Source organism: Pelophylax lessonae (assembly GCF_965119305.1).
Source record: "Pelophylax lessonae genome assembly, chromosome: 1".
NCBI lineage: Eukaryota > Metazoa > Chordata > Amphibia > Anura > Ranidae > Pelophylax > Pelophylax lessonae.
The window spans coordinates 816,059,317-816,347,674 of NC_138768.1; the positions used below are offsets into that span (position 1 = coordinate 816,059,317).

General features: G+C 44.0%; 1 protein-coding gene across 1 annotated transcript; it reads right to left on the reverse strand.

Annotated features, from left to right (window-relative positions):
* Positions 1-17,229: 17,229 nt before the first annotated feature.
* Positions 17,230-186,085, reverse strand: MAEA (macrophage erythroblast attacher, E3 ubiquitin ligase). The gene is made up of 9 exons (XM_082247533.1): positions 185,733-186,085; positions 150,066-150,248; positions 108,188-108,391; positions 62,683-62,805; positions 57,762-57,838; positions 39,263-39,371; positions 38,410-38,543; positions 28,327-28,522; positions 17,230-18,170 (listed from the first exon to the last, which is right to left on the reverse strand). The coding sequence occupies exons 1-9, from the start codon at positions 185,799-185,801 to the stop codon at positions 18,075-18,077; spliced, it is 1,191 nt and encodes a 396-aa protein (XP_082103659.1). The 5' UTR covers positions 185,802-186,085; the 3' UTR covers positions 17,230-18,074.
* Positions 186,086-288,358: the final 102,273 nt, after the last annotated feature.

Here is a 288,358-nt window from a genome sequence, read left to right on the forward strand (position 1 = left end):
GCATCATTCTAGGAAGTAGTTATACATGCTTAGAAGATAGAACGTTGTTTTACTACTGTACTTTAATATTATAACTTACTGTTTTCTGTTATTTTTGTGTCAGTCTTGCTGAACCCTCATGGTTTAAGCAGGGATTCAGGTGACTGACATAATTTCACTTGCTTACTCACTGAGTAAAAGTCAAAACTCATTGGTACTGTGTCAGTGTAATTCTTAAAGGTGTACACACAATGTATGAACCTAGAGTTTCAGATGGGCTGGACGGTTTACAGGGTCACAGTAGTGCTGAAGAACACCCATTACCAGAAACCCCCAAGGGGGCAGTGCTACAATCAGATCTAACAATAGCCTTCCCTATAACCCCAAAACTAACACTAACTCTCCTATAAACTTTACCTGCAACTCCAAACCTAACACTCATCCTCATGCTAACCTTCCCCATAACTCCAAACCTAACAATCATCCTCATACTAACCTTCCCTGTAACTCCAAACCTTACACTCATCCTCATACTAACCTTCCCTTTAACTCCAAACCCAACACTCATCCTCATACTAACCTTCCATGTAACTCCAAACCCAACACTCATCTCATACTAACCTTCCATGGAACTCCAAACCCAACACTCATCCTCATACTAACCTTCCATGTAACTCAAAACCTAACACTGACCCACATGCTAACCTTCCATGTAACAACAAACCTAACACTCATCCTCATGCTAACCTTCCCCATAACTCCAAACCTAACACTCATCCTCATACTAACCTTCCATGTAACTCCAAACCCAACACTCATCCTCATACTAACCTTCCATGTAACTCCAAACTTAACACTGACCCACATGCTAAACTTTCATGTAACAACAAACCTAGCACTGACTCTCATACTAACCATTACTGCAACTGTAATCTGTATAAAAAATTAATATTTGTTTTAGTTTTGGGTGGATTGGCGGGGGCTGTCTTTTTAGTGACCTCTAGCTTTTCCAGTGACAACTGTTACAATGTCACCACATCAGGAATGAGGGAGAAATCATCTAATGGGGACACCTGCTCTAGTAACAACTGTCCAACAAGGCATTTGCCCTCACTTTGGATAGAGCTCCTTTCACTTATTGTGTCTAAAGGCCAAAAGGTGAAGAAAATTCCTTGAATTGGACACGGATTAAATAAAAAAAACTGAGTGGTGCTGAAAGTGTTTTTCCACTTTTGCAGTCACATTTGGGAAAACCCACTATGTATTTATGTGTTCCCATTCACACAACATGCTTTTTTTTTTTTTAAATATGTCTTACCATTTAGGTTTTTCTGAGGAGGTGTCATAGATGACTGCAAGGTTTATGAATAATGTTAGAGTGAGCCTGTCCCAAGTCTGTCCTCGTTGACATACAATGCAAGAAGCCAAGGGGCTAAACTTAAATCTAGTTACAATGGATAATAAAGATCTGCCTGCACAGTACAGACAGGGTTAATTATGACAAACACAGCTGCCCAGCCCCCTCATAAACAAAGAGAACTACCTAGGACTTTTCCTTGCTGAAGGGTTTAGAATAGAGCTTTTGAAAAATGTAGGCTGCATTTTTTAATACCGTATTTATTGGCGTATAACACGCACAAGCGTATAACACGCAGCTTCACTTTAAGAGGGAAGTTTTAGGAAGAAAACATTTTAAATATTTAAAAATAACAGTACACTGCCCCTTTCATTAAACAGCCCCCCCATACATTGCACAGTTCCCCCCATGCACACTACATACGCCCTTTTATTACAAAGCCCCCTTTACATTGCACAGCCCCCCTGCACTCCCAGGAGACCCCCAGTCTCCTGGGACAGCCCTGACAGCGTACTCTAAAGTAAAAACAAAATCACTGCCAGCCCCTTTCCATGGATACTTACTACAATGTGTCATTGTTATTGTAAACCGATGCCTTTAAATATCTCAGTAGCTCCGTTCTTTCATGGCCGGTCATGTGACTGCTCTTCTCTGACGTTTAATGGCCGGTCATGTGATCGCTCTCCTCTACCAATCTGAAGCTACACTCAGAGGAGGAGGAGCGGGAGGAGGAGAGCAGCCAACAAGAACAAAGTTAACCAGGTATTTAGAGGCAGGGTTTTTCAATGACAGTGATATAATGTAGTAAGGATCTATAAAAAGGGCTGGCGGTGATTTTTTTCTTAACTGCAGAGTACGCTGGCAAGGCTGTCCCAGGGCCAGGAGAGGTGGGGCGGACCGCCCAATCCCGCCCTCCCCTCGTTGGAAAAAACAAATATTGGCGCTGTTTGCACTATATTTTCAGGGGAAAAAAGTGCGTGTTATACGCCGATAAATATGGTAATTGTATTTAAGTAATGCTATGTGAATGGGGATATGTATCAAATATAGAGTAGGTGTTATACCAATTTGGCTGTAAAAGTGTAAATACACGTTAAGGTAAAGCAGAACTTTATTTAAAAATGTTCTGCCATTCATAAACACAGTTACCTCAATACCATCATATTCAACCCAGGACAGGCTTCAGGCAGTTCACCACCACTGAACCTGTGAGGAGCTGCATGAAGACTGGTTGCAGGAGATTGCAGAGAGCTCAGATTACAAGAAATACAGCCAGCTTTATGACTTTTGCACAGCTGCACTGTCTACTGGATATCATTAGTCTCCCCTGATTGCTTTTACTTAGAATTACTTTTAAAAATGACTTTGTTGTCCCTCTGTATCATTATTAATGGAATAGAGATAGTATGTTTCTTTCCTTTTTTTTTTTTTTTTTTTTGTTAACTAAAAGGAGGCCCTTTATTTTTCAGTAATCCCGGGAACCAAGAGGTGGCACTAGAAGTACAGCTATTTTATTGTGATTTGTAAAGAAGGAAAAAGTTATTAGGCATTAACATGTATAATGTGGGGGAGCAATCTTCTGCACCACAATGGCAACTTGCTTTATCATATCTTCCAGTGAAGCAAGGTGTGCGTAGCCTGTTACATTAGGGTGTGCACCCCAAAGCTCAAAGGTATTTGCGTGTGTATGCATGTGTATATTTACTGACGGTGCCAGGAAAGCAATAAACAGTGTCAGTAGGGCAGAGATTGGTGTCAGTAGTTTTTATTTTTATTACTTTTTTACATTCATTTTAGGAACCATGTTATGGGGCTTTGGTAAAATATAAGAGGTCTAAACAAGGAGACTCTGCACCAAACAGGGTGACTGATTAGGGTGTGCCCAGGCACACCCTGTGCGCATGCCAGGGCCGGCCCTACCATGGGTCCTGCTGGGTCCATGCGACCCAAGCGGCAATTTGAGAGGGGCGGTAGAGGCAGCTCCTTAATTAGGTTATTGTCTTAGGCCTCACGGCCGCCTAATGAAAGGGCAATTACTGGGGGTGGGTAGCAGAGCTTCTTGCTCTACCACACTGGATGCTCTTAGTTTTGCATTCCCTGCCCGTGTGCTCTCTGCCAGCTCCTCTGGGTCCCTCTCTCCTGCCTCATGCAGCGCCACTCAGCACAGTGTCCTCCCCAGCCAGAGTCCCGCCCCCCCCTGGTGTCGGCTGCATCCATTCCACCACTGGGAGCCGACAATACATTACAGCGTGGTGTTCTGATGTGAACCGAACCGGGGGCTGTTTGGCTCATCACTACTGAAAATTGGTCTAGGCAAGAAGGGGGTGAAAGTGCCCTGTATTTAAGTGGTTAAGGGAAACCCTATGACCGAGTTTAAAAAAAAAAACGGCGTGGGGTCCCCCCCAAAATCCGTACAAGGCCCTTTGGGTCTTGTACAGATTTTAAGGGAAACTCCACGCCAAAAAAAAAAAAAACGCATGGGTTTTTTTTAAATTTTGGACTGGGGGGGACCCCACACCAATTTTTTCATGTTTTTGGGCCGACAAGACATTACAGCCACGAGCAAGTTTAAATGACATTTTTTCCTTTAGAAATGTCAGTATTGCTGCAGCAGGCTACAAACATCACACAAAAGTGGACGGAGAGACAACTACTACTGAGTTTCACGTTTGATGGCCGCCAGATTACCTGGCGGAGAATGCCTAAAGGCTACATAGACTCACCTGCGGCGTACTCTGTGGCCCTTCGTGCATCCTTACAGGTTTGGTCCCCACCCCATGGCTCTGTGTTGCTCCAGTATGTAGATGATATTCTTTTGTGCAGCCCAAGCAGAAAGGTATGTGGGCAGGATGATAGATCCCTGTTAGAATACCTGGGTAATGAAGGACACAAGGTGGCAAAACACATAATGCAATATTGTCAGGAATCTGTTCAGTATCTGTGTTAACAAAAGGCACACGCAAAGTGAGTCAATCTAGGATCCAAGCCATTCTGGGTCTGCCCTGCTCCACTACTAAGAAAGACATACTATCCTTTCTTGGTGTGATAAACTACTGCAAGCAATGAATCCCTGAATGTTCTTACTATGATCACATACACAGAGCAGCAACTAAGGTCAAGGCACCCGACCGAATTGAGTGGACCCAATTGCTGACAGATGCCTTTTAAGCCTTGAAGTCCTCTTAAGTTTCCTCTCCTGCGCTGGGCTAACCTTGTTATACATCTTCTTTTTATGTATATGCTCAAGATAATTGTAAAACCATGGCAATGGTGGTCATCCAGGAACAAGGGGGGGGGGGGCAATGAGACCTGTAGCCTATTTTTCCAAAGTAGTTCCTCTACAGGTACAAGGCATGCCGGTGTGTCTAGGCACACTAGTGCCACTGGGGCATGAAACCGTTTTACATACTACTCATCTTGTACTAAATGTATTAAAAGATTTGACTACTCAACGGCCTAGCAAACATCTGGTTATGAGTTTATTTTGACTTTAACCAGTAACTTGTCTATTAAATATGCTTCCCCAACTTCAGGCCCCATAGCATTCTTAATGGAGTGCTGGGTAAGGGTGAAGAAGATTACCCACAAGAAGAACTCCAAAGACATGCTGGTAGGTTAATTGGATCCTGTATAAAATTGGCCCTACTATGTATGTATGAATGTGAGTTAGGGACCTTAGATTGTAAGCTCCTTGAGGGCAGGGACTGATGTAAATGTGCTATGTATATGTAAAGCGCTGCGTAAATTGACAGCGCTATAGAAGAACCCTGAAATAAAATAAGAAGAACATGACTGTGTAAAGGTTATTCATGAAGATACCACACCCAGAGCAGACATGATGCAAGATCCTCAAACACGTAGTATAGACATTTTTGTAGATGGCTTGTGTACTAGACCAAATGATAACACAGAATTAACTGGGTATGCTGTAGTACAACTCCCAGACATTGTGTGGGAAGCCAAAGCCATTCGCCATTGTTCAGCACAAGCCGCAGAGTTGATTGCCTCAACCCGTGCATGTCCGTTTTTTGAGGGAAAAGATGTAAACATTTTCACGGATTCTAAATATGCTTTCGGGGTGCTACAGGATTTTGCCAAAAGGGTTTGTACCAGCTGATGGTAAGGGAATTTCACACACTTCATTGGTGAATGATTTGTTAGAGGCCATACAGAAAACTCCGTACTGTTGCAGTGATAAAATGTAAGGCACATACTAATTCTAATGACCCTGTTGCCCTAGGTAATGCTTTGGCTGACAAAATTGCCAAAGAAGTTGCTTTTGTTGCCCATGCAGGTTCCCTTGCCCCAAGAAATCCTACCTTTGTCTTTCTAGAGCCACCCACAATTCCAGAACACCAGTTGTTGAAAGAACTACAGTATACAGCCACTGAGGAAGATGTAGAATTCTCGAAAAAGAAAGGTTTGTCCTTAGACCAAAACAGTCTTATAACAAAAGAGGGGATCATAGGCATACCTCAACATAGTGCACCTATCATTATAGCGCAGTTTCATGGTATAGGACACAGAGGACAACAGTTAACAATACAAGAGTTGAAGAAAAGGTTTTGCATTAAAAATATCAAACACAGAGTCCAGGATCAGTTAAGTAGATGCATAATGAATTAGGAACAATACACAAGGTGCTCAGCATGGGAAACATGACCATTTGCCGCCACCCCAAGGTCCATTTCAAGAATTGCAGATTGATTTTACACACATGCCTAAAGGTAACATGAATAGAACAAATGTATCTGCTAGTTATAGTAGATACATTTATTAAGTGGCTAGAAGCTTTTGAAACTCATAAAGAGGACGCACTTATAGTAGCTAAGATTTTGTGTAAAGAAATAATCCCAAGGTAGGGTTGTCTATTAACCATTGATGGGGTCCTGCATTCACTTCAAAAAGTTTGCAACATATTGCTAAATTAATGGTTAATTGGAAGTTTCATATTCCATACCATCCTCAGAGTTCGGGGGTGGTGAAAAGAATGGTAACCGTACAACTAAAGAAAAATCGTGAAAAGCAACAGGAGGCACTTATGTTAGGTGAGAGGCATACAGTACTTGCCAGCAGTACTGGCAGAAATAAGGATGACTCCTAACAAAACTACTAAAATGTCTCCTTATGAAATGTTGATGGGAAGACCCTTTCACACACCTTGGACAAGAGGTCCAATGGTAATAATGCCAGGCGATTTGGAGCCGATTTAGGAAGAATATGTTGTGAAGCCTATGAGGCTTTTGAATGGCATCTATGGTGGTGTGTCTTTCTTTTCCTATTCCTTCACAGGAACCGACACATCCATTTAAGCCAGGAGACCGAGTAGTGGTTACAGCACTCCACAAGCACAATGTTACAGATCCATCGTATGGGGAGCCAACTATGGTGACTGATGTAACAAGAACCCGCAATCTTAACGGTTGATTCTCAAGCCTCGATTCATGCTTCAAGGGTGAAAAAGGTCCCAGAGGATCTTAGAATACAAGGCACAGACAAAGAGGGTGAAGTAGGTGTACAAATCCCTGAAGTAGATAAAAAAGACAGTGAAGCAGGTGTACAAGTCTCTGAAACAGACGAATCAGAAGACAGGGCAAGATGTCGATTCTCATTCCCCAGACATCTTGGAGGTTCTTCCTATTGATAGGCTTTCTCTCACTGACCGTTTTCTTCCCGTTATGGGTAATTAGTACCTGTTACTATCATCCACAGGACTTACCTTTCTGTCCAAGAACTGTGCAACACAACGGGACTCACTATTGGCCAGCAAGAGAATTCGCATCAGTAGCTACCACATCTCTTACTGATAAGATGTTGTTACAATACAAATATAGCTATGCACAAAAGTCAGGGTATGATTAATGTTGGGTGTGCAGTAAATTACACCCTAGTACAATGAGGATTCCTTTACTGGCTGCGCCGGCGAACATCACTTCTTTTTTGAATGGCACCCCTGCAGTAAGTATACAAGACATATCACGAGTCCAAGGAAATGAATTCATTTTCACATATCACGAGTCCATGAATTCATTTTCTTTCCTATATTCACTCAAATTTACTCACTAAGCTGGTGTTGTAGACTAGGAAATTAGTCAACTAGGAGGGAGGAAATGTATCAGAAGTCACAGTTCAACATATCTTTAAGCCTGGACCTATCTTCTATGTTTAACATTTCTAGCAAAGACTTGTTCCCTAATGAATGAAACACAACCTATACATAATTCAACTGGTAAGGATTTGTCAATACTTATTTCTTTAGTTATTCTGACCAAGTCAAAAAGGCGCTGGGCTTGCACCCTTTCAAATTAGGTAATAGTTTGTTTATCTGTCGTGGTAAGGTATGTTACCCATGGATCCCTATACAAGAGAGAGGATAATGCTATCTGGCCTCTCTGGTTCCAGTCATAGAAATAATTGGGAGTGGGGGATCCTTGCCATGTATTACAAGCAAGTAAATATCTAAAATATCCCCTAAACATGTAAATAGGAGAGAACTCTTTAATAAAGGCAACATGGCATGGGCATGGTTCCCATCATGGACAGAATGGGGAATTGAGTTAATAAAAGGATTAAACAAGTATTCAATTATAATGGATGAGGTATTAAATAAAACATCAGATGACATTGCCCTACATTTATAGGAAGGCAACACAAGACGATGCATATTGGAGACAAGATTTATAGTTGTCACTTTTGTGACAAATGGGAGGGAATGTTGGAATTATTCTTTATTTAACCACTTGCCGACCAGTCATGTTGACTGTACTGCGGCAAAGTGGTCCGTTATCGTCTGGCGACGTAGACCTACGTCACCAGACATTCCCCTCTCTCGGCGCCGTGCACGCACCGCCGGAGGCTCGCTCCCACTGTATTCAGTTACAGCGGGAGTCGGGCCAGGGGAGGAGCGGCGGTGATCACCGCCGCTCTTCCCCGATCGTTGGGTAATCGAGTGTGGAGATCCGCCCGCTTGTGTAAACACAAGCGGGCGGATCTCCTAAGTGACAGACAGGGTCAGATTGCAGGGTTCAGCATAGCCCCCACACACCTCCCCCCACACACGTCAGTAAGCACCAGGCATACATTAACCCCTTGATCACCAATAAAAAGTAACCCCTTCCCTGCCAGTGTAATTTTTACAGTAACAGTGCATATGTATAGCACTGATTACTGTAGTAATGTCACTGGTACCCCCCAAAAGTGTCAAAAATGTCAGTCAAGGGTCCGATCTGTCCGTCGCAATGTCGCAGTCCCGCAAAAAAAAAAAATCGCAGATCGCCGCCATTACTCGTTAAAAAAAAAAACACCAAAAATGACAGAAATCTTTCCCTTAGTTAGTAAACGCAATAACTTTTGCGCAAACCAATCAAAATATGCTTATTGCGATTTTTTTTACCAAAAATATGTAGCAGAAAACAAATTGGCCTAAAATAATAAAAAATTTTGATTTTTACATTTTTTTGGGGGGGAATTTCATATAAAAAAATGTGAAAAATATTGTTATTTTTTCAAAATTGTCGCTCTTTTTTTGTTTATAGCGCAAAAAGTAAAAATCGCACAGGTGATCAAATACCACCAAAAGAAAGCTCTGTTTGTGGGACAAAAAGGACGTACATTTCGTTTGGGTACGGCGTTGCATGACCGCGCAATTGTCAGTTAAAGTCGCACAAGTGGCCTGGATGTAAGACAGCAAAATCCTCCGGTGGTAAAGTGGTTAAATGTTATATAGTCATGCTTAATTGAATGTTGGAGTTATACTTTAACTTATAATTCTACTGAAATATCTCTCTTTGTAACTTAGACATTTTTGCTGTTGAGGAGGTAAATTTCCTCCCATTGTCATTGTTGTGAGAACATATTTGGTTGCACGGTATTTTGCTGTTCTTAGATGTTGTTTCCTGAGTTTGCTTTCCTATTATGTATACATCCGTTTCCTATTATGTATAGGTTATGTCCATTGTGCCTAAATATTATATTAATATTTTTAGTTGGTTTGGGAAACTGTCACATCCCCTTTATTAACTGTATATAAGCTGCCCTGACTGACTGATTTGGAATTGCTGGCAGAATCATGGCAATTCCGCCCGTAATTCCAATCGCTTAGGTGTGAATGTTTTTTGCTGCAAATTTACTGCGATTTTGTCACAATTTGTGTTTTTATTCTGCTCAACAACAAATTGGCCAGAAGAAAAAAAAAAAAGCAAAAAAAAAGTGTAGGATAAAACGCACTGCAAAAACTGATAAAAATCAAACTGCATAGGTGTGAACTGAGCCCAAATGAAGTATACTGCCAGAAAAGCATTGCAAATATTTGATTGAATGGCCTCCAATGTGTTCAGCAACCTTCCTTGTAGGTACAGTATAAATATATATACACACCCGAACACATACACATGCAGGGACACCATATTGGCTCATTTCATATGCAGCCTTAGTAGTGCCGCAGGGTGATTGTGCTCCGCTGTTCCTCATTCTAAGTGCAAGACTGTCAGACTGATAGAAAGAATAAATTCTTTCTGTAGCTAATTCATTTCTACTCAGCGGATTTGCTGAATGCAATGTGTGACATGCAAATCGCTTCTAGAGAAAGTCTACAAAACTGTATAGGAATCATGAAAATACAGAGCAAGCAAGAAAAAAAAGTGAGTCTCATCAAAAAACTTTCAGGTAAACATTACAATGGTAACCATCATGCAATCGCACTGGATATCCACTCTGATTTCATTCTAAAATAAATATTTCCATGACAAATTCAGCATTGTTGATGTTCTTATAAATGCCAGTTGCCTGGCTCTTATTTCAAATCTCTGGTCTCAGTACTTTCTGAGTCACTGATCCAGAACAGGTTGGGTTAGTGATTCCAAATATTGAAGCTGGGGGGGTCAGCTTGACTCCCGGGCAACAAGACGTCACAAGCAGTCACTTCCAGCGCTATGGCATAAAGGGGACAGATTTGTTTTTTTTATTGGCAAATGGCACAGGACTACATAATACACAGAGCGCTGGGCACAGGACTGCATAATACAAAAAGCGCTGGGCACAGGACTGCATAATACAAAAAGCGCTGGGCACAGGACTGCATAATACAAAGAGCACTGGGCACAGGACTGCGTATTACACAGAGCGCTAGGCACAGGACTGCATATTACACAGATCGCTGGTCACAGGACTCCATAATACACAGAGCGCTGGTCACAGTACTCCATCATACACAGAGCGCTGGGCACAGGACTGCATAATACACAGAGCCCTGGGCCCAGGACTGCATAATACACAGAGCGCTGGCCACAGGACTGCATAACACACAGAGCGATGGGCAAAGGACTGCATAATACACAGAGCACTGGGCACAGGACTGCATAATACACAGAGCGCTGGGCACAGAACTGCATAATACACAGAGCGATGGGCGCAGAACTGCATAATACACAGATTGCTGGGCACAGGACTCCATAATACACAGAGTTGGGCACAGGACTCCATAATACACAGAGCACTGGGCACAGGACTGCATAATACACAGATTGCTGGGCACAGGACTCCATAATACACAGAGTTGGGCACAGGACTCCATAATACACAGAGCACTGGGCACAGGACTGCATAATACACAGATTGCTGGGCACAGGACTCCATAATACACAGAGTTGGGCACAGGACTCCATAATACACAGAGCACTGGGCACAGGACTGCAGAATACACAGAGCGCTGGGCATGGACTTCATAAAAATGGAACTGCGACTAAGTAAACAGTTGTGAATGATCGAAGACTTCCAGTAGGCTGCTGTTTTGTCTAGTAGAATACACTGCCACTTCCAGATAGCCATCGTATTAGTGGAGGCCAACCCTCAACAGTTGTTCCTGTCCTTAGATTCCGCCCTCTGATGACGTTGTTAGGCTGGGTTCACATACACTGCATCCAATTCACATAACATGTGAGTGTGACCGGCTTTCAATGGAGCTGGTTCACACATGTCCGGGGTGGCTGCAATGCAAATTTAAATAGGGTCCTATGCATTTTTGGGTCCAGTTCAGGTGCGAATTCAGGGAAAAATTTGCACCTGAACCACTGAACACAAATGCACAGGACTCCAGACTGCAAACTGCAGCCGGACACGTGTGAACAAAGCCTAAGTGGAATCCAGTGATCAAAGACAGGAATGGGGAAGGGTATAACACTGATGATGTCAAGAATCCAGAGTCTCTCGTGGGGTTAGAAGAACAGAGGACGCCTAGGAACTGTCACATGCAGAAGTGTTCTGCTACTCCTAATTGGGATGTATATGCCAAAAGAACCGTTTTTAAAGTGTTACTAAACCCACAACAGTAAAATCAGTTTGTATATACAGTAAAGCATGCTTGTTATACTCACTGTGGAACCTAAGGGGTTAATCCTCTGTATTGTGTAAAAATGCTGTTTGATCCTGTCTTCTCTGATCCTCCCCTTCTTCCACTGTCCCCAATACATCTGCTGGTAGTACAGAACCTTGGTGGCATTCTGCAAATGCTCTGTTTGGTGCTTAATGATAGAGTTTTTTTTAAGGGTGCATGTGATCAGCACAGGGCCAATCAGCACTGTCCAGACTGAGGGTCAGGTGTCCTGCAGCCTCATAGGATAGTCAAAGGAGAATGAAAACTCCTCCTACAAGCTTTAACCAGACACTGATAGAAATCACAAGACTGCTATATACTGCTGATGAGAAAAGGTATTTAGCTGTTTATAGTTACTAAAATGATTGCATTTCCATGTTCTGTGTACTGGGGGAGACCAGATATAGCGAATGCCGGTTCCTGGGTTTAGTAATCCTTTAAATATTTTATCCCATGCTGTGTGAAGGAATTCATGTTAGTCAACTCGGCTTTTTAAGTACAGTATAGGTCCACCATAACCTATGTCCCCTCATGCTATAGAGCCAAAAGTTTGCAGATACCAGATGACCGCATCTTTATCAGTTTGTTTGACATCTCATTCCACAACCTTAGCCATGAATGTGCCTTTCCCCCCTTTTACTGGCTATCAGCCTCCATTTTTCTTTCCACAAGATTTCGAGGTTATGTGTCTGTGGGAAAACTACAAACAAACCCCCAATCCCCACACAGCAAACTAAATTTCAGTCCTAAACCCTAACATCTAAGAGCAGCTAAACACTAATAGTGATTCATACCTAAATACCAAATCAACACAAAGTGCGGCACTCCTAAATACACAATTCCTACATCCAAACTAAATTATTTAGTAGAACCCGCTACATAACATTAAGTGATAAAATGTCAACAAACAATATATTATCATCAATAGTTACTACGAATGCACATAAATAATGCTAGAGCACCCATGTGTGATAGATCACTAATAGTGCATAATTAATGAAGTGCGATCAATGTGGTTCAAAACTCTTGGGATGTTTCTAGCGCGATTACATCTCTGTGGTTAATACAGATCAATCCTGCTTCCTCAAACCAGTGGGAATGCTCCCAGCATGATGACGTCATACTTGTGGCTCCGCCTAACACATTACTCCCTTAGGACTCCACCCTCTGATGAAGTCCTAGGGGTGTAACGTGTAAGACGGGGCCGCAAGTGTGGGGCCATCATGCTAAAAACATTCCTAGGAGTTTGAAGAAGCACGATTGATCTGTATTAGCCACAAAAAGGGCGGTGTATGGGAATTCGATAAGCGATCTATCTGCCTATGTCAATGTGAGTGTTCCTAATCTTTTACTGTAATACTTCTGTTTATTGGAAAGCACAATGATGTTTCGGTTTTATGGAGCTGTGCTGGGACTGTTGTTAAACCTGTGGAGGGTGAGGATTAAACCTTGAGAGGGCTGGTGTGACTACTGTCCTAGGCTGTGCCTAGAGCAAGCATCATGGCCAAAGTTGTTTTGGCCATACTTCTCCTGTGGGTCACAGGAGTGCAGTTAGTTCTGCACTCCTATGACCCCTTTTCAGTTGACAGTGGGTTAAAAGCCGCTGTCGGCTGATGTCACAGAGTTGGTCCAGGCTCTGAAAAGATCTTGACCATAGGGTCAGGATTTGCCCAGAAGCCTGTACTGACAGCTGGCTCAGCCTCTCCTTGAGCCGTAGAGAGCCTGAGCCAGCTGCTACCGCCCTCTCCACAGCCCATAGCTCCAGTGAGCTCCGGAGGGGCAGAGCAGAGAAAAAGTAATTGACAGTCAACAGCTGTCTGCAGGCTGAGAGCCAAGAGCGGAGCAGTCAGCTGTGTTTGATTGCTCAGTTCTTGCTCTTATGCCCCATACACACGTGCAGATTATCTGAAGACTTTTGTCTGCAGACTTACCAAAACCATATAATATGAGGTCAAACCTAAACACTTTCAATTTGTATGCAATCCGGCAGGCCCTTGCACTACATAGAAAAGGTAAATCTGAAGACAAAAATCTGCAGATAATCTGCACGTGTGTACAGGGCATTAGAGGCGCCGGGGGACAGCTGCAGCCATCGAAGTATGATTTTTTTTTTTCATATTCCCAAACTTCTCTTTTAGGGAGAGAGGGGATAGGATTAACCTCTGTGGAGTATATGTCTCGTGTAATTTAAGAGGTGCACTCAAAAGGCACAATTGGTGGAAGTGTTTCACTGTGTGGCACACCTGCAGTTGTAGGAATATCACACTGGAGATGAAATGAAGACCCATAGGACTAACTGATACATGTTAGAGGTGACTTTTGAACCACATTCATTGCACTTCATTCATTATGCACCATTAGTGATATATTACACATGGGTGCTGTTGCACTATTTACTGTATATGTGTGGTCACTTTTGATAATATTATATTGTTCACATTTTTTAACACTTAATGTTACATAGTTACATAGTAGGTGAGGTTGAATAAAGACAATAGCCATCCAGTTCAACCTGTGTAGGTGTGTGTAATCATCTCACATAGCCCTGAATGTTCTGATCCTTGAGATGTACGTCTAAGAGTCTTTTGAAAGCCACCATACTTCCCGCAGAAACCACCTCTTGAGGTAGAGAATTCCACAATCTTGTAGCCCTAACAGTAAAGAACCCCCCACGTTGCCTGAGGTTAAAACGCTTCTTCTCTAATCGCATTGTATGCCCTCGAGTCCTCATGCAATCCGTTCGACTGAATAGCTGTTTTTCTATACCAAGATCCCCATTGAGATATTTATAAATTGCTATCATGTCCCCCCTCAGGCGTCTCTTCTCTAGGGAGTAAGTAGTACTAATTCATTTGTTTGGCTGCAGGGATTGTGTATTTAGGAGCGCTGTACTTTATTTATTAAAGCGGTAGTAAACCGCTGCAATAAAAAACAAAAAAAAAAAAAAACTTTCACCTTCAAAATAACAGCATAATGTGCTAGTATGTATCGCATATTAGCACACCATGAAATACTTACCCTAAAACAAAGCCCTCCAGCGGCACGCTGTTACCGCTGAGAGGGTTTCCATCTTCACCTGGTCTTCTTTCCGGGCTCGCGGACTCTGGCTGTGTGAGTAGTTGGAGCCATGATGTCACTCCCACATGCATGCGAGAGCCCTCGGCTACGGCACAATACTCTGAAGGCCCAGCACGGTATTATGGACCTTCAGAGTGCATGTGCCACATTACCGGCTGCATCCAGGGTCAATATCTCCTAAACAGTGCACGTTTACAAGGTATTCATTTTACCTACAGGTAAGCCTCATTATAGGCTTACCTGTAGGTAAAAATCACAAAGTGGACTTCACTACCCCTTTATTGTGTCTGTGGGAATCGGTGCCCATTTAGCCAAAGGAGCATTTGTAGGATCAGGTCATAATGTTAGGTTTAAAGACCTGGCTTGCAGCGGATTTATCCTAAAAGGTTTTCTATAGCGTAGGGTTAGGGTGACATGCCAGCCATTTGAGTTCCTCTACATTAAACACACTAAACCATGTCATGGACCTGAATTTGTGAACAGTCCTGATGGAACAGAAAAAGGCCTTTGCCAAGCTCTTGTCACAAGGTTGGAGGAGCACAATTGCCTAAAATGTCTTTGTATAATGTAGTAATAACAGTACCCTCCACAAAACACCTCAACTCAACGATTTGGAAGGGTCTCCACATACTTTTGACCATATAGATAGGTGTGATGGCCAGGAATCCACAAACCTTTGGCCATATAGTGTATGTTGATGTGAAATAAATTTTTCATAAAAATGAAATGCATAAAAAAAAAAAAAAAATGAAATGCAGGTGTGAATAGCAAGGCACTTTACACAGGTGGGACACTTGGCTTCATCGCCATTAAAAGGCTTCTCAAAAGGCTGTATCTTCTTGCCACCTAACTCTGTGAAATCTCCCTCTTTTACTAAAATGTTCATATTCAAGGCCTCAGAAAATCTTATTGACAACGATTTAGGATATAGATGAAAAATTATCGGCAGCCATAAGGACAATTGTGTGTACTCTTCACATCTATGCAGCCTTTCCTCTGCAGTTTCTGTTGCTGTACCCTGTACACATGGCATGATGCTCCAGCTCTAATAGTAAGCAGTTGTAATATTTAATGCGATATTTTACCCAAATTGCAATTATAAACTTGGCGAGGCTCCAAACCACTATCAGTATTTTCCTTCTAATTTTTACTTGCACACATAAAAGTAATAAAAAAACACCAATCTGCAGACGGTTTCAAATTTACAATATTTTCTTTTTATTAGCTAATGAACACCAACATGCAAAAAAAATATATATATAAGCACTAAATACAAATTTCTACAGCACTATCTTTTAAAGACTGTAAAGGACTAAAATGTTTGTGGTTGTTGCCGGAAAGGTTTATGAAGAAGAATCTTGCGCTACTAGAACAGAACCGTGGCTTTTTTTACTGTGTGTCATGGCTAAAATATTAGGAAGTTTCCACTTTATCAGATGTGTGGACCTCTGCTTTAGGCTCCTCTCTGCAAAGGATGTGAGAGTAATGCTACACAGTGCATGTAAGCAATGGCAGGATTTGCCATGTGCTGTTTACAATGGACAAGTGCTAACTGTGGGATAATTATTATACGGTTATCCAAACCTGTCACTCAGGTTGCCTTACAACCATTGCAGAAAACCTGGCCAGTCTTTTCTTGGACAAGAAAAGCCATCCAGCCACATGTTGCTAGCTAATTGTTCCCCAAAAAGCTTGGCTCCACAAATGCCTTTAAGCTAGCCCAAGACGTGTAAAAGAAAACCTCACAATTGTTTTATAGATGATGAGCAGAACTTGAAATCTATGGCTAACATTTTACAGGCTAAAGTCAGATGGTGGCTCACCCTCAAACAACTGCTATGCACTGTTCAACAAACGGCAGAACTTGGACTCTTTGGCCAACTTTTTACTATAGTAAGATTCTAGCTCATCCTCAAAAACAACTGCTGTGCACTGTACGACCCATGGTGGGCATTCATATTTTGTAGCAACCCAGCAATCCTGATAAGGGGCTTACACCCTTTTCCTTATAAAAATGCCCCAGTATTGGTCACAGGACTTCTTCCAGCATACTGGAATATGTCTAGGCTTGGTGACCTTTTACACTAGCCAGGTTTTACCAAAAGCAAGATTTTATTATAATCTTGTCAAACGGCGAAGAAGTGTATTTACCAGTGGTCTCCAAACTGTGGCCTGGGGGCCGGATGTGGCCCTTTGCTTGATTTATCTGGCCCTTCGGGCACCATTTAATTTACTGACACCAATGAAGGCACAATTCCTTTTAATGACACCAATGAAGGCACAATTCCTCTTAATGACACCAATGATGGGGCACAATTCCTCCCAATGACACTGATGATATGAGATTGTTTACTCCCACTGATGCAGGGACATTTTTTACTCTCAATGGCCACAGTCTGCCCCCCCCCCAACGTCTGAAGAACAGTAAACTGGCCCTTGTAAAGTTTGGAGACCCCTGGTATATACATATTGCAGGAGGGTTGTTGCAGAGGTAAATGGGATTACTCGTGAATATAAAAACCTCCTAGCTGTTCTTAAATCTTACATTTAGTAACATGGTGGATCTTTACCCTCCAGAGCCCATGGTTCTTGACAGGCTGAAGTCCAAAGATGTACTGCTATTTAGAAGGCTACAGTATAAATCTGGATTAGGTGGGTAAAGATGTTGGTCCTAGAAAGATCAGAAAGCTATAGTAGGAGTCTACTTTGTTTCTATAAAAAGCAATCAGCAACAGATGAGAAGCTACTGTTTTAAAATGATTTCCCCTTTAAAGCAGAAGTCAACTTTTTTGATTAAAGTGGAAAACCCATTTAAGATTATTCCTGGTAACTGTAGAAAACACAGAACAGTCCGTGGTATGCATGTCCATGGGTGTACATTCCGAAAGCTAGGAGTAAGGCAGCAATATGAATGATAAGATCCCGAAACTTGCACAAAGAAATAACGCAAGGCTTTACTACTTGATGGAGCAGCTGAACGCTGCATCTCCGTGTAGGGCCGGAAAGTATCTAACTTAAACAAAATGAACTCTTCCGAAGCATCTGTCTTGACTGTACGTTACAAAAAAAATGCTCAGAATCAAAAAGGTTTTATTTTCCTAAAGTACAAATTATTTTTTTCTCCTTATGTTTTTGCACTTCTGTTGTGTAAGATGTTGTCTTGAAGTGTTAATTGTTGCTCGTTTTGAATCTTTGGCCGCAAAAGACAAATGCAACCAATGAATGTGAGAGTTGTGCGTGTGATGCTCCTGCCTCGTCTTCAGCAGGCTCTAGAGGCACAAGGGGACAGCTCTACATGATGTAGACCTTCTCGGCTTGCGAGAAGTTGAAGACCTCTTTGGTTCTTGGACAAATTACTTTGTCATCTTGGCGAATAGAGAGAAGAGACTGGAGAGGGAAAAAAATAAACATCAGTATAAGTTCTGTTATAAAGAAACACTACTCCACAAAATACATTTTTAAATATTCTACCAGTACCTAAATCGAAAGCCTAGGCCAAGTTAAAAGGAACTTTATTCAATTTTAAAATTTTAAATGTAAATGTCTTTCTTATCAATAAAACACCACAAGATGCCTGTATTAGTCAGAAAACCTTTTCTGTGCCCCTTTCTTGATTTATGTTTACTTTATTATTGGTGTCTACCTTACATTGACATCATAGCTAAGCTTCTCCAACTGCTATTCCAGAAAATTGTTTTTTTTTTAACTTTTTGACTTTTTTCATTTATATCACAAAAATAAAAAACCCAGTGGTGATCAAATACCACCAAAAGAAAACTCTATTTGCATGCAAAAAAATGATAAAAATGTAATTTGCATACAGTGGAAGAAAATTTCCCCTTGGTGTTTGGGGCTTTTAAGGCATTATGTATTGGATCATGACAAATTAAAAAATATATAAATAAAATTAATGTTTAATAATCCATAGAAGTATATAAAAATAGTTGTAAAAATAATTACACATGCAAGTGAAGATACAAAAAAAAACCTAACAGTATAGATACAGCATAATAGTAATGAACTGTAAATGCACCAACTGTAGAGCGTGCAGTGATGAAATTGTGACTTCCTCCACCTGACATTTTGGAGAAAGTGCTCTCCTTCATCAGGGGGTATGGGAGGTATTACTGCAAGTCAATCACAGAGCAAATCATGTGGATATTGTATGTATCTTCTTGAAAACAATGTCTGGTATTTCTGCTCGTCCACCCAATATATGACACGCTGTATGGAGGATCATTAGGAAAGAAGACAATGGTATAGAATTACGATCTTAAAAGGTTGCTCAAATTTTCTGTGGGAAAGCCACATATAAGGAAAATAGGTATCACTGAGACCCAAAAGGACTCCGTTGCTGAAAGTCCCAAATACTGATGTAAATGTACCGAAACTGGTATATGGTACGGTGTCAACTGTTAGAAGTCCACGATTAAGCCTCGTACACACGCGTCGAAATTCTGCCGGGAATTTTCGCCCGACGACCGATCCGCCGATTTTCGGCTTGTTAGTATGATGCTTCCGACAACCTACTCCGACTTTTCGGCCAAAAAAAAATCTGGTGTGCAGGCTATAAAATGTTTGTCCTCCGTCAAAACACGTCCGATTTTCATGCAGTCAGTACAGATTTCGACAGGGAAAAATCTTATGAGCAAGACTGGGCATGCTCAGAGAAGAAAGAACACAAAGAAAGCAAACCAACACATGACATCACTTCTGAATTAGAATTTTGTTGTGCGGGAAAATTCGTGTGCAGTCTAGAGCACATTCCAACCAACAGACACCACTCTGGACAAAAGATGGATGACCGGTCGGAGGAAATTAGTTGCGTGTGTACTAGACTTTAGAGTATTGCATGACCACACAATCGCAAATTAAAGTAGCACAGTGCTGAATAGCAACAAATGCCCTGGTTATGAAGGGGGTAAAATATTCCGGAGTTTCATTGGATAATCAATGCACACATTTTTGCAGAAAAAAAAAAAAAAACGTGCACTTTTTTTTTTTTTCACAGGAGCCTGCAAAGCATTGCACACGTGATCAGTGGATCGTGGGTGGAAGTGTCAGGTTCCTGCAGACGTAAACCCTTTGTAAAAATGAATAAGCCTATCCACTAACTGCCGCCCCTATAAATGTGAGACACATTAAACATAAGAAATCAAAATAAAGTAAGGCACTGTTGGAAATAATTTAATTGCAATGTGCATGTGCCACAAATGTGTAAAGAATAATAACATATATCACAAATCATCAATGTGTGCCCATTGCAAATCAAAGTGAAAACAATTATATTAAAACTGTAAATGAATGAATTTAGTTAACATATAACGTCCAAAGTGCAATGCATGGTAATAAGTACCAATGATAGAAAAAATCTTCAATCACTGTGACCACAACCATAAACTTGTGCCCCTCTTCTAAACATATAGTGCTCCAGCAAACTATTGCACTCACCAGAGTCCCCAGGCCCCCGAGGACCACAAGACTTACCAGGAAAACGAATGCCCAAAGCCACCATAGATCCTTTCCTCAATTAGCCCAATTGCGTTGATGCACAGGCCCCTCTCAGATAGCCGGTCACATGTATAAAAAGACAAGAGGACAGGATAATCGTGCAGCACAGTTTATTAAAAATTCCTTTCTAACATAAAATCTTCTAATATTCTGCTTACATCAGAGGTGCCTAGACCGGCACCAGCTCGAAACACCTCATACCACATTCAATAACACCGGTACGGTCTAACCCCTTACTCCGCTCAGCGGAGATGACGGATGTGACGTCTGCAGTTAAACAGGAACTGTAGACAGTAACCAGATCTCGACCTCTGGCGTAAGCAGAATATTAGATGATTTTATGTTAGAAAGGAATTTTTAATAAATGGTGCTGCATGATTATCCTGTCCTCTTGACTTTTTATACATGTGACCGGCTCTCTGAGAGGGGCCTGTGCATCAACGCAATTGGGCTAACTGAGGAAAGGATCTTTGGTGGCTTTGGGCGTTCATTTTCCTAATAAGTCTTGTGGTCCCCGGGGGCTCCTGGGTGAGCACAATAGCTTGCTTTGCATGTGGTGGAGCACTATATGTTTAGAAGAGGGGCACAAGTTTATGGTTGTGGTCACAGTGATTGAAGATTTTTTTTTATCATTGCCACTTTTGAGAGTGGACTGTCATTACCATGCATTGCACATTGGACGTTATATGTTAACTAAATTCATTCATTTACAGTTTTAATATAATTGTTTTCACTTTGGTTTACAATGGACACACATTGATGATTTGTGATATATGTTATTATTCTATACACGTTTGTGGCACGTGCACATTGAACTAGGTTCCTGCAGACACTTCCTTCAGCTCTCTGTCCACACCTCTGTATGGCCTTTCAGTTAGAAAGCTGGAGGAATTGTCAATGGACAACAGGTGCATTGATTGCCACATTCTTAGTCCATTGAGAACTAAAACGTTCTTGTAATTTGTCATTTATTTATTCACATATGCCTGTTGATACCGAGGTAGGGGGAAGCGGGTGCTCAGGAACATGTTACATCCTAAATACAGGTGTAACTTGTAAGATGTTCCAAAGGTGAACTTAAGGATGAGTTCACATTTGTAAAAAAAATAAAATAAAATAAAAAAAGAATAATAAATGCACATCCTTCTGCAGGTAAAAAAAAAAAAAAAAAAAAAAAAATGGGATTTTTGACTTACCGTAAACTACATTTCTCAGAGTTCATTGAAGGACACGACTCTCCAGGATTCTGAACCATTGGGTTATATTGCCCCCTACAGGAGTGGGACACTAGGCAGAAAAAGAACTTGGCTAAGCCTATGGGCAGTCCTAGATGGTATACTTCCACTCTCTGTTATAGTCCTTCAGTTTTGTAACAAGCAGTGTCATAAGTAATACAACTCCATTGAGGGGTGGGAGCGGTGCCCATCAATGAACCTCAGAGAACCAGATTTTACGGTAAGTCAAAAATCCAATTTTTGGACTTATCATAAAATCTAGTTCTCGGAGTTCATTGATGGACACCGCTCCCACCCTTCAATGGAGTTGTATTACTTATGACACTGTTTGTTACAAAACTGAAGGCCTATAGCAGAGAGGGGAGTATACCACCTAGGACTGCCCATAGGCGTAGCCAAGTTCTTTTTTCTGCCTAGTGTCCCACTCCTGTAGGGGGCAAACCTTGTGGCCAAAGGAAGCATCCGCAGATTACAACACATCCACTTTATAGAACTTTGTAAAAGTGTGCACCGGCGACCAGGTGGCCGCCTTGCAAACCTGCGTCCCTGACGCCGGATGATGGAAGGCCCAGGAGGCACTAAACGCCTGAGTAGAGTGCGCCTTGACAGGGAAAGGAGGAACCTGACCCTTGATGGAATAGGTCTGAATCACCATCTGTATGATCCATCTGGAAATGGTCGCAGAGGGAGCGGACAACCCTTTCCGAGGCCCATCCGTAAGCACAAACAGTAAATCGGATTTCCTAAAAGACTCCGTAGCTGCCAGGTACACCCTGATTGCCCGAACCACATCCAAGGCATGCAAAGCAATTTCCTTCGGATGTTTTGGCCTGGGACACAGGAAAGGCAACACAATGTCTTCATTCAAATGAAAATCAGAGACAACCTGAGGAAGGAACAACAGACAGGGACGAAAAACCACCTTATCACTGTGAACCCCCAAGTAAGGTGAACGACAGGGTAACGTCGCCAATTTCCGACACCCTGCGCGCAGGGGTGAAGGCCCCCAAAAAGGCCACCTTCTGGAACAGCATAAGCAGGGGAATCTCCTGAAGATTCAGAAAAGGGGGCTTCTGGAAGACCGAGAGCACCAAATTGAGGTCCCAAGGTGGCAACAGAGACCGCACTGGGGGGTCAAGGGCCATCTCCCTGAAGAAAAGTACGCACCAAGGAGTATGTGGCCAAGGGCCATTGAAAGAAGACTGCTAAGGCCGACACCTGACCCTTGATAGTACTCAAGGCCAGTTTCTGCTCAACCCCCCATTGAAGGAAGGCCAAGACCTGAGGCACTGAAAAAAGAGCAAGAATGAACCTCAAGAGACTCATACCACGCAATGTACATCTCCCACGTATGATGGTAGATCTTCCTAGAAGTAGATTCCCTAGCTTTTAATAGCGTTGGAATCACTGACACAGACAAACCTCTATCTATCAGCACCTGGCATTCAACAGTCAAAGCCAGCGACTGTAAAGCAGGATCGAAGATTAGTCCTTGGGACAGCAGATCCTCCCTGAGAAAAAGCTTCCGAAGAACATCAGTGACCATCTGCCAAGATCGGCGTACCAAGCCCAGCGAGACCAGTCCAGGGCCACTTAGATGACTGGAATCCCTTCTGCCTCGATACTGCGTAGAAGTCTTGGCAGAAGCTTGAGAGGAGGGAAGGCGTAAAGCAGATGATATTGACTCAACGGGGCCACCAGCGCATCTGTGGCGTCCGCCAGAGGATCCTGTGACTGAGCCACAAACCTCTGCACCGTTCTGTGGAGCCGGGACGCCAACAGATCCAACTCGGGGATGCCCCACCGGAGACACAACTGATGAAACTCCTCTGGATGAAGGGACCATGCCCCTTGGTCCAGCACCTGCCAACTGAGGTAATTCGCCTGCCAGTTTTCCACCCCAGGAATGTGTACAGCGGAGAGGGCTGGAACGTAATGTTATGCCAGCTACCTCCAGAGCCGCCTGGATTCCTTCTTGTGCCCCCCTGGTGATTGACACAAGCCACGGCCATGGCATTTTCCGATTGAATGCGCACTGGACATCCCTGAAGATGATCCGTCCAATTTTCCAGGCACAGTCTGATCGCTCAGAGTACCAAGACATTGATCGGTAGTCTGGACTCTTCCAGACCAGCCCCCGTCAGGTGGGGATATGTTGCGGCCGACCTAGAGCAGAGCTGAGGTCTATGTGCGCTCGCTGGCTGGGGTGACCACTGGATCTAGATTATCCAGCCATCACTCAGTCCAGCAGTTGATTGTAGATCTCACAGGAAGAAGCAAGGAGAAAAAAATTCTATCTAAAAAGAAAAAATTGCCAGGACCATAGATCCCAACAGGGAATTAGGTCCTTACTCCACTACAGCAGAGAGACTAAGTATACCCCCTGGGACTGCCCATAGGTGTAGCAAGACTTTTTTCTGCCTAGTGACCTACTCCTGTAGGGGACAGTATAACCCCAGCGTTAGGAAGATCCCATTTTCTCTTTTGTTCATTGACGGACACAGCTCTTCAGGATTCTGAACCATTGAGATGTCCCCAAGGAGTGCCAAACAGGAGGGGTGGGACAACAAAAAAATCCCAAGGCTAACACAATAGCCAACCAGGAGCTCAACAAAAAAACAAGTGGAGCCCACCTGAACAATGCACCCACAAAGAGGGAACAGACCCTCTAAACAGCAGCCTACAAAACTTTGAGGCCAAAGGTAGCACCCGCAGATGCCAACACATCCACTTTATAGTGGATAAAGTGGAGTCCGAGTCAGATGTTGGACCCCTTGAACAAAGGTATGCACCAAAGAGTGCATGGCCAGGAGTCGCTGAAAGAAGACTGCAAAGGCTCAACACCTTGTTGAAGGAAGGTGATAATCCAAGCCGCCCGAAAAAGAACGAGGGTGAACACCAATTGACTCACACCATGAAATGTACGCTTTCCACGTACGATGGTAGATCTTCCTAGAGGTAGACTTCTTAGCCTTCAGCAGTGTCAGAATCTCCAACCCAAGCAAACCTCTATCCCTCAGCACCTGTCTTTCAACAGCCAGGCTGGTCAAAGCCAGTGACTGTAAAGCAGGATGGAAGACTGGCCCTTGGGATAAGAGATCCTCCCTGAGAGGCTGTCTCCACGTGACATTGGCGACCAAGAGCACCAGGTCGACATACCAAGACTGGCGAGGCCAGTCGGGGGCCACTGGAATAACGAGAATCCCCTCGGCCTCGATTCTGCGCAAAAGCGGTGGCAGAAGCTTGAGAGGAGGGAAGGCCAAAATCAGACTATACTGGCCCCACAGGGCCACCAGAGAATCTATTGCATCCGCCAGAGGATCCTGTGACCTTGCCACAAACCTCAGTAGCTTTCTGTTGAGCCGGGACGCCAACAGATCGACCTTAGGGGTGCCCAACAGGAGACATATCTGATTAAAACACATCCGGATGAAGGGACTCCCCTTCGTCCAATGCCTGGCAACTGAAATAGTCTGCCTGACAGTTTTTCACTCCTGGAATGTGTACGGCGGAGAGAGCCGGAACGTAGCGTTCCCCCCACCGGAGAAGGCCGTTTATTTCCAGGGCCGCCAATACACTCTGTGTTCCACCCTAGTGATTGACATAAGCCACTGTCATGGCTATGTCCGACTGCCAAAACAGACAGCTGAGAAATCAGGGGAGCCGCATCTGAAGAGGCATCACAGAGAAAATGCAGCCCCTGGACCAATCGGTTCGCCAGTTCAGCAAAAGCAGGGGGAAGCTAATTGCCCTCTAGGTCACGGTGCAAAAGTTTAGCACTCAGAGTTTGCGATACCAGGGCAATGGTGAAGACTGGCCTAAGTGTCGAACCAGCAACAGTGAACGTATTGCGAACCACAGCCTCCGCTTTCTTGTCAGCTGGATCTTTAAAGGCTGGCGATTCCTCAACTGGAATCATGGCTGCCTTATTCAACCTGGAAACTGGGGGGTCCACCACTGGTGGAACAGTCCACTTTTTAAGCTGCATGTTTAAAGTTTCACGCAGAGATACGATCAGTGCGTCCACCAGCGCCTTCTCGTGCGCAGCTACAGGTGTGGTGGAATTATCCTCACTATCGGTTAATTCAGGAAGCGTGGCCGCAGACCCATCCGCGGCGGCCAAGTCAGATTCAGGATCTGATGAGACAGATGAGGCAGGGAAATATAGTGGGCGTTTTTTGCTAGCCTGCCACGTAAAAGCCACCTCCACCTGGGACACAAAGGACTCCAGGATCACCATCAGTGCATCTAAGGATGGTTGGGACCCAGAGGGACCTGCAGCCTTAGAGAGGGGGTCAGGTGGGGAAACGTGCTCCAGAGATTCCATCATTAAAAAGGGGGACCCCCACAAAAAAGTGTCTAGCACTGCACAAGGACACCCCCACCACGCTGGTAGCACCACCAGGTCATCAGCAAACAGAGCACCCCACAACCTGCAGCAGAGAGAGGGAGGGACCCCACCAGACTCACCACCCCACCAGAAAGGCACTAACTGCACCAAGGATAGCACTTGCTTCACGTGTGGCGTCCAGGGGAAACAGAAAGACCTAGGAGTCAGCACCAGGGGAAAAGGAGAAGCTCCCACAGCCGAGATTGCCGCCCAATGGCTCCTCTGTATTGGCCGCTGTTCTGTAGCATGCCGACTAACGAAAAATGGCTGTTGGACTACATAAACATGGCTGCCGGCCATAGAAAAACAACAGGCTACAACAAAATAAGACGCTGTGCACAGCTCCAGGTGGGGTCCCTGTAGCCCAGGCTGCCAGCATGAGGGAAGACCGTGCACAGGGCACCCATGGCAGGTAGTGCCCCCCCCCCCCCAGCCGTTAGCCCAGTCCCTGGCGGCACATCCCTCCCGCCCCACCACCAGTACATTACCATACACCAGCCCCAGACACATCCCAAACCACCACACTACCACTAGATGACCCACAGGGACCACCATAATCAGGGGAGTCTGATGGGAAGGAGGGGAACCCATGAGTCCGACCGTCCCCGGGAGGTGCACGCGTCCACCTCAAAACCCTCCAGGGGGAAAGGGGGGTCAGTACTCGCCATACCAGGAACCAGGTGGGTATCGCTCCAGACAGAAACTCCTTGCCATCGAAATGGGGAGAATGTTGGCCAGTAGGAACGATGCGACCTTGCAAGGCATTTAACTCATAGGCCAGCCCGTCCTGTGGGGTTATGTCGAAGCTGACCTAGCGCAGAGCAGAGTCTATATAAAAGTCCATGACTTTTAGGTAAAAAAAAGAAAATGTATCCAATGGTGAAAAAACTTGTGCTAAAGGAGAACCACAAGTCCCAGCATGCAGATGGAGGTAACAATCTTCTCACGGCAAAACAGGAGAAAGCCACCAGTGGAATGTGTACAGACAAATGGCCGTTTGCCAGATTTTAGTGGCCTCCAAATTAACGGAAAAGCCAATCACACTTGAGGGGGATTAAACCCACCAGGTAAAGGTCATCAAAAACATCAGTTCAGGTACACCTCCAAGTAGGCACATGGGAACCGCATGAGCATAAAAGAAATATAAGGGTACATAGCATAATACAGTTAAAAACAAAGTCTATTTATTAAAAGATGGTGCACTCACATGATATAAAAAGATTCCAAACATATCGATATATCCAAATAGATGAAAAATCAAAGGAAAAGCTGCAGCGTTCAGTAGTAAAGTCGGCCAGGGGGCGTGGTGACGTCTTGCCTGGTCCTATCCAACGCGTTTCGTCACACAGATTTCGTCTGTTTGGATATATCAATATGTTTGGAATTTTTTTTGTGAGTGGACCATTTTTTTTTCTTGTGAGTGGACCATCTTTTAATAAATAGACTTTGTTTTTAACGGTATTATGCTATGTACCCTTGTATTTCTTTTATGCTCATGCGGTTCTCACGTGTGTACTTGGAGGTGTACCTGAACGGATGTTTTTGATGACCTTTACCTGGTGGGTTTAATCCCCCTCAAGTGTGATTGGCTTTTCCATTAATTTGGAGGCCACTAAAATCTGGTAAGGAGCCATTTGTCTATACACATTCCACTGGTGGCTTTCTCCTATTTTGCTGTGAGAAGATTGTTACCTCCATCTGCATGCTGGGACTTGTGGTTCTCCTTTAGTACAAGTTTTTTTCACCATTGGATTCGTTTTCTTTTTTTAACTAAAACTCATGGACTTTTATATGAACTGTCTGCACTTTAATTTATGTTCATTTTGGGTTCACATGCATATGTATTGATCATATGTTATTTCTATGACACAAATTATTATTAGCGCTACACATTCATTTTGCATTGATTTTGGACTTTCTCTATAGGTCTGTGTGAGCTGCTTATTTAAACCACTATTTTTTTCACTTACTACACTATTTACCCAAACATATGTAGCGCAGAATGTTCCCGGTTGTTTATATTTTCCTTTGGTAAATCAACCCCTTCAAGTTAATGTTGTATCATTAAGGTCTAACTGCATGCTAAATAGTATTTCAGCATACTATGGTAGTGAGAGATTTAGTGCATAGCATTCACTGTACAAACTAGGAATGCGAGTATCGAAAGATATTCCAGCTATGCATTCTTTGACACACTTATCCCTGTGCCTAAAGATGTCTGTAGAGGTTTTTATCAGCAATCAGGTTTGAAATCTGAAATAGCAGGCATTAAAGGATCTCTATAGGGCTTTCAGTGAAAGGAAGTAAAAGAGTATATATGCAACCTGCTTGCTTTGCTTGCTAGGGTGCACAGAGCACCACACTGTTCCACTACCATGTTCACACCAAAAGACCATACGATACTCACATTGTACCCATACACATATCCATTAGGTAGCATCATGGGAGGGTTGTTTTCATTCATGACATCTCCTGAAATCTTGCACACCAGTCTGGAGTTGGCACAGTGTGCCATTGGAAGAGGCTGAGCTAGCTTGTTCAGGGACTTGCTGCACACTGGACAGTCTGGGTTCTTAGAAGTTCCATCTTCTTTGTAGCACTGACTGTTTGGAATGTGGTCAAGGATAAATGTCATTCACAACACAAAACAAAGACAATACAGTTATAACCAAAACTAAAAAGTAGGTTGTCTTAAAGTGGTTATGAAGGCAAAATGTTTTTTAACCTTAATGCATTACCTGCATTAAGTAAAAAAAGTCCCACTACTTTTTCTGCCCCACTCTTCCCAAAACACTTACATGCGATCAAGCGCTGTCCTGGCTGGAGGTCTTCTCCCTTCACTTACTGGTCTTACAGGAGACTCAGGACGCAGTGGGGTCTCCTGCTGCTGTCAGTCAAATCTTTTAAGGAGAGAGCTTGAAGGGGCATGGCCGAGCAATGCTGTGTGGGTCTATGGAAGCACACGGCATGGCTAAGGAGCATGCCTGCACATGGTTTACTGTGGGGTGTCACAATCTGGATGGAGGCTGAAGTGCAGAGAGGGCTACCCTTGCAGCTCAGTGAGAGTCAACCCTGGAAGTGGTACAGGAGGTGAAGTGTCCCAAGTAGCACAGGTCGCCTGTGGTGAACACCAGATGATTTCAGGAACTCTGGGTAAGGCAGGCAACTAGAGGAGTAGTAAAAGCCAGGCCGAGGGTCAAACACCGGTGATCAGTCCAAGAGCAAGGTAAGTAGCAGAGCAGGGACGAGCCGGGGTCATACACAGGTGAGCAGGCAGAAACAGAGTCCTTAGGCAAGCCGGGGTCATACACTGGGAAAACAGGCAGGTAGTAGCAAGAGCAAAGTCTGAGAGGCAAGCCGAGGGTCAAACACCAGGAGAAGATCAGATGGTTCAGAAACAAGCCGGTGTTGTAAAATTTTGTCAGACCCGTGAAAAAAATCGGACCTCGTCACTTCCGGTGACAGAGCATCACAAAACAGCTGATAGGAGTCGTCCGTGCGCATGCGCAGAAGACATTTTTCAAGGTTTGGAAAAAATTATAACAGAGAGCGGACAGCTGATTGAGAGAAGGCGGGGCTGAGGTGCGACGGAGGACGGAGGACACCGCCGCGTCATCGAGACATTAGGGAGGGAGGCACATATGCAGAGCTGGCGGAGGAGGCGGGACGGAGGTGCGGCCGTGTAATAAATGCAGGGCTTAAGCGACTCCTTGTTTTATTATCTTTAGTAATTATCGTATTATTTATCCTTCGGATTTCATTACATTTAGTATTTATATAATACAAAATAAGAAATACTAAATGTAATGAAATCCTAAGGATAAATAATACGATAATTACTAAAGATAATAAAACAAGGAGTGGCTAAAGTCCTGCATATATTACACGGCCGCACCTCCGTCCCGCCTCCTCTATTCAGCTCTGCAGATGACGCGGCGGTGTCTTCCGTCCCACCTCAGCCCCGCCTCCTCTCATTCAACTGCCCGCTCTGTGTTATAAGTTTACCAAACCAAGATAATGTCTTGTGCGCATGCGCACTTGAGACTCCCATAACCGGAAGTGACGAGGTCCGATTTTTTCACGGGTCCGAGAAAATTTTAGAACACCGGGTCACAACAGGAAGTCCAAACAGGAAACAGGAAGCACAAGAACACAGGAAGCTGAGAGATAATCCAGCAATGAGTCTGCACCTATGGCCACATTTTATAGGCCAGCAGAGGGCTGTGTCAATTGAGGCTGGAACGACCATTGCTATTACTGGCAATGTTGCCAGTTCTCCTACGGCCGAGGGCTGTGTCGATTGAGCCAGGAGCGTCCATGACTTGTACTGGCAGAAATGCCAGTACGGCTGTATCCCTGACAGGGGGCACTTGGAAGAAAAAAGCACTGAGCAGCGGAAGGGGAAAAACAAAGAAGTGGTACGGGGCAATACCATAACTACCTTTTTTATTTATTTATTTTTTTTTATTTTAAAAATGTGACTTTAATATCACGTTAGTTATTATGTACTTTCTCCGAGCCATATAATAAAACTATTTTCACAGTTTGGCTAGAGTGGTGAAGGGTTTGAACCACGGTCATATTCTTAGTGCTGTGTGCATTGGGTTGATTCATGTCCCAATGATCAATCTAATCAATATCAGAACCCCTATTTACAACCATGGGACCCATCAACTGATCAAGCTGGTCCAAGCAAACTGTTTACTTCACCAATAGATGCAGGGGCTGCGTGCACTGTATGAACTCAGCTACATACAGTATACAGTACTGTGTTCTGGCAGCAGGATGGGAACTTCCTGCTGGACTTACACTGCAAATTTCTAGTTCATTTCAGGTAATTTCAACCAGCTTTTAAATAAAAAAGAAAATAACTTGAACTATGCAATCTACCATCATTCAATGGTTGGTACTACCAACAAAAAACTGCTGGCGGTGGGTTGTCTTGATCTGTAAGGATATTTTTGCAAACAAAAGCAGCCTGCTGTTGCTTGAAAACTGCTGCCAGAAATAGCAAACAACAAAGTATAACCTGATTATGACAAGGGTGCAAAGGAGCCAAAAAGCCCTGCATTAAAATACGGCAAAATAGAGTACAGAATTTTTATAACAGAGTTCTTTATATGCCATTACTTCCATCACAAATACAAACAACTAAGGCTTTATCCTTCATTTAAATCACTAGGTGGAGGCGCATCATGTTTTACATTCAAAACTATGTTTGTTGTCATCATTTTGAGTAAATCCTTCATTTGGAACACTTCTAAATCTGAGGCTTTTTTTCCTGGGCTGGTGAGATATTCAGGGATTTTCAGGTCAGCAATTAGTTCAAACTGCTCTGTAACATATTTTAGCTGAACTGCAGAGAAAACGTGCACATCGGATATCAATGTATCCTGCCTCCCAAATGCTTTAGTTTTCAGCCATGGAATATAAAATAGGGCAGATAAGGTGATGTCGGTGACAAGTACGTGAAGCTTGGGTGAAAAATGTGTGAGAAGTCTTATGGCAGCACTTGAAGACTACCCAAGGCTTGGCTTTTGCCTAGCCAGAAGTTCAGTGTGTTCTCCAGCCATCTGGGAAATACACTATATTAGCAAAAGTATTGGGACGCCTGCCTTTACATGCACATGAGCTTTAATGGCATCCCAGTCTTAGTCTGTAGGGTTCAGTATTGAGTTGGCTCACCCTTTGCAGCTATAACAGCGTCAACTCTTCTGGGAATGATGTTCACAAGGTTTAGGAGTGTGTCTATGGGAATGTTTGACCATTCTTCTAGAAGCGCATTTGTGAGGTCAGGCACGGATGTGGAGGAGAAGGCCTGGCTCGCAGTCTCTGTTCGAATTCACCCCAAAGGGGTTCTATCAGGTTGAGGTCAAGACTCTGTGCAGGCCAGTCAAGTTCCTCCACCCTAAACTCGCTCATCCATGCCTTTATGGACCTTGCTTTTTGCACTGGTCCAAATCATTTAGTGGAAGTGGGAATAATGGCATGGGGTTGTTTTTCAGGAGTTGGGCTTGGCCCCTTAGTTCCAGTGAAGGGAACTCTTCTGGAAAGGCTGACTACAAGGCTTAGAAGTATGTCTATGGGAATGTGTGACCATTCTTCCAGAAGCGCATTTGCTTTGTGCACCGGTGCACAGTCATGTTGGAACAGGAAGGGGCCATCCCCAAAATGTTCCCACAAAGTTGGGAGCATGAAATTGTCCAAAATGTCTTATAATGCTGACGCCTTAAAGTGTTACTAAACCCAGATCCTGCATTCACTATCTCTGGTCTCCCACAGTACACAGAACATGGAAATGCAATTATTTTAGTAAATATAAACTGATAAATACCTTTATCTCATCAGCAGTATACAGCGTTTAGAACAATCTTGTGACTTGTATCAGTGAGTGCTGATAGTTTGTAGAAGGAGTTTGCATTTCTCCCACGATTGTCCTATCAGGCTTCAACACCCTTAATTCTCTGTCTGAACAGTTCTGATTGGCCCTGTGCTGATCACATGTACCCTTCTAAGAAAAAATCATCCATCAATCAAGATGTGACACCCCACTTACTGTGTTCTATTTAGTTACTGGGCATGGAAGAGGCCAGGGACTGGGTTGTCATTTAAGATCTGTATACACACCCAAATGTGTGATGTTAATACCATGTGACCTGAATAGCTCAGCTAAAACCAGGAAGTGTTCTCTCCAGCAACAGAGACCAAACTGAGCATGTGCAGCTGAACTACACTTCCTGTGCTTATCTGGACATGTCCAGAGTGAACATGCAGGAGGGGAAGGATCTGTGCATACAGGATCACACAGCATTTTTACACAATGCAGAGGATTAATCACTTGAGTTACACAGTGAGTATAACAAGCATGCTATTCTGCATCTACAGACCGATTTTACGGTTGTGGGTTTAGTAACACTTTAAGATTTCCCTTCACTGGAACTAAGGGGTCAAAACAACCCCACACCATAATCCCCCCTCCACCAAATGATTTGGACCAGTGCACAAAGCAAGGTCCATAAAGACACGCATGAGAGAGATTGGGGTGGAGGAACTTGACTGGTACTTTTTATGCATGAATAGCTGTGTTGATTAGTTCATATGCCTAGAGTTACATTTTCAAGGTATTTCTGGCCATCTTTGGGCTTCCTCCCTGCTTGACGTGCCTATAGTAGTCTTCGTCAAAAGTAGAGGACACAAAGATTTTTTAATGGGTTATCAGAAAGAAATGCCCTCCTTCACGATGACATTGATTTTAACATCATTCCAATTATTATTTTCTTGTTGAATCTAACACCTCACATGAAGTTGTAAGACGTTCAAACCACTTCATTAAATAGCCTCAGTCTTAAAGAAGTATGGAATAGGCTAAATAATATACACAATATATTACTATGGTAATTAATAAACAAATATTACCATAATCACGAATCAGCTATTATTTCTTTCTTTCTTCCCTCATTTTTTGTTTTTCCAGCAAGGGCTCTTCATCTATCTTGTAGATTCCTGTAAAGTCCATTTGATGTATGAGTGGGTGGTTACAACTCCAGCAATCCTTCCCCTCTTTCTGTCCCTCCTCTACTGGGAGATGTGACCATACCAACTGAACAGGCACACACCTGAACAGTAACCAAGTTAACGACTTCAATACCGGGCACTTTCACCCCCCTGTCGCACTTTGAATGACAATTGTGTGATCGTGCAACACTATACCCAAACTAAATTTTTTATCATTTGTTCACACAAAGAGAGCTTTCTTTGGTGGTATTTATTCACTACTGTTTTTTTTTTTTTTTGCTAAATAAATGAAAAAAGACTGGACATTTTGGGAAAAATGTGTTTTTCTTTGTTTCTGTTGTAACATTTTGAAAATAAATAATTGTTCCTCATAATTTTAGCCAGAAATGTATTTTGCTACATTTTTTTGGTGAAAATAACCCAAATCAGTGTACATGTTTTAGTGTATATAGTCCACTGTATTGACAGCCTATCTCCTTTCTTGAGGCCCTAAAACATCAGGACAATATAAACCCCTTTTTGTAAAGTAGACAGTTCAAGGAATTTAGTAAGAGGCATGGCAGGATTTTGGGAGTTGTAATTTTTTGCCCAAATCTTTTTGGAAAATGAAGAAATTAACAAAAAAACTTTTTTACATTTCTTTTTACATACTGTCATCAGTGCAGTGCAGCATCATCATATAACTGGTGAGCGTGAACGCTGAGAACTGCAGGGGCGCCATCCAACATAAGGCAAACAGAGTTTTGTGCCCTAGAAAAAAAGAAACATCTCAGCGGTCACTGCCAGAGACGTTATTATAAGATTCCAGAGTTATTTAGAAAAGGCCCAGATCTGGGAGAGTCTGAAAAGTCTGAAAAGAAAGTCATCCATAAAATATGGAAGTGCAAATATAGATTTTCTCGGATCTTTCACAAGCCACGTTAAGAAGAAGGAGGCTATTGAGACTACTTGTGGAATCATTGCAAAAATAAAGAATACGGTATAATTGGGGCTTCTCAGCCTGTCTGATTGTCAGAAGCGATGGTCGCACAGCAAGACTAAGTTTCCCTTAGGAAACTCTGGAGTTCTGCGGAAAACTGGATATCTCTATACCAAAGATGCCAGGCTGATTTGACAGACCCGAATCAGAGGAGAAAACACAAGAAGAGGAACAGTGGCAGTTAGCCTCAAAGAAAAGAAATTGAACTATGAAGCTGATGCAAAATGGGTGGGAGGGGGCTGCTGGGTTGGGGGGATGGGGGGGAATCAGGAGGTGGGATGGGCGGGGTAGAAAAGGACACACAGATAGCAGAAAAATCTTCGATGGCAACCTAGCAAGGCCCAGACCCTTCCTACCTGTGAGGGGGAGAAGGAAGTCCATGACCAAGCAGGTAGAGATGGTGGGGGGGGGGGGGGGGAGTAGTGAGGGAGGGGTAGTGAGATATTAGGAGGGAGAAGTCAAGGAAAAGAAAATTATGTGCAAAATCAGTAAATATACTGGTCAATGTTGTCCCTATTTCTAGCCCTCGGTCCAAGCCTACTTGCATAATTGCAAGGGAAAGACCCTATCTCCGTATTCCGCGTAGATTGTTGGGAGAGGATGAAGGTAGTAGAATACAGGAGGGGAGGGAAGGAGAAAGAGACAACATGAATACCCTAAACTTTGTAACATACAATGTAAGAGGTTTAAACATGCCAATTAAAAGACATAAGGTATTAGTTGAACTCAGGCATCACTCTGCTAATATAATATTTTTTCAGGAGACACATATAGCACAAGATACAAATGTGAAACTATATTCAAAATATTACCCAATATGGTTTTATGGAGATTCACCATCTAAAAGAGCAAAGGGAGTAGCAATTGACATGGCAAGGGATATTAGGTTTTCCTTAGAAGATAGATTGGTAGACCCAGAGGGTCGGTATATATTTTTGAAGGGGAAATTACAGGGAACAGATTGTACGGTGACAAACGTATATTGCCCAAATAAAAACCCAAGGGGTTATTTGAAAAGAATAATAGAAAAGCTGATGCAGTTTAAAAAAGGTAAACTGATTTTAGCAGGAGACTTCAACTTTTGTATGGACCCACAGCTTGACTGTTCCGAGATTGGAATTTACCAACTTAGTGCAGTGAAAAAGAAATTGTTTCGATGTGAGATGGTAGACCCATGGAGAACTCAACACCCTAGGGAAAGGGACTACACTTTCCTCTCCCCTGTGCACGGGATGTACTCAAGACTAGATTACATCATGATTGAGCACGGCATGTTAGAATCTGTCGTTAGCACCTCAATAGGAATTATGACACTTTCAGATCATGCTCCAGTTATTATGAAAATAAAACTGACAGGAATGCAGAATACTACAAATATTTGGAGGCTTAATGAAGAACTGATACAAGAGGTAGCATGAAGGGAAAAGATAGGAAAATAACTAGATCAATACTATAAAAGTAATGATACCCCAGATAAATCAGAACCGTGTGGGAAGACCATAAAGCACGCATCAGGAGTGTGTTAATATCAATAGACTCTAAGAAGAAAAGGGAAAAACTAAAAGAGCTATTGGAAGAGACAAGATGGACTTTTAACAGAGTAGCCATAGATAGATAGAAATGGAGGAATAAGCCAGGGAAATATCTAGCAAGAACATTAAAGTATAAAAAAATCGCTCAACTATATTGAAAAAATAAAAAATAATAGAGGAGAAATGGTCTATTCAACAACAGAAATAGCCAACGCATTCCATAGTTTCTATGATGCTTTATATAAACCAAGGCAAAAGGGGTCACATGAAGAGGAACAAGAGAGAAAACAAAAGATGCGAGAATATACAGATGAAGAAAAATTACCCAGAATAACAATAGAACAACTGAAAACCCTAGAGGCACCAATCACACAGGAGGAGATAAGGGCTGCATTAAAAAACTCCACTCTAGGGAAGAGCCCAGGACCCGATGGGTTTACAATATGCTATTACAGGACGTTTGAGGAAATATTAGTTCCAAATTGATGTACATACAGTATCTCACAAAAGGGAGTACACCCCTCACATTTTTTTAAATATTTTATTATATCTTTTAATGTGACAACACTGAAGAAATGACACTTTGCTACAATGCAAAGTAGTGAGTGGACAGCTTGTATAACAGTGTAAATTTGCTGTCCCCTCAAAATAACTCAACACATAGCCATTAATGTCTAAACCACTGGCAACAAGAGAATACCCCTAAGTGAAAACGTCCAAATTGGGCGCAATTAGCCATTTTCCCTCTCCAGTGTCATGTGAATCGCTTGTGTTACAAGGCCACAGGTGTGAATGGGGAGCAGGTGTGTTAAATGTTGTGTTATCGCTTTCACTCTCTCATACTGGTCACTGGAAGTTCAACATGGCACCTCACTGCAAAGAACTTTCTGAGGATCTGAAAAAAGAATTGTTGCTCAACATAAAAATGGCCTAGGCTATAATAAGATTGCCAAGACCCTGAAACTGAGCTGCAGCATGGTGGCCAAGACCATAAAGTGGTTTAACAGGAGAGGTTCCACTCAGAACAGGCCTTGTCATGGTCGACCAAAGAAGTTGAGTGCACATGCTCAGCATCATATCCAGAGGTTGTCTTTGGGAAATAGACGTATGAGTGCTGCCAGCACTGCTGCAGCGGTTGAAGAGGTGGGGGGTCAGCCTGTCAGTGCTCAGACCATACGCCACACACTGCATCAAATTGGTCTGCATGGCTGATGATGCACAAGCTTGCAAACAGTTTTCTGAAGACAAGGGGAGGGGGCGTTTAGCGGCACCCGGCATTAAAAGAGACTATAATGTAGATATAGGCTCTTAAATGATAGAATGGACAAAATTTAATTCTGACAAAAGATGGGTTAAGATAGAATTATTATAATAATTTATTAAGTTACACACACAGTTAAATAAAAATATTTGGATCCCACCAAATATAGGGACACACATTATTGTGCACATGAAAAACTAAAGAAGCATAAAGTTTGGGACACGATTCATAAGCAGGTTAAATGGGAACACAATTCCCCATTATTATCATTAGATGGCACCAGATATTTTGCACCGGAGAACGAAACACAGTTTGGTAATCGGACACAGGGAGGGAGGATAAGATCATAACACGTCCTTTTAAAGAGTGGGAGAAACATATCCCTAAATGAATGGCGGTACTCTCAGTTAAAGCATTTTGTGGGATCCTTACCATGTCCAATAAGATCCGAGAAGGAGCTGAACCTAGTGGAAAAAATATGTAACCTACTATTAAAAGCTAAACATAGTCTATCCCAGATATACAAAATGCTAACAGATATAGTGGGACTGGGGAGAGACCACCATTCATAGAGAGATTAGAAAAGTAGTTATGAACACGATAAAAAGAACAAGAAGTAAATGTACTGTTGAAAGATGCTCATGACTATGCGGTGGAGATCCATCATCGACTGTGTCCTGTGGACATGGCCGGTGACAGATCTCGACCGCGCATCCAGATAGGACATCATATGATGTCCAGTCAGGATGGGAAAGCCACTGGCCAGCCATCATTTTGCTATAGGCCGGGCATGAATTGATTAAGGCAGTGCTATTCCTCTGCATAAAAGTGGAAAATACAAAAGTAGCATGGACATGGCAGGTTTCAGGGGGAGGTGTTGGGGAGGGCTGTGTCTGTTGCGAGCCTTCTCACATTCCCATACTGTGCACAGTTTAATCGATCTTATCTCATTGTCACTCGTTGTTTTTGAAACAGCAAAACAATAAATGTAAAACCTAAAACTCTTGAATACAAATCAAAAAATCCTTTCTCCAACATTTCTACTCCCGAGATAAATTCTGGTTGACGTAATAGGAAGGAACAGCCAACTGGATGAATCAAAAACTTGAAATCCTAGGTCTTATTAAATACGTATGATCTGCTGAAATATACAGATTGTGTGGAGGTGGTAAGAGATACCACTATAATGTAATAAAAGGATACGGTGTTTTAATAGCAGAGAGGCCTGCCTGAAGAGTTATAGTAAACACAGAATTATTTCCCAGCTGATGTAGTCTATAGTTGTCATATCGAAACTGTTGAATGAGCATGCGCCATCGAGCTGGGTCCAAAAGATCCTGTATGGAGAGGAAACAATTTTGTTAAAGTATGAAAACGTGATGAGTGATCCTATTTATGTTCATCATAAAAACCTTTCTGAAAATATTTAAAATGCTCCACACCTTCGTTCCTTAACAACTGAAAAAACAATCACAGACGACTCGTGCAAAATCTCTTTAGATTGCAAACACTGACTTTAGAAACTTAACTTTACTTGGTCATAAACCTTCAAGCTCTCACTATTGATAATATTATATTTTATTGAGAACTGTTGCACTTTTCACTAGGGAGACAGGAAAGGTGGAGGCTGACTTATGTTTCAGACACATTTGCATAATAGAGCATTTTGTGTTTTGGGGCTCCTGAAGTGCTATAGAAGTATAGAGTAAAGCAAAGTATAAGGCACCTCTAGATGCCTGCATGTATTTTCTGGGTGCAGTTTACTTGATTACATTGGTAACTAATGACAGAACATGTAACAGTTGTTTGATTTAGGTAGGACATTTACAGACACTGATCACCTCTGACACCAAGCCACTGCACAGGATGGATGGCCTAGTATAATGCAAAGTCACATGTTGGTTCAGTTAGTGTCAGTCAGACCACAGATAATCACAGAATAGCAGAAGTGATTTCTGATCAATTGTTTACCTCTGGAATGTCTTTAGTAACACTAGGTTTTAGACAGTCTTGATCAGGTTAGATCTATACAAGCCTATAGTTTGACCACTCATACCTTGTAAGGTGAAATGTGAGTGTCTGAAGGAAAGGCCAACATCCCCATCACTTGTCGAACTTCATCCAACTGGCTTCCTTCTGCCTGACTAAAATGTTTCCTTGCATGTCTGAAACAGAGAAAGAGTCAGATATTATGGTAAATGTAAATGATAAATGGATTTCTCCTTCTAAACTCAAAATAGTAACACTGGGACCTCCTAGCACTGAAGCAATGTTTAGGGAGTAGCAAAACCTACAAGAAACAAGAACTAGTCAGGGGATTCCCTATGAAGAAGCGGTGTCTAACAAACAAAATTTCCTAAAACGGTGTAATAAATTTGTGGTAGCCATAAGTTGGTGTCATACTTTAATTTCTTTTCTTTGTAAGTCAAGTAGCAAGACCTACATATATTCTTAACCTAATCTATCCACTGTTCGTTAAATGCCATTTTTTTAAATGTAGGCAATTGTATGAGGAACCTTCAATCTATTAAGCTGTTAAGTGGACACTTAGGCGAATATCAGTGCTGATAAATGGATGGACTGCATTCTCAATGAAGCCAACAATTTTGCGAAATCGATCTATAAAACGATTCTTTGTACAGCTAAGCAATATACAACTTCACATGCCCACCTGAACTCTCTATCTCTGCCACCACTATCTGGCTGCTCCTATTACATCCTCTATCATAAATACAGCCAACCACCAACTCTATCACATGGGGAGAGTCCGTAGCTCTACGTAGGGTATGACATTGGTGCTGAACTAAAGCAGTGTGGGAGCTAAGGGAGGATGAGTACATGCTCCTCTGGAAGGGGTTAAAGTGGTTGTAAAGGCTGAAGGCTTTTTACCTTAAGGCATTCTCTGCATTAAGGTAAAAAAAACCTTCTGAGTGCAGCTCCCCAGCCCCCCCGTTATACTTATCTGAGCAAGATTTTGATCCAACGATGTATACGAGAGCAACAGCTCTCTTCCATTGTCAATCACAGCCAGGAAGGAGGAAGCAGGGCATGGGCGCACTCTGTATCTTTTGACACACAGAGCCAGCTCGAAAGCGAGCCCCCACGAGGGTCCCCATAGCAAGCGGAGAATTGGGGCTGCTCTGTGCAAACCCATTGCACAGAGCAGGTAAATATGACATGTTTGTTATTTTTAAAAAAAATATGAATCTACAATCACTTTAAAGTGAATCATGCAGGGAACTTTAAGTCTACTGCAATGGGCGAACTAAACTTGATTAGGAAAGATATGCAAGAAAGTTTAGTGGTAGAAGGGAGACTTTCCCTGTCTGCTAGCATCTTTTTGTTATCTGTAAACTGCCTGCAGAACATGCACAGTATAGTGTAGTGTAAAGTCCAGGCCCATTTTCGGGATCTACAAGATGCTGCCAGTGTGGTTGGGTGTTGACATAATTTAACTCCAATGCAAATGTGCAGAAGTTACATCATCAGTGGCCAACAAATAGCTGAAGCAAGAAAACGCCAGACTTGTTAGAAGAGGAGAAGAAGATGGCAGCGTTGCCAATGGAGTGAAGGTGGGGAGCGTCAGACAATGCACTGTTGAGAAGGGTACACACAGAGGTACAGGGGTTGAACAAAAATATGGATTTGGAGGTGTGAAAGTGACGAAATGTTTTGTGTTGAAAGCGGAAATGATGGAACATTCTTTTGCCTCCGCTATGTGATGAGACCCCTAGCTAACAGATGGGAAACCTCACTTTTGCATGTGCTGCTAGTAATACGGAGTCATGTCAGAGCTTACTTAGTTTCAATGCGGGCAAATTGTTGGTGCCTGCTTAGCTGGTGCCTCTGTGACTGAAGTTGCAAATATTTTTGCCGTGTCGTGAGGTACAGTATCAAAAGGTTATGACGGCATATAGAGTTTCCAGGAAAACGCTGTCTGGCAAGCAGAAGCACGGTCGACATGGTCAACTGACTGAAAGAGACAAAAGGACATCGCGCAGTACTGTGACCCAGATTTTTGTATGAAGAGTGGTATCAGATTCTATTATCCAAGGCTTATATTTGCCAATTTCCAGCAGAATTCAGACCGTCTTGGATGCCAAAGGCAGTCCAACACTAGATTAGGTAACAATTTCATTCTTTTACCATACTTGTTTCCATAATTTTGTCTAACCCCTGTAAGTTCAGTAATTTGCAAGTATTCTGTACATTATGCCATTTATGCATTTATCAGTAAGTAAAAAAGACATTAAAAATGCTTGTGAATTGCTATACTAATGACCCCAAATTGCACACACCTAACGCACTCGCTTTTAGATCTCTTATAGGTGTACAAACTATATCAAACTAATGGTACCGCGCTCCACACTCTAAAATATAGATTGCAAATCAATCAGTATTCCACCATAAACACGAGTACTATCACTTTAAAGCAAAAGTAAACCTATTGATTTAACAGTTCCAAAAAAACAGTTACATTTCCATCACGTGCCGAAAATGTAACTTACATTGATTGTGTACTCAACCATACTGTCAAACCACCCAATGGCTGGTGTCATAACTGACCACATGTGCAGCATCATATGGCAGTGGAAGTTTAAACAGAGGCCAAGATTACAGCTTCCTTGGCTGAAAACAATAGGAGGGTTTACTTCCACTTTAAATATAACCCATGTGAAATATTACTTCACCATTAACATACCTTTCATAATAACAAAACCAGCTATGAATATATATATATATATATATATATATATATATATATATATATATACACACACACACACACACACACACACACACACAGTGAGGGAAAAAAGTATTTGGTCCCCTGCTGATTTTGTATGATTGCCCACTGACAGAAATAATCAGTCTATAATTTTAATGGTAGGTTTATTTTAACAGTGAGAGACAGAATAACAACAAAATAATCCATAAAAACGCATTTAAAAAAGTTATAGATTGATTTGCATTTTAACGAGTGAAACAAGTATTTGATTCCCCTATCAATGAGCAAGATTTCTGGCTCCCCGGTGTCTTCTACGCAGGTAAAGAGCTGAGATTAGGAGCACGGTCTTAAAGGGAGTGCTCCTAATCTCAGCTTGTTACCTGTATAAAAGACACCTGTCCACAGAAGCAATCAATCAGATTCCAATCTTTCCACCATGGCCAAGACCAAAGAGCTGTCCAAGGATGTCAGGGACAAGCTTGTAGACCTACACAAGGCTGGAATGGGCCACAAGACCATCGCCAAGCAGCTTGGTGTGAGAGTGACAAAAGTTGGTGATTATTTGCAAATGGAAGAAACACAAAATGATTGTCAATCTCTCTAGGTCTGAGGCTCCATGCAAGATCTCACCTTGTGGATTTTCAATGATCATGAGAATGGTGACGAATCAGCCCAGAACTACACGGGAGAATCTTGTCAATGATCTCAAGGCAGCTGGGACCATAGCCACCAAGTAAACAATTGGTAACACACTAGGCCGTGAAGGACTGAAATTCTGCACCGCCCGCAAGGTCCCCCTGCTCAAGAAAGCACATGTACAGGCCCATTTGAAGTTTGCTAATGAACATCTGAGTGATTCAGAGGTGTGATGGTACTCACTGTCACAGGGAGTGAAAGACAGATACTTAATGGTTTGGATTGTTTCGAATGGGTTCCATGTTTACAATTATGATAATGTTTATTGAACTTCAATGTCAGAGACAGGCTCTCCCTATTGTTTGTGTATGGAGATGTGATGTGGATTGTGTTAAGCCTGTCTGTCCCATTGTTAAATGTTAATGAACTCACATATTGTTTCTGTCCAGATGGCTAGAAAATTAGTTCAGGTTAATGCTATTTCTGTATACAATTTCATCTGCATACAATAATGTAATCAGGCAACCCCTGACCTGTGTGGTAATCTGATCAGGAGGAGGAGGTCCGTGCTGTATATAAATTCTGTGTGACCAATAAACAGGAGATTCCCGTACAAGTTAAGTTGTCGGCTAGCTTTGTATGGGGGCGGCTGGAAAATCTGATATCTATGTTCACGACTGGGAGGAAGCCGTATACTGACGGAAGTCCACAAGTACAGTGTGGGTTGCAGTTCCGTTAGTGTTGTGGTCAGATGAGACCAAAATCAAGCTCTTTGGCATCAAATCAACTCACCGTGTTTGAAGGAGGAGGAATGCTGCCTATGACCCCAAGAACACCATCCCCATTGTCAAACATGGAGGTGGAAACATTATGCTTCCCCCAGCCAGGGCATTGAAAATGAGTAGTGGATGGGTATTCCAGCATGATAATGACCCAAAACATACGACCAAGACAACAAAGGAGTGGCTCAAGAAGAAGCACATTAAGGTCCTGGAGAGGCCTAGCCAGTCCCCAGACCTTAAAGAGGTTGTAAACCTCAAAGTTTTTTATTTTTTTTTAAAATGAACACCTGTAAGACAAACACATAATGAGCTAGTATGCATCGCACACTAGCTCATTATGAAATACTTACCTTAGAATGAAGCCCCGAAGTGCCGACCGTTCACCTCTCTCATTGGTTACATGTTGTGTCGCCCTTCTTCCGGGTTTGCGGCATCGGGCCATCTGATTGGCTGGAGTCGGGATGACGGTCACGGAACGGGTCTCTGAAGGAACGGCACGAGCGGCCGTTCCTTCAAAGCGCATGCGCCAGTGATGTCACTGGCTGCATTCAAAGTAATTATCTCCTAAACGGTACATGTTTAGGAGATATTTACAGTACCTATAAGTAAGCCTTAATATAGGCTTACCTATAGGTACAAGTTGCAGAGGAGGGTTTACTTCCTCTTTAATCCCACAGAAAATAGTTGTATGGAGCTAAAGGTTTGAGTTACCAAACGTCAGCCTCGAAACCCTAAAGACTTGGAGAGGATCTCTGGAGATGTGTGCAAACCTGGTGGCAAACTAAAGAAATGTCTAACTTCTGTGATTGCCAACAAGGGTTTTGCCCCCAAGAACTAAGTCATGTTTTGCGAAGGATACGAACTCACCCAAGCCCTACTGCAATAAAAAGGATGATGGGCTGTGTGTCGGTGCCCTGGCTATCCAGAGAATCAATAGAATTCAAAAGCTGGCACACGATTACTGCTTCATATGAATTTTTTTTTTGCACTGAAGCAGTTACAACATTTTGGAAATGCTAACGCGTTTCGGCCTAAATCTTTCTCATAGCATACCAGCATGTTTTGCAAAGGGGTCAAACACTTATTTAGTTCATTAAAATGCAAATCAATTTATAACTTTTTTGAAATGTGTTTTTCTGGATTTTTTTGTTGTTATTTTGTCTCTCACTGTTAAAATAAACATACCATTAAAATTATAGACTGATCATTTGTCAGTGGGCAAACATACAAAATCAGCAAGGGAATAAATAATTTTTCCCCTCACTGTATATATATGTATATATCTCAAAAACAACTGATGACATGTATATATATATAATAACATATACGTGCAAAAATTTAAAAAATTAAAGTAAGTTGTATCAGTTGTGGATGTTTTTTAACTGATTCATGACAAATGTTCCCATACATTTGGAATAATATCTCTCACCCACAGGTAGTTTAGTGAGCTTTGACGTGTGTAAAGATGGCTGCCGCATATCCAATTGACCATGTGATTTTGGGGGAAGTGCAACCATGTGTTGCTGACCTCACTCACAAAATGACCTGTGAGTGGTCAAGAGGAATGATTACATCCTATGGGTGGTCTCTGGTGTACAGGACTATAAAAAGAGTCCATAGCATGAGCAACTGTCTGTTTTTTGGAGCTGTGGAAAGACCAAGCATGCAGCCAGGAGTTCTTATTGTCCTGTTCCTCTAGCTATCCAGTGTAAGCTGTTGATATTCAACTACCAGAGCTAAATAATATTTGGTATTTTGGGATATTGGGAATAGGAGTGTATGTTTAAGTCGTGATATATTGTGTAATGTTTATGGTAACTTTTATGTGTAAGAAGCTTTGTGTATTAGGCCCTGTTCACATAGGGGCGATCCGACTTCGGGAGGCGACCTCCGAGGTCGCGGTGCGAGCAGCGCGCCGCGACCTCGGAGCGGCCGCCACGGACTTCATAACATTGAAGTCTATGGCGGTCGCCTCCGGGTCGCCCCAAAGAAGCTCCGGACCCCTTTTCTAAGTCGGAGCGACTGTCGGAGCGTCTGCAGCTTCCCTATGGGAGGCGACCTACGGCGACCTGTGAGGCGACCAGGTCGCCTCACAGGTCGCCTCAGTGTGAACCGGGACTTATGATGACCAGTAAAGTTTTGTTTTATGCTTTTTATCAAAACTTCTCTTGGTGTGTCTGTTCATTTTAAATATTTACTAGATATTTCAGTGGCTGTCCAGTATACCTACATTATAAATTTTGTTTTTCCCACATTTGTTACATAAGTAAAAAAAGAACCTAGTCATTAAACCTGCCAACTTCTATTCAAAGCTGAACATGGAGTGGTGGTGAATTGATCCTTTAAGTTGATCCCCCTTAAATTAAAGTAAAGTACAGTCCCCACTGCTAGCAAAAGGACATTTTTTTTTTTTTAACCTTTAATTTAGGCTGTACAATATAAAAGACGTTCACACCAGGAACAAGAGATCAGGCTTTTGCTTCCGTCCTGTCCATCAAAGTGGATTTTCATATTACTACTACTATTAATTTGTGTTTAGACTGAAGAAACAAAAATCCTGTGCAGAGCAGCAATCACACTGTTTATTAATTATAGCAAACAAGTCAGTAATGGCATCTTTATTTGCGGCAGACTGGGAGGAAAAGAATGGAAAAAAAAGAAACACACTGAGTGTAATTTGGCACAGCTAGAGGTATCAGACACGGGGGCCCAATGCTGATAAAGTGGCGACCGGTAAACAGCCCCCTCTAATATTCTAATTGAATATGGAAGGCGTAACCACTATATACAGAGAAAGTTATAGATTAAAGATCAATTATGAAATTAAATTACAGTCTTCACTTTTATTTATTTTATACACCGTGGTGTTTTTGTTTTCCTTTTTGGCATATTGCTTTGAAACTTTGAAGGACACTTAGCTGAAGGTAATGAGTCAAAGAAACCTGCAGTTTAGAAAAATGAGAACTTAGACAATAATATAATAAAGAGGAACGATAGATGGAATGTTGAAGCATATGTATGTCAAAGCAAATCCAGATAATTCCACTGGGGTTACTTCTCCCACCGCCTAAGATTTATTTCAGGTCATTTAAAGTGAATGAGTCACTATTTAAAAAAAAAAAAAAAAAACCTAAAAAAGCCTCTCAACAAAGAAAATGTAATCTCTGTTCCCACGCCGCTGATCTTTTAGGTATGCTTGCTATAGAATCTTTGTATAAGAGGTCCGGTGTTCCGTGAGAATTACCTACCCGTGAGAAAAACCTACCCCTCGTCACTTCCGGTTCTCGGCACTGTATGTAACGAGGCGGTTACATTAAAACAGCTGTGCTGAAATACGAGTCATCTCCGCTCCTGTGTCTGTCACTTCCCTGATCTCGGATAGTAAATATAAAAGCGGCGGCGGGTGTATGAAAACATTAATCACGGAGCCGAGAGCCGCTTTTATATTTACTTGCCGAGAGCAAGGAAGTGACAGGCACAGGAGCGGAGATCACTCGTATTGCCGCACAGCTGTTTTATGTAACCGCCGCATCGGTAGGTTTTTTTCACGGTACACCGTGATCGTTTAATACTAGTGCGCATGCGCACTAGTAAGCTCCTCAGTTCTTCTATTAGGTATCCGGGGCTCTGAGCATGCGCACTGCTGCGCTGCTCTGCTGTTTCTGCCCGGAAGTGACGAGGGTAGGTTTTTCTCACGGGGTAGGTAATTCTCACGTTACACCGGCCCTCCTTTGAGCTTCATCTGCTGGCCCCATCATCAATACAGGACACAGTATGTAGGAGCCAGAGGAAGAAACCACAGAGGGGGAGATTTACTAAAACTGGAGCACTCAGAATCTGGTGCAGCTGTGCATGGCAGCCAATCAGCTTTTACAATTAAGCTTTGGCAATAAAACCTGGAAGCTGATTGGATTCTATGCAGATTTGCATCAGATTTTGTGCTCTCCAGGTTTAGAAAATAAACTCCACCGCTTAAAGGTGGCCCAGACATCTAACAACAGATACTAAAAGATTTGCACTTAAAACAGAGCAAAGATAGGGGTGTGAGTATTAAAAGTTTACTTTTCCAAGAAGCTTTCTTTAGTTTTCTAAAATGGTGACAGAATTAATCTAAAGGTGATAGGAGAGGCGAAAAAGTTAAAAGGATAAGTTCACCCATTTTTAGGGTGGAACATGTAACATGTTCCCGCTCTTGCAGCCTCTCCCTTACCCCCCCCCCCCCCCACTCGTGTGACAGCAGGCCAGGGATTTTCTCCCTGCACCAGCTGTCACACAGGGCCCCACCATTTATTCACAGAGTTCTGTGAATGAATGAATGAATGAACTACAAGTACCGACGGCCTTTGCAGCTGTCGGCTTGTAGTTTTCAATGAGCTACCAGGACACTGTTGAGCCCGTTAGGTAGTTCATGCATTTTTCCTGTCATAGTGTAACTGCCTACCTACCACTCTCTGCTCTGCCCTTCCATCACTCTCTGGGGCACTGGTCTGTGGAGGGGGCGGGAGCAGCTGGCTCAGGCAAAATCAGCTGCGGGTTAGGCAAATGGGTGGATCCCAACTTTAAAGTTGGCATCCTTGCAGTGCCTGGACCGACTCTGTGACATCAGCCAACAGCAGGTTTAGCCCGCTGTCAGCTGAATCGGTCACAGGAGTGCAGAAATAAGTGCATTCCTGTGACCCAGAAGAGGAATGTGGCCAAAAGAGCTTTGGTCCTACTTCTCCTTTTTTAATGCATTCTCTGCATTAAGGTAAAAAAAAAAAACTTACAACAGCAGTGCTCCCCAGCCCTCCTCCCTAGAACTTACCCGAGTCATGTATAGATCCAGCGCTGTGCCCAGCTTCAGTTCTTTTCTCCCCTCTGGCTGCTCTCACAAGCCGGATGTCAGTTGACTTCACAGAGCCGTTCTAGGCTATGTGAAGAGGGGGATTACACCCTCATTTCCTGGTCTAGAAGACAACAGGTAGTGAGAGGAAATGTCCTCAAAGTAACAGGAAGAGTCACCTTTGACAGCTGACACCGGAAAATATGTGTCCCCATTATTGGCGAGCTGAACCTGCACTGCAAGGGTTAACAGCATGCCTTAACAAGAGATCCCACTACAAGGGATAATTTATTTGTCTGGATTTGGGCTTCAATCACCTATGGATACTTTTACACGAGGAGGTTCACTAATGCCTCATTTCCACTGAGCGGAACAGTTTGGGTCGGTACAGTTTGAAAGGGTTAGGATGGTCCGGTCCATTCAGGTGAGCGTTTCCACTGCAAGTTGGGCCACCAGGGGCCATGCGGGGTTTACACCAAATGAGGTGTTTGTTTTGCGCTTTCGTTCGACGTGAGCATTGATGGTTTCCCGTTCGCCAATCAGTGGAATCTATCGTGTGATGCCAGTAGCTCCACCCTTAGCGTACCATTTCCAATGGCCCTACATCTGAAGGAGGACCAGGAATGGTGCAGTTTGGTTCGGTTGTATGGGCCACTTTCATAATGGAAACACTCAAATTAGCGTAACAAACCGAACCGACTCGAACCAATCCGCTCAGTGGAAACGAGGCATTATTTGTTGAAGTGAACTTGTCAACTGAAATAAAGGCAACAAACTGAAATGGCAGGCACCTTGTGGTGTCTCCAAGTGCCTTCATTGATTATATGTTTCAGGTTTCCTGGTCTTTTCCAAATGCATTAGCTGAACACAATATGTTGAATATTATCTTAGTGCCTGATGGAGCCCTTTTAGCTTTTTTATAAATGACTTTAAGCATAGCCTCTGGTTCTGATGTAGCCTAGTTTGTGAAGAGAGTGAGAAACAGCTGACTGTTGCTCTCAGGTTCAAGCATCTCTTGCAGAAATTGCTGTGTTTCGTACATTCGTCACTCCAAGTGCCACTTATTAGACGAGCATTGGGTATAAAGATGTCTTAAGCTGGTACATGTTATTAATAGAACACATTTCAATTTTTAAGTGTATATCAGTTGAAAGCTAAAAGCCCTGATTTTTGTTTATGAAATATGAAGGCAGGCAATAACCAAAGCATTCATACTTATTTAATGTAAAGCGGTCACAAACATCAGATATTCGCACTGACCATGTGATGAAATAATATACAAACAGAGGTTATCTAGAAAAGATCCTCAACTGTAGCAATGGGATTGGATTTACTAAAACTAGAGGGTGCAAAATCTGGTACAGCTATGCATAGAAACCAATCAGCTTCCAGTTTTTTTTTGTCAAAGTGTAACCACACCATTCATAGGGCCAATTCTGGCATTCCTCACCTACACCTACATGTAAAAATCATATTTTTTTTTTTCTAAAAAATTAATCAGAACCCCCAAACACATATATATATATATATATATATATATATATATACACACACACACACACGTATACATATATATACATACATTTTTGTTTAGCAGAGACCATAGCGAATTAATTGGCGATATTTGCAATTTGTTATGTCACACGGTACTTGCGCAACAATTTTCAAATGCAATTTTTTATGGAAAAAATACACTTTAATTAAAAAAAAAAAAACACAATATTCAACCCAATTGTTTTGTAAAATGTGGAAAATGAGGTTACACCGAGAAAATAGATACCCAACATGTCATGCTTTAAAACTGCGCACACTCGTGGAATGGCGCCAAACTTCGGTACCTAAAAATCTCCATAGGCGACTCTTTAAACTTTTTTACAGATTACCAGTTTAGAGTTAGAAGTGGTCTTGTTCTAGAATTATTGCTCCCCCTCTAATGTTTACAGCAATACCTCACATGGGTGGTTGAAACGCTGTTTACATATGCAGGCGCAACCTATGTATGCATTCGCTTCTGCATGTGAGCACAAGAGGATGGGGGCACTTTAACATTTTTTTTTATTATTTTTTATACACTGTCCCTTTAATTTTTTTTTTGATCACTTTTATTCCGATTACAAGAAATGTAAACATCCCTTGTAATAGGAACAAGGTATGATGGGTCCCGCTGTGGGGGTGGCTTCTACATTACAGGGAATCGTCGCCTGAAAGCAAAGATATCTGACTGATGCTTGTAGCTGCAGGTATCATTCAGATATCACCACTTCAACCTAAGGACGTCATATGACATCCTACGGACGGGGCTACAATGCACAGCTGCACCAGATTTTGCACTCCCCAGTTTTAGTAAATAAACCCCATTGTGTCTATAAGAACAAAGATTAGAACTGCCCACGCTATGGTATTTTCTGTCATGAATTTGAATGCTAGACAACGAGGAAGCAAGCTAGGTAAAGCACTAATGGCTTTGAACCTTGGTGTTGGAGAGGAATTCAAAGAAGATTATGAACAGAAAAGCGAACAAATCGATCCTTCAAGAGGTGCTACAGCTGGGGGAAAAAGAATGTAAAAGTCAGCAGCTACAAATACTGTAGCTGCTGACTTTTAATATATAGACACTTACCTGTCCAGGCAGCCCGCAATGTCAGCACCCCAGCCGATTTTCGGATCAGCTTCCGGGTGCTGCCGCCATTCGTTCTAAGGGAAACTGGCAATGAAGCCTTTTGGCTTCACAGCTGGTTTCCTACTGCGTGTTCGTGAAGCGCGCTGTACATTCTAATTGGCTCCGCAATGGGGGAAGGAGAAGGGGGACGGAACTTCCGAAGAACCGTGGCATGGCGCTGTCTACCAGAAGTGGGGAAGGATACCAAAAACAGGTACCTGTTCCCCTCTTCCCCATGAAAGGTGCCAAATGTGCATCGGAGGGTGGGGGGTAAGCAGATGAGCGGGAGTTCCACTTTTGGGTGGAACTCCGCTTTCAAGAAATCAAGCCCAACCTTTCACCAGAAGTCCAGACAACTAGACTGAGGCTGCCTTATTCTAGGCATACTATGAGAAGAACTGGAAGAGACAATTATGTCTGGAAAAGTTCACGGGAACATAAGATAAGGGTGACCAGCAATAATATTGCTGGATACAGTCACAGAAATTACCAACTTGCAGTTATGAAGACTGAAGACCCAAATAGAAGACAGATCATTCTGGAGAAATCACTATCCATGTGGTCACTGGAAGCGGACATTGCCCAATGCCTCTGGAAGCTGGTAATACATACTACAAAATGAATGCAAAGCATTCTCTGACTGGAGGAGGTGGAAAGGTTGGTCGTTGACATCATATTCTCTACCTTGTCCAATCAGAGAATGCTTTGCATTACTGCTCTGGTGACAACTTGAACTTTTGCTCAGCATGGGACCTGGAAGCAAGTGGAGATCCTTGGAGTTAGCGGTGTCTACTTCAGTGTTTTCCAGCTTCCTAAGCCATCGGCCAGGTATGGTATATACATTTGACCAAAATGTAAAAATATACCATGCCTGGAATTCTTCAATAATAATATTATTAAATAAATTGACGTTGCCTCAAGTGAAAACTCCATATTAAATCAATCCAAGGATCCAAAAATATAGGCAGCCGAGATTATGTGAGCTTCACCCACTCACTTCTGTCTCCTGAGTGTCTCTACTGCTTAATAAAAAGCCCATTTAGGAGAACAATGGGGCTAGTGCTAAAAACCACAGGAAAGCTCAAGCTTGGCGTTTAAATTTGAGGAAGAATATTTGGCCGTTTTTACTGAAAATAAGTGTTGCTTATGGATTTCTTTATTAATTGCTCAGCTTGAGTTACCCAGGTTTCTGACAAGTTTGCTTTGAAAAACAATTTTATTAGCAAAAATGTTTTCAAACCATATAATGGCCACGGCTCCAATATTCACAAGTAAAAGGCAAGAAAAATGATTTTCAAGCAGCTATAATGGTACAAAACCTACTTGTGTCCTCCATCAGTATGAAACAAGCTTATATTAAAAGTAGAACTATGGGCAACACTTTTTTTTTCTTAAATTTGAATAGAACAAGGGAGAGTTATAATCCCTGTCAGATTTTTTTTTTATTTTTTTTACATCTGTGTCCCATTGGGGAGATTTCCCTTCACTTCCTGTTCCATAGCCAAACAGGAAGTGAGAGGAAATCCCTGCAAATTAAGCGAATCCCTTGGGGACCCCCAGGTTACCAGAACTAGTGTGCCCATTGGAAGATTCCCCCTCTATTAATTTTCTGGGGACAACCCAAAGTTTGGGATTTTCTTTTACTTTAAATGATAATGGTAAACAGGACAATTAGAGAGAGAGGTGAGACTCCCTAAGGCTTCACGTACACAGGACATTTGAAAATCTCTAATAAAACGCTAGAACTTGACAGGTAGCAAACAAGGGTTAAAAATGTCAGTCTTTCCGCGTTTATGCACGTTTGCGTTTAGAAGCGTTTTTACATTGTAAAATGGTCAGAAATGTATCCCCATTGAAAACACCTATAAACGCGAGCTACCACATTTAGACACGTTTGCACGCTGTTACAAGCATTTGGTGTTTCAAATGGCAATTAACTTCCATCCTGAACACAATTTTTTTGCTTTAAAAAAAAAAAAAAAAAAGCCACTAAACTCAACTGCCTCTAAATGACTATAAACGACTGAGTGTTCATGGACAGATAAGATAACAGAGGAGAGTTCAGGGGCTGCTGAAAAAATGCCCGACTGCTCCTAAATGTCCGTTTATCAGCAGCAGTGTACATGAGGCCTAATAGGGGCACAGACAGCAAAAAAAAAACTGACAGGGGTTCTAATACTTCTACACTCTATCCAACACTAAAACCAAAAAAAAAAAAAAGTTTTGCCTTTAGTTTTACTTTAAGGGCTCTTTCACAGGGAGCAGACCGCATTGCGATCCATTCCGGCACTTTTTTTTTTTTTCACGGAGCGGATGACATTTGTGTCATCCGCTCCGTATGTCCGCATATCATCCCATCCGTTTGCGGATGATATGCGGACATAATGTAAGTCTATGGGCATTGCGGATGTCAGCAGATGACACCGCCGACATCCGATTTTCCTGCCTTTCCGTTTTTTACACGGAGGAAAAATAGGGAACAGAACTGAAAGGAAGAATATCGGATGTCAGCGGATGGTATTCCGCTGACATCCGCAATGCCATAGACTTATATTATGTCCGCAAATCATCCGCAAAAAAATAGGATGATTTGCGGACATGCTGAACGCCCATGTGAAAGGGCCTTTAGTCAAACATTTTGTTCCTGGTTTTGGACAGGGTATAGAAGGGTTAGAACCTCTGTTGAGTTCTTATTGTTGGGTTTCTGTTGCCACCAGAGCTGACAATCCAAAAGTTGAAGTCGTCACCAGAGCAGGAATATAGGGAACATTCGTTCCAGTGACAACTGTCCACAGGGGCATTTCCCTTATATTTGAGAGATTTCCCCTTACTTCCGATTGTATCTACGGGACAGCAAGTGAAGGAAGTGCCTCCCAATGTGACACCTGACAGTGGTTTTACTAATTCCCAATACCAATTCCCTACTCTATCCCAAACTACCTTACAGCTGAACCTCAGGCACAAACACTTTCATTTTAATATATTCCTCAATAGCCACAGAGGATATAAATCCATTTGTATTAGGGATCGACCGAATATCGGTGCGGCTGATTATTGGGGGACGGAATTTACATTTTTTAAATAATCGGTAACAAACTTATCAATATTGGCCCCCCCTCCGCTGCAGTGATGATCTTTTTGGGGCCCACTATGTCATCGGCCTGGGTAAAAGAAGCAAGGACTTGCAGTGCAGTGCAGGTCCAGTGCGCATATGTTGCGTCGCATGCCTCCGTGCAAACGTTCTGACAGTCTGACTAAATCCTGGCTTCTTCTACCCAGATAGGGCAAAGGCCGACGCCTCCCTCGTCTCGGACAGTGCAAGCAAACAGCCACCCACAGCAGGGAGCCTGGCCGCCACCCACCGACAGCAGGGTGCCAGCCAGTCACAGCAGGGTGCCAGCCAGCCACCCACCCACAGCAGGGAGTCACCCACCCACAGCAGGGTGCCAGCCAGCCAACCACCCACCCACAGCAGGGTGCAGCTAGCCAACCAACCACCCACAGCAGGGTGCTAGCAAACTTCAAATGTACAGAATATCGGCACCTGATATTGGCTATTGAAAGGTGGCCAAAAAAATCGGTGTTGGCCCTGAAAAAACCATATCGGTCCACCCCTAATCTGTTTGCAACAAAAGCCTTTGCAAAAACAGTTCTTATCTTTTAAAAGTAGCAGTGATATCATCACTGTGCTGTACATAGCCTGTGCAGTAAGTAGAGCTGTGAGAGGGGCCTAGCAGGTCCACCCACTACAGGCTGCCTGTAGAAAACTACTAGAGAGGGCGGAGACAAGACCAGTCACCCTGCACAAGAAGAGACAACAGAAGTGCGCAGTCTCTATTACAGGAAGCTCCTGCACAAAGTTTCACATTGGATTACTCTACAGATCTGGAGGAAATATGTATAACACACCAAGATGCAAGTAAGAATACGCACACCTTTTGTATTTAGACAATATTTGCTTATTCCAGAGTTCAGCTTTAAAGTGATTTGAAAGGGTTTTTTTTGGTTATACTTACCTGCTCTGTGCAATGGTACTGTCTCCTGAGTAGAGCACTCATCCTAATAGGCGTACGCCTGTTTCCTGTCTTGGGAGCACATCACTCCCCTGTCGGGAACACACATCCGTCTCCTGGCTGGAGCTCTGACCTGTCTCCAAATGGGAGCCCTGAGCTATGGTCAGATCCTTGCTTATACTGAGTGAGCAAAATGCACACTCACACAACCTCAAGTAATGTCTCCAGTAAGACGTGGACACAGGATTAAAGGCTTTGTCCTACCCAAGACTCTTTCAAGCCTTAGGACTCTGGACATTGATCCAGGAATACAATACTGTGACGTTTTTCCCTATATTCACACAGTGGCAGAGCCTTGCACTGCCACACAAGGTACATGTGTTATATGGCTGTCTAATGTTCCTTGGGCAATTCTAGGGTGATCTTCCAGTTTAATGTTAGCTTTGAAGTTTCTAGAACAAATGAGAAGTTCTAGTTACACTTACACTTACTTTTTGGCTCTACAGGAAATTTATCCAGTATAGTCTTTGGAGGCAAAGTAATTTTGCAATGTGCTTTATCTAAACAAATATTGTTGTCTGGACCTTCTCCACCTCCTGGCTCTCTCCCTGCTGCTACACAGCTATAGCAATGCTGTAAGCCTAATTACGCTGGAAAGTGGACCCTGATGTAGGGAAAAGGCTCTGATGTAAAGGGGGACTTTGATGGGGACTCTGTTTTAAAAGAGGGCCCCAATGAGGATACTGATGAGTGTCCCCACAACTATAATGGTGATTGTGATGTAAAGGAGGGAGACTCCTAAGACAGACTCAGATGTAAGGGGGGTTCTGAAAGGGACACTGATGTAAGGGGGAACGGAGGCAGACTCTGCTTTAAGCAAGGACTCCTAAGGCAGACTCTGATGTAGGAGGGACTTTGCTTTGTTTTACTGAAGGTATTTTTCATAACCACCTCAGTTCCGGAAGGTTTTACCCCCTTCATTACCATGCTATCTTTTGCTATTTAACCACTTTACCACCGGAGGTTTTTGCTGTCTTACGTCCAGGCCACTTTTTGCGATTCGGCGCTGTGCGACTTTAACTGACAATTGCGCGGTCGTGCAACGCCGTACCCAAACGAAATTTACGTCCTTTTTTTCCCCACAAACAGAGCTTTCTTTTGGTGGTATTTGATCACCTGTGCGATTTTTACTTTTTGCGCTATAAACAAAAAAAGAGCGTTTATTTTGAAAAATAACAATATTTTTTATATTTTTTTATATGAAATTCCCCCCCCCCCAAAAAAATGTAAAAATCTAAATTTTTTTTAAATTGTTGGCCAATTTGTTTTCTGCTACCTATGTTTGGTAAAAAAAATCACAATAAGCGTATTTTAAATGGTTTGCGCAAAAGTTATTGCGTTTACTAAGGGAAAGATTTTTGTCATTTTTGGTGTTTTTTTTTTTAACGAGTAATGGCGGTGATCTGCGATTTTTTTTGCGGGACTGCGACATTGCGGTGGACAGATCGGACCCTTGACTGACATTTTTGACACTTTTGGGGTTACCAGTGACATTACTACAGTAATCAGTGCTATACATATGCACTGTTACTGTAAAAATGACACTGGCAGGGAAGGGGTTAATTTTATTGGACAGGGAGGGGTTAATGTATGCCTGGTGCTTACTAACGTGTGTGGGGGGAGGTGACTGAGTGACACAGGGACAGATTGCATGTTCAGCTATGCTGCTCTGTTTACAGAAGCGGGCGGATCTCCAAACTCGATTCCCCAACGATCGGGGAAGAGCTGCGGCGATCGCCGCCGCTCCTCCCCTGGCTCGACTCCCGCTGTGACTGAAAACAGCGGGAGCACGCGAGCGCCGCCTACATGGGGAGGAGTCCAGCGACGTAGGTCTACGTCACTGGACGGAATCGAGCCACTTTGCCGCAGTACAGTCCCAGTGACTGGTCGGCAAGTGGTTAACTGGTAATTGCACAATCATGCAATGCTATACCAAAATTAACGTTTTATAAATTTTCACACAAATAGAGTTTTCTTTTGGTGGTATTTGATCACCACTGCATTTCTTATTCTTTATTATATAAACCAAGAAAGACTGAAAATTTTTTACTTTCTTCTATAAAACATATCCAATAAAAAAAAAAAGAATTTCTTCATATATTTTGGCCAAAATGTTTTCTGCAGTAAAAATAATTTGAATAAGTGTATATTGATTGGTTTGCCCTGCAAGTTATAGCATCTACAAACTATGGTATATATACTGGAATTTTAATTTATTTTTTTATTCTACTAATGGCAGCAATCAGAGACTTATAATGGGAATGCAACAGTGCGGCGGACAATCTGACACTGAGTGGGAACTGACTAACTGACACTAATACAGTGATAACACTATACACGGTCACTGTAGTAATGAGGGGAGGGGGTTAACATTTTGTGTAATCAAGGAGTTAAATTTGTGCCTAACAATGTGTGTTAATTGTTATTAAAGATCTCTTTGTTTCTTCCCCTTGCTTTGTAGGGGGAAGAAAGAGATCGTTCTCTTAGTACAGAGCTCTGTGTTGATTGTCAGCACAGGGCTCTGGGCTGTGATTGGACACGGCCGATCAGCAGGTCCCGGCCATGAATGATTGGCTGGGACCTGCTGACAAACTCCTGCTGTGTACAATTACAGAGGGTGTTAGCGGAAGGACAAGCAGGTACCAGTACATTGCTGTGCATGTACAGGCTGCCTGTCGGTCCAGAAGTAGTTACAGTAATCATATTCTGCTGATTCCAAAACAGATTCAAATAATACATTTTCATTCATTTAGTTATTCATAGCTTTATAAAAATGATTTTTTATTTGTAAACTACACGATGTGGTCCTCATGCTGAGAAGTTTGGCGAGCCATTCTTTAGAGGAATGTCTTACCTGACTGCGTCCAGCCTTTTGTTCTGGTGGATCAGTTCTATGAACTCCTGGATCCTAAGGCTGAATTCCAGGCAACTCTGACAGAGGAAGACAAAGTGAGAAACGACTTAGAAAGATAAAACTGTGTAAGAAAGCCTTCCTTCCAGGCTTGGTGTAATCCCCAGACACTATTACTTATGGCTGGTGCTTCAATTTCCAACAATACACCACGAAATAGATGAAAATATTTTACAAAGCAATAAAACAAAATGGCACAGCTGTAGGAAGGGATTACCGGAAATAAAGAACTATCAACATTCATTATGGGCACAGATTTCTCAAGCTCAAAATACTAGAAATCAAGAGCATCAGTTAGAAATACAAGAGCTGCACTGAGACACCGAAATACAGAAGATGAGACATTGCATTGTGTCAACAGTCAAATAGAACTTGTGTTTGCTATCATTTTCGGATGCTTATGAGATCATTCAGTTCTCACCGACAGGTTCATCTGACCTGCTTCAACCTGTTTTTGAATTACCCTTTAAAATTTTGCACAATCTCGAGACACACCATTCTAAAATGTAAAAACCTAAATTGGTGGTTTTACAAACTGAGCAGCATCCACACACGTGGGACATCCATTATTAGAGACGATTTATTCTTAACCGCTTGCCGACCGCCGCACGACTATTTACTGCGGCGGTCAGCCCCTCACAAGCAAAGCGACGTAGTACTACGTCGCTAGCCTGTGAGGGTCTAGGGAGCGAGCGAGCGCTCCCCCGGAGGTGCGCTCCCGCGTGGTCACGGACCCCCCCCCGCGCGTGTGACCGGCGGACCCGATGTCCGCCGATCACTCGCGATCGTCGGGTGGAGAGGGAGAAAGGCAGGCGGCTAATGTAAACAAGCCGCCTGTCATTCTCGCTTGTGTAGGAATAGTGATCATACAGTTCTACTATGTAGGACCTTTGATCACTGTTCCTAAACCTCAAGCCACAGCCAATCACAGTTAGAATCACGCCCCTAGGGACACACATTACCCCTCTCTCTCTCTATCTCTCAAAAAAGTTAACCCCTTCACTGCCAGTGTAATTTTACAGTAACAGTGCATATTTATAGCACTGATTACTGTAGTAATGTCACTGGTAACCCCAAAAGTGTCAAAAATGTCAGTCAAGGGTCCGATCTGTCCGCCGCAATGTCGCAGTACCGCAAAAAAAATTGCAGATCGCCGCCATTACGCGTTAAAAAAAAAACTACAAAAATGACAAAAATCTTTCCCTTAGTTAGTAAATGCGATAACTTTTGTGCAAACCAATCAAAATACGCTTTTTGCATTTTTTTTTACCAAACATATGTAGCATAAAACAAATTGGCCGAAAATGTTAAAAAATTTTGATTTTTACATTTTTTTTGGGGGGAATTTCATATAAAAAAAAATGTGAAAAATATTGTTATTTTTGCAAAATTGACGCTCTTTTTTTGTTTAGAGCGCATGATCAAAAAATCGCACAGGTGCTCAAATACCACCAAAAGAAAGCTCTGTTTGTGGGAAAAAAAGGACGTCAAATTCGTTTAGGTACAGCGTCGCACGACCGTGCAATTGTCCATTAAAGTCACGCAGTGCCGAATCGCAAAATAGGCCCTGGTCAGGAAGGGGGTAAAATCTTCCGGGGCTTAAGTGGTTAAAAATGCAATGTACCTTTGCACACTGGTACTGACTAGCATTCCAGCTTTTCTCTTCTGCCCCAGTTTCTCGTTGGGGGTTTTTTTGATCTCTAGAGAAGCTGAAAAAGTATTTGTCTGCCTCCGTCCCTTTATATATGTGGGGGTTTTTTATATCAGATACGCACTGGGAATCTCTCTGACCACCATTCCAAGCCTCAAAGCATGGAAAAACAGAGACATATATCCCAATAAAGTCACCATACTACACTTGGCACAAAACTTTCCAAAACCTTTCTTCACCTACTCACTTTGGGTCTATAACACAACACTAACAAATACACAACTACATGTGAATTTAATTCTATGTTAAATCTTTTTCAATAAATGTATTCTTATTTATATCCTTGCATACATTTTCACTTGCCCATAAAGTCCCACCCCTACTGCCCCAGTTTCTCTACCTCAATCAGCTAACTTGACCACAGTAATGACAAAGAGGGGCAGGTAAGTGGCAAACAAGGGTGTTGTCAGGCGCCTGGCGTCCTTCTGATCAACCTACACCATCATTAGTTGTTGGGACACTAGCAGCTGTCCAACATAATTCCCAAACTTGTAATGCTACACATTAAAGCACTGTGGCTTTGTGTAACAAAAAAGGCAGCATTGATCACCCACTGGTTTGTTGACAATTTTTGGGCAATTTTTAGGCATTTTGCCAAGGCACCCCTGAAGAGCCTAGAAGGCACCCCAGTGTTCCACGGCATCCTGGTTGAAAAAGGCTGGTGTAGGATGTCCTCTGCACTTGGGTGGGTTTGCTCTGTACAACTTAATGAGTTCCCGGGGCCAGACCATTAATTTCAACAACAACCTTTCCCATAAGATTATATGTGCATTCATGTATTTTATACCTGGAAAACCCTCCCTTGTGTAGGCATCTAAAAGAGACTGCTGCTGGGTACCACCATCTTGAATGTGATGTGAGCAGTCCTAAAGCTGTCATTCAAGTGATACTTCTTCGCCAGCAACTACATAAAAGACTATGTAGGGAGGGGAGGTGAGAAGGAGCTGGGCCAGCGCAGACAGCAATTAGCCATTCCCAGAAAAAAGAAGAGGGCTATGGCGTGCAAGGGAAGGGGACTGTGCTAAAGAATTTGATGCTTTCTGGAGTGACAATTTACTAGCAAGTTCAGGGGCACATAAGTAGTAAAATTGCTTAAAGCGTAACTCCACTTTGTTGAGAAAAAAAACATTCCCCTCTGGGTGATCTCTGTACTTTGCAGGGATTTTAACAATCTTTGTTGCAGATTCCTACCTTTTGTTATTCTGAAGAAGGCCCCTTTCACACATACGGTCCGTTTTTCATCCACCCGTTGACGGATGAAAAACGGACATCAATGTATCTCTATGTAAAAACGGATGACAGCTGATGAAAAACGGACGACAACGGATGAAAAGGGATGAAAAACGGATGACAACAGATGAAAAACGAATGAGAACGGATGAAAACGGATGAAAACGGATGAAAAACGAATGACAACGGATGAAAAACGAATGACAACGGATGAAAAATGGATGAAAAACGGATAACAACTGATGAAAAACGGATGGAAAACGGATGGAAAACGGATGGAAAACGGATGGAAAACTGATACATTTGACGTGACTGAACTGATGAACTGAACGGACCGTATGTGTGAAAGGGGCCGAAATCATTGTTTGTTCCTCTGTGCTGAGTGGGTCTTATGGGAGTGGTTTCATAATTATCTATCAGCTGTGCAGCTGCAGTGCTCTAATGAGGAAAACTGCTGGGCCTGCATCCCTTTAGATGTGTTCCTATTGGGAGTATCTCACCAAAAATGACATTTTTGTTGCAGGGGGTGCCAGAAATCTGACTTGTATCTTAGTGCAGACTTCTGGGAAAATTGGTGAGCCAATCACACAAGCAGAAAATGATGTTTCTGGGGTGTGGTCAGTATACATTCTGTGTACAGAACAGCTCCAGGTAACCATATTGCATTGCGTTTCCAGAAAATTACAACAGCCGCAGATTGTAAAGGAAAGGTAATTTTTAATAACATTCAATCACAATATGATTTGTGTCGCAATTGTATACACTATATTTTTTTCTAATTATTTGCTATTTTTCCCCCCCACAAAAGTGGAGTTCCCCTTTAAGGAAAGGAGAAATACTACAAGTAGGTATTTAGAAGACCTATTTTGTCTGTGCTTTTAGATACAGATTTTAAGTTGTTGATGGGTTCTTTTTAAAGCAACCCTATCAAGTAAATAAGACTGGTCAAAAAGCTCTCGCTCCAGAAAAAAAAAAAAAAACGTACATCCCAGGGTTACCAACAGTCCATAATTCACGGAGAGAGTTTGTAAAATCCATGATTTTTACATGTGTCTGTGAATGTCCATTACAGACACCCAGTCTGCATGCCCAATATGGTCATTCACAGACAGATGTGTGAATTTATTGACAGTGGGAAACCCTGGTATATACTGACCTCTCCCGCTGCCAGCACCACCGAACACCAAAACTGATTTATTTATTTTTTTTAGTTAAGTTTATTTAAAACTTTCTAGTCAGGTCTTTTACATAAAATATTTTGCCACCTAACATTTAATGGTTGATACTTCCATGACAGTGTTTTTGCATACCAATACTAGGCTTTATAGTAAGAAAGCCCAGCAAAAGCTGCTCTATTTCTGACTCTCTTTTTCTGAAACCTAAAAGAAGTTCGGCGTTTAAAAAAAAAAACGTGCACCGTTAAGGAGATATTCCAGTGAGCAAGTGACATCACCAGCGCATGAGGGAACGGCATACCTGTGCCATCCCTTCAGAGCTCTGTGCCATAAACCATGACTCCCGTGTGCATGCGCAGGAGTGACGTCATTGCGGATTGGCCAGTCCGACGGCTGGAGCTCACAAACTCGGAAGGAAGACTGGGTGAAGATGGAAGCCCTGTCAGCGGTGACAACATGGAGCTGGAGGGCTTTATTGTAAGGTAGGTCTCTCATAATGTGCCAGTATGTCATGCATACTAGCACATTATAACATTGCCTTGCAGGGGGAATTTTTTTTTTTTTTTACTTTGCAAACTTTACTAATGTTTTTAAAAATAAAAACAATGTCATTTTTACACAAAGGGGCAACTTTTTTGGCTCATAAACATGCACAGGCCGCATTTCTATTGACTGCACAGGTCCCATTGCCATTTTGGGGACAGCTCAGATCTAAACAAGCCAATAAATCGGCCCTGAGAGGCCTTACCTTCATTTTCCTAAGTCTGGATTTGTTATCATGGCACCAGGCCAGACATGTCATGGTTTCCTGTCTTTCCAGAGATTCCTCCACTTCCTTTGCAGTCAGGAACATTTCTATATTCACTAAATCCTGCAAATAAAAATAAAACATAATTAAACAACTAACAACAATTCACCCAAAGTGGATCTTCACTGCATCTGAGCGCTACAAACCAAAAACACTATTTAATTCATTTTTAATATTCAAAGCAATCTCGCCCATCCATCCATGTCTCCATGATTTATTTTGTTTAGAAATCACTTTAAAAAACACTCCCCTATAATTTCTGGCTGTGGACATCTTGAGTAAGGGCAAATGATTCATGTAGCATTTACTTCCTGGAATCCATCTGCCCTTAGCTCAATAATTAATGCAGGAGTGTGCGCTTGGCTGAGAAAGCCCCTCCTCCTTTCCTCCCTTCCTGAAGACCGCCCCCCCCCCCCTCTCCTGAAGACCCATGATATGTAGGACATCATTCGTCTAGGCAAGAAACCAGAAAGTAACCGAAAAAATGTAAAAAAAAAAAAAGAACAGAAAATTATATTTTCCTATTTACTAATTCTAGCAGCATGAGGATTAAAGGTTTAAATGCCCCCCCCCCCCCCCTGGACCAGGCCATTTTGTGCAATACGGCACTGCGTTACTTTGACAATTGGGTGGTTGTATGACACTTTATACAAATAAAATCAATGTTTTTTTATTTCCCACAAATAGAGCTTTCCTTTAGCGCCGGTTCACACTGGCGCGACGCTACTTTCAGGGGCGACCTCCGAGATCGCGGTGCGAGCAGCGCGCCGCGACCTCGGAGCGGCCGCCACGGACTTCATAACATTGAAGTCTATGGCGGTCGCCTCCTGGTCGCCCCAAAGAAGCTCCGGACCCTTTTTCTAGGTCGGAGCGACTTGTGTCGCTCCTATTAGAACGGGTCCGTAGCTTCCCTATGGGAGGCGACCTGCGGCGACCTGTGAGGCGACCAGGTCGCCTCACAGGTCGCCCTAGTGTGAACCTGGGCTTAGTGGTATTTGATCCTCTGCATTTTTTTTTTTTTTTTGCGCTATAATAATTAAAAAAGACAAGAAATTAAAAAAAAATAAAAATATTTTTTACTTTTACCCAAAAATGTCAAAATCAAATTTCTTCATTAATTTAGGCCAATATGTATTCTGCTACATGTTTTTGGTAAAAAAAATAAAATAAAAATCCCAATAAGCGTATAATAATTGATTTATTTTTTTCCATATTTACGGAATTTTTATTTTTTTTAATTGTTTTTTTTTTTACTAGTAAATCAGCAGTTTTTAGCGGGACTGCGACTGTGGCGGACAAATCTGACATTAGGTGACACTATTTGAGGACCAGTGACACTAATACAGTGATCAGTGTTAAAAAATGCACTGTCACTGTACTAATGGCAGGGAAGGGGTTAACATCAGGGGCGATGAAAGGGTTAAATGTGTTCCTAGGAGGTGCTTGCCAACTGTGTAGGGATACTTTGACTGGGTGAAGACAGAGATCCGTGTTCATGCTTACCAGAAACACAAGATCTCCATCCTCCCCTATGACAGAACCGCAAGCTGCCTTGTTTTCATAGGCAGACAGCCCTTCTGCCTCTCTCAGGAACGATCGCCGGTTGGCGGCGAACATCGGGTCCACTGTACTCGCCGATTGGCTCCATCTGTGTCAAATCACATAGGAAGCGAGTCGGTGGCGGCGCCTCAGACCCAGAAATCTAAAGTACAGATACGTGATTTTGCGCTAAAGGGCCGCCCTGCCACAGGGGTGTACACCGCCCGCAGCTGCGAACCAAAAATGATCCCCCCTCTGAATGGGGCCATGCCACAACCGCGTGCATTTACAGGGTTAAAACAGGTTGTAAGGATGCACCATATTGCCGCCTCACCACTTGTCAAACGCCTCTGAAAAGCAATCCAACCATGGTCCACTTTTTAGAGACATGGTATTAGCAGCCCTATGTGTAAATGTAGTCTAAGGCTAGTGACAGACAGGCACCTTTACCTTTAGTGATCCCGTCACTGGTGATTTCGACCAATCAAGCTGCTTGACTGTCCTTATGGAATCGCTCCCTTGCCTAACTGGGGCAGCGAGATGTCGCTCCAATTACTAGTGATTGAGAGTCAGCAGTGTTTGGGGGAAGAGATTCAGCTGCCTCAGATGGCAAGGAAGTGATTCCATAGGGACAGACAGACCACCTCAGTCATTCTAACAGTGGCAATTTTGTCTTTAGTGGCAAAGCCGCCTGTCTGACATCAGCTTTAAAGTGGACCTTTAGTCAGGAAAATGAAGTCCTGCTAGATCACTTCAGGCTGTCCCCTTTTCAGGTATAGCTATATAAAACATTAATAAATAAGTGACTATACTGTTAAAAATGCAGTAATACACTGTCTCACCCTGCTCTGCACATGCTCAGTTACTCTCCATTTTTATGCACAGGTGAAATTGAAGAGGCCAATCTGCTGACAGCCTTAAAAGCAGAACTAAACCCTCCTATCCTTTATAGCCAAGGAAGCCGCTTCTGTTAGATCTGCAACTTCCATGGTGCTACACATGTGATCAGTTATGGCACCAGTCATTTGAGGATTTAACAGTTTGGTTGAGGACACAAGCAAATGTGACAGTTAGCAATCCCAGCATTCCAGGAATGTAACTGTTTTTTTGAAACCATTAAATCAATAGGTTTATTTCCACTTTATGATTTACTGCTGTTTGGGGGCTCTGGGCTTCAGCAAAATGGCAGCCTCCAGCAAGAAGAAAGTTGTAATGGGCAAGTTCCACGCTAAACGGATAGGTTTAGATCCACTTTATAATTTACTGCTGTTCAGGGGCTTTCAGGTTACGTAAAATGGCAGCCTCCAGCAAGAAGAAACAGGATCAATGCTGGAGACAATTTACAGCACACACTAATTTTGGTAGCATTATTAATATGGAATGTATGTTCCTTGTTAAAGAACATTATTATTTTTTTAATTGGGTAAAGTTCCGCTTTAATCTGTGCTATGGGGGAGGAGCATGGCAGAACTTGGAGAAGGTAGAGACCTTTGTCCACATTACACCTGGGACTGGGGGCCCCTCAGTCACATAGAAAAGAGCCTGAAAAATAATCCATCCATTAAAAACTTTGACAGGCCCTGTGCATGCTCTTGTTGATAGCTTCAATACCCTGGTTTTTATGGAATAAAGATATTTGCATTGGGAACATGGAGTAGATCACCCTAGTAATTGTCTGGTCTATATGCCAGCTTTTAATATGCTGAGAATGGTAAGGAGTGCTCCTAGTTTGTGTTGTTCTTCCACATGCAAAAGACTGCTACATACATGGAGATACAACAAAGGGTGATTGTAAGGTCCGGTTCACACTGATGCGATGCGGGAAGGCTGCGAACTCGCAGCCTGTTCCCGCATCACACACGCACCCCCGGCAGTTCACACTGCCATATGCGATACGCTGGGGGTGTCAATGTAATCTTAACAACACCCCCAGTTTGATCGCATATCGCAGTGCAATCTTGCAGTTCGCACAGGATCGGATCGCACAAGTGTGAACCGCTGTGCGATCCGATCCTGATGCGGCTGCAAAAAAGGGTCCTGTGCGTGTTTGCTGCGGGAGCGATGCGAATTTAGCCATACAGTTTGTATGGCTAAACTCGCACCGCACAGCTGATCGCATGTCATGTCGGAGCAGTGCGCTCCGACATTACATGCGAACCCGGCACACGCACAAGTGTGAACCGGGGCTGAAGAATGACTTTGTAGTTATATAATGTGGTCAGTTCTGATGTAAATAGTGCTTGGCGGAATTCCTTACATTTCAGATGGTAAAGGTCTTCACACAACCCTGCCAGTAGCTCCATGACCATGAGTCAGTGGCTCCAGGGCTGGTATGTGAACATCAAAATGAGTGGTTTTCATGGCATTTTTTCATTCCCTAGTGGATGAAATGTAGTAACAACAATAAAAAGCAGCTGTGCAAACGGATGAGCTGAAGGAGTCAAGCTAACTGCATGTAGGAAGTATCACAGTGATCTCCCTGGCTTGGCAAAAAACCCAAATTCCAGACACAGCAAAAAAACCCAGAAGAGGATGAATGCACAGGGAGGGATGGAGTGCAGATGGTTCATTGGGCCCTGAGCTGTACAACTGACAATAATCCAACTCAAACATTACAAAGAGAACAACTCAATGACCAACACACAACAAAGAACACCAAACATGCCGCTGACACCTCATTATAAAAAAATAAAACAACCTAGGGGACACAAATAGTGTCAGAAAACTAGTCACATATAATCATCTGCATCTCTTACCAAACGTCAAAAATGTATAATTTTGGTGTTTGCAGAAACAAAATATTTGACCCCCCCCCATTTAAGAGGAAGTAAACCCTCCTCTGACACTTGTACCTATAGGTAAGCCTATGATAAGGCTTACCTATAGGTAGTGTAAATATCTCCTAAACATGCACCGTTTAGGAGATATTTACCTTACATGCAGCCAGTGACGTCACTGGCGCATGTGCCCTGAAGGAACGGCCGCTGGTGCCGTTTCTTCAGAGCCCCGTGCCGTGACTGTCGGCTCCCGCGCGCATGCCAATCAGATGGCCAGATGCCGCAATCCCGGAAGAGGGGCGACTGGACATGTCGCCCGTCATACAGGTAAGCGGGCGGCACGACGGGGGCTCGTTCTAAGGTAAGTATTTCATAATGAGCTAGTATGCGATGCATACTAGCTCATGCGTTTCTCTTACAGGTTGCAAAAAAAAAAAAAAAAAAAGTTGTATGGGTTTACAACCTCTTTTAGTTACCATAGGTCTATGTCTTAGTAGTGAGCCTGCCGTTGATGGCAATCCACTAGCTACAGGACTTCTAAAGAGGGCAAATAATTCACTCAACTATTTCTACAGAATCTCTTGCTGGTGAAAATCCTGCAGAATCTCCCTTGCAGGCATTACAATGACATCTCTCTGTTCCAGCCGGTAAAGGAACCCCACCATAGAAACAAGCGAGTGGTTTCTTTGCTCTCTCTAGTGATCCTGACACTGACCTGTTGCTGCTAGCCTCAGGATTACTAGTGTGACTCAGATAACCCTCTGGTAGTTGTCATGCAGTCTATAGCAGTGGCAATGGGGGCATGGACTTGAAAAAGGGTTGAAAGGGCATTATCTCTAACTGTCTCATGTAGCATTTCCCCACTCTCTAGCTATCTCTTGTATTCTTCAACCACTCCAATAGTATCTTTCCCTGCCTCTGAACATCTCCTGTAGTTGGTCAGTTTCTGACAGTCACCTCATCACATGTACTGAAAATGATGTGTGCGAGTTATCCCCCCCTTCCCTTGAGGACGTCAGGGTCCACAAATGAGGCTCCCTACATTTTATAAGTTGACCACCATTGCTACAAAAGGTACTGGAGTCTAAGGCTGGCAAAGACCAAGCTGATTACTTGTTACGCTGTTGCTTTGCACAGAACTAGCAGAAACTTTATAGATATATATTATATATATATATATATATATATATACACACACATACATACATATACACACACACCTGCATACACACAGAATCTCACAAAAGTGAATACACCCCTCACATTTTTGTAATTATTTTATTATATCTTTTCATGTGGCAACACTGAAGAACTTACACTTTGCTACAATGTAAAGTAGTGAGTGTACAGCTTGTATAACAGTGTAAATTTGCTGTCCCCTCAAAATAACTCAACACTCAGCCATGAATGTCTAAACCGCTGGCAACAAAAGTCAGTACACTCCTAAGTGCAAATGTCCAAATTGGGCCCTAAAGTGTCAATATTTTGAGTGGCCACCATTATTTTCCAGCACTGTCTTAATGCTCTTGAGCATGGAGTTCACCAGAGCTTCACAGGTAGCCACTGGAGTCCTCTTCCACTCCTCCATGATGACATCACGGAGCTGGTGGATGTTCAAGACCTTGCGCTCCTCCACCTTCCGTTTGAGAATGCCCCACAGATGCTCAATAGGGTTTAGGTCTGTAGACATGCTTGGCCAGCCCATCACATTTATCCTCAGCTTCTTTAGCAAGGCAGTGGTCTTCTTGGAGGTGTGTTTGGGGTCATTATGTTGGAATACTGCCCTGCTGTCCAGTCTCCAAAGGGAGGGGGATCATGCTCTGCTTTAGTATGTCACAGTACATGTTGGCATTCGTGGTTCCCTCAATGAACTGCTGGCTCCCAAGTGCCAGTAGCACTCATGCAGCCCCAGACCATGACACCCCCACCACCATGCTTGACTATAGGCAAGACACACTTGTCTTTGTACTTCTCACCTGGTTGCTGCCACACACGCTTGACTAATACCAACAATAGGTTTATCTTGGGCTCGAGACCTTGTAACACTAACAAGTCACATGACATCGGGGGGGGGGGGGGGGGCTAATTGGGCCCAATTTGGACATTTATACTTAGGGGTGTAATCACTTTTTTTTCCAGTGGTTTAGACATTAATGGCTGTTGTTGAGTTATTTTGAGGGGAAAGCAAATTTACACTGTTATACAAGCTGTACGCTCACTACTTTACATCGTAGCAAAGTATAATTTCTTCAGTGTTGTCACATGAAAAGATATAATAAAATATTTACAAAAATGTGAGGGGTGTACTCACTTTTGTGAGATACTTGCGATATATTGCGATAGCATTGCGATTTGAGCCTATTCATTTCAAATTCAAATTGCACTGCAAAAGTACTGGTTTTAGGCATTAGAGCATTTGCATGAGTACAAGTGCTTAGTATCGATACCAATATCGGTGCAATCCAAATATACACTATATTGGGACACCTGTCTTTACACACATATGAACTTTATTGGCATCCCAGTCTTAGTCCGTAGGGTTGCATATTGAGTTGGCCCATCCTTTGCAGCTATACGCAACAGCTTCAACCCCTCTTGGAAGGCTGTCCACAAGGTTTAGGAGTGTGTCTATGGGAATGTTTGACCATTCTTCCAGAAGTGCATTTGTGAGGTCAGGCACTGATGTTGGACGCGAAGGCCTGGCCCATAATCTCTGCTCTAATTCATCCCAAAGGTGTTCTATTGGGCTGAGGTCAGAACTCGCTCATCCATGTCTTTATGAACCTTGTTTGTGCACTGGTGCGCAGTCATGCTGGAACAGGAAGGGGCCATCCCCCAAAGTTGGGAGCATAAAATTGTCCAAAATGTCTTGCAACTTTACAGATAACCATTTTTAAGTACTGAGCTTGATTTACACAAAAAGTGAGTGCCATTTGCTTAATTTTATTTAAGCATCAACACAGGTTACACTTAGATTGTGCCCCCCCCCCCTTTTGCCCTGTGAATTTGACCTGGTATCAGCCTATATAGCAGGGCTGGAATGTGAAAGGAAAAAGCAGTCAGTCAGTTCATAAGCTAACAAGAAGCATGCTATAGTGGGCAAAAGTAGAGTGACAAAGAGCTGAGCTAATCACTGTTCTGCTTCTCCTTTCACTATCCAATCACAAGCTGAGGTGGGCCCATGACAACCTAGACTTAAAGGAGGAAGTACAGTCAAAGCTTGTTTGGATGTACTTCTCCTGTGGATCAGTGTATGTTCTGCACTCCTGTGACCCATTTTCAGCAGAAAGTGGGCTGACGTCGCATAGCTGGATAAGTCTCGGGAAAGATTGCAACCATATGGTCGGGATCCACCCACACGCCTGGACTGGCACCTGGCTTAGCCTCTCAGCGAGCTGCTGAGAGCCTGAGCTGGCCGCTCCCGCCCCCCTCCACAGCCCAGAACTCCAGTTAGCGAGGGGGTTTAGCGCCACAGCAGAGAGCTCAAGGAGCTCTGAGAAATGAGCAATCGGCAGTGTTTGACCTCTCTGTTTTCAATTTTAGAGGCGGTAGAGAACAGATGCAGCATCAGACAGATGCTGTAGCCACCAAGGTAAGTACGATTCCCTAAAAAGAAAAAAATCCCATACTTCTCTTTTAAAAGGAAGTAGATTGAATGATGCTGGCAATCAGACTGAGGACATCTAGTGGCAGAAAGAAGTACTGCGGTGGAGTCTCTAGACTGACTGTGTATATTGCGGTAAAGCTGCTTTAGTTGTTGCCCACAGAATGGCAACTTCTAATATATCCCAGTGACTGCAAAAAAAAAAAAATCAGCAGCTATCTTAAAAATATTGCTTTAGTCCGCTGATCTTGCTTGTTTACAGCTTCCACTGGTACATACTTGGAGTGTCACTAGCCTCTGATAAATTGGTAGGTTGGACCATCATGGAAAATGGAATAGCATACAGAAAGGCTGACACCACAACACCAAGGTGTCATTAGTTAAATTAGTAATTCATAAATTGATAGATTGCTTTCTCATAAGCCCATAAATTGGAAACTTGTCTTTATCAAGCAACACATTGATGGCCTACACTGCCAAAAATCATGGCTTAGTAAACAAAATGTCTTCCTCTGCTTAGCTGACCATTATATGAGGGGACCGCTCTGTCCAGCGCTGTAAATGTCGGCAGCTAACCGGCACGCTGCATTTCTTGAAGCTCCAGTGAAGGGAAGGAAGCGGGGCGTCTTCAAGCGAGCGATGAACCTGATTTATTTTGAATTGGCATCCACAGCGCTTATTTAGAACGGCATAAATATGTCACGCTGTGACAGTTCATTCTTTGAGGGAAGGAGGAGGAAAAAAAAACCTCTGTGGGGAGCCATACAATTCAGTGTACTGCAAACACAATAATCCAGTCCCGAGAATGTTTGTATTAACATAAAAATGAACTTGTTCCAGCACATTTAAAGTGGATGCGTTTCCGAAGGCACAGAGCTAGCAAACGCTACAATTGAAATATTCTGAGTATGACAGTTATCCAGAACAGCTCTGGGGGTGAATAAAGACGCAGAGCATGAAGCACCATTGTCGGCTCTTAATGAAATAAAAAAAAAAAAATTAATACGCAACAAAAGTTTCAACTGTCATCTGCCCTGCGTCGGAGGAGAGGACTTTGAATGCTATGTAAGCTTTGCTGCTTTTAATGTCTGTCATTTAATTACAGAATGGCGATAAGAATAACGAACATAGAAAAACCCATCGACAACACAACATGATGAATAAAGCCCAACGTGCCAAATCTGTCTTCACAAAATCACAGAAAGCTGAACTCCAAGCAAACTGCCGAATCCAAGGTGGAAATCCACAGATGTGAGCTGACTTCTGAGATTCATACACCTCTGCCACAGCACAGCAAGAAGAGGCGTCACCTTACTGTTCCCTGTCTGCTGATTGGATAATGAAGGAGCAGCAGCACACTGATAAGGCATCAAACTCAACATCCTGCCAACACATATTGCAGAGTCTGATAGGTCCCTAATGCTGCCCTTCCCTCTCCAAGCAGTACTTTTATTTTTAGTATTTCAATATGTTTATTCATTTTTTAAGAAGAAGAAACACACATGGTGCATACAGTTAACAACCAAAGCGTAGGTTAACATAAAACATTAGATAGTCAACACGGTCAACAGAGAAATGTAAGGCTATATCATACACATTGAAAACAGCATATCACTGGCTCTGGTCATGGGCCGGAGCTATGCCAACCGGGCCGGGCCCCACTCCATCCCTTCTGACGCCCCCAAGGGAACACACTGCGCTTCCCAGCCCACCCAACAATTGCATATATAGGAGATCTGCACCTCCAGTATAGATACAGTATACAGGTATCTGTCGCCCCCCAAAAAAGTTCAGTGAAGTGTGAAAAGGCCCTAAAGAAAACTGATGAGCAGAAAAAGTCAGGCAGATGATCAGATGACAGCTATGTGTTGTGTATTCAGGCTGTGTACGTACACTGCAGGGATGGGAGACGACCTAACACAGTGTCGGGGGTAGAGAGAGGGGGGTAGAGGGGGGGTTGAGGGTGGGAGGCTTTGTTGGGGGTGGGGGGGCTGTCATCTGAAATCTGGGGGGAGGATGCGCAGCAATAAAGGCAAAACGCACCACATGGGTTTGGGTGCCATTCATTCTTAATGGCACCTCAAATGTGGTGTAAATTTGCTGCAATTGTCGAATATCATTTGCGGCAAAAGGCATAATCCACATCTGTCGACCCAAAAAAGTTCCTACTCCTTTTTGGGTGAAAAACTTGGCGCAATGTGTTTTGCCTTGATCGTCAGATGATTCTGTCGTGCAACAAAGTCATACAGCGTTTGGAGTGCCATTACGATTGAATTGCACCCAAACATGTGTGGTGCATTTGGGCACGATTGCAGTGCGATTTGGAATGAGCAGAAAAAGTCAGGCAGATGTCAGCTATGTGCTGTGTGTTCAGGCTGTGTGCGCACAGTACAGGGATGGGAGACAGCCTGGCAAAGTGTCAGGGGTAAAGGTGGGGGGGAGGAAAGGGGAGGCGCACACTTGAAATCTGGGGGGGGGGGGGGTGCGCAGCATGCTCCTTGCACCGCAGCACAAATGATTGGTTCATAGTGCCGCTTTTCCCTACCCCTCACTCAGCGAGACACGGATACTAAGGTCCTCACACTATTTGCATTTAGAAACAAATTTAGGAATGAATTATTGATTACAGAGCTGATTTAATGACATACAGCATTGATCAACCTAAAAGTCTGGGGACATACTATCAATGCAGAGTGTAATGACCCCATCCCTTAAGGTGGTGTCCCCAGGGCATTCTCCATTCACAGTGTATTGCTGGAAAGTGCGACATCAAGCCAGCAATACCCAATGCATCATGGCAGGTCACCCAGGGCCAGGAGAAGACTGAAAATAACTCAGCAGATCAGGTGACTGCTGGTGGCCATATATGTGAGGAGGGAGGTGACCTGCTTGTGGGAGGCTTAGCCCAGAGTTTCGCTTTAAAGTGTAAAGTATAATTAAAGGCAAAGCTTATTATTTTTACATTTGGATAAAGTGGAGAACCCCTGGCTATATTGCAGTCTGTGTTCCTGTTAGAGAGATTCTCTCCAATTGCTGTGATCACGAATATCACTGGTATTGAAAGTGAGGGTAAATTAAAACTTTTGAGCTGCCACCAGAGCAGAAATGGGGAAAACATCTTCCAATGAGGACACTTGACCCCATGACAACTCTCTAATCCAAGAGTGCTCAACCAGTGGCACTCTGATGTGGCCCGCGATCTCCTAATCTGGGGTGGCGGGTCGGCAAGCCCAGATCCCAGGCTGCCAACCCGCCATCCAAGAGCATCAATGTTGTGGATGGAGCCGGCGCTAGAGGAAGCAAGTGGCTTCAGAGAGAGCAGGAGCCAAATAAGCCATTGCTTCTTCTATTGGACCGGCTTCTATCCAAGGTGGAGCGATACCAAATGCAGTCTGGGACAGGCGCAGCCACAGCGTATCAGTGTGAAAGCAGCCTTATAAAGGGGCTCAGGACAGTAAGGGCTAGTTTACATTCGCAGTTTGGGGGGGGGGCAGTAAAAGCCAATAGTTAATTGTGGCCCGCGACCAGTTACCAAATCACTTGAGTGAAGGGACTACTTATCCCACAATTCCAGGATCTCTTGATCCAGTGCTGGTGCAGGTGAGAGCTACACAGTAATTAGATCTGACACAGACACAAGCAGGCAGAGTAATTAACAAAGAGATCACCATGCAGTCTTTCATAACATCAGCACTCCCACATTTGTTATGCAGCACAGAGGAAATGATGAGCCATGGATTGTGATCGGGGACAAGTTGTTCCCCTTTGGTGAATAGGGACAAGCGACGTGAACGAATACATAGACACGGGGGGATCAATCAGCCATGATACTACAAACGGTAAGCACAACACGTGAGCCCATCATTACAAGATAAGGCAAACAACACAGGGACTATAACTACACTAATATCTGGCTAAAACAAAAACTTTGGAAAGCGTACAATGCCTTTAAGGAAATCATTGAATTTGCATATTAGCGCCCCTCCCAGATCCACAAAACTGAGACCAATTTGATACCCCTTACTCCATTCAATTACAGCCTTGTCACCCTGGAGACAAATTCAAAAATAGATTATGTATATCCAGAGAGAAGAAGAAACTAACAAATGCTTTTTGTTTAGATTGGCGTTTCCTTTTTAAGAGGCGATTCTGTGTTTGATAATTCCTGGCAGCGAGCGGCTCAGAGATATCAGGAGAAAACAGGAGACATTTCCATAGAACCACGCACTCCTTAATTTCAGTGACTCTTCCCTCAGCTTATCATCCACATCACGTATGTTATTTTGAAATCCTCCAGTGATTTTCCATTTCGGGAAGAAAATTAATGGAAAGCATTATTTGTGTGGCTCCTTGATGATAGCTGTCATAATGATTTGATTTTTTTTTTTTTTTTCACTTCAGTTCAGTATGTTCGGCCTAGACAAGAAATAGCTGCTCAGGGTTTGACTCATCACGAGTCAGAGCGTCATGCATTCCAAGGACTGTACAGAGAAAAGTCATTGTCACCCAAGTCAGCCAGCTTTTCACAGATCGGTAGGGGAGAATGACATGACAATCCTGGCAGGTTGTGACGGGCAACAAAAACTTCTTACAGTGGAAATATTATTAATCTTCACATGAATTAGCAGAGTAAATGTCTGCAATAGCAAATCACATTCATATTTGGAGCAGAACACTACCACTTACCATCAACGAAAAAAAAAAAAAAAAAAATGTGTTCCTTGTAGTAAAGTCTTAAGCAGGGATCTCCAAACTATGGGCTGCAGGTCACATGCGGCCTGATATGGGGTTTTATATAACATGCAATAGGCTCAGTAACATTTCCTCAAACCCAGTGCACAGACAGGATTTGGATCAGTTGGTCTCCACTTCTCCCCCCAGGCTCCAGCGCAGGACTCTGAGGGGGACCTCAATGTAAGGAGGGACCTCTGACATTGGACCCTGATGTAAGAAGGGAAATCGGACGGGGACCCCGATGTTAGGGGGAACTCGGACGGAGACCCCAATGTAAGGGGGAACTCGGACGGAGACCCCAATGTAAGGGGGAACTCGGGCAGGGACCCCAATGTAAGGGGGAACTTGGGCAGGGACCCCGATGTAAGGGGGAACTCGGGCGGGGACCCCGATGTAAGGGGGAACTCGGACGGAGACCCCAATGTAAGGGGGAACTCGGGCAGGGACCCCGATGTAAGGGGGAACTTGGGCAGGGACCCCGATGTAAGGGGGAACTCGGTCGGGGACCCTGATGTAAGGGGGGGCTTGGGCGGGGACTCTGATGTAAGAATAAGAAAGTAAAAAATAATATTAACTCCACAGAGGGGTGGGTGCTGTGTTCGTCAATGAACATTAGAGAAATGGATTTTACGGTAAGTCAAAAAAAAAAAAAAAATCACATTTTCTCTTTTGTTCATTGACGGGCACAGCTCCTGATATTCATAATCATTGGGACGTCCCAAAGCAGTGTTAAACATGAAGGGTGGGAACAACCAAAAAAATGTCCAAGGCTAAACATTAGGCAACAGGAGCTCAACCAAACAACTGGCGCCCACCTAAAAAAACACTACACCCTCAAAGAGGATAAGGTCCTCTTAAACAACAGCCTGCCAACCCTTGTGGCCAAAGGAAGCATCCACAGATGCCAACACATCCACTTTATAAAACTTTGTAAAAGTGTGCAAGAGGAAGCAGACAACCCTTTTGGAGGTCCATCCATGAGCACAAAGAGAGTCTGACTTCCTGAAAGACTCTGTAGCTGCCAGGTACACCCTAATTGCCAGGACCACATGCAAGGCAATTTCCTTATGATGTTTAGGCCTGGGACACAGGGAAGGCAACACAATGTCTTCTTTCAAATGAAAATTAGAGACAACCTTTGGAAGGAAAGACAGACAAGGGCGAAGAACTGCCTTTCCCTGGGAATCACCAGATAGGGTGAACGACAGGATAAGGCTGCCAGTTCTGACACCCTGCGTGCAGAGGTGATAGCCATCAAAAAGTCAACCTTCTGGGTCAGCGTAAGCAGGGGAATCTCCCGAATATTTTAAAAGGAGGCTTCTGTAGAGCTGAAAGCACCAAATTGAGATCCCAAGGTGGCAACGGAGCCCGCACTGGAGGGACCAAATGTCAGACACCCTGAAGAAAGGTGCGCACCAGGGAGTGTGTGGCCAAAAGGTAGAAGACCTTGGAAGAAGACCGCCAAAGCCGACACCTGGCCCTTGATGGTACAAATCCAACTTCTGTTCAGGAAGGTTAAGATACCAGCCACCGAGAAGCAGCGAGGATAAAATCCAAGCGACTCACACCATGCAATGTATGTCTTCCACGTACAATGGTAGATATTCCTAGAAGAAGATGTCCTAGCTTTCAACAGTGTAGGAATAATCGATTCAGATAAACCCCCATTCTTCAGCACCTGGCGTTCAACAGCCAAGCCGTCAAAGCCAGCGACTGTAAAGCAAGATGGAAGATCAGTCCTTGGGACAGAAGATCCTCCCTGAGAGGAAGCTTCCAAGGAACGTCCGAGACCAGCCACACCAGATCGGCGTACCAAGCCCGACAAGGCCAATCTGGAGCAAATTAGATGACCGGAATACCTTCTGCCTCGATCTTGCATAGAAGTCTGGGCAGAAGCTTGAGAGGGAGGAAGGCATAAATCAGATAATACTGACCCCACGGGGCCACCAGCGCGTCTGTGGCATCCGCCAGAGGATCCCCTGACCGAGCCAAAAACTTCTGCACCTTTCTGTTGAGCCGAGATGCCAACAGATCCACCGGAGACACAGCTAATGAAACACCTCCGGATGAAGGGATTACTCCCCTTGGTCCAACGCCTGCCGACTGACTTAATCCGCCTGCCAATTTTCCACCCCGGAAATGTGTACGGCGGAGGGGGCTGGAACGAACCGTTCTGCCCACCTTCGAATGCCAGGTACCTCCAGAGCCGCCAGGACACTTCTTGTGCCCCCTTGGTGATGGATATAAGCCACGGGCGTGGCATTGTCCGACTGAATGCGCACTGGACAACCCTGAAGACGATCCGTCCAATGAGCCAGACACAGTCTGTTCGCTCGGAATTCCAAGACATTGATCGGTAGTCTGGACTCTTCCAGTGTCCAGATACCTGAGCAGAATGCTTGCCGAGGATGCCTCCCCAGCCACGATATCAGGGACTACCTCGTTCCCCGACTCACCCGGATCCGATTGTCCAGAGACTGTGGAGTGTTTTGTCAGAATCTCCCTTTGCAGGGATCTCGTATGGAACTGTGCAAACGGAACTGCCTCAAAAAGGTAGACACCATCAGGCCCAGCACCCGCATGCAAGTACAGAGGGAGGACCCTCTGTTGGACAGCAGGAGGCGAATTGCAGCCTGCAATTTCTGGAGTTTGTCCAGAGGAAGGAGCACTCTGACTAAAGCCAAGTCGAGAGTCAGGCCCAGCAAATTCAGAATCCAGTCGAACTCCCGCAGGAGTTCGTATTGTGATCTCCAGGTTTTCCACCAGAGCTGAGGGAGATTCCACTCGCAGAAGATGATCGTCCAGGTAGCCCAGTATCGCAATCCCCCATTGGGGTAGCAAAGCTAGCACCAGGACTAACACTTTTGAGAAACCCCACGGAGCAGAGGCGAGACCAAAAGGTAATGTCACAAACTGATAATGCTACTCTTCCACAGCAAAGCGGAGAAAACTCTTAGCAAACTCACAAGTGTGATGATAAAAAGGCTCTAATGTGATATCTCAGATGAAGAGGTAGACGCCGATATCATCAGCTGCTTGCTCCAGCGATGTCCGAGCGCAATCTCCACTCACACTCGGAAGCACCATCAAGCAGCAAGCCTCTGTCTACACGGACATCGCTGCAGCAAGCAGCTGATGATGATATCGGCGTCTACCTCTTCATCTGGGATATCACATTAGAGCCCTTTTATCATCACACTTGTGAGTTTGCTATGATTTTATCTGTCCAAAGTGCTAATAAATATTACACTTAGAGGCGCTCTTTTTGTTTTCTCCTTTCACTAGCCGGATCCAAAGCGGAGATCCACCCATTTTTAATTGTTGCAACGTATCGTTAAAGCATTGCAAATGCTTTTACAAATGGCAACTTTTTCTTTGCAAGTGAATACCTTATTTTATTTGCTTTTTTTCAGCAGCACTGCCGGCTGCGGCCGCCTAGGCGACTACGTCACTAGCGATTCGCAAGGGCTCCTGGGATAGGATGGGGCTCCAGGAGTCCTTGCGAATTGCCTAGTTACGAAGTCTCACGTTATTTCCAGACCGTTGCTATGGCAATGTGTCAGGAGGAAGGAGCGCCGCACGGTGGCATTACTGCGCAGGCGTGAGATCGCAAGGTGCATGCTGGGTAGCCATCTGCACCGAATCCTAGAAATAGATACACACAGTGGATCCAGGTAGTTTTACTTTATTTAAACATAGATTAAAAGGACTACACAATACAGTAGATACTATCTAAATGTTGCAGATAAAGTTGACCAAATTACAGCGGAGTATTAAAGAAAAAATTGACTCGGGGGACTGGAACCCTGCTTAAAAGGCGGGGACTCTTCAACCAGAATCATGGTTGCCTTGTTTAATCTGGAAACTGGAGGGTCCACCGCCGGTGGCACAGTCCACTCTTTAAGAAGGGGCTCCTCATAGGGGTAACGCCTAGTAAAGCGCTTAGGAACCCAACGGGGACGCTTTGGTCGTCCCCACATCTTAGCGACAATTCTGTCAAGATAGGCAGGAAAAGGAAACACCTTTCTGGATGTCTTGCAAGTGCCAAAGGGTACCTGGACCTCTGTCACGGCTTTAGCTGCGTCCTCCATCTTTAGAGTCTCATGCACAGAAACAATCAGTGCATCCACCAGCGCCTTTTCGTGCGCAGTCGCAGATGTAGAGGAATCATCCTCACTATCCGAAGGCGCGTAGTTGCAGACCCAGCAGGGTGACACAAGTCTGTGGCTGCCGAATCAGATTTAGGATCTGATGAGACAGATGAGGCAGGAGAAGGCGGACGGGCGCTTTTTGCTAGCCTATTGCCCACAAGCCACCTCCACCCAGGACACAAGGGACTCCAGGACCGCCGTCAGTGCATGGATGGATGGTTGGGAACCGGGGGGAAATGTTCTCCTCCACCTCAATGAGTCACCGGGGGGACTCTACAAAAGGTGTAAAACACTGCTAAGGGACAAACCCGACCGCGCTGGCAGCACCACCCAGTCGCCAGGCACAAGCACCAAGCGATCCTCAACAGAGAGGGAGAAGACCTCACCAGGCTCACCACCCGCAGAAAAAAATGCCAGCAGCCACCAGGATAATGCACTACACATGCGGCGAACGGGAAGTAAAATCATCCAGGAGTCAACACTAGGGGATAAGGAGGGGCTCCCACCGCTGAAATCGCCACCCACAGGACTCCACTGTCATTGCTGCCGCTATTTCCAATGGCAAACCACAGCAAAATGGCCGCTGGACAACACAAACATGGCCGCCGTGTATAGGAATACATAGGCTACAACAAAATGGCGGCCCTGTGCGGCACCACGAGACATACAGGAACCAAGGAGTGAGACCAGGCCTCAGGGACTGATCCTGGCAGGATGGGGAGCCCCCACCAGGAAACCCCCCCCCCCTGCACAATTGATCGTCCAGTCGCTGGGGGCGCACCCCCTGTCCCCCATCGCTAGTAAGCGCCCTACCCCACCCCAGGAACAGTGGCCAGACTACCCAAACAGCCCCAGCGTATATGGAGGGGAGGGGGGCAGGTCAGGGACTCGGCAAGGGGGGTGCCTGCAGGAAGGATGGGAACCCGGGGGTCCGGCCGTCCCAAGGGGGGGGGCCCACGTCCACCCCAAAACCCTCCAGAGGGATGGGGGGGGGACATCTACTCACCATACCAGGAGGGCACAGATCCAGACAGAACCCCTCTCTATTGAAATGGGGGGCTGTTGGCCAGGAGGAACGCTGCAACTCGGGCCGAGATATGGTCGTATGCGACCTCGTGGGGGGTATACCTCTCAGGCAAGCCACTGTCCAGTGGGGCTATGTCATGGCCAGACTGGGAAGACTACTGGATCTAGATTATCCAGCCTGTCGTCCAGTCTGGCAGTTGATTGTAGATCTTACCAGAAAAATCCAGGAGAAAACTCCTTTCTAAGAAGAAAAACATTTTTGCCAGGACCAAAGATCCCAGTAAGGAACTAGGTCTTTACTCCTGACTAGGCAGAAAAAAAACTGAGAGGCTATAGCAGAGAGAGGGAGTATACATACCCCCTGGGACTGCCCATGGCAGTAGCCAGAATTATTTTCTGCCTAGTGTCCTACTCATATATGGGGCAGTATAACACAATGGTTATGAATACCAGGAGCTGTGTCCATCAATGAACAAAAGAGAAATAAAGATTTTGTATTTGGTAGCTCCCCCTTAGTGTCAGTTTGCATATATTTGCACACAGTGCTGGAGTCGCACTTAAACTATATTAACTAAAGTATTGGGAAGCCTGCCTTTACACGCATATGAACTTTAATGGCATCCCAGTCTTAGTCCGCAGAGTTCAATATTGAGTTGGCCAACCCTTTGCAGCTATAAAAGCTTCAACTCTTCTGGGAAGGCTGTCCACAAGGTTTAAGAGTGTGTCTATGGGAATGTTTGTCTATTCTTCCAGAAGCGCATTTGTGAGGCGAGGCACTGATGTGGACGAGAAGGCCTGGCTCGCAGTCTCGGCTCTAATTCATCCCAAAGGTGTTCTACTGGGTTGAGGTCAGGACTCTGTGCAGGCCAGTCAAGTTCCCCTACCCCAAACCCGCAAGTCTTTATGGACTTTGCTTTGTGCACTGGTCCAAATCATTTGGTGGAGGGGGGATTATGGTGTGGGGTTGTATTTCAGGGGTTGGGCTGGGCCCCTTAGTTCCAGTGAAGGAACTCTGAAAGAAGTTGTAAAGTCAGAAGGTTTTTATCTTAGTTTTATGCATTAAGATACACTCTACCTCCTGATTGGCTGAGACACAGCAGCATTGGCTCCCACTGCTGTCAAAGTCAGTCAGTCTATCAGGAGAGAGAGGGGGCGGGGCCAGGCCGGAGCTCCCTGTCTGAATGGACACAGGGAGCTGGGACAAGGCTCGAGTGCCCCTATAGCAAGCTGCTTGCTGTGGGATCACTCAACAGAAGGGAGAGGCCAGGAGCACAGAAGAGGCACCCAAGAAGAGGAGGATCCAGGCTGCTCTGTGCAAGACCACTTCACAGAGGAGGTAAGTATTACTTGTTTGCTGTTTTTATAGAAAAAAAAAAAACAAGACTTTACAACTGCGTCCGCATACTTGACCTCAACCCGACAGAACAACTTTGGGATGAATTAGAGCGGAGACTGCGAGCCAGGCCTTCTCGTCCAACATCAGTGCCCGACCTCACAGAACAGTTGAAGCTGTTATAGGTGCAAAGGATGGGCCAACTCAATATGGACCAAGACTGGGGTGCCATTAAAGTTCATGTGCATGTAAAGGCAGGTGTCCCAATACTTTTGACAGTATAGTTTATATGTGCCTTTTGTTTAACAACATTGAAAGGGTCATTTTTTAAAGGACTATGGACCAAGAATGCCCTTATTGATTTGGGTCTTCTAAAGGCAGTTGATGGTAGGGGTATATTTAGAAACCACTGAGTTTACCTTGAGCTAGTGCCGACGTTGACTAAGAATTGTTGACCGTTCTGGAAAATTTGGCAAAAAAAATTGAATATAAATATCTTCTCTTTTTAGTATAGGACCACTTAGGCGGTTTCTCCAGCTTTACGATGAGCGATTTTTAAAACCTTACCCTTGCAACCTCTCTCTTTAATCCCACCTGTAATTGCTTAGCTTCCTTTGAAAAAAAAATAGACCTTTTGAGCAATTTCTGGAAACTCTTTGGTTTTGGCAAAAAAGAATACCTGGAGGATCAGAGCTTTCCAACTACCGTTGGTTTGCAGTATAATGAAGTATATGAAGAAAGCAGTTATCTCACAAAAGTGAGTACACCCCTCTCCATTTTTTTTAAATATTTTATTATATCTTTTCATGTGACAACACTGAAGAAATTACACTTTGATGTAAAGTAGTGAGTGTACAGCTTGTATAACAGTGTAAATTTGCTGTCCCCTCAAAATAACACCTCTAAGTGGAAATGGCCAAATTGGGCCCAAAGTGTCAATATTTTGTGTGGCCACCATTATTTTCCAGCACTGTCTTAACCCTCTTGGGCATGAAGTAATCAGAGCTTCACAGGTTGCCACTGGAGTCCTCTTCCACTCCTCCATGATGACATCATGAAGCTGGTGGATGTTAGAGACCTTGCGCTCCTCCACCTTCCATTTGAGGATGCCCCACAGATGCTCAATAGGGTTTCGGTCTGGAGACATGCTTGACCAGTCCACCACCTTTACCCTCAGCTTTTTTAGCAAGGCAGTGGTCGTCTTGGAGCTGTGTTTGGGGGTTGTTATGTTGCAATACTGCCCTGCAGCCCAGTCTCTGAAGGGAGGGGATCATGCTCTGCTTCAGTATGTCACAGTACATGTTGGCATTCATGGTTTCCTCAATGAATTGTAACTCCCTATTGCCGGCAGCACTCAAGGAGCCCCAGACCATGACACTGTCATCACCAACTGCAGGAAAGACACACTTGTCTTCGTACCCCTCACCTGTTTGCAGCCACACACGCTTGACACCATCTGAACCAAATAGGTTTATCTTGGTCTCATCAGACCACAGGACATGGTTCCAGTAATCCACGTCCTTAGTCTGCTTGTCTTCAGCAAATGGTTTGTGGGCTTTCTTGTGCATCATCTTTAAAAGGTTTCCTTCTGGGACGATAGCAATGCAGACCAATTTGATGCAGTGTGCGGCGTATGGTCTGAGTACTGACAGGCTGCCCCCCCACCCCCACCCCTTCAACCTCTGCAGCAATGCTGGCAGTATCCTTACTTCTATTTACCAAAGACAACCTCTGGATATGATGCTGAGCATGTGCACTCGACTTCTTTGGTTGACCATGGCGAGGCCTGTTCTGAGTGGAATCTGTCCTGGTAAACCACTGTATGGTCTCGGCCACCGTGCTGCAGCCCAGTTTCAGGGTCTTGGCATTCTTCTTACAGCCTAGGCCATCTTTATGTAGAGCAACAATCCTTTTTTTTTTTTTCAGATCCTCAGAGAGTTTTTTTGCCATGAGGTGCCATATTGAACTTCCAGTGACCAGTATGAGAGAGTGAGAGCGATAACACCAAATTTAACACACCTATTCACGCCTGAGACCTTGAAAAACACTAACGAGTCACATGACACCGGGGAGGGAAAATGGCTAATTGGGCCCAATTTGGACATTTTCACTTAGGGGTGTACTTACTTTTGTTGCCAGCAGTTTAGACATTAATAGCTGTGTGTCGAGTTATTTTGAGGGGACAGCAAATTTACACTGTTATACAAGCTATACACTCACTACTTTACATTGTAACACAGCGTGATTTCTTCAGTGTTGTCACATGAAAAGATATAATAAGATATTTACAAAAAAGTGAGGGGTGTACTCACTTTTGTGAGATACTGTATATATATTTCATCTACATACCATGCCATCATAGAATGTGGCAGAGTTACCTAGTGTAATCATTGTTTCTAAAAATGTCCCACTTCCATCCTATTCCCCAGGTAGTGGTTCACATAGGATGGCACACAAGAAGTGCCCATTACTGTCTCCTACACATGGAGATGGTTGAAATCAGAAAAAAATATATTATGCGCAAGCAAGAATTCAACAACCCACAATAAAATGGAATTGTGGTCTACTAGTGTAGATGTCACAGTCAGGAGAAACAATTTTGCTTGTTGTATATCAAGTTTCTGGGAACTGCTCAAATAAAACGATTAGGGCTGCAACTAACGATTATTTTCATAATCGATTAGTTGGCCGATTATTGTTTCGATTAATTGACTAATCGGATAAAAACCTCAATAAAAAAAGGTTGGTGTATAATTTAGTAAATATTCTTGAATATCTATATGCAGTGGTAAATATAAATATCCAGCTATATAGTTGGATATTTAATCCACTTTGAGACAGATATATGTTTTATTAGAGGTTTAAATTAGGGATCGACCGATTATCGGCAAGGCCGATATTGACTTTTGCCGATATATCTATATCGGCCCCGGAACAGGCCGATATTGCAGATATTCCAAATATTGCTCATGTAAGGGTAAAATGATGTCACATAGCATAATCCCGTTTACAAATGTTATTGAATATGCCACTCACTTATGTACAAATTAAAGATATAAGCAATTCCACATTATCAGATCTGCTGGCAGATCGGTGTCTCTCACCCACTTGCCTTAAGTGATACCGCTCCATCTCCCACCCACCCAATACCGATCCGTCTCTCACCCACTTGCCGTAAGTGACACCCGGGTGATATCGCTCCGTCTGGCAAACAATGACGATCTCGGGAGGTCACGTGGTCACGCCGGACGTGACTACGCACATAACCTCCAAGATCGTATGCCGGACGGACAAATCTTTGAATAGTGTATGTGGTTTTTGCTCCGGAGTACCAGTATATTCATTTTAAAATTGAATGTTAAAACAAGTGGAATTTTCAAACAACACTCGTCCATTCAACAAATACGCAAAGTATTTTTGTATAAATAAAGATGCAAATATTTTTGTCCAAAAATCCAATACATGTATGGGCTCCATAAGTCCCCGTTCACACTAAGGCGACCTGTGAGGCGACCTGTGAGGCGACCTGGTCGCCTCACAGGTCGCCGTAGGTCGCCTTCCATAGGGAAGCTGCGGACCCGTTCTAATAGGAGCGACACAAGTCGCTCCGACTTAGAAAAAGGGTCCGGAGCTTCTTTGGGGCGACCCGGAGGCAACCGCCATAGACTTCAATGTTATGAAGTCCGTGGCGGCCGCTCCGAGGTCGCGGCGCGCTGCTCGCACCGCGACCTCGGAGGTCGCCCCCCAAGTCGGATCGCGGCAATGTGAACGGGGCCTCAGACATTTAGTAGCAGCAACATGCTTTTTTTTTATCACCTGTCATGATGGGGTTAAAAAAAAAAAAAAAAAAAAATAGCCCTTTATAGTAAAAAACAGCAGATAATCGCTGCTGTAATATAATTATAATTTCTACTGTGAAACAGTGAAAGTATTTATATCTTGTATCGTGTATGTATATAAGAAAAATATGCCCAGAAGTCGGATATGCAGGATATTTTAACTGGGAGTCAAACATGAAGCTATATGAAGGGTGGAGAGGGGAAAATAACATTTATATATTACAGTAGTACTAACCGCTGAGACTTTTTTTTCATGGATATAATAATTTTAAATATAATGCACAATACTAGTACACTAGTAAACTTTTACTCTAAATGTAATTGTAATGCCTAATATCACCTCTAGTCTATCAGCCTCCACCTTCTGCGGGGTTCAGATGCTGATCTTCCCTGCAGAGAGCCCTTAAAGAGGTTGTAAACCCAAACATTTTTTTTTATTTTTAACCTGAAAGAGAAACACATAATGAGCTAGTATTAATCGCATACAAGCTCATTATGAAATACTTACCTTAGAACGAGCCCCCGCCGTGTCGCCCGCTTACCTCTATGACGGGCGACATGTTCAGTCGCCCGTCTTCCGGGATCGCTGCATCCGGCCATCTCGGGAGCCGACGGTCACGGCACAGGGCTCTGAAGGAATGGCACCAGCGGCCGTTCCTTCAGAGCGCATGCGCCAGTGATGTCACTGGCTGCATTTAAGGTAAATATCTCCTAAACGGTGCATGTTTAGGAGATATATATACAGTACCTATAGGTAAGCCTCATCATAGGTAAAAGTTGCAGAGGAGGGTTTACTTCCTCTTTAAAGTGATTGTAAGCAAGGTATATAGCAAGGTATATAGCAAGGTAAAAAAAACCTCTGTTTTGAAAATCACTTGGTTCCTTCTCTTGCCCAGGACTACATTTCCCATGAGGCATTGCTCCTCACACATTCACAAGTTCTCTGCCATCTACTGACATGTACGGACGGTGTACTGACCTGTATGTGCGTTGCACTGTATTTTCTGATTTGTAAACAAATAATGCATTCTGTATGCAGGACAACTAATTGGCTGACCGATTAATCGATTATGAAAATAGTTGACAACTATTTTCATAATCGATTAGTTGTCGATTAATCGATTAGTTGTTTCAGCCCTAAAAACGATTCTACAATCATAAGACAACAAAAGTATCTTTGGAGGAACATTTAATTAGATCTTTGCAACATTTAAAAAAATGGGGTATGGAATGCTCCTGCTCATTTTCAAAATATCTGCTAAACACACAGTGTCATCTAAGATTTACATACTTTCTGCCCTTAAAGAAGAGTTACAGGCACACAGTGATCACTTCCTATCTACTTTGCCTTTTTTTTTCCTGCAGTGCAAATACTTTTTTTTTTTTGTAAATCCTCTGCTTCTACATTACCGCGCTGCTGAGCGCCTAGGTACATCATGTCTGCCCGCCCACCCGTTGGCTCCTGGGATAGGAGTGTCATCAATCCTAGGAGTCAATGGGCATCCTCCTTCAATGAGTGCGCTGTGCATTGTACGCACTGGGTATGTGCAAGATTAGGAAGTGCATGCTGGGTAGCCAGCAGCGTCATATCCCGGAAGGAGATACCAGTGGGCTTTAGATGCCCACACTGAAGATGGGAGTGTGCTCAGTGGGGACAGCAAAGTATGTTTTTGAAAAAAAAAAAAAAACATTTAGAAAACCTACATTAACTACTAATCCCATTTGGTATAGCATTAGGCACAAACACGGGGGGGTTTTAAAAATAAATAAAAAAAAGCTGGAACTCCGCTTTAGGCTCCGTTCACATGTCAGCGTATGGATCGCGGGCAGAACCGTTGTGGTTCCGCCCGCGATCCGGAGATTATTGCAAATCGCGGGACGCCTGTGCGTTGCCCGTTGATTTGCAATAGCCCCCCAAAAGCTGAGCGATGTTGCCGCGATTTCCGCCTGCCGAATCGCGGTAACATCACGCAAAAAAAAAATTGCGGGACGCAATACGCTCCAAAGAAGCTCTTGTACTTTTTTGGGCGTAATGCGTCCTGCGATTTTTTTTTGCGCGATGTTACCGCGATTCGGCAGGCGGAAATCGCGGCAACATCGCTCAGCTTTTGGGGGGCTATTGCAAATCAACGGGCAACGCACAGGCGTCCCGCGATTTACAATAATCTCCGGATCGCGGGCGGAACCGCGGCGGTTCTGCCCGCGATCCATACGCTGACATGTGAACGGAGCCTTAAGGAGAGAGGGTGAAGCATTGGGCTCCTTTCGCACGGCTACGTTCCGTCGACGGAGTCCGTTCTGCTCAGCGGGGGATCCATCCGCCGATCCCCGCTGAGCAGGCGGATGACAGCTCCGTCTCCGCTCTGTGTGTGGAGACAGAGCTGTCAGATCCCCGCTGTCCTCTATGGGGGAATCGGATGAGAACGAACCATCTGTCCGTTCTCTTTTTTTTTTTTTTTCAAATTTCTTTTATTGATCAAGCGTAATACAGCCATCACACAGAATATGCATTAGAACACAAGTCCAAAATGTAGAGTACATGAAGCATCTGAGGTTAACGTCAACAACCACTGTGTCAGACCAATAACATATAATTAGAGCTCCATACAAAAAAAAAAAAAATGAAACGGTATCAACTGGTGTAACAGTAACTCTCATGATAGCAAACCATGGGGTAAGTGACATGTAAAAGGAAGTGATGCACACGTATGCAACAGGGGTAACCACTTCATAAGTACCAGACAGAGACGATCAGGTAAAGTCCAGATCAGGTAGGGAGGGCGGGTGGGGCACGGGGGGGAGGCAGGAAGGGGGGGGGCCAGGAAGGTATAGGAGACAACAGGGGAGCAGAGGAGAGAATGGAGTAGATATGCTCAGTAGCGGGTGGTGGCGAAGAGGAAGCTCGGCCAGTAGGAAACGGTTAGAGTCGTCCCGCGCGGGTGACCCCCGCACAGGTCAGTCCGGTCTGTCCGTTCTCATTCGATCCGCCAGACAGATGGAAAATAGGATTTCCATCCATCCAGGTTTGACAGATCGGATCGGGTGGCAGCGGGCGTCTCCGCTGACATCCGCTGTCCCATAGAGATGCATGGGGCATCCGATGAGGTCCGCCTGAAAAACTGACAGGAGGATCTGATCGGATCGTTAGTGTGAAAGGGGCCTTACTCTGAAAGACTGTTCTTTGGTTTCTATGAATCTAAGAAACAAATTGGACTTTTTCGTTCTAGATCATACCAAACTTTCGTTGTTGTGAATTACCTTTTGGCTGTCAATAGGACTGTTTATATGTAATTTTTATTTTTCCTGTGAGATCCATTGAAGTGGCATGAGATACGTTAATTGGACACTTTCTCCTGTGGACATTTGTCCTCTTAGCTTGATCATACAAATCTCTGAATACAGGCAATATCACAGTCTGCTGTTTATCAAAGTTCTTTATTATACATTACTGCTGAGACTGTAAAACAAGAGAAGTTTCTCTTTAATTACATTGATCCAAGTATGCTACTACATCTTCAATGACCAATAACCTGTGCAGTGTATTTCCTAGTATATAGTTACGTCTGGAAAACGTGTTTACTGGTTTTCCTTGTAAATTTGGAAGCATATTTACCTAATTATGTGGATGTTGGGCTTACATCTTAATGTAGGGACTTTTTAGGAAGTGTTGCTGGTCTTTTGAAATTTTTAATGGTTTTAATAAATCAGAGCATCCTTTGGCTACCAACATCAGTACCTTAAATAAAGATCTTTTTACACTGTCAAATTTGTAATTGACCTCATAAAGCTTTTAAGTAAAGTCTAACTTAACAAAATCCCATTTGACTGAACAATGTACTGATTTGGACATACTTTGTTGCAGATTCCAACATTTTTTGTTTATGTTCTGCAGAAATATCGGTTTGTTTCAATACCTCCATTCTAGACTGATTATTAATAGGAAGATTTGTGTTCATTATAATCCCCTTGTGCTATCTCAGTGTTCGGATGAGAAAATCTCCAGTGTTTTAAAGGCATGCAAAGTAGTTAGCCTTTGGTGAGCATCTTACAAAAACTGAAATTCCTATTGCCGAAAATGCCTAAAATTTGTCTTTTACCTTAGTAAAAATAAGATAAACAGAACATCTCCAAGTTGCCAGATTGGATCATATTTTCTGAGACAGTTTTAGAAAGTCACAGTAACCGCAGTTTGAAATGGAAAAGTAATTTTATAACATTAAATTCCAAAATGGCTTGTGTAACAATTCTAAATGTTTTCTTTTTAAGGAAAGTGGAGTTTTTCTTTAAGTATCCCCTCTAGCATTTTTAAAGTCAAGGTTTCTCCAACTTTGTTTTGCTATTATTCAATGCTTTTTTGCAAAAGACTTTACTTGAGGACAAAATTCTTACCTCCTATTATGACCTCGTGCACACTGGGCGTTTAGTCCCAATGCTCGGGGCTCCAGCCTCGACAGGTGCACATCCAGCCCTGCTCTCAGTGAGAGCCTGACCCCAGTGCTACTTCTATTTAGGACAGCATGCACCAAGGAATTATTACCCAGAACACAAACTTCTTGCATTCCGGGCATTAGTTCCTGGGCCCATACCAAACTGCCTAGCCCCATACAGCTACAAAAGTGGTCAGATATTCAAAGGTCTTGATAGGCTGCCAGCCGCAGGGCTGGACAGTGCACCTGTGCCCTCTGCACATGGTTAAAAGCTGGAACCCCACACCAATGTGCATGGGGCCTGTGTATCAACAATAGCAGCCTGAAACAGTCGAGAAATAGATGATCTTACAGCCATGCTGCACAACACGAAGAGTTGTGCACCGAAACCTGGAGGCCCTGGAACTATATTATGTACCCTGACGCCTACCTTAATGAGCTGTCTGACTCTCGGTGAATCCTAAGCTACCCCGCTCTTACCCGGGAAAGAGGTGACCATGTGACCTTCTCGGCCCTCCCTCCCTCCCTCCCTCCTACCCTCCTGTCCACCTTCCTCACCAGTTCCTAACCCCTAACTTTCTCTTGGTCCTGCCCTCCCACACATCCGGTGACTACTGGCTCCGGATGTGTGGGATCTATTTAACCCCCCTGGGGTTTATGGCCTGTTATCCACCCCTTTCTTAATTTACAACTACTGGCAACATTGCCCAGTTGTGTTCAATATGTTAAACAATTGATATGTTTATTTGATCCTGTACAGTTTTGTTATCCCTCATTTCAAGGTTAACCATTATCTTTGTCCATGCAAGATAAGTCCATAGGTCTGTTTATGTTTAAGCCCTGGTACTGGACTGTTTTGTTGTACATCCTTTCCTAGATTACGGTTTTAGCGACCTCGGTTAGCCTCTTTTTTTATATACTAGACGACATATGTATATGGATCTGGTAAATGTTTGTACTCTACATCAGTGGTCCTCAACCCTGGCCTACAGGGCCCACTAACAGGCCAGATTTTAGGTATTACCTTGGGGAGATGCAGACTAGAGTACTGCAATCACTGAGCAGCAAATGATATCACCTGGGATGTATTTCAGTTATTTTGAAAATCCGGCCTGTTAGTGGGCCCTGTAGGCCAGGGTTGAGGACCACTGTTCTACATGACCTTTCATAAAATAAAGGAATTACAAAAAAAAAAGAAACCTGAAACAGTCCTGAGCCCCAAAGAAGTGAAATAAATCAGTGAACAACCAATGGTACTCAGAACACTGTGCGGCCATCAAAACTAGTATTTATGTAATCCTTTGCAACCAAGTTTAGTAGACTTCAGGCTGTCCCCAATCCTCTTGTCACATGACAACCTTGAGCACCAATAGGTGTGAGGGAGGGCGGGGCTGAAATCAGGGAACACACTGCACATTTCCACTAGCTCAGCTTCAAGTGCCATTGAGAAGAAGAGGACACCAGCACCTACAGTCTTATCCAACATGGCTGCCAGCTGCTCAAGATGAACGGCAGTGCAGACATCAAAACTCCTCAAGCAGGCTGTAACTTCCCAAGACGACAATCTCATTTGTGACTGGAGTATACCTTTAAATGTAGAGTGCAAAGGGCAAAGCAGCAACACGGGGGAAAGAATTAGCTGTTATTTAATAGCATTTGATTTTACAGGCAATATTTACTTTGATTTCTTCTAATTGCAGTGTTATCTAACAGTGTTTGAGCTGCCCTCCGGGGCCTTTGAGAAATGTTCTCTTTTACATCTCAGAACAGAATGCTTCCAGCAAGACTAAATAATACACACACAGAGGAATTATGCAGCGCAGCCCCGGATCTGTAATGAGGGGATGCATGAAAGGGAATAAATGACAGATTTCGGCAGAGATAAAACCATTTACACACAGACACAAAGCACACAGACAAGGGTATCAATTAACTGGTTAGCACTTTGTTCATTTTAGTCGAGCAATGTGAAATAATGGCACAATCTCATCTGCATATGCTTTTTTTTCATATTCCTATTAAAAAAAAATAGAAAAAAAAAAATATGTTCTTCATTTCAAGACGTGATCAAAGATAAAAAGTTAAAAAAAAAAACATGAAACTTTTCATCACATTTTAGAAAATCTGTATAGAGATTATTGTTCCATGGAAGCGGAGTACCTGTAGGCTAGGCCATTCCTACAAGGGCTGCTCCAGGTCCTGTGGGATCACAAGGCCCCAATTCCACTTTGCCTTTATTCGCCAACTATAATTCTGTCCAGAATAAACAGCATTTCTCTTTCCTTCATGCTCTAGTGGTCACCTGCCCTTAACTGAAAGAGAATTATATACAGTGCCTCATTTTCTTAAAGCGGAGTTCCACCCTGAAAATTTTTTTTTTAGATAAAAATACCCCCAGGACAGTGAGGGCTAGTGCATTTCAGCAACGATAGCCTCTGAACTGTCCCATTTCACTTACCTTTTAGAATACTTACCTTGAAAATGTCTTATCCAGCGCTGCCATCTCAGGTGTGGGCAGCTGATGCCGGAGCGTCCTCTTTGGTGACATCGGAGTCCCAGAATGCCCTGCACATTGACTCCAGGGATCGATGACGCTCATCTCCCAGGAGTCAATGCAAGCAGGAAGAGACGGCGTGGGCCGCGGCCGCGGAGGGAGGAAGAGGAAGGAAGGCAAGTATATTTTCTTTAAAAACAAGGTAAGTAAATCAAAAACAAAATTTTAATTATCCAATTCTTTTTCAGGTACATTAAAGCAAGCGGATGGTGAAAAGTTGTTTTTGAGGCCGGAACTCCGCTTTAACCATATACGACTGTAGAAATTGGATGAGTAAGTCCCCTTTCACACCTAAGGACCATTTGTCCATTTTTCATCCATCATTGACGGATGAAAAACGGACATGAATCCATTCCTATGGAAAAACAGATGACAACGGACAATCATTCATTTACATCGGTTTTCATTTGCTTCCGTCAACATTCATTTTTTTGAACGGATGAAAGCCCTTTTTTTCATCCATTAAAAAAAAAAACGGGATCGGACGAATAACGGATGACAACAAATGAAAAACGGATGAAAAACGTAGGTGAAACTGATGTGAAAAAAAAACGGATGACAAAAAAATGTGACTGAACTGATCAAATGAATGGCCCGTATGAAAGGGGGCTAAGCCTGGTTGGTAAAAAAAAAAAAAAAAGGCTTAAACTACAACTCCAGTTTCCCCTTTAACTTTTTTAGTTTCTCATCTCTTCAAATCCCACCCCTAGTAGCACTTTTTATTTTTCCAGAAGCTCTCTCTTCCTGAAGTCTGTCCCAGTCATTTCCTGCCTGGATGACGGCCAGCGTCATTTACACACTTCCTCGTCCCTGGCTGTCAGGAACACTCCCCCATAGTCCTCTGGACTACATGGCAGTCATCACACATCATTTATAGGTGCTACTGGTCATCAGGGAGTCATCAGAGCTAAGAAACGGGATGGAGTAAGAGGAAGTGGGCATTGCTAGATGGTCTGCATGCAGAAATACCCATGATGGAGGTCACAGAAAATCAAAGAGTGATTTGCTCTGGGACTACATATTTTTTAAAATGTTTTTCTCTTGGTATCACAAGCTTTGCTGTGTTACAATTTAGTGTGGCTTTATACATGTACCTATGCTTAAAGTGTTACTAAACCCAGAACCTGCATTCACTATATCTGGTCTCCCACAGTACACAGAACATGGAAATGCAATTATGTAAACTGTTAAATACCTTTTCTCATCAGCAGCATATAGCAGTCTTATGACTTCTATGCGTGCCTGGTTAAAGGAGTTGTAAAGGCTTTTTTATCTTAATGCATTCTATGCATTAAGATAAAAAGTCTTCTGTGTGAAGCAGCCCCCTCTAATACTTACCTAAGCCCCATCTCTCTCCAGCAATGTCCACGAGTCCCATGGCTGCAGCTTAGCTAGGGTGCCCCCATAGCAAGCTGCTTGCTGTGGGGGCACTCGACAGGAGGGAGGGGCCAGGAGCAGTGAAGAGGGACCCAAGAAGAGAAGGATCCGGGCTGCTCTGTGCAAAACCAACTGCACAGAAGAGGTAAGTATGACATGTTTGCTATCTTTTTTTTTAAACTAGACTTTACATTAACTTTAAAGGGTAACTCCACTTTCGTGCCTGCCTCCTGGTACTGGTGTGTGTTGGGTTTAGTAACACTTTAAGTTTCAAGGGAACCCGACAGCCTGGTAATAGTTTCAAATCCAAAAGCCATGCCTAAGAGTAGGCACCAAACAACACGCAAATTAAAGCAAAGCTAAAGTAACATTCTATTTTAATGACTTATCTCAGTCCTAGAGTGGAGACTGCGAGCCAGGCCTTCTCGTCTACATTAGTGCCTGAGATCACAAATTGTCTTCTGGAAGAATAGTCAAACATTCCCATAGACACATTCCTAAATCTTGTGGACAGCCTTCCCAGAAGAGTTAAAACTGTAAAAACCGCAAAGGATGGGCCAACTCAACATTGAACCCTATGGACTAAGACACCATTAAAGTTCATGTGTCCCAATACTTTTGGTAATACATACATAAATACACACACACACACACACACACACACACACACACACACACACGGTGTCCTGGGGTATTTCCTCACAGATCTGGACCAGGCCATCCCTGAGCTCCTGATGAACAGACTGAGGTGCAACCTGGTGGCGTCAGATGGACCAAAACATAATGTCTTAGAGGTGTTCTATTGGATTTAGGTCAGGCGAGCGTGGGGCCATTCAATGGTATCAATTAATTCATCCTCCAGGAACTGGCTGCATACTCTCCCCACAGGAGGCCGGGCATTGTTGTGCACCAGGAGGAACCCAGGACCCACTACCAGCTTAGGATCTGACAATGGGTCCAAGGGTTTCATCCCAATACCTAATGGCAGTCAGGGTACCATTGTCTAGCCTGTAGAGGTCTGTTAGTCCCTCCATGGATATGCCACCCCAGACTATCACTGACCCACCACCAAACCAAGCATGCTGAACAAGGTTACAGGGAGCATAATGTTTTCCACGGCTTCTCTAGACCCTTTCACATCTGTCACATATGCTCAGGGCAAACCTGCTCTCATCTGTGAAAAGCACAGGGTGCCAGTGGAGGACCTGCCAATTCTGGTGTTTAATGGCAAATGCCAATCGAGCTCCACAGTGGCAGGCAGTGAGCACAGGGCTCTCAGACCACATTTATGAAGTCTGTTTCTGATTGTTTGGTCAGAGACATTCACACCAGTGTCCTGCTGGAGGCAATTTTGTAGGGCTCTGGCAGTGCTCATCCGGTTTCTCCTTGCACAAAGGAGCAGATACCTTCTACGACCCTGTTCAGCTCTCCTAGAGTAACTACCTGCCTCCTGGTATCTCCTCCATGCTCTTGGAACTGTGCTGGGAGACACAGCAAACCTTCTGGCAATGACACGTATTGATGTGCCATCCTGGAGGAGTTGGACTGCCTGTGCCACCTCTATAGGATCCAGGCATCACCTCATGTCACCAGTAGTGACAGTGACCCTAACCAAAGTCAAAACTAGTGAAAAACAGTCAGAAAAGATGAGTAGGGAAAAAAAAATGTTTTTTTTTTTTAGGCCTCCACTTATAAAACCATTCCTGTTTTGGAGATTGTCTCATTGTTACCCATCTAGTGCACCTGTCGTTAATTTCAAGCAGCTTAAACTGATTAAAAAAAAAAAAACCCTTGCTACCTAGCTGACCAGAGCAATATCCCAGGAGTTTAATTGACTTGATGCTATACTCTGATTAAAAAGTGTTCCTTTAATAGTGTATATACTGTGTGTGTGTGTATATATATATATATATACATACACACACATATACACACATATACATATATATATATATTAGAATTTTGAACAAAAAGTGTGTAGGCAGCTAGGCAACTGCATAACAGCATTAATTTGAATAATAGACGTCAGTGAAACTACAATTTAGCAAGGTGAATTTTGGCAGCTTCAAACTAGTTTTACTTTATAAATAAATCACGATCGCTTGCCACTTCAACTCGCATACCGCACTGAGGGATGATTTACTTAAATAAGCCCAACAGTAATCTTTTGTTGTCCATTCTTCATCCATGCAATTGGGAGTTTATCTTGAAGTCAAACACATTTGAAGAAATCTGAAGTGAGTCTGATGCAATAATATAATTAATGCATTCTTGTAAACTGTTAAAATGTTTATCGGCTTACAAAATTCCATTTAATCACATTTTTGGTGTTCAGTCCAAATATAGTCACTTCTAAACAATAGTAAATGGCCCTTTCACCTCTTCTTCTGGCTCTTCAGTTCACATGGTGCCCTGGTATCAGAGGAATGAATCTGCCTTGTAATAAATGAAGCTCAAAAGTACAAATTCTCAGCCACTTGACCACAAGGACCTGCTCAAAAAGCAGGGGGCCTGCAGAATAAATCAAGAAATGCCGGCAAAGATCCACTTGAAAGTGGATGTGAACCAGTGGGTATTACCAATTCACATTATATAAAGAACAAGTGACGGGAGGTACCGTTGTTTCATGTGCCAGGTTTTCTTTCCAAGACATAAGAAATATACACATTTAAAGCGGAACCTCACCCAAAAGGGGAAGATCTGCTTGTCAGCCTCCCCCCCCCCGTTTGGACTGCAGAAGTTCGACCCCTCCTTCCCCTGCAGCCTTCTGTCTACACGTCACAAGTCCCAGAAAGCTGCGGGACCATTCCTATGCACAGTGGAAAGCACCAAGAAATAACAGCTGGCTTCTTAAAGTTAACATTCCTGGACCCGAAGACGGCCCAGGAGCCAGCTTGGGTGAAGACTGCGCTGGTTTCCTGGACAGGCAAGTGTCTTCTTAGTAAAAGTAAGCAGATACAGTATTTGTAGCTGCTGATTTTTTATTTTTTTGTTTCTAGGGTGAAGAACTGCTTAAAAGAGGTTGTAAACTCGTATTTTTTTTTCTTTGGCAACCTGTAAGAGAAACACATAATGAGCTAGTATGCATCGCATACTAGCTCATTATGCAATACTTACCTTAGAACGAGCCCCCGCCGTGCAGCCCGCTTCCCTTTATGACCAGTCGCCCGTCTTCCGGGATCGCGGCATCCGGCCATCTGATTGGCCGGAGCCGCGGTGACGTCACTCCCGCGCATGCGCACGGGAGCCGACGGTCACGGCACGAGTCTCTGAAGAAACGGCACCAGCGGCCGTTCCTTCAGAGCGCATGCGCCAGTGATGTCACTGGCTGCATGAAAGGTAAATATCTCCTAAACGGTACATGTTTAGGAGATATTTACACTACCTATAGGTAAGCCTTATCATAGGCTTACCTATAGGTAAAAGTGTCAGAGGAGGGTTTACTTCCTCTTTAAATACTAAAAACGGTTCCAGCCTAAGAGCAGGAAGCACTACAAGAACACCATTATGGTCCAGAAAATCCTCTACTATACTTTTTTCTGATTTGGGTTTACCTTGTTGCGGAGGCCTGACTTTTCCTGACTAATTGTCTATCCTACGCCAGTTTTTCAATGAGACTTTGAGCTCTTTCACACTAGGAGTCCGTCAAACAGACTCCGTTTATCTCAGCGGGGGATCGGCGGATCGATCCAAAGGCAGGATGGATCCATGCTTTCATGTTGTCTATGCCAAATTCTAACCCTACCATCTAAATGTCACAGCTGATCAGACCAGGCAACGTTTTCCAATCTTCTAATTGTCCATATTTGGTGAGCCTGTGTGAATTTTAGCCTCAGTTTCCTGTTCTTAGCTGACAGGAATGGCACCCGGTGTGGTCTTCTGCTGCTGTAGCCCATCTGCTTCAAGGTTCCATGTGTTGTGTGCTCAGAGATGGTATTCTGCACACCTTGGATGTAACGTGTTTTTTTGAGTTACTGTTGCCTTTCTATCGTCTCAAACCAGTCTGCCTATTCTCCTCTGACATCAGCAAGGCATTTTCCTCCAAAAAATTGCCGCTCACTGGATATTTTCTTTTTTTCAGACCATTCTCTGTGAACCCTAGAGATGGTTGTGTGTGAAGATTCCAGTAGATCAGCAGTTTTTGAAATATTTAGACCAGCCCGTCTGGCACCAACAACCATACTACGTATAAAGTCATTTAATTTCCCTTTCTATCCCATTCTGATGCTCGATTTGAACTTTAGCAAATCGTCTTCACCGTGTCTAGATGTCTAAATGCATTGAGTTGCTAGTATGTGATTGGCTGATTTGCATTACCAAGCAATTGAACAGGTGTACCTAATTAAGTGGCCGACGAGTGTATAAATCCTGTATAATAATTATATTAATCCTTTGGTGGTCCAGTGCATTACACTGGTAAGTCCCTCTGTCATGCAGTGTCCTCATTTCTGGTGGTAGAGAATCTAGTGGTCACTGCAGTCTACTGTCTTTAAAAAAAAAAAAATGACCGCCATCCTCCTTGTTTCCTCTGAAATTTTAGCAAGGCAGCGTTGACTTCATCACGTTAGTGCCTCTAGCAATAAGCAGAGCTCAGAGGCAGGGGCAGAGGCACTGTATATTCATTCTCTTTCGACCAGCATTCTGCTCTGCGTAAGTTTGCCCCCCACCATGCTGAATATCTCCCCGCTCATCACTCTGCCTGCTGGACCCCCCTCCTCCTTCCTATAGTGTGTGAAGGCTCATATGAGGACACTGAAGAAGACCATGGACATGCCATTGGGACAAAGGTGGGTTGCTTAGCAAGCGGGGAGGTGTGCCACTTATTCCAATACAGTTTCGGAAGTTTGGGGCTCTAAATGAATCTGTCGTTTGCGCACTAAACTTGATTCAAGGGTGGCTCTGACTTTAGAATGTTGTCAATTAATTATAATTTCCCAGAATTTTTGTTTAATAGGTTGTCGGGAGTCAAAGCACAAGAAAAGCATGGGTCAGTAAGGCTCGGTTCACACTTGTGCGATGCGGGAACGCTGCGAATATGCAGCCTGTTCGCACATCGCATCCGCACATCTGGCAGTTGGGGTGTCAATTAAATGTTAGCGACACCCCCAGTTTGATCGCATATTGCAGTGCGATCTGACAGTACGCACTGAATCGGATTGCACAAGTGTGAACCACTGTGCGATCCGATTCTGAGGCGGCTGAAAAAAATGCCTCCTGTGCGTCTTTGGTGCGGATGCAGTGCAAATTCAGCCATACAAAGTGTATGGCCGAATTCGCATCCGCACAGGAGATCGCATGTAATGAAGGAGCAGTGCGCTCCGAATTAGATGCGATCTCGCAAGCCGCAATAATGTGAACCGGCACTAAAGCCAAAGAAATACCGCTCTAGGTGAGTGACCGACTCTTTGGTGGGCGATGGGTTAGAGGAGATTTCTGTGGCTTGTTTTGTTTGTGATTTTTTTTATTTTATTTTTTTTGATTTATATGTTATATCAGTGTTTCTGAACTTCGGTCCTCAGGGCACACTAAGGCCCCTTTCACACTTGCTGCTCTGTCAGTGGACTCCGTTTTCTCAGCAAGGGATCGATCCGCCGATCCCCCACTGATCAGGCGGATGGCAGCTCTGTCTCCGCGCTGTGTGTGGAGACAGAGCTGTCAGGTCCCCGCTGTTCTCTATGGGGGAATCTGATGTGATAACGGATTGCCTGTCCGTTCTCATCCGATCCCATCCGATCCGATCCGCCAGAGGGATGGAAAATAGGGTTTCCATCTGTCCGGATTTGACAGACAGGATCCGATTGGATGTCAGCGGACATGTCTCCGCTGACATCCGATGCCCCATAGAGATGCATGGGGCATCCGTTCAGATCCGCCTGAAAAACTGACAGGCGGATCTGAACGGTCCGCATGTGTGAAAGGAGCCTACCAGGCCAGGTTTGCAAGAAAACTGAAATACATCACAGGTGATATCATTTGCAGCTCAGTGATTGCAGTATTCTAGTCTGCATCTCCCCAAGGTAAAGCCCCTTTCACACGGGCGATCTGATCTGATCCGCCTGTCAGTTTTTCAGGCGGACCTGATCGGATGCTTTATGCATCCCTATGGGGCAGCGGATGTCAGCGGTGACATGTCCGCAGACACCCGCTGCACTCCGATCCAATCCTGTCCGTGAAATCTGGACGGATGGAAACCCTATTTTCCATCCATCTGGAGGATTGAATGGGATCGGATGAGAACCAGCAGGCGGCCCGTTCTCATCCGATCTCCCCATAGAGAAGAGTGGGGATCTGACAGTTCCGTCTCCACACACAGAGCGAAGATGGAGCGGTCATCTGCCTGCTCAGCGGGGATTGGTGGATCGATCCCTCGCTGAGCAGAACGGACTCTGTTGGGTGGTGCTCCCGTGTGAAAGAGGCCAAATACTTAAAATCTGGCCTGTTAGTGTGTCCTGAGGATCGGAGTTGAGAAACGCTGTGTTATTTGACATGTTAGTATGGGACGGCACGGAGCATAGACTTTCAGTAGTATAGTGGGACTGTATCCTTAATTGATTTTTTGTTAAATTGCCATACCATGCTTACTTGTCCCATACACATATATATATTTCATGCAATGTATGTGTATATGAGGTTTGAGCAAGCGCTGATTTAAGCACGAAACGCGTTACCTTTTATGTTCCTGTCATACCCGTGATGTGATTTTAATACTTCAATAAAGTGACCAAGGAGTGCAGCAATATTCCGGATTTTTGCATGTCACAAGAAAAGCACATGAACGCACTTCGGGACAAAGAGTAAACATGTATAAAGTACATCTCCATAAATATTCATCGGTCATTTCTCCTGCACTGACATGAAAAGCAGAAAAAAAAAAAGAAAGCGCCTGCTGCTTTCAAAAATGTGACGCAACGGGAGCGGACTAAAAATGTATCCACATACCGAGATCTCCATTTCCCTGCATACAGAGTCTCCAGCGGACCGCAGGGGGGTGGAGCAGGGCCGTGAATAATCTAAATCATTTCTTTCTGTGGTGTACATAATTAAACCCTAAGCAAAACATAAAATTCAGTAATAATTATGTGTAGTGAAAACTAATTTATCCGTGTCGGCCTTCTGCTTTTAGTGCTATTTGCTATAAAAACGATTTCTTTAACCACTTGAAGACCGGCATGTTAACCTCGGTCTTGTCCAGGATATTTTTCTGTTTTCAGCACTGTGATACTCTAACAATTACTAGGTCATTAAACAGTAATCAAGAGAATTTTATATTCGTTTTTGAGACACAAAGAGCTTTCTTTTGGAGGTAATAAATCAAGTGGGTTTTTACTAAAAGAGTAGTTGATATTTGGAATAGACCTCCATCAGAGGTAGTGAGTCAGTAAACGGTAGGAATTTATATGCTGGAGCCCCGGTTCACATTAGTGCGATGGCAGACATCACATGTGATATGGAGCGCACTGCCCTGAAAATCACATGCAATGCGAATTCAGCCATATAGATTGTATGGCTGAATTTGTATCGGATTCGGACACAACAGGCACAGGACCCTTTTTTGGGTCCGCAGCAGAATCGGATCGCATGGTGGTTCACACCTATGCGATCCAATTGTCTTTAACTTTGTATTGACACCTCCCGCGATTCGCATATGGCAGTGTGAACTGCCTGCAATTTGAATGCGATGTGGGAACCCGCAGTGGATTCGCAGGGTTCCCACATTGCATATATGGGAACCGGCACTTAGACATAGTTCTATACTCGGACATAATATATATACAGTGGGTACGGAAAGTATTCAGACCCCCTTAAATGTTTCACTCTTTGTTATATTGCAGCCATTTGCTAAAATCATTTAGGTTCATTCTTCTTCCTCATGAATGTACACATAGCACCCCATACTGACAGAAAAACACAGAATTGTTGACATTGTTGCAGATTTATTAAAAAAGAAAAACTGAAATATCACATGGTCCTAAGTATTCAGACCCTTTGCTCAGTATTTAGTAGAAGCCCCCTTTTGATCTAATACAGCCAGGAGTCTTTTTGGGAAAGATGCAACAAGTCTTTCACACCTGGATTTGGGGATCCTCTGCCATTCCTCCTTGCAGATCCTCTCCAGTTCTGTCAGGTTGGATGGTAAACGTTGGTGGACAGCCATTTTTAGGTCTCTCCAGAGATGCTCAATTGGGTTTAAGTCAGGGCTCTGGCTGGGCCATTCAAGAACAGTCACGGAGTTGTTGTGAAGCCACTCCTTCGTTATTTTAGCTGTGTGCTTAGGGTCATTGTCTTGTTGGAAGGTAAACCTTCGGCCCAGTCTGAGGTCCAGAGCACTCTGGAGAAGGTTTTTGTCCAGGATATCCCTGTACTTGGCCGCATTCATCTTTCCCTCGATTGCAACCAGTCGTCCTGTCCCTGCAGCTAAAAAACACCCCCACAGCATGATGCTGCCACCACCATGCTTCACTGTTGGGACTGTATTGGACAGGGGATGAGCAGTGCCTGGTTTTCTCCACACATACCGCTTAGAATTAAGGCCAAAAAGTTCTATTTTGGTCTCATCAGACCAGAGAATCTTATTTCTCACCATCTTGGAGTCCTTCAGGTGTTTTTTTAGCAAACTCCATGCAGGCTTTCATGTGTCTTACACTGAGGAGAGGCTTCCATCGGGCCACTCTGCCATAAAGCCCCAACTGGTGGAGGGCTGCAGTGATGGTTGACTTTCTACAACTTTCTCCCATCTCCTGACTGCATCTCTGGAGCTCAGCCACAGTGATCTTTGGGTTCTTCTTTACCTCTCTCACCAAGGCTCCTCTCCCCCGATAGCTCAGTTTGGCCGGACGGCCAGCTCTAGGAAGGGTTCTGGTCATCCCAAACGTCTTCCATTTGAGGATTATGGAGGCCACTGTGCTCTTAGGAACCTTAAGTGCAGCAGAAATCTTTTTTTAACCTTGGCCAGATCTGTGCCTTGCCACAATTCTGTCTCTGAGCTCTTCAGGCAGTTCCTTTGACCTCATGATTCTCATTTGCTCTGACATGCATTGTGATCTGGAAGGTCTTATATAGACAGGTGTGTGGCTTTCCTAATCAAATCCAATCAGTATAATCAAACACAGCTGGACTCAAATGAAGGTGTAGAACCATCTCAAGGATGATCAGAAGAAATGGAAAGCACCTGAGTTAAATATATGAGTGTCACAGCAAAAGGGTCTGAATACTTAGGACCATGTGATATTTCAGTTTTTCTTTTTTAATAAATCTGCAACAATGTCAACAATTCTGTGTTTTTCTGTCAGTATGGGGTGCTATGTGTACATTCATGAGGAAGAAGAATGAACTTAAATGATTTTAGCAAATGGCTGCAATATAACAAAGAGTGAAAAATTTAAGGGGGTCTGAATACTTTCCGTACCCACTGTATATACATACATACATACATACATACATATACACACACACACATATATATAATAATAATAATAATAATAAAGGGGGAGGCAGACTTGATGGACAACTTGGTCTTCTTTCTGCCAACACTCTTCTATGTTTTTATGATAACACTGTGCTGATATGGCAGTGATCAGGGACACTGTTGATGGTTGCACTGGCTCTGGTGACACTGGGACTGGTGTGGCTAGCAATCAGGAACATTGTTGCCATTTACACTATTCTGGTGACACAGTCACTGGTGTGGCATGGATCAGGGACACTGTTGATGGCAGGGACACTGTTGATGGTTGCACTGGCTCTGGTGACACTGGGACTGGTGTGGCTAGCAATCGGGAACATTGTTGCCATTTGCACTATTCTGGTGACACAGTCACTGGTGTGGCATGGATCAGGGACACTGTTGATGGTTGCACTGGCTCTGGTGACACTGGGACTGGTGTGGCTAGCAATCAGGAACATTGTTGCGGTTTGCACTATTCTGGTGACACAGTCACTGGTGTGGCATGGATCAGGGACACTGTTGATGGTTGCACTGGCTCTGGTGACACTGGGACTGGTGTGGCTAGCAATCAGGAACATTGTTGACATTTGCACTATTCTGGTGACACAGTCACTGGTGTGGCATGGATCAGGGACACTGTTGATGGCAGGGACACTGTTGATGGTTGCACTGGCTCTGGTGACACTGGGACTGGTGTGGCTAGCAATCAGGAACATTGTTGCCATTTGCACTATTCTGGTGACACAGTCACTGGTGTGGCATGGATCAGGGACACTGTTGATGGCAGGGACACTGTTGATGGTTGCACTGGCTCTGGTGACACTGGGACTGGTGTGGCTAGCAATCAGGAACATTGTTGCTGTTTGCACTATTCTGGTGACACAGTCACTGGTGTGGCATGGATCAGGGACACTGTTGATGGTTGCACTGGCTCTGGTGACACTGGGACTGGAGTGGCTAGCAATCAGGAACCATGTCACCGCTGACATCCGCTGCTCCATAGAGGTACATGGAGCATCCGATCAGGTCCGCCTGAAAAACTGATAGACAGACCGGATGAGAAAGCCCATGTAAAACGGGCCTTAGGTGGCTGTTAGGCCTCTATCACACAGGCATACTGATCCGTATACCAGTGCCAGGGGGCTGTCTTAGCAGTCCCTTCACCTTGCAGGCAATCATTGACACATGGCCAGCTACATGGCTCTTTATGTGCCTCCTGTAGTGTACATCCGTATGAGTCTGATACATAGATTAGGACAGACAGACTGATTCTGACCCCAGCATTAGACCCACATGGATGTACATTCCAGGATGTGCGGGAAGATTCCTTTAGGTTTCTGCAGTTGGCTGCCTGTGATTGATTTGAACAGACTGCCTGCATGGGCCTACACAGAACACCTGTGAAATTTGTCCTTTCTACAGGATAACTTGAAAGGCTAAAAACATCAGCGGGTATTTTCTGTGTTTGTTGAAAATGCTTTTAGCCAGAAAAATTAAACGAATGCAGCCAGCATATTGAAAGGATTGGTAAGCCGCAACACTTTCCATTTTTATTATTCTGTTAAATAAACACATGAAGAGACTTTATATGTCATTTTATGCCTTTACTATACCAGTAGCGTTTGTGTATATATTCTGCAGCACATGACTGGTTCCTTTTAGGGTAGTTTTCCCCAAACTATAGACATGTACCACCGGTGCTACTCATACCTACTGAAAGGATCCCGATTTTGGTTTAGGATGAGCTCTTTTAACTGAAAATCTAGTCTATGGTTTCCTTTAGGCCCCTTTCACACTTGCGCAACTTGTCCTGCGACTTGGAACTGCAAAGTCACATGACAAGTCATACTCTGTGATTTCCAATGAGTAGGTTCATATCTGTACGACTTCGGCCCCTGTTACACTTGTGCGACTTGTCCTGCGACTTGGGACTGCAAAGTCGCATGACAAGTCATACTCCATGATTTCCAATGAGTACCATTCATACCTGTAATACTTCAAGTCGCAACAACTTCAAAGTAGTCCCTGTACTACTTTGGGCCGATTTTAATGAGTTTTGAGCTCCATAAACATAAGCATTGCTTCAAGTCCAGGCAAAATTGTGGCAAAAAAATTGTGGTAAAATCGCACGGCTTTTAGGTTGCATTAGCGTGAAAGAGGCCTTCAAGTTGCAATGACTTTAAAATAGTCCCTGTACTGCTTTAGGCCCATTTTAATGCGTTTTGAGGTCCATAGACATTGCTTCAAGTCCAGTCAAAATTGCACCAAAAAAAAAATCGCAGTAAAATCTCGTGAATTTTAGGTCGCATAAGTGTGAAAGGGGCCCTATGTGACCTAAAAGTTGCCGTGACTTTACCACGTTTTTTTTTTTTTTAACGCGATTTTGACTGGCCTTGAAGCAATGCCTAGGTCTATGGACCTCAAAACGCATTAAAATCGTCCCAAAGTTGTGCAGGGACTACTTTGAAGTCATTGCGACTTGAAGTCGCACAGAAATGAATGGTTCTCATTGGAAATCATGAAGTACGACTTGTCATGCGACTTTGCAGTCCCAAATCGCAGGACAAGTCCCACAAGTGTGAAAGGGACCTAAGCAGCACTTTCCAGTAAACAAGAAGCCAGTGCACGAGTTCTAGAAGCTTTTTTTCACGTATAGGTGAGGCTTTGTTTATTCCAGCCACATACACATACACATTCACATATATAACCCAGCCGCTCCAACATATAATTATCACACATCGAGGAGGCTACAATGGCACAACAGAATGTGATTATCTTATGTAATGTAGCAGAACACAAACACCCGAGATAAATTAACACACGCACTACAAGCCTGAAGCGTGATCTGTGTCTACATTCTAAAAAAAAAACACACATTTGATTCCAGTGTTGCCATCCAAGGTCATAATGGTATCAAAATAAGATCATTATTCAGTCTAACAAGCTCAGTCTGATGAGCTGTCTTTATAGCCCATTCTATCAAAATCATTTGTTATGGCCGCTTCTATTTTTCCAACTCAGCGCTGTTTATCACATCATTAGAGAGCGGGAAACCATTAGCAAATTAGCTCAATCGTCATATTTGATTAGCGCAGGTTTTGCTGTCAGCACCTGCTGATATACAAGCTCTCTTCTCATTATTTTCTCTGAGAGATCAGATAACTTCACACAGGGAATGAGCGAGTAGTGTTGTAAAGAAGTTCGTATTCTGGGGATGAGACCAGATTTATTCATACTTGGGAGATACATATCAATTCTTTTTTTTTTCCCTAGGAGAACGAGACACGTAGGGATAGATAGAGAAGATAGATAGATAGATAGATAGATAGATAGATAGATAGATAGATAGATAGATAGATAGATAGATAGATAGATAGATAGATAGATAGATAGATAGATAGATAGATAGATAGATAGATAGATAGATAGATAGATAGATAGATAGATAGATAGATAGATAGATAGATAGATAGATAGATAGATAGATAGATAGATAGATAGATAGATAGATAGATAGATAGATAGATAGATAGATAGATAGATAGATAGATAGATAATTTTTTTTTGTAGCGGTTGATGCTGCTGGATGGTCATTTTACAGGCAAAAGAAATGCTTCCGGCAGTTTTAACTATTTATAAAGCTGTTCTGGTAAATTTTTCTTTCCTTGCCAAATTTCAACTAAACAGAAAATAACCTGGGCCAATTTATTTGCAGAACTCTTAACCCATAAAATAAAACAGTTTTTTGGTAGGATTATTTTTGCTAAAGAATTGATAACAATATACACTCCCATATAACAGCTGTAATCTAATTATTTTCACATGAGAAACTGATGATGCATCATTAAATGGTGGACCGTGGTCCAGACACGGACCGAATAACAGTCCTATCAGGACCACGGGTCAGCCACTTAGCAGCCTAATGCCTCGTTTCCACTTAGCAGTATGGTTCGGTATGCAATTTTTGCCGTTTCCATTGTCAAAAGTTATGAATGGTACCCTAATTCCGAACTGTACCGTACCACTTTTTTGGGACCCTTTTGTTGGGGTACCAAGCACAATCATACCGTACCAATAGGGTGAAGCTACACTCTGCAGAACGTTGATTGGTTGGCAGAGATCTATCAAGTGACGTCAATCACTACTTTCTGGTTACACCACGCCTATCATGTAAGGGTACTGTTGGCGGTGGAAACGCAAGCATGATCAAGGTGTACCATTCCGAACCGTCCTGTACCGAACCAAACCGTACCGAGGTATATGTGTCCTCTTCCGGTTGATATCTTCTTCCCCCGCAGCTGCTGCCACAGCATTTATCTTAACAGCAGGTAGAAGGCACTCTATGTCCATACAGAGGGCAGGAGCTGCCCAACTTTTCAAGTTAACAAGCCGGTGATTTGTTATTGGGCGGTCCTAGCAACCAATAACCTGTCTGTTAACATGGAAAGGGCATGGTCAGCTCCCACCCTCTGTCCAGACATACTGCGCCTTCTACCTGCTGTGAAGGATTGGTAAGGTTGGAGGAGGGTTGTGATTGGCAGAGGGGAAATGTGATGTATGGGAGGGGGCATTCACAAATAGAGTGTATTTGTCTGCAATCATACACCTTCAATCAGGTTTCCATATCAGACCATCTTACCTCAATACCACTCTGCCTGGCCAGCTTGACGGCTGTGTTATAGTAGCCACAGCGCAGTAGATGTTCCACCATCATCCGGTCCATGCGTTTCTTCTTCCACATGTTGACAGCAGCAGCTTGGTCACTGCTGTGTTCCTTCAGGTGTTCAATCCGCCTCTTACACAATTTGGCGCTTTCGTCCTCTGCCTGGATTGACTCCACTGCCTGAAAGAAGAGATGTCTGCTTAAAAGAGGATCTTTTGCTTTAGATCTGGGTTTCTCAAAATGCAGAAAATGTCGTGAGAAAATATATGTAATGTCAGCTACCATTGCCAGATATGATCAGGGGCTCTGGAGAAAGCTTGGGTGAGGGGGTTAATTTTCATTGCCACTGACCAGAATGCAGGAGGGGCGGGGGGAGGGGGTTAACTGCCACTGACCACAATGCGGGGGAGGGGGGTGGTTGGGCGAGGGGGTTCATTTTCACTGCCCAGAATGCAGGAGGGGCAGTGGAAGGGGGTTAATTGCCACTGACCACAATGTGGGGGGGGGGGGGGGTTGGGTGAGGGGGTTAGTATTCACTGCCACTGACCAGAATGCAGCAGAAGGCGGGGGGGAAGGGGTTAACTGCCACTGACCCCAATGTGGGGGGGGGGGGGTTGGGTGAGGGGGTTAGTATTCACTGCTACTGACCAGAATGCAGCAGGGGGTGGGGGGAAAGGGATTAACTGCCACTGACCACAATGGGGGGTCATTTTCACTGCCCAGAATGCAGGAGGAGCAGGGGAAGGGGTTAACTGCCACTGACCACAATGTGGGGGGGGGGTGGTTGGGTGAGGGGGTTAGTATTCACTGCTACTGACCAGAATGCAGCAGGGGGTGGGGGGAAAGGGATTAACTGCCACTGACCACAATGGGGGGTCATTTTCACTGCCCAGAATGCAGGAGTAGCAGGGGAAGGGGGTTAACTGCCACTGACCACAATGTGGGGGGGGTGGTTGGGTGAGGGGGTTCATTTTTACTGCCCAGAATGCAGGAGGGGCAGGGGAAGGGAGTTAATTGCCACTGACCACAATGTGGGGGGGGGGTGGTTGGGCGAGGGGGTTAGTATTTACTGCCACTAACCAAAATGCAGCAGGGGGAGGGGGAAGGGGGTTAACGTTCATTGCCCCTTACCACAAATCGGGGAGTTAATAATCACTGTCCATGTAAGGAGGGAGGGGATAATTGTACGGATACCAGGGGAATTATTATTATTCACATCAATGTTGGGGGTTATTATTACACTCACCGACACCAATATTAGGGACTATTATTGTATCCACTGACACCAATTCTGGGGTTTATGATTCACTCACTGACACTAATTTGGGGGCTATTATTGCACCAATGTTGACACCAATATTGGGGGTTATTATTGCACTCACTGACACCAATGACTCCGACAGTATGTGCATTGTGATACACAAAAAATGCAACAGGACCAAGTTTTATGGCACGGATGTACGTGCAGCCCTCTGGAGGTGTCAGGGCCACACTTGAGGCCCGCTAGAATTATCAGGTTGACCACCACGGTTTTAGACAATTTGTTAGACATATAGTATTTAGTCACCCTCCCACCAACTGCCTATGCTTTCTGATCAGCAACCAATGGAGAGACCATTGCCATATGTCCAGCTGTTCTGCAGAGTTGATGGGAGTATGTGAAGAAGGAAGATGGCTTGGAAAGAAAAGTCAACATTTTAACTGCACAACTAAGGCTTAACATTATTACGTTCTAGAAAAAAAATGATGCACATGAAGCTCCTGGGCCTGAAGGCTCACACCCACAAGTTTCAGTTATTTCTCAGTCATTGTTTACCACATTCACCCACAATTGTATATAAAGGAGCACTATCATCATAAATCAATCAATACATTTCAAATACATTATTCTGTCCATATGGTGATAGTCCTTCAAATAGAAAAGTCCAAAGAACACAGTCATTGCTTCTATTTGAGACTCTTTAACCACTTAAGCCCCGGAAGATTTTACCCCCTTCCTGACCAGGGCCTATTTTGCGATTCGGCACTGCGTGACTTTAACGGACAATTGCGCGGTCATGCAACGCTGTACCTAAACGAATTTGACGTCCTTTTTTTCCCACAAACAGAACTTGCTTTTGGTGGTATTTGATCACCTCTGCGATTTTTTGATCATGCGCTATAAACAAAAAAGAGCGACAATTTTGCAAAAATAACAATATTTTTCACATTTTTTTTTAAATTAAATTCCCCCCCAAAAAATGTAAAAATCAAAATTTTTTAACATTTTAGGCCAATTTATTTTATGCTACATATGTTTGGTTAAAAAAAAAAAAAAAAAAAAAAAAAAAAAATCGCAAAAAGCGTATTTTGATTGGTTTGCGCAAAAGTTATTACGTTTACTAAGGGAAAGATTGTCATTTTTGTTGTTTTTTTTTTTTTTTAACGTGTAATGGTGGCGATCCGGGTTTTTTTTTTTGCGGTACTGCGACATTGCGGCAGACAGATCGGACCCTTAACTGACATTTTTGATACTTTTGGGGTTACCAGTGACATTACTACAGTAATTAGTGCTATAAATATGCACTGTTACTGTAAAATGACACTGGCAGTGAAGGGGTTAACTTTGAGAGGGAGGGGTTATGTGTGTCCCTAGGGGCGTGATGCTAACTGTGATTGGCTGTGGCTTGAGGTGTAGGAACAGTGATCAACGGTCCTACATAGTAGAACCGTATGATCACTATTCTTACACAGGAGAGAATGACAGGCGGCTTGTTTACATTAGCCGCCTGCCTTTCTCCCTCTCCACCCGACGATCGCGAGTGACCAGCGGACATCGGGTCCGCCGGGCACACGCGCGGGGGGGTCCGTGACCGCGTGGGAGCGCTCGCTCCCTAGACCCTCACAGGCTAGCGACCTACGTCGCTTTGCCTGTGAGGGGCTGACTGCCGACGTAAATAGTCGTGCGGCGGTCGGCAATCGGTTAATAAATATTTTACCTATATTTAAAAAAGGGGATAAGGTCTTCACTCACTAGCTATAGATCTATAGCCCAAGTCATACAGTGGGGAAAATAATTATTTGATCACCCGCAGGTTTTGTAAGTTTGCCCACTTACAAAGAAACGAAGGGTCTATAATTGTTATAACTTGTTTTAAAGTATAACTAAAAGGCAAAACTTTTTTTTTCTCTCGTTTTGAAGAGTGATTAGACCCCCTTTCAGGTTTTTATTGCTGTCTGTGCCCCTGTTAGGGAGAGTCACCCTCTCTATTCGTCCTGTTTACCATTATCATGGAAAGTGAAAGTAAAAGAAAATCCCACCAATTGGGTTATCTCCAGAAAAGATAGGAGAAGAAACCTTCCAATGGAGACACTAGTTCTGGTGCCCTGGGGGTCCCCAAGAAATTCCCTTAACTAGCAGGTGTTTCCTCTCACTTCCCGTTTGGTTATGGGACAGGAAGTGAAGGGAAATCTCCGCAATGGGACACAGATGGCGAAAAAAAAAAAAAAAATATATGACAGGGTTAGAATCAGCCCTTGCTCTATCTAAAATGAGAAAAAAAAGTTTTGCCTATACAGTACATTCGGAAAGTATTCACAGCACTTTACTTTTTCCACATTTTGTTACAGTGGATATAAAAAGTCTACACACCCCTGTTAAAATGTCAGGTTTCTGTGATGTAAAAAAAATGAGAAATTAATTCTGAAATAAATTATTTCAGAACTTTTTCCACCTTTAATGTGTCCTATAAACTCTACAACTCAATTAAAAAACAAACTGAAAGTTTTTAGGGGAGGGAGGCGGCAGCGGTAAAAACAAAACGAACATAATGTGGTTGCATAAGTGTGCACACCCTCTTATAACTGGGGATGTAGCGTTGTTCAGAATTAAGCAATCGCATTCAAACTCATGTTAAATAGGAGTCAGTACACATCTGCCATCATTTTAAGTGCCTCTGATTAACCCAAAATAAAGTTCAGCTGTTCTAGTAGGTCTTTCCTGACATTTTCTTAGTCGCATCCTACAGCAAAAGCCATGGTCCGCAGAGAGCTTCCAAAGCATCAGAGGGATCTCATTGTTAAAAGGTATCAGTCAGGAGAAGGGTACAAAAGAATTTCCAAGGCATTAGATCTTCTATGGAACACAATGAAGACAGTCATCAAGTGTAGAAAATATGGCACAACAGTGACATTACCAAGAACTGGACGTCCTTCCAAAATTGATGAAAAGACGACAAGAAAACTGGTCAGGGAGGCTGCCGAGAGGCCTACAGCAACATTAAAGGAGCTGCAGGAATATCTGGCAAGTACTGGCTGTGTGGTACATGTGACAACAATCCCCCGTATTCTTCACATGTCTGGGCTATGGGGTAGAGTGGCAAGACGGAAGCCTTTTCTTAGGAAGAAAAACATCCAAGCCCAGCTAAATGTTGCAAAAACACATCTGAAGTCTTCCAAAAGCATGTGTGAAAATCTGTTATGGTCTGATGAAACCAAGGTTGAACCTTTTGGCCATAATTCCAAAAGATATGTTTGGCGCCAAAAACAACGCTACACATCACCAAAAGAACACCATACCCACAGTTAAAGCGGAGTTCCAGCCTAACCGCACACTCACCTGTCCCACGGTCCAGCGATGCGCCGTCTTCCCCCTCTCTGCTCCGCGGTGCCGGCATCACTGATGTGGGCACCCGGTTGTGACAGTTAGTTTGCGGCTTCACAGCCGGGTACGCACTGCGCATGCGCGAGTTGCGCTATGCGTCGTGATTGGCCAGCAATCTTCTGGGACCTCTGACATGTCCCAGAAGATTGCAGGGAGGGAGGGAGGGAGAGAGGAGAACTTCCGCTCAGGGCGCCGCGGCGCTTCGAGCGGAAGTGGGAGCGGGTACCTGTCAAAACTAGGTACCCGCTCCCCCCCCCCAAAAAATGACATGCCAAATGTGGCATGTCAGGGGGTTAGGACTATTTAAAGCGGAAGTTCCACTTTTGGGTGGAACTCCGCTTTAAGCATGGCGGTGTCAGCATCATGCTTTGGGGCTGTTTTTCTTCAGCTGGAACAAGGGCCTTACTCAAGGTAGAGGGAATTTATGAACAGTTCTAAATACCGATCAATATTGGCACCAAACCTTCAGGCGTCTGCTAGAAAGCTGAACATGAAGATGAACTTTCATCTTTCAGCATACCAACACAAAGCCATACATCCAAATCAACAAAGGAATGGCTTCACCAGAAGAAGATTAAAGTTTAGAATGTGGGGTGATCTGAAGAGGGCTGTGCACAGGAGATGCCCTCGCAACCTGACAGATTTGGAGTGTTTTTTGCACAGAAGAGTGGGCAAATTAGTAGTAAAGTCAACATATGCCATGCTGATAGACTCATACCCAAAAAGACTGAGTGATGTAATAAAATCGAAAAGGTGGAACAAGTTCTGAAAGGATTTATCTTGGTCTCATTTTTTTACATCACAGAAACCTGACATTTTAACAGGGGTGTGTAGACTTTTCCACTGTATGTTACAGCCTTATTCCAAAATAGATTACATTCCTTATTTTTCCTAAAAAATCGACAAACAATACCCCATAATGAAAAGGTGAAAGAAGTTTGTTTGAAATATATTAAAAATAAAAAGCAAAAAAAAATCCCATGTACAGAAGTATTCACAGTCTCTCCAGAAATGTTTAAATCAGGTTCAAGTATGGGCTCTGGCTGGGCTACTCAAGAACATTCACAGAGTTGTCCCTTAGCCACTCCTTTGCTATGTTGGCTGTATGCTTAAGGTTGTGGTCCTGCTGGAAGATGAACCTTCGCCCCAGTCTGAGGTCCAGAGCGCTCTGGAGCAGGTTTTCATCAAGAATGTCTTTGTACATTGCTGAATTCATTTTTTCCTCAATCCTGACTAGTCTCCCGGTTCCTGCTGCTGAAAAACATCCCCACAGCATGATGCTGCCACCAGCATGCTTCACTATAGGGATGGTATTGGCCAGGGGATAAGCAGTGCCTGGTTTCCTCCAGACATGACGATTCCCATTTAGGACGAAGAGTTCAATCTTTGTTTCACAAGACCAGAGAATTTTGTTTTTCATGGTCTGAGAGTCCTTCAGGTGCCTTTTGGCAAACTCCTGGTGGGCTGCCATGTGCCTTTTACTAAGGAGTGGCTTCCGTCTGGCCCCTCTACCATACAGGCCTGATTGGTGGAGTGCTGCAGAGATAGTTGTTCTTCTAGAAGGTTATCCTCTCGCCACATAGAAACACTGGAGCTCTGTCAGAGTGACCATCGGGTTCTTGGGTCACCTCTCTGACTAAGACCCTTCTTCCCTGACCGCTCAGTTTGGACGGGCAGCCTGCTCTAGGAAGAGTCCTGGTGGTACCAAACGTCTTCCATGTTGAAGGCCACTGTGCTCACTGGGACCTTCAATGCTGCAGAAAGTTTTCTGTACCCTTCCCCAGATCTGTGCCTCAATACAATCCTGTCTTGGAGGTCTACAGAAAATTCCTTGGACTTCATGGCTTGGTTTGTGCTCTGGCATGCACTGTTAACTGTGGGACCTTATATAGACAGGTGTGTGCCTTTCTAAATCATGTCTAATCAACTGAATTTACCACAGGTGGACTCCAACTCCAATCAAGTTGTAGAAACATCCCAGTTCTGATCAGTGGAAACAGGTTGCACCTGAGCTCAATTTTGAGTGTCAAGGCTGTGAATACTTATGTATGATATAGGTTTTTTCATTTTTTATTTTTAATAAGTTTGCAAAGATTTCAAATAAACTTTTCACGTTGTCATTATGGGGTATTGTTTGCAGAATTTTTAGGAAAATAATTAATTTAATCCATTTTAGAATAAGGCTGTAACATAAAAAAAAAAAAAAAAAAAAACAGTGAAGCTTTGTGAATACTTTCTGGGTGCACTGTACTTCTACTTTAAATGATAGAGACAGAATTTAACAACTTCTGGACCGGAAGATTTTCCCCCTTAATGACCAGGCCCTTTTTTGCGATTTGGCACTGCGTTACTTTAACGAACATTGTGCGGTCGTGCAACGCTGTACCTAAATAAAATTGATGTCCTTTTTTCCCAAAAATAGAGCTTTCTTTTGGTGGTATTTGATCATCATTAATTTTTTGCGCTATAAAACATAAATAGAGCGACAATTCTGAAAACAAAAAACAATATTTTTCACATTCTGCTATATTACATTCCCAAAAAAAAAAAGAATTTAAAAATCAAAATGTAACATTTTAGGCCAATTTGTTGTCTGCTACATATTTTTGGTAAAAAAGAAAATTACAATAAGCGTATTTTGATTGGTTTGCGCAAAAGTGATCGCGTCTACTAACTACGGGAAAGATTTATGTCATTTTTGTTTTTTTCCAATAATGGCAGTGATCTGCAATTTTTAGCCGGATTGCGACATTGCGGCAGACAGATCGGACACCTAACTGACATTTTTGACTCTTTTGGGGGGACCAGTGACAAAACTACAGTAATCAGTGCTAAAAATATGCACTGTTACTGTAATAATGACACTGGCAGGGAACGGGTTAACACAGTGGGTGATCAAGGGGTTAAATGTGTACCTAGGGGCATGTTTCTAACTGTATGGGGGCAGGGCTTATGGAATGACCATAGAAACCTGTGATCCTATATAGAAGGATCACTGGCACTCAGTGATCATTCCAGAGAGAAGAACGGTCAGCTGTGTTTACAACCGCCCTCTCTCAACGGGGAGCGATCGGGGGTGTCAGGCGGCAATTGGAGCCGCCTGCCCCGTGCATCGGAGTCCCTGCATTCGAGTTGGGGTGGGAGCACGCAGGCGAGCTCGCCCCAGGTATATGTCGGTTCGCGCTGGAGGGACAGCCTGCCGCAGTAAATCGGCGGCGAGTGGTCCGGAAGCATTTAAACAACAAAGCCAGAAAAAAAAACATGATACTAATGTTATAAATGGAGTTGCAGTTCAGTGAAAAAGTATTTGATCCCCTACCAACCCACAATAATCCTGGCTACCACGGACTGGCTACAGTATGTGCTCATGTGGTACACAGATAAGTCCTGTCCATTTAACCACTTAAGCCCCGGAGGATTTGGCTGCTAAACGACCAGAGGGCTTTTTGCGATTCGGCACTGCGTGACTTTAACGGACAATTGCGCGGTCGTGCGACGCTGTACCTAAACGAATTTGGCGTCCTTTTTTTCCCACAAACAGAGCTTTCTTTTGGCGGTATTTGATCACCTGTGCGGTTTTTTGATCACGCGCTATAAACAAAAAAAGAGCGTAAATTTTTCAAAAATAGCAATATTTTTCCCTTTTTTTTATATGAAATTCCCCCAAAAAAAAATGTAAAAATCAAAATTTTTTAATATTTTCGGCCAATTTGTTTTATGCTACCTATGTTTGGTAAAAAAAAAAATCGCAAAAAGCGTATTTTGATTGGTTTGCGCAAAAGTTATTGCGTTTACTAACAAAGGGAAAGATTTTTGTCATTTTTGTTGTTTGTTTTTTTTAACGCGTAATGGCGGCGATCTGCGATTTTTTTTGCGGTACTGCGACATTGCGGCGGACAGATCGGACCCTTGACTGACATTTTTGACACTTTTGGGGTTACCAGTGACATTTCTACAGTAATCAGTGCTATATATATGCACTGTTACTGTAAAAATACACTGGTAGTGAAGGGGTTAACTTTATTTGAGAGGGAGGGGCTGTGTGTGTCCCTAGGGGCGTGATTCTAACTGTGATTGGCTGTGGCTTCAACTGTATGCAGAGTGATCAATGGATCTACATAGTAGATCCATGTGATCATCTCTCATACAGAGAGGAGAATGACAGGCAGCTTGTTTACACAAGCTGCCTGACTTTCTCCCTCTCCCCCGCCGATCGCAGAGTGGCCGGCGGACATCGGGTCCGCCGGTCACACGCGCGGGGGGGTCCGTGACCACGCGGGAGCGCGCCTCCGGCGGCGCGCGCTCGCTCCCTAAACCCTCACAGGCGAGCGACGTAGACCTACGTCACTTTGCCTGTGAGGGGCTGACCGCCGCCGTAGATAGTCGTGCGGCGGTCGGCAAGTGGTTAAGAAGGTGCTCCGAACAACAACTCGTTATGTGTATAAAAGACACCTGTCCACAGAATCTCTTTTTTCCATTCATATTCTTATGAAGAGCATCTGAAATCGCTTGATTTATTCTCCCTGGAGAAGAGACGCCTGAGAGAGGACATGATAGCAATTTATAAATATCTCAATGGTGATCTCAGCATAGAAAAAAAGCTATTCAGTCGAAAGGATTGCATGAGGACTCAGGGGCATACAATGCAATTGGAGGAGAAGCGTTTTAACCTCAGGCAACGTGGGGGGTTCTTTACTGTTAGAGCTACAAGATTGTGGAATTCTCTACCACAAGAGGTGGTTTCTGCGGGAAGTATGGTGGCTTTCAAAAGACTCTTAGACATACATCTCAAGGAGAAAAACATTCAGGGGTATGATAGAGGATTACGGCCACACACACCTACACAGGTTGAACTGGATGGACTATGGTCTGTATTCAACCTCACTTACTATGTACCTATGTATATCTCACGATCATGGGCAAGGCCAAAGAGCTGTCAAAGGACATCAGGGACAAGATTGTAGACCTGCACAAGGCTGGAATGGGCTACAAGACCATCAGCAAGAAGCTTGGTGAGAATGAGACAACTGTTGGAGCATTTTTTGCAAATGGAAGAAATACAAAATAACTAGCAATCAGCCTCGGTCTGGAGCTCCATGCAAGATTTTGTTTCATGGGGTATGATGATGGGGTAAGGATGATCATGAGAAAAGTGAGATCAGCCCAGAACTATACGGGAGGAGCTTGTGAATAATCTCAAGGCAGCTGGGACCATAGTCACCAAACAAACCATTGGTAAAACAAAATGCTGCCATGGACTGAAATCCTGCAGCGCCCGCAAGGTTCCCCTCCTCCAGAGGTCACATGTAAAAGGCCCATCTGAAGTTTGCCAATGAACATCTAAATGATTCAAAGAAGGATTGGGAGAAAATGCTGTGGTCAGATGAGACCAAAATTCAGCTCTATGGCATTAACTTGACTCACTGTGTTTGGAGGATGAAAAATGGTGACTATGAACCTAAGAACACCATTCATACAGTCAAGCATGGAGGTGTAAACATTATGGTTTGGGGCTGTTTCTCTGCTAAAAGGTACATGTGGATTTTGCCGCATTGAGGGGCCAATGGACAGGGCCATGTATTGTAAAGTTTTGGATGAGAACCTTCTTCCCTCAGCCAGAACACTGAAGATGGGTCTTCCAACATGACAATGACCCAAAACATACCCACAAGGCAACAAAGGAGAGGTTCAAGAAGACATAAAATTAGGGTCATCAAGACCTTGCTACTATAAAAAAATTTTTGGAGCTGAAACTTTGAGTTGCCAATTGACAGCCAAGAAACCCATAAGGATTTAGAGAAGATCTGTAAGGAAGAGTGGACCAAAATCCCTCCTGAGATGTGTGCAAACCTGGTAACCAACTACAAGAAATGTCTTACCTCTATGCTTGCCAACAAGGGTTTCTCCACCAAGTACTAAGCCAAGTTTTGCTTGGGGATCAAATACTTATTTCACTTACTGAACTGCAACTCAATGTATAACATTTGTATCATGTGTTTTTTTTCTGGATTTTTGGTTGATATTCTGTCTCTATTGTTTAAAATGTACTTAAAAATTATAGACCCTTTATTTCTTTGTAAGTGGGCCAACTTACAAAATCGTCAGGGGATCAAATAATTGTTTTTCCCAACTGTATATTAGGAATACCATTGGAGGAAAAAGGTAAAGAACCACATTCTACAGCATGTGACAGAAAATAAGATTACAAGGGAAAGCCGGCACGAATATATGAAAGATCTTATCAAACAAATATTTCTTTTTATGAAGAACTAAACAGAAACTTTGGCAAGGAGTTGGCTGCAATATATTTACACATTAACGTGACTGACTCGGTTCCTCCCAGACTGCTAATGTGTAATATAGGTATGTTTTAGAAGATTTGATCTTTAAATGTATTAAAAATCTGGATTGAAAACTTGAACCAGATGGGTCATTAATTATTGATAAATACTCTGGATGGACAGACTGTAAAAATCTACTACAGCTACCCCATTGGCCCAAAGAGGATGCCGCATGTGGAGTCATCAATTACCTTTTTTTCACCACTTGGCTTAACATTACCTATATAGGATAGGGACTATGTGATACATCAGATCCTGTGCTGTCTGGGGACTTACCTTTATTTTTGCTACAGGGCAAACTTTCAGGCCAGGACCCAGTATATCTCTATCAGAGACCCTGGTGGTGACGCGTGGTACGGTATGTATTACTGATGTGTGCCAATGTCACTGTGGTGGCTGGCGATGTGTGAGTAACTATATGTCCCGTTACCCAGTCACTTCCATTGAGATTTTCCAGTTTACACCATGACTGGTTTAGAAGGGGAGGGCATGAATGAGTGCTGTGTGAGCAGCTGCTGTCATCAACGAACAACCTTGGTGAGGTGGAGATTTATTTTCTTTTATGCTACCTTGTGTTGTCATAGATCAGGGCTTGACAAATTTTCCTGAAATCTAGGAGCCAGCTAAAAAAGTTAGGAGCCAGTTTTTTTTTTTTAAACTAACAACCAAGCTTTATTTAATAAAACGGATACTAAATTTACACATAAATAGGACTAGAACCCCACTCTCCTCTATAGCGCAATTGGATGAAAACAGTCTGTCTCTTTCCATCCGATGCCATCTGATCCGATCCACGGGATGGATAGAAAATAGAACCACCATTCTGCTTTTGGCGGACAGGATCAGATGGCAGCAGATTACTGCTCCATAGAGGAGAATGAAGGGTCCGATCAGGTCTGCCTGAGAAAACTGACAGGCGGACCTGATCAGACAGCCCGTGTGAAAGGGGCCTTCAGCTGTGGCATGGCGATGAGGAAAAAAAAAAAAGATTATACATATATATATATATATATATCTCTTTTTTTAAATAATAATAATTGGAAAAAAAAAGAAATATTTTTTATTTTTTTTTAATAATTAAAAAAAAAAAAAGAAAAAAAAATATTATTTTTTTTTTTTTTTACATTTAAAAATTAAATTAATAATAATAACCACACTCCCTGTCAAAGGTAACTAACTGGACAGGGAGATGGTAATGCATTGAGAACAAACCGGCAATGGAAACAGTCATTACAACAGTGATTACGCCCGGCCACCACAGAGGGCGCCAGTTCCCCATTGGAAGCCTCTCTCATCTCAAGAAGGCCAAAAAGCCGGGGCCTCAATTTTCGGACGGCGCGGAAGTCCGTGCACTCCATGCAAAAATGACAGGACACCTTCTGCAGGGCACCCCAGGCGCCAGGTCGCTAAATCTAGTCGCAAATGCGACCTGGCGCCCGGGTTTTGTAGAGCCCTGTCATAGATTAACCACTTGCCGCCCGCCCGCCCGCCGTCAATTGACGGCGGAGCGGTGCGACCATTATCCTGGGAAGACGTCATATGACGTGATCCCAGGATACAGGGCAGGCACGCGATCGCGTGCGCGCCGCCCTGCACTGCCGGTGTCGGGGTGTCCCCGGGACACCCCCTGTCACCGGCAGGGGAGAAACAGCCAATGGGCGTGGCTGTTTCCCACGTGATCGGCTGTGTTCCAATGACACAGCCGATCACAATAAAGGCGCCCACAAGATGACCGCGCATGCGCGTTCGGGAGCGCGCAGCCCGGTCATGTCGGTGGCACTGTGTTCTGTAGGAACACAGCTGTCACCGGCGGTAGTAAACAGTCACTGACAGTGACTGTTTACTATGTGATCGGCTGTGAATCCATTCACAGCCGATCAGAAAATGTAAACACAGAGCAGTAACTCACTGTTACTAGCTCTTCTCCCCTCATACAGCTTCCAGTGTGAGGAGAGCAGAGCTAGAAACAGTGAGTTACTGCTCTGTACACCTGTAAAAAGTAAAATCACACCAATAAATGTCCCCACACAGTCCTCAGCCCCCCCCCCCCCCCATGTCACCTGTCACCCAACAGTCACCTCATCAGTGCCCAGAAATTGACACCCATAAGGCTACGTTAACATGTGAGCGTAGCGATCGCGGGCAGAATCACTGCGATTCTGCCCGCGATCCGGAAATCATTGCAAATTGCGGGACGCCTGTGCGTTGCCCGTTTTTTGCAATAGCACCCCAAACGCTGTGCGATGTTGCAGCGATTTCCACCTGCCAAAACACGGTAACATTGCGCAAACAACGCATGACGCCCAAAAAAAGGTACAAGAGCTTCTGTGGGGCGTCATGCGTTGTTTGCGTGATGTTACCTCGATTCGGCAGGTGGAAATCGCTGCAACACCGTACAGCGTTTGAGGTGCTATTGCAAATCACGGGCAACGCACAGGCGTCCCGCCATTTGCAATGATTTCTGGATCGCGGGCGGAATCGCAGTGATTCTGCCCATGATCGCTACGCTCACATGTGGACATAGCCTAAAGTTCACCGGTTACCAGAGACTGCCATCAGTACCGCTGTTCACCTTCGCCCGTCACCTATCAGTGACCATCGCCCGTCACCTGTCACCCCATCAATCACCGTCACCTGTCACCCCATCAGTCATCGTCATCTGTCACCCTATCAATCATCGTCACTTGTCACCCCATCAGTGATCGTCACTTGTCACCCCATCAATCATCGTCACATGTCACCCCGTCAGTGATTGTCATCTGTCACCCCATCAATCATCGTCACTTGTCACCTCATCAATCATCGTCACCTGTCACCTCATCAATCATCGTCACCTGTCACCTCATCAATCATCGTCACCTGTCAACCCATCAGTCATTGTCACCTGTCACCCCATCAGTCATCGTCACCTGTCACCCCATCAGTCATCGTCACCTGTTTGCCATATACATGCAATCACTTACTGACCGCCTAACGACTATATGCGTCGGCCATTAAAAGCTAAATACTGGGGTTATGGCAGCAGATAGCCCCCATAACCCCGGTATTTTTTGAAATGGCGGGCGGTCGGCTTTCAGATAAGGGTGGTCCTAGTGGCGGATTCGCCACGGAATTACCCATATGGTGCAGGGGAAGAGGTGACCCCCCCCTCCTGCCGCGTCCCAGACGTTTTCCCAGCTTACCGGACCCGCCGGCAGCGGGGAAAACTATCCGGTCCCGGATCCTCAGAGACAGGAAGTCGAGTGAGGGCAAGATGGCCCTCACTCAACTCTATGGTCTTGGAGGACCGGAGCTACGTCAAAAGACGTTGCCTAGCAACCGGTTTAAAGGGCCGCTTTTTTTTTTCCTTTTTCTTTTTTTCCTCTTTCAACAATTTTTTTTTTTTTTTTTTTTTAGTGTAGTTGTGAGGTGTGAGGTCTTTTTGACCCCAGATCTCACAATAAAGAGGACCTGTCATGCCTATTTCTATTACAAGGGATGTTTACATTCCTTGTAATAGGAATAAAAATGATCAAAACATTTTTTTTTTTTAAACTGTGTAAAAATAAAAAAATAATAAATTATATAAAATGGAAAAAAAAAAAAAAATGAAAGCACCCTGTCCCCGTTAGCTCGCGCGCAGAAGCAAATGCATACGCAAGTCCCGCCCACATATGTAAACGGTGTTCAAACCATACATGTGAGGTATCACCGCGATCGTTAGAGCAAGAGCAATAATTTGAGCCCTAGACCTCCTCTGTAACTCTAAGCTAGTAACCTGCAGAAATTTTTAAAATGTTGCCTATGGGGATTTTTAAGTACCAATGTTTGGCGCCATTCTGTGAGCATGCTCAATTTTGAAGCATGACATGTTGGGTATCTAATTACTCGGCGTAACATTATCTTTCACATTATGGAAAAAAATTGGGCTAAATTTACTGTTTTCTTATTTTTTAGTTCAAAAAAGTGAATTTTTTTCAAAAAAAAAAATCGCATTTGGAAGACTGCTGCGCAAATATGGTGTGATAAAAAATATTGCAACGATCTCCATTTTATTCTCTAGGGTCTCTGCTAAAAAAAAATATATAATGTTTGGGGATTCTAAGTAGTTTTCTAGCAAAAAAAATGATTTTAGCTTGTAAACACCAAGTGTCAAAAATAGGCCCAGTCTTAAAGTGGATAAATGGACAACTTTGTGAAAAGTGCTACTTGAATGTTAGGCCTCTGTATGTGGCCAGGCTGTGAAAAAGTGTTACATATGTGGTATCGCCATACTCAGGAGGAATAGCAGAATGTATTTTGGGGTGCAATTTTTGCTATGTACATGCTATGTGTTAGAAATATTGCATAAATGGACAGCTTTGTGTAAAGAAAATGTGTTTTCATTTTCTTTCCACATTTTCCAAAAACTTGTGGAAAAAATGACATATTCAAAAGACTCATTATGCCTCAAAAATTATACGTTGGGCTGTTTGCTTTCCAAAATGGGGTCATTTTATGGGGGTTTCCATTGTCCTGGTGCTCCAGGGCCTTCAAAAGTACGATAGGTTGTCAGGAAATTATATGTTTAATTTGTGCTCCTAGAATGCCGGACGGTACTACTTGGATGTTAGGCCTCTGTATGTGGCCAGGCTGTGAAAAAGTCTCACACCTGTGGTATCGTCATACTCAGGAGGAGTAGTAGAATGTGTTTTGGGGTGTAGTTGCAAGTATACATATGCTGTGTGAGAGAAATAACCTGTTAATACGTCAATTTGTAAAAAAAAAAAAAAAAAAAAAAATCTTCATTTTGCAAAGAGTTGTGGGAAAAAATGACAACTTCAAAAAAGTCACCATGCCCCTTATTAAATACCTTGGAATGTCTACTTTGCAAAAAGGGGTCATTTGGGGGGTATTTGTACTTTCCTGACTTTTTAGTGTCTCAAGAAATGAGATAGGCCTTCAGTACATCAGGTGTGGTCAAGTGTGATCAATTTTCAATGATTAGCACCATAGCTTGTGGACTCTATAACTTTCACAAAGACCAAATAATATACACTTATTTGGGTTATTTTTACCAAAGATAAGTAGCAGTATAAATTTTGGCCAAAATTTGTGAAGAAAAATTACTCATTTGCTAAATTTTATGACAGAAACAAAGAAAAATGCGTTTTTTCACAATATTTTCAGTCTTTTTTTATTTATAGCACAAAAAATAAAAAACCCAGTAGTGATTAAATACCATCAAAAGAAAGCTCTATTTGTGTGAAAAAAAGGACACAATTTTTTTATGGGTACAGTGTTGCATGACTGAGTAATTGTCATTCAAAGTGTGAGAGCGCTGAAAGCTGAAAATCAGTCTGGGCAGGAAGGGGGTGAAAGTGCACTGTAGGCAAGTGGTTAACTTAATATTAATAAAGCCTTTGCTTTTTTTATGCTGCTTGGTACTATTTGTAACTATCCTTCTGCATCCCTTTCAGCTCAGCTTTTTGCACTGTTTTATTGAGGAACTTGGATTACACCGAATAATTTTGGGTGAGTCAGCTAACTTAGCACTACTAGCATAGTACTCAGCTAGCATAACCAACTTACCATGTTACTTTACCTCTGTTAGAGAGGTCCCTCGCTGTTTTTAGTATTTGTTTTGTTGCTAAGGACATTGGCTGTATGTTTGGGGTAGTTGTTCTGCTGCAAAATACATTTGGGGCCAATCACACGCCTACCTGATGGTATGGCATAATGGATAAGTATCTGCCTGTATTTCTCAGCATTGAGGACACCATTAACCACTTTACCACCGGAGGATTTTGCTGTCTTACGTCCAGGACACTTTTTGCGATTCGGCACTGTGCGACTTTAACTGACAATTGCGCGGTCGTGCGACGCCGTACCCAAACGAAATTTACGTCCTTTTTTTCCCACAAACAGAGCTTTCTTTTGGTGGTATTTGATCACCTGTGTGATTTTTACTTTTTGCGCTATAAACAAAAAAAAGCGTAAATTTTGAAAAAATAATATTTTTCACATTTTTTTATATGAAATTCCCCCCCCCCCCCCCCTCAAAAATGTAAAAATCAAAATTTTTTTACATTTTTGGCCAATTTGTTTTCTGCTACCTATGTTTGGTAAAAAAAAAATCACAATAAGCGTATCTGTCATTTTTGGTGTTTTTTTTTTTAACGTGTAATGGCGGCATTCTGCGATTTTTTTGTGGGACTGCGACATTGCGGCGGACAGATCGGACCCTTGACTGACATTTTTGACACTTTTGGGGGTACCAGTGACATTACTGCATTAATCAGTGCTATATATATGCATTGTTACTGTAAAAATGACACTGGCAGGGAAGGGGGTTAATTTTATTGGAGAGGGAGGGGTTAATGTATGCCTGGTGCTTACTAACGTGTGGGGGGTGGAGGTGATTGAGTGAGTCAGGGACAGATCGGATGTTCAGCTATGCTGAACACTGATATCTGTCCCTGCCTGTCACTTAGGAGATCCGCCCGCTCTGTTTACACAAGCGGGCGGGTCTCCAAACTAGATTCCCCGACGATCGGGGAAGAGCAGCGGCGATCGCCGCCGCTCCTCCCCTGGCCCGACTCCCGCTGTGACTGAACACAGCGGGAGCGAGCCTCTGGCGGCGCGCGCGTGCCGCCCACAAGGGGCGGAGTCCAGCGACGTAGGTCTACGCCGCTGGACAAGAACGAGCCACATTGCTGCAGTAGCAGCAATGTGAGCGGAGTTAAAGTGGTTAATGGGACAAGGTTGAGGAAAGTAGACGCAGTGGTCAGCCAAGGAAACTTAATGCATCAGAGGAAAAAGACACATTGTGCTTACTTCCATTCAACATTAGAAGTTTTCCAGCAGTGCCATTAGCACAGAACTGGCAGAAACCAATAGGACCCAGGTACACCCATCTACTGTCCAAAGAAGTCTGGCCAGAAGTGGTCTTCATGGAAGAATTAAGGCCAAAAAGCCACACCTCCAATGTGGAAGGCCAAGCAACATAACTACCGTATGTACAAAAAACATAGGAACTGGGGTGCAGAAAAATGGCAGCAGGTGCTCTGGACTGATGAGTCAATATTTAAAATATTTGGCTGTAGCAGGAGGCAGTTTGCTTGGGAAGGGCTGGAAAGCGGTCAAATAATGAGTGTCTGCAGGCAACAGTGAAGCATGGTGGAGGTTTCTTGCAAGTTTGAAGCTGCATTTCTACGAATAGGAGTTGGAGATTTTGTCAGGATCAGTGGTGTCATCAATGCTGAGAAATAAAGGCAGATACTTATACATCATGCTATACCATAAGAGAGGCTTGTGATCAGGGTGGAAAAAAATCAACGATTTTTAAAAAATAAAATAAAAAAAATCAGATTTTTTTTATTTAAATTAGATTTTTTTTTTTTTATATAAATCTGATTTTTTTTATTACATTTATTTTAATTAAATGCTTTTGGTGTAAACATCTATCCAACGATCATTTTCTATTTAAGATAAATTAATAAATTTGTTTATTCAGCATGAAATGGAGCTTAGTTATGTAGCATGAGACTGTATATTATGCAATATTTACATTTTTAGTAAACTCATTCAATGAATCCAAGCTCTGCAAGCGGAGATAACATGCACTGCATTGATGCATTTACACAATTTCACAGTAACCATGAGATAAAACAAAGTTCGTGAATATTCCTTTATCCAATTGTTTTGCAAATCTATGTACACTACAAACTGTATGATTGCATCGGTTCTGATATCGCTGTTTTATTAACCTGGTAGCTTATTATTCTAAATAAGAAACCTTCATTTTGTTTGCAAATATTAAAGATTCCGACTACCAGCAAGAATAAGTCCTTACATATAAAGAGCACCTGTCATTTCAGATCCATCATGGCAGTGCCTGTTAGCAGGCATCCGCCCACCTACTGCCGCCATGTCCCTTACCTTGCTGTGTCACTGCCGCATCACCAGCCATCCTTTTAAAATGAATAGGACTGTAGGTGAGTCAACAGCAGTTGCTCTTTAAAAATTAGGATTTAAATTGGGTTGATTTAAATCAAGCCTTTTTACTAGTGATTTAAATCAGGATTTAAATTGGGATTTAAATCGACTTGATTAAAATTAACTACACCTTGCGTGCGATTGGCCCCAAATCTATTCTTCAGCAGGACAATGACCCCAAAAATACAGCCAATATCATTAAGAGTATCATCTTCAGAGTAAAGAAGAACAAGGGGTTCTGAAAACGATGGTTTGGTCCCACAGAACCCTGATCTCAACATCATTGAGTCTGTCTGGGATTACATGAAGAGACAGAAGGAGTTGAGGCAGCCAACATCTACAGAAAAACTGATGCCGATTTAAAGGCAAGGGGGGTGTCATACTAAATATTGATTTGATTTGGATTTCTCTTCTGTTTATTTACTTTTCATTTTGTTAATTCGTAAAAATAAACTATTAACACTTCTATTTCTGAAAGCATTCTTAATTTACAGCATTTTTTCATACCTGCCTAAAACTTTTTCACAGTAATATTATACACACACACACACACACACACACACACACACAGTAATATTATACACACACACACACACACACACACAGTAATATTATACACACACACACAGTAATATTATACACACACACACACACACAGTAATATTATACACACACACACACACACAGTAATATTATACACACACACACACACAGTAATATTATACACACACACACACACACAGTAATATTATACACACACACACACACACACACACACACAGTAATATTATACACACACACACACACACACAGTAATATTATACACACACACACAGTAATATATATATACACACACACACACACACACACACATTGTATCTCACAAAAGTGAGTACACCCCTCACATTTATGTAAATATTTTATTATATCTTTTCATGTGACAACACTGAAGAAATTACACTTTGCTACAATGTAAAGTAGTGAATGTACGGCTTGTATGACAGCGTAAATCTGCTGTCCCCTCAAAATAACACACAACCATTAATGTCTAACCCGCTAGCAACAAAACTGAGTACAACCCCAAGTCAAAATATCAAAATTGAGCCCAAAGAGTCAACATTTTAAATGGCCACCATTATTTTCCAGCACTTCTTTAACCCTCTTGGGCATGGAGTTCACAAGAGCTTCACAGGTTGCCACTGGAGTCCTCTTCCACTCCTCCAGGATGGCATCACGGAGCTGGTGGATGTTAGAGACCTTGCGCTCCTCCACCTTCTGTTTGAGGATGCCCCACAGATGCTCAATAGGGTTTATGCCTGGCCAGTCCATCACCTTGACCCTCAGCTTCTTTAGCAAGGCAGTGGTCATCTTAGAGGTGTGTTTGGGGTCATTATGTTGGAATACTGCCCTGTGGCCCAGTCTCTGAAGGGAGGGGAAGGGAGGGGATCATGCTCTGCTTCAGTATGTCACAGTACATGTTGGCATTCATGGTTTCCTCAATTCAACTCCCACCACCATGCTTGATTGTAGGCAAGACACACTTGTCTTTGTACTCCTCACCTGGTTGCCGCCACACACGCTTGACGCCATATAACCCAAAAAAGTTTATCTAGGACTCATCAGACCACAGGACATGGTTCCAGTAATCCATGTCCTTAATCTGCTTGTCTTCAGCAAACTGTCTGTGGCTTTCTTGTGCATCATCTTTAGAAGAGGCTTCCTTCTGGGACGACAGCCATGCAGACCAATTTGATGCAGTGTGTGGCATATGGTCTGTGCACTGACAGGCTGACCCCCCCCCCCCCCCACCCCCACTCCTTTAACCTCTGCAGCAATGCTGGCTCCACTTATACATCTATTTCCCAAAGACAACTCTAAGCACGTGCACTCAACCTTTTTGGTCGACCATGGGGAGGCCTGTTCTGAGTGGAACCTGTCCTGTTAAACAGCTGTATGGCCTTGATCACTGTGCTGAAGCTCAGTTTCAGGGTCTTGGCAATCTTCTCATAGCCTGCCCTAGGCCATCTTCATCAGATCTTGATAATCTTTAACAATTCTTTCTTTTAGATCCTCAGAGAGTTCTTTGCCATGAGATGCCATGTTGAACTTCCAGTGACCAGCATGAGAGAGAGTGAGAGCGATAACACCAAATGTAACACACCAGCTCCCCATTCACACCTGAGACCTTCTAACACTAACGAGTCACATCACACCGGGGAGGGAAAATGGCTAATTGGGCCCAATTTGGACATTTTAACTTAGGGGTGTACTCACTTTTGTTGCCAGCAGTTTAAACATTAATGGCTGTGTGTTGAGTCATTTTGAGATTTTGAGAGGACAGCAAATTGACGTTGTTATACAAGCTGTACACTCACTATTTTACATTGTAGCAAAGTGTCATTTCTTCAGTGTGGTCAAATGAAAAGATATAATAAAATATTTACAAAAATGTGAGTGGTGTACTCACTTTTGTGTAATACTGTATATATATATATATATATATATATATATATATATAATCTTACAAGGAAACACACTGCCATTTGTTCATCTATTTTTATAGATTTAATCACAAGGTGGTAAGCAAAATGAGTCATTTTAAATGTGTGGCCAGGGAACGGATTGGAAACTCTATCAGGACAAGTCTGAACCCGACTTCCATTTCACATATCTTTCTGGAAAGATCAGAAATTCATTATTAAAAACGATGGGGTCATCTCGATTTTTTTTTTTTACAACAAGAAGCATCAATAACGGGCAGGAAAAAAAAAACCCAGCCTCATAGAGCGTTCAGTAAAATGCATAGGCTGAGAAGCTGTGAAGGAGCTCCGCAGAGAGTGTGGAGGCCTCTCTATAGCAGTCCAATTCATCAATGTCTGCAGGTCGCTGGATTGAAAAGCAAACATGCTCCGACCAGCATCCATGTAAATCACAGTGATTGGTTTGATGTCTCTTTCATTCACTGAGCTCGGATGGCAGTCACACATTGTTAACTGGATGTTAGCCCGCTTCACATTCTGCTTGCGTAAAGAAATGCCGCCAAGGAATGGCAGTGGGGGGAAAAATGAAGTGTAAATGGAATATAAGGCTGTAATCACACTTGGGGTTTGCCAGAGTTGTGGAGATCGGGTGCATGGTTTGGTACAGTACAGTCCTGGGCATTGGTTTATATTTTTTGGATGCCCCAATATTTGTGTAATTGTGCATCCAAGTTGTCAGGAAAAAATTGAAGGAATTACACTTACGGTGAATGTCTAGGAACTGTTAACTTTCTTTTGGGAATTCTACATTCTTCCGTTACTGACCATATCTTCCTAAATAGCTATTTTCCCAGCTATCATATTGATTATTTGGCTTCAATACATTAGGAGTCACTGCCCTGGATCAACTCTAGAGATGAGGATTTCACATACTTTCTGCCACTCATTTATAATAAGCTTGTTTTGAGTCGGACACTCAAAATACTGACATTAGGCAGATACAGATAACTAGAATTTTTAAAATGGCAGTTACTGCCAGGGTCACTTTAAACTGAATCTGTGCCCAGGGTAGCATGGTGGAGGATAGAGGGGACAGTAGTGGGGAATAGAGGGGCAAAGGGGAAGGATAGAGAGGAGAGAAGGACAGTGGTGGGGAATAGAGGGGATAGTGGAGGAGGATAAAATGAACACCATGATGGAGATACAGCGGACAGTGTTACATTGGTGGGGGATAGAGGGGACAATGGTTAGAGACAGAGGGACAGTGGTAGTGGATAAAAGAACAATGAGTGAAGATACAGGGATAACTGATGCAGGATCTAAGGAGGTGGGCAATATAAGGACAGTTTTGTGGAATAAAGAGACAGTGGTGGGGGAAAGAGAGGACAGTGGTGGGTGATGGAGGGAATAGTGGGACTGTGGTGTAGGATACGGGGACAGTGGTGGAGGATAGAGGGGGTAATGGGGGAGGATAAAGTGGACTATGGTGGAGAAAGAGTGGACAGTGTTACATTGGTGGGGGGTAGATGGGACAATGGTTAGAGATAGAGGGACAGTGGAGGGGGACAGAGACGACAGTGGTGGGAGATAGAGGGAGAGTGGTAGTGGATAGAGGGAGAGTGGTAGTGGATAGAAGAACAATGGAAGAGGATACAGGGATACCTGGTAGATAAGCTAAAGACAGTGGTGGGAAATATAGGGATAGCGGTGGGGGACAGAGATGACAGTGATGGGGGATAGAGGAGATAGTGGGACTGTGGTGTAGTATACAGGGACAGTGGTGGAGGATAGTGGGGATAGTGGAGGAGGATAAAGTGGACAATGGTGGAGAAACAGTGGACAGTGTTACATTGGTGGAATGACAGTGGTGGTGGATAGAGGGGATAGTAGGACTATGGTGTAGGATACGGGGACAGTGGTGGAGGAAAATCGGACCATGTTACATTGGTGGGGGATAGAGGGGACAGTGGTGGGGGACATAGAAGACAGTGGTTTGAGATAGAAAAACAATGGAAGAGGATACATGAAAGAAATGGATTTTGCGGTAAGTATAAAATCCCATTTTCTCTTTCGATCATTGACATACACAGCTCTTCATCTTCTTGACTATGTGGGACATCCCAAAGCAGTGTAAAATATGAGGGGTGGGAAGAGCAAGAAAAAATACTTCCCAAGGCTAAATATAGCCAACCAGGTAACATTAAGCTCAACCATAAAACAACTGGAGCTCACCTTAAAAAAAAAAAAACATAAAAACACCCTCAAAGAGGACCAAGTCCTCTAAACAGCAGCCTGTAAAACTTTGCGGCCAAAGGAAGCATCCACAGATGTCAACACAGCACCTTATAAAAAAACTTTGTGAACACGTGCACAGACGACCAGACAGCCGCCTTGCAAACCTGCATCACTGACGCCTGATGACGGAAGGCCCAGGAGGCACTAAGTGCCCGAGTAGAGTGTGCCTTAACAGGGAAAAGAGGAACCTGACCCTTAATGGAATAAGCCCGAGTCACTGTCTGTCTGATCCCTCTGGAAATGGTCACAGCAGAAGCAGCCAACCCTTTGCGAGGTCCATCCGTGAGGACAAATAGTGACTCTGACTTCCTAAAAGTTGCCAGGTACACCCCGACTGCTGAACCACATCCAGGGAAGGCAAGGCAATTTCCTTAGGATGCTGAGGCCCGGAACACAGGGAAGGCAACACAATGTCTTCATTCAAATGAAAATCAGAGACGACCTTTGGAAGGAACAACGAACATGGACAAAGAACTACCTTATCCCTGTGAACCAACAGGTAAGGTGTGTACGCCAAGACAGCGTTGGCAGCTTCGACACCCTGCACGCAGAAGTAATAGCCATCAAAAAGGCCACCTTCTGGGACAGCGTAAGCAGGGGAACCTCCCAAATATTTCAAAAGGTGGCTTCTGGAGAACTGACAACACCTAATTGAGATCCCACGGCGGCAATGGAGACCGCACTGGAGGAGCCAAGTGTCAAACTCCCTGAGTAAAGGTACGCACCAAGGAATGTGTGTCCAATGGATGTTGAAAAAGAACTGCCAAGGCCGAAACCTGGCCCTTGATGGTACTCAAGGCCAGGGGCTGCTCAACCTCCCATTGGAGGAAAGCCGAGATCCTAACCACCGAAAAGGAATGAGGGTGAACCCCAAGAGACTGACAACATGCAATGTAAAGCCCCGTACACACGTACCGATGGTCGGCTTACAAATGTTCCTCTTTTCTCCCCGGGATGTCGGTGTCTGCTGAAAAGTGCAAAGACAGCACAAGGACAGCACAAGAATTTTGTCCGCCGACTGCAGAAGTGATGTCATGTAATGGTTAACTTTCCCTGTGTTTTCTATTTTCTGAGCATGCCCAGTCTTGCAAATCTGCGGTCTGTCGGCCGAATTGTGTACTGACAGGCGAACAATCGTCCGTTCTGGTGTCGGCATACAAATATTTTCATGTTTGCACGAAAGACTTTTGTCCGCGGATTGTGCGCAGACATCTGTCGGAGGCACCATACTAACACGCGTACAATCGGCAGATCCTTCGTCCACCGACGTTTGTATGCCGACGATCGGTACGTGTGTACGGGCCTTTAGTCTACCAAGTGCGATGATAATTCTTCCTAGAGGTAGATTTCCTAAGAGTGTAGGAATCACCAATTCAGACAAACCTCTATGCTTCAGCACCTGGCTTTCAACAGCCAAGCCGTTAAAGCCAGCGAATGTAAAGCATAATGGAAGATTGGCCCTTGGGCCAGCAGATCTTCCCTGAGAGGAAGTCTCCAAGGAGCATCGGTGACCAGCCATACCAGATCCGTGTACCAAAACTGGCAAGGCCAGTCTAGAGCCACTAGAATGACCGGAATCCCTTCTTCCTCAATCCTGGGCAGGAGTCTCGGCAGAAATTTGAGAGGAGGAAAGGCATAAATCAGACGATACCAACTCCAAGGAGCCACTAAGGCGTCTGTGGCATCAGCTAGAGGATCCCATGACCGTGCTACAAACCTCTGTACTTTCCTGTTGAGACGAGAGGCCAACGGATTCACCTCAGGAGTACTCTACTGGAGACACAGCTGATGAAACACCTCCAGATGAAGTGACCATTCCCCCTGGTCAAACGCCTGTCTACTGAGGTAACCCACTTGCCAATTTTTCAACCCTGGAATGTACACAGCAGAGAGGGCTGGAACTAAACGTTATGCCCACCATAGAATACCGGCTACTTCCCGAGGCGCCAAGGCACTTCTTGCGCCCCTTTGGTGATTGACAAAAGCCACGGCCGTTGCATTGCCCGACTGAATTTGTACCGGACACCCCTAAAGACGAATTGTCCAATGATCCAGACAAAGTCTGATGACTCAGAAATCCAGTACAGTGATCGGTAGCCTGGACTCTTCCGGAGTCCAGGCCGCCTGAGCACAATTTGTGCCGAGGACACCTCCCCACCCGGACAGGCTGGCATCTGTGTTGACGACCATCCAGTACAGGGGAAGAGAAGATTTTTGGTGACAAAGTGCTGGGGAATGAAGCCACCAAACCAGGGACCCTCTCGTACTCTGGCTCAACAGGATCAGATTGTCTAGAGAATGAGGATTTTTATTCCATTTTACCAGGATCTCTTCTTGATCATGTGTGGAACTGAGCAAACGGAACCGCCTTGAAGGTAGACACCATCAGGCCCAGCAACCGCAAGTCTGAAGAGATGACCATCTGCTGGACAGCAGAAGCTGAATTGCCTCCTGCAATTTCTGAAGTCAGAACTAGATAGCCCATACTGGTGGATGGAACCAGAGCAGACTTCTGAAGATTCAGAATCCAACCAAACTCCCTCAGAGTTCACAGCTCCAAGTTGTCTAGAAGAGAAGTCTGACACTCTGCTTGCAAAAGCAGATCGTCCAGGTACCCCAGTATCGCAATCCCCCGCTGACGCAACAATGCTTGCACCGGGGCAAAGATTTGTGATGACCAGCGGAGTGGAGGCAAGACCAAATGGTAACGCCACAAACTGATAATGCTCCTCGCCCACAGCAAATCAGAGGCCCGACACATATTGGGATGTAAAGGTAGGCGTCCTTGATGTCGATGGAAGCGAGGAAATCCCCCTGGTGTGGGGACACTACTACCGTGTGCACGGACTCAATTTGGAACTTTTGTACCCGCACAAAGCAGTTTAGCGCCTTCGGGTCTAGAATTGGATGTACCTTGCCTTCCTTCCAGGGAACTGTAAACAGGTTTGAGTAAAAACCTTAAAAACGTTCCGATGTCCGAAACGGAACAATCACCCCATGAAGTAACAAGTCTTGCACTGCCCCTAAACGATCTGGGGACAAGCACAGGTTGAAAGGAAATAATCTTTCTGGAGGATAAGATCAAAAGTCGATCTTGTACCCAGAGCAAATTACTTTGTGGACCCACCTGTCCAGTATCAGGGAGGTCCACGGATCAAAAAACCAGCAAAGACGTCCCCCCACCCTAGACACTGGTGAAAGCGCCCCTTCATGCAGAGGAAACCTTGTCCGCAGGTCTGGCAGAACTCGCTCTCGACTTGCCAGACCAGGTCCTCTTAGAACCCCTGGCGGAGGTTCTGAAGCGCTTAGAGCCCTTGTCTTGAGACCCTGAGGGACAAAAAGGCTGCTTGTGAGCTGACCTGTCTGCGACGCGGCTCCTTACCCTTGGAAGCCTGTGGAAGAAGAGTACTCTTTCCCCCTGTGAGACCTTTGATGATGTCATCCAAGGAAGCTCCAAAACAGGCGATCCCCCACAAATGGAAGATCGGATTAGGCCTTCTTAGAAGCCTGGTCAGCAGAACAGCATTTCAGCCAGACAAGACGCCGCAGGACCACTGCTGAGACAGACAGTCTAGAAATCAAGGGAGCCACATCCAAAGAGGCGTCACAGACAAACTGTAGCCCTTTGACCAACTGATCCTCCAGTTCTGCAAAGGCAAGGGGGAGTTGTTCCACTGCCAGGTCCCAGTTCTTGGTAAGGTCACTGTTGTGCCATATTTTCTCCACTTGATGACCGTCTTCCCTAGACGATCTAATGCCTTGGACATTCTTTTGTACCCTTCTCCTGACTGATACCTTTTAACAGTGAGATCCCTCTAATGCTTTGGAAGCTCTCTGCGTACCATGGGTTTGCTGTAGGATGCGACTAAGAAAATGTCAGGAAAGATCTACTAGAAGAGCTGAACTTTATTTGGGGTTAATCAGAGGCACTTTAATTGATGGCAGGTGTGTACTAACTCCTATTTAACATGAGTTTGAGCGTGATTGCTGTATTCTGAACACAGCTACATCCCCCCAGTTATAAGAGGGTGTGCACGCTTATGCAACCACATTATTTTAGTTTTTTAGTTTTTCAGTTTTACTTACCCCCCTAAAAGATTTTAGTTTGTTGTTCAACTGAGTTGTACAGTTATTAGATCACATTAAAGGTGGAAAAAGTTCTAAAATTATTTATCTTTGGTCTCAATTTTTTCCATCACAGAAACCTGACATTATAACAGGGGTGTGTAGACTTTTTATATCCACTGTACATGCACACAGGGTTTCTCTCTGGAAACAAGTATTTTTCTGTACTTGCAGAGAATATTCTTAGCCTGCAAAAAAAAAAAAAAAATGGAAGGCAGCCACCGCATACAAGGACTAGAAAGCTGCAATATTCCATTTTTCTTCTTGGGTTAGATTAAATTTTAATTTTAAAAATGTCAGCATAACGCAATATCACGTTTTTATCCAGATAGAACGTTCCTACATAACCTTTAACTTTGGCTCTAATTATTTTCAAATTCTCTGCAAAGCCATACTTATAGTTGGGCTTCAGCACTCTTAATGCTGGAGAAAGACTGATTTTAATAGGTGTCATTTCAGGATCCACGGGTTAGGTAATTATTTATGATTTCTGCTAAAAAATCTAACCCCCTGGGTTTTTCTGAAGGATTGGTCAAAGTATAAGATTTCCCTGCTGGAGAAAATTAGAACTGTGAAAATTACAGTACTTTTCAAATTATTATTATTTTTTTTAATTATGTCCCTTTTTCAAATAAACTAGAAAACATATGCAAAAAGGGTGTGTAATTCTCACGCTGTCTAATGATTGTACCCACCTAAAACCTTTAATGCTGCAGGTACTATTAATGGTAACCACACAATCCAGATCAATATAACGGGGGGAGTAGTACCGCGCTTTAAAAAGGTACCTTTAAAGCGCGGTACTCCCCCCCCGTTATATAGAAAACATACGACTGACTGATAATAAATTTCAAATACGGTAGCCAAATGTCATCTGTATTAAAACAACCTTGGTGGTTTAAGCCTTCCGAGAAGAAGATATTACAGGAAGACTCCCCTGATTATGTTAAAATGGAAACCCCGAGAATAGATCACAGGTTGTCTTTGAAGAAACACTGGCTGAGTCTTACTCATTAAATATGTTATGCTGGTAACAGAGATGGGTAAATAAAGTACGTTCTGTCATTCTAATTTAAATTTAGTCTCTGTAACAAAAATACAATCCGTGTCAATACTCTGAACAACATCTATATTTAAAGTATAACTAAAGGAAAACCTTTTTTTTCTTTTTTAGGATTGGATAACATGAAGAGAGATTATAAAACTTGTCAGTTTTTATTGCGATCTGTGCCCTTGTTAGGGTGAGTCACCCTCTCTGCCATTATCATTGAAAATGAAAAGAAATCCTACATTTTGGGTTGTGCCCAGAAAAGTAATAGATAGGAAACCTTCTAATGGGAACACGAGTTCCCGTTCGAAGACCTCCCCAAGAAATTCCCTTTATTTGCAGGGATTTCCTCTCCTTTCCTGTTTAGCTATGGGACAGGAAGTGAAGGGAAATCTCCGCAATGTGACACAGATAGTAAATATAAGGCTACATTCACACCTGAGCGTAGCGTTTTCGCGCGTTTTTTTAACCGCGATTTTACCGCGATTTTTGTGCAGGCGTTTTTAGATTGAATAGAGACCAATGGAAAACGCCTGTAATCTGCCCAAAAAGTAGCTTTTTTGAGCATTGGGCGTTTTGCTCACAGCGTCAAAACGCTCAGATGTGAACAGGGGCCATTGAAATGAATAGGATTTGTCTTGCTGGGCGTTTTGAGAGCTGATCCTAGAGCAGAAAAACTCCCCAAAAACACCCCAAAACGCCTACATGTGAACGGAGCCTTAAAAAAGAAAATCTGACAAAGTTTTTCCTATAGTTCTGCTTTAAAAAAAGTTCATCTTTGTAAAAAAAAAAAAAAAAATATTAATAAAAAAAAAACACAATGCACATATTTTTGCAGGTAAAGAAATGTTACATAGTTAGTCAGGTTGAAAAAAGACACAAGTCCATCTGGCTCAACCAATAAAAAAAGAAAAAAACAGTAAAATAAAACCCAACCATACAATCCCATGTACACAATCCTATACCTGCAGTTGATACAGAGGAAGGCGAAAAAAAAAACCCCAGCAAAGCATGATCCAATTTGCTACAGCAGGGGAAAAAATTCCTTCCTGATCCCCCGAGAGGCAATCGGATATTCCTCTTCCTCCTTGCATTTATCTTTTTTTTTTTTTTACTAGGAGCCTGGAAAGCATTGCACCCACAATCAGCAGCTCACGGGTGCCATGCAGGACTCCTGCAGACTTGTCAGTGTATGGGTCTATTTGTACCTTGTATGGGTCAGGCAGTTAAATACTGACAGGAAGAGACAATGAACTACCTAGACCAGGGTTTCTCAACCAGGGTTCTGTGGAACCCTAGGATTCCTCCTGAGGTTGCTAGGGGTTCCTTGAGCAATGGGCAATTTCTGTTTCCAATGACACCATTGTTCCTTTTGGCTATCTGTAAGGGGGTAATTCTTCCCAATGATGACAAGAGTGAGGAGCATTCTTCCCACTGACTGTCACACTAATGTGTCATGAGTTGTAGATTTTTAATTTTTAGCAGGGGTTCCCTGAGATCAGAAATTTATGTCAAGGGTTCTTCTGTGTTGAAAAGGTTGAGAAAGGCTGACCTAGAGTGTTCAACACCCTGGTAGTTCATTGAGAAGTACAATCTGACAGCCGCAAAGGCTGTCGGTAGTTGTAGTTCTCCCATTCACAGAATAACAGTGAGTTTGGGGGGAAGATCCCCAGCTTGCTGTCACTAGAGGCAGTGGATCTGGGAGAGACTGCAGGAATGGGAATATGTTACATGGTCCACCCTATAAACGGGTGGAACATAGAACATATTTCCAAAGGTGAACTTATCCTCTAAAAACTAGTCATTCTAGAGCTTTACTTTCCTGCCCCGAGTTCAACTTTAAAGTGATATTAAACACTCCTTTTAAGCATTTTCAGCAATTGCTTTAATCACTTACTGAATATGCAGCTGCTTTATATTTCTAATCCTTGCCAATGTCTCAGTTTAAGCTGGCACCATGACTGCTGGCCCAGGTTACCAGTTTCAGGGTGGCTCCTTTTATGTTTGCAGCCTCATATGGAGCCACCCTTGCATGCAGGGAGTTGTGTCTCCCTATACTGTGAGTGTGTGCATCAATAGAATTACACAGCCCCATATCCCAGGATGGCAAGGCACTCCCCTGCAACTCCCTCCTCCTCTTCATGCCCAAGTTTGCAGATTGACTCCGGACTACGCGGTCCATAGTTAACTCTCTCCTGTGAGAACTGGAAATTTAAGGAAGCATCAATGAGACAGTAGGAGCCAGCAGCATTAACAGTTAAAAACTGCAAGTGCTGTGGTATACATATTAAGAATTTTTTTTTTTTTTTTTTTGCATTAGAAACACATGGAAAGTAGACTATATGGGTTCCAATGGCATAGTTCACACCAGTGCAGAGTGTTCCAGTGCTTTTCAGTTATAGAAAAAAAAAAACAAAGTACAACATGCTGCTTTTTCCTGCACAGAACTGTACTAGGTCGCACTAAATTAATCAAAAAATGCACCAGACCGCAGTACAGTGAAAAAAACAGGAAAAAAGAAAAAAAGCATCTGGAATGCATTTGGATATGCGTCAAAAATGCATAAAAAAATCATTAAAATCTACCATACAGAAATGCATCCAGAACGGATCTGGAACACATTATTTTGCTGTGAACGGGCACTGAGGGTTTAGTACTACTTTAAAGTGTTTGCAGGATCAAGAAGTTGGTCCACTTTATTAAACACATTGTCAGTAAATTTACAGACTGACAAAGTTGTGCGGCCTACACCAATATCCAATGAAATTTAGAACTACAGAGGCGAGTGTCAAACTATAAAGCACACTTTGTTGCTGGCTTTACACACACACACACACACACACACACATATATATAAATATACATACATACATACATAAATACATATAGGGCCTAACTGTATTGGCTAGCAACTGGATCAGAGCAACTTCAAAACTGTAGCTCAAATTGCTGAAAAAGATCATGCTGGTTTCCACAGAAAGGTGTCAGAACACAGTGAATTGCAGTGTGTTGCACAGCATACCTTCAGAGGTCTACTGGAGTCCATGCCTCAATGGGTCAGGGCTGTTTTGGTGGCAAAAGATGGAACTACTGAATATTAGGTGGGTGGTCATAATGTTATGGCTGATTGGTTTACACACACGTAAAATAAAAAGTTAAAAGCTATTCACACAAAGATTTACCTTTTTTGGGGCGTGGCTTGGCATGCAGCATGGATGGCAGCATACTGAGGGAGCTCCGACAGACTCACGGCTCTAGTGCATGATCCCGGCACCTCTCAGACTCGAGTATGGGCAGACAGAATCACCATACACCCCACATCTGTACCCACCGTTCACTGGCTGCTACTTCTTCCCGCAACATACCATATCTGTTAAAGCCACAACAACCGGCCCGCAGCAGCATGGTCGGAAGCAAGATGACGCAGTCCCGGCAGCTAGATGAATTCAGTACTGAATTCAATTCAGATGAATTCACTGCTACTCACGCACTCCACTTCATAGAGATGAACAGGCATCTAGAAGACTTAGACAATCGAGGCATGCTCAACAACATCCGAGTTAGAGGGATCCCTGAATCCGTTGAAACTGACCAAATTATCCCAGCTCTCCAGAGAGTATTCAATAGCCTGTTAGAGAGACCTGAAGAAATGGAGATTGAATTTGTAAGAGCTCATAGAGCCCTAAGAACAAGATGCCCTGATACTGCTCCTCCACGTGACACAATATGCTGCCTACAAAACTTTGCACTAAAAGACATCCTTCGGAAAGCCCGTCGTAATGACCAAATAATCTTCAAACGGAGAGACTATAATGTTATTCCAGGACTTATCTCAAATTACGCTAAAGAATCGCAGAGCTTTACACCCCTTGCTGGACAAGCTGAAAAGGAATTAAAATATACCTGACGCTTTCCATTCACCTTATGCGCAACATACAATGGTAGACAACACCTCCTATGCTTCCCAAGCGAATTACCAGACTTTTGCGATGCACTACAACTTGGCCAAGTAGAACTGCTTGATTGGTACTAAGAATTTCTATTGTCACTATTGGAAAGAAGGCCACAATGCTCTCCATTCACCTCTCCTGGCAAAAGATATACCAAAAAGATGAAGCATTCCCACCCAGAGGGCTCAACTGCTGGAGAACCGATCTCCAGACCACAGTCCTCAAGAGGCCACGGCGACACCTGAGTACCTGAGTACAACCTGTAACATCAGCAACTATCCAATCTGTAGCTCCCCTTTTTTTATTTATTTTTTTTTTTTAAAAAAAAGGACTTCCTTCCTTCCATTTTAAATTAATGTCGTAGTTATCTGGTTTACGTTACTTTTAGGTGTGTCTGAAGAGGCCAATAATCCAGCTGATTTATAATTATCCAGTTACACTCATATGCTGCACTTGGTCAACTCCAGACAAATGAAGAAAGGAATATAGACATGTAGGGGAAGCAGAAAGGAAAAAAGGGGGGGAAAACCTGATTGGCTCTGATCCCTCTGTGACCATCTGGTTCCCACTCAGGCGGTAGGAAGGATTAGACTGGAATTAAACATAGAAACATAGAAACATAGAATGTGTCGGCAGATAAGAACCATTTGGCCCATCTAGTCTGCCCAATATATCTGAATCCTATGAATAGTCCCTGGCCCTATCTTATATGAAGGATAGCCTTATGCCTATCCCATGCATGCTTAAACTCCTTCACTGTATTTGCAGCTACCACTTCTGCAGGGAGGTTATTCCATGCATCCACTACTCTCTCAGTAAAGTAATACTTCCTCATATTACTTTTAAACCTTTGCCCCTCTAATTTAAAACTGTGTCCTCTTGTGGTAGTTTTTCTTCTTTTAAATATGCTCTCCTCCTTTACCGAGTTGATTCCCTTTATGTATTTAAAAGTTTCTATCATATCCCCTCTGTCTCTTCTTTCTTCCAAGCTATACATGTTAAGGTCCTTTAACTTTTCCTGGTAAGTTTTTTCCTGCAATCCATGTACTAGTTTAGTAGCTCTTCTCTGAACTCGCTCTAGAGTATCTATATCCTTCTGGAGATATGGCCTCCAGTACTGCGCACAATACTCCAAGTGAGGTCTCACCAGTGTTCTGTACAGCGGCATAAGCACTTCTCTCTTTCTACTGCTTATACCTCTCCCTATACATCCAAGCATTCTGCTGGCATTTCATGCTGCTCTATTACATTGTCTTCCCACCTTTAAGTCTTCTGAAATAATTACTCCTAAATCCCTTTTCTCAGATACTGAGGTCAGGACTGTGTCAAATATTCTATATTCTGCCCTTGGGTTTTTACGCCCCAGGTGCATTATCTTGCACTTATCCACATTAAATTTCAGTTGCCAGAGTTCTGACCATTCTTCTAGTTTTCCTAAATCCTTTTCCATTTGGCGTTTCCCTCCAGGAACATCAACCCTGTTACATATCTTTGTGTCATCAGCAAAAAGACAAACCTTACCATCGAGACCTTTTGCAATATCACTTATGAAGATATTAAACAAAATTGGTCCCAGTACAGATCCCTTGAGGTACCCCACTGGTAACATGACCTTGTTCTGAATGTTCTCCATTGACTACAACCCTCTGTTGTCTGTCACTCAGCCACTGCCTAATCCACTCAACAATATGGGAGTCCATGCTCAATGACTACAGTTTATTGATAAGTCTTCTATGTGGGACAGTGTCAAAAGCCTTACTAAAATCTAGATATGCAATGTCTACTGCACCTCCACTGTCTATTATTTTAGTCACCCAGTCAAAAAAATCTATAAGATTTGTTTGACATGATCTCCCTGAAGTAAACCCCAATTGAGATCCTACAGTCTATCCTCACCTCACGGGTGTCATTCGGATGGTTGTAGAGAGGCCAGGGTCAATACAGTATCTCACAAAAGTGAGTACACCCCCTCACATTTTTTAAAATACTTTATCTTTTCGTGTGACAACACTGGAGAAATGACACTTTGCTACAATGTAAATTAGTTAGTGTACAGCTTGTATAACAGTGTAAATTTGCTGTCCCCTCAAAATAACTCAACACACAGCTATTAAATGTCTAATCCACAGGCAACAAAAGGGAGTACACCCCCAAGTTGAAATGTCCAAATTGAGCCCAATGTGTCAATATTTTGTGTGGCCACCATTACTTTCCAGCACTGCCTTAACCCTCTTGGTCATGGAGTTCACCAGAGCTTCACAGGTTGCCACTGGAGTCCTCTTCCACTCCTCCATGATGACATCACAGAGCTGGTGGATGTTAGAGACCTTGTGCTCCTCCACCTTCCGTTTGAGGATGCCCCACAGATGCTCAATAGGGTTTAGGTCTGAAGACATGCTTGGCCAGTCCATCACCTTTACCCTCAGCTTCTTTAGCAAGGCAGCGGTCATCTTGGAGGTGTGTTATCATGTTGGCCAAGTCTCAGAAGGGAGGGGATCATGCTCTGCTTCAGTATGTCACTGTACATGTTGGCATTCATGGTTCCCTCAATAAACTGTAGCTCCCCAGTGCCGGACCATGACACTCCCACCACAATGCTTGACTGTAGGCAAGACACACTTGTCTTTGTACTCTTCACCTGGTTGCCGCCACATGCTTGGTACCATCTGAACTAATACGTTTATCTTGGTCTCATCAGATCACAGGACATGGTTCCAGTAATCTATGTCCTTAGTCTTCAGAAAACTGTTTGCGGGCTTTCTTGTGCATCATCTTTAAAAGAGGCTTCCTTCTGGGATGACAGCCATGCAGACCAATTTGATGCAGTGTGCGGAGTATAGTCTGAGCACTGGCAGGCTGACCCCCCACCCCTTTAACCCCTGCAGCAATGCTGGCAGCCCTCATACATCTATTTCCCCAAAGACAACCTCTGGATAGGATGCTGAGCACATGTACTCAAATTCTTTGGTCGACCATGGCGAGGCCTGTTCTGAGTGGAACCTGTCCTTTTTAACCACTGTATGGTCTTGGCCACCATGCTGCAGCTCAGTTTCAGGGTCTTGGCAGTCATTTTATAGGCTAGGCCATCTTTATGTAGAGCAACAATTCTTTTTTCAGATCCTCCGGGAGTTTTTTGCAACGAGGTGCCATGTTGAACTTCTAGTAACCAGTATGAGGGAGTGAGAGCGATAACACCAAATTTAACACACCTGCTCCCCATTCACACCTGAGACCTTGTAACACTAACGAGTGACATGACACCGGGGAGGGAAAATGGCTAATTGGGACTAATTTGGACATGTCCACTTAGGGGTGTACTCACTTTTGTTGCCAGCGGTTTAGGCATTAATGGCTGTGTGAGGAGTTATTTTGAGGGGACAGCAACTTTACACTGTTATACAAGCTGTACACTCACTACTTTACATTGTAGCAAAGTGTAATTTTTTCAGTGTTGTCACATGAAAAGCTATAATAAAATATTTACACAAATGTGAGGGGTGTACTCACTTTTGTGAGATACTGTATACCAGCTATTATTTTGATTGTTTAGGGCTAGGAGTTGTTAATGACCTTTTAAGTGAGTTACTTGTTACTATTATCGTTACTTTAGTGCATTACACCTTCGTAAGAAGAATTCAATAAAGGTAGGCCACATTTTGTCTTCCTTCAGTGGACACACTTTAAAACACATCATTCCCCCTAAACTGACCAACTCCTTTTACATAAGGGCTTTTCATTCCACCAATAATTCGTCAAAATCAAAAGGGGTTTCGATACTGATCAGCAGGGAAGCCTCCTTTGAACTGACAGAACAATTGACGGACCCTGAAGGTAGGTTCTTATTTATCAAAGGATTATACAAAGAAACATTAATAACACTGGCCAATGTCTATTTTTCAAACTCTTCTTATATTACCCTTTGTAACCGTGTTATCAAGGAACTATCAGGTTTAGCATCAGGTTGTATCATTTTGGGAGGGGACTTCAATTATCCCCCTGGATCCCGACCTTGACACTTCAAATGGCAAAACTTGTGTGACATATAAAATTCTTAAGAGAATCAAGTCACTTCTACAATCCTTGCATCTCATAGATGCATGGCACTTCCTTCACCCTGAAGATAGGGATTACACCATTTTTTCTACTCCACACAATGGATACTCATGTATCGATTATCTTTTTATTACCCAAAGAGACGTACCAACAATTGCAGAAGCCCACATTGGCATACAGTCCATATCGGATCATGCCTCTATATCTTTAACCATAGACTTGACTACAAACTCCCCTAAATCTAAGAGCCCATTCACATTAGCGCGACTTGTCAGGCGACTTGTGATCCTGATAAGTCACGCTCGGTCGCTGTCCATTGATTAGCACAGGACCCGTTCCAATAGGAGCGACACAAGTCGCTCCGACTTAGAAAAAGGGTCCTGTACTACTTTGGGGCGACCTGGAGGCGACTTGCATAGACTTCCATTATGTGAAGTCTCTGCAAGTCGCACCGAAGTCGCGGTGCACGCGACTTCACAGGTCGCCCCCCAAAGTCATGTCGCGCTAGTCTGAATGGGCTCCAATACTTCAAAACTAAACTCTTCTTTACTAACAAATCCTACCTTACTCCCCAAAATATCAGATCTCCTTCTTTAAAGAAAATGAAACATCAGACAGTGATCCCTTGATGGTCTGGGAAGCACACAAATGTACTATTAGAGGTGAACTGATTAAATTGGGGACCCAATGTAAAGAGAAAAATAAATTAAAATACTTAAAAAAAAAATCGACAAAATCTCCAAATCAGAACTTTTACATAAACATTCCTTGACTATCCAACATGCAGAAGATTTACTAACGGTTAGGAAGAATCTCCAGCAGATACTAGAAACTAAGGCGAAATGCATACTTTTTTCCCGGAAAAAAATCTATTATGAGTCTGGAGATAAAGCTGGTAAATTTTTAGCTAGAGCGACCACAAGGCTAACCATAATATCATGGGAATTAAAAACCAAGAGGGGAAGTTGGACATTACATCAGATAAAATAGCTGACCACTTTCACGCATATTACATACAAAAAACGGTATAACCTCCCAAAACAACACAAACAAGCAAACCTAATCGGTGACAGAATTAACATTATTTAGGATTATTTATCTAAAAGCACCCTTCCCACACTAAACAAAGCAGAAACTATCAATCTACAAAGACCCATTGAACCGAATGAAGTCAGTCAGGCTACCGAAGAGTTAAAACCTGGAAAGAGCCAAGGCCCAGATGGCTTCACATCCATTTACTACAAGACTTTGTTGTCAGTTCTTACATACCCTCTCAGGAAAGCCCTGAATACATTGTCAAAACATCAAACAGTCCCTCCTGATTTTTTAGCCGCATTTATTAAATTCCCAAACCAAAGATCCACCAGAATGTAAAAACTATAGGTCTATTTCTCTCCTAAACCTTGATGCGAAGCTATTGGCTAAAAACTTTGCCATAAGATTGCGACCCCTACTACATCACATAATAGGCCCTGAACAAGCTGGCTTTATGCCAGGCAGAGAAGCCAAAATAATGTCACCAAATCTCTCAATTTAATCCACATGGCTCAAGCACGAAAGATCGAGGGCTTGCTCTTGTCTATGGATGCAGAGAAAGCCTTCAATCGAGTAGCCTGGGACTACATGTTGGAAACTTGCAAATATATTGGACTGGGATCGCATATGGTGGCTTGGATATCGGCCCTTTAGGGTCCTTTCACACGGGCGTTCAGTTTTTTTCCTCTGATCAGTGACTTTTTTTTTTTTGCGGACACGGATGACACATTGGAGTGTCCGTTACGTATGTCCGTTTATCATCCGATCCGTTTGCGGATGATAAACGGACATAATGTATGTCTATGTAAAGATGGATGTCAGCAGATGAAACCACTGACATCCGTTTTTGCGTCCGTTCCGTTTTTTAAACAGAAGAACAAATAGGGTTCTCTTCTGTTCAAAAAAAACAGAACTGAACGGAACTGATGCAAAACGGTTGTCAGCGGATGGTCATCCGCTGACATCCGTATTTATATAGACATACATTATGTCCGTTTATCATCCGCAAACGGATGGGATGAAAAACGGACATGTGGAACGCCCGTGTGAAAGAGGCCTCCTAATAATCCATCAGCAAAATTAACGGCAACCTTTCAGAGAAAAAGTCATCATCACAAATGGAACTAGACAAGGATGCCCGCTCCCCCCCTTCTATTTATCCTATCTTCTGTACCATTCATCAGAAGAATAAATGCTGAGAGTTCAATTCATGGTTTTCAAGCAATAAACAGAGATATTAAAATAGAAGCTTATGCCGACGATTTATTATTTTTTCTGATTAACCCACATATAACAATTCCCAATTTAATTCAAACATTTGCAACTTACAGATATGTTTCTAACTTTAAGATAAATTATTCAAAATCGGAGGCGATGAATATCTCTCTCCCTGGCACAGTTTATGAAAAGACCCAAGATAACTGTTCCTTTAAGTGAGATTCTTCACTTAAATATCTGGGGATATGGGTGACACCCACCTTGCCATCATTATTCCATCGCAATTTTCTACCATTCTTTAAAAACATTGAGCAAGATTTAGAGACTTGGCATACCAAACATTTGTTATGGTTTGGCAGGGCAGCCATTCTCCTAATGACTGTTCTCCCGAAGTTACCCTGATTCGTACACTACCTATTAAAATTCCTATGTCCTTCTTTAACTCCTCGCAGTCAATACAACGCAAATTTATCTGGGCCCACAAGATCACTAGAATCAAATTCTCATTGTTGACTAGACCAAAAGAACTAGGTGGGATGGTACTCCCTGTCTTCAGAAATTACTATTATGCATCACACATTGCAAGAGTTATTGACTGGCACTGTCACAGTGACTCAAAAGACAGGGTCGCCCTCGAGTCTGGTATGAGCCCAATTCCTAAGGTTCTTGCCCAGTGACTGCGGCCCAGTTACCCACAGTCACTTAAACACCACCCCCTAATTGGGACCACCCTAACAATCTTTCACAACCTAACTAGGTTCAAGACCATCTCAACAAACCTGAGCCCCCTCACCCCCTTGAGGGAAAACCTCTATTTCCATCCTGGTTTTAACAACCCATACCTTAAGACACCTAATTCAATAAACCCTCCTCTAGCAAAGAATGTTTTTTCAGATGGCCATATAAAAAAGCTTGAAACGTTGGTACTAGACCTGAACACCCTGCGACTAAACTTCTGGACTTATAGACAGATACATAACTATATCACATATCATAGACCGCTCTAGGTAAAGTAACTTCACAAGAGGTCTTTTTGAAATGGAGTCGGTCTGCCTTCAGGGAAATGCACTAGAAAAGACCACATCATTCTCATACTCCTGGATACAAAAAGCCTCAGTCTCCACCTCAGATGGCTTCAAGGTGAGTTGGTCAAAAGACCTAAGTTTTGAAATCACTGATAAACAATGGGAAAAGGCATGCCTTCTAGCACATAAATGCTCCTTGAGCATGAAAACACAAGAGACGGCATACAAATTACTCACTCAGTGGTACGCTACACCCGTTAAAAATTAACAAATGGTACCCAGACACCCCAGACACATATGCTGGCGGTGTCAGACCGACAAAGGGGTCACTCCATATTTGGTGGCAGTGTCATGCATTGTCCTCATATTGGACCAAGGTCAAAAGATACCATTTATCAAATCACGGAAACAAAATGGAAATTAGACGCAGCGTGTTGCCTGCTTCATATCTCTTATTTTCCAAATAAAAAATACCAATATTCTCTAATCGAGGCATTTCCTTAATGTAGCCAAGTCAACTATACCGATTTTGTGGGAAATTGACCAAAGCACCATCTATACAAGAGTGGCTACATAGAGTGTCTCTGATCTGTGAAATTAAAGAAACCTTGGCCCAAGCAACTGACAAGGTCGAACGTTTCCACAAAACTCGGACCCCCTGGTTTACGTTCCGATACTCAAGTACATATACTTCCCTCCTATCACATACTCCTAGAAAACAGACTCCTTTTCACTTCATGTAGCCATAAGGTATCCCATCCAAAGACCTAAGCAGCGGATGAATCAAACAAATGCACAAATTGCTCTAATCATATGATCACTTATTGAAGGATAATGACTATTATTTGGTCACCTCTATTCTCTTCCCCTTAATCTATTCCTCTCATGTAACCTTTCCCTCTCCTCTTCTTCTCTTCCAAACGATTAAATCGCTTTCATTTAAGTTACCTATAATATACATTACGATGGTATATGTTTAGGGTGTTTGAAATTTGATAAGACTAACAAGTTTAAAATCTTAACCTACATTCAGTTTATCCAGTCACAACCATACTACCTTAACACCTGACCCATCGATATGTACCAGATAATTTTTACTTAGGGCCCTTTCACACAGGTGCTCCGTATGTCCGCAAATCATCCTATTTTTTTTGCAGATGATTTGCGGACATAATGTAAGTCAATGGCATTGCGGATGTCAGCGGAATACCATCCGCTGACATCCGATTTTCTTCCTTTCAGTTCTGTTCCGTTTTTTGGAACGGAACAGAACCCTATTTTTACTCCGTTCAAAAAACAGAAAGGAAGCAAAATCGGATGTCAGCGGTGTCATCCGCTGACATCCGCAATGTCCATAGACTTACATTATGTCCGTATATCATCCGCAAACGGATGGGATGATATGCGGACATACGGAGCGGATGACACAAGTGTCATCCGCTCCGTGAAAAAAAAAAAAAAAAAAAGTCCCGCAGCGGAGCAAAAAACCGGAGTGGCCGTGTGAAAGAGGCCTTAGGAATGTATTGGTTTACCTTGTATGTCACTGACTACTTTATCTTTACTTGTTACTATGTTTATTCTTACCATATTTTTATTCCATTTAAGGAATATGTAACCTTTTTCATAACCTTAAATAAACACATTGAATGTAAAAAAAAAAGAAAAAAAAAAGGAAGAAAGATTTACCTTTCTCTTTAGGACACTCAGTTTCTCCACCACCCCGTCCAGCAGGCTAACTACAGAGTCTACAGCAGGGCAGCTGCCCAAAGTCTTCTCCAGTTCCGCCACAACCATAGTTACGTGGCTTGTCTCTCGGTCAATGTTCTTCTGTGCCGCCCGGAAGCGCTTGTTTAGCGTCTCATAGGGTACCTGGAAAATAAAACATGTCAAACCGTATTAAAAGGCAAGTCCTCAAGTTCTCATGCCTTGGCCCTCATGGTGGCAGCATAAAGATATACTGTTAATAAGTAATATTTCTGCCCATTTTAGTTACACATTTTTGGAGAGAAGTGAAAAGAATATAATGCTGTACTGGACAGATCTAATGGCACTTTTCCACTGCAAGTACCGGCTCGGCCCTGCTTGGCCCGGTTTGCTTTTCCACTGCTGGTACCGCATGGTACGGTGTTGGAACGGTTCGGTACGGTACGGTATGGTTTGCTTTTCCACTGTTTATAGTACTGATAAGTAGTGGGCAGGATTACTCTGTGGTTGCACCGCCTCTACTGCCACATAAACAATGACAGTGATGATTATTGACCAATCACTGCCTTGTAGTGAGGACCAATCAGGCTGCATGGGAGGGGTTGTGGAATTTAGTACCGGTACGGTACGCTTGGAACCACAATCGAGTAGGTACTGTTTTTCAGAGCCGTACCGTTCTGTTCCATGCAGTGGAAAAGCGCTGCCGTACCATACCATACCGTACCCAAGCGTTCCTACACCGTACCATGCGGCACCAGCAGTGGAAAAGCAAAAAAGCGAGCCGTACCGTTCGGTTCCATGCAGTGGAAAAGCACCATTAATGTCCAGCGATTCATAGGTATCTAGTGATGGTCTAGATCTACAGTACTGGTGGATTTATCTTATAGTCATAATAAAGTAAAACTATAGGCAAAACTTTTTTCAGATTATTTTGGATAGAGAAAGGGAGGGTCGTAACCCCTTGTAAGGTTTATTTATTTTTATTTTTTCCCACCTGTGTCCCATTGCGGAGATTTCTCTCCACTTTCTGTCCTATAGCCAAACAGGAAGTGGGAGAAAATCTATGGCAAATTAAGGGAATCTATTGGGGACCCCCAGGTCACCAGAACTAGTGTCCTCGTTGGAAGATTTCCCCTCTATTAATTTTCTGGGGACAGCCCAAAATGTGGGATTTTCTTTTACTTTCACTTTCAATGATAATGGTAAACAGGGCAAATAGAGAGGGTGAGTTTCCCTAATGGGGACACAGACAGCATTAAAAATGACAGGTGTTCTAATCCCTCTTCCCTCTATCCAAAACTAAAACAAAAAAAGTTTTGCTGCTCGGTTTATATTGGTGCAATGCGGGAACCCTGAAAATCCACTGCGGGTTCCCGCATCGTACCCGACTACCAGGCAGTTCACACTGTCATATGCAAACCGCTGGGAGTGTCAATACAAAGTTAATGACACCCCCAGATCAGTTTGCATATTGCAGTGCGATCTGTCAATTCGGACAGGAATCGAATCACGTGGGTGATCCGATTCTGGTGCGGACCAAAAAAATAAATAAAAAAGGGTCCTGCCCAAGTTTGGTCCGAATGGCTGAATTTGCATCGCACAGACATTGCGTGTGATTTGCACAGCAAAGCGATGCGAATCACATGCGATGTCTGACATTGCTACAATGTGAACCGGCACTTAGTTATACTTTATGCTTTTGTGAAACCATATAGGACTACAGTTGTCCTATAAAGCTGAAATCCAGGCACACAGATTTTCAATATATTTCTTAATAATCACAAAGTATAAAATTCCACAGCAGTAAACATTGTCTGTGCAGAGGGTAAAACTGTGGGAGGGCCCTAGCAGACTCCACCCACTACACACTGCCTGCAGAAAATTATAGGAAGGGGCGGAGACAAGACCAGTCACCCAGCACAAGGAAAGAGAGCAGCAGTAACCGGTCTTTGTTACAGGAAGTTCCCGCACAGAGGGAAAGTGTCACACTGGATTAATGCACGAATCTGGAGGAAATACAAAAACTATACCAAGATTCAAGTAGGAATACAAATCGATCTTTAAAATAAAATGTTTCCTTGATCCAGCAATCCTCACTCTGCAGCCTGGCATGGCACAGCCTTTCTAGCAAAAACACCCTTGTCAGGTCCTTTTTTTCCCCACATCGATGTTCATTCCTATAGGTAAACTGCAAGCATGGTGGCCTACAGCAATCCCAGCACAGCTTACCTATGGGAATAAATAGGACTGTGGCACATAGAAGTAAATTGGGCGTCACTGTGAAAAGGTCCAGGTGAGCAGCACTCAGGTGTGCTAAGAATTGTTTAAAGTGCTACGTTCTCCTTTTCAGAGAAAATGAAAAAGGTGAATGAACACCCTGCACCCTCCCACCCCCAGACCCTGCTGCATTTACCTCCGTGGGCTACTAGCAGTCAGTGCCCACACAGCCGGTGTAGTGGTCTGGGGGATTTGAAAGCCCCGCTCTTCTTCCCTGTATTTCCTTAGGGCTTCCAGGATGGATCAGAGCAATTCTGTTTGGTCGCTTGCTGACACCTGAACCCAGGCTGAAGTCACAAGCCTGGGTTCATACAGGAGCAGTTGGAGAAATCTCATGCGATTGGCACAGGAATCGCACCACATTCTTGTTCACATCGCAGGCAATTATTTGCAGGGTGAATTCAGCCCATTAATTTTGTACGGGCTCAAACTGCACCACAAAGGATCCGTTTCAGGTATTGGAGAATTTGCACAAGTGCTCCTGCAAATGCTCAGTATTGGCACCGATACCGGTGTCAGTCCAACCCAACCTATAATAGGAAGTGCCTGAACAGCCAACCTTTATGGCAGGATCATCAGGTATTATTTTAATACCTCCCATCCCACCAGAACCCACATTTGAATAGGACTCCACCTGCACATTTTCTTACCCTGCGAAGTAAGATATACTTGTCTAAATGCACCCTCCAGGTCTTCAAACAAAGGAAGCCCCCCAGTTCTTTCGCCAACGCCGTTTCTGGGAGGACTATGAATCCAGCACTGCAGATGTCCCTGTGCCTGCCCCTTGCACTGACACCCCAATAAACATAGTGGCACTGTGCAGCCTAGGCTCACAGTCTACTATTTCACAGGAAAGGCACTCACATGTAACAACGCGCCAGTGCCACAGGCCGATCGCCTCCATGCCCTGCTGTAATAATGCAGTAAAGGAGCCTCCATCAAGTATTGAGTGCATACTATACTGTACATGGACACACTTTTCAGTAAGCCGACATTTCTGTATTAAAAATCCTTTTTTTTTTTTATTTGTCCTATGTAATATAAAAATTTTCTGAGATACTGAATCTGGGTTTACACTAGCTGTAAGCCAGAATCATCAACGTTAAAAGAATGAAATGCTTGAAATATATCAATCTATATAAATTATAGGAGTTTCACTTTTTGAATTAAATTACTGAAATAAATTAACTTTCTAATATAATTCTAATTTTATGAGATGCACCTGTATAACAATTATATATATGCAGCTATGCAATCACATTCGTTTTTTTTTTTGTACAATTCAACTAGGCCTCTCAATCAAAAAGGAAATAAAAATAGGAAGAGGAAGGAAAGAAGCATTGCTCACAATTTACTCAACGCCGCTAAATCGTGCATTGCCCTTTTTCATGGAAGCAAACGTAATCCTCCAAACCTGCCTTAGGGATAATCAAGTCAACTAAATAAAAGATATGGAGGATTTGACTCTGTCTCCAGAACCGAGGCAAAAAAAAAAAAAAAAATGGTATTACTTGTCTGATTACACCACGTCCTCTGAACATGGAGCCTTACACTAAAAAAATCGGGACGTGCCAAACAATGGAGTCTAAAGCCCCGTACACACACGCAGATCGTCGTCATACAAATGTTCGTCTTTTCTCCCCGGGATGTCGGTGTCTGTTGAAAAGTGCAAAGACAGCACAAGGACAGCACAAGAATTTTGTCCGCAGACTTCAGCTGACTGCAGAAGTGATGTCATGTAATGGTTAACTTTCCCTGTGTTTTTTATTTTCTGAGCATGCCCAGTCTTGCAAATCTGCGGTCTGTCGGCTGATTTCTGTACTGACAGGCGAACAATCGTCCGTTCTGGTGTCTGCAGACAAAAATTTTCATGTTTGCAAGAAAGACTTTTGTCCGCGGATTGTGTGCAGACATCTGTCGGAGGCACCATACTAACACGCATACAATCGGCAGATCTTTCGTCCGCCGACGTTTGTATGACGACGATCTGCGTGTGTGTACGGGGCTTTAGGGTCCTTTCACACGGCCGCTCCGTGTGAAAGGTCTGCTGCGGGACTTTTTTTTTTTTTCTTCCACGGAGCGGATGACATTTCTGTCATCCGCTCCGTGTGCCCGCATATCATCCTATCCGTTTGCGGATGATATGCGGACATAATGTAAGTATATGGCACTGCGGATGTCAGCGGATGACACCGCTGACATCCGATTTTCCTTCCTTTCCGTTTTTTACACGGAAGGAAAAATGGGGTTCTGTTCCATTCGTAAAAACGGAACAGAACTGAAAGGAGGAAAATCGGGTGTCAGCGGATGGTATTCCGCTGACACCCGCAGTGCCATTCACTTACATTATGTCCGCAAATCATCCGCAAACGGATGGGATGATTTGCGGACACACGGAGCGGCCGTGTGAAAGGACCCTTACTTTAAGCTCCTGAGGGGGGCTCAATGGGGTAGTTCAGGAGTGGAGAAGAATTCCCCCAATACCCACTAAACCTCTACCACCCAAACCACCCACCTATTTTCACCATGACCCTTCACCTATCGCCCCCTTCCCTTCTTTCCCCTATTTGCCCCAATATCACCCTCTAATATGGTGCCACTACACCCACCAAACCTTAGAGGATACAATTGCCTGACATTCCTAACATCTTGGATTCCCACAATTTCTTAAACTGGAAGATTTTTGTTGACTGTCAGCATTTCGAATGCCACAGACTTGATCTACCTCTGACCCACATATCGCGTAAATGTTGTCGTGTCGGAAAATTTAGTACCCTATATTACTGAAAAACCTGTTTAATAAGGAATTTACAAAAAATAAGAAAAAAACATGAAGGGAAAGGGGGGAGGGAGTGGCCGCAAGTCTCGTGACCTACACTAATGGTCACTAACATTTTTTTATTTTATGCAGACAAATTTTCTTGACTATATGGAGTATATACTTTATTTTAATGAAGAACTTTCTTGGCTATATGGGGTATATACTAGCACCATTTGTGCTGCTTAGTAGTGAAAATCTACACTGCTATGCCTAAGGCAACTTACAATAATGATGAAAAGGAAATTTTTTTTTTTTTATATACAAGCTCTCCTGTACAAGGTGTTTTGGAATCCTGACACATACATGCACTGAATATCATGTATAATCCAACCTTTGTGGTTGGTAAAGCTTATCGAGTCGGGATTTTACCTGATTCACATCTGGAGGTCCTTAACCATTTGAGTATAAGCAGTAAGTTAAGCAGTGTGGAAAATAAAACTCTCTCCATATCATTCTAGGATGTATTCTTTAGGAAAAGTTCATATAGATAAAAAAAAAACAAAAAAGTAGCAGTTGCGCAGGTCTTTCTACACCTTTAATATTGGTATATAGGCGAGTCTCATGCTGGGCTAAACCTTCGAAGATTGTACATCAACAAGAGAGGAAGATGATCACACTAATTGGCGTTGCTGCTCTCCAACAATCTCACAGGGCAATAAATAGGCACTGAAACAGCACAAGAAAGAGAGCACATGACCGCCCTAGTGGAATCCAATTTTTTGATTGAAGTATGAACTTTAAAAGTGTAATGGAGCCCTCAATTGAGCCTGCTAACAGCTGTGAGCCACAAACGCCGGTCTTCGGCGTGCCGATGTTACTGCTCATGTACCCAGTCCAGCCAGTGTCGTGCTCCATAGCCAGAAGACCGTACACAAGAGAGGAGAAGAGGGATGCAGAGACATGTCACTGTGGTCACGTGACTGATGGGACATGTCTCTGTGTCCCTCCGCTCCTCCCTTGTGTGCAGTCTCCTGACTGCGACGCTGGCGGGATCGGGTGCATGTGCAGTAGCATCGGCACGCCGAGGAGTGGCGTTTGTTGCTCACAGCTGTTAAAATATCTCAGCAGTGTCGCCCCCTCACTCACCCTGAATACTCACTTGATCCAGTGCTGTGCCTGTCTGCACTGGCTCTCTCCCTGCATTCACTGGACACAGAGGCAGCAGATAGAGCCATTGGCTCCTACTGCTGTCAATCAAATTGTGTGCAAAAGTGCACACACCGCTCAGGCCAACAGAAGACTCAACACATCACTGTGGGTGCACGCCCCAGCTCACCACCGTAGATAGCAAGTATAACAAGAAAGAACATGGCCAAACACCACAGTTGAAAGAATGCTTGTCAGGGTTCTTTGTCACCAGGTCAGATGGACATATCAGGACAAGGTTGTTCAAGCACGGTATGTTTGTGTGAAACGCGTCAACCTTGTCCTGATATGTCAGTCTGACCTAGTGACAAATGAAGAACCCTGACAAGCATTCTTTCAACTGTGGTGTGCGGCCATGTTATTTCTTGTTATACCAATCAAATCCTGTGAGCAGAGAGTGGCGGGTGGGGCCAAGCCATGCAGTGTTTCTATAGACGCATACAGCCCAGCTCAGGAGTGAGCCCTTAGGTCTTCCACCATAGCAAACAGCTTGATATAGGGGCAGACACAGAAGCAGAGAGTGCCGGCAGGGGACCCCAGAAGAGGAATTTTGGGGCAGTTCTGTGCAATACAATCGCACACAGCAGGTAAGCATAACAGGTTTATTATTTTAGGTTAAAAAAAAAAAAAAGATCCTTTAGAAGCACTTTAAAGACTTTTGCTGAATAAATGTTCAAACAACTGTAATATTGATCCCCATGTGCAGTGGTGATCGAAAGTTTGGGCACCCCAGGTAAAAATTTGTATTAATGTGCATAAAGAAGCCAAGGAAAGATGGAAAAATCTCCAAAAGGCATCAAATTACAGATTAGACATTCTTATAATATGTCAACAAAAGTTAGATTTTATTTCCATCATTTACACTTTCAAAATAACAGAAAACAAAAAAATGGCGTCTGCAAAAGTTTGTACTGCCCCCTTTGGCAAGTATCCCAGCTTGTAAACGCTTTTTGTAGCCAGCCAAGAGTCTTTCAATTCTTGTTTGAGGTATCTTTGCCCATTCTTCCTTACAAAAGTCTTCCAGTTCTTTGAGATTTCTGGGCTGTCTGTCACACACTGTTCTTTTAAGGTCTATCCATAGATTTTCAATTATGTTGAGGTCAGGAGATTGTGAAGGCCATGGAAAAACCTTCAGTTTACGCCTCTTGATTGTAATCCCCCGTGGATTTCGAGGTGTGTTTAGGATCATTATCCAATTGTAGAAGCCATCCTCTCTTTAACTTCAGCTTTTTCACAGATGGCATCAAGTTACCATCCAAAATTTGCTGAAATTTTATTGAATCCATTTTTCCTTCTACTCGTGAGATGTTCCCTGTGCCACTGGCTGTAATACAACCCAAAACCATGATTGATCCACCCCCATGCTTAACAGTTGGACAGAGGTTCTTTTCATTAAATTCTGTGCCCCTTCTTCTCCAAACATACCTTTGCTCATTCCGGCCAAAAAGTTAAATTTTAACCTCATCGGTCCAAAATGCATCAGGCTTGTCTATATGTTCATTTGCAAAGTTCAAACGCTTATTTTTGTGGTGAGGACGTAGAAGAGGATTTCTTCTGATGGACTCTTCCATGAAGACCATATTTGTACCAGTATCTCTTTATAGGGGAATAGTGTACCACAACTCCAGTGTCTGCCAGATCTTTCTGGAGGGATCGTGCAGTCAAACGTGGGTTTTGAATTTTTTTTCTCACAATCCTGCGAGCTGTTCTGTCTGATATTTTTCTTGGTCTTCCAGATCTTGCTTTAACTTCCACTGTTCCTGATGACTGCCATTCCTTAATTACATTCCGAACAGAGGATATTGACATCTGAAAACGCTTTGCTATCTTCTTATAGACTTCTCCAGCTTTGTGAGCGTCAACTATTTTCAGTTTTCTAGACAACTGCTTAGAAGATCCCATGGTGCGAATTGTTGGGGCAAGGTCAGATGAGTCTGGGCATTTAAAACCTTTGAGATTGACGTCACCTGGTCTTCCCAGACGATGATTGAGAACAATCCATGACACTGGCAGGTCTCAGCCTTGCAAAGGGGGCAGTGCATGCTATAAATTCTGCAGGGTGCCCAAACTTTTGCAGACGCCATTTTTTGTTTTCTGTAATTTTGAAAGTGTCAATGATGGAAATAAAATTTAACTTTTGTTGACATATTATAAGAATGTCTAATCTGTAATTTGATGCCTTTTGGAGATTTTTCCATCTTTCCTTGGCTTCTTTATTCACATTAATACAAATTTTTACCTGGGGTGCCCAAACTTTCGATCACCACTGTATGTATATATACAGTATGCAAGCTCTTTTTAGGTTTATTGACCAATATAGGTGATGGCCTTATGTAATGGACTCCCCCTCCTTTATTCAATAAGGTTCATGTGCATTTTTAATAATCTATGCGATTACAATTAAGGTGCTTTATCTAGTCTCTGTTCGTAATTTTTATGAAGACTACTCAGCGTTGGTCACATTATTTATGTGAATAGGTGCACACCTGTTTATGAACTCTCAAACTTTTATTAACCTTTATTAGTCTGTATCCCCGTTGATTCCAAGACTGTTGGCTACACAAGTTAGGCTGCATTTAGACCTGGGCGTTTTGAATCGTGAGCAGGTTTGCCACAATTCTGCCGGCGATTTCAAACCGCCCAGGTGTGAATTACAAAATCGCACACGCACATTTCAGATGCCATTCATTTGAATGGCACCTAAAAATGCCGCGTGGTTCTGACGTGACAAATTGCGCTGAAAAACCGGCAACCAGCATATAACTAAGAGATTGTAACTAATCCCCACCCTACCAGAAAGCAGGTAAACAGCACTAGCTAGAGCACCGCTTTAAGAACTCATTCCCACCAGCGGTGCTCTCTGAAAAGCAATCTGCATTGGAATCGTTCTTTAAAGAGCATTTGACAGGCCGTAAGGAGCATGGCCTCCTCACTGCCTGCTTTAACCCTTTGATCCCCACCACCAGCACTAGCAGAGCAGACCCCCCCCCCACCCAAAGCAAGAGGGAGCAAAATTCTTGCTGCGGCCACAGAATGTGTCCACCCCTGGCAACTGCCTTTGGAATTAAAGGGGGTAGCAGCTGCAGGGCAGTAAAACTGTAGCTTAACTGCAGTGTTTTACCACCCCACAACTGCTAGTGTGAACGAGCCCTAAAACCACAAGGCTTGGTTCACACCTGTGCGGGATATCACAGCAGCTATCTGGACAGGAAGTGATGAGCAATGAATACCAGACAGAGGTTCGAAATTTCATTTTGGATGTAGTTCTACCATAAAGTAGTCCTATTAGAAAAAAAAAAAAAAAATCATAATCAACCATGTATAAAAGCATGTTCTTTCATTAGGGCAAGGGCAGGGTTTCTCAACTCAGATGGCTAGAGGTTTCTTGAGCAATTGTCCATTTCTGCCTCTCATATACGTTTCCACTGACACCAATTATCTTTTTAGATATCTGTAAGGGGGTAATTCTTCCCACTGACCATCCCACTAATGTATCATGGGTTGTAGATATAGTCATTTTTAGCAGAGGGTTCCGAGACCAGAAAGTCATTTTAAGAGTTCTGAGGCCAGAAAGCTATTTCAAGGGTTCCGAGACCAGAACATTTATTTTAAGGGTTCCTCTGTGTTGAAAGGTATTATTATTATTATTATTATACAGGATTTATATAGCGCCAACAGTTTGCGCAGCGCTTTACAATGTGAAGGAAGACAATACAGTTACAATACAGTTCAAAACAGGAGGAACTAGAGGGCCCTGCTCGTTAGAGCTTACAATCTAGAAGGGAGGGTCAAGTGAAACAAAAGGCAATAACCGTGGGGGATGGGTTGATGGAGAAAAAGGAGGTACATTTGTTAGGGGTTGGTAGGATAGGCTTCTCTGAAAAGGAGGGTTTTCAGAGATCGCCTAAAAGCTAATAGAGTGGGGGATAATCGGACAGATAAGGGTAAGGAGTTCCATAGGATTGGAGAGGCTCTGGAAAAGTCCTGGAGGTGAGCATGGGAGGAGGTGATGAGTGAGCTAGAGAGCAGGAGGTTTTGAGAGGAACGAAGAGAGCGATTAGGTTGGTATTTTGAGATGAGGCTGGTGATGTAGCTGGGGGCTAAGCTGTGGATTGCTTTGTAAGATGTTGTAAGTATTTTGAATTTAATTCGTTGGGTGAGCGGAAGCCAGTGGAGGGCTTGACAGAGAGGAGCAGCGGACACTGAGCGATTGGTGAGGTGGATGAGTCTGGCGGCAGCATTCATGATGGATTGAAGGGGGGATAGCCTGTGTAAAGGTAAGCCAATGAGAAGGGAATTGCAGTAGTCGAGGCGCGAGATGACCAGGGAGTGAACTAGGAGTTTTGTTGTGTCTTTGGTTAGAAAGGGGCGTATTTTGGAGATGTTGCGGAGGCTGAGGCGGCAAGATTTGGACAGCGATTGGATGTGGGGTTTGAAGGAGAGTTCAGAGTCCAGGACAACACCTAAGACCTTGGCATGTGGGGATGGGCTGATGGTAATGCCATTGATATTGACGGAGAAATCAGGGGAAGGGGCACGAGGTGGAGGAAAAATTATAAGCTCGGTTTTGGATGGATTGAGTTTGAGGTGGCTGTGTTGAAGTGGTGAGACATCCAGACCGATATGTCTGATAGTAAATTAGTGATACGTGAGGAGACTGAGGGAGAGAGCTGAGGAGTGGATAGGTAGATTTGGGTATCGTCAGCGTAGAGGTGGTATTGGAAGCCGTGGGAGGCTATCAACTGACCTAGAGAGGAGGTGTAGATTGAAAATAGGAGGGGTCCAAGAACAGAGCCTTGGGGAACTCCAACAGAGAAGGGAAGAGGAGAGGAGGAAGTAGAATTGTAGGTAACGCTAAAGGTGCGGTTAGATAAGTAGGAAGATAACCAGTTAAGGGTACAGTCACGGAGACCAAAGGCATGGAGTTTTTTGGAGGTGGAGGGGATGGTCAACCGTATCAAAGGCAGCAGAAAGGTCCAGAAGTAGGAGTACAGAATACTGTCCATTGGTTTTGGCCGTTAGCAGATCGTTTGTCAGCTTTAGGAGTGCAGTTTCAGTGGAGTGTTGAGGCCGAAATCCAGACTGAAGGGGATCAAGGAGGCTATTCTCGGCAAGGTGGTCGCACAGTCGGTTGTAGACTAGACGTTCGAGGAGTTTGGATGAAAAGGGGAGCAAGGAAATAGGGCGTAGGTTGTTCAGAACGGTTGGGTCCAGCGAGGGCTTTTTAAGTATGGGGCTGACTAGTGCATGTTTTAGAGAGTTGGGGAAGATGCCAGAAGAGAGAGAGAGATTGAAGATGTGGGTTAGAGAGTGTAGAATAGGGCCAGAAGGTGAACGTAGCATTTGCGAGGGAACAGGATCCAGAGGGCAAGTTGTTAAGTGGACGTTAGCAAGTAGTTTAGCAACCTCGTCTGTAGTGGCGGGGTTGAATGAGGGAAGTAATGATCGCACTTGTGGGCGTGAAGCATAAGGCATGGAGGAAGGTATCTGAACAGCAACGATCTCCTTACGAATTGTGTCAATCTTCTGTTTGAAGTGGTTGGCAATCTCCTGGGCAGTGAGTGAGTCGGTGGGAGAGGGTAGTGGAGGACAGAGTAGAGAGTTAAAGGTAGCGAAGAGTTGCCAGGGGCGTGATGACAGGCTGTTAATGAGAGTGATAAAATAGGTCTGTTTGGCAGCGTGGAGACTGGAATTGTATTTTTGGAGGGCGGATTTATATTGGTTGAAATCATTCTGAGACCGAGTCTTACGCCATAGGCGCTCAAGAGCACGGCTATGCTTTTTCAGACTTCTAGTGTTATCGGTTTGCCAAGGTTGAAGGGGTCTGGGCCTGATTCGGTGTGTGGTGAGGGGGGCCAATGTGTCCAGGGAGGCTAAGAGTGAAGTGTTGTAGACAGAAGTGGCTAGGTTGGTGCAGGACAGGGGTGCGATTTTGTCATAGAGGTGGTCGGTAGCAGAGTAGAGAAGAGAAGGGTTGAGATGGCGTAGGTTTCTGCGGGTAACTGTACGGTAGCTGGAGGGAGAGGAGGTGGAGTAGAGGGAAAGAGTGAAACTAATAAGGTAGTGATCAGAGAGAGGGAAAGGATTGTTGGAAAAGTTGTGCGGGGTGCATAGGTGGGAGAAAACAAGGTCAAGGATATTGCCTTCAGAGTGAGTAGAAGCATGTATCCATTGCTTCAGGTCAAAGGAGGAGGTTAGATTGAGAAGTTTGGAAGTGGTAGGAGTGTTAGTATTAATAGGGATGTTGAAGTCGCCAAGAATGATTGTGGGGATTTCAGAAGAGAGAAAGTAGGGTAGCCAGGCGGAGAAGTCATCAAGAAAGGTTGATACTGGTCCAGGGGGGCGGTAGATCACAGCTATCCTTAGAGAGACAGGGGAGAAAAGACGAATGCAGTGTACCTCAAATGAGGAGAGTGACAGAGAGGGAGGTGGCTGAAGTACCTGAAAGGAGCTATGTGGGGCTAGAAGGATCCCGACACCCCCTCCCTTGCATCCGTTGGGTCTAGGGGAGTGAGTCCATAGAAGACCACCTTGGGATAGGGCAGCAGAAGACGCAGTGTCGGATTCGTGAAGCCAGGTTTCGGTGATGGCGAGTAGATTAAATGAATTAGCGATGAAAAGGTCATGGAGAGAGGTGAGTTTGTTACAGACAGAGCGAGCGTTCCAAAGGGCGCAAGAGAAAGGGAGTCCAGTCTTGGGAAGAAGAGAGATAGGAACTAGATTGTGCTGACTGCGACTGCAGCCAGAGGGTGTAGGGTAGGTGGTGTATTAAGCATGGGTAGATGGAGGCCCAGGGTTTGGGGATATGTCTCCAGAGGCCAGGAGAAGCAGAAAGGTGAGGGTGGTAATATGAGAGTGTGATTTATATGAAGGGACATGCCTCAGTGTCCTTGAAGATTTGTGTGCATGTGGATTTAGAAATAGCAGGAGATGGTGAGTGCAGTAATAAGGCGAGGACAGAAGTGAGGATGATATATATAAGCTGTGGGGTGGAGAAGAGGGGTGAAGTAGAGAGAATTTAAGGATGGAGGATAGGGCAGTCAGAAGAAGTGGCAGAGAGTGCATTTTACCAGGATAGAGCTGAAGAGGTGAGACAAAAAAAAAAAAAAAATGGAGATCACCTGCAGTATATGTGGTATATATCTCAGCCTTTCCTGTGTTCATTCACTTTGTGCATTCTCTGAAGTGCAGAATCAGAAGTGCAAGCCACTTGTAGAAATCGTCCCCCCCACTTAGAGAAGAGAGCCCCCCAAAAGCAAATGTGCCCCCCTGCAAATGTGCTGTCCCCAAGTGATGCTGCACTTATATACTTTTAGACCTGGGGTGGGGGCTTATCCAATTAAGCAATCAGGAATTGATAAATTAGGGCTGGTTAGCTGGCACTGGATTTCACTTCAGAAAGATCTACAGATAACCGGGGGATACCTCTAAAGGTTAAAGGCTGTAATGGTTATAAATTTAAGGTAAGAAAGCATATAGCAGCCCCAGTTTACAGCTGGATAAACAAATAAACATACCACATTAAAACAAAGCCTAGAAAACGCAGGTACACGCTTTCAATGTTGGATGGTTGCAAGCAAAGTTGGACACATACCTGTGGAGAGACAGAGAAGGATGAAGGTACAGAAAGGATGGTTAAGAGTTCCTGGGATAGCTAAACCTGAAGGCGCTCTAATTACCAAAGTTGAAGGTTGCCCCCCCCCCCCCCCCTTCCTCTTCTCCTATATCTTCCTTCATAGTGATGGACCAACAGGACTGCATGGGCCAGCTTTCAACACTCTTAGGGCTCATGCATACTGCTCTTGTGCACAGTTTTATTGAGCTTCTTCAAGCTTTTTTGAGCATAAGCATTTTTTTTCCCACAAACCCTCCTAGACAGTATTTTCTTAACCACCATATACACAAAACAATAAACTGGAAGAAAAGTATTTGCATGTTTTCGAGCTTATTTGAGCTTTTTTTTTAGCACTTTTGAGCCCCTTTGGGTCACTAGCTCTTCTCAAAAAACGCTCATCAAACACTGCAAAAGGAGTTTGGGGAGAATTTTTAACTTGTCATTAACACTTGTAAAATGCCAGTCTAAGGCCCATACTAAAGCCATTTGACGTCATGCTAACGCTATAGGAGGGTTTGTTAAGCGTTAGAAATTTAGTCAAGTGTGAACAAGCCCTAAAAAGGAAGTTTAGCTTTCAGGAACCCTGCCCCCTAACATTATTTAAGGGGTTTTTGTTTTTGGTGGGGGGTGGGAGCGGATACCTAGTTTTGGTAGGTACCTGCACCAACTCCTGTTAGAATCGCCTAGACAACTGCACTGGAAGTTACCCCCCCCCCCCCCCCCCAAGTAGCAAGAGGCTGCAAGACCATTCACACAGTGCAGGGTGATTCCAACTGAAGCAGCAAGGAGTCTCTGCCAGCTTCCCACATTAAACATGCCAATGCCGAGGACCCGAAGACTGGAGAAGAACTGGCTCGCGTGAGGATGGAGCTGGATCCCAGGGCAGGTACGTGTCCTTTTATTAAAAGTCAACAGCTTTTAACCACTTGCCGACTGCCGCACGACTATTTACGTCGGCAGTCAGCCCATCACAGGCAGAGCGACGTAGCACTACGTCGCTAGCCTGTGAGGGTCTAGGGAGCGAGCGCGTGCCCCCGGAGGCACGCTCCCGCGCAGTCACGGACCCCCCCCGCGTGTGACCGGCGGACATCGGCGATCGTCGGTGCAGAGGGAGAAAGGCAGGCGGCTGATGTAAACAAGCCACCTGTCATTCTCCCGTGTAGGAATGGCGATCATACGGTTCTACTATGTAGGACCGTGTAGGAATGGTGATCATACGGTTCTACTATGTAGGACCGTTGATCACTGTTCCTACACCTCAAGCCACAGCCAATCACAGTTAGAATCACGCTCCTAGGGACACACATAACCCCTCCCTCTCAAAAAAAAAAAAAAAGTTAACCCCTTCACTGCCAGTGTAATTTTACAGTAACAGTGCATATGTATAGCACTGATTACTGTAGAAATGTCACTGGTAACCCCCAAAAGTGTCAAAAATGTCAGTCAAGGGTCCGATCTGTCCACCGCAATGTCGCAGTACCACAAAAAAAAAAAAAAAGCAGATCGCCGCCATTACGCGTTAAAAACAACAAAAATCTTTCCCTTTGTTAGTAAACGCGATAACTTTTGCGCAAACCAATCAAAATACGCTTTTTGTGATTTTTTTTTTACCAAACATATGTAGCATAAAACAAATTAGCCGAAAATGTTAAAAAAATTTAGATTTTTACATTTTATGGGGGGGAATTTCATATAAAAAAAAATGTGAAAAATATTGTTATTTTTGCAAAATTGACGCTCTTTTTTTGTTTATAGCGCATGATCAAAAAAAAAAAAAAATCGCACAGGTGAACAAATACGATCAAAAGAAAGCTCTGTTTGTGGAGAAAAAAGGACATCAATTTAATTTGGGTACAGCGTCGCACGACCGCGCAATTGTCCGTTAAATTCACGCAGTGCCAAATCGCAAAATAGGCCCTGGTCAGGAAGGGGGTAAAGTCTTCCGGGGCTTAAGTGGTTAATAAAGCTAATACTGTAGCTTTTTTTTTCCTACAGACTGAAGATCCTCTTAAATAGTGTGTAACCAGCAGTGGTGCCACTGGCTACACATCGTTGCAATATACATATGGAACAACAGGGTCCATGTAGCTGTATGCATCTAAATATTAGAAGAACATTGCATGCATGCAGCACATCATACGAAGGACCGTCCTTTCACAATGTGTTAGTTTTGGTTTATGTAGCTAAACATTGTAGACCAAAATGTAGCAGTGTGCATGGGCCCAGATCATACAATGCTCCTGAGTTCAGATCAATATAAATTACCAATCTGAACGCAGCATATTCTTCACCAATGTGCACGACCCCAAAGTCATAAAACAAAGGCTATCTTTCTTAACAAATAAACACACACTATGTTTAATATTATTTCAAATAAATTTTATTTTAACAATTGCTTAGATAGTTATTTGATTTTTTGTCTGAAGCTGCCTAGTGTTGTGCGGAAGAGGCTAATATTGCTAGATGGGGAAGGGGAGAAGGTTACGGCCGAAACGCGTTAACATTTTACCATGTTGAACGCTGCTGTCATGCTGGAATTGGAATAACTTGCATCGTGCATTGCGGGAGAACTTGCAGGAAGCATTCGTGTGCCAGCTTTTCTTGTTACTTGCAAGCAATTGCAAGCATCTGGATGCTGAAGCCTGAGCACCGACACTCCGTTCCATATTAATTTCACTATACGGTAGAGCTAGGGTGAGTTTTCATCTCTCCTAACTTGTTAACCCCTTGGAGATGAAGTCTTTTTTTCTGACACTTGTTGCTTACAAGTTAAAATCAGTATTTTTTGCTAGAAAATTACTTATAACCCCCAAATATTTATATATTTTTTTTAGTAGAGACCCTTAGATAATAAAATGGCGGCCGTTGCAATTATTTTATGCCACACTGTATTTGCACATCGGTCTTTCAAACGAGATAAACTACGGTACTTAATCTCCATAGGCGACACTTTTAAAAATTTTAATGGTTACCTGTTTAGAGTTATAGAGGAGGTCTAGTGCTAGAATTATAACTCTCACTCTAACAAGTTATACCTCATATGTGTGGTTCAAACACTATTTACATTTGCAGGCGTGAGGGATGGGGAGCTTTACATTTTTTTTTCTTATTTATTTTATTTTATAATTTTTCCAGCTTTGTTTGGGTCTCCGGCCAGCCAGTGGACTGGTCGGAGTCAGGTCTCCTGGTCGCTCAGGTCTCCAGGTGGGATGGGAGACTCGGGCGGAGCAGCGGTAGAGGGGAGAAGTCCCGCTGCTTGTAATAACAGCTGAGCGGCTGTAGGCATCACCCTGGTACAACCCCTTGAAGAAGAAGGCCGCATATTTGTGTAATGTTGGCATGAAGTGGTTAATTCAGAATGACTGATTCTAACCATTACAGGTCTGTGATCTGTCACAGACTGGTATTATATCACTGGAAGTGATGGTTAGAGTTTAAAGCGGAGTTCCACCCAGTGAACGTTTTTTTTAATAAAAATACCCCCGGGACAGTCAGGGCTAGTGCATTCCACAATGGCTAGCCTCTGATCTGTCCCGGGTTGCACTTACCTTTTAGAAGAAATAATTTCCTTGAAAATGTATTCTCCAGCGTTGCCATCTCAGGTGTGGGCAGCTTGAAGCCAGCGCGATCCTCTTCTGTGTCCTCTTCCGTCTTCTTCAGTCCCACGATGCACTGCACCGGCCCCGCCGTCACTTCCGGTGCCGCAGCGTCATCCCTGCACAGCTTCTGGGCATGCCCAGAAGCTGTTTTGCAAGTTATGACGGCGCCTGCACCGGAACTGACGTCGGGGCAGGTGCATTGATTCCTGGGAGCGATGACGTTCAGCTCCCAGGAATCATTACAAAGCCAGGAAGTGACGACTCGCCGCGGCCGCCGAGGGGAGGAAGAAGGAAGTAAGGTAAGTATATTTTCTTCTAAACGAAGTAAAAAAAAAAATTGTGATTATCCATTTGTTTTTCAGGTGACCCGGAGCGAGAAGATGGAGGCAAGTATAATTTTAGGGTGGAACTCCACTTTAAGAAAGCCTAGTGCTGATGAAGTACATACATGCTGATCTTCCAATCAAATTTTTCTTCCTTTTGGAGCCCCATGGATCCCAAACCCAGGACCCCCATTTTTGCTCAAAGAATCTCTATGCATGTCCCTTGTCTATGTTATTCCCTGCCCCCTACCATTTACCTATCCAACTACAGTGGCCAATCAACAGATGTTGGGATTTGTCACTGGCAGGTGATGGAAGTCCATTGTTAATTGGACCTGGAAATTTAAAATGAACACATATGTTTTCATGAACTACTAGTGTTCTCCTTTAAGATGCCTGCTCCTATATAAAGCTAAATCTGCAAACTGATAATAAAGGCCGGCTGTAGGGAAGTATGACTTAATTACTTTCCTCTGTCTCTCTTACAGTTAAGAACGTCATTCAGCCCACTGGAACAGAAGCTAAATGTAATTCATGTAATTCATGAGCTTCCCAAAGCAAGGTTTACCAAATTAAAGGTAGAAAGCCGACTGCTGTAAGCAACATAGAGAGTTATTTAAATGAAAACTTCAACTGTACAGTATATTTGCAAGACAAGCCATTTTTTTTTTTTAATTCAATGGTATTAAAGTCAATGATTCCATGTCACCCTGCAGCCGTTGTGGTTTTCTAAAAGCTGCCAATAGTTGGGTTGGCTCAATGCTTTTCCCAGAAGCCCGCTCACAGCTTAACATCAGATCAGAGGCATCCCCTGCAGCAGAAGTTGTAGATCAGTAGACTAAGGCCTGGGTTAAAAGTCTTGTTTTCTCCAAAATGGGTTTTGCATTTTTCTATAAAATAGCAAAAGCCTCTTGAAGCAGGTCAGAAGGATGTCAACTGCAGGTCAAATGTACCTGCAAATGATTTATGAGTGATCTCAGAAGCAACTCATACTGATGTAATCAACAAAAACTCAGAAGGTACAAAGATACTCCACTTCTTATCACTATGCTGGGATTGCAAAGGGTTGAGGCATTTTTTATATTGGTCCCACAATGTCTTTCTGGCAGCACGTAAAACATTGACCAAGGCTTGGTGGCAATATTTCCTCACCCTCATCGAAGTTACAGTGCCTTGCGAAAGTATTTGGCCCCCTTGAATTTTGCGAACTTTTGCCACATTTCAGGCTTCAAACAAAGATATAAAACTGTAATTTTTTGTGAAGAATCAACAAGTGGGACACAATCATGAAGTGGAACGAAATTTATTGGATATTTCAAACTGTTGTGGAGAAGTTTAAAGCCGGATTTGGATACAAAAAGATTTCCCAAGCTTTAAAACATCCCAAGGAGCACTGTGCAAGCGAAATTCTTGAAATGGAAGGAGTATCAGACCACTGCAAATCTACGAAGACCTGGCCGTCTCTCTAAACTTTCAGCTCATACAAGGAGAAGACTGATCAGAGATGCAGCAAAGAGGCCCATGATCACTCTGGATGAACTGCAGAGATCTACAGCTGAGGTGGGAGACTCTGTCCATAGGACAACAATCAGTCGTATACTGCACAAATCTGGCCTTTATGGAAGAGTGGCAAGAAGAAAGCCATTTCTTAAAGATATCCATAAAAAGTGTTGTTTAAAGTTTGCCACAAGCCACCTGGGAGACACACCAAACATGTGGAAGAAGGTGCTCTGGTCAGATGAAACCAAAATCAAACTTTTTGGCAACAATGCAAAACGTTATGTTTGGCGTAAAAGCAACACAGCTCATCACCCTGAACACACCATCCCCACTGTCAAACATGGTGGTGACAGCATCATAGTTTGGGCCTGCTTTTCTTCAGCAGGGACAGGGAAGATGGTTAACCACTTTAGCCCCAGCCCTATTTCGGACACTTTTTGTTCACAAGTTAAAACCAGTATTTTTTCCTAGAAAACTACTTAGAACCCCCAAACATTATATATATTTTTTTAGCAAAGACTCTGGAGAATAAAATGTCGGTCATTGCAAAATTTTTTGTCACGCGGTATTTGCGCAGCGGTCTTTAAAACGCCATTTTTTTGGAAAAAATTAGAAAAATCACATTTCACTGCATTTAAAAAATACTAAACAGTAAAGTTAGCCCATTTTTTTTGTATATTGTGAAAGATGATGTCACGCCGAGTAAATAGATACCAAACATGTTACGGTTTAAAATTGCGCCCCCCCGTGGGATGGCGACAAACTACGGTCAATAGAGATCTCAATCTGCGACGCTTTAAATTTATTTAACGGTTACCAGTTTAGAGTTAGAGTGTAGCTCTTTTTTTTTAATTATTGCCCACGCTCTGGCGATCGCGGCGATACCTCACATGTGTGGTTTGAACAGCGATTTCATTTGCGGCTCGACTTGCGTATACGTTTTTTTTTGTGCGCGAGCTAACGGTGACGGGGACGGCTACATTTTTTTTTTTTTTTTTTCCTATTTATTTTTTCTTTTTTTTTAAACTTTATTACAGGTTTTAAAAAAAAAAAAAAATCTGATCACTTTTATTGCTGTCACAAGCAATGTAAACATCCCTGGTGACAGCAATATGTCGTGACAGGTACTCTTTATGGAGGGATCGAGGGTCTAAAAGACCCTAGACCCCTCCACTACACTTCCCTGTATGCAAAACGCCGAAAACGGCATTTTTGCATACAGCCGTTTTTCAAATCTGCCGCCTTTTGCAGCACAGTAACCCGGACGTGACGTCATGGACGCCGCCTCCGGGTTACGTCATCGGAGACCCGATCGATGCCGTTTCCGGCATTCATCGGGACTCCATCCAGCCGGCGGACGTGCCGGCTGGGTGCTCGGGGCTCCCGGTGGGACGGTAGCCCCGAGCAAAGCCGCGGAAGGCGGCGGGAGGGGGGGGACGTCCCCTCCCGCCCCCCCGGGTAACGATCGAGCGGCTCCCGAGCCGCATCGATCGTTACCGACGGAAAGCCGACCGTCGGCTTCAAACAACGGTACCGGGATGATGCCTCTAGCTAGAGGCATCATCCCGGTATAACCCCGCAAAGTCTGATGACGTAGAGGTTACGTGACTGGTAGTAAAGTGGTTAAAATTGATGGGAAGATGGATGGAGCCAAATACAGGACCATTCTGGAAGAAAACCTGATGGAGTCTGCAAAAGACCTGAGACTGGGACGGAGATTTGTCTTCCAACAAGACAATGATCCAAAACATAAAGCAAAATCTACAATGGAATGGTTCACAAATAAACATATCCAGGTGTTAGAATGGTCAAGTCAAAGTCCAGACCAGAATCCAATTGAGAATCTGTGGAAAGAACTGAAAACTGCTGTTCACAAACGCTCTCCATCCAACCTCACTGAGCTTGAGCTGTTTTGCAAGGAGGAATGGGCAAAAATTTCAGTCTCTCGATGTGCAAAACTGATAGAGACATACCCCAAGTGACTTACAGCTGTAATCACAGCAAAAGGTGGCGCTACAAAGTATTAACTTAAGGGGGCTGAATAATTTTGCATGCCCAATTTTTCAGTTTTCTATTTGTTAAAAAAGTTTGAAATATCCAATAAATTTCGTTCCACTTGATGATTGTGTCCCACTTGTTGATTCTTCACAAAAAAATTACAGTTTTGTATCTTTATGTTTGAAGCCTGAAATCTGGCAAAAGGTCGAAAAGTTCAAGGGGGCCGAATACTTTCGCAAGGCACTGTAAATGACTCATGGGGACTACGTGCATGAGAAGCTCACCTCTATAGTGAAACGACACTCACACCAAGTTCTTGAAGGTCTGGGACCTGTGGATTAAGTTAATGATAGCATGAACCTTGACCGCACCTTGCTCTCAGTTCTTCTGCGGTTTCCCATCACGCACGCAGGACTGGAACCTGCGGGAATTTTTCTCTTTTTGCCCACCGCCCCTCCCTCCTCCATTTCCTCTTTCTCTTCCATTTCTCGACTAGTTTTAATTCCTCTTCCTTCATCCTTATTCTCCCTCTGTTTTCTTAATTATCCTTGATCTCTTCCAGTTTTCTCTTCTTATTGCTTCTTAGCTTGACATACAGTACATAGGCCGGCCATACACAGTTCGAATGCTGAACCAGCCGAGATTTAAACCATTAATGGGCAGGCTGAATGTACCAAGTCGATCAATAGATCAATAGATCCCCATTTGGGAGTCACAAAAAAAAAAAATGGACCACAAGACATCAAAACCTTACCGGAACCCCTGATCCAACAAGGGTGGTGGCAATTTCAAACAGGAACTCTCATAAGCTCTTGGGGCGATTAAGGGGGGGATATGATCACCAATCCAATGATTATCAATACATAGGTGGTCCATAAAGTGAACTTGGTGTAGAATTATTTACTTTCAGGTCATTACAGAGGACAAGGAGGCACTCTTTACGCCTGGAGGAAAAAGAGATTTAACCTCAACATACGGAAAGTCTTCTTCACAGTTCAAGAGCTGTGAAGATGTGGAACAGACTCCCTCGAACTTGGTAGATTCAGATTGCTTTAACCACTTGCCTACTGGGCACTTCACCCCCTTCCTGCCCAGGGCAATTTTCAGCTTTCAGTGCTATCACACTTTGAATGATAATTGCAGTCATACAACACTGTACCTAAACAAAATTTTGATCATTTTTTTGAGACAGAGCTTTCTTTGGTGGTATTTAATCACCACTGGGTTTTTTATTTTTTGCAAAACAAAAAAAGTTTTTCTTAGTTTTCTGTTCTAAAATTTTCTAAACAAGTCATTTTTCTCCTTTACTAATATGTACTGATGAGGCTGCACTGATGTGTGACACTAATAGGCACTGACAGGCATCACTGATTGACAGCACTGGCGGGCACTGTTGGGGCAATATATATATTTTTTAAATTTATTTGTTTTGCACTTTCTGCTACACATCCAATAAAACATTTTTTTTAAATCCTTCATAAATTTAGACCTATATGTATTCTGCTACATATTTTTGGCACAAAAAAAAAAAAAATCCCAATAAGCGTATATTGATTGGGTAACACGATCATTCTAGCATCCACAAACTTACTGGAATGTGTATTTTTTTAACCTAATAATGGTGGCGATCAGAGACTTATAGCAGAACTGTGATATTGCGGCGGACAATAACTTACACTTTGCGGGAACCAGTGACACTAATACAGTGATCAGTGCCAAAAATATGCACTGTCACTGTATTAAGGACACTGGCTGGGAAGAGGTTAAACATCTAGAGCGATAAAGGTTTAAATGAGTGCCTAGCCAGTGTTTATGTTTACTATGTGTGCTGCTTTTACTAGGGGAAGAGATGGATTTAAGCTCCTGCTTTACAGGAATACAAAATTGTCCCTTCCCCCCTGTCATATACACACATACACACACACACACACACACACACACGTGATCCTGCGCACAGCTGCCGCCCTGTAACAGTAAAACTACTATAGGGTGGTCAGCAAGTGGCTACTCACAGTTCATTTAATCCAGGCCAGAAATCGGCTCACAAGATGCAAAGAATCACTCTTCTAGTATGTAGCCGGTTATGGTAATTAGCATGCTGTAGAGAACGAGGTGAGCACAAAGAATCTTTAAGAATTCAAAAGTGCTTATTGACGACAACTTCATCAGTTTATTAAAAAGCACAGTGGAATAAATTAAAGTGCTCCTCTAGGCTGGATAAACCTGTTAAACCGGCTGCAGAACCACAACACAGGAATATCTAGATGACTATATGCACCCTTAATTCATGTGCAGAATGCTGAAAATCAGGGTCCCACTCTTACACAGTGACCCCATCTCAGGACCATCCTTTCGGCTCCTTCCTTGTCCACTCTTACACAGTGACCCCATCTCAGGACCATCCTTTCGGCTCCTTCCTTGTCCACTCTTACACAGTGACCCCATCTCAGGTCCACCCTTTCTGCTCCTTCCTTGTCCACTCTTACACAGTGACCCCATCTCAGGACCACCCTTTCTGCTCCTTCCTTGTCCACTCTTACACAGTGACCCCATCTCAGGACCACCCTTTCCGCTCCTTCCTTGTCTTCTGGCTATGCTCCCTCATAGCCTCCCTGCCATGTCGGAGTCCTTGCTAACGTATGGGGAACATGTGACCTCCTCTACGTGGCAGTGTTTGGGCCTAGTACCAGACTGCTCAGGCTTCTAATGTATAAAGAAACATGCAACCTCTCCTACGTTCCAGCGTTCAGGCTCAGGCAGACAAGGGAGGAGGTCAGGTCCTTTGTATACATGAGATTGCAGGTTGGGGTATGCCTCCGGAAGATTTACCCCCCTTCATGACCTGGCCATTTTTTTTGAGATACGGCACTGTGTTAGGCTCCATGTACACGGGACGTTGTTAAAAGTCCCTTTGAATGCTGAAATTTTTAGGACGTTTGAAACGTCCGTTCGGTCGCGTTTGTACCCGCGTTTAGCGGGTGTTTAGCAGCGTTTGCGGGCGTTTGCATTTAGAACCGTTCCTAGGAGGTCAAAAAAATTATTCCCCTTTAAAATGGAAAAACACGAACGCTAAACGCGGGTCATCGCGTTCGGACGCGTTTGTGCGTTTGAAATTGCGGTCTAAAAACAGTCCCTGAACGCAACTGCCTGCAAATGACTGTAAACGACCCTGTGTACATGGACAGATAAGATAAAATGTAGATGGGTTCAGGGGCTTCTGAAAAAAACGCCCAACTGCTCCTAAACGGCCATTTCCAGCGTCCCATGTACATGGAGCCTTACTTTAACTGAAATTTGCGCAGTCATGCCACAATGTACCCAAATAAATATTGTGTAAATTTTACCCACAAATAGAGCTTTCTTTTGGTGGTATTTGATTACCACTGCATTTTTTTTTTTTGTTTTTGCGCTATAAAACAAAACAAAAAAAAAAAAAAAAAAAGAAAAACAATTTTGAAAAAAAAAAAAAAAAAAAAAAAAAAAATTTTTTTTACTTTCTGCTATAAAACATTCAATAACATTTTTATAAAAAAAAACAAACAAAACAAAAACACATTTCTTCATAAATTTAGGACAGCTACATATTTTTGGCAACAAAAATCCCAATAAGCTTATATTGATTGGTATGCGTAAGGGTCCTTTCACACGGGTGGTCTGATCAGATCCGCCTGTCAGTTTTTTTAGGCGGATCTGATCGGATTCTCCATGCATCCCTATGGGGCAGCGGATGTCAGCGGAGACATGTCTGCTGACACCCGCTGCCATCCGCATCCGATCCTGGCCGTGAAATCCGGATGGATGGAAACCCTATTTTCCATCCCTACAGGGGATCGGATGAGAGTGGACAGGCGGTCCGCTCTCATCCAATTCCCCATAGAGAGCAGCGGGGCTCTGACACCTCCCTCTCCGCACACAGTGTGGAGACGGAGCTGTCATCCGCCGGCTCAGAGGGGATCAGCGGATCGATCACTGCTGAGCAAAACACGGTCCACAACGGAATGCAGACTGTGTGAAATGACCCTAACAGTTATAGCTTCTACAAACTATGGGATATTTTTATTTAACTAACTAGTAATGACGGCGGTCAGCGACTTATAGCAGGACTGCGATATTGTGGCAGACGTTTACACCTTTGACACTTTGCAGTACCCAGTGACACTAATACAGTGATCAGTGTTCAAAATATGCAGTCACTGTACTAATGACACTGGCTGGGAAGGGGTTAAGCATCTAGGGCGATCAAAGGGTTAACTGAGTGCCTAGCCAGTGTTTTTGTGTAAACTGTGTGCTGCTTTTACTGAGGGATGTGATAAGGATGCTTTGCAGGGACACAATATCCATCACTTTCCCCCGTCAGAACGGCAATCTGCCTTTACATAGTCAGAGCTCCATTCTGTGTCTCTGCCCGACGGTCATCCATTGCCCAGCTTATGCTGTAAGTAATCATCCCTAGGTGGAAGTGCAGAATCACGTATATATATATATATATATATATATATATATATATATATATATATATATATATATATATATATATATACATATACTGTATTTTCTGGCGTATAAGACTACTTTTGAACCTCAAAAAAATCCCCCAAAAATGGGGGATCGTCTTATACGCCGAGTATAATATCTCCAAGGTAACCTAAGTATAAGTATTACCGGTAGATGAAAATTAGGGGGGGTCGTCTTATACTCCGGAAAATACGGTATATTATATATATATATATATATATATATATATATATATATATATATATATATATATATATATACACACATACATACATACACACACACACACACACGTGATCTTGTACAGATCAGCCAACCTGTAGCAGTACATCGGCTATGGGGCGGCCTGGAAGTGGTTAAGATTGGCTGTCCACAGTGACATCTTCCTGGCACAATAGTTTAGACGGGGTCAGACTTGTGTCTGAATACGCCCAAGCTCATCCCTACCAATCATTTGGCTCAATCAACAATGGAGCTTTCACACCGGAAATGATGCAGCACAGAGGCAACTAGAGAATGTTGCTAGCCAATCACTATTATTATACAGGATTTGTATAGCGCAAACACTTTGTGCAGTGCTTTACAATATAAAGAGAGACAATACAGCAACAGTAGGATTCAATACAAGAGGGTTAGGAGGGCCATACTCCTAGGAGCTTACGATCGAATAGGGAGCAGCTGGGGGTACAAAAGGTAACTGGGGATGAACTGGTGGGGGAAATTGTTTTTTAGCTGAAGGAAGGATAGACTACCCTGAAGAAATTAATTTTCAGGGATCGTCTAAAAGCGGATAGAGTAGGAGACAGCAGGACAGATTGGGGTAGTAAGTTCCAGAGGATGGGAGAGTCTCTGGAGAAGCCCAGGAGATGAGCATGGGAGGAGAAGACAAGGGAGCTAGAGAGTAGAAGGTCTGGAGAGGAGAGGACAGTTTGGGTGATAATTGGAGACAAGATTGGTGATGTAGATCAGGGCAGAATAGTAAATGGCTGTGTAGGTTATGGTTAATGTTCTGAATTTTATTAGTTGGGCAATGGGAAGCCAGTGGAGGGATTGGCGGAGAGGGGTGGCAGAAACTGAGTGGTTGGTAAGGTGGAGGAGTCTGATAGCGGCATTCATGACAGACTGAAGAGGGGATAGCCTGCAAAGAGATAGACCAATGAGGGGGGGGAGTTACAATAGTCTAGGCGAGAGATAACAAAGGAGTGAATACATTGCTTGGTGGTTTTAACAATTAAAAAGGGGCGTATTTTAGAGATGTTACGGAGGTTAAGTCTGCAAGATTTGGACAGCAATTGGATTTGGGGCTGAAAGGACAGAGCAGAGTCCAGGATTACACCTAGCACCCTGGCTTGAGGGGAGGGACTGATGGTTGTATTGATCACTATGCCCATTGTCACATAGAGGGTGCCATAAAGTAGTTCTTCTATGCTGTAAAACCAGTGAACACTGGAGCTTCGATAGTGGAGAAAATGCAGCAGAGACAACAAGAGAACATTGCCGGCCAATCACTAGGCCCAAACACTGTTACATGGAGGGTGCAATGACGTCATCCCTCTAAGTTTCAAAAACAGTCAGCACCTAAACAAACGATGAGATGACACAACGATCGTACAATTTTAATTTAATCAGTACAGTTATCATTCAAAAATACAATACAACACGTGACATCACTTCCGATTTTTTATTCTGTGGTACGAGTATTTTCGTAACTTTAGTAAACTCTTCATTTTCGACATGCGACTAGCATGCAAAGAAAAACAGATGATCTGTTTTCCGATTTTCGGACAGTGTGTACGGGCCATGAGACCATTGTCAACGAACAGGTGACCCCTTTGAAAGATTTCGCCTCACCTTCTGTTTTGGTAATCACTGTAGAATGTTACATTCTCCATCATTAACAATGGCCACCAGGCCCAGATCACCTAAGATCCTACATTACAGGCACTGCATTTATTTATTTTTAGAGAGTAGAATTGTTTTAGAAGTAGAAGACAATACTGCAAAAGCAATGGTTCACCACCATATTTTGACTGGATGTATTTAATATAAATGGCACATGCCACCTAAATCACCCTTTTGTAAGAGGGTCAAAGTATAGACGAAATGAAGGGGCACCTGGCCAAATGGTATAAGGTGAAATCGATTACTAGTAAAGGCCCGTACACACGTACCGATCGTCGGCATACAAACGTCGGTGGACGAAGGATCTGCCGATTGTACGCGTGTTAGTATGGTGCCTCCGACAGATGTCTGCGCACAATCCGCGGACAAAAGTCTTTCGTGCAAACATGAAAATATTTGTATGCCGACACCAGAACGGACGATTGTTCGCCTGTCAGTACACAATTCGGCCGACAGACCGCAGATTTGCAAGACTGGGCATGCTCAGAAAATAGAAAACACAGGGAAAGTTAACCATTACATGACATCACTTCTGCAGTCGGCGGACAAAATTCTTGTGCTGTCCTTGTGCTGTCTTTGCACTTTTCAGCAGACACCGACATCCCGGGGAGAAAAGAGGAACATTTGTAAGCCGACCATCGGTACGTGTGTACGGGGCTTAAGATTGCATAAAACAGTTGATGCGGCAGAGGGCAAACCACTCACCCTTCATCAGGGCATAATATCATATTTTGGGTACAATAGTCACATTCTGGGTACCCACTGGAACAATATTTCTCAAACTTTTTACCCCAGAGGAACCCTTGATAGATTAGATTAGAGGGAACCCTGCAAAAATGAATTCATTGGTGGTCAGTGGGAACAATTTGCTCCTTACAATAGTGGTCAGAATGTCACCCTTCGTGTTAAAAATCATTGGTGTCCGCTCTGCCAAGTGCTGCCAGACCTGGAATTATGTAGATACCATCAGACAGAAAGTAAAACCAGCAACAGCTCAAGGAACCCCTAGCAACCTCTGGACGAGCTCCAAGGAACCATGGATGAGAATGGCTGCATTGGAAGGAAGCCTTGTTTCATGTGAGCTGCCTCTTCAGAGCCAGTAAGCTTGCCAAATTCCTTAACTGCTCTTACAGTACCTTGCGAAAGTATTCGGCCCCCTTGAACTTTTCAACCTTTTGCCACATTTCAGGCTTCAAAACATAAAGATATAAAACTGTAATTTTTTGTGAAGAATCAACAAGTGGGACACAATCATGAAGTGGAACAAAATTTATTGGATATTTCAAACTTTGTTAACACTTAAAAAACTGAAATATTGGGCGTGCAAAATTATTCAGCCCCTTTACTTTCAGTGCAGCAAACTCTCTCCAGAAGTTCAGTGAGGATCTCTGAATGATCCAATGTTGACCTAAATGACTAATGATGATAAATAGAATCCACCTGTGTGTAATCAAGTCTCTGTATAAATGCACCTGCACTGTGATAGTCTCAGAAGTCCGTTTAAAGCGCAGAGAGCATCATGAAGAACAAGGAACACACCAGGCAGGTCCGAGATACTGTTGTGGAGAAGTTTAAAGCCGGATTTGGATACAAAAAGATTTCCCATGCTTTAAACATCCCAAGGAGCACTGTGCAAGCGATAATATTGAAATGGAAGGAGTATCAGACGACTGCAAATCTACGAAGACCTGGCCGTCCCTCTAAACTTTCAGCTCATACAAGGAGAAGACTGATCAGAGATGCAGCCAAGAGGCCCATGATCACTCTGGATGAACTGCAGAGATCTACAGCTGAGGTGGGAGACTCTGTCCATAGGACAACAATCAGTCGTATACTGCACAAATCTGGCTTTTATGGAAGAGTGGCAAGAAGAAAGCCATTTCTTAAAGATATCCATAAAAAAAGTGTTGTTTAAAGTTTGCCACAAGCCACCTGGGAGACACAACAAACATGTGGAAGAAGGTGCTCTGGTCAGAGGAAACCAAAATCGAACGTTTTGGCAACAATGCCAAACGTTATGTTTGGCGTAAAAGCAACACAGCTCATCACCCTGAACACACCATCCCCACTGTCAAACATGGTGGTGGCAGCATCATGGTTTGGGCCTGCTTTTCTTCATCAGGGACAGGGAAGATGGTTAATATTGATGGGAAGATGGATGGAGCCAAAATAAAGGACCATTCTGGAAGAAAACCTGATGGAGTCTGCAAAAGACCTGAGACTGGGACGGAGATTTGTCTTCCAACAAGACAATGATCCAAAACATAAAGCAAAATCTACAATGGAATGGTTCACAAATAAACATATCCAGGTGTTAGAATGGCCAAGTCAAAGTCCGGACCTGAATGCAATCGAGAATCTGTGGAAAGAACTGAAAACTGCTGTTCACAAACGCTCTCCATCCAACCTCACTGAGCTCGAGCTGTTTTGCAAGGAGGAATGGGCAAAAATTTCAGTCTCTCGATGTGCAAAACTGATAGAGACATACCCCAAGCGACTTACAGCTGTAATCGCAGCAAAAGGTGGCGCTACAAAGTATTAACTTAAGGGGGCTGAATAATTTTGCACTCCCAATTTTTCAGTTTTTTATTTGTTAAAAAAGTTTGAAATATCCAATAAATTTCGTTCCACTTCATGATTGTGTCCCACTTGTTGTTGATTCTTCACAAAAAATTACAGTTTTATATCTTTACGTTTGAAGCCTGAAATGTGGCAAAAGGTCGCAAAGTTCAAGGGGGCCGAATACTTTTGCAAGGCACTGTAAGAAATAACTGTTGAAGTCCAAGCATCTCTTAGATATGTCCTTTTGTTTAAGAGTTCAGCTTCTTCTATATAGAACTGTACTCCACTGGAAACACATTAGACATCGCTCTGTTATAAAACGTAAGCAGCCTCCCACAGATACTCCATTAATAAGGGGCAATACCTACCAGCCACAGGAATGCCAGAGTTAGCATACTAAGGGCAGCACAGTGGTTAAGTGGTTACCATTTCTGCCTAGCAGCAGGGTTGTTGGTTTGAATCCCAACCACAGCACTACCTGCATAGAGTTTGCATGTTCTCCCTGTCCCTGTGTGGGTCTCATCCGGGTATTCCTGTTTCTGCCCACACTCCGAAGACATGCTGGTAGTTTAATTGGCTCCTGTCTAAATTGGCCCTAGTATGTGTATGTATGAATGTGAGTTAGGGACTTTAGATTGTAAGCTCCTTGAAGGTAGGGACCATGGAGAACCATGATAAATAGCTGCATACATTGATGGCGCTATACAAATACCTAAAATAAACATTCATAGAGGTGTCATCCTCTACTGACAAAACATATGTCATATTATAAGTAGAGGTCATCTCTTATTAACACAATCCTCCACCAGACAGTACCATCACCTATGGCATAGGCTGAACATAATATTGCCAGGATGCCTACCACACTCTATGGCAGGCAATGGCTTCCTCCATAAATGCCATACTGATCCAACAAATGGGAATATCATAACATGTGCCAGTTTCTTAGATATCAGTTGGAGGCAGCATAATATAAAAAGAATGCCAATCGGTCATATACCAGACTTTGCAGTAAAGAGCCAGGCACCCCCATATATGCGAGTGCCATCCACTTAATATGAAACACCCCCTTATCAAGCACATTTACCCTTTTAGATGCTACAGTCCATCAGAAATAGAGGAGCACCTATGGACACCATACCATAAAGAATGCCACTTACCAAAATCGTCATGGCCGGTAATGGGGCAGTACTTTGTTATCAAGGGCCACAACTACAATAGATGCCAAAGAACACGAGGAGGAAAGAGCCTATAGGTATGAAGAGTGCCACCCCTACAGCGACAATGGTGCACAAAAAAAATGTGGCAGCACCAACCTCATGAGGTGCCGCTCTTTATGGATTCTACACTACACCAGGAAAGGAAGCTGGTGCTAAAATCCTGAAATCACCCCCCTCCCCACCTTCCCTACAATCATGCCATATTCCACCAGAAAGGAGCACCATGATAAAAAGTATGGGTGCCATCCCTCGCAACTCCCATACCGAGGGCAGCATACTATTACAAAGAATGCTAACCCCTAGAGATGTCACACTCCTCCAGAAAGGAGCGGCATGGTAGTAGAATGGGTGCCATCCAGATTCCATACTGCACCAGAAGGTGGAAGCACCCACTTCTAGGAAGAAGACACTCCCACAGATGCCAGGCTTCATCAGAAAGAAGCAGCACCCTATTATATGGAGTGTTACTCCCATTGGTGCCACATTTTACCTGAAAAGGGTCAGCAGCTTATTATAAACAAACAATACCCCTGCAAATGCCATACTACACCTGAAAGCAGCAGCACCCTAATATAAGTCGGTGACACCCCCTACAGATGTCACACCCCCTACAGATGTCATACCCCTAGAGATTTCATAGAATGGGATGCTGCCCCTATGGCAATTTTACTCCTACTGGTGCCACATTTTACAGGAAAAAGGTTCAGCACCCTCTTATAAGCTGGTGGCACTCCCTACAGATGCCATACACCACCAGAAAGCAACAGCACCCTATTATAAGAAGGTGACACCTCTAAAGATACCATACTTCACGATAAAGTGACAGCACGTGGTGTCACCCCCTAGAAATTGCTATTGAGGTATCACCCTATAACACAGAGTGCTACTCCCCTTGTTCCCACATCCTGCAAAGAGGCAGCACCCTAATTTATGCAGATGACACCCCCTACAGATGGCATTCTCCACCAGAAAGAGGTAGCACCATATTGTATGAAGATGACACCCCCCTACAAAAAACATTTGCCACCACCCTATCATAAGGAGCGTCACCCCTATAGGCACCTTGTTACCTCATGATGAAGCAACACCCTCTTATAGGCGGGCGACACCACCCACAGACGTCATACTTCACCAGAAATGGGCAGCACTCTACTGCAAGGAGGGCCACCCCGAGAGATGTCATAATCCACCAGAAAAGAACAGAACCCTAATAAAAGGAATATCATCCTCAAATGCCACACTATACCAGAAAGAGGCAGCACCCTAATACAAGGCATGCCACCCCCTATAATTTTCTCGAAGAGACAGCACCCTATTATATGGAGTTTTGTTCCCACTTGTGCCACACTGAACATGACAATGGGGTAGCACCCTATTATAATGTGATGCCCCCTACAGACATCATACTCCACCATATAATAAAGAGGCAGCACCCTATTATAAGCAGGTGAAGCCCGCTATGGGTGCCATACTCCACCATAAAGAGACAGTACCCTATTAAAAGCAGACGCTCCTACATACGCCATACTCCACCAGAAAGTGACAGCACCTACGTATTACCGGGAAGAACCCTGGATATAATAAAAGGAGCATCACCCACAAAGACACCATACTCCACCAGAAAGAAGCAGCACCCTATTAAAAGCAGGCGATACCCCGCTACAGACACCATACTCCATTAGAAAGGGGCAGCCCCTACTCATAGGCTGGTGCCACCCCTGGTGGAGTATCAGCACGATAGAGGCCATAGTCCACCAGAAAGAGGCAGAAACCTATTATATACAGGTGATGCCCCCTTCAGGCACCATACTGCACCAGAAAGAGGCATCACCCTATTATATGCAGGTGATGTTCCCTATGGGTGCCATACTTCACCAAAAAGAGGCAGCACCCTATAATACGCAGGTGATGCCCCCTTCAGACACCATACTCCACCAGAAAGAAGCAGCACCCTATTAAAAGCAGGTGACACCCCCTACAGACACCATACTCCATTAGAAAGGGGCAGCCCCTACTCATAGGCTGGTGCCAACCATGGTGGAGTATCAGCACGATAGAGGCCATAGTCCACCAGAAAGAGGCAGAAACCTATTATATGCAGGTGATGTCCCCTATGGGAGCCATACTTCACCATAAAGAGGCAGCACCCTATAATACGCAAGTTATGCCCCCTTCAGACACCATACTGCACCAGATAGAGGCATCACCCTATTATAAGCAGGTGCTGCCCCCTACAGATGCTATACCCCACGGAAATAAGCAGCACCCTAATATAAGCAGGCATCACCCCCTACAGACGCCATACCCCACCAGAAAACCGCACCACCTACTAAGAAGTGGGTGACACCCCTGGTGGAGTATCAGCACTATAGAGGCCATACTCCACCAAAAAGCACCCTATTATAGGCAGGTGGCACCCCCTATGGGTGCCATACTCCACCAAAAAGAGGCAGCACCCTATTATAGGCAGGTAATGTCCCCTACAGACACCATACTCCACCAAAAACAGCTAGTACCCTATTATAAGCAGTTGACACCCCTACAAGTGTCATCCTTTACCAGAAAGAGGCTGCCCCTACTTATAACCTGTTGACATCCCTGGTGGAGTATTCAGCACCACAGAGGGCATGGTCCGCCAGAAAGAAGCAGCATCAGATTATAAGAAGGCGACGCCCCCTACGGGTGCCATACTCCACCAGAAAGGGTCAGCACCCACTTATAAGCTGGTGATGCCCCCCATGGGTGCCATACTCCAACAAAAAAGTGCAGCAACCACTTATAAACAGATGACGCCCCCTATGGGTGCCATACTCCAACAAAAAGGTGCAGCACCAACTTATAAACAGATGACGCCCCTATAGGTGCCATACTCCATCAAAAAGGGGCAGCACAAATTTATAAGCAGACGCCGCCCCCTACAGAGATCATACTCCATCAGAAAGGCGCAGCCCCTACTTATATGCCAGTGACTCCCCCTATGGTTGCCATACTCCAACACAAAGGGTCAGCACCCACTTATAAGCTGGTGATGCCCCCCATGGGTGCCATACTCCATCAGAAAGGTGCAGCCCCTACTTATATACCAGTGACTCCCCCTATGGTTTCCATACTTCACCAATAAGCGACAGCACCCTATTGTAAGTAGGCGACGCCCCCTACAGATGCCATACTCCATCAGAAAGGTGCAGCACCCACTTATATGCCAGTGACTCTTCCTATGGTTGCCATACTCCAACACAAAGGGTCAGCACCCACTTATAAGCTGGTGATGCCCCCCATGGGTGCCATACTCCAACACAAAAGTGCAGCACCCACTTATAAACAGATGACGTCCCCTATAGGTGCCATACTCCATCACAAATCTATAAGCAGACGTCACCCCCTACAGAGATCATACTCCATCAGAAAGGCACAGCACCCACTTATATGCCAGTGACTCCCCCTATGGTTGCCATACTCCACCAATAAGAGACAGCACCCTATTGTAAGCAGGCGACGCCCCCTTCAGATGCCATACTCCATCAAAAAGGTGCAGCCCCTACTTATATGCCAGTGATGCCCCCTATGTTTGCCATACTCCACCAATAAGAGACAGCACCCTATTGTAAGCAGGCGACGCCCCCTACAGATGCCATACTCCACCAAAAAGGGGCAGCGCCCACTTATAAACAGGTTGGGGCCCCCTATAGATGCCATACTTCACCAGGAAGAGGCAGCACCCTAGGATAAGCAGGTGACACCCCCTACAGACACCATACTGCACCAGAAAGGCGCAGAACCCTATGAGTAGCAGGGGACACCCCCTATGGGTGTCATACACAACCAAAAAGTGGCAGCATCCACTTATATGCAAGCGACGCCCCCTACAGACACCATACTCCACCCATAAGAAATATCACCCTATTAAAAGCAGGCAACAACCCTTACAGATGCCATACTCCACCAGTAAGAGGCAGCACCTACTGATAGGCTGGTGACACCCCCATGGAGCCCATCCTCCACCAGAAAGAGGCAGCCCCTTCCTCTATAGGGAGATGCCCTTCTATACATTGTTCTTAGAGATGGATAGGCTGCCCTCCAGGCAGAGCCATGTGGGTACATACCCCCCTTGTGAGCACCCTGCAGCCCCTGCTCTCCTCCCTGGCCCCTGGCACTGCACAGCATGACACACCTTTAAAGTTGGGTACTCCTCAACCTTCAGAGCCATTGAGAGCTGAGCAGCTGATTCCTGGACCGCCATCTTGGATACAGAGGGGGGAGGGGTTGACAACACTAGCTGGCAGCTACATGCCCACAGTCCTGTGCATTCTGGGTAATAATGTTCATCCAGGAAGAGCACCAATCATCATAGAAAAAGAAGAAGAATCGTAGAAAAAAAAAACACGATCAGGGCGGGCGCAAGAAGCACGGCAATTCAACTGACAGCTCAGCAGCAAACACAATTCATGCCCAGTGACTGCTCCCACAGCTCGCCTACTTCCAGCCCCGCCCACCGAAAGGTGACGAGCGGCTCTCCCAGCCAACCGCCGCGTCCCATTTCAGGCCGCTGCCCAATCCTGACACCGCCTTGTCTCCTTGTGACGTAACAATGAAAGTGGGCGGCCCGGCTAAGGAACAGCCTGAGCCAATGGGATCGCCATAGGCTCTCTGTAGAGGAATTTCATGCAGCCAACAGATGCTGCCGATAGATAAGAGACCCGCCCACTTTCTTGTGACACACGAGGAGGGGGTGGGTGCGCTTGGAATATTGACAGCTTGAGAAACCAATGAGGTGCGCCGTGCCCTAGGTGACGGAATGTAGCAGCACCAATAGTAAATGCTGTTTGTTTATAGTGTGGCACGGCAAAGTGTTAGCATGAAAGACGAGCGGGCGGGCGAAACCAAAGAAAAAAAAGCCTAGCTGTCATTTCCATGACCAGATCTTCATGAATGAAGTGATCAGAACACATTTTACTACCAATACAATCACATTTCTATTCATATTTTATTATTAACAATAATAAATCATTAATACTGGCGTAAATAATAGCAGGTATACATCCATTTATTGATATAAGCGGACAATTCTTACACAATAATATGAAATGATTAGATATTAGTAGATTTTGAATACTCCAAATCCAATATTACATCAACGGTTGCTAAAACGCTGGCAGCCTCGAGATCTCCCCTGTCCAAGCAACAAATTATACGCAGACGCATAACATCATTGGTTGCTATGACGTCACCATACCAAAGCCACCAGCAACCAATCAGGCTTAGCTGCGCAATGTCATTAGTTGCTAGGACGCTGGTGGCCCATAGGCTGCTGGAGTCCTAGAAACCAATAAAGCTCAGCTGCACAACATCATTGGTTACTGGGATTCCAGTGGCCCAAAGCTGTTGGTCTCTTTGCAACCAATCAGGCTTGACTTGATGTCCTAGCAACCCATGCCACACAATGCCACTGGTTATTGGATGGCACCATTCTGACACCGCTGGTTTCCTAGCAACCAATCACTATTGACTTTACAACATCATTGGTTGCTGGGACTCCGGTGGCCCAAAGCTGCTGATGCCCCAGCAGCGAATCAGGCTTGACTTAATGTCCTAGAAACCCATGTCCTGGCATTCACTCAGGCTTAGCCACACAATACCACTGGTTGCAAGGATGCACTGTCAGGACACCAGTGGTGTACTAGCAACCAATCAGGATCGGTTGCAAAATATTATTGGTTGCTAGGACGCTGGTATCCCAGAGACCACTGGGACTCCAATGGCCCTAAGCATCTGGTGCCCTAGCAGCGAATCCGGCTTGAATTGACGTCCTAGCAACCAATGTCCTGTCAACCTATCATGCTCAGCCACACAATGCCACTGGTTACAAGGATGGCAGCATTCAGACAACACTAGATTCCTAGCAACCAATCTCTATTGACTGCACAACATCATTTGTTGCAGGGACTCCACTGGCCCAAAGCCGCTGATGCCCAACAGCGAGTCAGGCTTGACTTGACATCCTAGCAATTCATGTCCTGGCATTTAATTAGGCTCAGCCACACAATACCACTGGTTGCTAAGGTGCACTGTCTGGATACCACTGGTGTCCTAGCAACCAATCAGGCTGCATAATATCATTATAGTGCAACAAACTGAGCGGACCCGCTGATCAGCACCCCCTGTGGGGAATGGGCGTACATGCGTGCACCCGCTATTGGTCCCGCGAAGCAGCGTACAGGTACGTCATTTGGCGAGACAGAGCTGACCTGCCACAGTAAAACTATGGCGGCTGGTTGGCAAGCGGTTAACCACTTTAAGACTGGAAGATTTTGCTGCTCAATGACCAGGCCACTTTTTTTAACTTGGCACGTGACTTTGACAATTGCGCGGTCATACAATGCTGTACCCAAACAAAATTTACGTCCTTTTTTTCCACAAACAGAGCTTTCTTTTTGTGGTATTTGATCACCTCTGCGTTTTTTATTTTTTGCGATATTAATAAAAAAGTGCGAAAATTTTGCAAAAAAATGACATTTTATACTTTGACTGTTAAAAAATATCCAATATACTCAATTTTTGTCATATATTTAGGCCAAAATGTATTTAGCTACAAGTCTTTGACAAAAAAGTACTCAATGAGCATATTTTTATCCACTTTAAGACCGAAAGATTTTACCCCATTCCTGACCAGGCCATATTTTGCGATTCGGCACTGCGTTATTTTAACGAACAATTGTGCGGTTGTGCGATGCTGTACTCAAACAAAATTTACGTCTTTTTTCCCCCCACAAATAGGGCTTTCTTTTGGTGGTATTGGATCACCTGTGCGATTTTTAATTTTTGAAAAAAAAAAACAATATTTTTCACATTCTGATATATAACATTCACAAAAAAAATTAAAAAAACAATTTTTTTTTTACATTTTAGGCCAATTTGTTTTCTGCTACATATTTTTGGTAAAAAAAAATCGCAATAAGCGTATTTTGATTTGTTTGCACAAAAGTTATCGATTTACTAACTACGGGAAAGTCATTTTTATTGTTTGTTATTTGTATACTAGTAATGGCGGCGATCTGCGATTTTTTGCGGGACTGTAACATTGCAGTGGACAGATCGGACACCTAACTGACATTTCTGACACTTTTGGGGGGACCAGTGACATTAATACAGTAATCAGTGCTAAAAATATGCACTGTTACTGTAATAATGACACTGGCAGGGATGGGGTTAACACTGTTGGTGATCAAGGGGTTAAATGTATGACTCATGCTTACTGACGTGTGTGGGGGGACAGACAGAGTTTGCAGGTTCAGCTATGCTGAATCCTGTGTTCTGTCCCTGTCTGTCACAGAGAAGATCCGCCTGCTTTGTTTACACAAGCGGGAGGATCTTCTCACACTTTCCCAGACAATTGGGGAAAAGAGGCGGCTCCGGCCCGACTCCCGCTGTGTCGCCGCCGAGACCACTAGGAGTCCAGCGATGTAGGGCTATGTCCCTGGACCTCGGGGAGCCGACCTGCCTAAGTAATATTACTGTGAGCGGTCGGCAAGTGGTTAAAGTGTTACTAGACCCAGGAGCCTGCATTCACTATATCTGGTCTCCCACAGTACACAGAACATGGAAATGCAATTATTTTAGTAAATATAAACAGCTAAATACCTTTTCTCATCAGCAGTATATAGAAGTCTTGTGACTTCTATCAGTGTCTGGGTAAAGCTGAACTCCAGCTTTTCCTCCCCAAAAAAACAGGTGCATTGTGCATGTTAATGAATCACAACCCCACTGTCATTTTATCTGTATCTTACCTTATTTATCTGTAAAAAGCAAGTTTGTGTGTCTGTGATGTCACTCCTTCTCCTGTGATGTGTCTGTGATGTCACTCCTTGTGTGTCTGTGATGTCACTCCTTCTCCTGTGATATGTCTGTGATGTCACTCCTTGTGTGCCTGTGATGTCACTCCTTCTCCTGGCTGAATTTCAAAGTTCTCTGACTTCCTGTTTCCTTCCATTGCCAGTCCTGATACTACATGTCCCATGATCCTTTGAGTCTCTGTAGTTTCAGGGCGGGCTATGAGAGGCACTTGTAGCAGTTCTGGGAGTTGATGTGGGTGGGTCCACATGCAGATCACTCTTCAGTCTTCAAAGCAGGTGTAACTGTCATTCCTGTCTTGCGGCATGCCAAATAATAATGGCTTACTGCAAGACTACAGAGGGGAAGGTGTTTCCTTCATATGTAAATGAATCACATCACAGAGGGCAGGGCTCTGGTAGGGCGGGATCTGAGGGGCAGGGCTTTTCCTGTTCACACTGGTCTGCAACTTTAACTGGGCAGGGTTGAATTCTAATTGTGATCCATTCAATCCTGTCCAGCAGCTGTCAGAACAGGCTGTGCATGAATGGTTTTCCTTTTGAATGATGCTGTGATCTGTCAGGTGGGACTTGGGAGGTTTGGACTCTTCCTGTAGATGTGACTGGGCAGGATTTAATGCTAATTGGGATGTGGGATTCCATCCCACCCACCATCAGAGCTATGAAGGAAGTTATATCATTTGCAGACTCTGAAAAGACTACAGAGGGGTGTGTTCTAGGCTAGAGATTTTGCTGTAAGGCCCTCAGTCTACATCAGACTTTACAGAATGTCACATGGTACAAAGCCTCAGCTAAACCCACAATATCAGTGGATCTTGCAGACATCAGAGCAGCATGGTACAGAGGTATGATCTTTGCTGGAAATGATCATTCCATTCAGTTCCAGTAAAAAGAAAGCTGGAGTTCAGCTTTGAAGCTTGTATGAGGAGTTTTCATTCTCCCCTGATTGTCCTGTGAGGATGCAGGACTCCTGACCCTCTGTCTGGACAGTGCTGATTGGCCCTTTGCTGATCACATGCACCCTCCCAAGAAAAAAAAAAAAAACTCTCTAGCAATATACACCAAACTGAGCATGTGCAAGATGCCCCTAAGGCGCTGGTATATCAGCAGCTAGATTGGGGACAGTGGAAGAAGGGGAGGATCAGAGAAGACAGGATCAAACAGCTTTTTTACACAATGCAGAGGATTAACCCCTTAAGTTCCACAGTGAGTATAACAAGCACGTTTTACTGCATCTACAGACTGATTTTACTGTAGTGGGTTTATTAACACTTTAAAGCCTCAAAAAAGCATCACTAAAGCATTACCGAAGCATCACAGAAGCATAAAAAAACACATAAAAAAGCACGTTGAAGCGGTAGGTGCTTTTCTGTGTGTTACAGTTGAAGCAAGTGTAAATGAGCCCTAAGTGGTTAAGTCTAAAGTTTGCCACACATTTTTTAATCTGACCGTACAATCCCCTATAGAATCTACCATTTGCACAGTAAAACAGGATTACGGGTACTCACATAAGTTAGGTAGTAAACGAGCGGTGGAATACGAGCGTGTGGAATGCAATGCGGTCCACGACTCACAACAGGAACCGGAAGTGATGCAACACGCCGTACGCGTTTCATAATAGTGCGTCCTCTGCAGCCTTGGACTTGGACATCAGCTGAGGACGTACTATTACGAAACGCGTACAGCGTGTCGCCTCACTTCCGGTTCCTGTTGTGAGTCGTGGACCGCATTGCATTCCACACGCTCGTTTCCACCGCTCGTTAACTACCTAACTTATGTGAGTACCCGTAATCCTGTTTTACTGTGCAAATAAACAGTGTTTGGCAATATAACACCATGTGCCTTTCTTCTATACCTGAACACCTGCTATACTGACACCCCGCGGATATCTGGAGTTACCAGCCATCACCACCGGGACATCCCCAGACCCCAGCTTCCCCTAGGAATCCTCCCATTCGGGAATCCTCATAGACGTCCATCCCAGGACCCATAGAGGAGGATAGGATCCATCTGCTGGAGCACTACTTATACCCGCTCTATACCCCTGTGTGGGGTGGGTATTTCTGGTAAGTGTGCTATTTACCAGAGGGGACACAGAGCACCTTACTGCCCACCACAGGGTCACCTATTGTGTTTAATCCACACGAAGACCGTTACCTGCTTATCCACTAATCAATAACCACTTTTCGGATATTCCCAGTTACTTTATCACCAGTTTAGCATTTTTATTCAACACTGGACACTTTTCTTTGTTGTATACACCATCACCATTCATTTATTGATTTATGCCACTAAGCTATATCGGTGCACTTTCACACCAATTTTGGACATTTATTCACCTGCCACTTTGAGTCCATGAGATCATGCTCACTGCCCTATATGCACTTGTCACTTTGAGTTTATGACACTTTGTACCATTGTATTATTTATATTTATCCATATTCACTTTTTATGGTCACGTATGCACTTGGATTATCTTATCATTATTATAGATTTTTATACATTTTATGATTCATATTGTTAATTCATATTGAAGGTTATTAATTTATTAGGCATTATATGCACGTAGCATTTTGATTCCCTTTTTAGATTTATACAGTTCATTACCACTTCTTGCAGATTTTTACCTCTCTCTTTTACCTTGTCATCATTATATTAATTTTATCTATTTATTGCTATTATACACGTTTCTCATTACCAGACAGACCATTCCCTTTTACCCTTTATCATACCTTTTATAGTCTTTTGGCTATAATTTAGGGAGGCTGCAGTCCAGTACTTACACACTCATCCATGTCCGCATATTCCACAAGCGCGGAGCCCATTATTTATATTCATTTCTTCTAAAAGGTAAGTGCGACCCGGGACAGTTCAGAGGCTATCCATTGTGGAATGTACTAACCCTGACTGTCCCGGGGGTATTTTTATCTAAATTTCAACCCCTAAGCCGGAACTCTGCTTTAAGATCTCACACCTGTGGATCAGGAACACACACTCTTGGCAAATGAAAGAATGCAACAGCAAATGTATGTGCAGGGTGAACGGAAAAAAGACAAATGTCCCAGGCTCGGGCAATGATCAGTGAGAACAAAAACAAAACTATTCAAGTTGTAAGTTGTTGGGCATGTGGAGGGTACAAAGCAGGAAATGTCAACTTTGTGAGGGCTGCTTCACACAAATTGTTGACCAAACACATTCATCATTCATCATCAGCATACAACAATAAAATAGGAGTACAGGATCACGCCATACTCATACATCCATATCTGCCCCCAAACACACAGTTCCAGAATTGGTGAAAAACCACAGTCGCTTTTTTTTATAATGTAATTTCTTGGTTTTCCATTATATAAAACCCATCAGAAATATATTAGTATAAAGGATGAGTGAGACGTACTGAGGGTACCACTATTGCCACATCCCTAAAAGTATATATGAAAAGACAAAGAGAGAGGGATGAGAGGATCCCACAGCATGCTGGGGTCTCTACAGTCTCTTACATGGCATTGGGACTATGAAGGCTAAAAGTGGGTTTTGATCCTGATGAAAATAAATACAACAATATTATATATAAAAAATATATCATTTATTTATAGAGACATATAAAATTATATCAAAAAGCGTATATTCAATAAGCAAATAATGCATGTACACAAGACAGTACAGGTTATCCACTGGATCCCAAAAAGCCTCTCAGAACAAAGGCAATTAATGTGAAAATTCTAACAAGTCATGATAAGATCATGATACCAGTTCATAATGGTATGGGATGCATAAGTGGAAACAGTGTCGGCATGTACACCACGTGTAGAGGCTGTTGGTCATATCGGCAGTGACCGGCTCCTTTCTTTGGCAACCCAATTTTGGCTTCTGATAAGCACATCTCTTCAAAGCGGGGGATGCACCGTTTTGATTCTTTATGGAACAAATGAACAATTGAGTATCAATTTGTGCTGGGCAGCCAACAAGGGTCAAACCTCTTGGAGCTACATGTGACACGCCTTTACCTGGACCAGATATCTTTCTCTGGCATAAAGACTTCGCATATTAAAGCATGTCTATTCAATGGACAAGGTTAAAGGAATCGTCTGAGGAAGCGACATGAGCGAAACGCGTCGCGATTCCATAGTTTCCCCTTATGCATCCCATACCATTATGAACTGGTATCATGATCTTATCATGACTTGTTAGAATTTTCACATTAATTGCCTTTGTTCTGAGAGGCTTTTTGGGATCCAGTGGATAACCTGTACTGTCCTGTGTACATGCATTATTTGCTTATTGAATATACGCTTTTTGATATAATTTTATATGTCTCTATAAATAAATGATATATTTTTTATATATAATATTGTTGTATTTATTTTCATCAGGATCAAAACCCACTTTTAGCCTTCATAGTCCCAATGCCATGTGAGAGACTGTAGAGACCCCAGCATGCTGTGGGATCCTCTCATCCCTCTCTCTTTGTCTTTCCATCAGAAATATATTACCTTGTGAAAATGAAACAATAGACAAACTTCTAGCTAGGTAGTGGAATGGTTGTGATTCGAGCCAATGACCCCAGTGCTGCAAGGCAAAAGTGCGAACCAGTTATCCACTGTGCTGCCACATGCATAGAGCCTCCATCTCTGTGGTGTTAGGCAGCCCTAAGTCCCTGGGGTGCAAAAAGTTAATCAATGCATGTGTACCCTGGAAGTCCTGAGTGCCGTTGACCACCCTGTTTCTGTGATATGCCATCGGGGGGTAAAAAGGGTATGTCTGATTACTGTCAGCATGCTCCTATAGGACCATCTTTAATTGTAAAGGCTTTTTGGTTGGTAAGAGGCAATTGGTGCTAATTAGGGATGATCGAACTTTTGAAAAGTTTGGTTCGACCAGAACACCCGAATTTCTTGAAAGTTCGGTTCAGATTCCAGAACCCCATTGAAATCAATAGGACACAAACTTCTGGAATCAAAAAACACCATTTTGAAGCCCTAAAACCCAATAAATGCCCCTAAAAAGTGCCTAGGGTTCTGGGTCATGCCCCAGGGACTATTAATCACACAAAAAAAATTTAGTGTCTGGGGGGTCTAAAAAGTGTACCTGTGAAGTTTCAGCTCTGTAGCATGTCCAGAACCAGAAAAAAAGATAATTTTTCTTAGAATTTCAGTAGCGCAGGGATGCTGTTACCCTCCTTTCACACCTGGGTATTTTTGTTTCAGGCGTTTATTGGGCGTTTTTTGGGCGTCTTTGGAGGCAGGCATGACATCTGAACTTCTGTATAGGGGTATATATATATATATATATTATATATATATATATATATATACCCCTATACAGAAGTTCAGATATAGTTCAGATATAAATATATGTGTGTATGTGTATATATATATGTGTGTGTATATATACATATATATACACACACATATATATATATATATATATATATATATATATATATATATATATATATATATATATATATATATATATATATATACCCCTAAACCAGAATCTGCATAGTGGGGTCACCCTGGCACAGCAGAGTCAGTTCACCCAAAACTACATTACGGTCACCCTGACATGGAAGAGTTCGGTCACCCTGGCATAGCAGAGTCAGTTCACCCTAAACTACACTACGGTCACCCTGACACTTAACACTTTCCCTACAAAAACTAGATTATTGAATCTAACTATAGTGGTATATAGTACCCTAACTACACTGCATATCCCTTTCCTCACACTAATAATTGCAAAATGACACTGGAGCAGCAGGAGTAACAGAAATGCTTCTACTCTCTTCCACAGCCTCTCTATTACAGTGCTAGAGGTTTAGCGGGGTTATGTTATATACTGGGGGGCGTATTCACTCCTGATTGGCCTCTGGACCCCCTCGTCACTCCAATCAGCTTTTACTGATGTCTCTGGGCCAATCACGGGCTTTTAAAGCCCAGTTTCTGTCCCATTGCATTTTGGGCGGTTCTGGTGGCCGAATTCCAAACTTTTACCGCAAAAAGTTCGGAATTCGGCCGAATTTCAAACAGCCACTGTTCGGGTCGAACCGATGGTCGACCCGAACCGTTCGATCATCCCTAGTGCTAATGTGGAATTCACAAGGCTGCTTCTTGCCCTTCCCTGTGGAACACATATGGCAAGATTTTCAATGACGGTGGAACCCTCCTACACGGAAAAAGTACATTTCTTTGGGCATTTACCTATAGGTGGTGGAATTACATCAGTCAGGAGTTCTGTTTCTTAATTTATTCTGCGATATTTGGTGTTATGGGCGTGTGAGTGTAGAATAGTGGTGTTACCCTCTGAATTTTGGTAATGACGTTTTGATTTGGATTAATGATGTTGGTACATATATTACATTTTTGTGGGGAAAAGGCTTATCATTTGGAAATAAACAACACACAAAAGTGTTACTCATTTTAAATTTGCATCAGCAATGGTATTGTGTGTGGTTTGTGAAGACATCTGTGGGAGTTTCGGTTTAGATTTAAGTGAGATGGAGAGCAACAAGTGCATTATCTACCATTTACTTATCAGATGTCAAACAGCTAAATGTTTGAGCATGCTCAGTGTAACCACAGATATGGCTCAAATGGCAAAAGTCCCTGGGCATACACAATGCACGTGGCAGTATCTCTCTCCTGCTATATATATACAGTGCCTTGTGAAAGTATTCGGCCCCCTTGAACTTTGCGACCTTTTGCCACATTTCAGGCTTCAAACATAAAGATATAAAACTGTAATTTTTTGTGAAGAATCAACTATAAGTGGGACACAATCATGAAGTGGAATGAAATTTATTGGATATTTCAAACTTTGTTAACAAATAAAAAACTGAAAAATTGGGCGTGCAAAATCATTCAGCCCCTTTACTTTCAGTGCAGCAAACTCTCTCCAGAAGTTCAGTGAGGATCTCTGAATGATCCAATGTTGACCAAAATGACTAATGATGATAAATAGAATCCACCTGTGTGTAATCAAGTCTCAGTATAAATGCACCTGCACTGTGATAGTCTCAGAGGTCCGTTTAAAGCGCAGAGAGCATCATGAAGAACAAGGAACACACCAGGCAGGTCCGAGATACTGTTGTGGGTACAAAAAGATTTCCCAAGCTTTAAACATCCCAAGGAGCACTGTGCAAGCTATAATATAATATTGAAATGGAAGGAGTATCAGACCACTGCAAATCTACGAAGACCTGGCCGTCCCTCTAAACTTTCAGCTCATACAAGGAGAAGACTGATCAGAGATGCAGCCAAGAGTCCCATGATCACTCTGGATGAACTGCAGAGATCTACAGCTGAGGTGGGAGACTCTGTCCATAGGACAACAATCAGTCGTATACTGCACAAATCTGGCCTTTATGGAAGAGTGGCAAGAAGAAAGCCATTTCTTAAAGATATCCATAAAAAGTGTTGTTTAAAGTTTGCCATAAGCCATCTGGGAGACACACCAAACATGTGGAAGAAGGTGCTCTGGTCAGATGAAACCAAAATCGAACTTTTTGGCAACAATGCAAAACATTGTTTGGCGTAAAAGCAACACAGCTTATCACCCTGAACACACCATCCCCACTGTCAAACATGGTGGTGACAGCATCATGGTTTGGGCCTGCTTTTCTTCAGCAGGGACAGGGAAGATGGTTAAAATTGATGGGAAGATGGATGGAGCCAAATACAGAACCATTCTGGAAGAAAGCCTGATGGAGTCTGCAAAAGACCTGAGACTGGGATGGAGATTTGTCTTCCAACAAGACAATAATCCAAAACATAAAGCAAAATCTACAATGGAATGGTTCACAAATAAACATATCCAGGTGTTAGAATGGCCAAGTCACAGTCCAGACCTGAATCCAATCGAGAATCTGTGGAAAGAACTGAAAACTGCTGTTCACAAACGCTCTCTCTCTATCTCTAGAGAGAGAGAGAATAATATCTGTTCCAAAAACATGAAAACATTACAGATTTATGTCATTGTTTAAAATATTAAGGAATAAGAAACAAACAAACAAAAAAAAAAGCCAGCAAAGACAAATTTCTTTAGGAATTCAACATTTCATACCAAAATTAAAATGTAAGTTTTTGTGTATATAACAGTTGTACAATTTGAATCAATGGATGACACTTGCTTTAATATATCTTACGCCCATTTTTACGGTGGCGTACGCATTTTTAACGTTCGCAAATTTCTGAATTTACTATTGCGCCTGCTTACACTTCACAAGGTGTAGGATTGTAACAATATATATGGTCTTGACATGCAAACGTGTTGCTTCATAGCCGTAGGCCGAGGAAGAATTGACCTCTTCTCAGTTTTACCAACAAATTTCTTTTTAACCACTTGCCGACCGCTCACTGAGCTGGTACTGTGGCAAAGTGGCTCCTTATTGTCCAGCGACGTAGACCTATCTCGCTGGACAACGCCCCCTCTCGGCGCGCGCGCGCCGCTGGAGGCTCGCTCCCGCTGTATTCAGACACAGCGGGAGTCGGGCCAGGTGAGTAGAGGCGGTGATCACCGCCGCTCTTCCCCGATCGTTGGGGATCGAGTGAGGAAATCGGCCCACTTGTGTAAACAAAGCGGGCGGATCTCCTCTGTGACAGACAGTCACAGATTACAGGATTCAGCATAGCTGAACCTGCGATCTGTGTCTGTGTCACACAATCCCCTCCCCCCACACACGTCAGTAAGCATGAGGCATACATTTAACCCCTTGATCACCAATAAAGTTAACCCCTTCCCTGCCAGTGTCATTATTACAGTAACAGTGCATATTTATAGCACTGATTACTGTGGTAATGTCACTGGTATCCCCAAAAGTTTCAAAAATGTCAGTTAGGGGTCCGATCTGTCCGCCGCAATGTCGCAGTCCCGAAAAAAAAACCAATAAAAATGACAAATCTTTCCCGTAGTTAGTAAACGCGATAACTTTTGTGCAAACCAATCAAAATACGCTTATTATGATTTTTTTTTACCAAACATATGTAGCAGAAAACAAATTGCCCTAAAATGTTAAAAAATTTAGATTTTTAATTTTTTTTTGGGAATGTTATATATCAGAATGTAAAAAATATTGGTTTTTCTTTTCAAAATTGTCGCTCTTTTTTCCAAAATTAAAAATCGCACAGGTGATGAAATACCACCAAAAGAAAGCTCTATTTGGGGGAAAAAAGGACATAAATTTAATTTAAGTACAGCGTCGCATGACCGCGCAATTGTCCGTTAAATTAACGCAGTGGCGAATCGCAAAATATAGCCTGGTCAGGAATGGGGTAAAATCTTCCGGTCTTAAAGCGGTTAAAAATACGCTCATTGAGGATTTTTTTGTCAAAGACATGTAGCTAAATACATTTTGGCCTAAATATATGACAAAAATTGAATATATTGGATATTTTTTAACTGTCAAAGAAGAAAATGTCAATTTTTTCGCAAAATTTTCGCTCTCTTTTTATTAATATCGCAAAAAATGAAAAGTGCAGAGGTGATCAAATACCACCAAAAGGAAGCTCTGTTTGATGGAAAAAAAGGTCGTAAATTTCATTTGGGTACAGGGTTGCATGACCGCGCAATTGTCAGTTAAAGTTGCGCAGTCCCAAGTTGCAAAAAGTGGCCTGGAGGTAAAGCAGGAAAATCCTCCGGTGGTAAAGTGGTTAAGCATTAATTTTTTTAAATTTTTCAAAACAGATCATCACCAAACAATATACCACATCTTTAAGAATCGTCTCAGCTATGCTATCATGCTCTAAACATTATTTCCATGTGCAATAGTGGTACTTTTAGCACGACTACTAATTTACTCGCTCGCTGACATATATTGCCTATAGTGAATTTGAATAGCTCCTGAAGAAGCACGTGGCGCAAAATGGCCATAGAGCTATATGATATGCCTGAGGTCCAGCCGCTACTCTATTTCTAGCATAGCGGCACCTTATGTGAGTCAATGTTCATATTCAATTTACATTGTATCTTGTAGGACCTGTGCTTTTATTGATCTGTTTCTTGATTATGCTAATCAGGATTATATTGTTTTAGTTTTTTTGTTTAGTTTTAAACCTTTTTACATTAAATACTACACTATGATAATTTCCCTCTGTATTTGGTATTTTACTTGGTCTTGGTCATTTGAACATCTCTGAGAGCTTCTTCCGGTTGTTGGAGAGATCCACACCTTGCATCCAGCGGATAGTGATGTATTAGATATATTATATCACCAGATGAAGGCACATTTGCTGTTTTATAATCTAGACAGCAATTAATTCTGGTGAGTTTGTTTTCCAGCCATTCGGTGAAGGCTTTAATCACACGGGTGACACCGGAATTGATATTTTTCTAATGAGCTACTGAGCACTTTTGGATTGACTTGGGACACTTATTTGGCATATATATACAGTGGGTACGGAAAGTATTCAGACCCCCTTAAATTTTTCACTCTTTGTTATATTGCAGCCATTTGCTAAAATCATTTAGGTTCATTCTTCTTCCTCATGAATGTACACATAGCACCCCATACTGACAGAAAAACACAGAATTGTTGACATTGTTGCAGATTTATTAAAAAAGAAAAACTGAAATATAACACGGTCCTAAGTATTCAGACCCTTTGCTCAGTATTTAGTAGAAGCCCCCTTTTGATCTAATACAGCCAGGAGTCTTTTTGGGAAAGATTCAACAAGTCTTTCACACCTGGATTTGGGGATCCTCTGCCATTCCTCCTTGCAGATCCTCTCCAGTTCTGTCAGGTTGGATGGTAAACGTTGGTGGACAGCCATTTTTAGGTCTCTCCAGAGATGCTCAATTGGGTTTAAGTCAGGGCTCTGGCTGGGCCATTCAAGAACAGTCACGGAGTTGTTGTGAAGCCACTCCTTCGTTATTTTAGCTGTGTGCTTAGGGTCATTGTCTTGTTGGAAGGTAAACCTTCGGCCCAGTCTGAGGTCCAGAGCACTCTGGAGAAGGTTTTTGTCCAGGATATCCCTGTACTTGGCCGCATTCATCTTTCCCTCGATTGCAACCAGTCGTCCTGTCCCTGCAACTGAAAAACACCCCCACAGCATGATGCTGCCACCACCATGCTTCACTGTTGGGACTGTATTGGACAGGTGATTAGCAGTGCCTGGTTTTCTCCACACATACCGCTTAGAATTAAGGCCAAAAAGTTCTATTTTGGTCTCATCAGACCAGAGAATCTTATTTCTCACCATCTTGGAGGCCTTCAGGTGTTTTTTAGCAAACTCCATGCGGGCTTTCATGTGTCTTATACTGAGGAGAGGCTTCCGTCGGGCCACTCTGCCATAAAGCCCCGACTGGTGGAGGGCTGCAGTGATGGTTGACTTTCTACAACTTTCTCCCATCTCCTGACTGCATCTCTGGAGCTCAGCCACAGTGATCTTTGGGTTCTTCTTTACCTCTCTCACCAAGGCTCTTCTCCCCCGATAGCTCAGTTTGGCCGGACGGCCAGCTCTAGGAAGGGTTCTGGTCATCCCAAACGTCTTCCATTTGAGGATTATGGAGGCCACTGTGCTCTTAGGAACCTTAAGTGCAGCAGAAATCTTTTTGTAACCTTGGCCAGATCTGTGCCTTGCCACAATTCTGTCTCTGAGCTCTTCAGGCAGTTCCTTTGACCTCATGATTCTCATTTGCTCTGACATGCATTGTGATCTGGAAGGTCTTATATAGACAGGTGTGTGGCTTTCCTAATCAAGTCCAATCAGTATAATCAAACACAGCTGGACTCAAATGAAGGTGTAGAACCATCTCAAGGATGATCAGAAGAAATGGAAAGCACCTGAGTTAAATATATGAGTGTCACAGCAAAGGGTCTGAATACTTAGGACCATGTGATATTTCAGTTTTTCTTTTTTAATAAATCTGCAACAATGTCAACAATTCTGTGTTTTTCTGTCAGTATGGGGTGCTATGTGTACATTCATGAGGAAGAAGAATGAACCTAAATGATTTTAGCAAATGGCTGCAATATAACAAAGAGTGAAAAATTTAAGGGGGTCTGAATACTTTCCGTACCCACTGTATATATATATATATATATATATATATATATATATATATATCCACTGATTTTGTATGCCATGTTATTTTATAGTCACTTTTTTATTTGTTTACTGAGCACATTTTCATTGATCATTTATTCATGACTATGGGTATTGTTTTTTCAACAATCCTCTGTATTTATATACATTTATAGAGCTGCAATATTTTTTTTTATCAATGTTTGTACTAAAGAGATGGTATATTTGCACCTTTTTTGCATGCTGCTGATTTACATTGGTTTGAGTGCTGACTTCCCACCTTTTTCACACTATAGTGAATTCACGTTCGCGACTACGTTCTCCCGCAATCTACACTGAATTAGGAATAAATTTACAGAAGAAACTAAAAGTACACACATTTGCCTACTAAGGCGTTATAGTGAATTAGGCCCTTAGTTTGTAATGTGTATGGTGAACTTTAGGCAGGAGCTCACACTGGCATTAAAAGCAGGCGTTTTAGAAGTGTTAAAAACACCCCTCAAACATCTATGCACAAAATACAATAGACAGCACATAGTGCCGTTCACACAATCAAAACATGAAGAGTTAGGGTTGCTTCAAAATGTAAGCCTCATGTGGAGTCGGGAGGCATTTAAAACCTTTCAAAGCCTCCCATTCAAGTCTATGGTAACTCTTGGCAAACGCTCTGGCAGGCGTTTGCAGCGCAGTTTCGGTGCAGTTGCGCCACTTTAAAATTAGTTTCATTCTGTCACTTTCCATTGTGGAGCAGTTTTAACTCTCATCAAACGCACCGAAACCGCGCATAGGGTATTTATGGAGCATTTTTAACACTTGTGTAACGCCCCATACTAAAGCCCATTGACGCCTATTAGACACCCATTCTGACGCCATACAAACGCTATAGGAGCATTTTTTGAGCATAGGCAATGTAGTCAAGTATGAACAAAGCCCTTAGACCAGCAGCTTAAAGTGGTTCTAAAGGCAAAAGTTTTTATCTTTTGCTGTGTGCAGCATCCCCCCTCAGCCCCCCAATACTTACCTGAGCCCATCTCGATCCAGCGATGTGCACGAGTGCCCCGGCCATCTGGGACTCTCCCTCCTGATTGGCTGAGACACAGCAGCGGCGCCTTTGGCTTCCACTGTCAATCAAAGTCAGTTAGCCAATCAGGAGAGAGGGGGGGGGCAAGGCCGAACAGCAACTCTGTGTCTGAATGGACACAGGGAGTTGTGACTCAGCTCAGGTGCTCCCATAGCAAGCTGCTTGCTGTGGGGGCACTCAACTGGAGGGAGGGGCCAGGATCACAGAAGAAGAGGGACCCGAGAAGAGGAGGATCTGGGCTGCTCTGTGCAAAACCAACTGCATAGAGCAGGTAAGTATAAGGCCCCTCTTACACTTGTACAACCTGAAAGTCACGTGACTTTGCCGCCACTTCAACGCAACTTGAAGCAGTACCTGTGTAATCTTGAGGTCTAAGGACCTTAAGTCGCATCAAAGTTAGACCAAAGTCACTGCGACTTGAAGTCGCACAGGTATAAATGGTACTCAATGGAAATCATGGGGTACGACTTGTCATGCAACTTTGCGGTTTCAAGTCCCAGGACAAGTCGCACACGTGTGAAAGTGGCCTAGCATATTTGTTATTTTTAAAGAAAAAAAGCAAGACTTTAGTATCACTTCAATTAATGCAAACCACATATAGCCAGGTAAAAACTATAGTTGCTGTAACATTAAAGCTGACACACACACACACACACACACACAGGCTCCTTTGCACTGATTTTGTTTTTATCAGAAAACAGAAAAACCATTAATTGAACAAAAAAACGTGCATGTGAACACACACTAAAAAGTGCACGTAAGGGTGTGCTTTGTCCACCCCCCAAAGGGGTAGGATCTCTCCCTGGTCCCCCTGGGCTCCTGACAGGGACATAGGCTACAACATGGTCCACCTAGCCAGAAGGCCTGGTGGACTCCTCTCTTCGTGGCCAGCCAAAGCTAACCATCTAGTGCTAGTTTGAGGGGCTTTCCCAAAGAGAGACCCCCCCAGGGTCAGGGGAGGAAGGAGCCTGAGGGCCACACATCCTCCACCTAGACGTCAGGGAAAGCCCACGGACTCACACCCTCCATTCTAGTGAGCAGAAAAAACACACCCAAAAGTGAAAGGTGACAAAACGTGAAATGAAAATACATAAATAAATAAATAATTGGCTGTGCACTGTGCAATGGCCGGGCCCTGAGGACTGGTAACAAAAACTGCCCTGGACTAAGGCCCAGACCTAAAAGGTGCAGTGCAGAGAAAAATATTTGGTGCTGTGACCATGTGCCGTTTCACACTTCGAGGTCCCACATCCAAGTGTTACTAAGAGCAGCCCTAGGGGGACCACTTCCAGGGGGCACAGATACTGCAGACTCTCTTCCCAGCTCATGTCCAGACAAGGTAGATCCACTCAAATCCCGAAGGAATTACTCCCGTGCTCCAACTGCCTGTGGGCGTCCTGGTTTCTGTTCCAGCTGGTACTAACCTTCAGACAGAGGCGTAACTAGAACCTTCAGGGCCCCGGTGCAAGAAACCATGAAGGGCCCCTTGGACCCCTGGCCGAGGCCCTTTCCTTCAAGACTGGGGCTCTTCCCACTGATCCTGGGGCCCTTTACTCTCGTTGCAGAGCCCTTTTTTACGGTCCCGCCGCGGGACCCTTTCACAAGTTCTGCAGTGGGCCCCCTCCTGCCATCTTGGGTCCTCCCCACTGTGGTGGAATGCCAGGGCCCGGTCGCAAGTGTGTCCTTTGAGATCCTGGAAGTTCACCCACTGGTGACAGTAGTTTTTATTTTTTGGTATTTTAATTGTATTATTTTTTTATCATTTTATTTTATTTTTTTACAATGTGACTGACTATGACTCTGTCCATTCAGAAAAGGAAGGAGCTGGTGAATTACATATTTACCGACCCCTTCCTGGTTCTCTATTGTGACACATCCCCTGAAGCAGCCGGCAGGAGAGGGGAGGGAGCATAGGGGGGGGGGGGATCAGGGGAGCACACAGGGGCCCAGAGACAGCATAACACAAGTGAACTGGATAGGAGGAGTGGCAGCATACAGAGGAGCCAATCTCCTCCATTTTCCTCCTGCAGCTACAGGAGGAAGAAGGAGGACAGTGATTTATCTGCATGCTGCCCCCACCGCTCCTCCTATCCAGGTGTACAGGAGAGCCACATAGGCCCCCTGGAGCATGGGGCCCGGTTGCGATTGCAACCTCTGCAACCCCTGTAGTTACGCCCCTGCCTTCAGAGCCCCTATTACACCAGCAAGGATACTGTATCACCAGCCATTCCATCTGCCGAAGTGCCAGAATGACAGCCTAGCACCCCTACTGGTCACTAATAAGAACAGATACTATACTTGATCCAAAAGGCCACGGGCTATACTAAGCGATCTCCAGAATTTACTGTTGCTGACCTTGTATCAAATGTTATTGTTTAATTCAGTCTATATTGACAGCTGCTGCCAGACTCATGTACCTTACCACCTGCTCAGTGTCTGCCACCCCTCACACAACTCCCCGAGCCGAGCTACATCACCCAACTTGCCTCCAAATATCCCCCAAACTGTGCTCTCCGCTCCTCCCAAGACCTCCCGCTCTCTAGATTTCTTGTCTCTTCCTCCCATGCACATCTCCAGGACTCCCCCAGAGCCCCTCACATCCCCTGGAACTCCTTACCTCAATCTGTCTGGCTATCTAATACTTTGTCCACCTTTATGCGATCCCTGAAAACTCATCTCTTCAGGGAAGCCTCTTCCATCAGCTCATGCCCCAGAGTTATTACCTTTTGTACCACTTGCCCCTCACTATTAGATTGTAAGCTCCTTTGAGCAGGGCCCCCTAACCCTCTTGCATTTTATTTTGTTGTATTGTAACTGCACTGTTTCTTATTAGATTAGAGCGCTGCCCAAACAGTTGGTGCTACATAAATCCTGAATAATAATAATACTAATAGACAAAATGTCTTGGTATGCTGACACCTTAAGAGTTCCCTTGACTGGAACTAGGGGGCCAAGTCCAACCCCCAACCATAATCCCCCCCTCCACTAAATGATTTGGACCAGTGCACAAAGCAAGTTCCACAAAGACATGGATGAGCAAGTTTGGGGTGGAGGAACTTGACTGGCCTGCACAGAGTCCTGACCTCAGCCCGAAAGAACACCTTTGGGATGAATTAGAGCGGAGATTGCGAGCCAGGCCTTCTCATCCACATCAGTGCCTGACCTCACAAGTGCACTTCTGGAGGAATGGTCAAACATTCCCATAGACACACTCCTAAACCTTGGTAATATAGTGTATTTCTGTTCAGACGGGGGGCTAGAATCCATTACTTTCCCTAGTAAAAGCAGCACACAGTACACACAAACACTGGTCAGGCACACAGTTTACCCCTTAAACGCCCTAGATGTTAACCCTTTCCCAGCCAGTGACATTAATACAGTGACAGTGCATATTTTTTTTAGGACTTATCACTGTATTAGTCACTGGTTCCCGCAAAGTGTCACAAGTGTCAGTTAGTGTCAGAATGTCCACTGCAATATCGCAGTCCTGCCATAAGTCCCTGATCGCCACCATTACTAGTATAAAAAAAAAAATAAAATAAAAATTCCATAAATATATACACTAGTTTGTAGTCACTATTATGATCGAGTAAACCAATCCGCTTATCGGGATTTTTTTTTTTTTTTTTTACCAAAGACATGAAGCAGAATACATATAGGCCTTAACTTATGAATAAATTTTATTTTTAATTTTTTATATATTAAATGTGTTTATAGCAGAAAGTAAAAAAATGATTTTTGTTTATAGCGCAAAAAATTAAAAACAAAGTGGTGATCAAATACCACCAAAAGAAAGCTCTATTTGTGGGGAAAAAAGACATAATTTTATTTGGGTACAGCGTTGCAGGAATGCGTGGTTCTCAGTTAAAGTAACACAGTGCTATATTGCAAAAAATGGCCTGGTCATGAAGGGCAGGGCCAGGACAAGGAGTGGGCAGGAGGGGCCGCTGCCCTGGGTGCAAAGATTTATTGCAGGGATGAGGGTGCACTGATCCTAACCCTAACCCTAAAAGAATGGGGGGGGGCCCAATTTGGCATCTTTGCCCTTGGTGTTGGGTGACTTTGTCCCGGAACTGATGAAGAGAGGTACAGTGGGTACGGAAAGTATTCAGACCCCCTTACATTTTTCACTCTTTGTTATATTGCAGCCATTTGCTAAAATCATTTAAGTTCATTCTTCTTCCTCATGAATGTACACATAGCACCCCATACTGACAGAAAAACACAGAATTGTTGACATTGTTGCAGATTTATTAAAAAAGAAAAACTGAAATATCACATGGTCCTAAGTATTCAGACCCTTTGCTGTGACACTCATATATTTAACTCAGGTGCTTTCCATTTCTTCTGATCATCCTTGAGATGGTTCTACACCTTCATTTGAGTCCAGCTGTGTTTGATTATACTGATTGGACTTGATTAGGAAACCCATACACCTGTCTATATAAGACCTTCCAGATCACAATGCATGTCAGAGCAAATGAGAATCATGAGGTCAAAGGAACTGCCTGAAGAGCTCAGAGACAGAATTGTGGCAAGGCACAGATCTGGCCAAGGTTACAAAAAGATTTCTGCTGCACTTAAGGTTCCTAAGAGCACAGTGGCCTCCATAATCCTCAAATGGAAGACGTTTGGGACGACCAGAACCCTTCCTAGAGCTGGCCGTCCGGGCCAAACTGAGCTATCGGGGGAGAAGAGCCTTGGTGAGAGAGGTAAAGAAGAACCTAAAGATCACTGTGGCTGAGCTCCAGAGATGCAGTCAGGAGATGGGAGAAAGTTGTAGAAAGTCAACCATCACTGCAGCCCTCCACCAGTCGGGGCTTTATGGCAGAGTGGCCCGACGGAAGCCTCTCCTCAGTGTAAGACACATGAAAGCCCGTATGGAGTTTGCTAAAAAACACCTGAAGGACTCCAAGATGGTGAGAAATAAGATTCTCTGGTCTGATGAGACCAAAATAGAACTTTTTGGCCTTAATTCTAAGCGGTATGTGTGGAGAAAACCAGGCACTGCTCATCACCTGTCCAATACAGTCCCAACAGTGAAGCATGGTGGTGGCAGCATCATGCTGTGGGGGTGTTTTTCAGCTGCAGGGACAGGACGACTGGTTGCAATCGAGGGAAAGATGAATGCAGCCAAGTACAGGGATATCCTGGACAAAAACCTTCTCCAGAGTGCTCTGGACCTCAGACTGGGCCGAATGTTTACCTTCCAACAAGACAATGACCCTAAGCACACAGCTAAAATAACGAAGGAGTGGCTTCACAACAACTCCGTGACTGTTCTTGAATGGCCCAGCCAGAGCCCTGACTTAAACCCAATTGAGCATCTCTGGAGAGACCTAAAAATGGCTGTCCACCAACATTTACCATCCAACCTGACAGAACTGGAGAGGATCTGCAAGGAGGAATGGCAGAGGATCCCCAAATCCAGGTGTGAAAGACTTGTTGCATCTTTCCCAAAAAGACTCCTGGCTGTATTAGATCAAAAGGGGGCTTCTACTAAATACTGAGCAAAGGGTCTGAATACTTAGGACCATGTGATATTTCAGTTTTTCTTTTTTAATAAATCTGCAACAATGTCAACAATTCTGTGTTTTTCTGTCAGTATGGGGTGCTATGTGTACATTCATGAGGAAGAAGAATGAACTTAAATGATTTTAGCAAATGGCTGCAATATAACAAAGAGTGAAAAATTTAAGGGGGTCTGAATACTTTCCGTACCCACTGTAAATCATCTGAAGGTTAAGTGGTTAAATACCACTAAAAGAAAGTTCTATTTGTGTGAAAAAAATCATATAAATGTCATTTGCGTACAGTGTTGCATGACCGTGCAATTGCCAGGTAATGTAGCACAGTGCCGAATAGCAGAAAATGCCCTGGTCATGAAGGGGGTAAAACCTTCCACAGGTCAAACGGTTGACTGCTTCCAGACTGCCCCCTGCACATTTACTGCGGCAGGCTAGCCCTCCTGCGTGAACTGACGTAGCCCTACATGGGTCGCGCTCTTGGTGTTGGGGGGGCAACCGTGTGGGGCAGCGGGGATACCGCTCCCCGCTCAGAGAGAAGGACAGTCAGCTATTGTAAACACAGCCGACCATTCTTCTCTCTGAAATGATCACAGAGCACCTGTGATCCTTCTATATAGGATCACAGGTCTCTACGGTAATTTCACAAGCCCCTCCCCCCACAGCTAGAGAACACTCCCCTAGGCTCACATTCAACCCTTTGATCATCAACTGTGTTGACCCCTTCCCTGCCAGTGTCATTATTACAGTAACTGCATATTTTTAGCAGTGTCCAAAATGTCAGTTAGGGGTCCGATCTGTCCGCCGCAATGTCACAGTCCCTCTAAAAATCCCAGATCTCCGCCATTACTAGTAAAAAAAAAAGAAATGACATAAATCTTTCCACTAGTTTGTAGACGCAATAACTTGTGTGCAAACCAATCAAAATACGCTTATTGCCATTTTTTTTTACCAAAAATATGTAGCAGAATTTAAATTGGCCTAAAAGGATGAAAATTTTAGATTTTTTTTTTTTTTTTGGGAATGTTATATAGCAGAAAGCGAAAAATATTGTTTTTTTTTTTTTTTTCAGAATTATCGCTCTTTTTGTGTTTATAGTGCAAAAGATAAAAATCGCACAGGTGATCAAATACCACCAAAAGAAATCTCTATTTATGGGGAAAAAAAGGACGTCAATTTTGGTACAGCGTCACACGACCGCGCAATTTTCTGTTAAAGTAACACAGTGCCGAATAGCGTGGTCACTAAGGGGCAGAATTGTTTAAAATACATCCATACCATGAGTTCTTCTAACCTTTCAGTAAATAATTCCACTGGCCAGAAACCATTTTTCCTTTTCGCTTTAAACAAAGACAACCCAGCTGAATGTGACACATCTCATAGTAACATAGAAGACAACATATCCCTGATGACAACGGTAATCCCTAATTGCATTACAATGAGCATGGATCTTTTTTTTTTTAACCCTTATTCTGCCAAGTGGGCCAGGATGGTTTGGCTCCCATAACATGAGATTATTGCCATGTAAATCACGATCGGCTTTAATTCGTCAGTTTTATTATCAAGCGGGGAAATATGTTATTTAACTACTAGCGCTTAACGTCCTTGTTATAAACAGGATTAAGCGGAGTAAGTGTGGAAAATATAGGATGGTTAGGTAGCGGAATAAGTAATAAAGGATGTCTAACATCATCAATTATTCATCCCGAAAATGGTATAAAATCAAGAGGAAAACACATCATTCACATCTCTGCAGTCCTCTCTGTCTGCTCCGCCATTCTCACTGTGCTGCTAGCAGACAAAGAACAGACTTTACCTTTATGTCATGCTTGATATAGTTTTATCCATCGATCAAACAACCAGAGATTTTATAACACTTCAAGAGAAACTGTAGATAGAGCAAACGTGTTCCATAAGGAATTCATGGGAGGTGGCTACAGTGCTCTTCTTTTTTAATGAAGGTTTGAGTGTAGTTTGGAAATTTAAGAAAAGATCCGCCTCCTTAACCACTTCAGCCCTGGAAGGTTTTACCCCCTTCCTGACCAGGCCATTTTTTCCGATACCGCACTGCGTTGCTTTAACTGACAGTTGCGCGGTCGCAGGGCTGCTGTTAGAAATCGCGGGGCCCCGTACAGACTACCTGGCAGGGCCCCCCCCCCCAAGAAAATATTAAAGATATATTTAGCTAAAATTACAACAAAATTACTATTAGCAGACACAAATATAACATAACTTACCGCTAAATCTAAAAAAAAACTATGTTAAATAAAAAAGAAGATGAGATGAGAAATATTTACAGGCTGGGCAGTTGGAGCTCAGTGATCAGAGAGACAGAGAGAGAGAAACAAAGTTACAATTTACAAATAAACTCCTGAGTAGAGATAACATTAGAGCCAGTGCTGGGAGGGGGCCCACACAAGGGAGGGGGATTAGTGAGGGACGACTGTCTCTTTCTCAGCAGATAAAAGCTGATAGCAGGGAGAGGGACAGATCAGATTCAGGTGCTGGAGGAAGATTTCTGCATTTGTTGTCCATCACTACTCCCCCTCTCTGTGTGGGCCCCCCTGTGTGCTCGGGGCCCCCTACAAGAGGGCTGGTGGTCCCCCCCTATCAGCGGTCCTGCGCAGTCGTGCGACATGTACTCAAATAGAATTGATGTCCTTCATGGGAGGTGGCTACTGTGCTCTTCTTTTTATAATGAAGATTTTAGTGTAGTTTGGAAATTAGGAAAAGATCCGCCTCCTCAACCACTTCAGCCCTGGAAGGTTTTACCCCCTTCCTGACCAGGCCATTTTTTTCCGATACAGCACTGCGTTGCTTTAACTGACAGTTGCGCGGTCGTGCGACATGTACCCAAATAAAATTGATGTCCTTCATGGGAGGTGGCTACTGTGCTCTTCTTTTTATAATGAAGATTTTAGTGTAGTTTGGAAATTAGGAAAAGATCCGCCTCCTCAACCACTTCAGCTCCAGAAGGTTTTACCCCCTTCCTGACCAGGCAATTTTTTGCGATACGGCACTGCGTTGTTTAACTGACAGTTGCGCGGTCGTGCAACGATGTACCCAAATAAAATTGATATCCTTTTTTCCCCACAAATAGAACTTTCTTTTGGTGGTATTTGATCACCTCTGCAGTTTTTATTTTCTGCGCTAAAAAACAAAAAAGTGCAACAATTAAAAAAATCAAAAAAATAATAAAAAATATTTTTTACTTTCTGCTATACAACATTCCCAATAAATAAATAAATAAAAAAAAAATCAAATTTCTACATCAGTTTAGGCCAGTTTTGTATTCTGCTACATATTTTTGGTAAAAAAAAAATCCCAAAAAGCATATATTATTGGTTTGCGCAAAAGTTATAACGTCCACAAACTAGGGGATATATTTATCTACTTTTTATTTTTTTATTGTTTTTTCTTAGTAATGGCAGCAATCAGCGATTTTTAGCAGGACACTTTTTGGGGACCAGTGACACTAATACAGTGATCAGCGCTAAGAAAATATGCACTGGTACTGTATAAATTATACTGGCAGGGAAGGGATTAACACCAGGGGTGATCAAGGGGTTAAGTGTGCTCCTAGGGAGTGCTTTCTAACTGTGTGGGGGAGTGGACTGACTGCAGGAAGAGAGAGATCTGTGTTCCTGATTGGTAGGAACACAAGATCTCTCTCTTTCTCTCTGACAGAACAGAGGTCTGCCTTGTTTAGGTGACACGTATTTTGGAATGAATGAGGGCCCGTATGAATGCCTTGACTGTATCAATGTTGTCTGTGTGGGTTTTAATAGGAGTCTGGGAATTTATCCTGTTTCAATGTGCATTTTCAATAAAGATTAGTGATTTGCAACTTACACCGTCGTTGGTCCTCCTTTACATTTACTTGACCTTAGTACCCCCTCTTGGGCTTCTTTGGGGGGTTTTCTTCTTCCTACAGTGTCTGCCTCAGTTGTGGAGGTACCCCGTCTTATTTAGGACGAAAAGGTGATTTTCCAGTTTTCATATTTTCACATAATATAGATGGTAAAGGCCACTGTGTGTTTTCACAGCTTCTGATTTATACATAGGCAGACCGCCTTTCTGTCATTCTCCTGAACGATCGTGGGTGGCCGGCAGCCATTGCGGCCACTGGACCCGCTGATTGGCTCCCGCTGTGCCAAATCCCAGCAGGAGCGTGGCTACGGTGGCGCGCAAGCCCCCTAGAGCCTCTGTAAAAAAATCACGTACAGGCACATGATTTTGCACTTAAGGGCCGCCCTGCCACAGTAAATTCAGGGTCCATTCACACTAGCGCGACTTGTCAGGCGACTTGGTCGCCTGACAAGTCACGGTCGGTCGCTCGCCATTGAATAGTACAGGACCCATTCTAATAGGAGCGACACAAGTCGCTCCGACTTAGAAAAAGGGTCCTGTACTACTTTGGGGCGACCTCGGAGCGACTTGCATTGACTTCAATTATATTGACTTCACAGGTCGCCACAGCTGGTTAACAAAAAGTATTGATAATGCTTTTATATCTACTGTAAACACAAATGTTTTGCGTTCATTTCTATTTTAAACTGAATAGCTTGTTTTACAAGTTAAGGGTACATTTACTTTGTTAACCCTTACCCTGTAAAACACCCCATTCATTTTAAAATAGGCAAAACGTGTGTATATACTGTTTTTATAACAATTTATGTATACACCTTTTTTTTTTTCTTTTTGTATAAGTGATCACATAACTTCTGTGCTCAGCTGCATAAAAGGTGAGGGTGGAGACTGCAGAGGAGTGTGTCAGCAGGAGGCAGAGAAACAGCATTACACTGATCTCCCCAGTAAAGAGCTATGCAAGGGGGGGGGGGGGTCAGCACAAGTCTGACTATTGGAGGCCAGGCAGGCCAGAGAACTGACTACACTGAGATGGATATGCTTCTATGCCTAGCGTGGTCAGTTTAAGACAGGAGAGCAGGGGAATTGGCAGGATCACCAGGTATCTCACAGAAAGGAAAAAATACAAAGAGAATGAAATGTTTGGTTAAAGCGGAGTTCCACCCTAAAATTGAACTTCGGTCCATCTTCTTGCTCCGGGTCACCTGAAAAACAAATGGATAATCAAAACTTTTTTTTTTTACTTACCTGGTTTAGAAGAAAATATACTCACCTTACTTCCTCTTCCTCCACTCGGCGGCCACAGCGAGTCGTCACTTCCTGGCTTGCAATGATTCCTGGGAGCTGAACGTCATCGCTCCCAGGAATCAATGTGGCTGCACCGGCCCCAACGTCAGTTCCGGTTCAGGCGTCGTCATACCTTGCTAAACAGCTTCCGGGCATGCCCAGAAGCTGTGCCGGGATGACGCTGCGGCACCGGAAGTGACGGCGGGGCCGGTGCAGTGCATCGTGGGACCGAAGAGGACGGAAGAGGACACAGAAGAGGATCACGCTGGCTTCAAGCTGCCCACACCTGAGATGGCAGCGCTGGACAATACATTTTCAAGGTAAGTATTTCTTCTAAAAGGTAAGTGCAACCCGGGACAGTACAGAGGCTATCCATTGTGGAATGTACTAGCCCTGACTGTCCTGGGGGTATTTTTATAAAAAAAAACTTTCCCAGGGTGGAACTCCGCTTTAACAAACACTTTAAACTGTGTTTCTAGGAAAAAAAATTTTTTTTGTTTTTTTTTTGTTTTGAATGGCGTGTGAAAGAGGCCTCACAGGTGGCCGCAGGTCGCCTCCCATAGGGAAGCTGCGGACCCGTTCTAATAGGAGCGACACAAGTTGCTCCGACTTAGAAAAAGGGTCCGGAGCTTCTTTGGGGCGACCAGGAGGCGACCGCCATAGACTTCAATGTTATGAAGTCCGTGGCGGCCGCTCCGAGGTCGCGGTGCGAAGTAGTGTCGCCCCTATGTGAACGGGGCCTTAGGTTTTTATTGTTTGGAAAATTAAAAAAGAATTATAGAAGAAATTTATAACAAAACATTTTTCTGTTAACACCAATTATCAGTGGGAACTGAAAATCCTTTTCTTATACAGTATATTTCATGTCTAAATAATTATTATTAATATTTCTCATTATGATTATGATTATTATTATTATTATTATTAGTGGGAACTGAAAAACCTTTTGCTAATAATTATTTGTCTAATTATTATTAACATGTATCATTAATATATTATTATTAATTATTATCAATGGAAACTAAAAAATATTTTGTTATATATTCCTTTTCTAATTCATTATTTTTATTAATATTTATTAATATTAATCATAATAATAACAGCAACAACAGTAATAATAATAACCATGGTAAATTGGGAACAAAAAACTATTTTGTTATAAAATCCTTTTCTAATGAATTAAATATCAGTCCCCATCGACATTCATTATTATTTGTAAAAGTGTAACATTTACATTGCAGCCAAAGAAGAGGTCATATAAAATTCTTTCAAAATATAGTTTTTTTATTGCTCTCTGTGTCCCCATTAAAAAGATTCTCCCCTCTTTTTGTACTTGTGGTAATTGTCACTGAAAAAGAAAAAGTCCGAAATTTTAGAGGTGTCCCCAGAAGAACAGATGAGAGGAAATCATCCAATGGTGACACCTGTTCCCCGCACTTGCAGAGATTTTCTCTAACTTCCTGTTGTGTCTCTGGGATGGGAAATTTCCGGAATGGTACACAGATGCTAATAGCAAGATGGGGATTTTAACCCTAAGCCCTGGTTCACATTAGTGCGATGACAGACATTACATGTAATTCGGAGCGCACTGCTCTGAAAATCACATGCGATGTCTGTGTGATGCAAATTCATCCATACAGATTGAATTGCTGAATTTGCATCGGATTTGGATACAACACGCACCGGACCCTTTTTTGGGTTTGCAGCAGAATCGGATTGCATGGTGGTTCACACCTATGCGATCCGATTCATGTCCGAACTGACAGTTCATACTGCGATATGCGAACTGATCTGGGGCGTTGGTTAACTTTGTATTGATACCCCCCAGCGATTCGCATATGACAGTGTGAACTGCCTGCCATTTGAATGCGATGCGGGAACCCGCAGTGGATTATATGCATTTTCATATGTATCATACGTTCTGTACTTATTAAATCTGTTATTGTATACCTATGTTTATTTATATATTTTCTTGCATCCACCTCACTCAAAGTCCCACCGGGCGTTCTCCTTTGTTTTCTTGTGCAAATTCGGGATGGAGGTGTTTGCTAATTGACAGTGTTGAGACCATCTCTTTCTATTGTTTCTCTAATCCGGGTGGAAGACACCCATTGCCCCTCAATGGTCCCACATTGTCTCAGCCATACCTATGTTAAGTATTGGCTTTACTAGCGATTTTACTAACATAACATTTATACAATTTCTATTTCTATGGTGGATGTGCTCCCCCTGCTGGTGGTGACCTGCTTTGGTCTGGGAGCTGCGATATACTATAGGGAAGTGTTCCCTCGCTGTCCCCTCCCCCTTGGGGGCGGGGCCACCTGTATATCGGCGCCATGTTTCCTGCCCACCACGTGAGACGCCGGTCCCGGTATCTGCACGCTTCGGCAGTGATTTTACACCAGTGGTTATGGTTACCAGCTACGCTGGTTACCCCTTCTGGACAGACAGGTGCTGCACCGCGCTTGCCTGTCCCATGTACCACATACATGACGCTCTGGGACTGGATCCACTTGCTCACCTTGGCAGAGATGTATAGTAACTAAGTAGAACTACTTCACTACTGTACTTAAGTACCGAAAGGCGGTATCTGTACTTTCCTAGAGTATCATTTTTTTCTCCTACTTCCACTTTTACTTCACTACATTTTTTCAATGATTTCAATACTTCTACTCCGATATTTTTTTTTTGTGCTGCATAGTTACTCGTTACAATTATAAAAATTACCACTGCCAGAACAGTAGATGGCAGGTTTCATGAAGCACAAAACATGTGTATTATCAGCGCATACGAAAATAAAAGCTACTGTATGTATAAATAAAAGCTGCATTTGAAATAATAAAAGACAATATGATGTTCAAACTTCTGACTTCTTTCTTTAATAACTACATAACACAGTACTTGTACTTTTACTTTCAGTACTTGAGTAGCAATTTTTTTTTCAAAACTACTGGTACTTTTACTTTCAGTACTTGAATAGTAAAATTAAAAAAAAACTACTCGCAATACTTAAGTACAAAAAATGATGAATACTTTAGTACTTCTACTCAAGTCACTTTTTGATCGAGCACTTGTACTTTTACTCAAGTATGGGTTTCGAGCACTTTATACAACTCTGCACCTTGGAGGCTACCAGGTTTGAATCACACTTGTCTATATTATCCATGCACATTCACTCTGACACAGTTTTACCCTTCTCTTTTCACTTCTTGTCACCTACCCTACTTCGCTATCACTCCTCCTCTTCTTTCATTGGAAATTATTTCTTCCTTCTCTCTTTTCAGTGTGTCTTTGGTTTGTGGGTATTTCCCTGACTACCACTATCACATCTTTTCATCTATATGTTTCTCATCCCTTGGGCTTCACTCTGTTGTAGTTGGTATTTTCCATTTACATATTTTTTATACTATATATGTATTATCTCATATATGTATTTTTTTCTATATACAGGTCCCTCTCAAAAAATTAGCATATTGTGATAAAGTTCATTATTTTCTGTAATGTACTGATAAACATTAGACTTTCATATATTTTACACATATCATTACACACAACTAAAGTAGTGCAAGCCTTTTATTGTTTTAATATTGATGATTTTGGCATACAGCTCATGAAAAAACAAAATTCCTATCTCAAAAAATTAGCATATCATGAAAAGGTTCTCTAAACGAGCTATTAACCTAATCATCTGAATCAACTAATTAATTCTAAACACCTGCAAAAGATTCCTGAGGCTTTTAAAAACTCCCAGCCTGGTTCATTACTCAAAACCGCAATCATGGGTAAGACTGCCGACCTGACTGCTGTCCAGAAGGCCATCATTGACACCCTCAAGCAAGAGGGTAAGACACAGAAAGACATTTCTGAACGAATAGGCTGTTCCCAGAGTGCTGTATCAAGGCACCTCATTGGGATGTCTGTGGGAAGGAAAAAGTGTGGCAGAAAACGCTGCACAACGAGAAGAGGTGACCGGACCCTGAGGAAGATTGTGGAGAAGGACCGATTCCAGACCTTGGGGGACCTGCGGAAGCAGTGGGCTGAGTCTGGAGTAGAAACATCTAGAGCCACCGTGTACAGGCGTGTGTAGGAAATGGGCTACAGGTGCCGCATTCCCCAGGTCAAGCCATTGTTGAACCAGACACAGCGGCAGAAGCGCCTGACCTGGGCTACAGAGAAGCAGCACTGCACTGTTGCTCAGTGGTCCAAAGTACTTTTTTCGGATGAAAGCAAATTTTGCATGTCATTCGGAAATCAAGGTGCCGGAGTCTGGAGGAAGACTGAGGAGAGGGAAATGCCAAAATGCCTGAAGTCCAGTGTCAAGTACCCACAGTCAGTGATGGTCTGGGGTGACATGTCAGCTGCTGGTGTTGGTCCACTGTGTTTTATCAAAGGCAGGGTCAATGCAGCTAGCTATCAGGAGATTTTGGAGCACTTCATGCTTCCATCTGCTGAAAAGCTTTATGGAGATGAAGATTTCATTTTTCAGCACGACCTGGCACCTGCTCACAGTGCCAAAACCACTGGTAAATGGTTTACTGACCATGGTATTACTGTGCTCAATTGGCCTGCCAACTCTCCTGACCTGAACCCCATAGAGAATCTGTGGGATGTTGTGAAGAGAAAGTTGAGAGACGCAAGACCCAACACTCTGGATGAGCTCAAGGCCGCTATCGAAGCATCCTGGGCCTCCATAACACCTCAGCAGTGCCACAGGCTGATTGCCTCCATGCCACGCCGCATTGAAGCAGTCATTTCTGCAAAAGGATTCCCGACCAAGTATTGAGTGAAAAGTCTAATGTTTATCAGTGCATTACAGAAAATAATGAACTTTACCACAATATGCTAATTTTTTGAGAGGGACCTGTATATTCATATTATTTGGCTGTTACCATTTTGGCGATACAGCACACATTTTCTTTACTCATTGGCATAGGCTACGACAGTGCCCTATGTAATTCATTTCAACCCTACCTTCTTCATCTTTGTTTCTCTCACATCAATTTCCCTATCACTTGTTTTACGGTCTGCACACTTCAGCACCTAGTGGTGGGTTCATAGTCCTCTCCTTCCTGCTCTCATCTTTTGCCCTTACTGGCATAGATCTACCCACACTGCTACTCCATATAGATTGCTATATACCTCTGTTGATATCATAACGCGATATCCTGATATACATATTCATATTTTTTCAGCCAGTGTCATACCATCAAGCAGGATGTGGTACCCATCACTCACGTTTTCTCACCTGGCCCTCCACTCTGTTGCCGTGCATCCATGTCCCGTCAGCTCCCGGATCAGACTTGATTACCATCCTAGGACAGCGTTCATCCACTATTTTTCACTCTCCATTCAGCCGCATGTGAGTGCGATTCCCCCACTTGGGGTATACATATTCATGTTGAAGTCGCATACCTGCTGGCTAATTTTATGCATATCAACACCAGACTCATTCTGTTCTTTAATTTATTTATTCTTGTACAGGCATACTCTTTCACAGTCCTGATGAGTGGGCATATAGGACCCACGAAACGCGTAGAGTCTACACTCCAGTTATGAGTTTATGCATGTCATGTTATGTTTTTTATATCGATGTTACTATGCTATTACAGAGTCTACACTCCAGTTATGAGCTTATGTATGTCATTTATTAATTTTTATATTGATATTACTACGTTATTCTGTGTATTGATGTCTGTTGTTTATATGCATTTTCATATGTATCATACGTTCTGTACTTATTAAATCTGTTATTGTATACCTATGTTTATTTATATATTTTCTTGCATCCACCTCACTCAAAGTCCCACCGGGCATTCTATTTTGTTTTCCAGTGGATTTGTAGGGTTCCCGCATCACAGATATGTGAACCGGCATTTACCCGAATAAAAATTAAATAAAAATTGGCTATACATACAATTTAAGTGTAATTTGTTACAATGTAAGAAGCATTGGCTACCTGATACCTGGTATACATCCAGCTCTGTTTATCAGCTATTGGATTACAATGGAAATGATGACATCATTATGTTCAGGTTTATAGCCAACACACCCCAGCCTTCTGCCAAGCTGACTCTGAAGGCAAATTGAAACACATGGCAGATATTGATATTTGTAAACTTCCCAACTTTCACAAGTGAGACAGAGGAGTATCTATAAGCACAAGATACGTAGGCGAAGGACACGCCCCTATCATGGCCCCAGTTACACAGACCATGAAGAATTAATATACAAAAATCATAGGTTAAATACCTTTTTTTTTTACCACAACTTTAACTTTATTTAGGCTTTGTAAGATACCAAATGTAATAGCATAGTGCTTCTTTCACATTAGCGCGTCTCCAAAGTCGCTCAATTTCCAGTGCGTCTTTTGAACACAAATTTGATTGTAACTTTTGGTGCAATTTTAATTCAACTCTACAGTACAGTCGCAGTGATTTGAATGGGTGCCATTGAAAAGGATGGTGTGTGATTTGTCATGCAACTTTGATGTCCAATGTCACATGACAAATCGCACAAGTGTGAACGGACTTGTTGGCCCTTTTCACATGGGGTAGATTCCTTTTTCCAGGGGGGAGGGGGGCATCATTTTAAGGTCAGCCATGCTCTGCCCTTTTTCAACAATGTCATGAAGGGGAGGGGCTTAGTCATTATCACATAAAGCGCAGGCATTCAAAGGTTTGAGAAACCTGATGCAAAAGCAAAGCTGACCCTCTCTGTTTTTGGTTTGTGCAGGCGGCGTATGCATGCACGTGACGTCAGTACGTGCTGTGACGTCACGTGTCATGCCTCTGTACACGGGACCAAAAATCTCCTCAATTTCCTTTCCCCGGGCTCCCCCTCTCCTGGAATGATAGCTGCGGGGCCTGGGGATGAGGACAATGGTCCGTGCAGCTGCTGATGTCAGTCACCGTTCAAGCCGTGACTCACGAGTATTTATTTTTAAAGGGGAAAAATAAGCCGCTCTTTACCAGTTTTCAGAGCGCTGATCGCCACTCACGTGACCCCTCTTTCCTCCTCTTGGCCTCTCCTCCTCCTTTCCCGACTGAAGTCAGCAGGGAATACTCGGCCTTGCCCGCTGCAGGTAGCTGTCAGACAGGGAGAGGAGAGAGCTAGCGGGTCATGTGAGTGGCAATCGGCGCTCTGAAAACTGGTAAAGAACAGCTTATTTTTTTAAAACACAGACACGGGGGCACGGGCACACAGGATTATTAAACAGACCACACAGGATAGTATAAAGTGGCTTAAAGTGGAACTTCCGCTTTAGGGAGTCCTGACCCCCCGACATGCCACATTTGGCATGTCATTTTTTGGGGGGGGGGAGCGGGTACCTAGTTTTGACAGGTACCCGCTCCCACTTCCGCTCGGAGCGCCGCGGCGCCCTGAGCGGAAGTTCTCCTCTCCCCCTCCCTCCCTGCAATCTTCTGGGACACGTCAGAGGTCCCAGAAGATTGCCGGCCAATCACGGCGCGCAGCGCGACTCGCGCATGCGCAGTGGGTACCCGGCTGTGAAGCCGCAAACTGTAACAGCCGGGTGCCCACAGCAGAGGCTTCGGGCAGCCGCATCGCTGGACCGTTGGACAGGTGAGTAAATGGCTGGAACTCCGCTTTAACAACATCTTTAAAGGGGAATTTGAGATTCCAGGGGGGGGCACTTGCCGCCCCCCCCCCATACGGACGCCCATGAGTGTGGTATTACAGGTAGTTAGTACTACTTTAAGTGTAGTTCTAAAGCATAAAGATGAAAAATTGAGGATAAAAAAGAGACAGATCAATTTTATTCCAGAAGAAGGACAGTTCCTCAAAATAAGGGACAGTTGGGAGCTATGATTTTTGTATTCTGGATGTTACAACATTATAAAATGGCTCAGCTGTCATAGGCATACGGCAGCACCAAAACTTACACATAACCAGTCAGCAGCTACGAATTCCCCACAGACAGGTTCCCGAACAGTCCTTTGTGCTCCTCTGTTGTTCATCTGCTATGACTTTTATTGTAGTTTTGACTCCAGCCTGTTTCATCCTTTGACCGGGGCCTATAACCTTTGACGTATCTCTGATTGTTTGTAACAGACTATTCATCTGCCTTTTGTATTCCTGAGTATTCTAGTGTCAGCATTGACTAGAGGGAAAAATGTAGGAGTCATAACTTGGAGGTGGAGGATCCTGGGAAGAGCTAGAGGCTAGAAATCTGTGGTCATCAAAAGCCCATGGCTACCATTGGTGATACAATGGAGCTTACATATACTCTTGACTGTAGAGTTCTTATAGAGATTCAGATCTCCTCAGTGTCCCTTCTGCTGATTTTCAGTAGTCAAAAAGAGTACTGACCCAAGCTGTAGTATGTATGTCCAATTAAAAAGGTTTCCCACTGAAGCTGAAAATCCGTTTGAAGGCCAAATCTATTTAAAACTAAAAACTGAGTTCTATCTTTTTCTTATGTTCTTTTCTCTTAGACTGTCAAGATATAGAAGCCTCATTCTCCACTTCCTCCAACAAGGTCATTTTGAAAGTGTCACCATTTTGCATATGGATTTAAAGATCATTTGGTAAATCAATAGATGATAGCTAGAATAGATAACCTAGTCAGGGAGTATGATTAAAGTATATAACTGTGTCAGTGGCATGGGAATTTTGGGTTGGGTAGGCCCCCTGAGTCAGCCCAAAGAAATTTAAACAAACTATCAAAACTAAGCAAAACTAAAATATCTATTTTGGGCAAGGTTAAAAAAGGTAAAAAAGAGAGGTGAAGCAATGCAAGAATCTGGCAGCAAGTTTATTCTTAGGTGACAGCTATAGCATTTCATCCATCTGTCCCTCAACATGCTTCTCCATATAGAATTTCCACCTGCTTGGAAACTTTACCTACTTCAATACAGTGCACTTTCACCCCCTTCCTGCCCAGGACAATTTTCATCTTTCAGCGCTGTCACACTTTGAACAACAATTGCGTGGTCATGCAACACTGTATCCATATGACATTTTTATCATTTTTTTCACACAAATAGAGCTTTCTTTTGGTGGCATTTAATCTCAACTGTTTTATTTCTCTTACGTCCTCTGACAGTCGCCGCCCACTCATACAATCTGCACGTCTGGGTATTGGCCTTTGCTGCTGCCTAGCTTAGGAGTAGGCTGGTTTTTCCCTGGCTGCGGCTGCGGTCTCAGCTTTTTTCTTCTTTTTATTTTCTCTCTCTAGAAAAGTATGTTTTCTTTTAAAAAATAGCTTTTTATTTGTTCCTGCGCTTAGTTAGTCTGACTTCGGAAGACTACAGCGTTTGCGGAGCTGGGAATCGCACTGGTTATTCTAGAGCCTTACGGAATCCCAGCCTGCCATCGAGCGTTAGCAGGTTATTGGTATGCCCAGGCCTCGCAAACGACTATGTCCCTGACCTCAGGGTCGAGCCTGCGAAGTTACTATCTTCGCCGGGATGTCTCAACTGCGGTACGTGTTGCTAGCGTCCCCTTCGGCTGACGGCACCCCCACTCAGGGTGGGAGGCTTCCTGTCGCAGAGCGGTGCCCACGTTTTCGCTGGACCGGTGAGTACCATGATACCCCTCTGTCTCTGACATGTCTGTCGGGGTGTGTATGTGGGCCCTCTGTTTTATGGGGATGGCAGTTCGGTATGGGTTCTGTGATGTCCCCCTCATGTCTGTAGGTGCGGTCCCTGTGTTTCCCTTCCCGGTCCCTGCGGGGGCACTGTGGCGGTTCCACCGCTGTATGGGGGGTTGCGGGGGTCTCCTATGTCCCTGAGGTGCTTGTGCAACTATTTGGGGTACAGTACATGGTGTGTGGGGGCCGCTTTTGGTGCAAAACCGCACAGCCGCCATTTTAGGTGTGGGCAGGCTGTTTGGCCTCATAGTGAGGCAGCAGCCATTTTCTACTATGCTTTTGGTGCAGATCGGGCGCCATCTTTAGTGTGGGCAAATGTCCTTGTGTGGACAGCGGCCATTTTCCCAGAGCTTTTCCCATTTTTTGCTCAGGGCTGTTTCTGCCTCTAGGGGCGTGAGGTCACTTCCTCTTTCTCCCCTTCAGATCGTTCAGCAGCATGGGGCAAGCATAGCACACTGTGGGGGGCTTTTACTGTATTTCCTGACCTGCATTCCTGCTAGCATTCATTTTTTGCAGTTTCCTGTAGCACAGGACTTGCTCTCTATTTGCGGTGCATTTGCTGTGGGGACCGCGGGAATCGCCGATTTAAAGGGCCAGCGTAATTTAAATTGAGTTTGCTATTATGGAGTCCCAGGATAGCAAATTCCCCCTAGGTCTTCTTTTGGGACCCGAAAAGCCCAAAAATCGGGTCAGGTTTTTCCTTGTCCCGAAGAGTTTCAGGAAACCGTGAATGAACAATGGCGCCGTATAAAATATAATTTTGTGGTGCCAAAGAGATTTCAGTACCGTTATCCCTTTGCGGATCTGGTGGATTCTCGCTGGACTGCGGCTCCTAAGGTGGACCACATTGTGTTGAGATTAAATAAAGCCACTTTAATGCCCGTGGAGGATTCTCCGGTGTTTAAAGACCCGGCGGATAGGCGGATGGAAACAATTTCCACGTGTTCGCTTCGGTAATGGTCTCTCAGGCTGTTGTGGAGTGAGCCAAGGACTTAAGCGCACTCTAATTGCTGACTCCTCCTCTCCTGCTGCTCTGGAGATGGTGGATCGAATGGGCCAGGCCGTTCTGTACCTGTGTGACGCTGCCTTAGATGAGGCCCCTTTAGTCGATTCCTTCCCTCAAATCTTTATTTAACCCCCGATCGTTTCCGAGATCTCCATCGGGTGGTTCAGGATCTCCTTGCCCAAGGGGTGGTTGTCCCGGTTCCACCGCGGGACAGGTTTCGGGGTTTTTACTCAAATCTGTTCACATTGCCCAGAAAGGAGGGCAAGGTGCGTCGGATTCTGGAGTTTCTAAACCGCTTTGTGCAGGTTCAGAAGTTCCGAATGGAGTATCTCCGGTCGGTGGTGGCATCCCTGAGTCCAGGGGATTTCCTGGCTTCCATCGACCTCAAGGATGCGTATCTACTAGGGTTGAGCGAACACCTAGATGTCCGTGTTCGACGGGTTCGGCCGAACTTTAAAAAAAAGTCCGGGTCCGTGTCCCGGACTTTTACCGAACTTTTCCCGGACACCGAACCCCATTGAAGTCAATGGGGACCCGAACTTTAAGGCACTAAAATGGCTCTAAAACACCAAAGGAAAGGGCTAGAGTGCTGCAAATGGCAGCAAAACGTAATTAAGAGCATGGCAAGTGCTCTGCAAACAAATGTGGATAGGGAAATAACTTAAAACAACAAAAAAAAAACAGAAAAATAAAACAATGTTCTTCTTCATCTCTGAAGGACGAGGCCCATATGGAGTAGGAGGGAGGTTGAGGTGGTGGTGGATGTGGCGGTGACATAGGCGTGCGCACAGGGTGTGCTGGGTGTGCCTGGGCACACCCTAATCACCTAGGGCACATAGCATTGCCAGTGAGGAGATGGGAAAGATCTCCCTGGGACCTGCTCTGCTCTATTTCTCCTTGCCTACAGGTACATGGCCCCGATACATTACTCTCCCTGCTGGCAAACACATGCATGTGTATTTCAACTTTGGGGTGCACACCTTAATGCAATAGGCTGCGCACACCTATGGGCGGTGTAGGTGGAAGCGGCGGTGGAGGAGGACCAGGGCCGGATTAACAGCATCATGGGCTTGGTGCTGAGGATTTTGAAGGGCCTTAAGGGCCGTGCCTTGCCATGCACCCAGAGGAGGAAGGGTGCAGCCATGCATGCCTAATTCAACATGGGATGCTGTCTCTGAAGCCCATAAACACATCCATGCATCGCCAACTGTCCCTCCTTGTCCGGCCTTCACGCTGTGTGGGGAGGTTCTGAGGGTGCTGCCTGGGGAAGCGAGCATAGAAGCCAGACTTCTGTGTTTACAAGTGACAGAAGAGCGGTAACAGTGAATATGGCCAACCCGGGGCCTATATAAAAGGTAGGGGCCTGGAGCTGCAGCTCCAATAGCCCCTACATTAATCTGGCCCTGAGGAGGAGGACGAGGTAGCCAACACTGCTTCTTTTCAAAAATTTTAAATGAGGGTACACCCCAAAAGAGTGAGAAAGAGCAAAAATGGAACAATGGGTGGGTAAGGTCGGTATCCATTGCTATTCTGCATAAGGTACGGAAAAGTCCCGTGGGATCCATGCCTGGTTCATTTTAATGAACGTGAGCTTGTCCACATTGTCTCTGGACAGGCGGCTGCGCTTGTCTGTTATAACGCCCCCAGCCGTGCTAAATACCCGTTCAGATAATACACTGGCTGCAGGGCACGCCAGCACCTCCAAGGCGTAAAGGGCAAGCTCAAGCCATGTGCCCAATTTGGAGACCCAGAAGTTGAAGGGGGCAGACCCGTCATTCACTACATGTAGGCGTGTGCACACATACTGCTCCACCATGTTGGTAAAATGCTGCCTCCTGCTAAGACGTTCCATCTGAGCTGCTGGTGCTGCTGTTTGTTGTGGCGTGCTGACAAAGCTTTTCCACATTTCGGCCATGCTAACCCTGCCTTCTGAGGTGCTGGCGGTGCCCTGGTTGCGTTGGCGACCTCCTCCTCCTCCTCCTCTGCCTTGTGCTTCCACTGTGGCCCCGCTGTCAGATGGGAATGCCAGCAGCATGGCGTCTACCAGCGTGCGCTTGTACTCGCGCATCTTGCGATCGCGCTCCAGTGAGTGAATTAAGGACGGTACGTTGTCCTTGTAACGGGGATCCAGCAGCGTGGCCACCCAGTAATCAGCACAAGTTAGAATGTGGGCAACTCGGCGGTCGTTGTGGAGACACTGCAGCATGTAATCGCTCATGTGTGCCAGGCTGCCCAGAGGCAACGAAAGGCTGTCCTCTGTGGGAGGTGTATCGTCCGTGTCCTCTGTATCCCCCCAGCCACGCACCAGTGATGGCCATGAGCTGGCCTGGGTGCCACCCTGCTGTGAACATGGTTCCATCTCCTCCTCCAGCTCCTCCTCCTCCTCATCCTCCTCATCCTCCAGAACTGTGCCCCTGCTGGACAATTGCGTCCCTGGCGTTTGCGTGTGCAGGAACCCACCCTCGGAGCCCCTTGCGAATGACTGCCCTGAAAGCCTTGGAAATGTTACCTCTTCATCCTCCTCCTCCTCCTCATCCTGTGCCACATCCTCTTCCATCATCGCCCGAATTGTTTTTTCAAGGAGGCATAGAAGTGGGATAGTTAAGCTGAGAACGGCGTCATTGCCACTGGCCATGTTGGTGGAGTACTCAAAACAGCGCAACAAGGCACACAGGTCTCGCATGGAGGCCCAGTTAAATTAAATAGCGGAATAGAAAATATGATCCAAAAAAAGTGTATGTATATCACACGTACACAACCACACTGGGCCCCAATTACTATTGTTTGTACCCCTAAAAGGCTAGATGAGGAGTAGGGGGAGTATGGAACAGGCAGCACCCTCAAACCTTCAGAAGTATGAGATGAACCCCAACAACTTGGAAAGGTGGATCTCTCTCACACGTACCGACACAGACTATCCCGCAATTCAATTGATCCTCAAAGGTTTTTATTGAATAGCGGAATAGGAAATATGATCAAAAAAAGTGTATGTATCTCGCACGTACACAACCACACTAGGCCCCAATTACTATTGTTTGTACCCCTAAAAGGCTAGATGAGGAGTAGGGGGGGTATGGAACAGGCAGCACCCTCAAACCTTCAGAAGTATGAGATGAACCCCAACAACTTGGAAAGGTGGATCTCTCTCACACGTACCGACACAGACTATCCCCCAATTTAACTGATCCCCAAAGGTTTTTGATTAAATAGCGGAATAGAAAATATGATCCAAAAAAAGTGTATGTATATCACACGTACACAACCACACTAGGCCCCAATTACTATTGTTTGTACCCCTAAAAGGCTAGATGAGGAGTAGGGGGGGTATGGAACAGGCAGCACCCTCAAACCTTCAGAAGTATGAGATGAACCCCAACAACTTGGAAAGGTGGATCTCTCTCACACGTACCGACACAGACTATCCCCCAATTTAACTGATCCCCAAAGGTTTTTGATTAAATAGCGGAATAGAAAATATGATCCCAAAAAAGTGTATGTATATCACACGTACACAACCACACTGGGCCCCAATTACTATTGTTTGTACCCCTAAAAGGCTAGATGAGGAGTAGGGGGAGTATGGAACAGGCAGCACCCTCAAACCTTCAGAAGTATGAGATGAACCCCAACAACTTGGAAAGGTGGATCTCTCTCACACGTACCAACACAGACTATCCCCCAATTTAACTGATCCCCAAAGGTTTTTGATTAAATAGCGGAATAGAAAATATGATCCAAAAAAAGTGTATGTATATCACACGTACACAACCACACTAGGCCCCAATTACTATTGTTTGTACCCCTAAAAGGCTAGATGAGGAGTAGGGGGAGTATGGAACAGGCAGCACCCTCAAACCTTCAGAAGTATGAGATGAACCCCAACAACTTGGAAAGGTGGATCTCTCTCACACGTACCGACACAGACTATCCCGCAATTCAATTGATCCTCAAAGGTTTTTATTGAATAGCGGAATAGGAAATATGATCAAAAAAAGTGTATGTATCTCGCACGTACACAACCACACTAGGCCCCAATTACTATTGTTTGTACCCCTAAAAGGCTAGATGAGGAGTAGGGGGGGTATGGAACAGGCAGCACCCTCAAACCTTCAGAAGTATGAGATGAACCCCAACAACTTGGAAAGGTGGATCTCTCTCACACGTACCGACACAGACTATCCCCCAATTTAACTGATCCCCAAAGGTTTTTGATTAAATAGCGGAATAGAAAATATGATCCAAAAAAAGTGTATGTATATCACACGTACACAACCACACTAGGCCCCAATTACTATTGTTTGTACCCCTAAAAGGCTAGATGAGGAGTAGGGGGGGTATGGAACAGGCAGCACCCTCAAACCTTCAGAAGTATGAGATGAACCCCAACAACTTGGAAAGGTGGATCTCTCTCACACGTACCGACACAGACTATCCCCCAATTTAACTGATCCCCAAAGGTTTTTGATTAAATAGCGGAATAGAAAATATGATCCCAAAAAAGTGTATGTATATCACACGTACACAACCACACTGGGCCCCAATTACTATTGTTTGTACCCCTAAAAGGCTAGATGAGGAGTAGGGGGAGTATGGAACAGGCAGCACCCTCAAACCTTCAGAAGTATGAGATGAACCCCAACAACTTGGAAAGGTGGATCTCTCTCACACGTACCAACACAGACTATCCCCCAATTTAACTGATCCCCAAAGGTTTTTGATTAAATAGCGGAATAGAAAATATGATCCAAAAAAAGTGTATGTATATCACACGTACACAACCACACTAGGCCCCAATTACTATTGTTTGTACCCCTAAAAGGCTAGATGAGGAGTAGGGGGAGTATGGAACAGGCAGCACCCTCAAACCTTCAGAAGTATGAGATGAACCCCAACAACTTGGAAAGGTGGATCTCTCTCACACGTACCGACACAGACTATCCCGCAATTCAATTGATCCTCAAAGGTTTTTATTGAATAGCGGAATAGGAAATATGATCAAAAAAAGTGTATGTATCTCGCACGTACACAACCACACTAGGCCCCAATTACTATTGTTTGTACCCCTAAAAGGCTAGATGAGGAGTAGGGGGGTATGGAACAGGCAGCACCCTCAAACCTTCAGAAGTATGAGATGAACCCCAACAACTTGGAAAGGTGGATCTCTCTCACACGTACCGACACAGACTATCCCCCAATTTAACTGATCCCCAAAGGTTTTTGATTAAATAGCGGAATAGAAAATATGATCCCAAAAAAGTGTATGTATATCACACGTACACAACCACACTGGGCCCCAATTACTATTGTTTGTACCCCTAAAAGGCTAGATGAGGAGTAGGGGGAGTATGGAACAGGCAGCACCCTCAAACCTTCAGAAGTATGAGATGAACCCCAACAACTTGGAAAGGTGGATCTCTCTCACACGTACCGACACAGACTATCCCGCAATTCAATTGATCCTCAAAGGTTTTTATTGAATAGCGGAATAGGAAATATGATCAAAAAAAGTGTATGTATCTCGCACGTACACAACCACACTAGGCCCCAATTACTATTGTTTGTACCCCTAAAAGGCTAGATGAGGAGTAGGGGGGGTATGGAACAGGCAGCACCCTCAAACCTTCAGAAGTATGAGATGAACCCCAACAACTTGGAAAGGTGGATCTCTCTCACACGTACCGACACAGACTATCCCCCAATTTAACTGATCCCCAAAGGTTTTTGATTAAATAGCGGAATAGAAAATATGATCCAAAAAAAGTGTATGTATATCACACGTACACAACCACACTAGGCCCCAATTACTATTGTTTGTACCCCTAAAAGGCTAGATGAGGAGTAGGGGGGGTATGGAACAGGCAGCACCCTCAAACCTTCAGAAGTATGAGATGAACCCCAACAACTTGGAAAGGTGGATCTCTCTCACACGTACCAACACAGACTATCCCCCAATTTAACTGATCCCCAAAGGTTTTTGATTAAATAGCGGAATAGAAAATATGATCCCAAAAAAGTGTATGTATATCACACGTACACAACCACACTAGGCCCCAATTACTATTGTTTGTACCCCTAAAAGGCTAGGAGTAGGGGGAGTATGGAACAGGCAGCACCCTCAAACCTTCAGAAGTATGAGATGAACCCCAACAACTTGGAAAGGTGGATCTCTCTCACACGTACCAACACAGACTATCCCCCAATTTAACTGATCCCCAAAGGTTTTTGATTAAATAGCGGAATAGAAAATATGATCCAAAAAAAGTGTATGTATATCACACGTACACAACCACACTAGGCCCCAATTACTATTGTTTGTACCCCTAAAAGGCTAGGAGTAGGGGGAGTATGGAACAGGCAGCACCCTCAAACCTTCAGAAGTATGAGATGAACCCCAACAACTTGGAAAGGTGGATCTCTCTCACACGTACCAACACAGACTATCCCCCAATTTAACTGATCCCCAAAGGTTTTTGATTAAATAGCGGAATAGAAAATATGATCCCAAAAAAGTGTATGTATATCACACGTACACAACCACACTAGGCCCCAATTACTATTGTTTGTACCCCTAAAAGGCTAGGATTAGGGGGAGTATGGAACAGGCAGCACCCTCAAACCTTCAGAAGTATGAGATGAACCCCAACAACTTGGAAAGGTGGATCTCTCTCACACGTACCAACACAGACTATCCCCCAATTTAACTGATCCCCAAAGGTTTTTGATTAAATAGCGGAATAGAAAATATGATCCCAAAAAAGTGTATGTATATCACACGTACACAACCACACTAGGCCCCAATTACTATTGTTTGTACCCCTAAAAGGCTAGGAGTAGGGGGAGTATGGAACAGGCAGCACCCTCAAACCTTCAGAAGTATGAGATGAACCCCAACAACTTGGAAAGGTGGATCTCTCTCACACGTACCAACACAGACTATCCCCCAATTTAACTGATCCCCAAAGGTTTTTGATTAAATAGCGGAATAGAAAATATGATCCCAAAAAAGTGTATGTATATCACACGTACACAACCACACTAGGCCCCAATTACTATTGTTTGTACCCCTAAAAGGCTAGGAGTAGGGGGAGTATGGAACAGGCAGCACCCTCAAACCTTCAGAAGTATGAGATGAACCCCAACAACTTGGAAAGGTGGATCTCTCTCACACGTACCAACACAGACTATCCCCCAATTTAACTGATCCCCAAAGGTTTTTGATTAAATAGCGGAATAGAAAATATGATCCCAAAAAAGTGTATGTATATCACACGTACACAACCACACTAGGCCCCAATTACTATTGTTTGTACCCCTAAAAGGCTAGGAGTAGGGGGAGTATGGAACAGGCAGCACCCTCAAACCTTCAGAAGTATGAGATGAACCCCAACAACTTGGAAAGGTGGATCTCTCTCACACGTACCAACACAGACTATCCCCCAATTTAACTGATCCCCAAAGGTTTTTGATTAAATAGCGGAATAGAAAATATGATCCCAAAAAAGTGTATGTATATCACACGTACACAACCACACTAGGCCCCAATTACTATTGTTTGTACCCCTAAAAGGCTAGATGAGGAGTAGGGGGAGTATGGAACAGGCAGCACCCTCAAACCTTCAGAAGTATGAGATGAACCCCAACAACTTGGAAAGGTGGATCTCTCTCACACGTACCAACACAGACTATCCCCCAATTTAACTGATCCCCAAAGGTTTTTGATTAAATAGCGGAATAGAAAATATGATCCCAAAAAAGTGTATGTATATCACACGTACACAACCACACTAGGCCCCAATTACTATTGTTTGTACCCCTAAAAGGCTAGATGAGGAGTAGGGGGAGTATGGAACAGGCAGCACCCTCAAACCTTCAGAAGTATGAGATTGTGTTCACTGTACCCCACAAAGATTGAGTTCACTGCACCCCACAATGATTGTGTTCACTGCACCCCACAAAGATTGTGTTCACTGCACCTCACAAAGATTGTGTTCACTGTACCCCCCAAAGATTGTGTTCACTGCACCCCACAAAGATTCTGTTCACTGTACCCCACAAAGATTGTGTTCACTGCACCCCAAAAAGATTGTGTTCACTGCACCCCAAAAAGGATGTTGTTCACTGCACCCCAAAAAGGATGTTGTTCACTCCACCCCAAAAAGATTGTGTTCACTGCACCCCACAAAGATTGTGTTCACTGCACCCCAAAAAGATTGTGTTCACTGCACCCCAAAAATGATTTTGTTCACTGCACCCCAAAAAGGATTTTGTTCACTGCACCCCAAAAAGGATGTTGTTCACTCCACCCCAAAAAGATTGTGTTCACTGCACCCCACAAAGATTGTGTTCACTGCACCCCAAAAAGATTGTGTTCACTGCACCCCAAAAAGGATTTTGTTCACTGCACCCCAAAAAGGATGTTGTTCACTCCACCCCAAAAAGATTGTGTTCACTGCACCCCAAAAAGATTGTGTTCACTGCACCCCACAAAGGATTTTGTTCACTGCACCCCAAAAAGATTGTGTTCACTGCACCCCAAAAAGGATGTTGTTCACTGCACCCCAAAAAGGATTTTGTTCACTGCACCCCAAAAACATTGTGTTCACTGCACCCCACAAAGGATTTTGTTCACTGCACCCCACAAAGATTGTGTTCACTGCACACCAAAAAGGATTGTGTTCACTGCACCCCAAAAAGATTTTGTTCACTGCACCCCAAAAAGATTGTGTTCACTGCAGCCCAAAAAGATTGTGTTCACTGCAGCCCAAAAAGATTGTGTTCACTGCAGCCCAAAAAGATTGTGTTCACTGCAGCCCAAAAAGATTGTGTTCACTGCAGCCCAAAAAGATTGTGTTCACTGCAGCTCACACACAGAAAAATGGATGTGGATCACTGACACCTGCCTATCTCCAATCCCACACCACACAGCAATATCGATTGTAGTTTGTAGAACACAGTTTCCCTAAAATTCAGCAGACTCTGTCCCTAACAGGATTGAGAAGAGATCGTAGATCAGGATTGAGTGCAGACCCCACCCCCCACACAGCAATATCGATTGTAGTTTGTAGAAGACACTGACCCTATAATTCAGCAGACTCTATCCCTAAAATGCCTACAACTCGCCCTGCCTAAACACTCCGACCTGTCCCTCAATTCTATCCGGACACAAATGGTTTTTTCCTGCCTATCTTTCCCTAATCAGCAGCCAGCACGTTGATGTGTGCTCTGTCCCTGAATCTAAGCAGCATAATGACGCCGCTGCGGCTGCCTCGAACTTATAAAGACTTGGTCACATGCTTCAGACGGCCAATCACAGCTACTGAGACATTTGCAGGCATGGCTGGGATGGCTTAAGGCACACCAGTTAAACGATTGTTGATTGGCTGTTGAAAGCCCGCCATGAAAAGAGCGCCAAAGCATGCAAAACCCGGAAATAAAACGACCGAACACGGATTTTTACCCGAACATACAGTAAAGTGTCCGTGTCCGTGTTCGGGTACAAAAAATCCAATTATTCGGTACGAACACGAATAATACAGTCCGTGTTCGCTCAACACTAGTATCTACACATCCCTATTTACGAGGGTCATCAGAGTTACCTCCGATTCGCAATAGTGGAGGAGCCCTATCAGTTCGCGGCGTTGCCTTTCGGCCTCGCTTCGGCTCCAAGGGTTTTTACCAAAGTGTTGGCTCCTGTTCTAGCCTTGTTGCAGGTACAGGGGATTGCCATCCTCGGTTACCTGGACGATCTTCTATTAAGGTCGAGCTCTAGTGCCACTCTGTTGCGCGATCTGTCGATCACGGTTCAGACGCTTCAGGAGTTCGGGTGGACCATCAATTTTCAGAAGTCGACTTTCTCCCCTTCTGTTCGCCTCCCTTACCTGGGGATGATTCTGGACTCCGCTCAAGCGAAGGTCTTTCTTCCGGAGGACAAGCTCCGGATCCTGCAGGACGAGGTCAGGTCCCTCAAGGACAACGAATTCTCCTCGCTTCGGACCTGCATGCAGTCCCTGGGCTTGATGATGTCGGCTTTCGAGGTGATCCCATTTTCACAGTTTCACACGAGATCTCTTCAAGCGGAGATTCTGGTACGGTGGGACAGACATCCTCAGTCTTTGGAAAGGAGGATTTATTTGAGCCCCCAAGTCAGATCGGATCTCCTGTGGTGGCTCTAGTCTCCGGCTCTGAAGGAAGGCAAGTCCTTTCGTCCGTCGCTCTGGACTGTGGTCACCACGGACGCCAGCCTGTCGGGCTGGGGTGGAGTTCTGGGCAAGTTGTCTGCCCAGGGCACTTGCTCGGAGAGGGAATCCTCCCTGCCGATAAATGTCTTGGAACTGCAGGCAATCAGGCTCTGTTTACTCCGTTGGTCGGATTCAGGGGCGGACTGACAACTCATGGGGCCCCCGGGCAATAAGAGATCATGGGCCCCCTGTGTCCCTGCCCACACTCAAGCCACACCCACACAAACCCCGCCTACATCTTGCACTGCCCACATTACATTTGTTCGTCACAGAATTTCTCTACACTATGTTCAAATAAATGTTTATTATAGAAAAAAAGAAAAATAAACTTACATTAAAAAAGTGCAACAATGGTACATTTCCAAAAATAAGGTTTTCATGAATTAACACAATATAACAGGTGTAACAAATGTGTTCTTAGCTGAACAGTTTAATAAAAAAAGATACAAAAAAAATAAAAAGCGCTGACCAGCATGTTACAAAATTATGGCCCTAGAATTGCTCTCACTCCGACGTTCCTGACGATACCATACATATGTGCCGCCATTATTGTTTTCATGCGCGTGCTCGTCCTACATAACACCCTACCTGAATGTTCTTTACAGTCTTTTTTAACAATTTTTATTTATTTTATATAATTTCCACTGACCACCATTGTAAGGAATATTCTTACCACTGACCACCAATGTAAGGAGCATTCTTCTCACTGACCACCAATGTAAGGGGCATTCTTCTCACTGACCACCAATGTAAGGGGCATTCTTCCCACTGACCACCAATGTAGGGAACATTCTTCCCACTGACCACCAATGTAAGGGACATTCTTACCACTGACCACCAATGTAAGGGACATTCTTACCACTGACCACCAATGTAAGGGGCATTCTTCTCACTGACCACCAATGTAAGGGACATTCTTCCCACTGACCCTCAATGGAAGGAACATTCTTTCCACTGACCACCAATGTAAGGAGCATTCTTCCCACTGACCCCCAATGTAAGGAGCATTCTTCTCACTGACCACCAATGTAAGGAGCATTCTTCCCACTGACCACCAATGTAAGGGACATTCTTCTCACTGCTCACCAATGTAAGGGGCATTCTTCTCACTGACTACCAATGTAAGGGACATTCTTCCCACTGACCACCAATGTAAGGAGCATTCTTCTCACTGACCACCAATATAAGGAGCATTCCTCTCACTGACCACCAATATAAGGAACATTCTTCCTACTGTCCACCAATGTAAGGAGCATTCTTCCCGCTGACCACCAATGTAAGGGCCATTCTTCCCACTGACCACCAATGTAAGGAGCATTCTTCTCACTGACCACCAATATAAGGAGCATTCCTCTCACTGACCACCAATATAAGGAACATTCTTCCCACTGACCACCAATGTAAGGAGCATTCTTCTCACTGACCACCAATATAAGGAGCATTCCTCTCACTGACCACCAATATAAGGAACATTCTTCCTACTGTCCACCAATGTAAGGAGCATTCTTCCCGCTGATCACCAATGTAAGGGACATTCTTCCCACTGACCACCAATGTAAGGAGCATTCTTCCCACTGACCACCAATGTAAGGAGCATTCTTCCCAATTTTAGTTTATTAAAAGTCTTGCAATCAATAATCATAAAATCAATATACATAAATAAATATATACATACATATTTACATGAAAAGGGAAAAAAAAAATACATAGCAAGTTCTGCTCTCAAAAAAAGAATGGCTTTACAGCAAAAACAAAACTCACATCATGAAACACATCATTACCGGGAAAAATAATCTTAATTAGACTCACACCACCACACCAGACATCAAACCTGCGAGGTCAAGAAACAAAAACCACTCCCATTATGCATGCAGCCCTTCTTCAAAAATGAAGATATTAACTAACAAAAGCTAAGGGTGTGAAAGAAATAGCATAGGAAAAAAGCTTTTCACCCAGAGATGGACAGTTCACCAAAAGCAGGTCTGATATTCCTCCACGCCCTTATCCAGACCGCTCGAGGCTCCCTGCCCTTCTCAAGACCCCGAATCTTCCCAACCTCACCCAGAATATCGTACACCACCACCTCGACAGGGAGGACTTTCTTCCGCAGGGTAATCTGGCACCGTGCATTCCACGTGAAGTAACGGACAACTATACTAACTAGAAAAAGTGTATCCAAATCAAAATCCCAGCGAGTCGGGAATGCCCCGTACACCCACTCCGCATAACTCATGCGATAGAGAAAGGGGATGCCTAGAGCCCTCCCCACCCTTTTATACACCTCTATGTTAAAGGGACACTGGAGCAAAAAGTGGTCCATAGACTCCACTTTACCAACACACTCCGCTCTAGGACAATCCCGATCATCCACAGGGCGATGCTTCAGGTTCCCTCTCACATAGAGCCTTCCATGGAAAGCGAGCCAGGCTTGATCCCTAAACTTCAAAGGGATTCTTCCTAAGTTAATTAAACGCAACCCCTCCCTCATTACGGGGCCTGGGCAATCCCTTAAGGTCAGCGACACACTGAAAGCAGAGCCCAAAATCCTCTTCTCCAGAAGCTTTCTGGGGAGGGACTTGATATCCCCCACTGTCACCTGCCACTGCCTAAGTATTTTCAGACACGGGGCAACATAAGCCGGAAGCTTGCCATGTCGGACTCTCAGACTTTTCACTGGCCCGCCATCTTCCCAGCATCGCAGAAAAGGCCTAAACCAAGATTGAAAAATACCCACCCATCCCGGCGGGGTCTCTGCTAACATATTACCAAGATTATACTTTAAAAAAAGCAGAGAAAAGAAAACTATAGGGTTGACCATTCCTAGACCACCTTCCCGCCTGGACAGGTAAGTTACATTGCGTTTGATCAGGTTCAACCTATTTCCCCATAACAGTTGGAAAAAGCAGCTGTACACCCTTGCATAGAGAGATTCCGGCAAGATACAGACAAAGCTGACATATAAAAAGATTGGGATCAGGTAGGTTTTAATCAAGTCAACCCTTTCACTCAAGGAAAGTTTCCATTTCTTCCAGCTTGCCACCTTGGCATTGGCATTCAACAACCTGCTTTCCCAATTTCGATGACCATAGTCACCAGGACCAAATTTGATGCCCAACACTTTAATTTCCTGCTGGGGCTCTGGGAAGGCATCCGGAAGTTCGAAGCTTTCACCCTCCTCACCCATCCAGAAAACTTCACTCTTTTCATGATTGATTTTAGAGCCAGAAGCCTCAGTGTACTGCTCTATCACAGAGACCACCTCCTGCGCCTCCTCCATCCCAGAGATAATAACAGACACATCATCGGCATAGGCCACGACCTTCAAAGGCGGCACACCAGCAATGCCCAAAGGCACCCCACACAACAATCCACTCTCTAACCTTCTTATGAAGGGGTCGATTGCGAATACATATAGCAGGGGGCTCAAAGGACACCCCTGGCGCACACCAGAGCCAACCTCAAAAGGCCGTCCAACCCAACCATTAACAAGTGGGAAGCTCTCAGCCCCTTTATATAATGTTTTCAGCCAATCAATAAACCTCCCCTGCAGGCCGTATCTACCAAGTAGCAAATACAGGTACTCATGATTGACTCGATCAAAAGCCTTCGCCTGATCCAATGCCAGCAAGTACTTTCTCCATCCAGCAGCCCTGCATCGCTCCAAAGCCTCCCGGACAGCTAAAATTGCTGAAAAGGTACTTCTGCCCTGGACCGAGCAGTGCTGATGATTGGACAACAAATCGCCTGCTACTGACGACAAGCGCCAAAAAAGAATCTTCGCCAAGATCTTTCTATCAACATTGAGAAGACTGATGGGGCGCCAGTTCTCAATTATTGAGGGGTCTTTACCTTTTGACAGAAGAATCACAGCGGATTGCCTCATGGAGGGAGGGAGAGAACCCTCATCTAAACAGCTGTTATAAACCTCCGCTAAAAAGGGAGCCAGAATGGACTTAAAACACTTGTAAAATTCAGCTGTCAACCCATCTGGCCCAGGCGACTTTTTGGTAGCCAGCTTCTCTATAGCACGAACTACCTCATCCGCTGAAATTGGTTCTGTCAAATCCATCAAAGGCAATGTATCATTTCCCAATCCTGGAGTAGAATCCAGAAAGCTTTCCATCCTGTCCCGACTAAGGTCCTTTCTTCCCAGAAGGTCTGCGTAATATGACCTGAAGATCTCCAGGATCCCTGATCTGGACTTCACCAGGGAACCCGTACTATCCCTCAGACCTATGACCGTCTTAACTGCTATGCCTTGCTTACAGTTCTGGTAAGGATCAGGCGAGTGATATTTCCCATAATCTCTCTCCAGAACCAAGGAGGCATGCCGGTCGTATTGACACTTCCTAAGAAGAAGCTTTACCTCCGAGATCTCCCCTGGATCTCCTCCATACGAGACAAGACGATCAAGCTTCCTCCGCAAATGCTGGTAGGCAATATACATACCAAGCTGCTTCTTCTTACTTATGGCCTTGAAAAGTCCAATCGCCCTTTGTTTCACAAGCTCCCACCACTCTGACTTACTGCTGCAAAAGTCCAGAATAGAAACCTGTGCCTGAAAAAAATCCTCAAAGGATTGTCTTACCTCTACATCTTCCAGGAGAGCCGAATTCAGTTTCCAGGTACCCCTTCCCCTGGGTGGAGTGTCCGAGGCATTCAGAGTCACAGACAGCATACAGTGGTCAGAGAACTCCACCGCCCTCAACTCAGGAGCCGAGAAAGCAGAGTTCTCCTTTAAAAAAAACCTATCTATCCTACTCTGACTATTCCCTCTCTGAAATGTGAATCCCGTGCTGCCAGGGCAGTGCTTAATGTGCACATCTACCAGGCCTGCTTGTCTAACCATATCTCTAAGAAAAACGCTATCATAACCCAGCCTGTCTATGGAGACCCTCCTGTCTTCAGGCCTAATTATGGTGTTAAAGTCACCTCCAAAGACAACCTGCTGGGATGTAAAAAGGAAGGGCTTGATCTTTGTGAGGAGGCATTTCCTGTCCCATTTTGACTGCGGTCCATAGATATTGATGAGGCGCAGGTCCTGCCCCCTAACAGAGACGTCTAAGACCATGCATCTCCCCATTTCTACCTCAATTATCCGCCGGCACGTTACCATATCGGTTTTAAAAAGAACCGCAACTCCGCTGCAAGGCTCAGCCGCAAGAGACCAAAAGGAGGGACCGCATCTCCACTCCCTTTTTGCTAGATGGACATCGGCCAAAGTATTGAGCCAGGTCTCTTGCAAAAATAAAATCTCAGCATCAAACTCACTGAGCAAAAATAAGGCAATATCACGAGCTCTTGCAGATTTCACGCTGGCGACATTAATGGTCGCCACCTTTATCAGAGCGGGCACTGCCATCAGGATGATTGGGGTAGTCGTTTCTTAACCTCCACCACACTCTCATCACCCGAAACAGCTCTCTTTACACTATGTGACTCCCCCTCATCCATAGATGATAAACAAATAGATAAATCCGACACCAACTCCTCCCCTGATAAAACCGAAAATGTGTTGCCAAGAGGAACCCCTCCTGGCTCTAACTGTAAGGAGGAAAAGACCGCTTTACTGGTCTTCCTCTTCTTCTTTTTCTTCCTCTTTGTCCTCTCCCACCCCTCATCATCCGAATCCTCCACAACAGAGGGTGAGACATGGGACATGGACACCCCTCCCTCAACCCCATCGACCCCACCACCATCCAGCACCCCTGCACCCTCTTGGCCGCGTTTGCGGTGTCGAGAGACAGGGACTGGAGGTGGAGTAGGCCGAGGGGGAAGATCCACTATACCCGCCCCCCCCAGCAGCTTCCGCTAGTCTGGAGGATCTACGCACAGTAGATGTAGGAACAACCACAGGAGGGACAGACTCAGGGACCACATCACCAGGGGAAGCAAAATCTGACACAACAGACACAGGAAGGACAGACTCAGGGACCACCTCACTAGGGGAAACAGAATCTGACACAACAGACACAGGAGGGGCAACAACAATTTCCTCTCTAACTTCAGCTGCTTCATCTTCTTTATCAAGCCTCTGCAGCTCAGTCTCCAATCCTGGCAAGTTATGCAGTGCCTCTGGGCACTGGCTATATGGGTGACCCAGCTGCTGGCACAAATTGCACCGAATCTGGGTGCATTCTCTGGCCAAATGGCCTAAATCCTGGCACAGTGAGCACTTCTTGTGGGTGCAGGACGATGCAAAGTGGCCTTTATCACCACATTTATTGCACACCTTAGGCTGACCCTGGTAGAAAATGGTCAGCCTATCCCTACCCAGAAAGGCTGAGCAGGGAAGGTGCTGAACTACATCGCCCAGCACCCCCAATTTTAGTGACACTGTCCAGGCCCCTGTCCATATCCCATGCTCATCAAGGACCTTCCGCAGTGGAGTGAGGACCTCGCCATATCGGCGTAGCCATACTAATAAATCAGCCTCTGGTATGGATTCGTTACGCACCAAAATGGTCACTGATTTTATCAGAGGCTGCCTTGAGATCACCTTTGGCACCAAACCACTCCACTGCTGAAGGCCCTTGCACCTCCTAAATCTCTCCCAGAAGAGATCCAAACTTTCAGGTTTTACAAACGACAAATCAAATTCATAACTCCCCACCGGGCAAATTAAAGCAAAAATATCACAAGCTTTAAACCCCATTTCCAAAATCAACTCAGCCACCCTCCCCCTTACTGGTGGAGTTCCATCCCCCACCCACCTCAACTGTACCACATTCCTCCTCCTATACCCACCAAACCTCCCTGAATTTTGACTAATAACAGAATTCCCACCACCCACCCTGGTGTGACTCCCCAAAGCTGAAGCATAGCTTCCAACATTCCTCCCAGCAGAAAATCCATCAGTTTTTTTTAAATTATCTGACACACACTTAGCAGATAACGATTGCACAGATTCGGGATTGATCTGTGCAATCGAATCTTTCCTCTGCTGAGCAGGAGGAGAAATGCCATTTTTATTTTTCCCAGCATTACTAACCCCTTCACCACCACCCACCACATTCATTGCTTTAACATTAATGTCATTTTTTATACTTGCTGGGATATTTATTTTTGCTGTTGTCTTCACAGCAGAATCCATAGCTGCTGCTGCACTGGTAAGAGTTTCAGCGATCATCTTCTCTTCCACTGGGACAGAGTTTTCAGTTGTAGAAATGGCATTTTGTTTTAACACAGCAACAGGTGAAACATTGCAGGTAACTTCCATAGCTGCTTCCACTACACTTCCAGCACTATGTTGATCCCCTCCCCCACCAGAAATCAGCTGGTCAATCAGCACTGGAAGACTGGGAGGCTCAGGTGAACATGAATCAGGCTCTTTGGAGCTGGCAGCCATTTTTCTTGCTGTGGGACTACTGGTCTCAGCCAGACCAGCAGAATCCATGCCTGGGGTGTTAGATGCAGATCCATCCACATGCATCTGATGGTCCGGGGATTCCACGGTCAGGGATTTTCCCTGCATGTCTGTACTGGTTGTGTTCACAGCAGAATCTCCAATAGGTAGCTGTATGCAGAGCTCCTTCTCACCCGGGACACCATCCACTACAGCAGGTGGGGCAGACATGTTGGATGGCAGCACGGTGTACTGGGATTTCTCCACCAGTACTGGCTTTGCTGGTTTGTATCTCCTCTGCCCATCCTCAGGGATTTCTGATGGATCATCAGTGAATGCAAACTTATCTGCTCTCAGGGGGGACTCCATCTCCTGGATAAATGTCAGGGATCCATGCCCACTCTCAACCCCCTGGCTGGTTGCCGCTGGTGATTCCCAGTTCTGGCATGGGGGGAGAGGTGCAGAGGCAGATGGAGCCTGGTCATCCATTAACTGAGCCTGCTGATCCACAGAACTTGCTGATGCTTGGCTGGTAAAACGCCTCTCATTGTCAAACTTTTCTTTAAATGCTCCACTTCTATCTTTCAGCCTTTCCAATAATAAAGATTGTTCCTTTACCTTTTCTTCCAATTCCTGTAACTCAGGCTTCATGGCTGTGCGATTTTTACTCCAGGCCTGGAAATACTTGGTTTTGAAGGATTTGTGTTCAGCCTTCAAAACTTTAAGTTTTTCTTCCGCTCTCCCAATCGCCCTAAAACGATTGATAACCTTCTGGCTGAAGACATCCGCATTCTCACCAGGGCCTGGACCCACAGACAGGTCCTCCACCTCCTCCTCACTAGGCCCTGTGTCATCAGGGGGATCCCTCCCAGGGCCTCCCCCAGGATCAGGCATTGTTCCTGGGCCAAGCTAGCAAGCAAGGCCCAGGCTTGAAAAGGGCTGGATCTCACAGAGAGCTCCTTGGGTGTGTCCTCCTCCTTCTTCCCACTGACCAGCAATGTAAGGAGCATTCTTCCCACTGACCCCCAATGTAAGGAGCATTCTTCCCACTGACCACCAATGTAAGGAGCATTCTTCCCACTGACCACCAATGTAAGGAGCATTCTTCCCACTGACTACCAATGTAAGGGGCATTCTTCTCACTGACTACCAATGTAAGGGACATTCTTCCCACTGACCACCAATATAAGGAACATTCTTCCTACTGTCCACCAATGTAAGGAGCATTCTTCCCACTGTCCACCAATGTAAGGAGCATACTTCCCGCTGACCACCAATGTAAGGGCCATTCTTCCCACTGACCACCAATGTAAGGAACATTCTTCCCACTGATCACCAATGTAAGGAACATTCTTCCCACTGACCACCAATGTAAGGAACATTCTTCCCACTGATCACCAATGTAAGGGACATTCTTCCCACTGACCTCCAATGTAAGGAGCATTCTTCCCACTGACCTCCAATGTAAGGGACATTCTTTCCACTGTGGCCATGAGTGGCACTGGGCAAGAAGGAACACTCATTCAGCCTGGCTGGTAATTATAGACACACACTAAACTGTGTGATCAGGCCAGCCTTCAGACATTTTGAGGGCCCTTACACAGCTTTAGGCCTGCCCCCTGGGCCTGACCGCCGACTTTCCCTAGGGCCTGCCCACTTGCCATTCCCCTAAATTCACCCACTGGCCAGAGGTATACACAACATTTGCAGTTTGGGGGCAGTAAAACCCCATATTTGATCCCTATTTTAACTCCCCCACCACACCCTCTTTAACTTCAGTGGCCAGGAGTGTACATATGTCGCAGTCGCAGCAGGGATTATACACACTGTCACACAGGTGTAGCGCCTGCCAAGTGTGACCTAATCAAGTGAATGGGGCCACTCTGCAAAGGCCCTGCAACTGTGTGCAATGCATGCAGTTTCTGCATGCTAGCGTTGGATCCAAAGAGGTAAAGCAGTTGGTGTGGAGGTGATAAAACTCCTCCTCACCACCTCCTTTACCCTCTCTTTCACTGTACTGCACAAGGTTGCAGAGCGCTTGCAGAGCAGCCCCACTCACTATAATGGGTCACACTTTGCAGGTGCTACACCTGTTAAGTGTGACAGGGCGAATAATTCCTGCTGTGGCATGTGTACACCCCTGGCCACTGCAGTTAAAGGGGGGTGCGGTTGGGGGTGGTAAAAACAGGGCTCAACTATGGGGTTTTACCGACTCCAATCTGCAAATGTAATCAAGTCCTTACTGTGTGAGATGGAGGGTGAGAGAGAGAGAGAAAGAAAGAAAAAGGGATGGAGGAAGAGAAAAATAAAAAAAGAATGGAGAGAGAGAACGAGAAAAAAAAGGGATGAAGGAAGAGGGATGGAGGGAGATACAAAGAAAGAGGGATGGAGGGCAAGAGAAAAAAAAGAGATGAAGAAAGAGGGATGGAGGGAGAGAACAATATAGGCATTAGGCACAGCTCTTGAATCTAGTGTTAGGATTTTATGTTGTGCAATTTGAAGAAGAGAGAGAGAGAGAGAGAAAGAGGGAAGGAGAGAGAGAGAGAGAAGGAGGGGGTAGAAAGAAAGAGGGAACGAGAGAGAGAGAGAAGGAGGGGTGGAAAGAAAGAGGGACAGGGGAGAGAGAGAGAGAGAGAGAGAAGGAGGGGGTGGAAAGAAAGAGGGAAGGAGAGAGAGGGGGGTGGAAATAAAGAGGGACGTGGGAGAGAGAAAAGGAGGGGGTGGAAAGAAAGAGGGAAGGAGAGAGAGAGAAGGAGGGGTGGAAAGAAAGAGGGAACGAGAGAGAGAGAGAGAAGGAGGGGTGGAAAGAAAGAGGGAAGGATAGAGAGAGAGAGTGGGTGGAAAGAAAGAGGGACAGGGGAGAGAGAAAAGGAGGGGGTGGAAAGAAAGGGGGAAGGAGAGAGAGAAGGAGGGGTGGAAAGAAAGAGGGAAGGAGAGAGAGAGAGAGAAGGAGGGGTGGAAAGAAAGAGGGAAGGAGAGAGAGAGAGGAGGGGTGGAAAGAAAGAGGGAAGGAGAGAGAGAGAGGAGGGGTGGAAAGAAAGAGGGAAGGAGAGAGAGAAGGAGGGGTGGAAAGAAAGAGGGAAGGAGAGAGAGAAGGAGGGGTGGAAAGAAAGAGGGAAGGAGAGAGAGAGAGAGAGAGAAGGAGGGGTGGAAAGAAAGAGGGAAGGAGAGAGAGAGAGAGAGAGAGGAGGGGTGGAAAGAAAGAGGGAAGGAGAGAGAGAGAAGGAGGGGTGGAAAGAAAGAGGGAACGAGAGAGAGAGAGAGAAGGAGGGGTGGAAAGAAAGAGGGAAGGATAGAGAGAGAGAGTGGGTGGAAAGAAAGAGGGACAGGGGAGAGAGAAAAGGAGGGGGTGGAAAGAAAGGGGGAAGGAGAGAGAGAAGGAGGGGTGGAAAGAAAGAGGGAAGGAGAGAGAGAGAGAGAGAGAAGGAGGGGTGGAAAGAAAGAGGGAAGGAGAGAGAGAGAGGAGGGGTGGAAAGAAAGAGGGAAGGAGAGAGAGAGAGAGAGAGAAGGAGGGGTGGAAAGAAAGAGGGAAGGAGAGAGAGAGAGAGAGAGAGGAGGGGTGGAAAGAAAGAGGGAAGGAGAGAGAGAGAGAGAGAGAGAGAAGGAGGGGTGGAAAGAAAGAGAGAAAGAGGGAAGGAGAGAAAAAAAAAGGGAATGAGAGAAAGAAAGAGGGAAGGAGAGAGAGAGAGAGAGAGAGAGAGAGAGGGAGGGGGTGGAAAGAAAGAGGGAAGGAGAGAGAGAAAGAAGGAGGGGTGGAAAGAATGAGAGAAAGAGGGAAGGAGAGAAAGAGAGAGAAGGAGGGCTGGGAAGAAAGAGGGAAGGAGAGAGAGAGAGGGGGGGTGGAAAGAAAGAAGGAAGGAGAGAGAGAGAGAGAGAGAGAGAGGGGGGTGGGAAGGAAGGAGGGAGGGGGAGAGATAGATCTAGTGGCTCATCTACAAATCTCTGCAATTAATACATTGGCACAATTGTGGAAATGCAAGCATATCAAATTGTGAAGGTCACATTAAAAATGAAACATTACAAAAATAATTCAACATACTGTACTGTATATGGTTCACTGAAAATACACTTCTTGCCCTCTAGGTAAAAAACGAAGTGTCTGTTAGAAAGCAAAGTAGTTTTTGGGAAAAAAAAAAAAGCAAAGTAGTTGAAGAACTTTTGTCACATTGTTGTATATGAATATTTTAGAAATATAGAAATCTTATTCTAGCCATACACAGTGTAGTTTTTTGTGAACACTGAACAGTGCCATCTCTGACATTTGCTGTGGGGATGGGGAATGATAAGGCTGTGCACGTGTGATAGAACAGTCATAGTAAGTAGATGTAAACATGTCCCTTCTTATCTCAGAGGGAAGATGTTTGTCTTTAGATAAAATACAATCGTTTTGCTACATGCATTTTGGAACACAGCCACATTTACCTCAGAGAGACGTATAAGCAAGATATAGAATGACAGATTATATCACCTCATGCAGCAGTTTGCCTCGGTCCTGCTCTGAGGTCTCCTGATGGCAGTCAGGCAGTTTCTCTCGGCCGCACAGTGAAGAGGAAGGGAGGGAGGTGGGTGGAGCCACACATTCCATATTAGGCACAGAGCAGAACGAGGAAGATCCTCCTCGCTCTGCATTCTGGGTCCTCTCCTCGCACGTCACTGGTTGCTAGATGCTAGGCGGCTGGCCAGCCTAGCAACCAGTCTAGCACACACTAAAGTTGCTACTGCAGCGTCCTGAGGGATCAGATGGGGAAAATTGCTACCCTGCGTGGGGCCCCCTGGACAACTTCCCAGCATGCCCATGCAGAAAGACAGCTCTGCCGGGCCCCCCCTGACCGCGGGCCCTCGGGCAGTGACCGAAATGCCCGAATGGTCAGTCCGCCCCTGGGTCGGATCGACTTCGGGGCTGCCCAGTGCGTGTCCAGACGGACAATGCAACTATGGTGGCTTACATCAATCACCAAGGGGTCACCAGGAGTGCCCGGGCGGCCAAGGAAGAGGCCGAGATTCTGTCCTGGGCCGAGAAGCAGATCCCGGCGATTTCGGCAGTTCACATTCCAGGTGTGGAGAACTGGCAGGCGGACTATCTGAGTCGCCAGACCCTGGACCAAGGGGAATGGTCCCTCCACCCGGAGGTGTTTCAGATGCTTTGTGCGCGGTGGGGATCACCGGACGTGGATCTGTTCACGTCTCAACAACAAGGTGGGAAGGTTCGTGGCACGAACGCGAGACCCTCTGGCGGTCGCCTCGGAAGCGTTGGTGGTGCCTTGACATCAGTATCGGCTGATTTATGCCTTTCCCCCGATTCAGTTGTTGTCCAGATTCCTTCGCAGGTTGGTCTCGTAACCGAGGTTGGTGATTCTGGGGGCCCCAGACTGGCCGCACCGGTCTTGGTACGCGGACATCATGCAACTGGTCGTCGAGCCTCCCTGGCGGCTCCCGCTTAGAGACGATCTTCTGTTTTAAGGGCTGATCTTCCATCCTGCTTTACAGTCGCTGGCTTTGATGGCGTGGCTGTTGAAAGGCAGGTCTTGAGAGAAAAAGGTCTCTCATCGGCAGTCATTCCTACCTTGCTCAAAGCCAGGAAGGCCTCCTCCGGTAAGATTTATTATCGTACCTGAAAGGCTTATTTTGCCTGGTGCAAGTTGCAGGGGTTTCATCCACACTCCTTTTCGGTGGCGAGAGTGTTGGCTTTCCTGCAAAGTGGTGTGGAGCAGCGTCTTGCGCTGACCACTATTAAGGGCCAGTTGTTTGCGCTGACCATTCTCTTTCAGCGCCCCTTGGCGTTGAATTCCTTGATCCGCACCTTCATTCAAGGGGTGCGTCATCTGGCTCCCCCTAGGAGGGCACCCTTGCCCCCTTGGGACCTGAATTTGGTTCTGTCCGTTTTGCAACGTCCTCCCTTTGAAAACATCCGGGAGATTCCTCTGTCGGTGCTGTCACGGAAAGTTGCCTTTCTGGTGGCGATCACATCTGCTCGCAGAGTGTCGGAGTTGGCGGCCCTGTCTTGCCGCTCCCCCTATCTGGTTCTTCATAGGGATAAAGTGGTCTTGTGACCTCATCAGTCCTTTCTTCCAAAGGTGGTTTCAGACTTACATCTCAACGAGGAGGACACTGTCTTACCTTCGCTGTGTGCGAAGCCTAAGCATCCTAAGGAGTTTGCCTTGCATTCCTTGGATGTGGTCTGGGCGATAAGGGTTTATCTGTCATCTACTGAATCCTTCAGAAAGTCAGATTGTTTTTTGTCCTTCCTGAGGGACCTTGGAAGGGTACGGCTGCGTCTGCGGCAACCATTTCAAAATGGATCAGGCAGACGATTGTGCAGGCCTGTTCAATTAGGGATCAGGTTCCACCTTTCCCTGCCACAGCGCACTCTACCACAGCGATTAGTGCATCTTGGGACTTCCGCCATCAGGCATCGGTGACTCAGGTGTGCAAAGCGGCGACCTGGTCGTCCGTGCATACCTTTACAAAATTTTACAAACTTGATGTCTTGGCATCAGCGGATGCCTCTTTTGGCCGCAAAGTTTTGAGTCCGGCAGGGTCGTTTTGGCCTGTCTCCTCCTGTTGGGGGTTTCCCCTTTTTGTTTTGTTTTCCTGGGTTTTCGCTCCTGTTGCGCTCTCTTGTTGCCCAGTGTTTACCATTCTGGTTCAGAAAAGGTTATTTTCTCTGACCTGGGTGCTGCGTTCAGGGGCGGGCTGGGCCGGGGGGCAGGGTGGCAATTTCCCCCAAGGCCAATCTGATCCTCCCCAGAAAAGGCCGGTCAGTCAGACTCAGTATGGTATGCTGCGTATGCATTATTTTCATTGTACATCTTTCTATCAGTGAGGAGTGACTCACACTGGCTGGCCGGCGAATGCTCCAGAGACCGGGTTGCTAGATCACCAGCCGCCTGGCGTCTAGAAACCAGTGACGTCACGGTCTCTCTCTCTCTCTCTCCACTCCAGAAGACGTAAGCGAGGCTGAGTGGAGAAGACCTATGCGAGGCAGAGGAGGATCTATTCTTCCTTGTTCTCCGCGCCGCCGCCGATTACTGGCCCCACCCACCTCCGGACCGGCTCCTCCCTCCATCTATCTTCTATTGTGGGGCCGCTGCACAACTTTGTCCTCCGCGCCGCTGATTACTGGCCCCACCCACCTCCGGACCGGCTCCTCCCTCCATCTATCTTCTATTGTGGGGCCGCTGCACAACTTTGTCCTCCGCTCCGCCGCCGATTACTGGCCCCACCCACCTCCGGACCGGCCCCTCCCTCCATCCATCTTCTATTGTGGGGCCGCTGCACAACTTTGTCCTCTGCCGATTACTGGCCCCACCCACCTCCGGACCGGCTCCTCCCTCCATCCATCTTCTACTGTGAGGCTGCTGCACAAGAGAAGAGAGGAACTGGTAAATTGCCTGGGAAATTCAATCCAGAATTGAGGACAGCCAGCAGGTGCAGCCGCAGAGCAGATCCACGGCTCCACCATCCAAAGCAGTGCACCTCTCAAGCTGCTGCGTGAGGAAGTGGTTGGGACTCGGGAGAAGAGAGCAGTGAGTAGAAAAAAAAAAAAAAGTCATGTGTATATGGAGCATAATTTTCCTGTATTCTGCTACCCCTGGCACTATATACATGCATATGGATGCAGGGCCGGCCCTACCATGGGTCCCGGTGGGACCATGGGACCCAGGCGGCACTTAGAGAGCGGCAGCCCCAGGCCGCCACTTCTCTTCTTCGGCTTTTGCGGAAAAAAAAAAGGTCCGCTGCCGGCCTGACAAGCACACTGCGCATGTGCCGCCGCTGCCGCTCGGGAAAGCCTGTACACGTTCGGCTATTTCCGGGAATAGCCGAACATGTACGGGCTTTCCCGAGCAGCGGCGGCAGCGGCACATGCGCAGTGTGCTTGTCAGGCCGGCCGCGGACGTGTTGACATGTTTGCGCCGGGCGGCGCCATTTTTAAATCCTAAGGCGCCTTAGAAAGAGGTAAGTGAGACTGCTCCACGCAGCCACACTACCATACCTCCAGCCTACAACCATCACTGCACCTACTGTTCTGTGTGCCTCTGACTTCCTCATCTCATGGTCTTTCTGACCTGCCAGTTGTACCCCCCTTTCACCGTCACTGCACCTACTTCCTACTGTACCCCAGATGTTCCTCAATAATGTGCCTACTGCTAATTGTACCTACCTTTTAGCTTCATTGCGTATACTGCCAACTGCACCTCCTGCCAGCTGTTCCCAGGCTACTCCATTACACTTGCTGCCAGCTGCCCCTGACATACACTTCTCTAGTCACTTACCCATCACTGGTTCCTGGCTCTTTACTCAAATGCAAGAAATTATTTCCTTATTGTTTTTCGCATGTCTTTCTATATTTTCTAAACTTTTTTTTTTTTTTTTTTTTAGGAAAAATATTATTTTATAAACAATATTAAATGATGGAGAATGTAGCTATCTATATTACTTCTGCCTTGTGGCACTGGAATCTATAGTTCGATACTTGGTCAGGACACTGTCTGCATGGTATTTTCATGTCCTTCCTGTGCTTGTGGGGGGATTAATGGGCGCCGGGCGGGCAGTGTTAGGCCTGTACGGCTGTGCCCTTCCAAGTCACCTCAGGGAGCCCCAAGCACGCCAATGCAGGTTGGGCATCAGGTCCAAAAGTAAAATTTTTCCACACCTAAAGGTCACCTAGATTTTTTTTTTTTGTTTTTTTACATTTTATATGGCTAGTAGCAAAAGTGTATTTGTTCCAGAATTATCAAGGTTGAAGTAGTGAAAGTATCAGTGTGTGTGGTTGGGAAGGGTGGTGGAGCAGGCGGAAGGTAATGTTGCAGGGCATTGTGTCTCAAAGGGGGGCAAAAGTTGGGGGACATGGAGATATAGATTGAGAGCAGAGGAAAGCATGTACAGTCTTGGTGAGAGAAGGGGAACAGAAATGGTGGGAAAGGGGTGGCCCAGCTGTGGTGGTAAGGTAAAGAAAAAAAAAAAGCGGTGATATGTGCAGTGCAGCTTTGAGGGGAGCTGCAGGCTTGGTGGGCGCTAAGGGAAGAAGGGCGCAGACATGGTAGAAGGTGAGGGAAGGGAGGTGCAGGCTTGGTGGGTGGTAAGTAAAGGGGGCTGCAGGCATGGTAGGTGGTGAGGGAAGGTGGGACTAGGAATGGTCTATAGTGTGGGATGAGGAGTCCAGGCATGGTGGGTGGTGATGGAAGAAGGCTGCAGCTGCCATTATGCGGGGCTGCAGGCATACTACAGAAGATGCAGTGCTGCGGGCATGGTACATGCCCGCAGCACTGCATCTCCTGTAGTATGCCCGCATCCCCACATTCTCTTGTACCATGCCCGCAGCACTGCATTCTCCTGTACCATGCCCGCAGACCCGCATTCTCCTGTACCATGCCCACAGCCCCGCATTCTCCTTTACCATGCCCGCAGCCCTGCATTCTCCTGTACCATGCCCACAGCCCCGCATTCTTCTGTACCATGCCCGCAGCCCCACATTCTTCTGTACCATGCCCGCAGATCTGCATTCTCCTGTACAATGCCTACAGCCCTGCATTCTACTGTACCATGCCCAAAGCCCTGCATCCTCCTGTACCCTGTCCGCAGCACTGCATTCTCCTGTACCATGCCTACAGCCCTGCATTCTTCTGTACCATGCCCGCAGCACTGCATTCTCCTGTACCATGACAGCAGCCATGCAGGGCACTGTGGCACTATAGACAGTAGAAAGCCTGGTGCATGTCTTTTCTTACATGTCTTACATGTCTTTTCTTACCCTAGTTGTCCCTCATTTTCAAGTCCCAAAGTTGAGATGTATGCCCTTGTACAACCTTGTTTAGCTAATTTGAATGTTACGGCGGCTCATGGACACCTGCAAGTGCCGTGCAATCTCCCGGCTGCTGTGGGAGACTTAGGATGACATTGACAGAGCCGCTGCTTCCTGTATAGTTCCGGCTCTGTCACAGACAGAATGATATGAAATGCACTCCACCTGTGACAGGAGCCACACAGGAAGCATCGGCTCTGCTCTCTACTACAGCCGCTGCTTCCTCCAGCAGTACCTGCATGACCAGCATTACCCACCAGCAGTGCCAGCACTGCTCACCAGCATTACCCGCCAGCAGTGCCAGCACTACCCACCAGTATTACCCGCCAGCAGTGCCAGCACTACCCACCAGCACTACCCACCAGTATTACCTGCCAGATGTACCCGCCAGCATTACCCATCAACACTACCCACCAGCAGTAACCACCAGCATTACCCACCAGCATTACCCGCCAACACTACCCGCCAGCAGTAACCACCAGCATTACCCACCAGCATTACCCGCCAACACTACCCACCAGCAGTAACCACAAGCATTACCCACCCACATTACCAGCCAGGAGTAACTGCCATGATTACCCACCAACACTGCCTGCCAGCAGTAACTGCCATCATTACATTTGTTAAAACTGTAGATTTTATTTTTGTTAAACCTCCCTTGTTGCTATTAAAATTTAATTATGATACCACATTGTATCAAATTTGTCTTGCTATATAACATGAATATCCCTTTTAAAACCAGGTGGGCATGGATGGCGAGTTGATTCGGTGGTTCAATGAGCCACTTGACTGGACTTGCCCCCCAGGTCTAAGGCTGCCAGCCCTCCCCTGGCTGTGTTTCCTTTCTTGGCGGTTACGTTTTCCCACCCCTCACATCTACACTGCTTTGGGACGTCCCAGACGTGCAGATTGTATGAGTGGGTGGCGACTGTCAGAGGACGTAAGAGAAAATAGATTTTTTGTAAGAACGTACCGTAAAATTGACAGTCGCCGCCCCCACACCTCTTTTGGGGTTCATGGATCTCTATACTGCTTGCTACCAAACTGAATTGGGAATGAAGCTAGCTGAGGGTATTGACCAGAGGGACAGCCCCCTCTAGGTGTGTCTATACAAAGTTTTTGTGAATATTCTAACAAAATCTTCTGCCTATCTTACTCCTGTGGAGAAGGCCAATACCCAGACATGCAGATTGTATGAGTGGGCGGAGATTGTGAGAGGACTCAGAGAAAATAATTTACGGTAAGTTCTTACAAAAATTCTATTTTTTTATTTTTTTCCTAAACAAACAAAAACTAGCAAAAAAAAAAAAAAACTTTTTTCCTAGCTTCTGTTACAAAATTTTGCAAATAAGTAATTTTTCTCCTTCACTAATGTGCACTGATGAGGCTGCGCTGATGGGCACTGATAGATTTCACTGATGGGTACCGATAGGCTGCATTTATGGGCACTGATGAAGCAGCACTGATGAGGCTGCACTGATAGGTGGTACTGATAGGCAGCACTGATAGGCAGCACTGCTGGGCACTGATAGGCAGAACTGGTGGGCACTGATAGGAGGCACTGATGGGCACTGTTAGGCAGCACTGATGGGCACTGACAGGGGCACTGATAGGCTGCATTTATGGGAACTGATGAGGCAGCACTGATGAGGCTGCAATGATAGATGGTACTGATAGGCAGCACTGATAGGGGGCACTGCTGGGCACTGATAGACAGCACTGCTGGGCACTAATAGGCAGCATTGCTGGGCATTGATGAGGCTGTACTGATAGGCAGCACTTGTGGGCACTGATAGGAGGCACTGATGGGCACTGAAAGGGAGCACTGATGGGCAATGATAGGTTGCACTGATGGGTACTGATTGGCACTGATGGGGCTGTTCTGATTATCAATGTAAACAATGTGCTGACAGGCTTGCAGGTTAACAAAAATCCTTTCCTCGCACAGACACAGCGCGCGAGGAAAGGACTGCCAACAAACGGCAAGTCTGTTTACATGTGATCAGCTGTGATTGCCTCTTTACCATGACCTGTAATCAGCTGTGTTCAGAGTTCACCAGATGCGCACTTGGGCACGTGGGGGGCACGTGTAAGGCGGGGGTGTGGGAGGGCGGCCATGGACACCTTCCCAAACCTGGAGGACCATGCTGTAGCTGCCTTTTGGCTATAGTGGTCAGTAGGTAGTTAAAGAGAAACTGTGGCCAGAGAAAAATGTCAAATATGTCACTCACATTATATGTCGAACTCCAGTTTTCTGTCACTTTTAAATAGCAAGCAAACTATCACCTTCACTAACAGTTGTGCTTGCTAGAGCTGTATAAACTTTATGTAGCATTAGTTCAAAACAGTACACAGCTCTGTGTATCGGCGGTAAGACGGTGACTTCCTGTCCTGTTCCCGCAAAACAATCAAGTCTGGCTGAGCACTGCTCAGCAATTCACAGAAGGCTTTGCATTTTCTGAATGAGTACAAGGCTTCCTCTGTTTGACTGAGGTGGAGCTTAGTGATGTCATCCACCCACCTCTCCATCTCAGCCAATCAGAGGAAGGCTTATATTCCTTCAGAAAATACAAATCTACCTATGACTAAGCTTAAGCACAATTGGGTGTGTGTCAGGGTACTACCAACATCTTGGCCAATCAGCGAATTCGCGCAATCACGGGCGAACACAGTCCGGAATGAGCATGCGCCAATATGCGCTCTCGCATACGCAAGTGCGTAATGGCGCTTGGTGCCAAACGGCCTATTTAAAGCCAGCAATCACAACAACTAGTTGCTGGATGATCAACAGCCTCCCGTGTTCCCTGTGCCTTGTAAACCTGCTGATCGTGATTTCCTGTTGCCGACCCGGACTGTTTGACGCTGTTTCTCCTGGCTCCTGACCCCTTGGCTTACTCTTGGATTCCTGTTGTCTTCTCCAATACTTGACCTCGGCTTGGCTCCTGACTTCTCTCCAGCATTCTCCCAGTCTGTTCCTGTTTGCACCTTGCTACTGCCTGGCTTGCCAAAGTGTTCCGGACCTGCTTGGAACTTCACAACAAGCTTTGTTCCTGCTTCCATCTGGTCATCCCAATCGGCAACCCGTGCTACTTCGGGCACAGCACTCCCTGTCCCACTTCCAGGGGTGCTCTGCACCTAGCCGCAAGGGGGAGCCCTCTCTACACTCCGGCTTCGGATCAGGTACGTGACAGTATCATCCAGCCATGACAGAAGCTGAGAGAGGTGTCTCCCCGTTGGAAGCTTTATGTCAACAAGTAACAGCATTAACCCAGGTGGTTAAGAACCTCCAAGATGGTTACTTCCAGATAGAAGGTCGCCTACAGAACCTGTCAGCACCATCTTTGCCGGCAACCCCTGGTCCATCCGCTGCAGTCTCCGCCTCCGCTCCTTCAGCTTCAGGACACTCAGCACCTGCTATGATGGCTCCTCCCCCTGAACCGAGAGTACCCACTCCGGAACGTTTCTCTGGTGACCGCAAGAAATTCAAGTCGTTTAAAAACGCTTGCCTGCTATATCTGGCTCTACAACCTAGAACTTTTGCCTCAGAAACAGTTAAAGTTGGGTTTGTTATTTCCTTATTATCCGATGAACCCCAATCCTGGGCCCACCATCTGTTGGAACAGAAAGACCCTGCCTTGAACTCTATGGACATTTTCTTTGAAACTATGGGACAGTTGTATGATGACCCACAACGCACGGCCACTGCCGAGGCAACCCTCCACAAGTTACAGCAAGGCCGACGTCCTGTGGAGGACTATACCGTGGACTTTCGTAGGTGGGCTGCAGACACGGGTTGGAATGAGGCCGCCCTCAAATATCAGTATTTTCTAGGCCTGTCCGAGACCCTTAAGGATGAGCTAGCAAGAGTAGAGACCCCCGCCACATTGGAAGGTCTCATTCAGCTTGCTATTCAGATGGACAGACGTTTATGGGAGCGTCGGTCGGAACGTGCCCAATTCTTCCAGCCGTCCTGGATGCTGCCCAAAGTTCCACCAACTCCTGCCCACTGCTGCCAGTCCGATTCCTCCTGACGAACCGATGCAGATCGGGGCGGTCCGCACAGCTTTACCTCCTGCTGAGCGACTTTGTCGCCGGCAAGCAAACTTTTGCCTTTACTGTGGGAGAGATGGACACTTCCTTCGCAACTGCCCGGTGAGACCAAGTAAGGCTCCTTCCCCGAGCTGCATGCATCTCCAGATTCCGGGACCTTTCCCAACTCACCTAGTCCTCTCTGTGTCTTTACAGGTTTTGGAAGGGGAAGTCAAGCTGCCAGCCATCATTGATTCCGGAGCCTGCAGCTGCTTCCTGGATATCTCTCTAGCAAAGGCCCTTCATATCCCTCTTCAGACTAAAGGCCATAAACTAGAAATCCACCTCGCAGATGGCACCACGCCCAGATCAGGGCCCATTACTCAGGAAACCCTACCCATCCTTACCACAACCGACCCAGGCCATGAGGAATTTCTTCACTTCGATGTTCTTCCTTCACCCATGTTTCCTGTAATTTTGGGAATTCCTTGGTTACGGGCACATAACCCACAGATAGACTGGCTCAAGGGGGAGGTTTCCTTTAAATCAACATACTGTCTCCAACACTGTATGCTATCTGGAACCCCGCAGTCTACAAGCTGTCTCTCCATTCAGCCTATCTTTAATACCAGCCAAGAGGTCCCTTCGGTTTATCATGACTTTCTGGATGTCTTTGACAAGAAAAAAGCGGACTCACTACCACCTCACCGTCCCTATGATTGTCAAATTGAACTGTTGCCCGGTGCAGAAATTCCCTTTGGGCGTATCTTCCCGCTTTCAGAAACAGAACTTGAAGCCCTAAGTCAGTATATTGATGAAAACCTCAAGAAGGGGTTTATTCGTCCTTCTTCTTCCCCGGCAGGAGCTGGGATCTTCTTAGTGGAGAAGAAGGATCACACTCTCAGGCCATGTGTGGATTACAGGGACCTAAATAAATTACCATTAAAAATCGGTACCCTCTTCCCCTCGTTCCCGAACTCTTTCAAAGGTTCCGTACCGCCCGAGTTTTCACTAAACTAGACTTGCGAGGGGCCTACAACCTGGTACGGATCCGCGAGGGCGACGAGTGGAAAACTGCCTTTCGAACACGCTTCGGGCACTTCGAATACCTTGTCATGCCCTTCGCGCTGTGCAACCCCCCAGCCACTTTTCAGCACCTAGTGAACGATATCTTCAGAGAATTTTTGGACAATTTCCTCATCGTTTACTTGGATGATATCCTTATCTTTTCTGCCACCCTGGAGCTGCACAGAATGCACGTAAGGAAGGTACTGGCTACTCTCAGGAAATATGGACTTTATGCAAAATCAGAAAAGTGTGAATTTGAAAAATCGTCTATACAATTCCTGGGCTTGATCATCTCAACAGATGGAGTGGCAATGGATCCTCAAAAAGTATCTGCCATTCTGGAGTGGCCTGCCCCCACAGACAAGAAAGGCATCCAAAGGTTTGTGGGTTTCGCAAACTTCTACCAGAGGTTCATCAAAGACTTTTCTCGCATCATTGCCCCCATTACCCAAATGACCCGGCAACACACCCGTTTTCAATGGTCCTCAGCAGCTCAGATGGCATTTGACAAGCTCAAAGCCCTGTTTACCTGTGCCCCTGTGTAACAACATCCAGACCCAGCCTTGCCTTACGTCCTAGAGGTCGATGCTTCGGAAGTGGCCACAGGAGCAGTTCTCTCCCTACGCCAAGGACCCAAGGCGATGCTTGAGCCAGTTGCTTTTTTTCCCCGGAAGCTCATCCAACCTGAAACGAATTACGATGTGGGTGATTGGGAACTGCTGGCCATTAAGGCTGCTTTCGAAGAATGGCGATATCTGTTAGAAGGTGCTGCCCATCCGATAATGATATTCACGGACCACAAAAATCTTGAATATCTCAGATCTGCCAAACGTTTGAGACCTCGACAAGCCAGATGGGCATTATTTTTCTCAAGGTTCAATTTTCATCTCACGTATTGTCCGGGCTCCAAGAACGGGAAGGCGGACGCTCTCTCACGGATGTTCCCTGAAAAGCATACACGCTCCCAGACTCCTGCAAGCATTCTTCAACAGATTCCCTGAAAAGCGATCTTACTTGGGCATCCGGAGGCTGCCCCTCTGGGGGGGCACTGTCAGGGTACTACCAACATTGTATTGGCGCGAATACGCATGCCCGCCCAATCACGGGCGAACGCAGTCCGGAATGTGCTTGCGCCAATTGCAAGTGCGTAATGGCGCTTGGCGCCAAACGGCCTATTTAAAGCTAGCAATCACAACAACTAGTTGCTGGATGATCAACAGCCTCCCGTGTTCCCTGTGCCTTGTAAACCTGCTGATCGTGATTTCCTGTTGCCGACCCGGACTGTTTAACGTTGTTTCTCCTGGCTCCTGACCCCTTGGCTTACTCTTGGATTCCTGTTGTCTTCTCCAATACTTGACCTCGGCTTGGCTCCTGACTTCTCTCCAGCATTCTCCCAGTCTGTTTCTGTTTGCACCTTGCTACTGCCTGGCTTGCCAAAGTGTTCCGGACCTGCTTAGAACTTCACAACAAGCTTTGTTCCTGCTTCCATCTGGTCATCCCAACCGGCAACCCGTGCTACTTCGGGCACAGCACTCCCTGTCCCACTTCCAGGGGTGCTCTGCACCTAGCCACAAGGGGGAGCCCTCTCTACACTCCGACTTCGGATCAGGTACGTGACAGTGTGTTTTTTTTATCCCATTGTTTTCTGCCAGTGGTTCTAGAGTTTGCTTAGGCACCCAGTGTGCATGAAGCCTTAAAAAGTATTCCTTGTTAGTACCTTTAAAATATTCTAAAACTGCACCTGCACTGCAAGATATTCGTGTTGGCTCTGGCTAACGACGTCACTTCCGCATGTGCAGTTAACTTTGCATTCACAACACACTGCCTGTGCTTGCGAAAAGCACTGTGCTGTGTTGGTGACTCCCGTGCACATGCACAGAAGTGAAGTCATCACGGCTTGGCCATTTAAATGGCCGAAGAATGTAAATCCAGAAGGAAAATCGTGCAAAGATGGAAGTGTCGGGAGCAGTGACAGCTCAGCACTGGAGGGCTTTGTTTCACAGGTAAGTCTACCATAGTGTGCTAAAATGCAGTTCATACAAGCACATTGTGGCATAACCACCTGGGACCCATTAAAAAAAGTGTTTAATACCTATTACTTTCAAACCTCTGCCAATTTTTTTTGTTATCTGTGTATCACTGGGGAAATTTAGAGGGAATTTCCAAAGCGGAAAATAAATACTAAACTGAGAAAAAGTAGTATTGACACATAAAATTGCCATTCACTTGAAAAAAAGCAGGCCTTTCAGAAGGCAGCATTATCGCCTCCTGAATGCCCTTTGAAGGGAAGTTCACCACAGATGGGCGTTAAGGGTAGTCCTGTGGCTATATTGGAGGGGATTTACCGTTTTTTTAACTGATCCCTTGCCCTGACGTTTATGTGTGTTCAGGGCTGCTGTTAGAAATCACAGGACCCCATACAGCCAACCAGGCAGGCCCCCCTCCCGAACGAATTTATCAAGACAATATTTTCACTAAAAATACACTAAAATCATTATTAGTGGACACAAACATAATAGAGAATTATAAGAAAAAAAATGTATATTTTTTTTAAACGTTTTAACAATTTTTACAATTATTTTACAATTGTTTTTAATGATGTATTACAGTGTTTAATGTTTTTTTTTTTTTTTTACAGGACAGGGAAGCCTGCAGCGCTGCAAGGAGGGGGGGCATTACAGTGAAAGGGGGGCACACAGAGAGAGGGGGGATCAGAAGCAGGCAGAACAGGGAGGGGGATCGGTGTTGGAGAAGCAATTACAGGAATGATGCCCTGTGTCTGGGTCTCTCCGTGCAGCAGGTAAAAGCTGGCTGGACGGGGAGGAACTGGCTTTCAGCTGCTTCCTTCTGTAATTGCCCCTCCGCCCAACTGCACCGATTCCCCGTGCTGTGGGGCCCCCCTGTGTGCCTGGGCCCCCTACAGGAGGACTGGTGGTCCCCCCCTATAAGTGGCCCTGAGTGTGTTTGTGGGACTGTCATTTGTGGCACAGTAATTAAGGAGTACATGGTTGGTACAAAGACTGTGGAATTAGGTGTGCTGTGTACATAAGGAGTAGGGTCAAACTTTGTTTAACAATGCCCTTTTCATCCAGCCCCAATATGCAGCACAGTGTCCACTTTTTTATCACAGTGCCAATATACCCCTCTTTTTAACCACTTAAGCCCCGGAGGATTTGGCTGCTAAAAGACCAGGGTTTTTTTTGCGATTTTTTACTTCGTGACTTTAACGGACAATTGCGCGGTCATGCGACACTGTACCTAAACGAATTTGACGTCCTTTTTTTCCCACAAACAGAGCTTTCTTTTGGTGGTATTTGATCACCTGTGCGATTTTTTGATCATGCGCTATAAACAAAAAAAGAGCGTCAATTTTGCAAAAATAACAATATTATTATTGAAATTCCCCCCAAAAAAATGTAAAAATCAAAATTTTTTAACATTTTAGGCCAATTTGTTTTATGCTACATATGTTTGGTAAAAAAAAATCGCAAAAAGCGTATTTTGATTGGTTTGCGCAAAAGTTATCGCGTTTACTAACAAAGGGAAAGATTTTTGTCATTTTTGGTGTTTTTTTTTAACGCGTAATGGCGGCGATTTTTTTCGGTACTGCGACATTGCGGCGGACAGATCGGACCCTTGACTGACATTTTTGACACTTTTGGGGTTACCAGTGACATTACTGCAGTAATCAGTGCTATACATATGCACTGTTACTGCAAAAATGACACTGGCAGGGAAGGGGTTAACTGTATTGGAGAGGGAGGGGTTAAGTGTGTCCTAGGGGCGTGATTCTAACTGTATAGGGACATGGCTATTGGTGTAAAAACAAAGATCAACGGTCCTACATAGTAGAACCGTCTGATCTTCATGTTTACACCAGGGAGAATGACGGGTGGCTTGTTTACATAAGCCCCTCCGCCTTTCTCCCTTCACCGGAGCGATCGTAGTGTGACATCGGGTCCGCCGGTCACACGCACTGACTTGTGCTTGTGCCCGCAATTGGCTCTCAAGTCAGTGACCGGCGAGTGACGTACCCATACGTCACTCTGCCTGGCCGGGGCTGACCGCCGCAGTATATAGTCGTGCGGCGGTCGGCAACCGGTTAATGTTCTAAAACTAGAAGATAATACTATAAAATTAGAAGAGAGATTTGACCACAGTTTTCAGCTTTTTAAAATGACATCCAGTGACATTTACCTGTTAAATAGTTGCATTTTATACAAGATGCACAAATTAAGTTAAGTGCATTCTTCGAGGAACTTTGAACAATTAATACATCACTATGACATGTCTATTGATTTTTTTTTCAATTTAAAAATGTTGCATTAATTTGCCCATCCCAAAGTCACCTAAGGATAAGATTTGACTTAATTTCTCAACAACATTGGGTTTTATTCGACAGTTGGTCGAAACTGAAATCCAGCAACTTCTTTAGACTTTAGGTATTCAAAACTCTGGAAAAAAACAGTGATAATTGGCAGTATTGCACTTGAATTTGAGTTCATTTTGGGGTTGGGATTAATGTGAATGGTCATTTTTAATTGTCAAACATTTAATATGTTAATGCTATGTAAATAAATACTATAAAGGGATACAGTACTTGCACATCTGGGTATATCCAGTTAAAGGTAATCTGAACCTGTGGTTAGCTGAGAGTGATAATTATGTTACTTATAGTAAATAGTAGGTACCCTTAGTTAACTATGTAATAGAAATGAACATATCCAGTTTACTTGACTTTGGCGGTCTTGTGGCTCTTGGTCTTCATGGGCAGCAGCACAGCCTGGATATTCGGCAGGACTCCTCCTTGGAAAATAGAGATAGCATCAGACAGCTTGTTAAGCTCCTTGTCACTGTAGACAGAAAGCTGGAGGTGACAGGGATGATGCAAATCTTCTTTTTGCAGGTGGGGATGCCGGCCAGCTCAAGCATCTCAGCCATCAGATACTTAAGAACAGTGGCCAGATAGATGGGAGCTCTGGCCCTAACCACTAAGCATAGTTACCTTTCCTGAGCAGACGGTGCACTCAACCAACTGTGAACTGTAGACAAGCCCATGATGTATAAACTGTATGTATTATCAGCTACATACAGTATACTGCTTTGTGTTTAGGCAGCTGTATCAGGACTTCCCACCCCTTTCCAAGAACAAAATAGAGTCGATTTTGCATGTATAAGAAGCGTTTTTTTTTTATGTCCACTACTGCATTCAGTATATCTGGTCTCCCACAGTACACAGAATATAGAAATGCAATTAATTTAGTCCCGTGGTCTCATGAGACCAAGATAAACTTTTTTGGTTCAGATGGTGTCAAGCGTGTGTGGCAGCAACCAGGTGAGGAGTACAAAACAAGTGTGTCTTGCCTACAGTCAAGCATGGTGGTGGGAGTGTCATGGTCTGGGGCTGCATGAGTGCTGCCGGTACTGGGGAGCTACAGTTCATTGAGGGAACCATGAATGCCACCATGTACTGTGACATACTGAAGCAGAACATGATCCCCTGCCTTTGGAGACTGGGCAGCAGGGCAGAATTCCAACATGATTACGACCCCAAACACACCTCCAAGACAACCACTGCCTTGCTAAAGAAGCTGAGGGTTAAGGTGATGGACTGGCCAAGCATGTCTCCAGACCTAAACCCTATTGAGCATCTGTGGGGCATCCTCAAATGGAAGGTGGAGGAGCATAAGGTCTCTAACATCCACCAGCTCCGTAATGTCATCATGGAGGAGTGGAAGAGGACTCCAGCGGCAACCTGTGAAGCTCTGGTGAACTCCATGCCCAATAGGGTTAAGGCAGTGCTGGAAAATAATGGCTGCCACACAAAATATTGACACTTTGGGCCCAATTAGGACAATTTACTTCACTTCACTTAGGGGTGTACTCACTTTTGTTGCCAGTGGTTTAGACATTAATGGCTTGAGTTATTTTGAGGGGACAGCAAATTTACCCTGCTATACAAGCTGTACACTCACTACTTTACATTGCAGCAAAGTGTAATTTCTTCAGTGTTGTCACATGAAAAGATATATTACATTTTTTACAAAAATGTGAGGGGTGTACTCACTTTTGTGAGATACTGTATGAGGAAAGATTAGCTGAACTTGAATTTATTCTCTCTCTTAAAGCCTCGTTTTTTTTTTTTTTTTTTTTAATAACAAACATGTTATACTTACCTGCTCTGTGTAATGGTTTTGTATAGAGAAGCCCAGATCCTCCTCTTAGGTCTTATGCCAGCTCTGCTGGCTTCTCCCTCCTGCTGTGTGTGAATAGGTCCATTCACACACAGAGCCGTAGCTCGGCCCCGCCCCCTCCGTCTCCTCATTGGCTCACTGGCTGTGAAAGCCAATGGCTCCTGCTGCTGTCAAAGGCCAATCAGGAGTGCGACTCCACCAGACTTCTCCCTCTCTGTTGCCAGAAGCTCCATCATTTGATTTTAGGTAACTATATGGTCATCAACACTCAGGCAGTTATGCAGATCAAAAGGGAAGAAGAGGCCATCATAGTGTACTATCTTTTTTTTTTTTTATTAACACATGCCATTAAAATTGTTACACTAACAAAAATAATCCAGTACATAGAATATAGCTCACAAGCAAAACCCGGAAGTGCCGCATCCAACGGCCATAACTGGCATCGCAGGAAACTAGAAGCCCCGCTTTTGGGGCATCTTCAGTAACACTACAGTAGATTGTTTTAAAAAAGAGAAAATTGCATTCCCAAATACACAAAATAAAACTGGATATTAACATTTATAGGTAATAACAGCAGAGATAGTTGATCCAAGTAATATCCAATTGCCACCTGGGGGATCAGGAAATCACTTTTTCCCCCACTGGAGCAAATTTGATCATGTTTTATTGGGGGGTTTTTGTCTTCCTCTGCATCAACTTTGGGTATAGGATTGTGTATAGGGAGGTTTTCTATTTGCTTATTTTATTCTATTGGTTGAACTACGTAGATGGACTGTGTCTTTTTTTTAACCTATGTATAAAAAAAAAAATTTTCATAAAAAATAAATCTTGCAGTAAAGAATAGATGGGTGGGAATAGAATTACAAAACTGATGTACAAGGTGTTATCTGTTTATTTGCTCTGACCAAGTTATGTTACACTCTAATGGATGTAAACCCTAACTGATTGACATATACCATATTTTTTCCATTTAATTTTGTTTCCACCATTTTTTTATTTCCAGTTCTGCTGATCCCCTCCAGCCTCTATCAGCCACTTTCTGTCTCTAGTGCCGGCTGTACATCATTGCTTTAGACCAATTTATTGATAATGACAGCAGTTGACCATGACTGTGCAGTATGGCTGCTTGTCGCTTCTAATCAAGGGTGTGTATGATGAGGAACAGAGCAGGAGCACAATTGGTAGGCAGTTGTCAGCCCATAACAGGACATTTTTGAACAAGGACCTTCATAGCAGGATCATAGTTAAAGCTACTGAAAATAGCTTTTCAAATGGCGTTAACATGCTGAAGCATAGATGAGGTTTTTGTGATTGGCTTTAGATCTGCTTTAAAGTGGGATTAAACTCCCTTGGTTGATTTTTACCTATAGGCAAGCCTATAATAAAGGTTACCTTTAGGTACAGTAAATATCTCCTAAACGGTGCCCATTTAGGAGATACTTACTTGTGAATGCACCGGTGCCATCAAGGGCACATGCGCTCTGAAGGAACGGCATACCTGTGCAATTCCTGTGCCGCGAACTGCGCACATGCATATGCGCAGGAGTGACGTCATCGCGGATTGTTCAAAGGACCAGAGCCAGCCAACCTAGAAGGAAGACCGAAGATGGAATCCCTGTCAGCAGTGACAGTGCACCGCTGAAGGGCTTCATTTTAAAGTAAGTTTCAGATAATGTGCTAGTATACGATACATATTAGCACGTTATAACATTGCCTTTCAGGAGGATTTCTTTTTTTTTTTCTTCACTGAGTTTACTACCGCTTTAAAGGGCTCGTTGGGTAAAGTTCCTCATTCCTTCAGCTCCTCACATGAAAAAAAAAAATATTCTTCTCTTATTGGATCAGTGTTCTTCTGCCAAAAGGGCATTAGCATTGATCCATAATAAAATTGGGCAGAGATTTGCTGCAGAAATAACTCAAAAGGGAATATGTCACAAGGCAAATTGTGTAAGAATTCTCAGATGGAAGCTGTAGGTTTCTGACAGCTGTAACACATACTAGCTGTAGGGCAGTGAAGCTGAACCTATTCATCTTGATTGCAAGTGACGTCACTGCACTGGAACTACTATGCAGCCCACCATTCAAAGCTTCCATCTTAGGCTTTTCCCACAGGTGTTTTCTTCTATAACAGATTCTCTTTAATGTTAGTTCTTGATCTTCCAGCTCCAGGCTGGTTTGCACACCAAACAAGCCTTCAAACTGACGTCTACAAATAACCATTTGTCAGAAACATCACAGCCAACTGGAAGGGTCTTTACTTAACAGATGGTCGAGCCTCCGTCATCTGTCGGAAGAAACAGCGTGCATTTTTAGTACAGCACAAGAGGGAGCAAGCCTAATCTTTAACCTTTAAGTACTAAAACTTTACCAAGCAGATTTAATTGCTGAATGTCAACTCATTTATCCCGGAGGTAATGTGAATAAATATTTATATGGCCTATGTGTTCATGTTGTCATTCCTTCAACAACGGGATGCGACTGTTAGCTTTCAAGGGAGGTTATTTGTATGCTTTGTATCTAAAATCCACATTACAGTTTCATTAGGTTTCATTAAGGACTTAATTTAGATTTGCTGAAGAAAAGCTCCAAAGGAGATGACAAGATGGAAGCTACTTTAAGTGATGGATAGCCATGTATTATAAACAGAGCCACAAAGGTTGCTGCTCTTTTGTAGAGCATTGTCTCTCAAACTGATCCATGAGCCAGCAGTGTTCTGCATTTAGAGATGGGGTCCTGATTCTATTGCATGGAGCTTTATAGACCTTGTTTAGATTACTGTGTCCAGTTCTGATAAACCTTACCTACAAAGAGAAATGTGAAAAGTCAGAATGGGTCCAGAGATGGGCAGCAAAAATGATGCAATGTCTTAGGGATAACATATATGAAGAGAGGCCAGATGAACTTAACCACTTAAGCCCCTGGAAGATTTTACCCCCATTCCGACCAGGGGGTATTTTGCGATTCGGCACTGCGTGACTTTAACGGACAATTGCGCGGTCGTACCTAAACAAATTTGGCGTCCTTTTTTTCCACAAACAGAGCTTTCTTTTGGTGGTATTTGATCACCTGTGCGATTTTTTGATCACGCGCTATAAACAAAAAAAGATCGTCAATTTTGCAAAAATAGCAATATTTTTCACATTTTTTTATATGAAATTTCCCCCCAAAAAATGTAAAAATCAAAATTTTTTAACATTTTCGGCCAATTTGTTTTATGCTACCTATGTTTGGTAAAAAAAATCGCAAAAAGCGTATTTTGATTGGTTTGCGCAAAAGTTATCGCGTTTACTAACAAAGGGAAAGATTTTTGTCATTTTTGTTGTTTTTTTTTTTAACGCGTAATGGCGGCGATCTGCGATTTTTTTTTGCGGTACTGCGACATTGGGGCGGACAGATCGGACCCTTGACTGACATTTGTGACACTTTTGGGGTTACCAGTGACATTTCTACAGTAATCAGTGTTATATATATGCACTGTTACTGTAAAAATACACTGGTAGTGAAGGGGTTAACTTTATTTGGGAGGGAGGGGCTGTGTGTATCCCTAGGGGCGTGCTTTCTACTGTGATTGGCTGTGGCTTGAGCTGTAAGGACACTGATCAACGGATCTACATACTAGATCCGTGTGATCAGTGTCTTTACAGCGAGGAGAATGACAGGTGGCTTGTTTACACAAGCTGCCTGACATTCTCCCTCTCCCCCGCCGATCGCCGAGTGACCGGCGGACATCGGATCCGCTGGTCACACGCGCGGGGGGGGGTCCGTGACCACGCGGGAGCGGGAGCGCGCCTCCGGCGGCACGCGCTCGCTCCCTAGACCCTCACAAGCTAGTGACGTAGCCCTACGTCACTTTGCCTGTGAGGGGCTGACTGCCGACGTAGATTGGCGTTAGGCAGTCGGCAAGTGGTTTAAGAAGGATCCCAATTATGGTAATTTTTATTACAATCACATTGCCCCAGTTTGGACCAATGTAACTATGTGTAACAGAACCTTACCTTTGACAGAGAATATTTGTGCTTACCTGGTTCATGTGTGTGAAGGATTTCCCAGCAACCATTCGGTTATTTACACTCCCTGTTATCATATCTCTCTTTGCACTCTGAGCCCCAGGAAGTGACTCCTTATATAGACATTCCATGAAGTCAAGGTATGGCCAGCCTAGAGACGGAATGTCTGCTGATTAACTGTGGGCTTTTGTCTACATTATGTTGATTTAGGCTGAGGCAGCTTTTGTTAAGTGTGGTAATGACCTTACCCATTTGTCTGGGTGGATGTCGGGCCATTGTTTAAGTAGTGTCTGATATACTCCCCAGGTGTATAAAAGCCTGTATTCTTGTTTCAATAAACCATTTTTTTTTTCTTGACCCTTCAAAGGGGGGATTTTACTGCATTATTACCCGGTCGTTCAACAGCTGAACCTGACTCTCCTCTTGTTTGGATTATACTACTCAATTACTACACAGGGACTTTCCGGGAAAAAGGATGTCTCCAACGTCTGATACCCTCTCACCATCTGGGTAGCCGTTATACTATGTATATACCATACCTGGCCCCTGGAGGCTGGAAATTACTGAAGTAGAACACCACGTGATTCCTGGCCCTGTGCTAAAAAGCTGTCCCAATGCATTGTAAACACAGGAGATCTGCCGCTCAGCACAGGCACCATTCAGGGAATGCTTTGCATTTTCTGAAAGACTCTCTTGTCCAATAACAGAACAATGCACCAGGCCAGCTGCTCAGTACAGGACCTGGAAGCGAGTGGAGATCACTGGAATAGTGGTGTCTTTTTTGGAGATTTCCAGCTTCCAGGGGCATCAAACAGGTATTGCATATGCACACTGTAGTTGCATTGGTCCAAGCTCTACCAATGCAACAAACACTAACCCCGAAGGAGCCGCTAGTATATTTGGGTCCTCTGTTCTTCACTTGACACTAAATGAAGCCCCACTCCCGCTGACACAACCAAATTATCTTGGCCAGAGGGTCTCCCGGCAGTCACACAAGAAAAATACACACACACTGTGATAAAATAAAGGACCAAGCTGTATTGATAGCAATAAAGAAAAAATGTTAGGGCAATTTACCAGTTCAGAGAGGGTAAACAGTGGGATGAATGAATCAACACAGGAACAATACAGTAAGGAAAAATACCCTTTGGCCATCTGTCCTGCAGTACTGAGGATATAAACAATTGCCCTCCGACTGGGCGATCACTTCCCAAGTGAGACGTGTAACAAGCAATTGGGCTGGCTAGCTCACTTGTAGGCCCTAAGTGAGGAGTGTAGGTTTAGGCCCACCCAGAAAAATCTGTCAAATCCCCTGTACACTAGTACTATTAAGAAAGATAGTCCCTGAGTACAAACAATCTGGAAAGTTAGTTGGAACCCATATGTTGGCACGCAGTAAAGGGTGTAGTGCCTTTAAGATGTGGAGAAACAGGATGATTTCCCTTTAAGAGGCAAAGTGGTTGAGACAGTTCTCCTTAATATGTGAAATTGGTGGGAAGGGTTACTATAAGATATTGAATTGAAGGCAAGAGTCACTTGATTAGTTGAATTGTGGGTAATGTTCACTTTAGGAGGGGGGATGGTAGGCGTGTTTCCCTTTTAAAGGATAAAGTTGAGCATAAGTGGAAAAACTCCCCCCTTAAATGGCTTGAAGATAAATGGATGAAGCTACAGAGACAAGGCTCTGCCTAGCAGGGAGAAGAGGGGTTAACTCAGTTCAGTGACCTGCTTGCAGTAACCACGCTGGCAACCAAGGAATGACAGCTTAAGCAAAAAGAGGGTGGTAGTATATTTGTCTCTGATAAGGATCCACTGTCAAAGAATGCTGTAGGTCCAGTTGGCAACAAGGGTGAAACAATAGTAACAATGTGTGAGTCAGCGACCCTTTCACCATACCTTCTGCAACAACCCAGGAGAGCGACAGTAGCTCTGTAATGGGAGATCCCCTTTAACTGAAGATGTGGCAGTGGTGCATGCAACTCATGCACGCCTGCAGCTGTAAGGTCTCCTCAAATCTCCTGCTGTTAGGAAAAAGTATCTAATAGTCCTAAATCTCAAAAGAGTGAATATTCACATCCAACACCCGTGTTTCTTCACACACAGACTGGCTGTAATCCTCCACCAGCCAGCATGTACACTCACCTTACAAAAAGACTCCCAAAGCTCAGAAGGCACTTTGTACATTCAGCCTCCACCCTGGTATGCAAAATTGCCTCAGGAGTGGATGGATCCAAAAGATAGCCCAGTTTTCATAAATATATATAGCTTAAAACTTAATTAAAAAAACATTAAAAATCCACTCAAATATCACTGGGAGACAAAGACTCAAATCAGCATCAAAGGTGTACCAAGATGGCGGACTTCCAGTTTGGAAAGGAAGTGACTTCACCCGCTTGTGTCACGTATCACATGACTTCATCAGGGATCTATTATTTAATATCTTTTTATTATAAAAAACATTGTCATCTTCGGATTAGTGCACATTCTGCGTAGTGGGTAGGATAGGGACAGATCTCCCCCTAGCTAGAAACAGTCAGATAGAATAGGGTCAGGTTCTTGTAAAGGAGACACAGTGTAGGGACTGTTGCTGTGTATTGAGCAGTAGCCTTCCTGTGTTGGGCCCGGTAGCTAGTTGCATTCCAGCCGCCTTCCCTGCCGGATGCTGTTAGGTGTCTACAGTGTGCACTGCGACTCCTTGTCTGATTCAATGTAAATGTCCGGTTTTCTCTCTACATTACTATGTTAATATACTTTGCTCCATCAACAAGTCTCTGTGTGAGTTCGATTCCCCTGTGGGCAGTAAACCTGGGCAACACCTACATATGGAGCAGCATGGGCCCTTTATGCACAGAGCTATTCAGAATTTGCATAAGATCCCACAGTGTTGAACAGGCCTAAGACTACTCAACCATATCGGTAAACCTACCTTCATATGGTATATATCAAAACTTGGTTAGGACCCAATGTTAGTTCCTACACAGTAACATTGGAAGGTGCCATCCCATGCACTAGTCAAAAAAATAAAAATAAATTCCTTCTAACCTCACCAGTGTTATATATAGGAGTTTTCACAACGTACCATTTGTAAAAGTGTAAAAGCAACCACAAAACAAAAATTAATAGATGAATATTAAAGCACGGCAATAACATAATGTGCTAGTATGCACCGCATACTAGCACATTATGAAAGACTCCCCTTCAAACTAAGCCCTTCAGCGGTGTGCTCTCACTGCTGCTGAGGCTTCCGTCTTCACCCGGTCTTCCTTTCAGGCTTGGGGACTCCGGGCGCCTGATTGGCCAAGTCGCAATGATGTCACTCCCATGTATGCGTGCAGGAGTCATGGCCACGGCACACAGCTTTTTAGAGCACATGCCCTTGTGACGTCACCTGATGCTGTTCGCAAGAATATCTCCTAAACGGTGCACGTTTAGGAGATATTCATTTTACCTACAGGTAAGCTTAAATATAAGCTTACCTGTAGGTAAAAATAAAATTCCAGGGTTTACTACAACTTTAAAATCCCAGGTTCAACATTTCAGCAAATGTTTACGCGTTTCACAGAAACTCTGCTTCTTCAGGGCATATAAAAAGAGCTGTCAACAGGATTAGAAGAGCCAATATTCCATCTGGAACAAAACCAGACTGATACATAAAATACCAAGCCGAGGTGATAGTTGTGCTCTCACTAGGTCCCCTACCTGGCCTTTGGGAGGGCAGATAAAATCATACAGGAGGCAGCCACTAAGAAAATATAGGAACCACAAACTATTGCAACAGATCCAGGTGGAGGAAAAGAAAAAGGGGATTTTCCCCAAAACCATCAGGGTAGTACACACTGGCCCATGTCTTTGAGCATAACTACCCCAACACCGGCCCCAAAGAGCTTTCCCAGTAATTACAGCACAGTCAGATCTGTGTACCGCTGGTAGCACATCACCAGGTCTTGCCTTGCCTTGCCCTCCATCTTTAGCTGGCTTTGTGGAGTTTCTAGGCATCCTGTAATTTCGCTATCCAAGGACCATTGTTACAAGCTATAAAAGCCATCTATTTTGCTGACTTCAACTGAAATTCCACTCGCCACTAATGAGAATGCCTCTCAGAGCTGCAGGCAGCTTCATTGAATGTAAAATATGCTCCATTTTAATTATGAAATATTTTGTATTTATGAGACAATAAAATAAAAATACAACTTGTATTGAAGCAGCATTCTGCAATAATACAGCATAGATAAAATAAAATTATAGACTCCAGCTTCGCCTTTATGCCTAAGGAAGCTCCCAGCCTGTTATCCCCAGGATTCAGTCACAATTATGGAAAAAGGCAGAAAGATAGCCCCAAGGAAAGAAAAGGGGAAGAACCAAAAAAGCGCAGTGTCTACACAATTTGGTGAGAAGGGTAGCCAAAAGGAAAATGGTTAATGAGCTGGCTGGGAGGTCCAAAAGAAAAAATTTCAGTAAATTCAGTTGGAAATCTGCAGATATTAAGAGAGCTTCTCACCCATCCACCCTATACTATGGAAGTTGGTAAAACCTTTAATTGCGAGCATCATTAGTTCTGGAAACATTGCTTGTAATCCAAAGCACTCGTATATCAAATTGAATTTCCCCATAAGAAATAATGGAAACTCAGATGATTTATTCCACAACATTTTATTCATATAAAAATTATTACAGCAATACAAAATACATTATAAAGTGTACGGTAAAAATAAAAAAATTTACCTCCAGTCCTAATCAGGTGACACAAAGAACAAAAAGAGCAGCGCCATCTAAGTGTACTGTAGTATGATCACAGTTTTAATGTAAAAAAAGTGGAATGACACTCACAGTGTTAAAAACAATATCCAGTATTAAGGAGTCTGGTGCTCATTCATGTAAAACCGCTGGTGTATACGTGGCCAGAGGTCCGGGGGCGCTGGTGGCTTCCAGCGCTTCCTGGAGAACTCTTAGCTGATCGGAGACACTAGGAAACTGTTGATGTCACTTCTGGGTGCTCTGAACATGCGCCACACCCACCCCACCCAGCTGGGAGTGTCTCTGTGTTCTTCAGGAAGCGTTGGGACCCACCAGTGCCCCTAGACCGCCAGCGCCTTAACACGAATGAGCACCAGACTCCTTAAAAGAGAAGTATGGCTTTCTTTTTTATTTTTTTTCCAGATACACACTTACCTAGGTGGATGCAGCATTGGTCTGATGCTGCATCGGTCCCCCGACACCTCTGCACTAGGAACCGAGCAATCGAAGATCGCCGATCGCTCAGTTTCAACAGCTCCTGGAGCAGAAAGCTGCTGACTGTCAGTCATAGCTCTCTGTTCTGCCCCCTCAAAGGTCACTGGAATGCTGGGCTGTGGGGGGGCGGGGAGCAGCTCAGGCTCTTAGCGGCTCACAGAGGCTGAGCTGGGTGTTGATCCAGGCACTTGGCAGATCCTGACTTCCATTGTCATGATGACACGGTGCCTGGACTTACTTCTGTGCAAAACGAACTGCACTCCTGTGATCCATGGAAGTTGAGCCAAACAAGCTTTGGCTATTCTTCTCCTTTAACACTGGATATTGTTTTTAACATTGTGAGTGTCATTCCACTTTTTTTACATTATAATTCTGATCATACTACACTTAGATGGCACTGCTTGATACCACTCGTATAGCGAGAAATTGCTCGTATATCAAGTTAAAATAAAAAAATTTTTGCTTATCTTGCAAAACACTCGCATTCCAAGGTTTTACCGTCGTTTATTTTTATCAATTAACAAAATTGAAAGTAAATGAACAGAAGATAAATCAAAACCAAATGTAGCAATATTTCCAGGCATTGGGCCTGATATGGTTCTGCCATCATTACCGGTAACACTTCCAACACATTTAAGTTGAAAACCCAAGTGTGAGAACTGAGACAATGACCATTCCGGCATCTTTGGTTTGTTATGTTTATTTTCTGATGGGGATGGGAGAAGGGAATGAGTGGGAAACTCCTCTGGCTCAACTAGGTTCAACTGGGACACTGTACAGAAAAATGCCTGTTGGCGCTGCCTTGACGCCAGCTGAATGCCGGCCAACGCTCCCTGGCGCTTGAAGATACTGTGCTGCTGAACTGTGCTGAAACTTCGACTTTAAAGCAGAGTTCCAGCCTCAAAAAAAAAATCTTCAATAAAAACAGTCTGGGCTAGTGCATTTCAGCAATGATAGCCTCTGAACTGTCCCCGGGTTCACTTACCTTGAAAATGTCTTGGGCAGCTGAAGCCAGAACGTCCTCTTCGGTGTCCTCTTCGGTGACGTCAGAGTCCCAGAATGCCCTGAAGCTGTTTAGCAGGGAATGACGCGCCTGTACCGGAAGTGACGAGCAGGGCCAGTGCAGGCGCATTGACTCCTGGGAGCGATGACGTTCGGATCCCAGGAGTCAATGCAAGCAAGAAGTCACTGCGCGGGCAGATATGTAGACCATTTTATTTATACATACAGTAGCATTTATTTTCGTATGCGCTGATTTGTACATGACATTATGCACATTTTTTTGAACTTCATGAAACCTGCCATCTACTGTTCTGGCAGTGGTAATTTTTATAATTGTAACGAGTAACTATGCAGCACAAAAATAAATATCGGAGTAGAAGTATTGAAATCATCGAAAAAATGTAGTGAAGTAAAAGTGGAAGTAGGAGAAAAAAATTCTACTCCAGAAAAGTACAGATACCGCCTTTCGGTACTTAAGTAAAGTAGTGAAGCAGTTAAACTTAGTTACTATACATCTCTGCTTAAGAATAGATGCTGGTTTGAAGTCATAGGGTAGTCACACCAAACATTAATTTGATTTAGATTTTCTTCTGTTCGCTCATTTCGCATTTTGTAAACTGATTAAAATAAACTATTAAAATATAAATATTTTTAAAGTATTACATAATTTCTTCACACCTGCCTAAAATGTTTGCACAGTACTGTGTATGGAATGCTGTGCCTGTGTACTGCAAGTCTTAAGATAGCCACTAGAAGTATTTCTTTTTAAAACATTTGATTCAGGAACACTCGTTTAATTTTTAAATCAATTCATACTGTCCTGGCATTTTAGGGCCTCAGGAAATTAGATAGGCCGTCAGTACTTCAGGACTGATTAATTTTCAAATATATATCCCATAGTTTGTAGACGTTATAACTTTCATGTTTTTATACACTTGGGATTTCTTTTACCAAAGACATGTAGCAGAATACATTTATGAAGAAATTTGATTTTATTGGACATGATGTATAACAGAAAGTTGAAAATATTGGTTATTTTTTTAAAATATTCAGTCTATTTTTAATTATTTAGCAAAAAATTAAAAATAAAAACAGTGGTGATTTATTACCACCAAAAACTCCATTTGTATAAAAAAATTATAAAAATGTAATTTAAGTAAAAAAAAATCCAAAGAATTTCCAAACTCAACTTACCAACCAGCCTCCGACCAACCGAATTAACCTGTCTAACAGTATGCGTTAAAAAACGGGGTTTAGTTGCACACATTTGAAAAAACATGTGTAAGCTGCAGGCCCCGACAAGGCACCTTGATATCTGCAGACCCTAACTCTACCTTTTAAGAATCTCCATGGTGAAAGCACATGCATTCTGATGGATAGATGGAGGACAGGTGACTGGAGGGAGCCCACCCCTCCTTAAAGGCGCAGGAACACACTGAACACCCAGCACATTGCACTATGGTAGCGAAGGTGTCAGTGTGTTGCCTGAACAATATAACAACAATACAAAAAGTGGTCACTTTTTTTGACATGTGTTTGCCCTTCCAATGCTCCTTGCTGTAAAAACCAGTTATAGGTGGGGGAAGTGACCACTTTTTGTATTGTTGTTATATTGGTCAGGCACCAGTCACCTGTCCTCCATCTATCCATCAGAATGCATGTGCTCCCACTGTGGAGACTCCTAAAGGGTAGAGTTAGGGACTACAGATAACACCGGGGTGCCTTGCCGGGGCCTGCAGCTTACGCATGTATTTGCAAATGTGTGCAACTAATCCCCTGTTTTTAACGCATACTGTTAGACAGGTTAATTTGGTTAGTCGCGGGCTGGTTGGTAAGTTGAGCTTGGAAATTCTTTGCGTTTATTTGACATGCGTTTGCCCTTCCAGTGCTCCTTGCTGTAAAGACCAGTTATGGGTGGGGAAAGTAACCTCTTTTTGTAAAAATGTAATTTGCGTACAGTGTTGCATGACTGAGCAATTGCCAGGTAAAGTAGCGCAGTGTTATTTTGCTGTTTAAAATGTGCTGGTCATGAAGGGGCTAAAAGCTTCCAGAGGTCAAGTGGTTTAAATACATACTTACTAGCTGTTTTATCTGTCAAAGGATTTGTATTTATGTCTATCCCACCCTGACATTTACACGGCTCTGCTGCTGTATTCATTGCAGCGGATAACAGGGGCTATTATAAAAACAGACATAGGTGCTTTTGAAAACTAGGCAAAAAGAGGGAACAGGCGCCCAGGTAATCAATGGTCACAGAACACAAACAAGGGAGTCTAGTCTATAGAATTCAGAGAGTAGTGGTTAAAACTTCTTACTCTGAATGGTCTAAGGTTATCAGTGGTGTAACCCAAGGTTCAGTGTTGGGACCCTTACTTTTTATTATCTTTATAAATGATATAGGGTCCGGGATTAAAAGTACCATTTCAGTCTTTACAGATGACACCAAGCTTTGCAGTGGAATAACTTCTTTACAGGATGTCTCCTACTTACAAGCTGACCTCAAAGCACTGTTTCATTGGGCAACTATGTGGCAAATGAGGTTTAATGTTTATAAATGTAAAGTTATGCACTTGGGCAGGGCCGGTGCTAGACTATTTTGCGCCCTAGACAAGACCAGCTACTTTCACCCCCCCACTAAAAAACTGTACACATTGCCCCCCTTCCATGCACTATACTGAACTGACCGATAGATACTCAATGGCCTATTATATAATCAATTGTCATATATATATATGACAATTTATATATATATATATATATATATATATATATATATATATATATATATATATATATATATATATCAATGTATGGTATATACTGCACTGCTGAATATACTTTACTATCTGATCTCTAAAATTGTAAAATGCACAAATCTCTCTCCCTGCCTGACTGCCACTAGCAATGTCTTCTTAATTAGACTACACTGCACTGTCTGATAAACTGCAAATCACTTTCCTCTCCCTGCCTCAATCACCATCCTCTCCCTGCCTAACTCACTGCTAGCAATGTCTCTAATTAGACTACACTGCACTGCCTGATAAACTGCAAATCACTTTCCTCTCCCTACCTCAATCACGATCCTCTCCCTGCCTCAACCACTTCCTATCTCACCCACACAGTCACACTACGCACGGCTGCTGTGTGAGTAGCCTTTATATAGTGTGTGGCGTGTACTTAGCCCCTAAGCCATGATTAGCTAAAGGCAGCCTGCCTTTGTCCAATCATGGCAGAGATGATTTGATTGGCCAAAGCATGGAGGTCAGGGTGCATGCTTTGGCCAATCACATAATGCACTGCACTTGCGCGCGCAGTGCATTATGGATGCGGGTGCTCAAATTTCCCGCAAAGAAGTACATTTGGTCGTCATTCGACGAATGAGCGAACAGCCAACTTACGTTTGACTCAAACTCGAAGCACATCCCTACTCCTAACACCTATTCTAACTAACCTGTGAAAGAAATATGTCTATACTTACCTTTTTTTAGCCCATTCCAGTCTTATCATGCCATCTCCTCTGTGTCAGCTGCTGCAGGGGAGAGAAGAATTGGTTAGTGTCACTTTAAACCTGGTGGACCCACTGTAAGGGTGGATTTTCTCATTTTTCTGGAGTTGGGTTTTAATTGTGAAGTTTGAATAGAATGTACCTTTGATATTTTATATATGATTACTGCTGATTTTATCCCACCAAATCTTTTCCTATGTCCTCTTTGGAATTGATATTAGGCTCTAGCTTTTTTACTGGGCAAAAATAAATGGTAATCATGCCTATCTGTTATTTTTACTATTCTGTAACCATTATAAAAAGCTCAACTCCAGACGGCCTAATTAAAACAGTCGTTCCGCAGCCCAACACCCGGTCTCCTTAGACAAGCAATTATAAATCCTAAAACAACTTCCAAATACAGTATAGGATTTCCCCTCCCAAAGTTCTGTCTTTATAGTGCACCAGTCCCTTTGTCTCTATGTGATTAGCAGTATGGCGGTAATACAGTTAAATGGGGTGCTGTGCCCTGTAATTCTCAGTTACTGGAGTAAAACATGTTTAATAGTCCCATTGCACATGTTCCTTGAAAAGGCTGTGATATGGAAGTTGCTTAGCTCAAGTAGTAGATGCTTTTTAATGAGTTTGCATCAGTCCAAACTGTGGTTAGGGGTTTGGCAGCCCACTTTCATTGAAAAAGGAAAAAGTAAAAGTCCATAAATAATTGCCCACATAGGAGAATTTTTATCAGCAAAACATAACGCAAAATGTTTTCTCCTCGGGTACTTCCGACCGGGCTCTCTGAACTCTCCTGGCTCATTCAGCCTTGTGGATTGCTGCACCCTGCTGCACAGGCCCACTTCTGGCCTTTTATTAGGTGTTTTCCTGACACCCCAGGCTCTCTCTCACTCCTTTGAGACTCAGACTCTCTCAGTCCCCTGGACTCACCTTGTCTCCTCAGCTCTCCCAGCTGTCCCAACTTTCTTAGTCCTGCGGGTAAGAAATCTCTCTAACTTGGAGTGCAGTCCCTCAAGTGGATCACCTCTCTTAATGGAGAGCACTTAGCTTTCTCCTGATTAGGTCCATGAGCTGGAACCATCACAAGTCATTGGATTGAAGGTTTTTTCCTACCCAAGACACTTAGAAGCTTTCAAGCTCCAGACCCTGCTTGGGAATTACTTATCTCGGAGAAAACCAAAATCCCCGTCTACTCTGCTCAGACACAATACTCTGGAATCCCTTAAACTGTAACTTTGAGAATCCTGTGTCATTTTTACTTTCGTTTACACAGTGGCAGGGCTTAGCACTGTCACAAGTCATTGGATTGAAGGCTTTATGCCACCCAAGACACTTTGAAGTTTTCAAGCTCCAGACCCTGATCCAGGATTACCAAGTCCAGAGAAAACTGAAATCTCTGTCTACTCCACTCAAATACACAGTGGCGGGGCCTAGCACTGTCACAAGGCAAAGAGTAAAGAGGTGGAGCAGCAACCGCCAGCTGCAAGCCGTTACCATAAACCAGAAAATGTCACCAGCACACAGAGGATTAACGTCATGAGTTTATTTGGTAATCACAACACATTGATAACGTGCAATGTTTTGGGGCCACACAGGGCCCCTTCATCAGGCATGTGATATCACATGGCTGATGGAGGGCCCTGTGTTGCCCCAAAATGTTGCAATTTACCACAGTAATGTGATTACAGAATAAATGTTTTGACATTGATTCAATGATCCTTAGTGTGGTGGCAACAAATACTTTAGTTCCTGTGGTAAAAAACAAAAAACAGCGATGTGGGATTGCAGAGTATATCACCTTTAATAAGATTAATAAAAAAAACAACTCAGTTGTACTTGCAAATTCAATGTATAAAGTCTCAATCATATTTGCGATTAGGGCTATAGTGTAAACTCAGGTGGCAAGAATAAGAGACTTCCTGCAGCCAAAGTGACAGGTTATCGCAAATAACTGAGGCTATACAAAGCAATGACAGGCTGACAGCGGCCACAGCAATCCATGGCTGTTGGGAGGTAATCGGACATTCTCCAAGTACCAGTGGTTATGGAAACATGAGCGCCCCTGGACGTAGTCTGCGCCAAATCGAATCACAGAGAGTCAGATACCCCTGTACCGATATATGGATACATACATGCAAATTATTAATAAAATACTCGCGCTCTAGTGAATTTAAAGTGAAATTATTAGCAGCAGCTGTGCACCAAGTGTTAATCACTTGTAAACATGAAAAAATATAAAAACAGCGCTAGCATCAAATAAACATGAAATATACAAAAAAAAAGTCCAAATAAACTGATATAATCAATATAAAGTGCTCTTGTGCTCCAATCTTCTTAAAAGTGCTGAAGTGCTCCACATAAATTAATTCCGTGATGTGACACACACCCCCTTTTTGTGTCCCTCCTTACCAGAATCAATGGACCCCCAGCTTTTCAGCTGTCAGACAGGGGAGAGAGACAGGCTTGGTTAAAAATAAGACTGATGAGTCACAAGGAACGAATCAAGAATACCCAGTAGCCTCAAATAATCCTCAAGTGCAGAACAAAGAGAAGGAGCCAATAGTGAAGTACCGTAGGGTTGCAGTTTAATTGCGCAATAAAAACATACTCAGAAGACAGTAGTAATAAAACAGCATGTGAATAACAATATGCTTCCGCGAACACCGTAACCACCATGCGTTCCATGGCAACCGGAAGTGACATAGTTACAAATCGATACCGGAAATTACATCAATGTGTTTCGCCCTCCCACAGGGCATCATCAAGGATCTAATTTCTGGTGAGTACAGACCTGTATTTATATCAAGAGAGGAGCCGCCTCCTCCCCAGTGGCCAATCAAAAAACAGTCAATATCTCTCTTACGTCTTGTGGGATTCATTTTGAGTTTTTCAAGGTCATGTTCAACCATAGCCCTGAAAACTTCATACAAATGATTAATATTATTTTTCGGGTAAAAGATTGAGCTGTTTCTCAACTCAGTCTGTTGGTAATTAGAATCATTCAGTTCCAGTGATAGATGGTTTTTATAAAAATATTTTTTATGTTAAGTTTTCTCATGAATTTCTGAAAATCTATAAAAACATCAAATTTTTTTTCCAGTTCCTATCCGCGACGAATTTAAGACCAAGTTCCAATACTTTTACTTCATCTGTTGTAAAAGTTGCGTCACTTAAATTCAATTAAAAATACCTTGCATCTATATCTTTTTCACCCTCCTTCCTCTGCACCCTCTTGTTCTTCTCTTCTTATTTCCTCTGTATGGGATTGGGATGGTGTCATAGGATACCATGGTCTCCAATCCCCTTTCTTTCTCTCTTCAGGGTATTTATGTTGATTGTTATGGGCCCTAAATGGCACTAATTTTGAAAACAAAACAAAAAAGAGTTTATGCTAAAATCCTTAGATTTGGCCATGGAACGGAGTGGCCATGGGTGCCAAATATGCCCCATCAGTGGCAAACCTTTTCATGAGCCATTGGAAGAAGGAAGTCATATTTAAACACATTATACCTCAATTGAGGTTTTACAAAAGGCAAATAGATGACATTCTAGTGGTTTAGGGAGGGTCACAGGAATCCTTTCTACAATTCCTTAGTGAAATTGGTAATAATAGATACGGCATTTCATTTTCAGCAACTTTTGATTTGGAACATGTTAATTTTTTGGACCTTATAGTATACAAAGAGAATAATCAACTTCTAACCAAAACCTTTTTTAAGGAAGTTGACAGGAATTGATATATCCCTCTGGGGAGTTGCCATCACCCCAACTGTTTTGGAGCTCTCTGTACCTGATGTGCTTGGGCAAAGTTCACTGGAGGCATTAGGTTTCTAAGAGATTACTGATATCTCCATATAAAGAGCCTCATTCTTTGCTGTATACGGTTTAGAGTTAAGACTCATTCATGCTATCACAGTGCATTAACGTATGCACATTGACATGCGTTATCCCGTGTGTCAACAAGCAACATGTATTGCGTTAAGGCAAGCTATTTGAAATAAATGGACTGCCAATTTTTCTAAATACACCAAAAATGGTGCATGCACCATTTCTGGGAGGTCAGTTAGAGCACACCCATCTGCAAGCTATCATACACACACCAACGCATGTAAATGTGTTGTCACACATTACCTTAATGTGGTAGTGTAAATTGACCCTTAAGGAATACACTTTACAGAGGGGCCTTGACAAAGCAGTGTGGGTTCCTGTGTATTTGCAAATGTATGCAAAAAAAAAACACGGTTTTTAACCTAAAACGCTGGATCGGTTTAAAAGCCAACTCCAGGAATGTGAAAAAGATCCACTTTTGCAATAGGGCCCCATGGACTGCAATGGTTAAATTCTCACTGTACAGTGCAGACTTGCAGCCTGTGGTGCTTATCTCATCTTCTGCCCGAAACTCCAGTCTGTCGGTGAAGCTTCTGTGTCATCACGCATAGTATAATGCAGGGACATTAACCCCATATTGTGCTGTTACACCAATATGTAACATATACGGTAATATAAATGCATACTTATGGTAATGTCTATATATTTGGTCATTATACTGCCATCATGTGGTTGTTTCGGTTGTTGCACTTGCTTTCTGTCTATCCTTTCTGTGTTCCCTCCCACCTGTGATGTACTTCCACTCCCTGCTTCTTTATGCTTGCGGAAATAGAGATGGCCACATCTGTCTAGGCCTTTATACAATCTGCTTAAATCCGGGGACACATTTCCATGTTTTGATCTGCAGATACCATCTTCAAATTCTACACAGGCAGCAAAGTTGTTTTGGGCTATATATACAATCGGACAAAAGGCTTCTATGTCTATGTCAGTAACCGTGTAGAAAGAATCAGAAAATCCTCAAGACCTCAACAATTTGCACCATGTTCCATCAGAGTGTCTTTGCAAATTCTTCTTGGTTACCAGGACCTGAATTCCTGCTGGATCATACAGAAGAAACTTCAGCTAAGGTTTTCATTCTTCTAGATCCTGACAAAGATCCAGAGTCCCCAACCATCCTTACTCCAGTTACTCTTCCTACCCAAAAGCTTGGATCAGTTTCTGTTCCACCTGGAAACTTTAAAGTGGGAAACTTATACCGTGAGCAATGGAAGTGAGTACAACACCTTGCCAACTGCTTCTGGAATTGTTGGAAGATGGAGTATCTTTCTCTTCTGCAAGGATGCAGAAAATGGCAACGTCTGAACCCTAACCTGCAAGTTGGAGATCTTGTTCTCTTGATCAAGGACCAGCAAGCCAAAATAATTGAATGGTCCATGGGTCTCATTGTAAGGACCATGCCTAGCCATGATGGTACGGCACGTAAGGTAGAGGTGAAGGTTGCCAGACAAGGGACTGTAAAGACTTTCCTCAGATCCATTACCGAACTTGTTCTACTCTTACCTTCTTTAGAGACTGAACTTTCCTCCTGGGTTTGTTGGAGCCAGTTTCTGTCACAAGAAGAATGTGCCTTTGACACTTTTTCATGCCTCATCTAGTTATTGTTGTTGCATATATATATATGCATGTTTTTCTTTTGTCTTTCAGATCTTCAAGACAACTAAAAATTGCACCAATGTTTATTTGCATTGCATAACTACCGTTATCATTAACATAGCGGTATTTATAATACCAGGAGGGGAGTGTGCTATTACACCAATATGTAAGATATAATATTATGCAGTTATGGATTTATGACACCCTAGGCAAAGCCTAATTTTGTCGCCCCCTTGGCTCCACCCCATGACTCCACCCCCCTTTGCCTGGCATTTGAGTGCGGTATGTTAAGTGTGGAAGGATTCAGGAGTGTGTTTCCTAAATAGAGCAAGGATCAGGGGTGCATTTCATACAAACTGCAAGGTTCAGAAATGCGTTGTACAGGGTGCAAGGTTTTCGAGTGTGTTTTGTACAGAGTGCAAGATTCAGGAATGCGTTGTACAGGGTGCAAGGTCAAGAATGCGCTGTACAGGGTGCAAGGTTCAGAAGGTGCATTTTGTACAGAGTGCAAGGTTCAGGAATGCATTGTACAGAGTCCAAGGCTCAGAAGGGGCATTTTGCACAGAGTGCAAGGTTCTGGAATGCGTTGTACAGAGTTCAAGGTTCAGGAGTGCGTTTCTTACAGAGTGCAAGGTTCAGGAATGCGTTGTACAGAGTGCAAGGTTCAGGAATGCGTTGTACAGGGTGCAATGTTCAGGAACTAGTTAAACTGCAAAGACACCAATTAATTAAACATAGCACACTTACGTCCTAAAATCTTGATTAGCAGCATACAGGAGCCGAGGCAATAATGGCGGCATCAGATAGATAATAAATGAGTGCAGCCTAGCAGGACATGCAGCAGCGCGATCATCCATCCAGCACAGCCAGGAATTGGTGGGCAAGCTGGGGGCGTACGGCCACAATGAGAGTGAGTTGAGTTGTCAAATCGAAGCTCTAATGTTGGGAAGGGCGGGCTGATATGCGGGGCTCCGCCCCTTTGTCCCCTGCATAGACAAAACAGCTGGCGTTTATACATTGGTGGGTGGGGAAGAAGGTGGCAGGGGGCAGGACAATTTAATGCATGTGCACCCACAGCTGTGTATAATCAACCAGAATTATACACAGCTGGGGGTGCACATGCAGTAACTGGTCCTGCCCTCTGCCACCTTCTTCCTCGCCCACCAATGTATAAACATTGGTTGTTTTGGCTATGCATGGAACAAAGGGGCGGAGCCCCACATATCAGCCCCGCCCATCCCTTGCATCACACCTTTGATTTGACAACTCCACTCATACTCGCTCTCATTGCGCTCATACGCCTGCCCGATTGGGACTGTTGGGAAGTATACTGCTCCACAAATGATGGACACTGCAGGGGAGGAGTGGGAGAGGGAAAAAGGATCCACCCCCACTGATGTTCGCTCTAGGCCAGCGCCTACCTTGCCTATAGGTAGCACCGGCCTTGCAGGCAGGTACTGGCTGTCAGAAGACAGGTGATGAGCAGGTACTGACTGGTAGCAGTCAGGGAGTAAGCAGGCACTGGCTGGTAGTGGGCAGGTGGCAAGCAGGTGCTGGCTGGTCAGTAAGCAAGCAATGAGCAGGTACTGGCTGATAGCAGGTAGGTGCTTGAAGCAGATTGCTAGGCTGCGGGTAGAGGAACAATAGAGTGAGACATGCATGGTCAAAGACTGGTAATCGGATCAAGAACGAGTACATAGGCAAGAGCATGGCCAGGATGCATGCAGGAGTCGGTATCCAATCAGGAGTGGCAACAGGAGCAGGCAGAAGCAGAGGTCAATAAGCAAGCTGAAGTCAGTGCAGGCAGAGTTCAAGGGATGGTCAGGACAAGCCAGGTCGGTAACTGGTATCAGATGCGGGTAACAGTTCCTTGATCACATGGGAAATGCTGTAGATGAGAAAGCACTAAACCTGAGCACTGGCTCAGTTTAAGTAGCCATCCTGGTGCCAACATAAGTGACAGATGTGCGTGTTTGAGCACCCCTGGATGAGTGTGAGCACGTGGATGTGTGCATGAGCATGTACACTTTTTACAAGTGGATGTGTAAGAATGTATGCTGGCCTGCGACTGCGCACAGAAATCTGCCTAGAGAAGCTGTTTTGCTCGCTGGCATGCCGTGACAAACACAGACAGCAATAAAATCAACTTTTTCAAGGGAGTGCCAGGACTTTATTACTTAGGAAAGTGGACAAGAGATGCTGGAACACTGAGGCTTTATGTTTATTTTATATTACTGTCATCCAATAATATGGTAATGGTGTTAAAGTAGAGAATCTGAATACTGAGCTGACAGGTTCTACACATTGAAGGGGTTCCACGATTGCCGCCTTTGGTTGTGATAAAGATGAATGAATGTAGTAGAACTATAGGCAAAACTTTTTTGGTAATTTTGGATAGAATAAGGGAGAGTTATACACTATAAGGGGGGAGGGGGGTTCTGTACAAGAGAGAAATCCACGGCACTATCCCCTAATAAACTGAAAAAAGGAGGCCCCCGCCCGTTCTCCTGCTGGAGATACAGGTTGGGAAAGTACGGGGATTTTAAGGTGCCAAGCAATAAATGTACTATGTATAATCATATATATGGAATAGTCAAAATATAAAAAATCAATCATTTATTAATACATAAGATGTTAAAAACATACTACACATGATCAGAACAACAAAATCCTGATCAGTTATACATATGATTAGCCCGATATTGACGGAATCCAAAGGATAAGCGCACATGGATCAACACATTTCGCCCTATTCAGGGGCTTCTTCAGGATCCATGTATATGGAATTACATACACTTATATACGGTGTTGAGGATGTAATCAATAATCTCTTTCACCACTACGTAGTGACCAACTTGCATCATGCACTATATCAGATCCTCAGAAATATTAAAAAACAAGAACAAACCAGGGCTGAGACGGCTGATGTAGCTAGAGGCCACTGCAGAGTTTGTAGGTGCGGTGTGGGTCGTGACAGACATAGGAGGTGCATCACTCCCTGCTCTCCTCTTTAAACTCTGGGTTGGTCAGTTTGGACACATTGGAATGTTCCTTTTGAATGGTGGCTTTTGTTGACGACCATCTGCGATTGCCTGCACTTTAGTGGAGGTATACAGAGTATTCTTTTTGCAATAGGGGAGATGAAAGGAAGAAACTTGTGTGTTTTTTTTTCTTTTTCCTCTTCCGCTCTTTTTTGAACAGCTATCTTTTGGCCCGTTTCTATATATATTATTGTTTTACTAATATTTCTGCAGATCTGATATAGTGCATGATGCAAGTTGGTTAATACATTGTGGTGAAATAGATTATTGATTACATCCTCAACACCATATATAAGTGTATGTAATTCCGTATAAGTGGATCCTGAAGAAGACCCTGAATAGGGCAAAACGCGTTGATCCATGTGCACTTATCCTTTGGATTCCATCAATATCGGGCTAATCATATCTATAACTGTTCAGGATTTTGTTGTACTGATCATGTGTAGTATGTTTTTAACATCTTATGTATTAATAAATTACTGATATTTTATATTTTGACTATTCCATATATATATATTTTTGATTATACATAGTACATTTATTGTTTGGCACCTTAAAATCCCCATACTTTCCCAACCTGTATCTCCAGCAGGAGAACAGGCGGGGGCCTCCTTTGTTGGAGAGTTATACACCCTGTCAGCATTTTTTTCTCCATCTGTGTCCCATTGCAGAGATTCCTCTTCACTTCCTGTCCCATAGGCAAAGAGAAAGTGAGAGAAAATCCCTGTAAATTAAGGGAATTCCTTGGGGACCCCCGGGTCACCAGAACTAGTATCCCCATTGGAAGATTTCCCCTCTATTACTTTTCTGGGGACAACCCAAAATGTGGGGATTTCTTTTCCTTTCACTTTCAATGATAATGGTAAACAGGACAAATAGAGAGCGTAAATCTCCCTAATGAGGGCACAGACAGCAGTAAAAACTGACAGGTGTTCTAATCCCTCTTCTCTGTATCCAAAACTAAAAAAAAGTTTTGCCTTTAGTTATACTTTAACCACTTTACCACCGGAGGATTTTCTTGCTTTACGTCCAGGCCACTTTTTGCAACTTGGCACTGCGCAACTTTAACTGACAATTGCGCGGTCATGCAACCCTGTGCCCAAACAAAATTTACGTCCTTTCTTTCCCACAAACAGAGCTTCCTTTTGGTGGTATTTGATCACCTCTGCGCTTTTCATTTTTTGCGATATTAATAAAAAAAGAGTGAAAATTTTGCGAAAAAAATGTACATTTTCTACTTTGACAGTTAAAAAATATCCAACATATTAAATTTTTGTCATATATTTAGGCCAAAATGTATTTAGCTACATGTCTTTGACAAAAAAAATCCTCAATGAACGTATTTTTAACCGTTTTAAGACCGGAAGATTTTACCCCATTCCTGACCAGGCTATATTTTGCGATTCGGCACTGCGTTACTTTAACCGCTTGCCGACCGCCGCACGACTACTTACTGCGGCGGTCAGCCCCTCACAGGCAGAGCGACGTAGAATCACACCCTAGGGACACACATAACCCCTCCCTCTCAAAAAAAAATTAACCCCTTTACTGCCAGTGTAATTTTACAGTAACAGTGCATATTTATAGCACTGATTACTGTAGTAATGTCACTGGTACCCCCAAAAGTGTCAAAAATGTCAGTCAAGGGTCCGATCTGTCCGCCGCAATGTCGCAGTACCGCAAAAAAAAAATCGCAGATCGCCGCCATTACGCGTTAAAAAAAAAAAACAACAAAAATGACAAAAATCATCCCCTTTGTTAGTAAACGCGATAACTTTTGCGCAAACCAATCAAAATACGCTTTTTTTTTAACCAAACATATGTAGCATAAAACAAATTGGCCCAAAATGTTAAAAAAAATTTAATTTTACATTTTTTTTGGGGAATTTCATATAAAAAAATGTGAAAAATATTATTTTTGCAAAATTGACGCTCTTTTTTTGTTTATAGCGCATGATCAAAAAATCGCACAGGTGATCAAATAGCACCAAAAAAAAGCTCTGTTTGTGGGAAAAAAAGGACGTCAAATTCGTTTAGGTACAGCGTCGCACGACCGCGTAATTGTCTGTTAAAGTCACGCAGTGCCGAATCACAAAATAGGCCCTGGTCAGGAAGGGGGTAAAATCTTCCGGGGCTTAAGTGGTTAACGGACAATTGCGCGGTCATGCGACGCTGTACCCAAATTAAATTTATGTCCTTTTTTTCCCCATAAATAGAGCTTTCTTTTGGTGGTATTTGATCACCTGTGCGATTTTTAATTTTTGAACAAAAGAGCGACACTTTTGAAAAAAAAAAAAAAAACAATATTTTTTACATTCTGATATATAACGTTCCCAAAAAAAATTAAAAATCAAAATGTTTTAACATTTTAGCCCAATTTGTTTTCTGCTACATATTTTTGGTAAAAAAAATCATAATAAGGGTATTTTGATTGGTTTGCGCAAAAGTTAGCGCGTTTACTAACTACGGGAAAAATTTGTCATTTTTATTGTTTATTTTTTAACTAGTAATGGCGGCGATCTGGTGGCGATCTGCGATTTTTTTTGCGGGACTGCGACATTGCGGCGGACAGATCGGACCCCTAACTGACATTTTTGACACTTTTGGGGGTACCAGTGACATTACTACATCATCATTAGGCCAGCAGACAAAGGCGGAGGAATAGTGGTAATGAACAAAAGCGATTATATTGCAGAATTAAACCGCCTAGTTAGTGATAAGGAGACTTACACTAAGTTAAAAGGTGATCCTGTCAAAAAATTTAAAGCAATGCTGACGAAAAAGATAAAGAAGGAGCAGAAAGATGAGATTCTTGATAAAAAGAGGCGAGATACCTAATACCGGATGTACCAAAAATGCCAATTATCTATCATAATCCTAAAATACATAAAAGTGTGAATAATCCACCAGGGCGGCCCATTATCAATGAAGTGGAGTCCCTATACTCCAGAGTTGGGGAATATGTGGACTACTACCTCCAACCATTGGCACAGAGATGCCCGGCATACCTGAAAGATAGTAAAGATCTCATGAACAAAATCAACAATATTAAAATATCAGAGAGCACGATACTGGCCAGTATAGATGTTGTAAGACAAAAACAAAGTATAAATGTTAACTTTCTATACACAAATATTAAGCAGAGAGATGCCAGCAAAGCAGTTGAATGGGCCTTGAAAAAGAATGGTAAACTCCCACAACATCAAATCAACTTTTTATTAGACATTTTAAATATGGCTATGCAAAACAACTATTTTTGGCACGATGGACAGTATTGTAATCAGACCAAGGGAGTTGCCATGGGGGCTAAATATGCCCCCACGGTAGCAAACTTGTTTATGAGGAAATGGGAAGAGGAATCCATTTTTAATAGGCCCCACCCCTCTCTCATTATGTATAAAAGATACATTGACGATATTTTTATTATTTGGGAGGGGGTCACAAGAAGGTTTTATGGATTTTATGTCAGGTATTAATGATAATATTTATGGGATTACTTTTACAGAAAATTTTAGTAAGAATGAAGTAAATTATTTGGATCTCACAATTTTTAAAAATGGCCCCCATTTGTTTACAAAAACCTACTTTAAAAGCACTGATCGGAATAGTTACA

What these genes read in the sequence shown, in the direction of transcription:
- MAEA (XM_082247533.1), bottom strand. Translation starts at nt 185,801, where the DNA reads ATGGCGGTCCAGGAATCAGCTGCTCAGCTCTCAATGGCTCTGAAGGTT. An exon ending in TGAGTGTCCTAAAGAGAAAG is followed by an intron (nt 108,392 to 150,065) that starts GTAAATCTTTCT and finishes CTCTTCTTTCAG; the next exon opens with GCAGTGGAGTCAATCCAGGC. An exon ending in CCAGGCAGAGTGGTATTGAG is followed by an intron (nt 62,806 to 108,187) that starts GTAAGATGGTCT and finishes TTTTATTTGCAG; the next exon opens with GATTTAGTGAATATAGAAAT.